Source organism: Maniola jurtina, chromosome 26 (genome assembly GCF_905333055.1).
Source record: "Maniola jurtina chromosome 26, ilManJurt1.1, whole genome shotgun sequence".
NCBI classification, from domain to species: Eukaryota; Metazoa; Arthropoda; class Insecta; order Lepidoptera; family Nymphalidae; genus Maniola; species Maniola jurtina.
In genome coordinates this window covers 3,759,824-3,977,937 of record NC_060054.1, presented here as the reverse complement: position 1 = coordinate 3,977,937, position 218,114 = coordinate 3,759,824, and the positions used below count along the sequence as shown (strand labels likewise).

Here is a 218,114-nt window from a genome sequence, read left to right as displayed (position 1 = left end):
TCCAACCACGTGTGTCCGGACGGCAGACGCCTCCTGGACGATGCAGACCGCCACGGGTACGTGGTGCTGGGGCCAGAGGTCCCTACGCACTACCCGTACGCCACAGCATATACGCCTGACGTCATCGACATAGCCGTCACCTGTAGCTTGTCCGCCACGCCGACGTTAGACGTATTGGATGACCATCTCATCTCCGACCACCAACCAGTCCTCTTGACGCTGAAGACAACGCCGATGACTTCCCTTCTCCCTCCGCCAAAGCATCGCCAGGACTGGCGAATCTTCGCCGAGCACATGGCCGAGCATTCGCCGTCCTTTAGAGTGGAGAGCCCTGCAGACGTCGACCGACTCGCCGAGGACCTCAGCGCGACTATGTCCACCGCGCTTCGAGAGTCCAGACTCGACGCTGCAGCCTTGCGAAAACCACGCCAGCTCCCATCCTACATCCAAGCGATGCTGGAGGAGAAGAGGAAACTGCGCCGGACATGGCAAAACCAGCGGTGCCCGATCATGAAGACGCGGCTCAACGCTCTGGCCGCCAAGATCTCGGAAGCGTTGCAAACTATCGCTGACGAGTCTTGGCATACGGCCATCGAGCGAGCCGGCGACGACTGGTCTGGCATCCACCGCCTTTGCCGCCGACTCTCCGGGAAACCGCCTCCGATTAGGCCCCTCTTGGCCGGTGACGGAACCCCACGTTACCGTGCCGAGGACCGCGCGGAGATCTTCGCGGACCACCTGGAGACGCAGTTCTCACCGAATCCGACCACAGATGTGCAGCACGAAGAAACCATCGAGCGACACTTGGAGGCATACTTCGAGTCGCCGATAGCGCCGACGGAAGACCCCGTCGTATTTTCCCCTGGACAAGTCCTTCGGATGATTCGACGAACTAAACTGCGCAAAGCGCCCGGCCCCGATCGAGTCACCAATGAAGCCCTGCGTCACTTACCCCCGCGAGCAATCGCGACGTTGACGCGGCTATTCAACGGGATACTCCGTACCGGGCACTTCCCATCGTCGTGGAAGCTCGGCCGAGTCATCATGATACCGAAGCAGGGGAAAAACATCATGCAGCCTGGGAGCTACCGTCCCATCACGCTGCTGTCGACGACCTCGAAAGTCTTCGAAAAGTTGCTGTTGCTGCACATCACGCCTCACATCCAGCCACGCGACGAACAGTTCGGTTTCCGTGCCGAACATTCCACCACGCTCCAAGTCTCGAGGGTACTGCACCATCTCGCTGCCGCCATGAACAAGCGAGAGCGGTGCATTGCAGTATTCCTCGACATGGAGAAGGCGTTCGATCGCGTCTGGCACACCGGGCTCATCTACAAGCTGTCCACGTCTACTATTCCCCGTCGAGTAGTCAAGACTGTGGCCACCTTTTTGCGAGACAGACGTTTTCAAGTGGCGGTTGAAGACGCCCTGTCCACGGAGCGCCCCATCCGAGCCGGTGTGCCTCAGGGAAGCTGCCTGTCGCCCGTCTGCTATGGCAGATACACGGACGACATCCCAGTGGTCGGCGACGCCATGCTGGCGTTGTACGCCGACGACGCTGCATTCATAACAAAGTCGATCAATGGACCGCACGCGGCGATCAAAATGCAGCGTGCACTGGATGCACTTCCCGCTTGGCTGAATGACTGGAGGCTGAAGGTCAACGTGGCGAAGACTCAGGCGGTATCCTTCGGGCGGACTGCCCCGCCGCCACGGGTATCGCTCTTAGGAGAGACCATCGAGTGGACGCCCTCGGCCAAATACCTGGGGGTAACCATCGATAGGGGACTCAAGATGCGATCCCACGTGAAGAACGTGGTCACGCAGACGCGCGCCGCACGGGCTCTCTTGCGCCCAGTGCTGGCGTCCCACCTGCATCTCCGTACGAGGCTGTGCGTCTACAAGACGTACGTCCGCACGCGACTCACTTACGCGGCCCCAGCTTGGTACGCGAGTAGTGTTGAATTGGGGATCCTGTATCAAAATCCATGGGGATTTTGGATCACTCTCGCTAACGCTCGTTCGCTACGCTCACCGTGATACAAAATCCCCATGAATTTTGATACAGGATCCCCAATGTAGGCTACTGTCCACAACAACACATTAAATAAATGGAGTATTCCTAAATCCAAGCAACAATTAATCACTATCAACAGTGAGACAAAATCCTCAATGACTAGTTATTGCGGATCCTATATCATACGCCCGCACCGCACAGTGGATGATATAATACGATGAGTTCGACGAGACTGCGGCATTCATAAGAAATGCGAACGAGCCCATATGCATGATAATTTTACGTCTAAAAGTTTGCTCTCGCATAGTTAACCATTTGATTTGTTGCGCTCAAATTATTTTTGTATATTGATCGTGTTTCTGCTTGATCCGGCATTGCTGTATTCATTAGTATGAATTTCGATCGATTGATTCGAGGCTTGCGCATACTTATAATAGGTTGGATAAAGGTAGACTCTTTAAATGTTTATAGCTCATCAGAAATATATTCGTATTACATTAACGATTGCTTTTCCACATATCGGACATAACATTTTATCCAACGATAAAGCACATTTAGTACACGTTATAGCATGACCACATGGTATATAACACGCAGCTACTTCTTCTACAAGACAAATTTTGCAGCAAAGTGTTTCTTTAATATTTTCAACACATAATATGTTTCTGTCTGCAAAAGAACTTATTATATTGTTATTTACAAATTGTTCAGATACTTTTGATGCACCACAAACATCTTTGCTATCACTTTGTAGGTATGTTTCACCCTTCACAAGTAAAACATAGGGACAGGACGGAAACCAGCGTGCGTGCTCCGACCATGGATGATCTTCGATGCCCCAGTCTTTGAGCCTGCCATCACAAAAGTAACAAATCACGCGATCACTATCTCCTGTATAAAAAAAACCAGCATCAGCCATTTCTTGAGGTTTTTGATTTAAATCTTGAGGCCAGGTATCAAAACTTCGCAATCTTGCGATTTGAGTTGCATAGCGAGGATATTTAGGATATATTAACTCCATTCTGATCTACAAACAATGAATTTTGGATAAAGATTTATTAGTAAAAATATATTATAGCAGATTTCTAGTAAGGTGTGCAAGCTTATCATACATTATTATTTATCGAAAATTAATTCTTTAATGATGAATTTAGACACATTTCCCGCTATTTAAATATATTTCGATTGTTATAAATACTTTGATAAATAGAGATTAATGGACGAAAAAAATACGTACAATGCGTACTAATATAATAAATTCACTGATGCCCCCACGACTTCATCTGCATGGATTTAGGTTTTTAAATCCTGCGGGAACTCTATGATTTTCCGAGATAAAAAGTTGTCTATATCTCTCCAGTTCTTTTACTATACCCACGAAAAATCATGTCGATTCGTTGCTCCGTTGCGACGTGATTGAAGGACGAACCAATAAACAAACAAACAGACACACTTTAGCATTTATAATAAGTATGATTAGTGATGCAAAAAGGCGTCTGTCTAAACTAAAGACTAACGGCTGAATCTTGCCGAAATTTGATACACAGACAATTCACATCTTGGAGACGGATCCAGGATATTTTTTGACGTCGAAAATTAAAGGATTTCCACTCAAGTTTTAAATCAAATTCGCAAGGAAGAAGATTGAAGCATCAAATAGGAGCAAATATTATTAGACCTTTCACAAATTTTATACCTACCTATGGAAAGTAGTAAAATGTATAACCTTTTAACATTTTAACTATCGCGAGTCCGACGCATACCATTCCTTTTACGGTTAGATCTCAATTCACTGCGTAACTATAAACAACAGCGTCTTCCATGCTTCAAAATCGAACACCTATAGCTGATGCGGCAATAATTTATACGTAAGACAGTGTTCATACGAATGTATAAATCTAGTCTGATTACTTTCGCAAATATAAGTTTTATGTTGTGATGATTTAGTGTTTAAAGTTACATGCGCAAATGTTTAAATCTAATTTATTTCAATCCATTTCGTTTATTATGAAAGAGGTTTTAGAATTCGAGCGTATAAATAGGTCGATCCTAAGCGTCACCATTCCTTTCTTTCCGAGTTTTGGATACGACGACAACAACAGTCGAAATAAAGTATGTAAGTATTTTTATTTTATATGTTTATTTTTGAATTAAGCAACTAGGTACCTATTGAATTTTTATTTGGAGTTTTCATGTTGATAGTTACTTAAATTGTTTTTCAGGGCCTCTTCATCTTTCATCAATCCATTTGACGAAGACGAAGACCCCATCGCTTTGGTGCAGCCCCCATCAACATCGAAGTCTCTTAAGAAGAAACGTGAGGTGAAGCGGAAGAAGACGATCAAGAAAAAGGAGGTGACTTCTTCTGCTCCGAAGAATCCGTTCGAATCGAGCGGATCGGAATCTGAACCCGAAACGTCTCCAAATACACCTACGAGTCCATCTGTTAAGCGGAGGAGGTTTATTACCGAATCTGAGGTGAGTTGTCTTATTTATATTTTATTGGATTAAAGCTTTTAAAAGACTTCCCAATAAGAATGTTGTTAGGCAATTGGTCTGTATATAAATTTATGAATATAGTTTGTTAAAGTTATTATTTTGTTAGGGATCATATCCGAAGGGTACCAGTGGGATCCTATTACTAAGCTACCGCTGTCCGCCCGGACGTCTGTCTGTCAGCGGGCTTTATCTCATGAACCATAATAGGTAGAGAGTTGAAATTATCGCAGATGATACTAAATTGAATATTTTTCAATTTCAGGATGAATCTACTAGCAAGCCAGTGCGCGCTGCGAAATTGAGAAGTTTTCTCAGTCGGCGCGTTGCGTCGGGGTATACATCCCAATCAGACCCATCGAAGAAAGGCAGCTACTACTTCGAGCTGCGCGTCTACAACTCTGAAGAAGTGGAGAAACTCGCGAACAATGAGCGTTGGAAGCATGCCATCTGCACACTAAAACTTGCAACTGATTTAAATTCGGTGGTATGGAAGTCCCTCACCAAATTAATTGATGATAGTAAGGCTGAACTAAAAAATATTCAGCCCATTTTATACCCTGCAAATGAAAATAATTTCTAAGATAAATTTTGTAAATTAAATTTTGTAAATCTTAGAAATTATTTTCATAAATAAATTCAAAAAATATTTCATCTGCAACATATTGTATATAATAAGTATGACAATTAAATTACTATCTTTATGTTTGTGCCTGTAAATATTTTTTAACGTGTTTTTTTTACAGAAATTACAAAGCCTAAACCATACAAAGCCTAGACCATACAAAGCCTAGATCATACAAAGCCTAGACCATACAAAACCTAGACCATACAAAGCCTAGACCATATGAAACTAGAAATATAAAAACTAGAACCATATGAAACTAGAACCATATAAAATTAAATTAACGTGTTTTTTTTACAGAAATTACAAAGCCTAAACCATACAAAGCCTAGACCATACAAAGCCTAGATCATACAAAGCCTAGACCATACAAAACCTAGACCATACAAAGCCTAGACCATATGAAACTAGAAACATAAAAACTAGAACCATATGAAACTAGAACCATATAAAATTAAATAAAAATGTCTAAATGTTCATATCGAAAGATTTGAAGTTGGGATATTAATAACGTGATACTTACAGCCCTTATACTCTTACTAAGTCTGCACATTGTCTGAAAATAACTAGATTACTTTATTTTAATACAGTCATCTCATAACTATCCAAAATTTAAAATCTAGAACTGAGAAACTAGAACCATACAAACTAGATACTTGACATGTTTGAATGTTGATATCGAAACATCGCATTACTTCCATTCTATTAATAACTGTTTACTGTTTATTAGCCAATAGCTTGATTTATTATTTAGCTGTATTTCCTTACCGATTTTTTATACGCAGAATATTAAAACCAGAACTGAGAAACTAGATACTAAATAGATAAACAAGATAAGCAATTCTATGAAATTGAAAATGTTTTTCTGCAAAGAGTGTAACCTTTATGTTAAAACATCTATATCGTCACATAACAGAACAAATACTCATAAATCTAATAGTTTATTTCAATCTAGATATGAGAATGTGCAAATTATAAAAACGGCTTTTAGAAACAGAATAGTCAGTTACAAAGTAAATCCGACCTCTACAACTTTAGTTCCAGAGAGTTTTTTTTCACAAATATTTAAAACCACACGCGAGATCATAAATATATCTCTAAAGAAACACACTGCCATTAAAGTAAATTTTGAGTTATTTGTTTCGTATATTTTACCAAAAAATTTTGAAAAGTCTATTAAATCTTTCAGTACTAAATATGGTATTATAGTCCAAAGTACTGATATTGATAATTTTTTATTACAATGTGCTCAAAAGTTAACTTGCAAATGCGCAGAATTCGAACAGTCAGAATCTGGTTGGACAATTGATTCTATCAGTCATTTGGAGATAAATATTAATAAATATAATCCTCTGAAAGGTGGATCATATTTGGCATTACCATCACATATAAGAAATACAAAATCATGTCTAAATATTCATAATTTCGATGATTGTTGCTTTTTATGGTGCATTGCTGCTAAAATGTATCCTACAAAACTTAATTCCAATAGAGTTTCATCATATCCTCATTATTCATTGCTTTTTGACATAAGAAATATGACATTTCCTCCGGGAATTGAAGATATTAAAACCTTTGAGAAGAACAATCCAACTATTAGTGTAAATGTTTATGGGTTAGAAGCCAATAATACAGTTACAGGTCCTTTGTATGTGACTTTAGCTCGAAAACTTACCCATGTTAATTTATTATATATTACTAAAAATGACAAAGCCCATTACTGTTTGATTAAAGACTTTGGCCGACTTGTGCGAAGGCAATTAACAAAACACAAGTCTAAAATATTTTTATGTGATGAATGTTTTTTATATTTCGCAAATGAACAAAAACTACACAATCACGATTGTGCTAAAAGACAAACTGTACTTCCAGAAGATGGTAGTAAGTTGCATTTTTCAAACTATGAGAGAACTCAAAGAATTCCTATCGTGATATATGGCGATTTTGAGAGCTTGCTTTGTAAATATTCAAACGAAAATAAATCTCTTTATACTGAAGATATACAAACACATGAACCATCTTGTTTCGCTTATTACATATGTTGCCATTCTAAACCTGAGCTTAATGACTTTGTAAGCTATCGCGGACCAAACTGTGGTAAAAAATTTGTTGAAAGCATTACGCGAGATGTAAAAAGATTGCACGGTATTTTAAATACAAATAATCCAATGTTTCCTCTTACTACCGAAGAGTTGACTTCATATAATGAAGCAAAAATTTGCTGCATCTGTAAAACAATGTTTAAAAAATATGATATAATAGTAAAGGATCATGACCATTTTACAGGTAAATACCGAGGCCCTGCTCACAACACTTGTAACATAAATGCAAAAAAATGTACGTTTATACCGATCATTTTTCATAACTTGAGTGGTTATGATTGCCACTTATTTATTAAAGAATTATCAGAAATTACCGGAAAAACGAGCTTGATACCAAAATCTAAAGAAAAATATATATCATTCACAAAATTTTTACCTATTGATAAAACAAATGCTGCTCAACTGAAGTTTATCGATTCATTTAATTTTTTGAGTTCGGGTTTGGATAAACTGGCAAAGAGTCTTCATCCGAATGATTTTCAGCATATGCGTGTATTTATTAAGGATGAACACTTATTAAATTTGGCCTGTAAAAAGGGTGTCTATTGTTATGATTATATGGATGCATGGGAGAAATATAATGAAACAAAGTTACCAAAACATTCGATTTTTTTTAATAAACTCACAGGTGAAAATATTTCCATTGAGGATTACGAACACGCTTTAAAAATATGGAAAACTTTTGGTATAAAAAACTTAGGAGAGTATACAGATTTATACTTACAATGCGATGTCTTATTACTATGCGACGTTTTTGAAAAGTTCAGAAATATGAGTTTAGACTATTATAATTTAGACCCCTGCTATTATGTATCATCTCCATCTTTAAGTTGGGACGCAATGTTGTTATATACTAAAGTTGAGCTTGATTTGATTTCTGATGTGGATATGTATCAGATGTTAGAAAAAGGTATTCGAGGTGGTTTAGCCCAGTGTTCATTGAGATATGCTGAAGCAAACAATAAATATTTACCATCCTACAATAAAAATGAGTCAAGTACGTACTTAATTTATTTAGACTGTGTCAACCTTTACGGTTTTGCTATGATGCAAAAAATGCCAATGCGTGACTTTAAATTTTTAAATGAAAATGAAATTAAAAATTTTGATGTAAGGAACATTTCTAAAAAAAGTCAGTGTGGATATATTCTCGAGGTAGATTTATGTTATCCGGATAATATTCATGATGCTCATTCAGACCTACCATTTGCTGCGGAAAAATATTCTCCTGCTCAAAATCAAAGCAAAAAATTGGTGGCAAATTTATATAATAAACATCGTTTTGTTATTCATTATATGCACTTGCAAGAATGCTTAAAGAATGGTTTATTGCTTTTAAAAATATACAGAGTGCTATCTTTTTATCAGGACAACTTTTTAGAGCCTTATATTTTTTTAAACACAAGTCTCAGACAAAATGCCAAGTCTGATTTTGAGAAAGACTTTTTTAAAAAGCAGAATAATTCTATTTTTGGAAAAACGATAGAAAACAAAAGGAAGCAGGTTGACGTAAAACTAGTAAACGTTTGGAGAGATACTACAAATAATACTAATAAATTGAATGGAGCGGAAAAATATATTAGTGCACCACATTTTCACAGTTTATCAATTTTTTCTGAAAACTTAGTAGCTATTCAATTGAAAAAAACAAAAATTGTCTTAGATCGACCAATATATATTGGATTCACGATTCTTGAACTGTCGAAAACGCATTTGTATCATTTTCATTATTCGGTCATAAAAAGAATCTATGGAAATAATGTTCAGTTATGTTATACGGATACTGATAGTTTACTATATCTTGTAAAAACTGATGATTTTTATGAAGATATGAAAGATAACATTCATTATTTTGATACTAGCAATTTTGAAGATGATAATATTTTTAATATGCCGAAAGCTAATATGAAAATACCTGGATATTTTAAAGACGAAATGGGAGGAGAAATCATTTCTAAATTTGTTGGTTTACGCGCAAAATTATATTGTTTACTTTCTGAGAAAAAAACTATCAGTAAAGCAAAGGGTATCACGAAGCCTGTGACAAAAAAATTAAACTTTGAGAAATATAAGAAAGCCTTATTTTGCAATGAAAATATAAGAGATGATATGTTTGTCATACGATCAAAAAATCATCAGGTTTTTACTCAGAAAATTAATAAATTAGTATTAAATAGTGATGATAATAAAAGGCAAATAATGGAAAATGATTTTAAAACTTTGCCTTGGGGGCATTACAGCACGATTCTTTAGTAAAAATATTATGCTAAGTACCTATGTATTTTACAAATTTTTATGTGTCTAATTTTAATATTAGTTTTAATGGTAATTTAGCATTTAATAAATTTGATTAAGTTTACCACAGTGTTTTATTTCAAATAAAATCACAACATATTTTATATTCCCTTTATTAATTCAACCAATTATTTACATTACTTCATAAACTTAGTACTTAACATAAGATTAACGTATTATAAAAACTTACTACTTAATGGAAAATATTCGGACTACAACTTACTTGCATGATATGAAAATATAAAATATACTTTATACTTTAATTAGAACTCATTTATGCTTTTTATTTTTACAATCGCAAAATAACAATAAAATAATATTAAATTTAACTATTCAGGCACACTTAGCTTTTGTATAATCCTATTAATTAAATCTTCTGTAGCATCCATCATATTGTCATAATTATCACTCACTATGTACTGTACACTCAAATTAGTCTTTGCACTGTTCTCCTGTTCTTTACTATCAATTTCAAGTATTTCAATTTTTATAATGTGGCTTCCCTTTGCTTTATTTTTCCGTATAACAAAAGATGAATCTGGAGCTGGTGAAATCACATGATCTATTTTTGGAAGCTTCTTTTTTAAAGACAATTTATTTTTCTTTTTTATGGTTTTCAAACTGGTGTTATTTTCAAGTGTTTCATTATTTTTTTGCTCACGTAAAGCTTTCAATCTATTCTCTTCTTCTCTTTCTAAAATAGCATCCAAGTCTTGAGCTCCATAAAATGGATTATTCATACTTGTGTTTCTTTCGTCATCCGTGAAATAAAAGTCCGACATGATGCTGTAACAAAATACAAAATTTTATAAATATAACAATAAAACAACATTTATAAAAATATCAATAAACAAATTCTAAAATAGAAAAGAATACAGTCAAAATATTATATAAGTAATTTTTTTCACTAACCAGAAGCGAGTGAGTTCCTTGCGTGAGAAGATCTGGGAATGAAAATTGTTTAGTAACAAATCTATGGAGTCAAGTTTTCAAAACAATTGTATATACTTGTATGACATTCGTCCGCATTATGCAATCTCTAGCGACATGTTAGAACCTGTTTAATATTAAGTTCTTACGAATTTCAATTTCATACTATTATCACAAGGTTTAAATTAAAATGTATACCTACATTTTAATATAATCATCGACAAATAATAGTGCGCTAGACAAGTGCGAAGTGAAACACGAATGTGATACCTACAAGCAATACCTTAAAATTTAAATCAACTAGCAATAATATGAAGTTATTTAATAAGTTGCATTTTTAAAATTATCATCAATCAGTAATATGAAGTTGATAAAACAGGCTGAATCATTAAAAATAAATTATATAGATGTTGAAACACCACCACCATGCTTTAGCCGACATAGTAAACTTCTACCAAACACAATTCGATGCATAATTTGCGGACCCTCCAACTGTGGGAAAACAAATATTATGATAAACTTATTATTGCACGAAAATGGACTTAAATTCCAAAATGTTTATATTTACTCAAAGTCCACTTTTCAATCTAAATATTGTTTCCTACAAAAAGTTTTTCAAAATACTCCAGATGTTAAATTTATTATGTTCAAAAATAGTGAAGAAGTTATTTCGCCAACTGAAGCCTTAAGAAATTCTATTTTCATTTTTGACGACGTGACTTGTGAAAATCAAGTTAATATTCGAAATTATTTTTCGATGGGCAGACACAAACAAATTGATTGCTTTTACTTGACCCAAACATATTCAAAAATTCCTAAGCAATTAATACGTGACAATGTTAACTTTTTAATTATTTTCAAGCAAGATGATATAAACTTAAAACATATATATAAGGAACATGTTAATTCTGATATGAGCTGGCATGTCTTTAAACAATTGTGTGCAAGTATTTGGAAAGATCCGTTTATGTTTTTATCAATCAACAAAGATTGCGAACTAAATAACGGTCGGTACAGAAAAACATTTGACATATTCGTGAAATTCGACTAACAATTTTACAATTATATACCACATACGAGACACAAATTTAGTCAGTCAAATGAGAGCACTGGTAAGAATACCTACCCATATTTAATTTAAAAATGGAAGCCGTTGTAAAGAAACAATTAATTAAATCAATTGAAACCATCAAAAAGAAAGCAAAACAAATGCGTGAAGAAGAAGATGATTTAGAACTAAAAAGGCGCAAACTTTTTAAATCCATAACGGATCCATTAGAATCCATAGTATTGCAAAAAAAAGAAAATAAAAACAATAGTCACCATGATTTACCAGATACATGTTCACCTTCAACTTCTGATAAAATTAAAAACATAGAAAATGATGATAAAAATTATGTAACACCAAAACCAATAACTTCTACCCAAAATTTTGAAGAAATCGAAGAATTCTATACTCCATCTCCAACGCCTGAAAAAAGCAATGAAATCTATAATTTGAATGTACCTTTTGGTGTACGTAATGAAAATAGTAATTTAATGATTGGAAATACAAAAGTAACATTTTCAGATGGTGATGCTCATAGCAAAAATATGATGGCTAAAATAGGAAATAGATCCTATGAAGTAACCCCAGGTTTGGCAGAATTATTATTTCAGAGTAAACCAGATGTAAAGATTGTATCTGATCAAGATAAATTAGTATATAAAGATATTTTATGCAATACTAGTGCACATAGGAGAGATTATAACCCTACGAATCAGATTAAAGGCGATAAAGGGACAAAATATACTAAAATTGTGAAACCTCTCTTTACTGATAGTGAATTAAAAGAAAAAAAACAAGGTGGTTTTATGCCAACTCTTAAAACTTTGAAAAAAAATACAGATTTCATATACTGGGATGATCCGAATGAGTTAGTAGATAGATTGAAAATTTTAATTGCTTCAAAAGATGCTGGCAACACTAGTCATGACAATGAGATTATATCAATAATTGAAGAACTTAAAGAAGCTGGTATAATAAAATAAGTATATAAAAATAAAACCTGGTTACATTTTTGCTTAGTTCTATAAACACTGTTGAACATGAATGTCAACAAGTTTGGTCATCATGTACACAAGAAACTGAAAATGGATAGCTCTGCCTTAGAAAATATCTTTGATGCTCAACATAAAATCATCAAACATGTTGGTACACCCATTGACCCAAACGACTGTGCTACTAAACTATATGTTGACAAATTCTTAGATGGGCTCTATATACGATTAAAAACAGTAGAGGAAACATTGTTGCAGTTAAAATCAGAAATAAATAGTCTAAAAAGGAATATAGAAGGTGTAAGTCGTAAATTCAAAAAATGAGCAAAGATAGTGTAGTAAATGAAATACATAAAAATGTTAGGAAAAATTTTCCTCGAAGACATGTTATACTTAAAGACATTGATGATGTATGGCAGGCCGATTTAGTTGATATGCAATCATTCTCAAAAGATAATTCACAATATAAATATATTTTAACAGTCATCGATGCTTTTTCAAAGTATGCATGGGCATATCCGCTTAAACTTAAAAATAAAGAAACTGTGACTGAAGCATTTAGTAAGTTACTAGAAAAAGGTCGTGTTCCCAAAAATCTACAAACTGATTTAGGAACAGAATTTTATAATAGTTGTTTCAAAAAATTATTACAAAAATACGGTATAAATCATTATTCCACTTATTCCACTAAAAAGGCGTCAATAGTAGAAAGATTTATAAGAACGTTGAAAACTAAAATGTACAAGCAATTTAGCTTGCAAGGGAATTACAAATGGAATGATGGAACCCTCGAGCACATCATGAAAAAATATAACTCCACATTTCACAGAACAATTGGTACAGCTCCAGATAAAGTTAATGAAAAGAATAAACAAAATATACTAAAAAGATACAGACTACTACAATTATCAGCACCATCGCAGAAACGTTCAAAATTCAAAATTGGAGATTATGTAAGAATAAGCAAATACAAAGGAACTTTTGACAAAGGATATACTCCCAACTGGTCAACTGAAATTTTTAATATAGCTCAAGTTCAAAACACTCATCCAATTACTTACCTTCTAAAAGATGCAAGACAGCGACCTATTTTAGGATCATTCTATACTGAAGAATTACAAAAAACAAAACATCCTGATATATATCTTATTGAAAAGGTTTTAAAAACAAAAGGAAATAAATTATATGTCAAATGGTTAGGTCTGCCGCCTAGTGAAAACAGTTGGATAGATAAACTAAATCTTTTATAAACACATTTTATGTTAACAACTTTCAGTCTCTTATTATCTACGATACTGAGCAGAGTTCTCTTTTATTAAAAATGGAGAAACAACCATCCAAGCGTAAAATGACTTTGAGAAGAAAATCTAACAATTTGAAAACAAGTAATTCTGGTGCTGGTTTTAAGAAAAGCTTTAAGGATATTGTATCTCGCGCGAAAAAACATATCCATAAATTGAAACCTAAATGCAAAAAAGCTGCAATCGAATTAGCTCTTGCTGCTGCTAAGGAATTAGCAGCGACATCTTCAGTTAATGTACCGCGTATAATACCCATACCAAAGACAGGTGGGGTTTTGCCACTAGTCCCCATATTTGCAGGATTGTCTGCCGCGGGCAGCTTAGCGGGTGGTACTGCTAGTATAGTGAAAGCAGTCAATGCTATTAATTTAATGAAAAAAAAATTTCAAGAACTAAAGAGACATAACGAGAAGATGGAAACATTGTGTATCGGAAAAGGATTATTTATAAAGCCCTATGGTAATGGTTTGGGAATATACACAGCAAAGGAAAAAAACTGATTCGGCGGCTACCTAATCGTGCTCTAAGTAACTTGGATATTCTAAAAATTTCAAAAAATATTCCTTATTTCAGAGGTGTATTTATGAGAAATGAACTTCCAAAATATCCTTTTAAAAAAGAGTGTGGTATCATCAACTTAGATAGCTCTGAAAATCCTGGAACTCATTGGGTAGCCTATGCAAAAATAAATAATTACATTGAATACTTTGATAGTTATGGTAATTTGAAACCGCCTAAAGAATTTGTAAAATATGTGGGAGCGAATATTAATTATAATTATGACAATTATCAAGGATCTAATTCTTATAACTGTGGCCATCTATGTATCAAATTTCTTATTAATTTTTGGAATAAAAATTGAAAATAAATAGATGATACAAAAATATGTAAGCTCATTTAACCATCATGTCTATTACACTCACGATCGTGGGTGAAAAATCTATTCTAGAATCATTTTACGCCCCTCCTCTTATTTTGGAAGACGAATATGAGTGTGGCTTAGTATATTTTTCTGCATTTAATTCAATTCCAAATGTAGACTATAATAATAATGTGTTTGAATATGGAGAAGAGAAAAAAAGAATTCTTATTCAACCAGGTGCTTACGATTTACAAGATTTGTATGAATACCTAAAAGAAAGAGTTGAAAATTGTGAATTACAAATAAAATCTAACATCAATACAATGACATGCTCTTTGTACTGTACTGAAACTATAAACTTTAATTCAGAAAATAGTATTGGACCTATGCTAGGTTTTTCTAACGAAAAACTAAAAGCAAATAAATGGCATGAATCTACAGAATCCGTTAACATTCTACCACTGTCTGTCATAAGGATCGAATGTGATCTTGTACAGAGTTCGTACACTAACGGTTCTCCTTCACATATTATTTATGAGTTTGTGCCAAACATTCCTCCAGGTCATAGATTTATAGAATCTCCAAGTAATGTGATATATTTTCCGGTCAAAAGAAAGATAATTTCATCAATAACAATAAAAATTTTGGATTTGGAAGGCAATAATATAAATTTTAAGGGCGAAACTATTGTTTTGTGTCTTCATTTGAAAAAGTCAAAATGATCGTATTTAACAAAAGTAATTATTATAAAGAGTATAACCCAACTATTAAGAAAGTTATTACCAAGGAAAGTGTAAAACAAAGAAGACGTGTTAGAGTATATAAAAAAATTCATCAGAGTAATAAACAATTTCTTAAAGCCCTCGGCTTCAAAGTATGAGCCTCCTTCAGATCAACGAATTACCTGAATTCGATAACTCTATCGAGAGTTATGAGGTTCATACATATAATCCATACAATAACAGTTTCAATGAAAATGATGAAATTCGGATACCTATTCACCAGCAAGATATTTACGTGTTACCATCAGCCAGTTCCATTTACATTGAAGGAAAAGTTTCGGTGACTCATAAAGATCAAGCTGGCAAAGTTCAAAAGAAAAGTGTTGACTTCAGTAATAATGCAATTGCATTTCTTTTTCAAGATATCCGATACGAAATGAATGGTGTTGAAATCGATCGTATTAGAAATGCTGGAATAACTACAACCATAAAATCTTTCATTTCAATGAATAGCGGTGACAGTAAAGCGGCTGCTGCTTGGGGTTGGAATATAGACGGATTTAAAAATCAAAATGGAAATTTTAATGCTTTGATACCCTTAAATAAGATTTTAGGTTTTGCTGAAGACTACAATAAAATAATAATAAACTGTAAACATGAACTCATACTTAACAGAGGTAGTACTAACATAAATAGTGTTGTCATGGGTAGCGATGATATTGTAGACATTGATATACAGAGAATCCAATGGCGAGTACCACATATTAAAGTATCAGATCAGCAAAGATTAATACTTTTAAGGAAATTAGAAAAAGATAATCATGTACAAATAGCATTTAGAAATTGGGATTTGTATGAATATCCATTATTGCCAAAAACTACCAAACATTCATGGGCGTTAAAGACTGCTTCTCAATTAGAAAAACCTCGATATGTTATATTTGGTTTGCAAACTAATAGAAAAAACGTTAAAAACAGAGACAGCACAATATTCGATCATTGTACATTAACCAATGTCACATTATTCCTGAATTCCCACTATTATCCGTATGATGCTTTAAATCTCAAGTTTGAGGAAAATAAATACAGTATATTATACGACATGTACACCAAGTTTCGTCAGTCGTTTTACAACCTTCCTATTGATCCACTGCTTGATCTTCATACATTTAAAGAAATAGCGCCTTTATTTGTCATAGATTGTTCCAGACAAAATGAAAATTTAAAAACTGGTCCAGTTGATGTTCGTCTGGAAATAGAAACGTCTCAGGAAATTCCAAGCAATACCAGCGCTTACTGTTTAATCATAAACGATCGTCTTGTGGAGTATAGGCCGCTGAGTAACATTGTTCGAAAACTATCATGAAAATTATTGTGGACGTTCAAGGTTTTAAAAATGATCAAAATTACTTTCTGCCTAAAGAGATTGCTATAGTGTATAGTGATCGAGTTCAAGTTTTGTTAATAAAACCGCCATATCCCTATGAATGGCTAACAGACACAGAAAAGAAACAAGTTAAATGGATTGAAAAGAATAGAAAAATATTATGGAGCGAGGGAATCGTGCCTTACGAGACCTATAAATACCATCTAATAGATATTTTAAAAAATAATGATATTTATTGTAAAGGCCTTGAAAAGCAGTTATGGTTAAAAGATATATTAAGTAATCCTAACGTACATAATTTAGAAGATAAAGGATGTCCTCGTTTATTAACATTGTATGAGTTGTATAATTCACATTCTGACATATATAGTTGTGTTTATCATCCGACCATCTGTGCGCTGAAAAATGTAACTTGTTTAAAAAAGTGGTGTATGAATAATAAAGTTTTAGATGATTAAATATGCTTGTTTAACTTCCATATACCTGCTTCTTTTATTTAATTTACTGATTATACTCGTATTGAAAACACAATATTTGGTGTAGGTTGTTATAGCCAAATAGTTGTTTTTCATGTTGTAAAAATATTACATTTGAAGAGTAATTTTAAAATTCAAGGTTTCTTAGTACCTATCTAGTTTTATCACCATATTTGCTCGTGCAAATAGAATGAATATTTCGTTCTTAAACCATGTGAATAGTTTGTTCAAAATACGGATAGTTGATTAATTTTTGCTTGGATTTAGCTACACTCCATTTATTTAATGTGTTGTTGAGGACAGTAGTTTAGAATTGGGGAATTCTGTATCAAAATTGGTGGCGATTTTGGATCACGGCGAGCGAAGCGAGCGAGCGTAGCGAGAGTGATCCAAAATCCCCACCAATTTTGATACAGAATCCCCAATTCAACACTACTTACGCGCTACTAAGCGAAACGGACCGCAAGTCGCTGCGGGCGCAGCAGTCGCTAGCGCTCCGCACCATCGCCGGAGCTCCACGCTTCGTACGGAACGCGGTCATCTCCAGGGACCTGCGCATGGAGAGCCTCGACGACCACGTTCGCCGCCTGAGCACCTCGATGTTCGCGCGCGCTGATGGAGCGCAAGCCCAGCACCTGCGGGGCATCGCGCCATACCATCGGCGTCCGCCGGACAAGTTAGGTCTGCCACGTGACCTGACCACCTAAATAGTCACCACTGCTTCCCCGCCGCTGGCTGACGGGCGCTCGCCGGAACATCGCCGGCGGGCTCGACCTCGCCGAGCCGCGGGCGTTAGCCTCAAGGACATCCCACGCCGCCGCAGTAGCCGATCGCTCGCGAACACCCGCGGGCTCGATCGCACTGCCGTGCGGCCACCACCGGACATTACAACCCGGACTCGACTCCCCGACCAGTGGTCCAACCCCGTGCCCCGCCCGCAGTCGCAGGCGGCGTAGCCACCACTGAAGAGGGCCATCGCCCTGATCAGTTACCCCGGGACCCGTAAGGGTCCGCGTGGAGGACCAGACGAGAAAAAAGGGTCATTCGTCATCCAGACGTTGAAGAGAACACACGTGAACACTAACCGCAAGAAAACTACCCCTCAAGATGGACACTACTGCTGAAGAAGCTGCTCAAGTGGTTGCACTACTCCGATCAGGGATGCGACAATGCGATGTGGCACGGCAACTTAATTTGAGTCGTTTCGCCGTGCGGCGCGTATTCCGACGGTTTCAAGAGACTGGAGGCTACATCCGGAGGCATGGATCAGGACGACGACGCTGCACATCTGAAAGAGACGACCGCTTTATTGTGACGTCTTCTTTGCGCAATCGATTCCTTAATGCCGTTGAGCTGCAACAGCAGCTCCGAGAAGTTCGCAGAACTACAGTGAGCACGTCTACGATTAGAAGAAGGTTGCGAGAGAAGAAAATTGCGGCCCACGTGCCTGCTAGGGCTCCGAAATTAACCGCACAGCATCGCAGGGAAAGGTTGCAATTTGCCGGTGAGCATATCAACTGGACCCTCGATCAATGGAGGGCTGTACTCTTCTCGGATGAGACAAGAGTATCTTTATTTTGTAATGACGGGCGAAAGAGAGTGTACAGAAGACGAGGCGAACGATTTGCTCAGGCTTGCATAGAAGAAACCGTAGAATATGGAGGGGGATCGTGCATGTTCTGGGGTGGCATGTCAATTGACGGAAAAACCGAACTTGTGTGTGTTTCCTGGACTGGAGGAGCTCGTGGACAAGGATCGCTGACTGCTCATCGGTACATAACGGAGGTTCTGGACGAGCATGTGGTACCATATGCAGGTTTTATTGGCGATGGGTTCACCTTAATGCATGATAACGCTCGTTGCCACACCGCATTGATTGTACGCGATTACCTACAAGAGGTTGCGATTCCAGTTATGCAGTGGCCGCCCAGAAGTCCAGATCTTAATCCGATAGAGCACCTCTGGGACGAGTTAAAACGTCGAGTACGGTCACGTGATCCTGCCCCAACGACCCTCCAAGACCTTCGAGATGCTGTCATAGCGGAATGGGCTAGAATTCCTCAAGAATTCGTCGTGCGGCTCATTCGATCCATGAAAGATCGAATGGAAGCTGTAATTAGGGCAAGAGGGGGTAACACTAAGTTTTGAGTTTAAAAAATAAAGGTTTTTTTTTTATTTTTTCTGTGTAATATTGTCTGTTTCTGTTTGTCATTTTTTCCTTAATAAAAGTTCTTTTAATTTTTCACAATCAACTTGTTTTTTTAAACACTGATACAAGTTTTTTTATGGTCAATATTTACCAACCTTTATAAACCTTTTGAATAAATATCATTACAATACCATTACCCTGATAAACCGGGCCTAAAACTGATTTGAATTTATTTTTTTAAAAGGTGCGATTTTTGTGACGCCGAGTGTAAAACGGAGTTATTGACATTTTTGGGTATTCTTTTTATATTGGAACGGTGCGGTTGAACAGAATTAATTATTATTACCGTAGAAAAACTCAATTAGTATTTTCTTTAGGTATATGAGCAGGAATCGATTTCTTCTTATGTTGAGAATTTAACATCTGAAGATGTTTCACAAAAGTAAATAAATCTATCTTTATTATTCACAGACAGACAGATAGACAATAAAGTAATCTAATAAGGGTTCCATTTTTCTCTGGAGATACAGAAATAAATGAAATCCTGGTACAATTTGCTTTTGAAAAACAAATATTAATACAGCCACTATTAATTGTAATAGGAGAAAATTTATTTATTTATTTAATAATCGGACAACACAGATCCATTAGTGTTAGTAACAAAAAACTTAAAAATTAAAAGTGAAAAGCCTACCTAAGGTGGCCAGAAAAAAATTTGTTTGTTTGTATCTTTATAATCGGAAATTGTTGTGTGATGAAATGGAAAGATAAAAGAGACGTCGTTTCGATCTCTACTGAGCACTCCCATATGATGACAACCGAGATGACGCCGCTGTAAGGCTGCCCGGTCGGTTGTGACATCAAAGCCCACCATGGTGGTCAAAATAAACAATTTATGTAGGGTGCTGATCGTTACGACCAAATGCTGTCTTACTACACCTGTGATCAAAAATCAATGAGATGGATATAAATTCCACACATTCGTCGCTAATAGAAATCACAAATAAATTCAAAATTATCCTCTGGTTCCATATCAACGGACGCGAAAATCTTACAATTTCTCTGGTCTGCTCTTTATACAACATCCAGACGGACGGATGACGGACGGGGAAGGGAACAAAACAGCAGATAAGAATATTCCAGAACATAAATGTTAAAAAAGTTTGTCTGGTAGTGTGCCAGGATTGGAAACGGACGTTATAGCCGAAGGCTTCAAAAACAGCGTCGTAATGCACAGGTTACGTTACATATTTGTGTGTGTGCGTTATCGTGTCACCAAATAACTTGGCAGTATCTCAACCTTACAGTAATGACCACAACATCAGGACAATAGAATGTAAAAACCATCTTCTCCGAAATTTCTCCAACAAACTTCGAAGCTCAGGGGAAAAACTCAATAAAAAAAGGCTCTGTACCAATAAACAAACAAAAACAAGTTGAAAATAGTGAACATTCACGTCGCAACAGTTCGATGTGATTAATGTGCATAGGTACAGTTAAAGAGACCTGGAGGGGGGACTTGGCTACTTTGTATCCTGGAAAATCACGTAAGCGCTGCGAAATAAACAACATTTGCGCTTTTTCTGACTCAACAGTAACTCTTACATGGATTCATTCTCGCACATATAAATTCCACACATACGCTAATAGAATCACAGAAATAAATTCAAAATTATCCTCTGGTTTCATATCAACGGACGCGAAAATCCTACAATTTCTCTGGTCTGCTCTTTATACAACATCCAGACGGACGGATGACGGACGGGGAAGGGAACAAAACAGCAGATAAGAATATTCCAGAACATAAATGTTAAAAAAGTTTGTCTGGTAGTGTGCCAGGATTGGAAACGGACGTTATAGCCGAAGGCTTCAAAAACAGCGTCGTAATGCACAGGTTACGTTACATATTTGTGTGTGTGCGTTATCGTGTCACCAAATAACTTGGTAGTATCTCAACCTTACAGTAATGACCACAACATCAGGACAATAGAATGTAAAAACCATCTTCTCCGAAATTTCTCCAACAAACTTCGAAGCTCAGGGGAAAAACTCAATAAAAAAAGGCTCTGTACCAATAAACAAACAAAAACAAGTTGAAAATAGTGAACATTCACGTCGCAACAGTTCGATGTGATTAATGTGCATAGGTACAGTTAAAGAGACCTGGAGGGGGGACTTGGCTACTTTGTATCCTGGAAAATCACGTAAGCGCTGCGAAATAAACAACATTTGCGCTTTTTCTGACTCAACAGTAACTCTTACATGGATTCATTCTCGCACATATAAATTCCACACATACGCTAATAGAATCACAGAAATAAATTCAAAATTATCCTCTGGTTTCATATCAACGGACGCGAAAATCCTACAATTTCTCTGGTCTGCTCTTTATACAACATCCAGACGGACGGATGACGGACGGGGAAGGGAACAAAACAGCAGATAAGAATATTCCAGAACATAAATGTTAAAAAAGTTTGTCTGGTAGTGTGCCAGGATTGGAAACGGACGTTATAGCCGAAGGCTTCAAAAACAGCGTCGTAATGCACAGGTTACGTTACATATTTGTGTGTGTGCGTTATCGTGTCACCAAATAACTTGGCAGTATCTCAACCTTACAGTAATGACCACAACATCAGGACAATAGAATGTAAAAACCATCTTCTCCGAAATTTCTCCAACAAACTTCGAAGCTCAGGGGAAAAACTCAATAAAAAAAGGCTCTGTACCAATAAACAAACAAAAACAAGTTGAAAATAGTGAACATTCACGTCGCAACAGTTCGATGTGATTAATGTGCATAGGTACAGTTAAAGAGACCTGGAGGGGGGACTTGGCTACTTTGTATCCTGGAAAATCACGTAAGCGCTGCGAAATAAACAACATTTGCGCTTTTTCTGACTCAACAGTAACTCTTACATGGATTCATTCTCGCACATATAAATTCCACACATACGCTAATAGAATCACAGAAATAAATTCAAAATTATCTTCTGGTTTCATATCAACGGACGCGAAAATCCTACAATTTCTCTGGTCTGCTCTCTGTCTCTGGACGGACGACGCACGGGGAACGGGGACGGGCTGAACGGGCGGAAGGATAAGAATATTCCAGAACATAAATGTTACAAAAGTTTGTCTGGTAGTGTGCCAGGATTGGAAACGGATGTTATAACCGAAGGTTTCAAAAACAGCGTCGTAATGCACAGGTGACGTTACATATTTGTGTGTGTGCGTTATCGCGTGTCACCAAATAACATGCAGTATCTCAACGTAACAGTAATGACCACAACATCAGGAAAATCGAATGTAAAAACCATCTTCTCCGAAATTTCTCCAACAAACTTCGAAGCTCAGGGGAAAAACTCAATAAAAAAAGGCTCTGTACCAATAAACAAACAAAAACAAGTTGAAAATAGTGAACATTCACGTCGCAACAGTTCGATGCGATTAATGTGCATAGGTACAGTTAAAGAGACCTGGAGGGGGGACTTGGCTACTTTGTATCCTGGAAAATCACGTAAGCGCTGCGAAATAAACAACATTTGCGCTTTTTCTGACTCAACAGTAACTCTTACATGGATTCATTCTCGTACATATAAATTCCACACATACGCTAATAGAATCACAGAAATAAATTCAAAATTATCTTCTGGTTTCATATCAACGGACGCGAAAATCCTACAATTTCTCTGGTCTGCTCTCTGTCTCTGGACGGACGACGCACGGGGAACGGGGACGGGCTGAACGGGCGGAAGGATAAGAATATTCCAGAACATAAATGTTAAAAAAGTTTGTCTGGTAGTGTGCCAGGATTGGAAACGGATGTTATAACCGAAGGTTTCAAAAACAGCGTCGTAATGCACAGGTTACGTTACATATTTGTGTGTGTGCGTTATCGCGTGTCACCAAATAACATGCAGTATCTCAACGTAACAGTAATGACCACAACATCAGGAAAATCGAATGTAAAAACCATCTTCTCCGAAATTTTTCCAACAAACTTCGAAGCTTAAGAGAAAAACTCAATAAAAAAAGGTTCTGTACCAATAAACATACGAAAACAAGTTGAAAATAGTGAACATTCACGTCGCAACAGTTCGATGTGATTAATGTGCATAGGTACAGTTAAAGAGACCTGGAGGGGGGACTTGGCTACTTTGTATCCTGGAAAATCACGTAAGCGCTGCGAAATAAACAACATTTGCGCTTTTTCTGACTGAACAGTAACTCTTACATGGATTCATTCTCGCACATATAAATTCCACACATACGCTAATAGAATCACAGAAATAAATTCAAAATTATCTTCTGGTTTCATATCAACGGACGCGAAAATCCTACAATTTCTCTGGTCTGCTCTCTGTCTCTGGACGGACGACGCACGGGGAACGGGGACGGGCTGAACGGGCGGAAGGATAAGAATATTCCAGAACATAAATGTTAAAAAAGTTTGTCTGGTAGTGTACCAGGATTGGAAACGGATGTTATAACCGAAGGTTTCAAAAACAGCGTCGTAATGCACAGGTTACGTTACATATTTGTGTGTGTGCGTTATCGCGTGTCACCAAATAACATGTAGTATCTCAACGTAACAGTAATGACCACAACATCAGGAAAATCGAATGTAAAAACCATCTTCTCCGAAATTTCTCCAACAAACTTCGAAGCTCAGGGGAAAAACTCAATAAAAAAAGGCTCTGTACCAATAAACAAACAAAAACAAGTTGAAAATAGTGAACATTCACGTCGCAACAGTTCGATGCGATTAATTTGCATAGGTATAGTTAAAGAGACCTTGAGGACATAGGCTACTTTGTATCCTGGAAAATCAAAGAGTTCCCGTAAAAATTTAAAAAACCTAAATCCACGCGGACGAAGTCGTAGAATTCTTCCTCCTCACTTGTATTTGCTGAAACACACAGCAAAACCGATAAGGTGGGCTTCTTCGCGAAAATCAAGTTTAAAAACTTCATCGTAGAGAATGTTCCATAAGGCGTGTACCACAAATATTATTTAAAAATTAAAACCACTGCATGCAATGCAATGCAGTGCACCAGTTGGAGGAACCGAGTAGTATAGCGTTGATTATTTGCTTTGTAATAAGCCTGACGCTATAAACGCGGAACTAGGTCATAATGCCTCACGTAGGACCGGCGACGGTCGGAGCGTGGCGTCAGCAGTTTCGTAGTTTTTTTTTTTTTTAAAGAATATTAGCCATTTTAAATGACTAATATTCCCCTTTCCTCTCCAACTAAGCGTCAGGCTTGTGCTAGGACTACTCCTAGCACTAGCCTGACGCTTGTGCTAGGAGTAGGTACGACAATAGTGCAACGGGCGGGGTTTGAACCGTCGACCTTTCGGTTTTCAGTCCACTCCTTTACCGGTTGAGCTATCGAGGCTCAATTAACGGAGTGTTTTGCATCTGTCTCGCTTGATGTCACCCTTTCCGGCTCAACCCAATATATTAAAGCAGATATTCATTTCACACTTTACAAAAGAACAAAAGTTTAACCCTCAGAGATATATTAAATTATCACTTTAAACTTTGGACCATTTTTGTTCGATAGAACGAGTCTGAAATTACCATTATAGGAGACTTAAGTATTCGAAAAACCTATTCGCAAAATAAGGTACTCAAAATAAGGTATATTACAAAGCGATACAAATCGATGATAGTGACCCAAAATATAGCTACGATAGTTACTGATCAATTAGTTTACTTTAGTAATCAAAGGTTGCCTGGTAGAGATTGCTCTAAGCAATAAGGCCGCCTTTGCACACAATTGTTTTTCTGTTTTCTTCCTTCTGTGTTGTTCCTTTACATGTTTTTGTGTACAATAAAGACTTCTATCAATCTATCTATCTATCTATCTATCTTTACACCGAAATGATACTACCGTTGCATGCATGACTTGCCAATAACAACTGCGTCAATAGGTAATTGGAACAAAAAAGTAGGAAGCAGAAAAAGTACTAACTCGACAGTTAACTTTTTCTGTTAACTTTTTATGGATTCAAACAAACTAATGGGAAAATCATTTAGACGGTGTTGAGCGTTGATCGAGTCCTAGTCTCTTTTTATTTTATTACAATTATTTATTTTGTGTGAAATATGCAGTCGATACATGTAAGTATAAAATTATTTATTTTATCTGTTATTGTTAAATGGCAACCTTCACTATGCATTGTCTGTGGTGATTCTGTCACTGTTTTGAGTGTGTGCTAGTTTTTGAGGAAAGAATAAGTGATGGCTGCGAACTGCGAAGTAAAGATGTTCTTGTAATGTGTGTAACTAATAAGTAAAATAAAAGATGTTAAGTTCAGGGAGATGATTTATTATTTAAACATAATAACCAACAGTTATTTTATAAGATTATTTTTTGTTTTTATACAAAATCAGCCAGCGAGAAAGTGATAACCGCCGCCAATGATTTTTCCACTAATCAATACCAGTAGGGACAGGTGGAAAAAATCCACACTTTCCCACCAACGTATGCCCATTGGTAGGGACAAGTGGAACAGACCGAACATTTGCCCAGAGGAACCATCAACGCGTTGCCGGCTTTTCAGAAATTTGTTGATCTACCCTTTGAATAACCTTACATTGAAATCTAGTTTGAATACCGCCAAAGGGACAGACATTTGACTAATATTCCCCCTTTTCAATTTACCAAGCGTAATTGTGAACCATTACAATTCCGGTTCGTATTATTAGTATTAGTTTATATATTATATATCAAACAAGTGCCAAAGTGTGTGTTTGGGTGTGCGTTAGGTTGTGACAAGTGTGCCTCCCCGAGGATAGCAGTGCCGCTGAGATTTTCTGGAAAAACTGGTTTCCTAACCTTTAAAATCATCATTAATTACACAAACGCGTGCGCTGCCTAAAAGGAATCGACTTTTTTCTTCCCTATTCAGTGCTCCTAAACGCCGTCTACACTCGAGCCAATTCCTGGATTTTTTGAGCCGGGAATACAGGAGTTACGGGCCAAAAACCCAAAACCACGTGGCGTGGAAAAATTTTTCCAGCCGTGCTACGGTTTTTTGGATCGTAAATCCTGAAAGCTCTTGGGTAGTGAGTACCTTTGGTTTTTGTTTGATCAAAATCGGTTTAGGGGTTCGGAAGTTACAGCCGTTTCAAAATTCTGGGTTTTTTCATCCCTTGGTATCCCGGAAACAAGATCGATAACCCCAATATTTTTTACTTTAGGGTAAATCGGGATACTAAGGAGTACGATTTTTTGAGTGTATCGCGTGCGAGGACCTTAGAATATCAGCACAGGGAGCAAGGGACAGTGTAGACACCCGAAACTTGGTAACCCGTATGGTGTCAAGCGAAGAAGAGTGGCACAGATACGGTCAGATGCTGAGGCCATAATGATGAGAAGAGAGGACAGAGAAAAGCAAGAAAAAAGGAGAGAGAGCAACTAGAGGGTCTGCACGAAGTAATACGGTTCCGTGCTGATCTCCTGAATTCCTGAGTGACAATACAAACAAACTATCGACCTCACAACTTCCATTTCTAGAAAGCATGCAAGAGAATTTGGGAATATCAGATTCGGAAGATTGGGTTGGATCTTGGAGTAGCGAAAGTGAGGAAGAAATCACTGTTGAAGAACCTCCCCCTCCAAAGCCTATGGGCTCATATCGATTTATCTTGGTTGAAGGAATACCCAATCTCAAACAGGAGTGCAAAACAACTGGGCAAGGAAGTGGGGCCTAGCAATTGGGACATCATTGATGTTGAAAACAAACAACAGTGATGGAATCATCAATGATTTTAGGAGGAAGGCATAGGAATGGAGCAGGATTCACTTTAATTGTAGTCAACCCAACAAGAGGAAAAATTATGTCATATCCCCATTCTTTTAGAACCCAGGGAGAAGACAGCGAAGAGAAGAAGAGATCTTTTATAGGGTCTTTTGACACAATCTGTAGACAGACAGGTCCGTTAGGAATTTTTCCTCCTCCTAGAGAAAAAGAAAAGGTATACAGGAGTCAAACAAGACGCAAGGATACTCTGGATTCAGTCAGTGCAAGTCCACGGTGTGTTGAAGTCACTACAGACCTATGACCAGCAGTTGACGTCTATAGCATGCCGACGAAGTTACTTCAGACATGAGGGCATCGCGTCGACGTAGACACATTGTTCAGAGGAAATTTGGACGGATTTGTAACCTCATTCATACTCTATGCAAATCGGATGAATATTTCTGGATTATAAAAAAAAATTAAAATATTCATCCTATTTTCATAGTGGAAAAACAATTCTACGTTTTCATTTCACCCAAAAAGAAAAAACATTGAAAAATGGTCAGAACCGTTACTATTTTAACTGAATTATCTTTTCGAAACTGGTTGATATGTAGCACCTTATTTATATTATATTGTTATATGGAAATAGCACGAATATTTCTGAATTGCAAATTTTTTCTTGTCAAATATTCGTACTATTTTCATAGCACTGTTTTTTTTATATTGATCGGAACCAATAATGCCCGTTATATTTACTGAACCTCTTTTCGTGAAACACAGATGGGGAATACTTGCAACCCTTAACAAAAGTTGTCTCTCTCTTGTTTTCTATTTTCATCAATTCGATTTGCTCCCACGTCACTTCTCTCTATAACCTGTACGCAGACGATTTACAAATCTATTTACAATGTAAAGTTGTAGATCTGCCCAACACTATTAATTTGGTAAATATAATCTTGTACAAAAAAATGGAATAACTTGTGGCGATATATAACGCCGCCCCTTTCGCTGTGGTGGTAGAATACTCTGTGTGAACCCAGCGAAAGGGGACTAGCTCTGTGGTCCGAGATGAGGACCTAGGATTTGACAGATAAACAAAATAGATATTACAGGAGTTTGTTTTAGGTATAGCAATAAGAGTTACGAGGACTTAATAAAAGCGTAACTATATAAACTCTGGTGTTTTGTGTGGTGATCCCGTGCCTCGTCCCGTTTGTCCAGCGGACTTACAAACTCATATGGACTAACAGTGAATCCAAACCGTTGTTGATTGGGTGTCTCTAGATTTTTTTAAGTTTATTTGTAGAATGGGATTTTACAGAATCTCTTCCAGATGTTATGACTGCACTGAAATTGTTCATGACGGTTTGCCTGTCCGTAGCTTCATGTGAGAGGAGTTTCAGTAAATTGAAATGAATAAAAAACTATTTGCAAGCAACAATGACCATTGGGACAACAATTGGGAAAACAATTAGCCATCGAACACGACGCAATACAAAATATAAACTTCAATGAAGTTATTGCTGAGTTTGCAGCTGTCAAAGCTAGAAAGAAGAAATTTTAATTGTATAACAAACAATTCCTTTTCTGTCTTAGTTATTATTGAGTTTTGTTATTTCTTCAATATCTATACTAATAAATAAAATTGGAGTGTCTGTCTGTAATTTCGAAATAACTACCTCATATTAAGCTCATATGGTTATTTGAACGATACCAACACTGAATCACACGTTTTTAAAATTTTTGTCTGTCTGTCTGTTTGAAAAGGCTAATCTTCGGAACGGCTGGACCGATTTTGACGGGGTTTTCACAGACAAGTAGAGAATTGACCAGGGAGTAACATAGGCTACTTTTTTAACCGACTTTCAAAAAGGGAGTTGTGTTTTTCTACCTATGTACACCGAAATCTCCGAGATTTCTGAACCGATTTGCGTCATTTCTTTTTTAATCGATAGAGAAACTTCGCGACATTGTTTCATAAAAAATTTGGAGTCTAACTCTTCAATCCTGATGCTGCAGGGGATCTGACCAATCCACGCGGGCGAAGCTGCGGGCATCACTAGTTATAAATAATAAATGATCCATGTCCTTTATCACATAAAATTTAATGCTTTTTACTTTCGATGGGGTGACACCACCAACTTCCACACCGGGTGCCCCACCCAAGGTAGCTACGCCACTGGTTGTTTGTGAAACTTTGACAAACTAACGAATTGATTTAAACTACATATGCAAATAGCGTGAATATTTCTATTGTATGTTTATATAAAATTATTCATAGTAATTTCAGTGTCGTATTTCTAAGAAACATTTGCACCCTTAAAGAAAACCCGTTGAAAAATGATCAGAAACAATTGCTATTTTGCTGAACCATTATTTGTCGAACTTCGACGGACCTGTGACCTCGTTTAAATGCAGAAAGCATAAATATTCCATGATTATGAATATTTTGTTTAATTTCAGAACATTATTTTTTATATTTTTGCTGAACCTCTTTTCCACGCATGGAGTTTGGACGGATGTATAACCACCTATTGTAACCACTTCATTTATACTCAATGCAAATACGAGTAGCATGAATATTTCTTGATTATTATTAATATTGTTTTTCAAAATATTCATACTATTTTCATAGGGTAATTTTTCATGAAAACATTTCACACAAAAAACTATACAAAATTGGTCAGAACCATTGCCATTTATGCATTTATGCTGAACCACTATTTGTCAAACTTCGACGACCTTGTAACGACCTCATTTACACTTTATACAAATAGCAAGCATTATTTTTGATAGTGAATATTTTTAGTACAAAATATTCATAATATTTTCATAGTGTTGTTTTCGCACAAAAACATTTCACCCATAAAAAAAACTGTTGAAAAATGGTCAGAACCATTGCTATTTTGGCTGAACCAAGATTTGTCAAACTTCAACGACCGTGTAACAACTTCATTTATACTCTATGCAAATAGCATGAATATTTCTTAATTATAAATATTTTTATATCAAAATATTCATACTATTTTCTTAGTGTTGTTTCCCCACAAAAACATATCACCCATAAAGAAAAACTGTTAAAAAATGGTCAGAAACATTGCTATTTTTGCTGAACCACTATTAGTCAAACTTCGACGATCTTGTAACGACCTCATTTACACTTTATACAAATAGCAAGTATTATTTTTGATAGTGAATATTTTTAGTACAAAATATTCATAATATTTTCATAGTGTTGTTTTCGCACAAAAACATTTCACCCATAAAAAAAACTGTTGAAAAATGGTCAGAACCATTGCTATTTTGGCTGAACCAAGATTTGTCAAACTTCAACGACCGTGTAACAACTTCATTTATACTCTATGCAAATAGCATGAATATTTCTTAATTATAAATATTTTTATATCAAAATATTCATACTATTTTCTTAGTGTTGTTTCCCCACAAAAACATATCACCCATAAAGAAAAACTGTTAAAAAATGGTCAGAACCATTGCTATTTTTGCTGAACCACTATTAGTCAAACTTCGACGATCTTGTAACGACCTCATTTACACTTTATACAAATAGCAAGCATTATTTTTGATAGTGAATATTTTTAGTTCAAAATATTCATAATATTTTCATAGTGTTGTTTTCCCACTTTCCCACAAAAACATTTCACCCATAAAAAAACCGTTGAGAAATGGTCAGAACCATTGCTATTTTGGCTGAACCAAGATTTGTCAGACTTCAACGACCGTGTAACGACCTCATTTATACTCTATGCAAATAGCATGAATATTTCTTAGTTATAAATATTTTTATATCAAAATATTCATACTATTTTCATAGTGTTGTTCTCCCAGGAAAACAATTCACAGAAAAAAAAAACTGTTGAAAAATGCTCAGAACCATTGCCTATTTTCGTCAAACTTTGACTACCTTATAACGACCTCATTTACGGGATGAATAACAACATTGCTAAGTAACTTATCGACCGATTACAGATATATTGATTATTAATTTCGGCCGTTAGACTATGCAAATAACATAAATTATAAAATATTCATACCATTTTCATAGTGTCGTTTTCCCACAAAAACATTTCACCCATAAAAAAAAACTGTTGAAAAATGGTCAGAACCATTGCTATTTTTGCTGAACAAACTTTGACAAACCTTGAAAGACTTGTAAGGACCATATTTATATGCAGAATTCATCAATATATTTCTTGCTAACATTAAAAAAAACGAATTCCATTTTTTTACAAAGAGGACACCTATCTAGAGCACTTTTACAAAGAAAGGAAAATGGTCAGAACCAGTGCTTGTTTTTGGATGGACCGTTTATGGTAAAACTTTAGGTATCCACAATAAAAACATATTTTTTTTACAAAACATGTCGCCAATGGCGAAAAACGGAATGACGGACAAAACAATTCCCATGTAACTTTGCTGTATCGTTTTTCGTGAAACTTATCGACAATTCAAATACATTTTAGGGGATATAATTACTTTTCAATCTTTTGTTAGGTCTTCATATGTTTAGTTTTTGTTTGCTGTCTTTGCTCGATTAGGTAGTCTCGCTTTTCTATTAGGAGATGGCCCTCCACAGCTATACGTAGGTCTTTTGTAAGGGTTTCCATGGCAATCACAATAGATCGGCAACAGTCAATGTGATACAAGGTCTTAAGGACCCTGCATAGCCGCCAAACCAGCAAGAAGAAAGGGTGTCCATACAGCAGTCTTGTGCCTCTTGTATTTAACAGCCCTAAGACTCATTTGATGTTGTCTGTCCCCATAGGTCAATCAACTCTGCTCAATCCAATGCTAGATGGTTATTCATCAGTGTAATCTTCGTATTCTACATTGAGTGAGAATCATTTCTCACAGCAGTCCAACTACTTATGGGCATACTCCTAGCTGAACCCTTGATCTCAGGGCATTGTAAACCAACTATTTCATCTCATTTTTGGTTAGTGCTTCAAAGATTAAGAAATCAAATCGAAAATTCGCCCCGCTAAGCCCTTCTCTATTCTCAACTATCGCCAGTCTATGATCAACCCATTGCCAGTCCACTACTGAGAACAGGTCTACAGAAGCCGTTCCGGCGTGAAGAATGGTTTGTGGAGGTTGCCAAGTTTCTTGCCAGCTGTTTTTGCTTTAGACTCAATGCATTGTCCAAAATTGAGTTGATGCTTATACCTGGAAAGATACAAAAACCATGTTAAAAAAAAGCGGCCAAGTGCGAGTCAGACTCGCGCACTGAGGGTTCGGTACTCAGGTATTTTTCCAACATTTTGCACGATAAATGAAAACTATTATACATAAAAATAACTAAAAATCTGTTTTAGAATGCACAGGTAAAGCCCTTTCATATGATACCCCACTTGATATAGTTATCTTACTTTGAAAATTGAAACACGTTTTAATTTTTTTTTAATGATGTAACCACGAATTCGCGGTTTTCAGATTTATTCCTGTACTTGTGCTATAAGACCTACCTACCTGCCAAATTTCATGATTCTAGGACAACGGGAAGTACCCTATAGGTTTCTTGACAGACATGACAAACAGACAGACAGACAGACAGACAGACAGGCAGACAGACAGACAGACAACAAAGTGATCCTATAAGGGTTCCGTTTTTTTTTTTGAGTTCGTAACCCTAAAAATGGCGCATTTACATTATAAGTTGCTCTTTTAAATTCGTTTGTTTTTATGGACAAAACACAGAACAGTGAAGATTCACACTCAGCCAGCATGGCGGACTCTGGCCTAAACCAGTCTCATTCTGAGAGAAGACCTATCCTCAGTAGTAAACCACATTTTTAACCCCCGACCCAAAAAGAGGGGTGTTATAAGTTTGACGTGTGTATCTGTGTGTCTGTGTATCTGTCTGTGGTATCGTAGCGCCTAAACGAATGAACCAATTTTAATTTAGTTTTTTTTATTTGAAAGATGGCTTGATCGAGAGTGTTCTTAGCTATAATCAAAGAAAATCGGTTCAGCCGTTTGAAAGTTATCAGCTATTTTCTAGTTACTGTAACCTTCACTTGTCGGGGGTGTTATAAATTTTTAATTTACACTTGTTTTTTTCAGATTGAAACCAAAACCTGTGGCAGGAGTAGAACCCACATACCAAGTTACAATGACAGCAAAGTGTTCATGGATAGACTGAATAAAACAATGTTTTGGCAGCGCTTGAAAACAACATTCAAACAAGGATTGAGGTTAAACAGGGGATTCAAGACTCAAGATTCTGAAACATTGTTGACTAAGAAAGATGAGATGCATAGGATGTATGGTGCATAATAACAAGTGTAAATTAAAAATTTATAACACCCCCGACAGGTGAAAGTTACAGTAACTAGAAAAGAGCTGATAACTTTCAAACGGCTGAACCGATTTTCTTGGGTTATAGCTAAAAACACTCTCGATCAAGCCATCTTTCAAACAAAAAAAAACTAAATTAAAATCGGTTCATTAGTTTAGGCGCTACGATGCCACAGACAGATACACAGATACACAGACACACAGATACACACGTCAAACTTATAACAGCCCCCTTTTTGGGTCGGGGGTTAATAAAACATGACTTTTTACGCGCCATTTTAACTTTATGTGTCAAATATCATGTCAAAAGTATGACTTTAGTCATTATTTTAAGAGGGGTCTCTCCGTCACTTGCTTCATATAAACGTAGTTCCAATATCATTTGAATATTAAGCAACCAAAGTTTATGAAATTTTGCAGACATATTCTAGAAACTAATATCCTATGTTTGTGGTTATCCAGATGTCTGTTAAAATATTTAATTTCAAAGTTACGCAGTCTTAAAAATTTACATACAAATCTTTGAGCCCCTGTAATTTTAAAACTACAAATTTTTAGAAAAATCTAAAACACCTCAGACACAGATATTAGTTTCTAGAATAAGTTTACTAAGTTTGATGTGTGTATCTGTCTGTGGCATCGTAGCTCCTAAACTAATGAACCGATTTTAAATATTATTTTTTTTGTTTTAAAGGTAGCTTGATCGAGTGTTCTTAGATATAAACCAAGAAAATCAGTTCAGCCGTTTAAAAGTTATCAGCTCTATTCTAGTTACTGTAACCTTCATTTGTCGGGGGTGTTATAAATTTTTAATTTACACTTGTACAAAGCCATGTTAAACATGACTAATATTACTGTATCCTTCTAAGGGTCAGCCCAAACTGATGGCAGCAAATAGTTACGTTGAACATGATTTTTGTTTGAAATAACTATTCTATAGATAATAATTTAATTCAATGTTGTGAATGAATGTAATTAATAAATTAAGATTTTTTTTTAATTTTGTAATTAATGAATCTGTTTTTACCTTTTTGGTAAATTTATGTCACTCTACTCTGTCAGTCTGCATGTCACAGGTCTACCTCATAGATTAAATGAGTTGCAAACCTGAAGTTTTGGTAGGTATTTGGTGTAGTCCTGTTCCTGACCTAACCTAACCTTCCTAAACCTATCATTTATCTATAACTCTTAATGGAATTATATTATTTGGGTATCTACTGCAGATTCTATATTATCTCCAAACACTAGCTATGCTTTATGCTCTCTAGGTATGTTCATATTAAAGTTATTGTAATTGGATAATGTCTTAATGAACTTAGATAGAAGATTCTTGTACTATATTGCTGGATATATTGGGTGATAAAGCTAATATCTTCATCATGGAAAACTGAAGAGTTCCCACAGGATTTTAAGAGAACCTATACCCAAGTAGACCAAGTCACTTGCATCTAAAGTAATATTATAATATTTATTCTTTGCCAATCTACACTTGGCCAGCATGGTGGCTAAACCAATCTCACTCTGTGAACTGGCGGAGGGTTGATCATGATGGTATTCTATCAGTTCAACCTGCATAATTAGTTAAGCACATTTGTAACAGGCTTTGATTTCTCAAACAACATCTACTTACCAATAGCACAGGTAACCATTGCAATACACATGAAAAGATTTGCTATGTTTAATGTAAGTAAACGAAATGGTGGCGTCAAAGTATACCTATTTCAAAAAGCTAACTGTGATAGTCACGTGGGAATTGCTAGTTTAAAATTTAAAAAAGGCAACATTTCGGTAGATTTATACGTACCACGATATCCCAGTACAGAACTTCTTCGATTTTTTGGAATTTGGTTGGAGTTCGGAGTTCAGAGTTTGGAGTCCGACGCCATTCGACGCTTCGTGATTTTTGAAGATTTTCCCTTTATAATTTTTAGACGACGATATTTGATTAAGACTATATAAACTTTTCAAATTGAGGATGAAGATTTACTTTAAATTATTAATGAAAACGAATCAAAACAATTCACCGGTAAAAACACGGTAAAAAGGGATGCGAGTAAAATCCAACATGGCTGATTGGTTTGGCTTCCAGTGCTGCCAACTCTTTAATCGTTCGTCTGTCTATGGACGCGCTTCACGCTTGTGACAAACAACAAACAGCAAGCATCGTATTGGCAAAACCCCACGGATGACATAACTGCCAATCGGAACGCTTCCAAAGCGTTAGCAAGCACACGCAAACAGCTATCCACACGGTTGCTGTTTGCTCCAGCTAGTGGTAAACAATGTAATTTTTATACATTGATTTGATATCTTCTTTTTTATTTATTTATTTCATTGCTGTCATGTACTAATAACTATATAACTTAAAGCTAGATAAGTATAGTTACATGACGCCCTGTCAGGGCATCGCAATTCTACATATATGTATATAAAAGAAAGTCGTGTTAGTTACACTATTTATAACTCAAGAACGGCTGAACCGATTTGGCTGAAAATTGGTGGGGATGTAGCTTAGAACCCGGAGATGGACATAGGATACTTTTTATACCGAAAAGTTAAAAAGTTCCCACGGGATTTCGGATATTTTCACAGGCCTAGTGTAATAAGATATTTTGTGTTTTTATATTATATGGCAAGTTTGTGACAATTAATGACATAATGAAACATAGGCAATCAATGTTGACGTCTTTACTACACAAATCACTCTTATTTACCGGTTTATCCAGCAATGGCCGTTGACATAGTTTCCGAGACAATCAGTTGGTAACCGCACTCTATTCCCTTACTCTCAGTTCCCTTTGCCTGTGCTGGTCACAGCGTATACTCTAGCCAGCACAGTTGACATAGACTTCGAGACAATCACTTGGTGGAGCACTCTCTATTCCCTCACTCTCATAATTCTCTTCACATCTGCAGCTGGTCACTGCGTACGCTCTAGCCGGGGACTGTAGACGTAGATTCTCAGTTGATGAGAGTTTTCTATTCCCTCACTTTCATAGTTTTTATATATGGCATGTTTTCTAATACAATTATAATTATTTTTTACTTTTTAGTGTTAATGGTTATTGACTTGGATGAAATACTATCTCTATGGTTATTGAAGTCTTTTTTTTTTAATTTTTATAGAAAGCAGTTGGCAGCACTGACCAATCGGCCAAATAGTAAAAAAAGATGGCCACACTGATATATGACAATTGACAGGGACTTCGTCTGTGGTGGCGTTTGCTGGCATTGCTGGCGCGCGTGTTGAGACTTTTTGGAGTTTTTTTTTGTTAAAACTGACTGGAAAGCCCTCTAAGGGGGTGCCGTGCGTATGTCGGCGAGCGCCGGTACAGACGGGGTCCATACTTGTATAGTTTAGCTAACTTGTTACAAATAACTACAAACTTGACATTGGCTAATCATTGTAAAAGCCAGACGAGAGAGAAAAAAAAAAAGACAATTGACAGGTTTTCATATTTGCATTTCGATTTTCGGCCATTTCCTGTTTTTCTTTCCTTCCTGTTTCGATGGTGTTTTTAAAATGCCTTTTCTTGTCTGGAACTAAATTAAATTCCAAAATACCTAGTTATTTTTGCCAAATAATATCTGTAATTGATGTGGTGAGTGCTTGGAGATGATTTTCCAGATATTCTGATTTGTCTACTGTTTAGTCGGCCGATTTTTGTGTTCTATCTTTTGTTTGACCGACTGCCATCTTTCTTTTGCGACGACGCTGTCTTCACATGGAAATGCATTTCATGAAGTTACCAAGTTAAATAATGGCTAAATATTAATAATTACGGTGAACCGTGATATTCTAAACCCCCATAACATTGTGGCTGTTATGAGGTTCAGGTAAACAGGTTTTTTATATTATCTTTATATTTGAAACTGAGTCTTGGTTTTCTAAAGGTTGGCTTTTATTACATTTTTATTTTTTGATTCCGTCTGCCCATGGCATGGTCTTTACTCCGTCGTGATTCGTGATGTAAAGTTTGGTTTGCAGAGTTTTTAATGAACTATTTGGAAACGTAAATTCATCACCGGCTCACTACTGAGCACTGATCCTTTCAGAATGAGAAAAGTTGACAAAGTAACTTGTTAATTTTATTTTTTGTCTATGGTCCTGGTGATATTTTAATTTAATTTTGTTCTGTTAAATTATTGAACATTTTGTAATTGTTGTGGGTCCTATATATTCCTTTCATTGTTTATTGTTTTGTAATTGTACACTCTTAAGTCAAAGTGAACACCACCCATCTGATCCAGAATTTTGAATCCTAAAACAAAAACACAATAATCGGTTTGAGGCCAGCAAACCCATATCTAAGTGGGGTGTAACAAAAAAAAGTGGCTAAGTAAGCTGTTAATTCATATCACTATTTATGTTGTGTTGGGCATTTTAAAATATTGGAAAAAGCACTGTCAAGTAAATTGCACTATCAAAGCAAGTATAGTGCAATTTTCTTGCTGGATCTTGTTGCAGTTGAAAAAATGGATTTCTCAACCGTAGCAAGCACTGTGTTGCACTTTAGCAAAAAAAAACCATGTGAACATAACAGTTGCTGATTAACAAGTTGTATAGGTAATTCCATCTTACCTTTGTGTACCTACTTGTAAAATTATGGAGAAATAGAAATTATTTATTTGCGTAATGTGTTACAAAAGATCATAGTATATTATTACAATAGTTCAACACATTAGCCATAGCGAAATATTGTGGTACCCTACTCCACTGGTACCCTTTTTTTTAGGAAATGTCTACCCTCCAACCACCCATATCAGCTCATGTCAAATCAAATGGACTACGCCAGAAGACTCGCTCCGTCGCCCCTTCATTCAGCTTCACCCACTTGATCATCGTTTCGCTACGGAGGTCGCCGGCTCGCTTCGCTCGCCACCTCCCCCTTCGCTATTTAATTTAGAATTAACACTAAATTATTTTAAAAAGCATTTATTCAACTTTATATACATATTTTATTGCCTTAATCATTTCTATAAAAGGGTACAACTTTTTTTTGAACACTTCTCTCCGCCACAAATATTCCACACACAAATCACTAAAGTTTTGTTGATTGTTATAATTGTCTTTATAGAAGAATCTCTTCACCACTCGCCACTGTGACTATACGCTGGGTATGGGTACCATCAGGAGCAATGAAGGGATTGTCTGGGTCGCTGTGATTCACTTTTTTATGAATGTAACCATGATCACCCAGACAATCGTGTGCCCTCCAAAAGTCCGTGTGAATGGTTGTGCCCTTCTCTACATGTTTTTCTGTTAGTGGCACCAAAACCTCTGCCGATCTTATATTTTCTGGGCACACCTCCAACCGTAGATCCTCACTACCATCCTCTATGAGGCCAAAAACCCAATGTCCTTCAATGTGTCTCCCTGAAACAAACAAAAAAGATATATTAAATCTTAACTCAAAGTATTATCATAATATTATTATAGTGTGTGAGAGGTCGCTATTATCCAATAGAACCTAAGTGCCCGGCCTAAACCTAACCTAACCTTTTGCTCTCTCCCCACTCTAAAACTATAAAATAAAATTAGTTTACCTTTTGTCACAAATAAATTTTTCACCGGCCGATAGGTAGGTGAAAAATTTTAAAAAATTATTTAAAAAACAAAAAAAAAATCGTTATAGTTAGGTTAAGTTATGAATGACAATGTAAATCAAGTTAATAAATAAAAAAAATAAACTACAATGAAATCTTACTTCCAGCTGACGAAAATATAAACGGAGAATAGATATAGGAAAACCTTCGGGCGTAGATATAGGAAAACCTTCGGGCGCCAGCCAGCTGGATAGAAATCTGCTCAGATAGACTCGCTGAAGCCTGGACTTTTAATCGCAAGTCAGGGATTTGGTCCTCCTAGCCGTGCTCTCTATTCGAGCCGACAATTGTAACAAAGATTGGTGAATAAAAATCAAAGAAATATATTTAGAATTTAAAATTAATTTATTAAATTTCCAAAATTTTGAGATTTTATTTACTAAAGAGAAAAAAATACGACAATTTATAATACCGTCCCTTTGTTCTTTGTCTTAACTTAATGTCATATATATAGAATACAAAGATTTAAAATAAACAAACTTATAGTAACCTGGGCCACATGGCCACACACGAGGTTATAAAAATAAAGTATAAAATTATCACAAAATTGTTAAAATTTACGATCAGCTAGGCACATGTCGAATATTTAAATAATTTCACAGGCCGAAAACTGCATTCCATCGCACAAGTCCCGGGATGGAATCCGATATAACACGTGATCCTCATTTACGGTCCAAAATGATATTTAAAGAAAATCCCCATTAGATTACCAAATGTGGCGTTAAATAATAACAATCTGGGAATAACGATCTGGAAACAACGATCTGGGAATAACGGCGCTAAAAGCGCCGTGTCCTACCAGTCTATAGCCCTCAGGCCCATTATAATACAATATTTCCTTTAACTTTCACATTTTTTTGGAAAAATAATTTTACGAGCAAATGTTGCGCGTGTACGTCAGAAGAAAAAGTGAAGCTTGCAAGATGGCCTCCGAAAAGTGCCAACTTCGTTCGGAAAACGAGCTGTCAAAATGTTACCCGTTTCTTCAATATGAAAAAAGGTTTTACAGATAGTTAAATGACATTCCCGAACGTCACGCCTAAACGTCATTGTGAAGTTTGACAACTGACAATTTTGCCTGGGCCACCTATTTTTCCCTTTCTTTTTTGCTTCTCTATCTGGTACAGAACCACCACTTCTCGGCAGCAACTGTACCACAGTCTGCAACTGTTACCCGAGACAAACACTGACCATTCTTCCCAAATTGCTTTCATAGTTTACCATTTATGCGCAAAGCAATAAATGAGATAATATATTGTGGGCATCAAAATCTTGGCATTTTCAAACCAGGTCCCTATAGATCTCGAAATGCGGGACTTTCCTTTACACCTTCCCTTGCTACAAGAAAACGAGCCAACGGGTCTGTTGGTCGTATATTCCACAAGCATTGGTGTATGCTTAACGTGACCATTTATTTTTTGACTTAAAACGGGACATTGGTTTAGGTTAATTAATAGGTAGTCAATAAAAATATGCAGTGTGCATCATACAGTATGATGCACACTGCATATTTTTTTTTTTAATGAGGCCTTGCTCTCCGGAAAATGCCACACATTGTTCCCGAGTACCTAATTCTCGGATCACCTTTGCAAGGTTCCACATTCCAACAACTTCACTTGAATATAAGTTTCGTTTTACGTATGGACCATGTGATGAAGACGAACCATACGGTATGGTTCGTCTTCATCAGAACTTGGAATCCCGGGGCCTCCGTGATGCACCACTCGTGGATGGTTGTTGATCATCCTGGTTTTCCATGACGTCAATAAAATTCGGCAGTACAAAGTCCAAAATACACGCAACGGTTAATCCAAATAGCAACCAGGGGAACAGAGTACACACAGAGGTCAGTCGGTAAAAGCAATCACAAGAGCCCAAAAGAATAGCCAGAGTCGTCGGAATTAATAAAATACGGAAAACAGAGCACATTCGCGTAGCCACAAGAGAAACGGAATGAATGACATCTAGTCCAAGATGGCTTCTGTGATGGCGTCCTAGAGTGTAATATCGTATCGCTAATTATTAAAAAAAAAAACATTTCATTTAATTAAAATTACGTTATTTCTTAAGAATATTAGATGTTCGTCAATAACTTTCAATTATATTATCTTTGGATTTTTACAAAAACAATATAGTCTCGCAAAGTTTTACAATATTATTGAATTTCATTCACAAAAAATTTGCAATTTTCATTTTCGATTTTCACAAAAACTACGCATTTGCTAAGAAAAAGAAAAGCAGTTTGTCAGGAAAAGTGACTGTCCTCTATCGAATGCACATCTCATTTTAATTAAATTCGTGGCGCACGATATAAAAACCAACCCCGCACAAAACGTTCAGACCACAGACAACGGAGCTGTCAAAAGCGAGAGAGGCGTAGATAATCGATGTTCCGATACGCGTTACACTCTGTATTTTTTTAACAAATGTGCAGAGTTGTAAAAAAATGTTTATAAAAAGAAAACAATAAACAGTTGAAAAATCATATAATTTAATAACTTGGGTCTTGTGGTTAGGACACGAGATATGTTTTTTTATTACAAAATTTAGCGCACTCTCCTTCGCTTTGCTGTCCTTGGTGCACCAGGTTTTCATTCTTTCTTCGGTACTGAGCGGAATGTCACGGATAGCTTCCGTCATCCGATATGGGATCATTAGATTCGTTATATCCTCTTGTTCCTCGATTTCGTCATACGTTTGCTCAAGAATTGTCTATGTTTATTTTTGCTTCATCGCTATCTTGTAGTGGAACTTGTGAATTATCAGAACTACTGTTGCAATTCGTGCATATAACGGAGCACTTTAATCCAACTTTTCAGCATCCACAGGCTCCCCGACATGCCGACATTTGCAAGAAATACGTTTATTAACGTTTCCGGAGCTGGGGCCTCGAGCGCGGTGATAGGAATTGGCCAATTCTTGCTTTTTTTCCATCCCCATTGCTCTGCATTTTTTTCAACTCCATTCCACTGCTGAACTTGGTGATAGCTTCGGATTGTATTGTTGCCTTGGTGCTGCTTCTGTCGGTGGCAGGGATGGAATATTAAATTTATTTTTATATACTGATCTTGTGAAGCATGGGTAGATCTATCGTGTTGGTGTTGATTAGAGGTTCCAACCCTATTTTTGGCCTGAGACCACTTAGCTTTCTTTATTGTTAGTATCATTATAGCATATTGTCTCGTCATCAAACTTAATGAGAACAGCCTTTGGCATTTCTCCATCTTACAACTGATCTCTGCGCAATGCTGTCGATGTGAACCCTTTTACAACACACATAGCATTCACGAGCCCATCCGAAACATCGATATTTTGTTCACATAACACGAGATTCGACAGCTTAGAGTATCGTCGGTAACAAAGCCAGTCCAAAAGTGGAGAAAGCGTTGACGCACATAAATCGTCCCGTTGTTACACCAGCAGAAGGTGAAACCCATTTTCTTTGCTTGTATTCTGCTCTCACGGAACAACATCCTATTTTTCGACTGAGTCGTTCGTTAACGAAGATTTTTTCTGCAGGTTCGGATAAGTTAAGGTCAGTACTTTTGACATTTCTGCGAGCTTTAAAGGTTTGATTATTTCGTCCCTCTTGGCACGATACAGTAGCCTTACTACGATTGGACGGGCTTGTTTTTTGGCATTTCCAGTGGCGTTCATAGCTGTGAGGATACGTGGGCAGACGCCTGTGCACCAGTCTATCTCTTGTTGAGAGGTCTACGCCGATTTTCTTTGCTAAGAGTATCGTTGTGTGAGTTGGGTTTTCGCCCGGACACTCCAAATGCGCCGTATATCTCTACTTCATTTTTTAGGCAATTTTGGGCGTGCATGTCTACTTCCGTCTGCAGCCCAATGACCTTGCCTTTTAGTGAGTCAGTTTCGACGTTCCCGCTCTCTAGGGTACAAATGCGCGATTCATTCGAAGTTATGGAAACCGCCATAGCGTCCAGTCTCTCATGGCAACGATTCAAAGATATAGTAGCCACCTCTAGCATATTTTTGGGAGAATATATCTCTTTCGTTAACAGTTTAACTTCTCTGAGAGGTGTCATCTTAGGCAGTAGGGTCTGGTCTTTTGCGACGCGTGATGTTGGCTGTCGGCGCTTATTATTTCACTATCGGTGGAAACAGTAGTTTGAGCAGGGCTAGTGGCCCGCATGGGCGTGTTAGAGTTGTAAGTTTTGGGCTGTTTGCTGCGACAACTATGACATATCCAGGATTGCTTGGACTCCTTTGTCATTGAGCTAAATTCTTTTCCGATACGTTTGCACAATGTAGGTCAAATGTTTGCTTGCACTTTGTACAAAGGAGAAATTTCAGGCCTGTTATAACGTTAGGGCAGCCTGCACATACAGTCGTAGGCATACCGGTGTTTTTGAATGATTTTGGTATTTATAAAGCAAATTCAACAGTAAGGAACTGACGGGTCGCGGTAGGTATTTAATTTACGCACTCCAGGGGCAAATCACTTATTTTATTGTTAAATCAAGTTATTTATTCGTATAATGCCATCTACCGGCACTTCGGAGAACTATTAAGCCAAGTAAGACCTACACCGACAGTCGATGGTGATTGCTCGTATATGTATAATGTGTTTATAAATACTTGTGAAATAAAAAGAAGTTGCGTTGCTCTGGAAAGAGAAACGTTTTATTAGCAATATTGCGTACGTATCTATCATTCCTAATACCATCTATAGAATCTAATAACATAAGATTCTTACCTGAAAAGAGAAACAACAATTAAGGCTATTATTTTACATCCTAATATGATTCTAATATTAAACACTCGGAAAAATAACGTTAATTTACAATGACGTGTCCTCGTTCCTGTCTCCTACTGACACTTGATAGCTGTGTGACGTGTAGTTCATGCGCGGCAAATTACATATAATTATGATGCCATATAAATGAAGAACGATTAATGGGCTTCATGCCGTTCGAAGATAACTTTGATTTCGTACATCGGGGATGCGTCCAGACATCCCACGATCAAAGCTGAAAAATCTCCCGTGTGGACAATTTCCGCATATTTCAAAAGCGTGAATCCTTAATTCTTTATTATAAAGGGACTCAGGGCCGTATTCACAAACGTTACTATGAGGTCTCACAGTAAGCTCAAACGCATAGTGTAGGTTCCACCAATCGGATCATTGTAAATTGACGTGATACAGTCATCTGATTGGTGGAACGGACACTGTGCGTTCGAGCGCACTATGAGACCTCATAGTAACGTTTGTGAATACGGGTGTATGTCTCTGCGCCGCCGCACCACCGTATACGTGCTGTCTTCGAGCTAATAACTACATTGCGAATCTCATTGGATAGCTTTATCCGCGTGGCTCTTCCAAGTTAAATACGTCTTTCCTTTTTTATATTCCCTCAATTTTAAAAAATCTGCTATTATTTGGGTCATATAAACATTGTATGCATTTTTTACAATTTTTGAAGACTTGCTTTTTTTAATAAATAGCCAGTTACGAGCTGTAAAGTTGCTAGTACTCTGGGATTTTTTTCTTCATATTAAACATTGTATCATCTATATTATCAACCATATCTGTGTAGATAGGCTCACTTTTTGATTTCTCAAACAAGGTCTTCATTGAGTAAAAAATAGATTGACAATTGTCTTCCTCACAGTTGGAGCCAGGCGAGTGCTGTCTACTAAAATTACCAGTTAATACCAGTAATGCAGGCTGCAGCAAAGGACAATTCAAAGCCAGCTACAGTTGGGTTACTGTTTCTACACACCTGACTTCGAATCGTCCCGAATAAATTTTCCTGATCCTGGTTCAAATGTCGCATCCACACAGATTTTATATTGAAGTCATTAAATAATTATTGGATTAGGTATTCAACATGTGGGAACTGTGACAAGCTTATCAAATGACTTTTCATTATTTTTACTAATTTTCATTGTACTTAGAACTTTTTTGCATTTTTTGCACATACCGAACGGTACCATTGATCAGATTTGGGCGTCACAAGCAACAACAAACTTTTTCCACTCTTCTTTTTCGAGTTACTGAAACTACCATTCAATGAGTCAAATAGTTCATCAAAAAACAAAAGAACGTCCGCAGTCTGAGTTATAATATAATAATAAACGATATTCAACTTGTTCAGTAGTGGGACGGGAAGAAACCACGATAATTAAATAACAATACACGGGGACACCTACTTGGCTCCGGCGCTGAATTCCTTGTGGATGCACTGGATCTTGAGGCTTCTTGTTCTTCACGTACACTCACTGACACATGCTGCATGGGCAGTGCGTTCGAATTCCGAATACTTTTTGGGCAGGTTATTCCACAGTTTTACAGCATATACTGAAAAGGATTTCTCGTAGAATTTTGTGTACTCGTAGTATAATTTCAGTTAAAAAATCACATACAATTTAAATAAATAAATAAATAAAAGTTTATTTAGCTCAATTACAGAATCACAAAAAAAACAGGAATAAAAATAAAGATACAATTAAACTTAAAACTAGAAAATACTATTAAACTAATGTTGTGTCTGTGAGCTAAAAAAAATTTTTATAAATGTAATCGAGCAATTAGAGGTACGATTTTTTAATTATGATCAGCTCAGCAGTGGACAAGGCTGTGCATCGTTGTTTTCTATGTTTTCTGGCTTCCCAATGATGACATCTTCACCAAGTTTTATGACAAAGCCAGTATATGACTTGCGGTCAGATAAGTCATTCGCTCAATCGGCGTGTGCGAAGGCATTAATGTTCCAATTATCGGTTTATTCAACGAAAAGACCATAGCTAATTGTTCTCGCTAACTGTCAAAGCACTCGCTTGGCAGCGCGCCAATGGCTCGCATCAAAACACGTACTATACTGACTCAGCTGACTGCAGGCATACGAAATATCCGGACGAGTAGATACAGACAGACATAAGCGAACCCAACAGTTCTCTATACTTATATTAATTATCATTTTCTAAAGTATCTATCTTGCAGCCAATCGGCAATGGTGTGGCTACATTCACTCATATTGAACTTTGCCTATGTTGGACAGCTGTGCTACTAGCTTCATGACGCCTTCAATGTAGTCAGACATATTTGACAAGTGTAAATTAAAAATTTTCAACACCCCCGACAAGTGAAGGTTACAGTAACTAGAAAAGAGCTGATAACTTTCAAACGGGTGAACCGATTTTCTTGGACAATTCCGCGCCTACGATCCAAAGTATTGAGTTTTCCAAAACATCATTTTCTAATAAATAATTATGTATCGAGGCAACGTCCATCTTGACAGCTTGACATTTGTCAATTGACACTTGAATATTATGAACCTAAGGGTTATCTAACCTTCTTTTCTACAAGAAAACTAGAAAAGAGCTGATAACTTTTAAACGGCTGAACCAATTTTTTTGGATTATAGCTAAGAACACTCTCGATCAAGCCACCTTTCAAACAAAAAAAAAGTAAATCAAAATTGGTTCATTCGTTTAGGCGCTACGATGCCACAGACAGATACACAGACACACAGATACACACGTCAAACTTATAACACCCCTCTTTTTGGGTCGGGGGTTAAAAAATGATTATATTCTACACGATGTAATTGTCGTAGAAGTACTCTTCTGTGCAAACCTTTGTATTAGTCCACTGCCTCGCCACAGTGGCAAAGATGTGGCTGCTGAATCCTAGCGCCAAGCCGAAGACCACCGCGATAGTAAGTGTAAGGTCGTCTAACAGAGTGCCTATATGTTTCGAAGGGAGAGCTTGAAGCCAGTAGCTCGATTCTCTCGTAGACACTGTGAGGAGAGGCGCGCGGTCTTTTGCAGAAGAAGTTGATGAATTTATCAACTCCTGCATAACATCCGCACAAAGTGCATCATCCCATTGTCTTTGAGAAACCAATGATAGCGGCTCTTTACTAGGACATGCCGAATTGAAAGCTTCTCTAGCCTCTGCCAAATACGAAAGCTCTACGGAGTCCAAAGGATTTATAATATTGCCACATAGCTCTAACGTACTATAAGCAGAAGATAGAAAAGCTGGTAATGGTAATTTTGTCTTAAATATTTCTCTCTCGTCTCTTTTTGTAAACATTTTATCGTGCTTACGTTTGAAGTCACTTGGTCACAAATGGTGGCCAAAATAATGATACCAGCTTTTCTTAATTATTTTTAATTCGAATGTTTTTGTTGTGCTTTTGCAGAAATGAAATAAAATTGGCTGTTTTGCTATAGTTTTAATAGATCATTAAAACTAATGCATAGTCAGCAATTTTTTTATTTTTCTATCCCCAAAATCTTCAAAACCTATTTATTTCGTTTTTAATAAAATAAAGGCCCGGCATCAAAGATACTTCGTCAAAAAAAGAGTAAACAGCCTTTTTTCAATGGGAAGTTTTTTAACAGTTTCTTTTAAATTAAAAAAATATATATTTATTCCTGGCATTATACTAAACTTAATAAATGTTGTTCCATCAAAAAGCATCATGTGTTGCAAAACCAGTTGCCTCTGTCATCCCTGTTCCGGTGGAGGTATGGTTGCTTGAATTTTATCAATATCCATACTATCGATGGGTACGCTTCCTTAAGGCTACGCGGAATGTAATGTGTGCGGTGAGCTAAACATCTTTTCTGAAATTCTATAACATGTAGAATTGACACAACGGGACCAAAGAATTTTTTTGATCGCATTTTCTTCAACGGTATTGTCAACTTTAGTTGAAATACCCTCAAACACAAATCGGGGCGATCTGTTGGCTGTTGGCCGGGATATAAACTTTTGATGCCATTTTGGATTGCATATAACAGTGAGGAAGAACCTTGGTTTTCCCAACCGTGCAACAATGGCCATAGCGTCATGGTACCTGATTTGCATATATCGCGGGCTATTCGTAAACTCTGGTAAATATATTTAACCAGGTCGGATGGCTTCACCTGCGATAGTTTCGTAAATTTCACGTCGGGTTGCAATTCTTAGTTCGCTTTGAATGCCTTCAAAATACTGCAAACGTTCTTCTTCGGCGCGGCACCACATATCAACAAAGTATTCTTGTGAAAGGCGTCGTAAAATCGCAAACCGCTCTTCAGATAAAAGTTGGCATCGATAGTATTTTACTCGACTTAATTTATTACCTGATTTATCTTTAATATCAATGGGATATCTTTCGGGAGTTGTACCCTGGACGCCTCCTGGTCGTGGCCGGGATAACCCTGGACGCACAGCAATGGTAGATTGACGATGGATCGTACTGGTACAGCGATGAACCAGAATATTTGAAGCAGTGTAGTTATGATGCTGGTAATTTCGGTTTTGCGCCAAAATGATTCTTTTTCTTGATGATTTCTTGATTAATTTTGTGCTCGTTGTTTCGTCTTTCTTTTTTCTTCAATATATTTTACTAAAATGGTCCAATTGCCAAGGTCGCCATGAAATATATCTCTTTTGTTTGTGGATTACATGATGATGGAGGACAGAGCTGTAGAATACGTCTTTATTTGGTGCAGACTTATGGTCGACTCTTAAGGGACTAAACAGTAATTATCTCGAAATCTTACGTGCTATTGTTTAATTGATATTTCTTAATCTAACCTACATAAATTGTGCATCACCTTTTGTTTAATTTAACGCATAAGCAACCTACATATTACAGGAAACAGTAAAGGATGCTGAAAGGGTTCATATGCAGGGTGTAAATAGTGTACTGTGTGTGGTTTTGCTTCAGTAATTTTACTACTGCTCTACTCTTTACTTTCTTCTAATTTCTTCTGCATTTTTTTTTTAATTTTACTATTTTTGGTGATGTTCATTCGAAGTTGCGATCAAACCTGCAAGCTCATTTGATACCGGTCAATCTCCTAGTATAGGCCCTTGAGTACGTCGACTTGTATTTTGAAAAATCAATCGAGCTTCGGTATTCGGATGATTATTTAGTGTTAATCCTTAATCACGGGATTTTTTTAAGTATGTGTAAATCTCCTTGGTAAGGTTGGGGCACAAATTTTGTTGAGTTCCCATTCTTTGATGGTCAATACTGGTTTGCGTAAAACTGAGCATCTAGTGGTCCTAGTGGGACAACGTTATACATATTTACCTTCTCCACAGCACCACTTTTTGGGAGACTTTTCTTCATCAAAAAGTCTTGCGTCGCAGTGTCTACATTTACAAGTCTCTTTACGCAAAAGAGAATGTTTTAAACGAATTGGTCTCATTTTATCTAAATCGTTGCCTTTCAGGGCACCCGTTAAACCTAGCCCGCGTATTTCGTCTTCATCACGATGAACTTGAGGATGCAAGATTGAAACCTAGCCCGCGTATTTCGTCTTCATCACGATGAACTTGAGGATGCAAGCTTGAAACCTAGCCCGCGTATTTCGTCTTCATCACGATGAACTTGAGGATGCAAGCTTGAAACCTAGCCCGCGTATTTCGTCTTCATCACGATGAACTTGAGGATGCAAGCTTGAAACCTAGCCCGCGTATTTCGTCTTCATCACGATGAACTTGAGGATGCAAGCTTGAAACCTAGCCCGCGTATTTCGTCTTCATCACGATGAACTTGAGGATGCAAGCTTGAAACCTAGCCCGCGTATTTCGTCTTCATCACGATGAACTTGAGGATGCAAGCTTGAAACCTAGCCCGCGTATTTCGTCTTCATCACGATGAATTTGAGGATGCAAGCGTTGGTATCTGGTTGAGAGGGCATTCCAAAAATACAGTAGCTATCTGCTACTTTTAAAAAGTCAGATGTCAGTACGGGCGTGCGTGTCTTATTTACATATTTACACTATTTACAGTGTGTACATAATATTCGTCAGTGCCGAATAGGATCTTAACGCAGCCTGTCTTTATTTCAGGGCGCGCAGCTGTATATACTTGCACGGCCGCTTGGTTCACTTCAGGGTGTGTAGCTGAATTCGATGCACGGCTTTCCTGTTAGACAGTGGCTTACGTTTCTGGTGACGCAAACAGGCTCCAAATGCTTACGTATTTTTTCAGCAACAACTTGTTTTTGTGACCTACCACGTGCACGTTTGCAGTTTTGTTTAATATTATTCAAGTTATCAGTTTTATTTTGTAATAGTTCTGTTATGACTTATGAACAGGCAATCGCTCTAGTACTACTTTACAGGGACGAAGGTATATTTTATACTACAGGGCGACTCTGTAAAAGTTGGAGATAAAACTTCATTTTTCAGTATATGCCCATCGCTTGGCAAAGAACGTTTTTCGTTAGCAATTGTGATTAATGAGACGCTGTCAGACCTATCACTATTTACATTTAAAAATTCGCTTGTTTGAGAGAGCTAGAGGGACACCCCTTAAGACACCCGTCACCTCGGTTGTGGAAATTCAGAAGCTTGTGGAATTTGTCATTTTGAATGAAAACTTAAAATTATTCGCTATATCAAAGACAATGCCGACTTTATATTTGTTTATAGCTTTTAAGTACTTTACTCCGTTTATAATACAATATTATACAAGTTTTTCCTTGTCCCCAATGGGCTTGTCCGGAATAGTACTTCCTAGGAACACAATTAATTCTTCAGTCCTTTTCCTTTTCTAAGTATTTTCGTAAGTAATTGGCTGCCTTGAACGGAGCATACCGATTTTCTACTTCAAAGTCACTCGAACTGCTTTCGTCACAGTCTAACAGAAATGATAAATAAAACATACACATCAAATACAAAAAGAAATGTAATTCTAATCAAATATAACTATGAACGTAATAATTTTATTTTTTTAATCTTTATTTTTTTGGGACTTTTGTCCGACACGGACACGCCAGCCCCATCGTAATCTAAATTACAATTACAATTACATTCTAAATAACATAGTGGAATGCAACAGATACAAATGGAGAGATATTACTGCCTATGCAGAAATACATCAATAATAGACTTGAATCCTTCTGCTGTCGGTGTACTTAACAGACTCGTAAAACTACCTATGTCAAATCTATTAATGCTATATCTTTGCACAAGACTCTCTCTCTCTGCACGCTGTATCTGCTACATTCCACTAGTACGTGCTGGACATCATCTGTCGTACCACAAATATCGCAATTGTCAGAATCAGCTTTAATTATTTTGTATGAAATTTCAAATGGCAATTACGAGGGTTCTTTCCTGTTACAAAACATAGTCTTAAGTCACATTTTATGCAAAAGACGGTAGTCTTTTTATTGCACTGCATGCAACGATCTTCTTCCTTCGTCGATAAAAAATGACCAATACCGTCAAAACGCACACAATCTACTGGTCTGGGCTTACAAGGCTTCCTTATCGTGGTCTCTTCTTGGTTAGTGTGCTTAGTTGACCTGTTAATTTTGATCAAAGCAGAAAATATCTCGTATCGGAAATCTTTCAATTTAAGCTTTGCTTCAGATTTTCTTTGGGAGTGGTGCTTCCTGTACAAAATCCAGGCATTATTGATACAGATATCAATTAATTGAGCAAATATGCCTATATACCAACGACGCGTTTTAAATGCCATTTTATAAAGCGAAACCAGCATGTCGGCTAGGTCGACACCACCCATATGCTTGTTATAGTTCTTTACTACGTTAGGACAACCCACGTCCACTTTCCGCTTAGCATCCTTGGAGTACCGTTTTATCTTCTGAACAGGTTCAGAGTCGGTATATGAACTGATCAATTGTGCTAATGGATTTTTTAAACTTTTTTTTACGATTTTTTTGTAGTCAATTGATGCTCACCTTCTAAAAGAGAATCTGGCACATATGTACGATAGCCACGTTCTTCTAATAATCTAATGCTATCCCGAAATCCTCTGTCCAATACAAAGGCATCATTCACTCTGAAATACAACCTAAGAGGAGATGTTTCATCACGAAATAAGGATGACATGATTTCGGCATCGGAGGTTGTTGCTTTGTATGGGCCAAAACAATCGACAATATTAACAAGTGTAAATTAAAAATTTTCAACACCCCCGACAAGTGAAGGTTACAGTAACTAGAAAAGAGCTGATAACTTTCAAACGGCTGAACCGATTTTCTTGGACTATTCCGCGCCTACGATCCAAAGTATCTGAGTTTTCCAAAACATCATTTTCAAATAAATAATTATCATTTATGTATATCTAGGCAACGCCCATCTTGACAGCTTGACATTTGTCAATTGACACTTGAATATTATAAACCTAAGTTATGAGCTCATAACTTTTAAACGGCTGAACCAATTTTTTTGAATTTTAGCTAAGAACACTCTCGATCAAGCCACCTTTCAAAAAAAAAAAAGTAAATTAAAATCGGTTCATTCGTTTAGGCGCTACGATGCCACAGACACACAGATACACACGTCAAACTTATAACACCCCTCTTTTTGGGTCGGGGGTTAAAAATGGCTTTAGTAAGTTCCTGTATTTATGTAAAGAGTACGTATCTTTTTGGAACGTATAGTTCGAACTTTTATTAACATACACATATGCACCATCGCATATAACAATTACATTGTTTACATTCCCATATAAACCGTTTGGGATTATAAGACTATGACTTCTTAACTCTTCATGAGATACATGTGATATGCCTAGGTATCTAGGAACAGTCTTGAAGAAGTGATTCTCGAATTCGATCCATCAATGTTTCCAAGCTGCGTCGTGGCTTTTGCACCAAAGTTGAGATCCGTTCATCAGTCTCCATTTCTCATCCATACGCATATTATAAATGCGAAAATGTGTCTGTCTGTCTGTCTGTCTGCTACGTTTTCACGGCCCAACCGCTGAACCGATTTTAATGAAATTTGGTACAGACTTGGAATACATTCCGGGGAAGGACATAGGCTACTTTTTATCCCGGAAAATCAAAGAGTTCCCATGGGATTTAAAAAAATCGAAATCCACGCGGGCATCCCCTAGTCTTTAATAATAAAGAAACAAGTCCCAGTTTTCCTCCTTTGATTTCTAAAATTCTTGGAAATTCTTCCAATAAAGTATTGACTTCTTCTTTAGAAAATCCTACCCAATATTTAAATATTCTTTCATCCATTTCTCGCATATTATCAAAATCTAAACTAAGGTTAAATGCATTCACAAATGAAAATATGTGTTGCACTTGATCTGCATTAAATGTATTTAAACTATTTGTAACGGGTTGCCTTCAATGATGCTACACAAAACGTTTTAAACTAATTTATTACACACAACATGCACTTAAGCTCTGGTTTCCTCCAAAAGCGGTGCCATCATGTAGCGGCCGTAATACAGCGGTGAATGACGTCACTAGAACGTTGTCTATGTAAACAATATGGCGCGGTTTCCTAAATAACGGTAATTGACACCGTAACCATAGTACAAACAGAATAGTAGGCTAACTAAGGCCGATCGGCGAGTTAATTATCTACTCCTGCGTTGACGTCTAGGGTTGTCACTTTTATTTTTAATTAAATATTATTTGCGTATTATGTATGACAGCACTAGGTTTTTATTTTCGTAATAATAATAATGAAATGTTTTACCAATTCATAAATGGGGTGTAAATAAAAGACGTTTTAAAAAGAAAAGACAAATTTTAAAAATTATAAATTTTTTACTGAAAAATATTTCCTCCGATTTCGAGATGTTCGGAACGCTTTATTGTTCCGCCGTTAATGTAAAATAAATTCTCATCCTAACGTATAACTTTTGCAAAAAACTTTTCGGGAAGCATGGGCATGGCATTTTGAACTCTACTTCTTTTAGACGTTCGTAAATTGACGAGCCGATTTTAATATTATAATATGGTCCTTTTTAAATTCATTATAAAACAACTGCTCCATCCTTTCGATATTGGCGACAAAATCATCGGGTGGTACCATGAGTAAATTTCGATCAGTACCATAATTCCTGTAATTAATGTATCTACTAGTTTCTGGGCTGAAATTGCAAGGGCGCTGATTGACATCGGCGTAGAGTTTTAAAATTTCACATTCCTTATGAAAATCTACACACCTTTTTAACAAAGCACGAGCGTGCAACGTAATACGCAATTGCGCGCGATTAGCATGGCGGCGCAGCCCGTACTGCCGGCCGATTGAGCCGGTTGAGACTATGCGAATGTGTGCGTGCAACTTCCGTGCGTACACGGCGCCCGCTGCTCACGCATACATTCAAACCGGCGGCGGCCACTTTGTATGAAGTTAACCTACTGTTCTGTTTGTACTATGCCGTAACCATAATGTACTATGCCGTAACGTCAAAAGCGGTACCGCCATTTGCATGACGGCCGTCTTGTCGGTGTCTAAGGCATCTTTTCCATTACACGGTTGTTCAAACGTACGGTGTGTAAGCCGTACGGTTGAAAAAACGTGCTAGCTTGTACATGATACGGCAAAATCACCGCGCGAGACATTGGTAAGTACTGGCTAGTAGCGCTTTTTACTCGGGCTGTGTAGGACGTGCTGCGTCATGAATTTTCTTACGAAAAAAAAGATTATAGTTGCTTATTACATATATAGGAAAAAGAAAATAGAAAAAAAAAGGGAAGTAAGGTTTTGGATACATCCGATTTTAGAAAAAAGGGAGGAATATGGCGCGTTTCATACACTTGTCAAGAATCAATTGAGAGAAGATGAAGACAAGTTTTACAATTATTTTAGAATGCAGAAAACTACATTCGACAACTTGCTCCAAAAATTATCCCAGGAACTAAAACATCAAGATACTTTTATGCGAGAGAGTATATCGCCCGCAGAAAGATTGGCTGTAACTCTGAGGTAAGTAGGTACAAAATTAAATGACATATTTTAGTTTAAAATTGTTTATTGCACACAAACAAAATTATTACATGTAATTGAATTTTAATAATTATTAATTTAAGAACAAGTAAATCAAAAAATACACTACGCTGAAAATGCTACTCAAGTGCGGTACTAAAATCGAATTCGTCTTCAATAGAAACTTGAGAATCTGCCGAGATACTTTCCGCATTTACACTATGTACAGATAATTGTGATTCGGGTCGGTAGTGGATTGGCTCTAAACCAGAACCGTGTCCAAAATCATGAGAAGACGTCTGTGGACGACTTATTCCATAGCTCGATCTAGCAGCTGTAGAATATCCATATGTTGACGATTGCGCATTTGAGGATGCTGTACCACTTAAATATCCTTGATGGCCTTGATCCCATTGGTTTCTTGATGTAGGTATATACTGAGTACACTGTCTTTGTTGAATATTTTTAATTATTGAAATTACTTGAAACTGAAAGTCTATCATATTTTCATCACTGAACTTGTCAACAGTATCAGCGATTCCCATAAAAAAGTTCATACTACGGCTTTTCTTTTTCTCATCTCGTTCTGCTGAATCCATAAACTTCATAAACCTAATGTCAACTTCACTTAGTTCATTTTTTCTTTTTTTTTTAGCCCTTTGCGTCTCACTCCGTTCAGTGTATCCCGAGCTTGATTGATTCGGGACTGCACTATCAAAATTTTCATTACTGAGGCTAGAATCATGAACATGTTCAGTCATGTTAGAATCGGTCTTGCGATGCTCAACATTTTTTTTTAGGAACATCATTTCATCATAGAACATATATTTTCTTATTTTTTTTGCCTAAGAACCAGACTTACATTCATTAATTTTTTTGTCATATTTTATCCAGCTATCTTTCATATTGGTCCACTTCTTCATCACCATTTGCCCTGAAAATAAATAAATAATAATTATTAAATTCAAAATTTATGAAAACCCCCGACCTAAACTGAATCGACCCCGACCTAAAATGGGGTTTTAGTATTTGAACCTGAACCGTTTTGTTTTATATTTCAGGTATCTAGCAACAGGAGATACCTTTACTGACCTATACTACAGCTATAGAATTGGAATAAAAACCATAAGTTGCATCGTACGTGAAGTATGCCACTACATTTGGTTAGAACTGTATAAAGAATATATGAAAATGCCATCTAAAGAAGACTGGCTACACATTGCAAGCAAATTTCAAGAATCTTCCAACTTCCCGCTGTGCTTAGGAGCGGTCGATGGAAAACACATCAGACTTATTAAGCCAATTGATAGTGGCTCGATGTTTTTAAATTACAAACATTTTTTTTCTATAGTTTTGATGGCAGTAGTAGATAGCGATTACAACTTTATATTTGTTGACGTTGGCGCCTACGGAAAGGAGTGTGATTCCAGTGTGTTTAAAGAGACCCCATTTTGGAAAATTTTAACAAACAACGGATTAAATCTACCCGATGCAACACGTTTGCCTGGAATTGACTACGATTTGCCATATGTGTTCGTTGCGGACGAAGCCTTTGCTTTGCATTATCACTTGCTTCGTCCATTTGGTGGTCATCAGCTTGATCAATTAAAACGTAAGGTCATGCGGGGCTATTCCGCCTAAAAAAAGTGACGTGTATAATTCAAATCTTTGCTATTTCACTAAAGAAAGCAATAACAACAAATGAGTAAGTGCATCATAAAAATCATTTATCTGTTAATGATTACACTGTATTACTTTTGTAGAAAATCAATGCCTATATGTAACAACCAGGAATTTTTATTTGAATTCTGGAAAACGGCGGAATAGCCCCGCTGCGGGGCTTTTCCGACTTTTGATTGTGTCTCTGCCATCTATGATTCTATTTAGGTAATACTTAGTGGTACATAAGAATCACAGCGGAATACATACTATTCTAAGTTTTAAAATAAGGTAGGAGGTTTCAAATTCCTTTAAAATCTTTTTTTGTAAATTATGGGGCTATTATGCCGCGCCTCCATACATGCTAGTGATGTGCCGAATAACTCGATAAATTTTAATCAGTTTCAAATTATTGAATTAAAGTTTTATCTTACTTTAACGGCTGATAGTAGGAGTTTTAACACCAAGTACTCTTGTAGCAATAGTCAGTGTATTAAAAAAGCGGTGTTAATTGTTTGTAGGATAGTCAAAAAAAAACAAAATTAGATAGGTTACGTAAAAATTAATATATTTATTATTAAATATCTAATGAGGCAAATCAAGTAGTCTTCAGAACTTATATCGCTGTACCGCTTAAAACAGGGTAACATAAATAGTAACTAAATTACTAAACAGTCTTAATTTTATAGTTTCTATCTTAAATTACGTAGTCTTTAAAACAATATTCTGAATTTAAATTTAATATTCTTAATAACGAAATAACACTATACCTTTTATGAGACATGAAGTAATGAACAAACATCTTAAAGTATTTGAGGTAACTAACAGCCATGTCATAGTGATTTTCGTATATTTAATTTGTTGAGCATAAGTACTTACTTAAATTCTACCAACTTAAGACATAAAAAACCTAATTAAATTTTAAGTTTAAGGCGAACTAAAAGGGTCAGGTCGGGCAGAGGTGTTTAGTTCACCTTAATAAGAGAACATAGGTTAGTAAGTAGGTATCTAAGATTGCAGTAAGTAAACAAGATAAAGTTCAAAAACTAAAACCCGACTAAATACTTACTATTCTTATTTTTGTAATTTTTTGCATAATAACGGATTCGTTAAACTAGAAAAATAATTTGAATAATTTTTTTAGTTTTTTTAAATACGTAATTTATTGCTCTCATACTTTTGAATGTCATATCCACCATATTGAACACGTCGTAACGTCATATAGACAAAAAAACACTCAAGATGCGCTAAGACAATGCTAACGACTCTCACTTTTTTTTTCTTGTCATACTTTTGAATGTCATATCCGTCATATTGAATTCGTCATGACATCATATAGATATGGACCATCGGGCCGCTAAGACAAAGCTAATGACACCACATTTATCAAAATCGAATCAGTAGTTGCAGAAAAAATCGTGGTCTAATAAACCGAAAATGTCTAACTCTAATACGGGTAATACCCTTCTTTTAGTCGGGTAAAAAAATATGTAAAGGAGTAGGTAGTCTAATAAAATTAATCTGACTCACTTTATTTCGCTAATACATTACTTCTTCTTTCTTCTTCTTTGTCGTGTCACTCTTGACAGAGCGGTCGTGGTCATCATGAAGCAACGTCTTTGAGGGCAGATGTTACACGCCTCACGAGCATTCGCCACTTCTCCCTGCTGGCTGACAGCCTGGTACACTCGTGCAAGGGACCGCCCACAGCAGATTTAATTTGGTCGGTCCATTAATAGATTACAGTGCTCCCCAAATAAGTAAAAAAAAATACATTATATTTTATAAATTTTAGAAAATGCAATATTTAATAACTGTAAATCAGATTGTATGAGCCCCATATAAACATTCATCATTATTTTATCGACACTAGCACATCACTGACTTTTTTTAATACCGTACTAAAATGGTGGGGCTATTATGTCATATCATTTTTGTTGGAATAGCCCCCATCTTACAATTTGAGGGGTTATTATGTCGCATCAAATATCTCCGTAAAAACAAAGCGCAAAATAAAACTGAATAGCACAAAATAATTTCCTGTTTCTTAAATTGTCCCTTAACCATAGAAACCATAGAAAATGATAAATTTTACTCACTTTTGATACCAAATCCGTGGAGCTTAATTTTCACTACACTTGTCAAAAATGGCGTCCTAAACAAACATGACTGTCGGTCAAACAGTTAACGCTTTAGCAGCGCCATCTAAATGTCAATTTTAGAAAAAGAGTTTTCGCTATCCGTTCATAGATGCCGCTAGTGATAAATCATTAAAGTATAAAAGTTACAGGCAAAAGTTGGAATAACCCCGCCGACGGAATAGCCCCGCATCACCTTACATTTAACTACAGACTCACAAGAGCGCGAAGATTTGTTGAATGTGCGTTTGGCATTTTATCCAATAAATGGCGAATTTTTCACCGGCCAATGAATGTGTCCATCGATTTGGCAGTTGATATTGTGAAAACATGTTGTGTTTTGCAAAATTTTATACATAAGCAGGAAAACTTTCAGTTTCACAATGCGAGTGAAAATGAGTCCACCCTTGATTCAGAATCGGAACTAATCCAGTTACCTATCACGAATGCAGTTCGCGGAAGTTTGGCGGCTAATGAAGTTCGCAACAGATTTGCACAATATTTTGTATCTAACGAAGGTCGCCTCTCCTATCAAAACAACTATGCATAAGTAAAAAGTTAATAATTAAATATCTGTAACTTACCAAACTTGTTTTTCTCATCACCACTTAAATCTTCAAATGTGGGCTGGAAATGAATAAATATTTCTTTCCAGGAATCATATTTAAGCCGCTTATTTTTATAATCGTCGATGGTCTTATCCCATATTACAGGCCTTTCTTGAATCAACGTAATTAATAATTCTTGATTTATGTTCATTTTATAATAAAATCGCGAAACAGCGTATATAAGCGGTCACGAATCCGTGCGTACGTCCGGCACCGTCGACACACCCCGATAGACTGCCATACAACACTGGTGAAAATCACGCCGTGCGTAGACGCGGCGCGCCGAGGGGCAGTCACGGCGCACGCGGCCGCGGCGCCGTGCCTTGGCGCCACCGTGCATGTCGACAAGCTCATATAGTGATCCATACCACACTGACGACCGTGCCTACACGCGGCGAATTAACCGTAGATTTTCACGGCGAGAAACCGTGTAATGGAAAAGAGGCCTAAAGGATTCTGAAAGGGTTCATATGCAGGGTGTAAATAGTGTACTGTGTGTGGTTTTGCTTCAGTAATTTTACTACTGCTCTACTCTTTACTTTCTTCTAATTTCTTCTGCATTTTTTTTTTTAATTTTACTATTTTTGGTGATGTTCATTCGAAGTTGCGATCAAACCTGCAAGCTCATTTGATACCGGTCAATCTCCTAGTATAGGCCCTTGAGTACGTCGACTTGTATTTTGAAAAATCAATCGAGCTTCGGTATTCGGATGATTATTTAGTGTTAATCCTTAATCACGGGATTTTTTTAAGTACGTGTAAATCTCCTTGGTAAGGTTGGGGCACAAATTTTGTTGAGTTCCCATTCTTTGATGGTCAATACTGGTTTGCGTAAAACTGAGCATCTAGTGGTCCTAGTGGGACAACGTTATACATATTTACCTTCTCCACAGCACCACTTTTTGGGAGACTTTTCTTCATCAAAAAGTCTTGCGTCGCAGTGTCTACATTTACAAGTCTCTTTACGCAAAAGAGAATGTTTTAAACGAATTGGTCTCATTTTATCTAAATCGTTGCCTTTCAGGGCACCCGTTAAACCTAGCCCGCGTATTTCGTCTTCATCACGATGAACTTGAGGATGCAAGATTGAAACCTAGCCCGCGTATTTCGTCTTCATCACGATGAACTTGAGGATGCAAGCTTGAAACCTAGCCCGCGTATTTCGTCTTCATCACGATGAACTTGAGGATGCAAGCTTGAAACCTAGCCCGCGTATTTCGTCTTCATCACGATGAACTTGAGGATGCAAGCTTGAAACCTAGCCCGCGTATTTCGTCTTCATCACGATGAACTTGAGGATGCAAGCTTGAAACCTAGCCCGCGTATTTCGTCTTCATCACGATGAACTTGAGGATGCAAGCTTGAAACCTAGCCCGCGTATTTCGTCTTCATCACGATGAACTTGAGGATGCAAGCTTGAAACCTAGCCCGCGTATTTCGTCTTCATCACGATGAACTTGAGGATGCAAGCTTGAAACCTAGCCCGCGTATTTCGTCTTCATCACGATGAATTTGAGGATGCAAGCGTTGGTATCTGGTTGAGAGGGCATTCCAAAAATACAGTAGCTATCTGCTACTTTTAAAAAGTCAGATGTCAGTACGGGCGTGCGTGTCTTATTTACATATTTACACTATTTACAGTGTGTACATAATATTCGTCAGTGCCGAATAGGATCTTAACGCAGCCTGTCTTTATTTCAGGGCGCGCAGCTGTATATACTTGCACGGCCGCTTGGTTCACTTCAGGGTGTGTAGCTGAATTCGATGCACGGCTTTCCTGTTAGACAGTGGCTTACATTTCTGGTGACGCAAACAGGCTCCAAATGCTTACGTATTTTTTCAGCAACAACTTGTTTTTGTGACCTACCACGTGCACGTTTGCAGTTTTGTTTAATATTATTCAAGTTATCAGTTTTATTTTGTAATAGTTCTGTTATGACTTATGAACAGGCAATCGCTCTAGTACTACTTTACAGGGACGAAGGTATATTTTATACTACAGGGCGACTCTGTAAAAGTTGGAGATAAAACTTCATTTTTCAGTATATGCCCATCGCTTGGCAAAGAACGTTTTTCGTTAGCAATTGTGATTAATGAGACGCTGTCAGACCTATCACTATTTACATTTAAAAATTCGCTTGTTTGAGAGAGCTAGAGGGACACCCCTTAAGACACCCGTCACCTCGGTTGTGGAAATTCAGAAGCTTGTGGAATTTGTCATTTTGAATGAAAACTTAAAATTATTCGCTATATCAAAGACAATGCCGACTTTATATTTGTTTATAGCTTTTAAGTACTTTACTCCGTTTATAATACAATATTATACAAGTTTTTCCTTGTCCCCAATGGGCTTGTCCGGAATAGTACTTCCTAGGAACACAATTAATTCTTCAGTCCTTTTCCTTTTCTAAGTATTTTCGTAAGTAATTGGCTGCCTTGAACGGAGCATACCGATTTTCTACTTCAAAGTCACTCGAACTGCTTTCGTCACAGTCTAACAGAAATGATAAATAAAACATACACATCAAATACAAAAAGAAATGTAATTCTAATCAAATATAACTATGAACGTAATAATTTTATTTTTTTAATCTTTATTTTTTTGGGACTTTTGTCCGACACGGACACGCCAGCCCCATCGTAACCTAAATTACAATTACAATTACATTCTAAATAACATAGTGGAATGCAACAGATACAAGTGGAGAGATATTACTGCCTATGCAGAAATACATCAATAATAGACTTGAATCCTTCTGCTGTCGGTGTACTTAACAGACTCGTAAAACTACCTATGTCAAATCTATTAATGCTATATCTCTGCACAAGACTCTCTCTCTGCACGCTGTATCTGCTACATTCCACTAGTACGTGCTGGACATCATCTGTCGTACCACAAATATCGCAATTGTCAGAATCAGCTTTAATTATTTTGTATGAAATTTCAAATGGCAATTACGAGGGTTCTTTCCTGTTACAAAACATAGTCTTAAGTCACATTTTATGCAAAAGACGGTAGTCTTTTTATTGCACTGCATGCAACGATCTTCTTCCTTCGTCGATAAAAAATGACCAATACCGTCAAAACGCACACAATCTACTGTCTGGGCTTACAAGGCTTCCTTATCGTGGTCTCTTCTTGGTTAGTGCGCTTAGTTGACCTGTTAATTTTGATCAAAGCAGAAAATATCTCGTATCGGAACTCTTTCAATTTAAGCTTTGCTTCAGATTTTCTTTGGGAGTGGTGCTTCCTGTACAAAATCCAGGCATTATTGATACAGATATCAATTAATTGAGCAAATATGCCTATATACCAACGACGCGTTTTAAATGCCATTTTATAAAGCGAAACCAGCATGTCGGCTAGGTCGACACCACCCATATGCTTGTTATAGTTCTTTACTACGTTAGGACAACCCACGTCCACTTTCCGCTTAGCATCCTTGGAGTACCGTTTTATCTTCTGAACAGGTTCAGAGTCGGTATATGAACTGATCAATTGTGCTTTACTTTTTTAAACTTTTTTTTACGATTTTTTTGTAGTCAATTGATGCTCACCTTCTAAAAGAGAATCTGGCACATATGTACGATAGCCACGTTCTTCTAATAATGTAATGCTATCCCGAAATCCTCTGTCCAATACAAAGGCATCATTCACTCTGAAATACAACCTAAGAGGAGATGTTTCATCACGAAATAAGGATGACATGATTTCGGCATCGGAGATTGTTGCTTTGTATGGGCCAAAACAATCGACAATATTAACAAGTGTAAATTAAAAATTTTCAACACCCCCGACAAGTGAAGGTTACAGTAACTAGAAAAGAGTTGATAACTTTCAAACGGTTGAACCGATTTTCTTGGACTATTCCGCGCCTACGATCTAAAGTATCTGAGTTTTCCAAAACATCATTTTCAAATAAATAATTATCATTTATGTATATCTAGGCAACGTCCATCTTGACAGCTTGACATTTGTCAATTGACACTTGAATATTATAAACCTAAGTTATGAGCTCATAACTTTTAAACGGCTGAACCAATTTTTTTGAATTATAGCTAAGAATACTCTCGATCAAGCCACCTTTCAAACAAAAAAAAGTAAATTAAAATCGGTTCATTCGTTTAGGTGCTACGATGCCACAGACACACAGATACACACGTCAAACTTATAACACCCCTCTTTTTGGGTCGGGGGTTAAAAATGGCTTTAGTAAGTTCCTGTATTTATGTAAAGAGTACGTTTCTTTTTGGAACGTATAGTTCGAACTTTTATTAACATACACATATGTACCATCGCATATAACAATTACATTGTTTACATTCCCATATAAACCGTTTGGGATTATAAGACTATGACTTCTTAACTCTTCATGAGATACAATGTGATATGCCTAGGTATCTAGGAACAGTCTTGAAGAAGTGATTCTCGAATTCGATCCATCAATGTTTCCAAGCTGCGTCGTGGCTTTTGCACCAAAGTTGAGATCCGTTCATCAGTCTCCATTTCTCATCCATACTTCCATACTAATATTATAAATGCGAAAATGTGTCTGTCTGCTACGTTTTCACGGCCCAACCGCTGAACCGATTTTAATGAAATTTGGTACAGACTTGGAATACATTCCGGGGAAGGACATAGGCTACTTTTTATCCCGGAAAATCAAAGAGTTCCCATGGGATCTAAAAAAATCGAAATCCACGCGGGCATCCCCTAGTCTTTAATAATAAAGAAACAAGTCCCAGTTTTCCTCCTTTGATTTCTAAAATTCTTGGAAATTCTTCCAATAAAGTATTGACTTCTTCTTTAGAAAATCCTACCCAATATTTAAATATTTTTTCATCCATTTCTCGCATATTATCAAAATCTAAACTAGGGTTAAATGCATTCACAAATGAAAATATGTGTTGCACTTGATCTGCATTAAATGTATTTAAACTATGTATTTGTTACGGGTTGCCTTCAATGATGCTACACAAAACGTTTTAAACTAATTTATTACACACAACATGCACTTAACCTCTGGTTTCCTCCAAAAGCGGTGCCATCATGTAGCGGCCGTAATACAGCGGTGAATTTCAATTTGAATCAAACCGGTGGCGAGGAAATACCCAAACCGGTGGTAACGCATGACCCAAATTATTTATTCGCACATCTTTTATAGCTTCTCTCAATCTTCGGGTGAAAATATACGGTCAGTTTTCCTTTTGTAGCATCTGGGCATCTTTTTATTTTTATCTGCAACAAAAAATAATCTTTCAGACATAATGGGGCGCAATGGGGAGACATCGGACATCTTGTCCGAAGTCTACCCAAAGGCACAGATTTAAAAATATTAAAAAAATATGTTAGAAAGTATGTCGTTTAATAATAATTACCAAGTTTCCAAATGCCCCCTGATAATCAATCACTTCGAAGAAAATTAGCAAAATATCAATTAATAGTAGTAACTGGCACATAAGCACTTCACTAACAATCAAAAATTTTACATCAGAACACCAAAGAAACAATTATTAACTCTCCCAACTTATTTTGCGTAGCGAACTGTCAAACGACTAGTTCAAAACAATAAAAGCAGTAATGCCAACATATTGACCACAGACAACTTTGTTCTCACATTAATATAGCGGTAAATTTAAAGGTGTCCGTTGTCTCCCCGTGTCCAAAGTCTACCCGGGCTCCCCTAGACCATACCTAATCATCTGTCACTTACACCCGTATTCACGAACGTTACTATGAGGTCTCATAGTGCGCTCAAACGCACAGTGTCCGTTCCACCAATCAGATGACTGTATCACGTCAATTTACAATGATCCGATTGGTGGAACCTACACTATGCGTTCGAGCTTACTGTGAGACCTCATAGTAACGTTTGTGAATACGGCCGTTAGTATATTTTAGTATGCCTCTTTAGTTATTAGTGTACACTGTATTTTTATTATTTTGTAATATTGTATAATAATATGTCAAGCCTTTATTAACTGAATTTCATTGAATTAAATTACGTTAATGCTGTGTACATATATTTATAGGCAAAACAGGATGATCCCTAAGATAATAGAAACGAATAAACTGCCATCGTACTTCTGATGTAGTCACTTCTAATGATTATTAAGATTGAAGCATGATCTAACCACTAGTAAACCTGGTTAATAACTAAGCGGATACGTCAGGATAGCAACCTTTAGATTAACCGAGCCTTCGGGGGCGCACTAACGATATTCTTGGAATATCAAATGATATTCAACTACCCGCAACTACAAACATGATAACTCTCACTTACTGCACGTGACAACTTCCAGCGTAACTAGGTAAACCTAACCTAACCTACCTAGACCGGCTCTCCACCCCTACACCGGTCCCAAACCAACCATCTAACCTAATCACCACAATAACAACTCGTTCAACCACCAGCACCACTTTCGGTAACCACTATTCTAAAACCTACAGTACGCCGACACTCACACACCGTATCTACTGAGAACCTACTCGGACCGAAGCCAGCACAAGAATGAATCGCCAATCGCTACGCTAATATTCTGATAATAAAATGCGAGAGTGAATTCTGAACACAGCAACGCGTGCCGACCAAAATCCAACTCTGACAGTGACAGCTAAACAAATATGGCTGCGTTCTTCACGTAACGTTACTTTTCACGGAGTCTATGACATTAAAACCTCTTTTTAATATTGACTCGACGACATATTTTTTAAACTAATAAATATATTTGTTGACAGTGGTGTTTTGTTTTTCTTTTGTAACTTTGTCCAATTAATTTATTTTTATTGATCTCCAAAGAATCGAGCTCTTTTATGATTTCAGTCGCTATTGCTTCGGCTGTGTAACCTTTAGGTTGTAAAAATTTCAAAAATCTTTCGTATATTTTACCATCATGTATATCGTACAATAAACACTAGCTGTTGAATAGTGGAACAATCGGTTGCCTCGACTGCCTGAATCGCTACAAACTCTGCATTTTTTATTTGCATTTTTATTTCACTTGTGCAAACTTCATAAATAGCATCTAAAATATCATTTTGAATTGACTTGGACGGACCTTTAAAAACCCAACTGCTTGATAAATGCTATTTCATGGCCAAATCAATGTCTGATACAAAATCAACCAAACCTCTATATATTCCGGGATTGACTGATTCCGCAGATTCATCGTGCTCCCGTAATGCAATTTGAAATGCACCACAAAAACTCTTGTCTCGTCTTAAAATATATCGATTTTCATCAACGCGTTCATTGAATTCTTTTATAGATTTTCGATAAGCAGAATCGAGCGCCTTACGAATATCTTGCCGCCCGATGGATGCCGATTGCACTTCATTTAACATATGTAATCGAGACTGTGAATGTTTCTTTACTTTAATTGATAGATGCGCTAAATCATCAACACCTGTTTCAGCCCATACAGACTCACCAGCACCGCTGACGCCAGATCCAAACACAAGCTATTGTGCATTCGATTATTATATTATTTTCACTGCATATCTGTTGTTTGGCTCGTGGTATGTGAGTTAATACAAACAATCATTAAATAGATTTTCCAACTTAAGATCTCAGCACACATATGGGATCGGAAAGGGATCGTCACCGTATCGCGTCGAGCCGTTCAGAATGATTTGTATTATGCTGCGTACAGACCGGCCAAACGAACGCCAACGAACGGGTTTCGTTGACCTTCGTTGCTGCAATCTGGACGCCTTAGCGAATGTCAACGATCGCTCGTTGGCGTGTGCCGGCGATCCGAAGCGTGGCGGTAACATCAAAGGAATCGAGCTATTTGATCGAACTCTGTTTGGACGGTCGCCGAAGGCCAACGAACGAACGCTCAGTTGAAGCAAGAGTGCGTAGCGTGTAGACGTCCAATTTGATAATTACTTGGATATTTCTCGCCATTTAGATCATGGAGAAAAACAAAGAATGGAGTAACGACGATATGTTTTTATTAATAGATTTGTATAAAGAGAAGCCGTGTCTTTGGGATCCAACAAATAATGAATATAAATTGAAAGCGAAGAGAAGTGACTGCTGGCTAGAAATTGCTAACATTCTTAATTGCGATGTTCTTATTATTCTTGTTCTTGCTAACTCGTTTTGGTATTTAAAACTATCAATTATAATGATGTCGTCGTCGTCCATGATTAAATTGCGAATGAAAGAGAAAAGAACCGGAATCAAGTACCAACGAACGTTCGTTCGAGCACTAAATGTATTTGGATTTAAGCTAATCGTAACGGCTATTTTAGAAGAGGTGGATGAGGAAATTTGTGTGATTAATAAAAAGAAGCTATGGGTACGAAAATGGATCGATAGAAGAGAAAAACTAGGAGCTACTAATTGTCTTCTGTGTGCCGAGTGGGAGTTCTACAAAATTATTCGCATGACTTCACCAGCGCGTTAATCGAGCTAACGTCAAACGCACCGAGAATCGTGTGCAAGTGAGTGTGTGTTACTGGTGTTACTATCGAAGCTAACCAGTTTTCTCACCGTGAATAGCGTTTTTTATTTTTCATATGTTGGTATTACGATGGCGTCGTGTTATAACCCAACCAAATTTAGAATGACATTTCTATGAAGTTGTCTTGTGGAAGTAGATGTTTATCAAAATTAAAGTGGTTATATCGTTTGTTTATGTTTATGCGGAACGTAGGGATCTAGAAATCATTTTATTTTTAATTTTGCTTTCTTTAAATTAAATTAATAACCTAGTATAATACAAGTGTAAATTAAAAATTTATAACACCCCCGACGATCCAAAGTATTTGAGTTTTCCAAAACATCATTTTCAAATAAATAATTATGTATTTAGGCAACGTCCATCTTGACAGCTTGACATTTGTCAATTGACATAATATTAAGAAACTAACGGTTATCTAACCTTCTTTTCTACAAGAAAACTAGAAAAGAGCTGATAACTCTTAAACGGCTGAACCAATTTTTTTAGATTATAGCTAAGAACACTCTCGATCAAGCCAAGCCACCTTTCAAACAAAAAAAACTAAATTAAAATCGGTTCATTCGTTTAGGCGCTACGATGCCACAGACAGATACACAGATACACAGACACACAGATACACAGATACACACGTCAAACTTATAACACCCCTCTTTTTGGGTCGGGGGTTAAAAAATGAAGACAAGCCAGTCGCAATTTGATTTGATGGTGACATTTATTGAGCAGTAAGTGGAATTAAAGTTCATAATGGTGTTTAGTGTTTTTTACTTATTTGTGAGTGTTGGGAGGAGGACAAATTTGCAAGAAGCCAGAGCGGCAGTTTCATTCTAATAAAAAAAAAAAAACTTAACGTATTGTAACTGTCATGTAGAACTAAGACTTGCCGCCAAACCGTTTCTTTAATTGTATAGAATTTTCTAATTTCTTACGTGTTGCAACTTGCACCTGGTGTTAAACAAATTAACAAATAATAAAAGTGAAAGTTATATGATAGCACACGTGTATCAATTCAATGCCCTAAAAAGAAAATTCACTATAGACATCAAGAGCCCCAGCTGCTGCAAGGACCTGTGGGCCAAGGACACCAATTCCAGATGGAACAGAGGCCTTTAGAGCCCACCGAATTTCTACATGGCCCTTCAGAACCGGCTTGGATTGCTCAAGGAACCTTGAGAATGGACCAGCAGTGCGATTGTGTAAGGTTTAGACCATCATGATTATTCAAAACGATTGGTCATATGATCGCTAACGTCAATTCGAATTGTGTAAAAATGGCCATCAAATGAAGACCGAAAAGTGACCGGTGGCTTAAAAACGTATCATAGAATTGCGTTTTATTATACCAATAGCATTTTTAAAACTCAATTTTTATGTTGATATGAATTAAGATGTATATAAAAACAATGCAACTTTTTAGGCTAACTTATGATATTTTATCATAAAAATTTACTTTCATAGCTTATAACATTGAATTCTAACGTTATTATCAGTTATGCAAAATCAATAACTAAACGCAAAGAATGAACAATACTCGAGCTTACTGCTTCTCAACAATAGATGGCGTTAGTGGACCTATATTTTCCTATGTTTTTCTATATTGTCTAGGGTTAAATCGATGTCAGTGTCGCTGTAAGTGACAACTGACAAGTTACGAAATAAAAATAACAATACCTAATTACCTAATTATCCAAATAAAAGTGATTAAAAGCTAGGTATACAAATAACAAAATTCTTTCTGGCGCTCAACTATTAGTATCGACCATTTTTTCGCTTGTCTCCATTCCACTCGTCACTGAAGAAGTCTCTGGTAGACCCTATTGGCATGAGGTTTGCCTTGGCCAGCCAGCACGTCAGCAAGTATAGGAGATGAACCCACAAAGGTCAAAGACGGCACAAGGGTGGAAAGCCGTGAACATTAACAGTGGAGCGTTTGCTATGTGAAATTGACAAGAACGTAAGTTACAACACACTACTTAATAAGTTTTATCACCTATCCGACTGCGGCGAAGCTCAAAGGAGGGTTATGTGTTTGACTTGTATGTACGTCCGTTTCTATGTCCGCTCGTAACTACTCAACGGCTCAACCGATTTTGATAAATGATACGTCACTAGATTCATCTTGATAGCGCAAACTAAAATTCTTAAAAAATAGATATTACCGGTTTTATGAGCTTTAAAGTGAGAGCTGAAAAAAGTTGCAGTAGTTATCGCAGTGTAGATTTCCTCATATTGTTTTACTTACAAATAAGAGATATTGGTACCACTCACATAGAAATAACAATCTTAAATTTTAATAATTCCAGAAACAACCCAAGCACAATAACACAAAGGAGGAGCAGCACCTTGAAATCGATAAAGGTCGAGTGCACCTGCTTGGAAGTGGAGATTGCAGAACAGGCGATGCAGAAATTGCGAAAATATTATCCTTAACCTTAAAACCCTACTTGGTGTAATAAAACACCCCAGAGTGTTAAGTTTTCTCATATTAAGACATTAGCATATAAGAACTAACTAGGTAAATAAATAATTTAATAATTCCTATGTTCATAAGTAATCTTTGATTAAGAGCGATGATAGCCTAGTCCTTAAGACTTCTTCCCCAAGGTTGGGTGTGTGATCCCGGCCTTTTACTGTAGTTATGTGAGTTTTAGGCAATTGAATATATCATTTGCTTTAACGGTGAAGGTAAACAACCTGCATGGCTGAGAGTTCTTTGTAATGTTCTCAAAGGTGTGTAGAGTCTGCAAATCCGCACTTGGCCAGCATGGTGGATTATGGCCTTCTCCTTCTAATAGGAAAGCTGTGCTTGGTAATAAACCGGTCATGGGTTGGTGATGATGAAAATGTAATTTTTTATTATGATGTTTAGGTGAGACATAATGCTAGTTCTTAATACAAAGTTGGCTGCGTATATTTAGCATTTTAGCATATTATAAATATTTATTAGGTAAAATATTTCAATGTTCCTATGGTCATAAGTAAACAGTAAAATATGTTAAACACAACTAAAGCCAGACTACTAGGTACCTAGTAGTCCCAGTTCAGTTCTCCCAGTGCAGTTCTCACAACCCCTAGCTACCTAGTGGTGGTGAGAACTGCATATAGATAGCATCTGCCTAGTAAGTAGACCATTCCTAATCATCTGTCACTTAGTATATTATAGTATGGCTTTTTAGTTATTAGTGTACACTGTATTTTTATTATTTTGTAATATTGTATAATAATATGTTAAGCCTTTATTCACTGAATTCCATTGAATTAAATTACGTTAATGCTGTGTATATTATAATATATTTGTTGACAGTGGTGTTTTGTTTTTTTTTCCTCTTCTTTCAGTTTGCCCTTGGGCAACTCCAGGGTTCTCCATATAAGTCTTTCTTTGGCTTTTCTTCTCCATGTATTTCCTGCTTTTTCTCAAATGTCATCCTCATCTTTTTCCCGTTCTTGGGTACCATTCTATAAGTGCTTTCATCCACTTATTTCTCTTGTCTCTCGTGCCCTTTATTTACCACTTAGTTTTTTAATGGTGACTGACAAATTCCTTGCTTTTGTCCTGTTTCTAATAGTAGAGAGCCTGATTTTAACTCTTTTTTTTAATTTTAAGCATACTTCTCTCTATACTATTTTGAATAATCTTAAAGTTTTCTCAGTCAGACCCCATGTCTGGTAGTCATAATTCAGACATGGAAGGTTGCATACATTGAATGCTTTGGCTTTTTCAGATATGGTATTATCTTTGTTTTTCATAATTTCCTTTAGAGACTAGTATCTTTTCCAGAAATGCAATACGCATTTCCTTCTTTCTACTTCTTTTGATGTTTGATCTGTTGGTGATATTGTTAGTCCTAGATATATGTATTCATCTACATATTCCAGTATATTTGAACTTAGCCTTACAGTTTTTTTCTGGGAGTTGGTCATAATCTTGGTTCTGTCTCTATTCATGGATAATGTAGTTGTAATATTGTAGTTAGTAATAAAAATGGGGGTTAAATATAATGATCACCATAAAATGCTTTGATACCCTTAGTTCTTTTACCAAAAATATATACTTAACACCAGATAAATAACGTCTAAAATTACAATAGTACTAGCTATTTTAGTCACGACTGCACTTCAAATTGTATTCGAACACCAAATGTAGTAAATGATCACCAAATCTTAGCGAGCAAATTAATGCGCTATTTCTGCCTAAATAAACCACTATGATTGACATAAAATGTAGGCTTATTACCAAATGAAGCATTATGATGCCATATTAAGTTATGTCTGCGGCTTACGATCCTCTCCCACCACACCGCAAGCGCCGCGCACGCCCGGACACGATCGCCAATTTAGTCGCGTGCGAGCACTTGCTTTTATTGGGTGTGTTTTGATATCTATCTTCTTTGCAATGGCGAATGAAAACTTAGCGGGACCGAGTTCGTGTGCTCCGCTGTTGAGTACTTCATCGGAATCAGATGAAGACGAATATAAAATCACAGAGCATACGAAAAAACGTCGAAGGCAAAATAAAGTTTGGGTTTTTGAAAGAAAATTTATAACTGTGCGGAGCGCTGAGGAATTTATCAAAAATGAGAAGACCTGGTCAATACAAAAAATTCATACGACTGAAGAAGGAGTAAAACGTTACTATCGTTGTAACAAAGTGAAGCTTCGGGCTGAAATTCAGTGTTCTGCCGCGATTTATCTTTTATTTGACGCATCGTGTGATGATATATTATTATTTCGTACTGAAACATGTCACGACCATGAAAATTCTGACTGTCAGTCGACTAGGGGAATAAATGAGGCAACGAAAAAGGAAATAGAAAAACTATTCGAACTGCGTTTGAAACCTAAATCTATTATGAAGAACTTAAGTAAAATTAATGGACTAGTTCTGCCGACTAAGTTACAGTTAAACAATTATCTTAAAATCATACGTAAGAAAAAATACGGGCCATCGGTAATAAGCTTGGGACAGCTTGAATTATGGTTAAAAGAAAACTCTGAAATACCTGATGACGGTCACGAAGTTTTTGTTTTGGCGTATGAAATTTCTGAAGATGATTTAGATCAGAACTTCCGGTTCATGTTAACGACGAAATATTTAATTGGTCTATCACGCCAATGTTCTGTTCTTCACGCGGATGCCACATATAAGCTCATTTGGCAAGGGTTTCCAGTACTTGTGATTGGAACTACAGACAGAGATAAACATTTTCACCCATTTGGATTAGCTGTGACAACAGCTGAACGAACGGAAGACTTCATATTTTTATTTTCCGCATTAAAAAAAGCAGTTTTCTCAATATTTTCATACACTTTAAGTTGTAAAGTTTTGGTCTGTGATGCAGCGAAGGCTATACAAACTGCCTTTGCGTGCACATTTGGAACAGATACAGTCATAAGAATGTGCTGGGCGCATGCGAAAAAGAAGATGCAAACAAGAGTAGAGCAAAGTGTGCAAAAGAAATCCCAAAAAGAGATCTTACAAGATATTGATGCTTTACAGTGTGCCTCAACTCAGGAAATATTTGATCGAGCCAGCGAAAAATTTTTGGACAAGTGGAAAGCCGAAAAAGATTTTGTTACATACTTTGAAAATGAATGGCTAATACTAAATCGTTTCTGGTATTTGGGCGCATCTCTGGGGACTCCTGCTACAAACAATGCTCTGGAATCTTTCAATAAAACAATAAAAGATGGTGGCACGCTTCGTGAGCGTCATCCTTTGGCGCGGTTCTTAGTAATTGCTTCTGATATAGTCAAGGACTGGTCTAATGAATACGTGATTAATAATACTGAGAGACGGTTCGCTCAACTGCCGACAGTATCTTTAAAGATGTGGACAGAAAGTTACCAATGGGCAAAACTGTCGAAGCAGGTGCCATTAAAGAATAGTACTGAGCTAGTTTGCTCATACAGAATTCCAGCTGGGTCGGATTTAGATTGCAAAAATTATGAAAAGCCATGGGAGACCTTTGACGAATACAAAGAGCAACATTTTAGAGAGTGGGAAGTTATAATGCCCCGAGAAAAGGAAAATTGGTTACACGGCACATGCAATTGCCCAAAGTTTCTCAAAGATTACATTTGCAAGCATCTCGTTGGATTGGCGATTCGGCTTAAGCACGTCCAGCCACCTTCAGAGGCCAGAGCTATTCCGATTGGCATGAAGCGCAAAAGAGGACGACCAGCCAAAGCTAAGAAAGCATTAATTGTGCAGTGAATTAATACAGAAGACTGATTCTTCTTAAGATTTTTTAAATGCTTATTATTAGTTTAGTTTTAAGATCTTTGAACTGTTTATTATTAGTTTTAAGAGGACTATCTTTTTAATGATTGTTTCAATAATTAAAAAAGGGATTATTGAAATTGTAAGAGTTTTATTTTTTATTTTAGGTATAGCATTTGGTTGTAAACGAAACGCTCAAGATAATTTTTTTTTGTAGTGGTTAATCAATTTGGAGACAAAAAGGTTAGGAGTAAATTTACTTTACTGTGTTTGGCAAAATATTTTTTTTGCCGAGGGTAATTTACTTTAATCGGATAACGAGATTTTATTTTTTTGCATTTCATTTTAAATTAAAATATGGTTAATAATTTGGTTTTCATTAACTATTTTTGGGCTAACAATGAGTTTTTTGGAGCCAGTTTGCTTAAATAGGATAGCAAGATGTAAAAACTTTGGTTATAATTTTACATTAAAATGCTGTTTTAATTTTGGTGATCATTTACTACTTTTGGGTTAACAATGATTTATTTGGAGTCATTTTGCTTAAATAGGATAGCGAGATGTTAAAACTTAGGTTGTAATTTTACATTAAAATGCGGGTTTAATTTTGGTAATCATTTACTATTTTTGTCTGTTATATGTTACTATACCTGGTGGTAAGTTAAACATAAGCCATAAAAATGTTTAATTAAATAAATATGTATAGTAATTTACATACTTTTTATTTTATGAACAGAATTTTCTCCTCTTTCATTTTGATATCCTACTTGATACCATAGCAAAAAATTCTCAGAGACACCCTATATTAGGGTTTTGCACCTCAAAAGGAACTTATAAGGATCACTTTGTTGTCTGTCTGCCTGTCGTGTCTGTCAAGAAAAAGGAACTAAATCTTAGGTATCAAAGGTACTTTCCATTAACCTAGAATCATGAAATTTGGCAGGTAAGTAAGTGTTATAGCACAAGCAAAGGAAAAAATCGGCCAAGTGTGAGTCAGACTCGCGCACCGAGGGTTCCATATAGGTACTTGGGTATTTTATTGACAATTTGCACGATAAATCAAAAACTACCATGCATAAAAAGTAATAAAAATCTGTTTTAGAGTGGTACGTACAGGTAGGTAAACGCTTCCTTAAGATACCCCACTTGGCATAAGTAGTTATCTTACGTTATAGGTAATTTACGTTACGTTTTCCTATAGTAGGTACCTACCTATTGAAATATAGAGCTACCTAGGGAAGACCTATAAATTAAACAAAACTTTCCATATATGAAATGAATAGATTTAATTGAAAAAACATTGTCACTAAATATTTACAAGGTAATTTAAACTATGATGAAACAGAAAACTAACTAAAACAGCAATTAATTAAGTAAATAAAACTCTTAACTAGTTGGCAGTAGTTTAGGCACCATACACCGGGACATACTTGCTTAAATACGTAAACACCTAGGTACATAGACTGCTAAAATCATAACTTCCTGGAATTAGCTTACAAAAGTTAGAAAATTATATTTAAATCAATTTAATACGTACATAAACCACTAAACTATCTAAAATGATCAACGATAATCATGGCTCGCGAGTCGTCGCTATCATTTGACATAAGCGATGGCTCAAAAAAGTTAGACAATTCGAATTAAGCTGTCAAATGGTATCAAATAGTTCACTCATCGTCTAAAATAACCATTATGATCAACCATGATAACCATCCAATCGCTAACCATTTATGAACAACATACACAATTCGAATTTGCCGTTTGACAGCTGAAATCGTATAGTTTAAGCCATCAAATGAATACCATTTTCATCGTCAAGTTTTACACAATCGCACTGCAGATCGCAGAATGCGTTCTATCGAGTATCGTTAGCCCAGTTCGAGTATCGGCTTTTGTGCGGAAAAGCAGCCCAGGTTAACACCCTCGGCATTGATGCTGGATTGTTTTACCGCCCCCGGTTGGACATCGAGCAAGCGTGACGTCCTTAAGGCCATGGCCGTTACGTTTTCCCCTCTCGCCAATTTGATCGCTGGAGTGGGAAACTTTGAATACGAAGGAGAGACGTTTTACGTAAAATGTCCGAATGATGATGTTCTCGGCATTCTCTTCTCAAATTTAGAACGGATCGTTGGAGTATATGCGAATCCTGCAACACCGAGAGAGCAGCGACAGCAATTTTACGAATTTCTACAGTGAGTGAACTTTTAAACAAGTTAATTTGTTTTTTAGGCATGGAGACCTCAGCAAACCATCATCTGCGAATGCAAGAGGTAGACTCTCCCATTTTATTAAGCAAGTGGGAAGAACTATCTCACTTGCTAAACAGTGATAATAGTGGTGACACTAAAACCACTGAGAAATGGAAGAAAGTTAGTAAAATGTTTTATATTTTATTCAAAACCTACTTTATTTTAACACCTATTTTGTTTAGAACTAGGTTGTGGTTCACTAATATAATATAAAACGTTTGCTTCTTTGCATGCTTCTTTAAGAACAATACAAAAAAAAGGCTGCTCGCCTGCATAGAGCAGCTAGTGGGACTGGTGGCGGAGCTGCTACTTATTTACAGTAAAAATTTTAATGTAGTCATGAACAAGTAATTAATTAGTATTTTCAATTTTCCAAGTAAGATTACTATACCAAATGGAGTATCATGTGAAAGGGCTTCATCTGTACATTCTAAAACAGTTTTTTTAATAATATCATTACCTACTATCATAACTTTTATAACATATTTTTACATATCCAGGCATGCGCACTCCAACTAGGCCCTCTACACATGTCCACGAAGTTCGGCCAGAGCCTGCTCTATCTGGGCAAACTTCACCTCGCCGAGCAAGACCAACTCAAGCTCACAAGCTCGAGGAGTTCAAAGGAAAAAAGCAAGGCCAGCGCACACAGAGCAGGCAGCCCAACATTTTCTGCAAGCAGAAGAGTCTTGGAGAAAATTTAAAATTGAACAACAAAGGGACTACATGGACATGAGAAGAGAGCAAAATAGAATTAGGGAGGTGGAAGTGCAGGCTCAGAGGGAGTGGCAAAAAGTAGGTTTAAGAGCTTTAGAAATATTAGATAAGTTAGCAAATAAGTTTTGTAAAGATTGATTTATATTTGTTACTAGCTGATGCCCGCAGCTTCGCCCGCGTGGATTGGTCAGATCCCCTGCAGCATCAGGATTGAAGAGTTGGACTCCAAATTTTTTTATGAAACAATGTCGCAACGTTCCTCTATCGATTAAAAAAGAAATGACGCAAATCGGTTCAAAAATCTCGGAGATTTCGGTATACATAGGTAGAAACACACAACTCCCTTTTTGAAAGTCGGTTAAAAAAGTAGCCTATGTTACTCCCTGGTCAATTCTCTACTTATCTGTGAAAATCCCGTCAAAATCGGTTCAGCCGTTCCCAAGATTAGCCTTTTCAAACAGACAGACAGACAGACAAAAATTTTAAAAACGTGTGATTCAGTTATAGTGTCGTTCAAATAACCATATGACCTTAATATGCGGTAGTTATTTCGAAATTACAGACAGACACTCCAATTTTATTTATTAGTATAGATAGTGTGGCGATATATAACGCCGCCCTTTTTGCTGTGGTGGTAGAATACTCTGTGTGAACCCAGCGGAAGGGGACTAGCTCTGTGGTCCAAGAGGAGGACCTAGGATTTGACAGATAAACAAAATAGATATTACGAGAGATTGTTTTATGTTTATATCAATAAGAGTTACGAGGCCGTGCAGCACTTTCGCCACATCTTGGAAGGTCAGCACTGCGTCATATTTACTGACCGTAAACCACTTCTCTATGCGTTCAAACAACGGAGAGAAAAATTGCCTCCAACCCAATTAAATCAACTGTCATTTATATCCCAATTTACCACCGACATCCGGCACGTAAAAGGGGTAGACAATATCGCTGCCGACACCATGTCTCGTATTGAGGCGATTGCCTTACAAGAAGATTTTGCAGAGCTCGCCGAATCTCAATGCAACGATCACGAATTTCATGACTTGCAACATAACGGCACGGCATTAAAATTGGAAAAAATAACAGTACCCGGCACCGACATCACGATCATATGTGACACGTCCACAGGAAAGCCACGTCCATACCTAACTTTGCCTTTCAGGCGGAAGTACTTCGACAGACTCCATAACCTGAGCCATCCAGGTATTCGTGCTACATCTGACTGCCAAGGTAGCGGGTGGCCCGGTTTATTTGCTGTCCAGTGTAGAAGCGCATAAAGTCAGAATAGAAGTGCACGAGGGGTGAGTAGCAACACGAATGGGGTGATTAGAATTGTCATTGCTATATTGTAAAATTATAGCCGATACTTTTTTGTAGGTACCTATGGAAAATTGTAGGTACTTATGGACTGTAGTTTTACGAAATAGTTTGTTTATATTTTCATACGTTTAATGTTTATTTTGTTTGTTTAGATTATTTTGGACAATGCCGCGCATTTATAAGCCTGAACCTGGAGGCAAGCGCTATAAAAGGTATAACGAAAATGTTCTTAAGCAAGCGGTAGAAGATTATTTAATGGGTAATGATTCGATAAAAACAGTAGCTATGAAATACAATATGCACCCGTCAGTGTTGTATCGCCACAGCAAAGGACTAGTAAAGTCGCATGGTGGGCAAAGGGCACTTTCGTTGGAAACTGAAGAATATATAATCCAATATATAAATGTTTGTGCCGAATGGGGCTATCCACTGGACTCACTAGACTTAAGATATATTGTTAAAATGTATCTGGATAAAATTGGGATTACTCATGCGATTCAGAAATAATTTCCCTGGGCTCGATTTCATCCAATGTTTTCTAAATAGGCATAAAGATAAAATTTCGAAACGAATATGCCAAAATATCAAAAGGTCTCGAGCTGCCGTGTCAGCAGATATCATAACAAAATATTTCCAAGAAATTCAAATATCTCTGGCCGATGTTCCAGCGGCAAATATCGTCAATTATGACGAGACAAATCTCGCTGACGATCCAGGGCGCAGAAAAATTATCACGAAACGCGGCACTAAATATCCAGAACGCGTCATGAACCACACAAAGGCCAGTGTTTCCTTAATGATAGCTGGGTCAGCAGAGGGCCACCTTTTACCACCATACGTGGTATACAAAGCACAAAATTTATATAATACATGGGTTTCTCACGGGCCTAAAGGTGCAAGGTATAATCGTTCGGCATCAGGATGGTTCGATGGTACAATTTTTGAAGATTGGGTGCAATCCATCATCATTCCTTTCTTCGCTGATAAGCCAGGAAAAAAGCTGCTAATAGGTGATAATTTATCTTCACATTTATCGGTTGATATGATAAAACTTTGCAAAGAACAGCAAATTGATTTTATATTTTTACCAAGTAATTCAACACATATAACTCAACCTCTCGATGTAGCCTTTTTTAGGCCCATGAAAGCAGCCTGGCGGCAAATACTTCTTAAGTGGAAAAAAACAGATGGCAGCAATGAAACAAGTGTGCCAAAAGGTTGCTTCCCTAAATTACTGAAGAAATTAATGGTGGTAATACAAGAAAATGCCGAGTCTAATTTAAAAGCCGGTTTTAAAAAAACTGGCATCTATCCTTTAGACGCTACACAAGTGCTATCTCGAATACCAACACAATTGGACAATAGCACTGGACATAGGGAAAGCAGTGGATGAGTCGGTACTAACTTTGTTAAATGACATGCGATATGGTACTATGGAAGCAGTGATAGCCTAGCGGTTAGAACGTCCGCCTCCTAATCTGAGGTCGGGGGTTCGATCCCGGGCGCGCACCAATAACTTTTCAGTTATGTGCGTTTTAAGCAATTAAATATCACTTGCTTTAACGGTGAAGGAAAACATCGTGAGGAAACCTGCATGCCTGAGAGTTCTCCATGTTCGCAAAGGTGTGTGAAGTCTGCCAATCCGCATTGGGCCAGCGTGGCAGACTATGGCCTAAACCCTTCTCATTCTGAGAGGAGACCCGTACTCAGTAGTGGGGCGGAAATGGGTTGATCAGGTATGGTACTATGGGCGTAAAAGAATTAAAAAGAAAGCGCAATCTCGACGTGGTGGTAGGAAAGAGTGTTAGTGAATCTACTGAAGATTATGTAGACTCTGAAGTAACACCAGGTCCAAGTACATCAAGGTCACAAAGAAAAATGAAAAAGCTAGATAATACAGTGGAAAAAGAAAATCTATTACCTCGAGAAACTACAAGCTTAAACAAAATTAAAGGAAAAGGGATCGGTAAAAAGACAAAAAGGGAGGCAATCATGTTGATGGAGGTGTTATATGATATCAGAGAGGAAAATGTGGGCACAGGCAATGCATTTACAGACAGACGAAATGATAATATAGATGTCAATGACAGTGTTTTAGATAAGCCTGTATATTTTGACGATAAGTTGGATTATGTAGACTCCGAAGTAATACCAGGTCCGAGTACATCAAAACTGAACTCGGTTAATTTTTTTTAAATATGAACGCTAATATTTTCTTCTGTAGGTTCTAAGCAGAAACAATCTTCTTCAACTGTAGGCGCCACTAGTGTCTCCTGACTTTCGAACACTTTATTGTAAAACTAGTTGATGCCCGCAGCTTCGCCCGCGTGGATTGGTCAGATCCCCTGCAGCATCAGGATTGAGGAGTTGGAATCCAAATTTTTTATGAAACAATGTCGCAAAGTTCCTCTATCGATTAAAAAAGAAATGACGCAAATCGGTTCAGAAATCTCGGAGATTTCGGTGTACATAGGTAGAAAAACACAACTCCCTTTTTGAAAGTCGGTTAAAAAAGTAGCCTATGTTACACCGTGGTCAATCCTCTACTTGTCTGTGAAAATCCCGTCAAAATCGGTTCAGCCGTTCCAAAGATTAGCCTTTTCAAACAGACAGACAGACAGACAAAAATTTTAAAAACGTGTGATTCAGTGTTGGTGTCGTTCAAATAACCATATGAGCTTAATATGAGGTAGTTATTTCGAAATTACAGACAGACACTCCAATTTTATTTATTAGTATAGATTCCAGGTGTGGTGAATCTACCCACTTTGAGCCGAAATGTTTGGTTAGTAGTTTCTTGACATCTTGTAATTTGTTTTTATTTACAGGTACGCTATTGGACAAAGGTCCCGGATTGATCATGGAGATTTTTCTTCCGCGTTGACAGACATTTTCAAATTTGCCTAGGTCCGTTTTATAATTTAGCTCTCCACGGACAAGTATATTATTTCCTTCCTGTTTAGATCGTTTAAGTATAAACCTTTTACATTCTTTAAATGCAATCGACCAGGAAGTCGTCGGTTTCAATACCTTCTTAACGGCATCTCTCCAATCGTAGACGATACAGTCGACTCCAAATTTGACAACACTTGACGATTCCTTTATAATATTCGTAATTTCATCGGGATGTAATATGACATCCTTTTTCTTGAGTTTCTTTTCAATTACACCGAACTGACGATCAGCGGGCATAAAGGAATGACCAGTAACTGGGAATACCATTTCAATTCATTTGAATTTTGATTCGGTTCCTGTAAATGCATCTCAATGTTATATGTCCTCATCATGTTGTGTAAAATGAAAGTTGTTAATACCACTTTATCTACAAACTTTGGATGCAATTTAATATTTTTGTTGTAAATCGCAAATTTTTGATATAAAATTCCAAAAGCGTTTTCAACAACCCTTCTAGCTCGTGATAAGCGGTAATTATATTGCCGTTCAAGATCTGATAGTCTCCGTGTATTTGAACGAGGATATGGTCTTAATAAATATGTGTTCAATGGAAATAACTCGTCTCTCACAAATACATTGTGAGAGACGAGTTAAAGAAACACCCCAAAGTCAACACAAGAATTTATTTCAGCGGTAGGTAGGGTCGTAGGTTTTCGCGGGCCTCACTATAGTCTCTAAGGCTTGCAGTAGGCGGTACTTCCCTGCTATGCCGTGGGTGATGTCCCGGAGGTAGCGGGACCCGGCGAGATGGTCTTCGGGTGAGATGGAATGCGCGCTGGTTGGTACTCGGTTGCAGGCCGCCGCACTATGGAATATGGCCATACAACGCCATATCAAAAATCGTTTTCTCAATGTCGGAAATGGCATATTTTTTTAATTTTATTTATTAGTTAAAGAGTCAAACCAAACTATAGTGTAGTGCACTAGTTATGTAAAGTTTTTTTTTTACAAGACCACAAACTTTTTATTTTTACGGACGTCCTTGTTAGGGTGCTCCCTCACCGGGAGCATTCACGTGTACTGTAACATTATAGATTCGTCTTTGAGCATTACATTACATTAATACCTCCCTGACTGACGAGCATTCGCGTGTAATGTAATATATAGATTCGTCTTTGAGCATTAGAGCTGATTTACACAGGGTCAGTAACTGACTACAAATTCGAGGCAAGTCAGTGCTGACCCGAAAAAAACCCTGTGTAAACTGATTTGAAGTCAGTACAGTGGCTTGAAGTCAGCGCTGACTTGAATATTCGGACACGAATATTTTAAAGTCAGTTGGCGCCCCCCGCCACCCGCGCACCCCCGCGCCAGCCAAATAAACTCCGTGTAAACAGACAAGCCAGTGCGTGGTTAGTCACTGTCGCTGCGTTGTAGAGTGACCACGTTTTTTTCGCTGGCGATAAAAATGACGCGTAAGCTTAGCGAAGACGAAACCTTAAAATTGGTGCAATTATATGGCGAAAACGAGTGCCTTTGGGATATTAAATCCCTAAATTACCGCAATAAAGAAATGCGGTCAACAGCGTTGCAAAATATGGCTCAACAAATGCAAATCCAAGGGCTCACTTCTACTGAAGTAAAAAATAAAATTAAAGCCATAAGGGCTACATATTATTTAGAGCTCGACAAGATACAAAAATCCACCAGATCTGGCGCTAGTGGGGACGTATATGTCCCAAAAGTCAAGTGGTTTCAAGAACTGGACGGCTTTATAAAAAGGAAAACAATGGTAAGTATTTATTGTAACTTATTTATTTTATTTCCATCCTAGGTACCTATACAAAATTAATGAATTCTATCCAATTGCCATGGCACACGTCCAGCACTCATGAAGAAGTTCCTATATAGGTCTCTTTTTTCTTTAGCAGTCATGGAATGGTTGCCTCTTTGTTGTTCTGAAATGCTTGATAGTGGATTTATTTCCGATCTCCATGTTCCTTCTATTATTTGTCCATCATTGTCCTCTCTGTCTACACAAGTAGATGTTATGTAGGAACTTGAACGCTTTCGCAACCAATTATGCAGGGCACAGGCTGCACAGACAATGGCATCAACTGTGTCCACATGGGTTGGAATTGCTTTTTCGAACACTCGGAATCTAGAAACCAGTATACCAAAAGCATTTTCACTTATGCGCCTTGCACGCGACAACCTGTAGTTAAAGACTTTCTCGGCAGTACTTAGCTGCGTACCTGGATAGGGTTTTAGTAAATAATTCTTCAGTGGAAATGCTGCATCACCAACTATTACTCCATTTGTAGGAAGCAATCCATCTTCCAACCGACGATATAATGAGGAATTTTTGAAAACACCTCCATCAGAGGCGTTTCCATTCGCTCCAACGTCTATATATGAAAAACAATAGTCGTGGTCTACAAGTGCTAACAATACTGTACTATTGGTTTTTTTATAATTATAAAATTCACTTCCACTATTTGGAGGAGCTTTAATTATAATATGCTTCCCATCGAAATTCATCCATAACACGAAGGGAAATTCCACTTGGTATTGAAACCGCCTTCAATAATTTTCCATTCTTCCTCTCGTTCTGGAATCTGTAAACAAAAAAAAATAATTACAACCTAAATACGTATTATCATCAACTAATGATTTATTAAACATAACATTTTATTCTCATTAACAGGATAACTCAGGAACCAGCAACGATGACGCTGAGTTGGGTGAAGCTGAGGGTGTTGGTGACGGAGCTGAAAATGTATCAAGATCTACTGAAAATAATGATAATTCTACTGAAACGCCAACTCAAGCCATCCAGACGCCAGTTCGAAATTCTGTGATAGCTCCCAATCAACCTGGGCCTCCGCGATCAAAACGCTCCAAAATATCTCAGATGGCCGCCATGATAAAGGACTTAAAAAGTGTGTCAAATGATGTTAAAATGTCACCATCTGAAGAAGAGTCTGACGCTGATATTTTCGGTAAACATGTGGCGGCTCAACTAAAAAAACTGTCTGAAGAACAATCTGTTATTGCACAAGAAGAGATCCAAAAAATATTATCTAAAGCTAGATTGGCTAATATACAACAAAAGAAGTATACAGAAAATGCACACTCTTCATCCCCTAACTATATTATCCCTAGTCCGGCAGCAACTACAACAAGCAGCACAAGTAGCATGGGATTTTACTCCCTGGAGCCCAACCCAATGACTGCATCAAGCGACAACACCATAACATTTTACCCGCCAGAGGTTGCCGAGCCTGCAACAGCTCTTTAGGATTTCATCCTTCCGATCGATCAACGAACCCCACATTTGTAAACCCCAGGCAGGTTATTATTACGCCCTCAGGTTTGAATTACAACACCACGATCAACGAAGAAGCTGAAAGTGAAAATAACACTGCTGTTAACACGATTATGCGTGCTTATGAAAATTCTTAATACTATTTTGATGTTGTATTTCTTAATTTTCTAATAATTTAATAATAAAAATTTTCTTACCTTAATATGTGTTTTTAGTGCCGTATATATTGCCCAACACACTTCTGGTATTAGTTTAGAAATTGCTGGTTTTGAGACACGATAAAAGTGACTAAGGAACCGATAGTACATTCCTGAAGCCAAAAATGTCAGCGTTATTTCCAGTTTAATTTTGGCTGGTAAAGCATCTCTCATGAATGTATCATGTCGTTGAATAGAGCTCGATATCATTGACAGCAATTCGTCAAAATTCTGTGGTGACATCCTCATAGCCAGTTTGTACTCCGCAGGATCTTCAAATCGCAATTGCTTCAGCAACAAAGCAGAGCCACCAGTTTCGTTTCTATCGTCAATCCATTTTCTTACCCATTGTCGTTTATTTTTAGTTGTCTCATTTTCTACCATTTCTATTAACTCATTCAACAGCAAAATTGATAAATTTTTCAACAAATAATTAAATCGTCGTTTCAGTTGTTTTCGCGAATTCATTTTTCCCACTGACTTCACACACGTGTGCTCACCGTGAGAAACGCACCACTACTACTTTACTTCATGTAAACAGTTAAAGTCAGTCGCGGCGCCGACATTGGCGCTGCGACTGACTTTTCTACTGACCCTGTGTAAATCAGCTATAACATTACAATTCTACCTCCCTGACTGACGAGTATTTGCGTGTAATGTAATATTGATTCGACTTTGAGCATTTTCAGCATTTCATAGCAAGATGTCAGACGAAGCGGTCGTTGTGCTGAGTGCGGCAATATTAATTCGACATTGTTATTTACGTAAAAAAAAAAACACAGAAGAAACGATATTGGTGTCATGAATTATATCAAAACCGGCAAAATACAGGCGGTTTGGATATTTTAGAAAGAATCAACCGACCCATAAGTAAACTTAAAATGTTTTTAAGAATCTCTTCTTCGGATTTTGAACACTTAATAAATCTCATTGGACCATATGTTAAAAAAGAAGATACTAATTATAGACAAGCAATAACAGTGCAAGAAAGATTAGCTGTTACATTACGATTTTACGCATCTGGTGATTCTTATTCAAGTTTGCAGGTTACTTTTAGAATGTCCAATCAGATTATAAGTTGTATTATCAAAGAAGTGAGTGAAGCTATAATTGGATGTTTAAAAGAAAAAATACTGGTGAGTTTATTAATCTAGTTTATTAATCAATCAGATCTCCAAATTCACGCATAAACCCCTCACTTTCTTGGCTATTAATGCTGGCTTCAGGCGAAGAAAGTTGGGCGTCTGCAGTGGATGGAACTGCTGCTGGTGAGGGTGTACTTTGGAGGCCTGATGGTCCAGCATGGTTTGATTCATTACGCGAAAGTTGAGAATCAGGAGTCCAATATCCATGTTGCTGGTACATGTACTCATATTCACCGCGATCGGCACTAAACAAGATATTGGAAATGTGGTGCTGTACACAGGCCCTAGTATTATGAGAGTACGTCTTGAGTTTTTCAGTAATAAATTTCCCAAAAGTAGTGCATTCATCCGATTTAGCAGAAGTAAAGTCTTGCAAAATTTGGAAAGTCGAGTGCATTATATCATCACTTCCATCCACCTTCGCTTTTTTCCGTTGTGGTGCATCAGGATTTTCAGGTGGCTTGTCGCGAGTCTCCTGCAAGTCTTGTGTCCCAGGTTCACAAGGAATCTAAAACAAGGTTTTTTTTCAGTTACCTAGCATACCAGATGGTTGGCTAAATTTGGCTGAAAACTTCAATAACCAGTGGAATTTCCCTCATTGTGTCGGCGCTATAGATGGCAAACATGTAGTCCTGCAAGCCCCATACAGAAGTGGAAGCGATTACTATAATTTTAAAGGTTTTTTTAGTATAGTTCTATTTGCGGCTGTGGATTCAAATTACAATTTAATATACAGGGTTACTGGTAATATGTCGGCAATCTGTTAAGGGGGTGTAGGCGAAGTAATTTGCAACCAAATGACCCCTAATGACCCCTAGGCAAATGTCAACCATTTTCGAGTAATTTGACTTTTTGTGTTTTTTAGAAGAATTTGAGGTATGCAACTTTGAAAATTTATAAAAAAAAAACCAATGCATGAATTTTTTTATTATTATTATTATTTGCTTGCTAACACTTCAATACATAATAATCAACCATAAAATGATACATATCTTTAATAGTTTTTAAATCACAGCTACAAATCTGAACAAGTTTCATAATTTACACCAGGTGGTCTGACAAAAATGGTCGATTTATGTAAAAAATTACTGAAGAACTTTATCGGCAGAACACATGAAAAACATGTACAACTTCTCAGCTATCCAACGAGATACAATATGGTACCAGAAATTAGAAATTGGCCGAAAAAAATGCAATTATTGTGAAAAAAATGAAATCGTCTTAAGAATACGAAATAATATCTCAACGTCGAATTTTATGGTAATATTCTTATTTCTTATTTAGGATGAGTAATGAGTTATAATTAATCTTACAATTCATTTTCGAAGTATAAAACTCTAAAAATAACACTCTAAAAATAATGAGAGTTCCAAGAATGACATTTTTAATCCTTTGTGTGAACACGTCCACCAATCAGCGCTCTCGGATAAGAAGAGCTTAAAAACATTATCTAGTGACTGGATAGAAAAAACAAAGGCATAAATAGCCAGATTTGCCTAACATTTTTCAGAGAATAGGATAATAATTAAAACACTGGCAAGTACAATAACATTAGGTGAAGGGTGGGATCCTTAACTTATTTAATTGTATTGTATTTATAAATTCTTAGACTTAAAAGATAAGACATTTAAAATGTTTCATAATTTGCGCAAAACTGCAAAAATTTACAGTTTGGTTGTGCCACTCGTACTGTACAGATCATCTCTACCTAAGTTGGTACCTACATCATTGTGAATTTGGAAGTGAATTGACCTGGCTTTTTCTTATGGACTGTTTCTGGCATACTCTGTGATTTGGCTTGTGATTGGACTCTGATTTATTGCTCTCCCGACAATTTGGCGCGTCAAAAGGACTAATGGCTGCAGAAAGAACCCAGTACTCCAATGAGGAATACGCCAATATCCTTTTTTGTTATGGATATTGTGACGGCAATGCTTTGGCCGCTCGCCGTGAATATCTTCGCCGATTTCCTCCTCAGAGGAGGCCCAATTCCTTGGCCAGCAAGATGTCCAGACCTGACACCTATGGACTATTATGTCTGGGGACATAATATGAAGAACCTAGTGTACGATGTCTCACCAGTGCCATCAGTCGAAGAATTGAAAATTAGAATAATAAATGCAGTTAATTCAATAAGAACCAATTTGACAAGTAATGTAGTAAAATCTCAATTAAGAAAAAGAATGCGCCTGTGCATAAGAAATAGAGGGTCACATTTTGAAAATGAACTTTAGAATTTAGTTTAATGGCTTAGTGTAACTTATCTACGTAATTATTTTAAACTTCCTAAACGATTATTGTAATTTTTGATTGCAGACGATTACGTCTTTTTAACAATAATTGTATTTTTTTTCGGCCATTTTCTGATTTCTGGTACCATATTGTATCTCGTTGGGTAGCTGAGAAGTTGTACATGTTTTTCATGTGTTCTGCCGATAAAGTTCTTCAGTAATTTTTTACATAAATCGGCCATTTTTGTCAGACCACCTGGTGTAAATTATGAAACTTGTACAGATTTGTAGCTGTGATTTGAAAACTATTAAAGGTAAGTGTCATTTTATGGTTGATTATTATGTATTGAAGTGTTAGCAAGCAAATAATAATAATAATAAAAAAATTCATGCATTGGTTTTTTTTTTATAAATTTTCAAAGTTGCATACCTCAAATTCTTCTAAAAAACACAAAAAGTCAAATTACTCGAAAATGGTTGACATTTGCCTAGGGGTCATTAGGGGTCATTTGATTGCAAATTACTTCGCCCACACCCCCTTAACGGATTGCCGACATATTACCAGTAACCCTGTATATAAACTGTGGCTGTCAAGGGAGAATCTCTGATGGAGGAGTATTTAATAATTGTAATTTGTATACTAAAATGCAGAATAAATCTTTGAATCTACCACAGCCAAGAGCATTGCCGATGCGGAACAAAGAAATTCCTTATTATTTTATTGGGGATGAAGCTTTCGCATTATCAGAAAATATAATGAAAGTGTATTCAGGACATCATCGTAAAGGAACAAAGGAGAGAATTTATAATTACAGACTTTGTAGAGCACGGAGAGTAGTCGAAAATGTGTTTGGCATTATGTCAGCAGTTTTCAGAGTGTTGCGGAAACCCATGTTATTGCAACCAGAAAATGCTACTTTAGTAGTTAATGCCATAGCACACCTACATAACTTCTTACGAAGAAATCGGCAAAGTAGGGATTTGTACACACCTCCGGGATCTTTCGACAGGGACAATTTAGGAGTAATCACACCAGGATCTTGGAGGGCTGATACCGAAGAAAATACTGGTTTAATGGATTTGGATGAACAACAAGAAGCAGCACAAATAGTTCCTCAAGAGATACGTGAAGAAATTAGTAATTATTGTTCGCAAGAAGGAGCAGTACCATGGCAAAACGAATATGCTTAATGTTTATTAATGTCCTGCTTTATTTAGCCTTGATAGGTTAAAAAATATTTAAAACTTGTGTAAACAGATATTAAATGTAATATACATAATATACTAACTGAATCTGTTGTCTTCCGTGGTTCATATCTGTCCAGTATAAATGATAAAGCTGCATATGCGAACCAGGTACTAGTATATACTTCTTCTGCACCTGAAATATAGATTATGTAATATGTACTGAATTGAAAAATATTCTGACAAAATATAGGGTAAATCCGGGATAGATGCCGCAGCTGGATAGTTGCCCCATTTTCTAAAAACCTAACTTCGCAAAATCGCAACACAGCGTTAATAGTCTAAACCGAGAGCGCGTGCGCCCCATGCTCAGTGCCCCGCAGACCATCGCACGGGATTGATGTGTTTAGCTCGTGCGTGCGATTATCTCCGCGACGAACACGACGAATGCTTCAAAGTTTCAAACGTAAGTATTTACTGTTACGTATCTTTTTTATGTAGTAATAAATTCTGTTTTATTTTTTTATATACATATATTGGTTAATTAACTATATATCTACTTATTAATAATTACCCTTTTGTATTTAGTTAATTCAAAAAATAAAAGGGCATCTATCCATAACAAAAAGGATAGTCGCCCCAATTTTTTGCAGTATAGATGCCCTTAGGGGCATCTATCCCCCATAATACTATACATTATATGATAGCATATTTTTAAAATTACTTTTTTTTTATTTTGATATAATTCTTATTGCGTTTTCATATAGATCTCTACTGATGGTTTGTAATGTTCTTTGGGGCTGTATACCATCATAGTGTTGAAAATATATTTCAAGTATTATGTTGTTTAATGAATGTGTATTTTTGTTTGTTTCTACTAATCACAGTTGAACCATGCCACGAAGATATAAAAGAAAGGAAGGAGTACGACCTCGAATAGTTTCTTGGACTACAGAGGCATTACAAAACGCTTTTGATGAAATGGACAAGAATATCATGGGGATAAACAAAATATCCCGACAATTCGGAATTCCGTCCAGAACATTACGGAGACGTTATGCTGCTAAAAACAAAACAAAATTAACATTGGGTTAGTAAGTACATATATGAATGTAAGCGGGCACTTAAAAAGTGTAGATCGGTATTTTTTTCCTACACTGAATGTGTTAAAATATAGGTAGATATAGGAAGATAACAAATATAATATAAATAATAGTAGTTTGTTCCGCTTCTACTAAATAGATAATTTATTGCAGCCTATCTATTTTCTAAACATTTTCTTTAATTTTCATTTTAATTGCTTTAGGAAAACATCCTATCTTCGGTTTTGAAAATGAGAAGAGGCTAGTAAAGCATATTTTGAAGCTTGGAGAAGCAGGATTTCCTCCAGACAGACGATCCATACGAATGCTAGCCTACCAATTTGCCGAAAAGCTGAAGTTAAAACATAAATTTGACCATGAAAGCCAAAGGGCTGGAAATGAATGGTGCAAAAGTTTTATTGAACGAAATCCAGAGCTGGCTATCAGACAAGCTGAGGGTTTATCTGTGGCTAGAGCTAAAGGTCTTAGTAGAGAAGAAGTGAATAATTTTTATGAACTTTTGGCCAAAGTCATGATAGATAATGGCCTTTCAGATAAACCGGAAAGAATATTTAATATGGACGAATCAGGTATTCAGTTGAACAATAAACCCGGAAAAGTTATCGCCAAGAAAGGCGCAAAGGTCGTTAATTCAGTCACATCTGCGGAGAAAGGTGAAACCATGACAATAATTGCCTGTTGCAATGCGATTGGTAATTTTCTTCCACCGGCAGTCATAATAAAAGGTGTGAATAAAAAGACAGAATTTGAAGATGGACTTCCACCGGGCTCAAAAGTTTATATGAATAAAAAGTCCGCATATATTAATACTGAGATTTTTTATAAATGGCTAACGGAACACTTCATTCCCCTCAAACCGCAGGGTAAAGTTCTACTTATTTTAGATGGACACTCATCACATTCAACTGCACCAGACATGCTACAAGCTGCAGCTGACAACGACATAATTTTATTATGTTTGCCTAGTCACACAACTTCAGTTCTGCAGCCTTTAGACAGATCGGTATTTGGACCTCTGAAAACATATTTCAACCATGAAACTAATCAGTTCATGCGCATGCATCCAAACAAAAAGATCAGCCGTTACAATGCTGGAGCGCTTATACGCAATGCTTGGCTTCGCGCTACTACACCTGCAAACGCTCTTGGTGGCTTTAGAGGTAGCGGAATTTATCCACTTGATCCGAATGCTTTACCAGATACAACATTTATAATATCAGATATTGGGTTGAGCAGACAAAATGCGGGCGAATCTCGTGGACCTGATGAAGGTGATCCTCAAACATCAAGAATCCTGCCTCAGACGTCTTCTTTGTCATATCATCATCCAGAGCTGGACAATACAAGTGAAACTGTGGAACTATGTGTGCCTGTCGAAGCTGAAAGGAGAGCACAAACACCCCTACCACAGACGTCTTCATCGACATGTTGTCAACTTAATCCCGTTAATGAAAGAGAAAATATTACTGGATTAGACCAAAATAAGACACCACCGAATTCGATACTGGCTTCAGTCCATAGGGAATCTCCGAGTATTTTGATTGATCCTGAAGTTTTAGAAGATATAAGCATTGTTGATATTGGTGACGATACAATTGAACAGTTTCTAGCTGGCATAGAAGAAAAGGAAACGCCTTCAAAAATTCTGGTCCAAGCATCGCCAATACCTCAAATACCCTTGACTATGGCTAAGAGGACCAAGCAATCAGCAGATATTCTAAATTCAAAAGAAAAAATAAAAGAAAAGAAGAATATGGCTGAGAAGAAGAATAAACGAGTTAAACCTAAATTAGACAAAAGTAATAAGACTGAGACTACCAAAGAAAAACGAAAATTTAAGAGTACAAATAAAAAAACTAAAGAAGGTAGTGATAAAGAAAATGATACAACAGATAGTGATAGTGAAGAAACACCCACAACAACATACTATAAAACTAGAGGGAAAAAAACTCAAGGTTTGCCTGTAAAGAAAACAAAGAGGGATAACCAAGAAAGCCCAAAAGATACAGACGATAACTATTATTGCATAGAATGCTTTGATAGCTATCAACACACGAAGTCAAAATCTGATTGGATTCGGTGCATATCGTGCCAGAAGTGGCTGCACGAAATTTGTACACTTTTTAGAAATTATTGCTCAAGATGTGGCAAACTGAAAGCCCTTTCTAATTCGACCTAAACTAAGGACAACATTTAATTATGTTGATTTTTTAATTTCGTTAAATTTTGAAAATTTTAGATATTAGCTTTTTATTAAGAATTTTAAATATTATTTTTAATATTACCTTGCTTGTCTGCTTACGCACATTAAAATTTAGATTTTTTTTCTTAAAAAAATGTTAATAAGTTTAATTATTTTTAAGGATACCATTATAAAAATTACCTAAATAGTACAAATAAAACATATCAAAACTATGTATTATACTTATTTCAATCTATAGGGCGTCTATCCTACATCACAGGCATCTATCCTCCTCAGTATTTTCATAGTGAGGCATCTATACATATGGGTAGGCATCTATCCTCAAAAAAATGAGTTTTCAAAAATTCAATTTATGCAGAATCTGTTATTGTTAAATCAACAAAAACGAGTCGTATTGCTAGTACAAAGATCAAACTTTTAATATTCATGGAAATTCTTTATGAAAAACGTACAGTTTGAAAATTAGAAAGCCTTTTCAAAAAGTGGGGCAACTATCCCGGTTTTACCCTAGTATGGTGAAGGCACCTATAGTCCACTTGTTTAGGTATGTGGATGCCCAGTTTTGAAGTGTAATCAACATTGATCAAGATCATTTCTAATCAAGTTTGTTTACATTTTTTCTAAACAAATGGCCTATAGTGAAGGTATCATCAACAAACAAAACGTGCCCTAGGTGTTCGGGACAACGATGCAGGAGCAACTTAGAGCAGGACAGCCTGCTCCCTTTCTACAAGCAGCCATTAGAGCGAGACAGCCTGCTCCCTTTCTACAAGCAGCCATTAGAGCGAGACAGCCTGCTCCCTTTCTACAAGCAGCCATTAGAGCGGGACAACCTGCTCCCTTTCTACAGAAAAGCATGCCCGCGCGCATATTAAAGTTTTAATTAAATAAAAATATATTAAAATATGTAAATAAATAATATAATAGGATATAGATAGGCTTAGCGGATTATAAAATATGTAATTTTCTAGGTGATAGCCTTAATAGTTTAAGAATAATTTTATTGTAAAAATGCGCTACTACCAAATAAACGCATGACAAACCCCCTTGGTGGCAAAGCGGCTCTCTTTAAGGTAAGCACTCGGGCGCATAAAAACCCAGTGTGCGCGCCGCTCGAGGGTGGTTGCAATTTAACTTCGAAACAAGAAACATCAAGATAAGAAAACAAGAAAACAAGAAGAGAAGCCGCCAAGCCACCAAGGGAGGTCCTGAATTTCAAGATATATCAGTGGTTTCATTTTCCGGCAGTACTCGAGTCCTGAACCTAGGTACCTTCGGCCAGCATTTCGTCCGGGCACCTTCCATCTAATCTGCCTTTTTCAAGGCGGACCAGCCCGGCGAGCCCAGCCGTGAGGTACCCCTAACGTGTACGAACGGACATTAAGCGCCTCCGTTCCGGTAACCACTGCGGGGCCAGTCTTCTGACTGACCTACGCAATCTTTCCCTTTTTGCGAGCCCTTTTCAGGGCTCCGCCCGGTTACCAAACGGACTTCCGCGCCTGTCCAGTACACTAGGTACCCACGAGTCGTGTGGAATGTGACCTCTCCGCCACTCACACTCACCCCTTGCTTGTCACAGTTATTGTCATGACTAAAGTAGATGTAGGTACATAAATAAAATATGTTACCCACCTTTTCCGGTTCCTGAAGCACTTTTTTTCATTTTGCTCTTTTCTCTTCTAAGAGATGCTAAAAGGCTTGTGATTTTCTTTTGACATTCTTCTACGGTTATTCCAAATTGATCCGATAATTTCACCCAACCGTCTTGTTTTATTATTTTATTAAAGTGTTGAGGATGCTTAGGGTCCCATAATTCCCTGATTTCCCTATATTTTTCTATGAATAATAGAGTCTTCTCTTTGTCCCAAGCCATTACTTAAATTTAGAACTGTCCGTGACGCCAAAAAAATCTCCGAAGCGTCAGAAACACTTTATGACAACGTGCGTTCACTTCACTGTCACGTAGGCTACTGAGCGGGCGGGCGGGGGGCTAGGGGCAGTGAAGCCCCCCGCCCGCCCGCTGAAGCTGTGAAGCGCATTGATGTTACAAGTTGTATCAAGATAATACACATTGTATCATTACAAGGTGCGCATTGTAATGCTCGGTTCTCCTCCTTCACTGATGTATGCCCGTTTTGTATCATTACAAGGTGCGCATTGTAATGCTCGGTTCTCCTCCTTCACTGATGTAATGCTCAAATCTGTAACGTTACATTACACGCGAATGCTCCCGGTGAGGGAGCACCCTTAAGCCACTTCCAAAGTAATTTTAAAGTGAAAATTTGTAGGAATGTATGTAAAGTATTATACATATCTGAAAAGCTCATCTTTTGAAGTTTTTGAACAATCCATAAAATTATAATTTTATGTTAACGTTAACGTCAAAATAATCGTAGACTAAAATAAGGTGGAAAAAAAAGTATTTTGTAAGTTCATCGAGACTTTTGACAGTTACCCACGTCTCCCCACGCTTTACATTTTATGTTGATTTGTAGCCTAGTTACTCATAAGAAACATTTATTAAAATTAGCTGCGCATAATTGCGCCTTTCGGAGTAATCGGTAAAAATGTGAGAAAAGTCAGAAAACGGAAAACCGCTATCTATTGCGGTTTAGAATGTAGACTTTTTTAATCAATAATTTGCGGTAGTTTTTGTACTTTACTATCAATAATTTATTTATATTATGGCTTTTATCAGTTTTGCACACATTTTGCGTGTGACAATTTTAATTAGCAAGATGCACACTGCCCTTATTTTTCAAATTATATATAAAGAATTAATAGATTTATTACTATATGAGGCCATAAGATTTAAGAACCATAGTGGCCTAACTAACTTTTTTACAATAATGAGTTTATGATTTTTTCCAGCTAAAATTGAACATTTTGATAGAACCAGAGTGGCCTAAAAGTGATACAACGAATATTCACTAGATGACAGCATAATCACTGTTATGGTTTTTAGTCTGTGATCTAAATTTGAGGTGCCATACTGGCCTAAGTAAATAGGCCAATATGGTATAAGCCTGCTAAAACTTCACTGTCATGATGACATTAGTTAGGCTACTTTTGGCAATCTGTTGATAACAAATGTCATTATTTTCCCGCCCGTGCGTGCTTTATCTTTCAGTAAAATTATTTGTGAAAAGTAGCTATTTGACTGGAATATGGAAAACGATCAACAAGAAAGCTCAAACAATGTGGATAACGAACTTCGAGGTATGTATTACAATATTCCATTGTTTTGTATTGCAATAATTATATGACGTGTTATTTGATAATAGTGTTCTAAGAGTTTTCATTGTTTACAGAAATCTTTGGGCCTGAATCAGAAGAAGACCCATTTCAAGACTCTGGTTCAGACTACCAGCCATCTGGACGTAATTCGACAGCATCTAGTACAGATCTAATTGATATTTTAGGTGACGAAAACCAATCTCCAAATAATATAACTTCTGAAATAACTCCAGTTCAAAGTAAACCTAGAAAAAGAGTGAGACAAACAAGCAAATGGAAGAAGAATGTGAGAAAGGAAAAGCGTTCAAGAGGTGAGGAGTATATTAATGTTAAAGGTGTTCTAGTGCCACCAAAACAAATTGATACTGCTTGTGAGTGTAATTGCCAACGAAAGTGTCATGAAAAGATTCTGCCTAGTCAGCAAATTATTCTGTTCAACAGCTTTTATGCTTTGGGAAATTATAACTTGCAGTCATCTTTCCTTTTTTCTTTAATTAAGGTGATGCCAAAAAAGACATGTCACACTGCTTCTGCTGTATCTAGGCGTTCAAATTCAAGGGTGTATCAGGTTCCTAATTGTGATGGCTTGCATGTAACTGTATGCAAAGAATTTTTTAAAAAGCTATTTGGTGTCAGTGATGGCAGATTGTCTAGAGTTTTAAAAAATAAATTAGCAATTCCCATACCTCCTACTGATCAAAGAGGAAATCATGTGCCTTCAAATAAAACTCCAGAGAACAAAATTCAAATTGTTAAAAACTTTATCAATAAATTTCCCAAATACGAGTCACATTATACTTTACACAAGAGCACAAACAGAATGTTTTTAGCACCTGACTTGGGCTTGCCTAAACTGATTGCTTTATACAAAGAAGAAACCCCACCTTCTGAACAAGTATCAAATTTCATGTTCAGAAAAGTTTTTAATGAGCAATTCAACCTATCTTTTCATGCACCAATTACGGATTCCTGTAAAAAATGTGATAATTTTAAAATAAAAATAGAAGCTGAAGAATCATCTGTCAAAAAGGATGAACTTAATTCTCAAAGGAAACTACATCTTTTAAAGGCTGAATCTGCAAGAAATAATTTTAAGATAGATAAGAATAGAGCTGCAGATGATTCTGATTTAACAGTTATAGTATTTGATCTCATGAAAACTTTACCTACTCCTGTTATTTCTACAGGAATTTGCTATTATAAAAGACAGCTTTGGACTTACTGCCTGGGAATTCATAATGCTCATAATGATGAAGTAACAATGTATGTGTGGAATGAAACTATAGCCTCAAGGGGTCCTCAGGAGATTGGTTCCTGTCTGTTGCGTTACATCAAAGAGAAAGTCAAGACTAAAAAGTTAATTATGTACTCAGACCAATGCGGTGGTCAAAATAGAAATATTAAAATGGCTACTCTTTGCCAGTATATTGTTGCCCATCCAGATTACACAGTAGATAACATAGACCATAAGTTCTATGTTAGTGGGCACTCATACTTAGCATGTGACCAAGATTTTGGATTGGTGGAGAAAAAGAAAAAGTTTTACAAAAATATTTACTTACCAGATGACTGGATTACTGTTATTAAGGCAGCTAGGGACAGGAACCCATTCAATGTTATAAAAATGACGAAAGATGACTTTATTTCAACAAAAAAACTGGAGAATAACATTACCAATAGGAAGGTAACTGCTGAAAAATCAAAGGTACAGTGGCTCAGCATTCAGTGGCTTTTGTTTAACAAAATGCATCCATTTATTCTTTTTTTTAAATATTCTAATAATGAAGATGTTTTATTTGAAAATGTTGATTTCAAGAAAAGGGTCTCTAAACATTGGACTGGTATTAAGCTGGATCCTTTATACCCTGATGGGAAACCCATCAGTACTGAGAAAAAAAAGGACTTATTAGATCTTTTGCCTTTTATACCTCCAGTGCATCACAGCTTTTATACCAGTATCAAAGATAATGTGTCAGTTAGAAATGACATAGATGTTGAGAATGACATTGATAGTGACTAGGAATACTTTTATTGTTAAGTGCACTTACTGTTATTGGTGTTTTTGTTTAAGTGTTTAATAAACAATTGGCCTAATAACCATTTTTTTCTAACTTATTTATAAAAACCTATTGCCAAAGTGGCCTATCTGTGTATAAAATGTTGAAAAATAGCAATAAAGCTATTTTCTAACTACTAAAATCATAAATTGGAACATTATTAAGTTAATTAAAATATAAAAGTAATAAAAAGTATGTATTTTGAAGAGTGATAGTTGATTAAAAAAATACTGTTTTTGTTTTCTATGGTACTCAAAAGGCTTGTCCATTGAATTAGGCCACTATGGTTCTCATGGCCTCATATAATAGTTATTTGTTCAACAAGATAGCAAAATTCATTTTTGCTGCGAGTGCCTAGTTTGAACCCCGAGCGGGCGAAGGATTCTATAATAGAATCACGAGGGTAGCGAGCGAAGTTAGAATCCTGAGTGTAGCGAGGGGTTCAAAGGTACAAGAAACAAAAGTTTTGCTATCGTGTGATACATACAACTTTTCACCTCGATAGCGAAAACACAAGTTCTAAGAAAATAATTATTTATTGAAACACACACACACACAAGATATTTTTATATTCATGTATATTTCATTTTTATATGATAAAACCAGTTTCTGAATAGGTCTGCACACTTTTAACAAGTTTCCAATCGTTAAATAATTCAAAGGCTTTCAAGTATTTTTCACGTGACTTTTCCGGAACAAAGTTTAATTCAGCATTAGACACTGATTCCTTTAATAACTGATGGTTTTAAATTATCACTCATTTTGTTATTTTTAAAACTTTTATAACAATTATCCACAAAGAAATTAGATGAGATTAGGTATGTTTTTATTAAGATTTAAGACCTCATAGACAATTTTTCTTTTGTTTTTCCGCCATGTTTTATTCCTTCTTAGAGCTAGTTCAGACATGGCGGATTCCGCGCGGATGCAAATCGCGCGGTTCTAAACGCAAGTGTTCAGACAGGCGCGGATGTACATGCGGAGTGCCGTTATTCGCATAGGGTGACAGTCCAATCATGGAAGTCGAAGAAGCAATATGTGTGTACTTGTTGCTCCGTAAAAAAGAAAGAAAGAAGAAACGGCAGTATTGGGTGCATCCAATATTACGCGATCGGTTTACTCATGGTCAGTTTCAGACTTTATATCCAAAATTAAGAAGTTTTGAACCAAAATTCTTCAATTATTTGAGAATGTCGATAAATTCATTTGATGAATTATTAGAAATGATGAGTAAACAAATTGAATCTAATGATACCCATATGAGGTCAAGCGTGTCCCCAGAAGAAAAACTCGTGATCACATTAAGGTAAGATATTTATTTTATACGTCAGAATATATATTTTGTACTATAGAAGACTGTGAATCGTCAGTGCTATTGCATGATAAAGGCGATGGAGACTCTCCTGGTACTATTGTAGAATATCCAGTGAAATATCCTTGTGGGTTTGAATATTGTTGGTTTTGCCAAAATACTGCATTAGGCGTGTTTTGCTGGCTCGTGATATGAATAGGCGATGGTAATTTCTGCCCTTTCTGTATTACCTGGAGCAATTCAATTTTAGTAGCCAATCGTTTATTTTCTGGAACTTTCTTTAACTCTTTATACAATGACATGCAAAAAAGTTTATCATCATCATCTTGCTTTGACATACTTTCTTGTATTTGTCTTTGTATTTTATCTCTTGATTCAATACTATTTTCTAATATGTTAGCCAATCGCTCTTCTGAAGTAATTTTAGTTTTCTTCCTTTTATTGGGTACCGGTTGTATTTCACGTGCATTTACAAAATTATCTAGCTTTTGGTCAATGTTCCGAATTTCTTCATTTTTGGCTTCATCTATGTTTGTGATAGTTTCTTTGTTTTCTATCGTCTTCTGAAGAAAAGAAAGCCGGTCGAAATACATGTATTTTGAACCTTTACATGCACCAGAACCAGAAGGAATTTATTTGCCTTTCTTGAATTCCTTATTATAAGCATCACGGATGTTCTTCCATTTTTTTTGTAATGATACACCTGGAACAGAAATCACTATCTTTAACAAATATAAATACAGTAGCGGTTAGGTAATTCAAGACACTCATTATGCTTTAACTAGCGGACCCGGCAGACTTTCAAAACGATACAGATTAATATTTTATTTTTCAGATATCTGGGTACTGGTTGTTCCTTTGGAGAACTACATTACAACTTTCGTCTTGGCAAATCTACAATCACAGGAATTGTCCGTGAAGTATGTGAAACTCTGTGGGAAAAAGTCACAAAAAACGTCATGCCTGAACCCAGCGAAGATATATGGAAGAAAATAGCTAAAGATTTTGAAAAATATGCAAATTTTCCCAATTGCATAGGCGCCATAGATGGCAAGCATATAAGGATTACAAAACCCAAAGATTCGGGTTCTTTGTATTATAATTACAAAACTTTTTTTTCCATAGTACTGTTGGCACTTTGTGATAGTAACTATTGTTTTACTTTCATAGATATCGGATCTTACGGAAAAAGTAGTGATTCTGCAATTTTTAAAAATTCAGCATTTTATAAAAGGTTAATAGAAAAGTCATTACACATACCAAAACCTAAACCAATATCTGAAACAGATCCTAAACCATTGCCATACGTCATAGTTGGCGATGAAGCGTTTGGTTTATCCGAAAATGTAATGCGACCCTATGCAGGTAAAGGGCTATCATATGAAAAAAAAATATTTAATTACAGGTTATCAAGAGCTCGACGTTTTATTGAATGCACTTTCGGAATTCTGGCAAACAAGTGGCGCATTTTTCATAGGCCTATAAACGTGAATATAGACTTTGCCGAAGACATAATAAAGGCCTGTTGCGTGCTACACAATTTTGTTAGAACTAGAGATGGTATACAGTATGAAGATACTTTACATACTGCGCCAATGAGTAATCTTATTACATTACATGCAGGAAGGGGTACACCATCATCATTAAACATTAGAGACAAATATGCTAATTACTTTGTGAATGAGGGTCGTGTAGAATGGCAAGACACGAAAATATGAAATTAAAATTGTTACAGTTCGCGCCAAATAACTAAACTCAAGATGGCGCGTCGCGTTGGTGGGTTGTACATATTACAGTTAATAGCTATACGTTACTGTGGTAACGTGATAGTTTTCCCGCGCTCGTTACGTACCGCCAAACAACGTTATACACATTTCAGTTATTTGGGGTGGACTGTCTATTACAAAACATGTAAACTACCCTGGTAAAATGTATAATTAAATGTCTACTGACCAAAAAGAACCTTCTTTTCCAAAGAATCCTCATTTTCTCCAAAAATCTCCACCAGCTCCTGCCAAGCTCCGTTTTTAATCGTTTTGTTAGAATATTCTGCACATTGGATGTTCCACAAAGCAGGTCTTTTTTCCACCTCATCGATGAATAGCTCGGTGTCGAAGCGATCCATTGTCACCGTCCGATACGCGCGGCTTCCGCGGAGCAACTGAACGCCCTCTAGGTACGTCAAGTAAATAAAACCGAGCGGCGACCGCGCGAATTCATTTTCTCGGTTGAGCCGCGCGGATTGTCAATCCGTGCGGACAGGTATGAACGATTTGTAAGGCGCTAATGTAATTAGGATCCGCGCGGTTCAACCGCGCGATTTGCATCCGCGCGGAATCCGCCATGTCTGAACTAGCTCTTAATCTGCGTTCGGAATTGTGTCAATCATAAAAAAAAATATTAATTAATTAATTTTAATTTTCTCTTAATTTTCATGTTGTGTTACAGAATTATAAAGTCTAAAACACATTTTAACAAAAAGTAAATATTTTGAATAATAAAATAGAGAGTTAAAAAAAAATGTCGAAATAAAATGTATGGGGTATGCAACATATCTATGGGTATGCAATATTATATACAACGTTTCCGAACGTTTCTTGTGACGACGAATTGAATAAATGCCAATCCAAAGCATTCTAAAAAAAAAAACACAACATAAGAATAATACATCTACGACCTACCAGGCTGCATGGTCTACGACCTTTGCCTTTCCTGAAGGGATCATCATAAAAAAAATATTTTTTCTCACGCCCGTGAGAAAAAGTATTTTTGCTCACTGGTTTGAGGTTTCACAAAACCAGTGAGCAAATCTCAATGTTGCTCACTGGTTTTAGGCAGCAAAGACGCCATGTTTGAGCTAGAGAGGTGAAAAAAATTTATCGTTGCAATTAAACAGACGTTTAATTGTTACAAACATTATATACTTACGGTTTTTGTTAACTTTTTTCAATGTCTACTTTCAAGTGTTCGAAACGTGAATTAATACTTTCATATATTGAAGGAGAAAAAACTTTTGAGGCGTTATCAATAATTTTAAAAGAAAATTATCATGTCTCTGATGACAACATATCGCACACTTAATCCAATACTGTCACTATCCAAAATTTTGCCAAATCGACTTTTTAATGCCATCTGTTGGGAAATGTGGAACTACGCGTAATTGCACTTACGCTAGTCTAAAAGTAACAGAAATAACCGTTAGATGGCAGTGGTCCGGTTCGTCACTAAACAAAATATTCCCCTCTCCTCAGTGGAACACTGACCTTCAACGAAAAAGTACGTGTCGCCAAGAACAAAATTTACGATTTTTGAGTGCAAAAGTGTCATTTTAGTGATTACACCGGTTTACCAGTAATATTTTTGGTAAGTAGTGCATTATTGTAATTGAAATAGTGACATTTTGTGTTTAAGTTCACATTTGCACTAAGTTTTTCTCTCATTTAGATCATTGGTTTGACGCCATAATGACACTTTCAGTTTAGTGTCAGTTTGTCTTTAAAATAATTAGTTATTTATCATTTGTTCGCTACAGCATAATCGTCACATTGCTTATTATGTCATTTTTGCTGTCATAATTTTCTTAAAAAACTATATTAAACTCATTAATAAAATACTTTATTTCATAAAGTGTCATTTTGTAGTCAGGATTATGGTAATAATTAACACAAAGTGTCTTTTTATCCTTTCTTATAAGGTCATACGATGATTTTTACCGACGGTTAACATTTAACATTGATCAATTATGTTAGGGATTACTGTCGGTACTATCACAAGCGCTAGAATCTACTCACCTTAAAGACATACTATTATTTATTATTACTATTGTACTATTATATAAGACTAGTATATATGCAGCTACAGAAATTTCTCTTTCATTGTCCTTCTTTTGTTCTTTTCGTAAAAAGTATAGTCAGACAGTCTGTTAATCATTATTAGCAATCACAGACGTCCGAGTATTTTTTGTAAAAAGGTTTACGTTTCTTCCGATTTTTTATTTTTATTTTAAGTACTATTGGTTTCATCTTTCTCGTTTTAATAGATATTGGTCCTCACAAAAAGGGGCGGTTCACAGATGTGGTCATCATGTTTGTCATCATTATGTGGCGATTTTGTTTTAAAAATGAGCAGATTCTAGCGCTCGTGATTGTACATACTAGAGTTAGCTTTCAAAATATTGTTTCGGACGATTCCATTATTTAAACTTTAGGTATTATTTTCTATATTTTAAAGTGTACACTACAAAAACTGATTTATGGCTTTCATGTTTTAAGGTGTGCAAAACAATGCAGCGGCGCGATATTTTACTGAAGCTCGCGCTTGAAAATAAAGAAAATGACCGTAGTGATGAAAAAACAAACTCACATCAACCAGTGTTTCATACTCTTACACCAGTAGAGCCGCTACAGATCTCGGTTCAAAACAATCAACAGTTACGTAGTTTAAGCAGCAGTAGTTCATCTTCTTCATGCAGCTCTTCCTCTTCAAGCAGTAATTCATCTTCATCTAGCATTGGGACACATAATATTTCAGATTCAATCCAGTCTAAGGAGTTCAATATTAGTACTGAGTATTTGACTCAAGCGGCCGAGAATCTACCGAGCACATCCAAATATTTGCAAAATAGTATGATTCCAGAATCTATTCCTATTCAATTACCTAGAGCAAGATCATTAAGTTCTTGTTCATCTAAATCAAAATCCTCTATAGCATCGTCAAGAGCAGGTGATTTTTCCCCAGATGATGATGACGCTGATTATGTCCCACCACTTAACCAAGCCTCACATGGAGAAAGCTCTAGCAGTGAGCCAGCTGATGTTAACGTTCCAGTCCGTATGGTTTCCCCCACAAAAAAAAACGTAAGGGTGTGATAAATGATAAGAAAAAAACCGCTAAGAAGTTACGTAATTCAGGAAAACAATACGTTTCACTATCCAAAACTAAGAGAGTTATTTCGGAAAGACGCATGGGCCCTCCTTGTACAGAACGATGTCGTTTAAGATGTTCAGAAAAAATTGATGAAGATCATAGAAATGCTATCTTCAAGCTATATTGGGAAATGGGCTGTATAACTCGACAGAGGGATTTTATATGTAAACATTTGACTATTGTTACACCAAAGTACAGTTACAAAAGGGAGAATAACAATCGTAAACCAAAGCATGCTTTCCATTTGACACTGGGAGAAAACAGAGTACGTGTTTGTAAAATATTTTTTAAAAATACTCTTGGGATAAATGATAGACCGATTAGAACTGTATTAGAGAAGATGTGTGATAGTGGTATTGTAGAGCCAGAGAAGAGGGGGAAACATGGGAACCAACACAAGGTTCTCGATGAAGTGGTACAGGGTATAAAAAATCATATTGATTCCATACCGCGTATCGAGAGTCACTACTTGAGGCAACAGACGAGTCGGGAGTTTATTGACGGTGGCAAAAATTTAATGGATTTATACAGGGATTACAAAAAAATGTGTGAAGACGAAGGAAAGCCAGCCGGTGAGCAACATACTTATCGGAAAATATTTAAACAAGATTATAATATAAGCTTTTTCATACCAAAAAAGGACATGTGCGAGTTTTGTGCTGCTTTTGAAAATATGGATGTACTTAAAAAGGAAGAAAATGAGCTAAAATATCTGGAACATCACACGGAAAAAGAATTCAGTCGAGTTGAAAAAAATGAGGATAAGCTAAAGGTTCAAGAAAATTACATAGTTGCATGCTATGATTTACAAGCAGTGCTACCTCTTCCGATGTGTAAGACTTCTGCTTTTTATTACAAATCAAAACTTAACGTTTGTAATTTCACCATCTGTGAGTTAAACAAAGACAAATGTAATTGTTACGTTTGGAGTGAAGTGGATAGCTTAAGAGGAGCGAATGAAATTGGTTCCTGTGTCTTAGAATTTATAAAAGAAAAAGCGCAAGCTGTCAATGACCCTAATTTAGAAATAGTTTTCTATTCAGACAATTGTTGTGGTCAACAGAAAAACCAATTTATGTTTTCTATGTACATGTATGCTCTGGCTAATTTTAGGATTAAGAGTATCACACATAAATTTTTGATATCAGGCCATACACAAAATGAGAACGATAACGTACACTCTGTTATAGAAAAAGAAGTTAGGAAGTTTTTGAAGTCATCACCAATTTATGTTCCTGAGCAATATATCACTTTAATAAAATCAGCCAAAAAACGAGGCAATACTTATAATGTTAAAGGAATGCTGTATTCCGATTTTTATGATTTAAAAAATTTAGCATATGAATGTGGCACCCATTTTAATAAAAATACACATGGGGACACAGTTAGACTTTCCGACATTAAAGTCATAAAATTTGTCAAGGAAAACCATGGAGAAATAAGAATACTTTACAAAAACTCCTTTACTGAAAACCAGTTTAATGAAATAGCCCTAAATCGACAATCTCGCTCTAGACGCAATGCAAACCGTCTGGGTTTTCCGTTAAAACAACTTAATAATACAAAATTAGAATTAACTACCAGAAAAAAGAATGACCTAAAATCCTTAATAGACAGCAATTTAATCCCACGGTATTATGCAGAATTGTTTTACAATGGTATTTTATAATTTTTTTCACTAAAATTTTCTATCCCAATAATGTTATTTGTTGAATTTTGTTTTTTTTTAAATATAATTTCGTACATTTCTAAAAAAATACTGGAGATAAGTCTGATTATTTTATAGTATGTACAATGATAATGGAGAAGATGGTTGTTGTTTTTTTTTTTTTGAATATTTTTTGTTTAACTAACAGAATTTTATGTTTGGTAAACGGATATTCTAGATTTATTTAAATAAATTTGTATCTGAACAAAATGTTTCTTTTTATTTTCTTGTGATAATCAATATATATATTTTATCACTGTAAAAGTAAATAAAACCATTTTTGGTAATAAAAAAATTGTTTTAACAGGGCTCTCTCCGTCAGTCGTTTCATACAATCGTAGTTCCAATTTCATTTGAATATTAAGCAACCAATGTCCATGAAATTTTGCAGACATATTCTAGAAACTAATATCTGTGTCTGTGGTGTTTTAGATTTTTCTAAAAATATGTAGTTTTAAAATTACAGGGGCTCAAAGATTTGTATGAAAATTTATAAGACCGCGTAACTTTGAAACCGAATATTTTAACAGAAATCTGGAAAACCACAGACATAGATATTAGTTTCTAGAATATGTCTGCAAAATTTCATGGACTTTGGTTGCTTAATATTCAAATGAAATTGGAACTACGATTGTATGAAACGAGTGACGGAGAGAACCCTCTTAAAGCTTTTTTTATTTATTTATTTTTATTGATTAATAAGTCCACAATGTCACTAAGACGAAATAAAGTAAAATAATGAAAGTCAAAGTGACACTTTAATATAAATAACGAAAAAATATAAATTATTTATAACTAAATCAATTCTTTTTTGTTTTTATATTTGAGATACAATATTTACCCATATTTTCTGTATCAAAGAATAACTAAATTGTGCATGAATTCTAACGTATCATTCATATTCACCCCACAAAAAACGTTTTTTGGCTCTACTGAAAAGTTAAGTTTTTTGGATAGTGACAGTATTGGATTAAGCGTGCGATATGCTTCATCATCAGTGATATTCAAAGACATGTTATTCCTGCTTTTAGTAAGCGATGGACGGAAACTTCACGGAAAAAGGATCGTTTTTTAATGAATAACAGTGATTGGTTGGACACGGAATATTCAGTAACTTTACCAATCTCCGGAGATATTACAATCGATTCCACACCATCTACTTCCTATGGAAAACGTGGACGACCGTGTGTAACTTATACAGACTCGTCGCAATCAGGTAAAAAAATAAAGAATTCTATGTTACTTCACACTAATATTATAAAGGACAAAGTTTGTGTGTGTGTGTGTGTGTGTGTGTGTGCGTGCGTGCGTGCGTGCGTGCGTGCGTGCGTGCGTGCGTGCGTGCGTGCGTGCCTGCGTCCGTGCGTGCGTGCGTGCGTGCGTGCGTGCGTGCGTGCGTGCGTGCGTGTGTGTGTTTGTTACTCCTTCACGCAAAAACTACTGAACGGATTGGGCTGAAATTTAGAATGGAGATAGATTATACCCTGGATTGGCACATAGGCTACTTTTTATCCCGGAAAATCAAAGAGTTCCCACGGGAATTTTAAAAACCTACATCCACGCGAACGAAGTCGCGGGCATCAGCTAGTAGATGTATATGCCGATGCCTGTTGGTCCTCGCGATCCTATGGCAATAACTACAAAGCACTATCGGGCGCCGCAGCAATCGTAGGTCGCAGGTTTGGTGAAGTATTGTATATAGGAATTAAAAACAAATACTGCCTAGTGTGTGCTAGAGCAGAGAAAAAACAACTTGCGACCCCAGAACACGTTTGCTTCAAAAATTACTCGGGTCCGTCTAGTGGTATGGAGTCTGAAATAATTTGTCACGGATTTGAAACATCAGTAGCGATGTACAACATTATATATGGCCGATTAATTGCTGATGGAGACTCTGCTATATACGCAAAAATCCTGGCGCGTAATCCGTACCCAAGTCATAGTGTACAAAAAATAGAATGCAGAAACCACATGCTCCGCAACATGTGCAACAAATTAAGAACTTTAACTAAAGACACGAAGTATGCATTATCTTACAGAAAAACACTGACAGAAGTAAAAATTATGAGTATCCGTAAGGTTGTTATTGCGTCAATACAAAAGTATAAATCTGAAAAAGATAACCCGGACGCAATAACAGGCTTTAGAAATGGAGTGAAAAACTCTATTAACCATGCTTTTGGTGACCATAGGAACTGTGAGTCCTATTACTGCTAGAAAGAAAAAGAGGCACAGAGCAATATGGAGATTAAAGATACTACGATTTGGTTTAGGATGCTGACGATATTGCAATCAGTTCTTGCTAAATCAAGAAGCATGCTTGAGGACGTGGATACAAATGTAGTAGAGCGCTTCAACAGTGTGATCGCGAAGGTTGTGGGAGGAAAGAGAATTAATTTCTCGCTTCGTCGGGGCTACCGTACCCGTTGTAATGCCAATAAAACCAAACCCATAATTATATTTAGTGACGGTTGTAGTGCCCAGAACCGTAATGTTACGCTTGCCAATGCTCTTCAACACTTTGCAATAACAAATCATGCTGAAGTTTACCAAAAGTATCTGGTCGTAGGCCATACGCAAATGGAATGCGATTCAGTTCACGCACGTATTGAGAGCAAGAAAAAAAACAAAGAACTTTTTGACCCCGCAGATTTTGTTAAACTTATTAAAGAAGCACGATCGGTGCAGCCATATGAAGTCCGATATTTGAATCATGAATTTTTCAAGAATTATTCAACCCTCAAATACTACAAATCTTTAAGACCGGGCGCTAAAGCTGGCGATCCTTGCGTTGTGGACATAAAAGCCTTAAAATATAGTCATTCAAAAATTAACTATAAACTAGATTTTGACGATGAGTGGAAATTGTTACCACAACGCATGAACCGCCAAAATTCATTTGATGTAGGGAAAATGTACAATGAAGCACTACCAATAACTAAAAGAAAATTCGATGATCTCAAGCAACTAATCCCGAGGGACTATCATGGGTTCTATGATAGTCTACGTCACGAATAATTGTTTTTTTAATCCTTAGAATCCAAGTTTTTATCATTAAATTTCATTCTTATTATCAGCGTTTTAATTCAGTAACCTCGTAACTCAAAGTTTGAGTTACTACTTTACTCAGTACTTGCTAAACAGCAAACTCGTATCTGCAAAATTAATCAAAAGTTGCATTCAAATCATTCATAATTATTTTATAACTACTTACAGAATGCATATTGATATTATACACATAATACATACTTCCAAATAACAACAGAAAACCTTAAAAAAATATTATACAGTTTTTGTGATTTCCCAAAACCTTACAAAATGCAGATACGAGGTTGAGAGAGTAAGGCGACGATATGAGACACGTATTTTTTTTATTTTTTCACAGACAAAATCAAAAAATAATGCAATTTTTTTACATTTTGTGCATGATTTTTAGTTCTTTTAACTTAGTTTAGCCAACACAAAACAGACAACTCACGTTTTTTACTGTAGTGATTGTGCTGATGATAATTTATATCCATCAACTTGTTGTAAACTAAAACCAGAGGTTCCCAAATGAATTCTGGTCTTAGAAGACCGCAACAAACAGTTTTGGATTTGCAATCATTCAGAACGAGACTCAGCAGCAAACCAGCCAGAGAATAGCTTAAGCTGGACCAAAGCTTAAGCAACACCATTTTTTTATTTGAAATTAACCCTTGAATAAAGACAATACAAATGCTTTAAAAAATCATTAGTATTTTTTGCTTGTACTAGAATGATTTTTTAAATACTGGATTTGACCAACCAAAACTTGACACAAAACATGATTGTATTTATAGACAAAACTAAAAATTATGCAGACCATTTTACGTTTTATGCATGATTTTTAGTTCTTTTTTCACTTATTTTAGTCAATCTGCAACAAACAACTCCTATTATTTCACTTTAACTAGATGATAGTGATAATTTATATTCATCACCTTGTAGTCAACTAAAAATTGCGAGGTTTCCAAATGCTGGTCTGAGATGACCCCAACAAACAAAATTTTAGATACACATAATGATTCAGAATGAGACTCAGAAGCATGCCAGTCAGAAAAGAGCTTAGCTTATGCCCAACCAGTTTTTATTAGAAATTGGTCATAGCTGGAAATTGTTGATTCTGTAACATGTTCTTCAAACAAAATAAGAGTAGCCAACTATTTGGCTGAGTAAAAAACACATGTTATCGGACTGAACTGGATAACATCCCCACATTGGCCTGCGTTTTCCCCCTGCAGGTGAAAATGGAGAACTACAGTTCCTCTAAACAACTATAGGCAGTAGGCACAAGTAGGGACTTATTCCTGCTAACTATTTTGTTAGAAAAAAAAGGGGAAAAAATTAAAAAAAAAAGACAATAGCAGGAGTAGCTATAGAAAGGAACAGATCAAGGTAATGAAGACCCAATGTTGTCTAGTATCTTAGAATGCAAAGGTTAACATGGAGAAAATTGTATAATTCTGTTCCATTAGAAAAATCACACATTTGTATGTATTAAAAAAATATTACTAAAAACGTCTCCGACACTACATCAGGGGAAGCAGCCGATCAAAAAAATGATTTAAAAAAAAACACCTACAGGCTCCATCACTAATGTATTTGTACAATAATTTGTTTGAGTGTTTTTAAATGAACTGGAATAAAGACAAGCTATTTTCTACTCTTTTAACTATTTTATCAAAGATTTGTATGTTAGAATTTCCTGACTGGATGTGTTTGGTTCTTATTCGGTTTTTGATATTATTTATTATTGTACGTTTCACTTTTTTAATTTTAGTATCTGATTTATTTTATTTTTTTGTATAAGCATTTTAAGAACAGCATGTTAAACTAACACACTATTTGTACGCCGCTACGGCTAATGTGTTTTGTACTATTATAATAATTTAACCTTTTTTTTAACACACATTATTCAAATAAAGAATTTATTTATTTATTTAAATGATTATGTTCGACTGATCAAATGCAAGATGCAAGAAAAAAATGTTGAACCAACGCCGGCCAGCCAAAGAAAAGTGTTACAAGTTACAACTCATCAGCAACAACACAGTACAATACCTCAACGAACCACGACCCAAACAAAATGTAGTGATCAAAACGCTATTTAATTACGAAACAAGTAATTTCATAACTAAAAGACACTAAAAAATACAAAAAAAAACCACAGGAAAGATCACCAACGTCGGTCGCCATAGCCATAGAAAACAAGATTCAAGAAAGCACAGACCAATAACGCAAGAATGGAAATGGCGATTGACTTTTCTTTTGACGCTTGTTTTACGTATAGCAGTGTTGCCAGTGGCAGATAGTCAATTGTAACACGAGACATCTCAAAATGTAACATTTTCACGAGAAAAGTAACATTTCCTTATTTTTCGTGGAAAATAAAAGTAATAAGGTGCACAGGTTAATATGGCATTTTATTATACAAAAATTTAAACAGTTTTCTTGTCCCATTAGTTAAGCTTAAAAAGAATCGTAATAATAATTGTTGATTGAATAAATTGACTGCTGATCCTGAAAAAGAAAAACAAATCAATAACTATGTAAAATAATAATATAACAACGGATTTAGAAATGTCTTTGAATAGCTATAACTTATTTTGTTAATCAATTTATAATACAAGTGTAAATTAAAAATTTATATCACCCTAACAAGACGAAGGTTACATTAACTAGAAAAGAGCTGATAACTTTCAAACGGCTGAACCGATTTTCTTTGATTATAGCTAAGAACACTCTCCATCAAGCCACCTTTCAAACAAAAAAACTAAATTAAAATCGGTTCATTAGTTTGAGAGCTACGATGCCATACACAGATACACACGTCAAACTTATAACACCCCTCTTTTTGGATCGGGGGTTAAAAAGATTAAAATCGTCTTATATCGGGCGATCTGGCAACACAGGACTGTTTGAGAGGCTACGCACTAGGTGGACTTTGTCTGTGTAGCGTTTGATGGCGCGCGTGTGGTGCCTTTTTGGAGCGTTTTTTTTTTGTTAAAAGTGGCTGGTTTTTGTGTTTCACTGGCGTTTTTGGTGCTAGAACCATGCTGGAACTAACTGGGAAGCGCTCTAAAGGGGCGCCGTGCGTATGTCGGCGAGCGCCGGCACAGACGAAGTCCTTACTTATATAGTTTCCCTAACTTGAAAATATCTACAAACTTGACATTGGCTAATCTTTGTAAAGCCAGACGAGAGAATAAAAAAAAACGCACTAGGTAGGTACGCAGTGAAGAAAATTACGCGGGAATTTCAAATTCGTTTTGTTAACTGAACAATACTAGGTAGGTACCTAACTACTTACCTTGGTCTCAGCAAAGAGATCGATAGATTCGATAGCAAAACTCAAATTTTAGGTTACGCCGGCCGGTATCTACTCAGCTCGCTCTCATTCCTGTAAAGAAAACCGAAGTTACCTACAACAATAACTAAGTAGTAAATAGCTAAATGAACTTCTGGAAACTATAAATGTGACTTAATAATAAGATGACAGTCAATACAAAAACAAACTGCTTTCAGTTGCAAATACTATGACTTTGTTTTTGCATTACTGATTCCCTAATTAGTTAACTACTTACTTATTTACTTAAAACTACATTGTATACAACATTTACTTACCAAGCAAGTAGTGTTAGCAACACATATACACAGTCGATAAGGATAACGAACAAACCAATCACTTTCGAATTTTGACGAAATAAAGATATAATTTTTTTTTGTACTTAGATGTAGATACCTAACTACAATATCACTACCCCGCAACGAATAACTTTTTTTTTTCTCTCGTCTGGCTTTACACTGATTAGCCAATGTCAAGTTTGTAGTTATTTACAAGTTAGGAAAACTATATGTATAAGAATGGACTTCGTCTGTACCGGCACCCGCCGACATACACGCGGCGCCCCTTTAGAGTGCTTCCCAGTCAGTTCCTTGGTCAGTTCCACCACCAATAAACACTAGCAGAACACAAAAACCGGCCACTTCTAACAAAAAAACACTCCAAAAAGTCACAACACGCGCGCCAGCAAACGCCACCACAGACGAAGTCCACGAATAACTATTAGCCAAAACCAAAGACCTTACACTTAAGGTCTTTGGCCAAAACAAAGTTGAATCACAGAGAAAAACAAACAAAACACTTTTTTAATCACAGAGTAATTACAAAACAAAGTGAACTTAGACCAATAACTTAGAGAAAGTGAAATTAACTAACACGAAAACTGTTTTGGATGCGTTCCGTTTCACGATTATTTTTGGTTTGCTGGGAAAAATTTGAATATTTTTATGAAGTAATAAAAGTAACGTAAAGTAACATTTTGAGTCGTGTAACATGGAGGAAACATGAGGGGGTCAAAAGTAACGTAAAATGTTACAAAAGTAACATTCTGGCAACGCTGACGTATAGTCTAGGGGGGGGGGGGACTTCGTCTGTGTTGGTGTTAGCCAGCGGGCGTGCTCTGCCTTTTTGGAGTGTTTTTTTTTTTGTTAAAACTGACTGGAAAGCGCTCTAAGGGGGTGCCGTGCGTATGTCGGCGAGCGCCGGCACAGACGGGGTCCATACTTGTATAGTATAACTAACTTGTTACAAATAACTACAAACTTGACATTGGCTAATCTTTGTAAAGCCAGACGAGAGAGCAAAAAAAGTCTATGGCGAGAATGAAGCGACGGCCGACGACCGTGTTTACTCTATGGCCCTCATAGGTACAAAATGTCGTTGTATCGATGTATTGACTATTGATATTTTGTATTCGATACGTCGATATTTTTTTGGCGATTATTAATATTTTGATGTATCGGTATGCGGTATGTAAATACAAATACGATATTTTTTACAATGTAACTTTGTCGCCACTCATAAATTACCCAAAAATTCGTATTATTCCGTATTTAGGGCGCTGTGTTTATTTTGTTGTGATTATTTATAAAATATCGATTAAGGAATCCATGTTATGAATTTATTATGGGTAGTTCTCATTGACAGGTGTCTGTGGATATCGATTTTAAAATTTTCCATAGACAATAAGAAAACTTTTTATTATAAAAAAAGTGTTATTGCATTGGGTTCTAGCGTATTGGGTTCGAACTATATAAAAGGTCTTATTTTAACGAAAAGATCGCAAAATATAATCTACTTGAAAACTGGAATATTTAAATTATCAAATTGGAATATGAAGTCTTTACTTAACATTTTTAACTAAGTTTCGTTTGTTGTGGGCTCTTTTCAGACCTAGTTAGGCGCGTTTGAAACCCTCGTAGCTTTAGTTAAAGTTTACGTAATCAATTATCACCACTATATCATCTTACAAATCTAACAAATAACATTAATTAAGACTATCAAAAGGCGTACAATAGTACCTAACTACTTTGAATAAATGATTTTTTGGTTTTAACCATGGGGTTTCATGCCTCCAAAAGTAACAAGAAATTATTAAAATTTGTTACCATTGAAGTTCTAGTATAATATTGAGCAGAGTAAAGTGCAGTGGATTACGAGCACATCAGTACATTTTATAGCCATCTATAATTACCAGGAATAATAAATAAACTTTAGTACGATTACTAATTACGACTTTTATTTATTCCATTTTTATGACAACAACTAGGTATAATATTAATATCGTCATACAAAATGTCACTACTCGTAAAGTCTTCTATGAACTGCAAAAAATATCTATATCACTCCCCCTCACGATGACCTTGGGGTCTGAGTGACTCCAATCATTCTTATGAGTTTCGTCAACCTTGGCTGTGGTAATGCTTTGGTTAAAAGGTCTGCCTCCATATTTTCTGTGTCCTTATAGCGTAAGGCAATTAACTTTTTCTGGACACAATCCCTTATAAAATGTTCCTTTATGCTAATGTGTTTTGACCTTTTGCCAGTCATCAAATTGTTGGCTAACATCTGTGCAGCCAAATTATCATTATATATTGGAACGATTTGTTGACATACTCCAAGATCTTCCAACAGATACTTTAAATGTAGAGCTTCCTTCGTGGCTTTTGTCATCGCCATATATTCGTCTTCTGCTGTCGACAAAGCCACCATTCTTTGCTTCTTTGTCGCATAGCTGATTAGGCCACCGCCTTATTTAAAAATATAACCCGTATAAGAACGACGCGACGGTCAAGGGTACATGCCGCCCAGTCCGCGTCAGCCATGCCTGTTAATGCCATTCCTGTCTTTTTATATAATAAATAAACTTTAGTACGATTACTAATTGCGACTTTTATTTATTCCATTTTTATGACAACAACTATAATATTAAAATGTCACTACTCGTAAAGTCTTCTATGAACTGCAAAAAATATCTATATCAGAAGTTCTGGTTGTATTGTTCTATTTATTATTTTTATGACACCTCTTTGTCAACTTATTATTTATGTCAATAAGTTGAATTGAATTTTAGTGACATATTAAGGATTTTACTACAAGGATTATAGTTAGTAGCGAGAATACGAGAAAATATTATTTAATTTTTTCAAATTGCATGGTAATAAACTATGGCTTTTGCGCCGGAATTGAGGACTCACGCACAAAAAGTTTGCACTCTTTACAAAAAAGCAATGAGACAAATCGAGAGCTACTATGTAGCAAGGTATGGTATAACACATCGATGGGTATAACATGTAGGTGATTCATTGGAGGCTTCGGCCGTGGCTACTTACCACTCTACTGGCAAATTCATACCACTAAGCGTTTTAGCATTCTATAAGGCTACAATGATATTGCACCATGACATGTTATTATGTTCATAATATTACTTGATATAAAATTCGTGCTCGGTGATAAGTAGAACAGAAGATATAAAACGTACAAGAATAAAGAGATATCGCTCTACAAACATAGTCAAGTGTCGTAGTTTTAAGTTTTTACATATTATCTAAGTAGGTACGTAAGGGACGTAACTTTACCTATCTACTTTTTTTATATTTGTATTATCATTGGATGGTTGTATAATATGCGTGTTCTTAAACCTAGTAACTAGCTATCGAAGTGTGGATTTTAGCATACCCATAGTATGAATGTCATTATACCGTCATGATACTGGAAGTAACTGTGTTTATTGATTGATTGTGCTAGATCAGTAACCGCCATAGGAGATCTGAATTGAACGCTTGGGCCTAGTTATTGTCCCTACAATTCGATAATAGTCTAATACTCGAATTCATACTCTATAAAAGACATCTGGAACCCCACATATTTTAAACTAAAGACACCTATCCATACTAATAATAATATAGATGCGAAAGTGTGTCTGTCTGTCTGTCTATCTGTCTGTCTGTCTGCTACCTTTTCACGGCCTAACAGTTTAATCGATTCTGACGAAATTTGGTATAGGTTTAGCTCAATAATATCCCGGGGACGGACATAAGCTACTTTTTATCTCGGAAAATCAAAAAGTTCCCACGGGATCTATAAAAATCTAAATCGAAGTCGCGAGCATCCTCTACTTCACTTTCTTTCATTAATCATATAATCATGACGCTCAAACATTTCTCATACTATGCAGAGAGAAATTCCGTGTATGTCTTAATACGAGCTACTTCATTATAACTTTGTAGATTTGTCGTAAGGTACCACCAGGTGATACTGAGGTCACGCTTTGACAAGAATAAGTGCGAAAAGGACCCCAAAGAACAACGTCGGCTGTACTGGGTTGGAGAGCATGAATTGTTTGACAAGACCCATCCCATTCCTATTGCCAAATGTAATTTTATTTAATTATACCTGTATGTATATCTACCATTTACATTCTTTTTTGCATAAGGAAGGTTGTATTTGTATCAAACTGACTTTTGTTATAAAAACTAAGAGCCGATTCACACGCGCGCACGTACACGTGACCACGCGCTTGTGAGGCGCGTGAATAGACATGACAGCACGCATTACGTCTACGAGAACGTTCACGTCACGCAAGCGGTATGCCATATTTCATACAGTTCCATACATTACAACGTCATGGTACGCGCTACGTCTACGCTTACGTGCTGCATACGCATTTGGTGTGTCCCAGCTTTTAAACGTCTAATTCACAGCCTATCTTGTTGTACGTGTGGCAAGCTGTATTTTAGCACTCAACTGACTTTTATTATCAAACTTTATTTCCACTAATTTCTTAAACTGAACCTTTTCAAGTAAAGATTTTTTTTAAACCTATGAGAATGATACTGCCATTTGAGCAATTAAAATTCCATAAGCTTGCTTTGTCGTATTCATCGATGTATATGGATGGGCCCTTGGAAGATAAAAAACGCGCTCAAAAAGTCAAGAGAAATCGCAAAAGTCTCTTGACTTTGTCAATGAAGATGACGTAAGATTCAAGCTTATTTTTGCGGACGGAATTGTATGGGATAGGCTAATCCATATACATCGATGGTCGTATTAGTTTACAAATAGCGAAAAGCCAAATTAAATTTGAATTTCGCGGGCAGACCGGTCTTATGCATCTTAATAATTGTTTTTTTTTTGTATGTGCAGTCACTCATTCTACCGGCATAGCTGGAGGGCCCGCGTTCGAACGTGTAGTGCAGCCCCCGGACTGGGTGCTGGACTACTGGCACCCGCTGGAGAAGGCGCAGTACCCACAGTACTTCCGTTGTCGCGAGGCGCGCAAGTGCGAATACATACGTCACTGGCAAAATGGCACGCTCATGTAAACCGACGACCACATGAATAATAAAGTACTTATGTTTTATGTATTGGTTGTTTGATTTTATTTAGCTTACTTCTAGATCCTTCCTTTATTCGAGTTTCGCTTTGGTCCGGTTTTTTTTACAAATAATGCATGTGTATTGTGTGGTTGATGTTTATTTATTATGAATAATAGCGAGAATGCCCGCGACTTCGTCCGCGTGTATTTAGGTTTTTAAAGATCCTGTGGGAACTGTTTGATTTCCCGGGATCAAAAGTTGCCTATGTCCGTCCCCGGGATATAAGCTACGCCTGTACCAAATTTTGTCAGAATCGGTTAAACTGTTGGGCCGTAAAAAGGTAGCAGATAGACAGACAGACAGACACACTTTCGCATTTATAATATTATTGTATGTATTATATTATTATTAATTATCTTACAATATTCTAGCGACCTACCCCGACTTCGCACGGGTAGCTTATTACAATTTTCGTAGGGATCTGTAATGTTAAAAATAAAATACCGTCTATTACACACAGAATAATGTAGCTTTCAGTGCTGAAAAAATTTTCAAAATTGGTTCAATAGTTCCAGAGATCACTCCCTATACACAAACTTACAAACTTTACCACTTTAAAATATTATTTTACATTCAAAATATATTAAAAGTAAGAATCCAGAGCCGCCAGCCGTGAGGCAAGTTAAAATATATATTGTCTATGGTGCTGTATCTTTGACTCAGCCAATAATCGATTTAAAAATCGATTCTTTTTTTTTAATATTTTTAATCGAATATGGCTGAACGATTGACCAAACGAGACAGATAACATGTACAAAGTTCAGCAGGTTCAAAAAGCAAGAATCTAACGCCAATGGTATAAAAAATGTATCATCTGTGGTGCATATTGTTTCAAAAAGGCGGCAATTCAAATATTAGTCTAAATTAATTAAGGTAGGTAATGGGTTACTTGCCAAATTTCATGATTCTAGGTCAACGGAAAGTACCCTATAGGTTTTCTTGACAGACACGACCGACGGACGGATAGACAGACAGACAGACTACAAAATGATCCTACAAGGGTTCCGTTTTTCCAATTTTATTCTTACTATATATAAACGATCTTCCTGAGGTAACACAACACCAAACCATCCTATTCGCTGACGATACCACTGTTTTAATCAAATGTACTAACGAAAAAACATTTAATTCAGACATCAACCTAACTATCAATCAGATCATAGACTGGCTAGATAAAAATAATTTAAAACTTAATGTAGATAAAACAAAAATTGTGGCATTCAAAAGCGTTCAAGCTAAAGATATTCCTCTTCATATTCATTACAATAACAGTGTCATATGTGAAGTGGAATCAACCAAATTTCTAGGGATTGAACTTGATAAACACTGCAACTGGAAAAATCACATTGACATTGTATGTAGTAGAATCAATAAGTTTGTGTTCGCTTTAAAAAAATTAAGGAAGATAGCCACTAGAGACGCTGTTTTGAGTGCGTATCACGGTTACGTATCATCTGTACTTAATTACGGTCTGATAATTTGGGGTAACTCAGTTGACATAGACAGAGCATTCAAAGTACAAAAAAAATGTATACGGGCAATATGCGGAGCTCACTATTTGGATAGTTGCAAACCTCTTTTTAAATCCCTTAATATACTCCCTCTACCTTGTATGTATATAAAAGAAATGTGCATATTTGTAAAAAATAACCCTGATCTCTTCACCAGACATGGAGATGCACTTGGAAAAGCAACGAGACACAAAGACAGATTGATATACCCTGATATAAAATTATGCTTATTCCAAAATAATTCGTATTGCATGGCAATAAGCATATTTAATCAGCTTCCTTCCCACGTCAAAGTTATGCCATTAACTACATTAAAATCATTTTTAAATAAGTGGCTATTAGAGAAATGCTTCTATTCGATTAAGGAATACTTGAATCCTTATAAATAATAGCACCTATGATTTTTCGATATCTCTAGTTTTTATTTTTATTTTGTTTGTCTAATTATTTTTAAAATATGTGTAAAAAACAAAATATATTCTGACATTAAGCACTACCTAACAGACAAGCATATTTTGAGTTGTTAATAATAATTGATATATTTTTTATGGTTTTTATAATGTTGACATTTTTTGATCTTTATTTAACTATTATTTTATACTTTGCTTGTGTAAAGTCTATGTATGTCTTTCTTTACTTAATATTTTAGTCTTGACTTTATTTGTATTTAATTTAATTGAATTTAAGATAATATTCAAACACCAGTTATAGTGGTAAAATGTATAAGGCTCATCAGACATTATTCCAACATATTGTACCTACATTTTATTGAATAAATCATTGAATTTGAATTTGAATTTGAATTTGAGGTACGGAACCCTAAAAATCTGAGAGACACGTGCTCAGTAGTGGGCCGGTGATGGGATGATGAAGATGAAATAAAAAACTAGGACTTTGTCTGTGTTGGTGTTAGCTGGCGGGCGTGCTCTGCCTTTTTGGAGTGTTTTTTTTTGTTAAAACTGACTGGAAAGCGCTCTAAGGGGATGCCGCGCGTGTGTCGGCGAGCGCCGGCACAGAGGGGGCCATACTTGTATAGTTTAACTAACTTGTTACAAATAACTACAAACTTGACATTGCCTAATCTTTGTAACGCCAGACGAGAGAGAAAAAAAAACTATAGTATAATGATTATATCTTTTATTTTTAATTTCACCTAACAGATAGTAATATTTTGTTACAAAACGCAAAGGAAGCGAACTGGAGTCTGACAAACTCAAAACATTATATAAAACATAACAAAAACTTATATTTCATAACTTGTATAATGTATATTGTATAACATAACACAAAATGATATATTTTAGTTCCTTATAAAAAGAAATATCAAATAATAAAATCGTACAAATCAAATTTCATATAATTTGGAAGAACAAAATATTGGGTTACTTCATTTTACATTTTGAAAAGCATCCTTATATATTTTTCAGTCAAAAATAAATTTTACAAAAAAAAAATGTGTAATATTACAAAAAAATTCAGTCCCTGCATTGTAAAACTTTTATACTATATTGCACTATTGGTTAAAATTCAACCAATTATGAATTTCCAACTTAATCCAAAATTAAAATCGATCTTGGAGACCCCAAAATCAAGTTTTACAATAAAGGGACTGTATATTACAAAATATTACATAAAAAAAAGGCTGAGGCTATAGAAGATACTGTGACTTTGCTCATACTTACAGTTGAAGAACGAGACAGAGTTATATTTCTGGCATGAATCTGTCTCGTTTCAACTACATGTTACTACTATGTCAAAGCACGCTCTATAGACTATTTTAACCCCCGACCCAAAAAGAAGGGTGTTATAAGGTTGACGTGTGTATCTGTGTATCTGTCTGTGGCATCGTAGCTCCTCAACGAATGAACCGATTTTAATTTAGTTTTTTTTTTGTTTGAAAGGTGGCTTGATTGAGAGTGTACTTAGCTATAATCGAAGATAAATCGGTTTTTATATAGACAAGTTAACATACACCCAATACCGAATCCAACTAGGAGTCTATAAGTTATAATACAAGAAAATGTATGGAGGTTCACACTGCGGCGCGCGCATAGAATAGTCATCCTTTGTGTGACGTTCTCCATACAGTTCCTTGCATTCAAATTAGAACACACGTACGCGCGCGTTTAGTATGACGACGTACAGAGCAGATTCCGTCGCACTTTGTGTGGGTCTAAGTCTTAATACAGTTTGATAGGTCAGTACTCAGAATGCCTCTTTGCTTAAGCTGGTTTTCTTCTCACGCTGATCGTCGGTGCTGATGATCAGCGCGTATCTAGTCAGCGCCGACCTGTTAGTTTTCAAGAACGCATCATGATTACATATACGTAATATACATATAGATGAACCGCCGATATAGACGCTGGCTGGAAGTGGCTGGATGAGGAAGGCTGAGGACCGGGTGTGGTGGGGATCTTTAGGGTATGGCCAACTGTGGACAACCACAGGCTGATGATGGTGATGGTGATGATGACGAAATGTATGTATGTATTTATTTGTATAGTTGCATTGCGACTCGCCATCTTACAGTTCTACAGGGTGTTTGGTAATTAGTATATAATGACGACACGTACCCATGCTACTTTGATCTGATAAATATAATGCATGAAAACTTGGAAATAAAAAATTAAAATTTTGTATGGAAATTTTTATAATTTTATTTCGTCATTATACTTCAGCATTGTATTTATTAATCATAATCATAATAATCATAATCATATTCTTTATTTGCTGAATACAGGTAAAAAAAAAAGTTGTACAAAGAGCATACAATGAGTCCAATGTATTCACCATTTCTGGCATGCAAATATAGTAATTAATATAATAATTAATTAGTCAAATAGTACAATGTCAAAAATTAAAATATGTTAAAAATTAATATTATGTCACAATAAAATTATTATTATACCTATATTATTTTACAGTGCCAACATGTCATTTATTGAATAAAAACATTTATTTATCAACCACGAAAAAAGATCTTTTTTGAAACGTGCTAAAGAAGTTAACTGACGTAAGCCTGGGGGTAGTTTATTATATATTTTTATGCACATGGCATGACTACACTTTCGGTATGCTGCATTATTGGCTCTATATGTTGTTACTAGTCGATCCCTATTTCTTGAGTTCCTCGGATAAATATCACGTGCTTTGCTAAACAAATATTCGTGTTGTTTAACAAATACACAAATATCAAATATATACATAGACGGGAGTGGGAGAATGTGTAATTGTTGAAATAATGGTCGACAGGAGTCCAAGTAGAAGGCTCCTGTCATAGCCCTTACACACCTCTTTTGTGCTATAAACGCCCTATTAGCTTCACTAGAGTTTCCCCACAATATCAATCCGTATCGGAGCACTGACGCAACGTATCCATGATAAGCTGCAAGAACCGTATTTGGTAAGGCTGTTTTACGCAATCTATAAAGCACGTACACGTATCGATTAATCTTTTTGCATACCATGTCAACATGTTCCTTCCACTTAAGATTTTTGTCTAGTAGTAATCCTAGGAACTTAGTATGCAGTGCTTCTTCAATTTGATTATCATTATATTTTATATTAAGACTGAAGTTATTCGATCTGTTACTTATACTGAATTGCATGTAGGTAGTCTTGTTGATATTTACTTGTAGGTTATTATCGTTTAGCCAATTCACGATAGTATTTATTTCATCATTGATGTCTTTTTCATATTTATTAATTTCAGCATTATTATTACCTGTCACGACTATAGATATGTCATCCGCAAATAAATAGCAATCATTTTTTGTTACACAAGGTAGGTCATTAATGTAGGTCAAAAATAGTAATGGTCCAAGGACGCTTCCTTGTGGAACACCAAATTTGTTAAGTTTAAAGTCAGAACGTTGAGGAACTATAGTACCACTATCGTCAATAGAATTTATTTCCACACATTGCTTGCGATTTTTTAGGTATGATTCTATCCAGCTAAGCGCCGGTTCTCTGATTCCATTTTGCTCCAACTTGTTCAAGAGGATGCTGTGCGAAACGAAATCGAAAGCTTTACTCATATCAAAGAATACGACACATGTGGGTTTTTTAGAATCTATGTATTCTGATATTTTGTTAGTTAATTGGAATGCCGCTAGGGTCGTGGACTTGTTCTTTTGAAATCCAAATTGCTGTTTGTTAATTATATTATTTTTTGTAAGAAATTTCGATAGTCGATCATACATTGCTTTTTCGAAGATTTTTGAGAAAATAGGCACAAGTGTAATTGGACGGTAGTTATTGAGGCTCTTTCTATCATCTTTTTTATGTAATGGTTTTACTACTGATATTTTGAGAGCATCGGGAAATTCGCCGTTTATAAAAGATAAGTTAACTAAGTGTGTCAAAACTGGTACAAGTTCACATGTACATGTTTTAATGATTTTCGTTATAATTTCATCATAACCTACTGATTTAGTGTTGCGTAATGATTGTATTAGTTTTAGATCAAAGTAGCATGGATACGTGTCGTCTTTATATACTAATTACCTAACACCCTGTATAAGTTCTTACCCCCCCGTCCACACACTGCCCGTGTGGCATGGGAAGGAGCGAGGAACGGAGGCAGAGACGTAGTGTGGCCGAGTACTCGCATGTTCCTCGTTCATGCCCATCGCTCCCTATTTTGTCGATAAGTATGCAATAGCGCGCACGCTGCCACAGTTTCGACGTCCATCGCGTTGCAAAGGCAAGCGACCTAGTGCGGCGCGTCGCGATTAATTGCGCGAGTAGAGCAGTGTGTGGACGGGGGTTAAGTATGGGTTGCCTGGATGAGATCAATATATGTGATAAGGTCGCTCTTTGTTTTAAAGTCAATACTGTATTTTATTATTCGTCATAGTATTAAACAATAAAGATGTTTAAGTAAATAAATAAAAAATGATGGTGATGATGATGATCACGAATATATAGATACGTCAGCGCCGACGGTCAGCGCGGGAAGAAAATCAGCCTTAAATAAAACTTTGAGACTTATTAATAATAATAATTAGGTATTCCTAAAAATAATGAGTGGATAAACGAATTTAACTAACAAATTAGTGAATTGAAGTTATTGTAATGGGTAAAGAGAAGTTCCCCAGCATTTTACAAACAAATGTAGTTTCATTCTTTTTATATGTATTCGAGCCTCGATAGCTCAATGGTTGAGCAGCGGACTGAATTCCGAAAGTTCCGCGGTTCAAACCCCACCCGTTGCACTAATGTCGTACCCACTCCTGGCGCAAGGAATTCGCTCCACTTAATTGGAGGGGAAAGGGGAGTATTAGTCACGATTAGCATGGCTAATATTCTTTTTAAAAGAATATGTCTGTTCTAAAAAAAGGAGTATTATGTTTTCTGAGTTCATATGAGTATGTAGTATGTTTCTTTATTGAACCATAAAAATAAGATTTTGATTGGTTAATTTATACTTAAAATAAAACTGTAATATTCAAATTGAGGATGAGGAAGGTTGAGGACCGGGTGTGGTGGCGCACTTTAGGGAAGGCCTATGCCCAGCAGTGGACGTCCACAGGCTGATGATGATGATTCAAATAAGAATGACAAGAACACTACGTTTGTATGTATGTTGTATGGAGTACGCTTCGGGGACACTTCTCTTAAAGCCAAATAGTGAAACTCCAAACACAGTATCTGTTTTTTTTTTGATATTCAATGTGTGGACAGTATGTAAAAATATTGAAACACACTAGAACAAGCAATAACGTAGGCATACGACCAAAAAAATCTGTTTTTAGAAAACAGACTTTCCAAGAAAACCAACGGGTAGTGAAGAAGTTACTAATAGTAATAAATAAACAAAATCATTTAACCTATGAGTCAACAACAAAAAATAAAAAATACCTAAATAACTTATCCAATAAATTAATTTACAGTGAAAATTTGGTACGACACATCCAATTGAAGTTGGACAGAGTATAAAATATTATTATATTAGAGCAAGATCCCATTGCCGCCAGACATTACTTATTTTGTAAGAAAAAAATGTGTGGGATAGAGTAGTGTTATGCGCCATGAGACGGGTCTGCCCGCGAAATTCATATTTAATTTGGTTTTTCGCAATTTGTAAACTAATACGACAAAGTAGGCTTATGGCATTTTAATTGCGCCAATGGCAGTATCATCCTCACAGGTTTATATAAAAATCTTTACTTGAAAGGATCCAGTTTAAGAAATTAGCTATAGTTTCGAATAATTTGTTAGTAACTCATGTCAAACACATTATTTTTAACCCCCGACCCAAAAGAGGGGTGTTATAAAATTGACGTGTGTATCTGTGTATCTGTCTGTGGCATCGTAGCTCCTAAACTAATGAACCGACTTTAATTTAGTTTTTTTGTTTGAAAGGTGGCTTGATCGAGAGTGTTCTTAGCTATAATCCAAGAAAATCGGTTCAGCCGTTTGAAAATTATCAGCTCTTTTCTAGTTACTGTAACCTTCACTTGTGGGGGGTGTTATAAATTTTTAATTTACACTTGTTATGACTAATTTCTTAAACTGAACACTTTCAAGTAAAGATTTTTATGTAATCCTGTGAGGATGATACTGCCATTGTAGGAATTAGAATGCCATAAGCCTACTTTGTCATCGCGGGCAGACTCGTCTCATGCACCTTAGTGATAACATCTCTATATCACACATTTTGCTTCTCAGAAAAAAGGAACGCCTTGCGGCAGTGGGATCTTGGACCATATTAAATATAATATTTTGTATGTATAATAATTATTATATACACTTTTTGCATTTCTTTAGAGGGGTGGGACATAGTAATGATTCAGATGAAACAAAACTAAATCAAATTTGATATCAACTACCCTATTTTACTTTAGAGGGAAGTTTGATATCTAAGCAGAGCATCCCTTTCTTTCCACTTGAGTAAGAAAAAGACAGAGTTAAAGTTCATTGAAATGGATTATACAATTAGTATTAGTTGATGTCAGTGTTAAACTTGATTTAGTTTTTTTTTGACCGAATCAGTGCCAATTTTTGCGAAATAAATATTTTAATATACTCAAAAGAGAATAACCGAAAATACAAACCAATATTTGGACGGTTTGCATATTTTCAAAATTAAAAAAAAAATAACGAGATGAAGAAAATTTTCGTTGAAAAACTATAAAAAAAGTGTCTTAACATTAAGTTTTGCCTCTAGTTTAAACTTAAAGTTGTAACAAATCTCTTTTTAGTTTATTACCTTAACTTAATTATAATATTTTTTATGTTTAACTCAGTTTACCGATATCGGAATAGTTATTGTAAAGAGAAAAAAACATTTAATTAACACTATACATAACGTAAAACTAAATCATCCAAATTTTAGTCTACGTAAATAGATTACATACAAAATATAACCAAAAAAAACTTAAAAAACTAAATTCAGCCAGACTAAAACTATGTATAGGTAAGTATATCTAATTAATAATATTTTTTCAATATATATTTTTCCAAATAAAATAAAATAGGTTAGTTTCACGTAAAAATACCGCTGCTTGAATGATAAATGGGAGGGATTTATCTGCGCAAATAATAATAACCTCTTAAGGATAAGTTTCAATATAATTCTGGAAAAAAAATATCTTTTATAAAATCTAATTTTCATTTTATGTGAGAAATATATATATTTTTTATCAGAATTTTCAAAACGTAGAACAAAAGTTGTTCAGTATCATTTAAAGGTCTCTATAAGAAGTTATTATAAGAAAAATATTTATTTTTTTCTATCCCCCCTCAACAAATCGCTTCAACGTCAACCGTGCCTTTACGAGAAACAAACTCTGTAAGGTCCAATTTTTCAATCGCCAAATAAATAATAATGTTTAAAAGAGAAATTTGACCGTCAAAAAGACTATTTGGCGACAGAAAAGTCGGAAAATTTTCGAAAAAAAAATATTCTTGAGTATTCAACAAAAAAAAATCTTTTACAAAACCTACATTGGACATAATGAAGTGAGAGGAACAATATATTTCATAATATCTACATTTGAGGCGTCCACCCCACAGCCAACGGTCCAGAGTTCAGAGTTCTCAAAGTTCAGACTTTTGCGTTATACCAGGGAATAGTGAATTAAATTGAAAAAAAAGTGACCTGGATCATTTTGCTCACGTCTGCCATAATACCCTGTCATATGGCTCTGATCAAAGTAAAAAAAAAATGTTTTTTTTTTGTTCAACCTGGATTAAAAAAATTGTTTAAAACCGGATTAACAGCATGTTTAAACAACCCTCATTGAACAACCCTGGCTTTGATACTCTTTGACAATATAAACTGCAATCAATTGTCACATAAAATTTGATGTTAGTATTGTCTTTTTATACAATTATAAGCTTTTTCAAAGACTGACTGGGAAATGTATTTTTTTTTTTGCATAGTATCTATTAAATTAAGATATTATACGAGTAAGTAAATAACAGGCATGTCGGCGGTACCATAGAGATATTATATAGGCGGTACCGACTTTTAGCTGTCAATACTTTGCTCACTGAGCATTACGTCATCTCCCCACTGTCGTCGTTGGACTATAAAATCAGACACGCTGATCATTTAAAATAGCTTTGACTTTTTTTAAATTTTCAAAATATTTTTTTTTAATTAACGACAATCTCCCGTTCATAAAACAATATAATACAGATATAGTGACGCAGAACTCTGAACTTGTTAAAAAATCAAGAACTCTCGACCGTTAGCAGTGGATGTGATGCCTTATTAACAACTAACTAACTCACGGTTTTCATAGATTTGACGTACTCTTTAATAGTAATATATTTTTACGCTAATCATAGTTAATAATAATAATTAATTTAAAAAAACACATCTGTAGAACTAAAATAAGACTACATACTTACATTTTTTTCATATATTTTTCTTTTACATTTATTTATTTTTTCTTTACATATGGTACTCTATATACTAAAAATATCGCTCTTTATGAAATAAAAATGGAATCCTCTATGTAATAGTTACAATCTATTTTTTCTTATCCGAATTATCTAAATATATAAAAGGGAAAACTGACTAATTTACTGACTGACTGACTGATCTATCAACATACAGCTCAAACCACAGGACCGATTGGGCTGAATTTCGGCATATAGATAGCTATTATAACGTAGACATCCGCTAAAAATTGGTTGTCTGTAAAGTCGGTTTACTGACGATAGTTTAACGTGACAACAAAGGCCGATTGTGCTTCTTTGTCGCTCGTTCCGCGCTCTCGCTTGCACTTCAAGCCTTACATGGAACGCCTCAGAGCGAGGTAACGCCGCATGAGTCGTTTTTTCGTGCGTGCAGCCGGCGCTATCGAATTATAAGACGTTGTCACGTCAAAAAGGATTGAAAATTTCAACCCCTAGGATAAAATAGGGGTTCGAAATTTGTGTAGTCCGCGTGGACGAAAAAAAAAACTAAATTCTCGCGTTCTTTTTTTCAAAAAGTGGCCCAAAAAAATAAATGGCAATCAATGAGAAATGCAGACAGAAGTGAAATTCTCAAACTTTGAAATAACAGTGGCTTAAATTGTTCAAAAATGAAAATTTCACAATTTATGTGAAATTTTCATCTGAGGTGTCAGTGATTTGTTAATCTTAAGAAAATTAAGGATAAATTACTATGGTCGTGAGTCAGCTAAGAATAAATAGATTATAACTTTATGTATTTTTTATGGGCATGTTGAATATGCCTGGGCAAAGTGAATGTTACCACCTATGGCTTAGTGTTGCAATATTCATACTTTTTTATCTGTCATCCACGTTTCTATTTAGTGAAAGCTGAGAGTGAAGAATTTCAGCAAATAAAAAAAAAAGTCGTGTATCCCCGTGTATAACAAGGAATAAGGACTTCGTCTGTGTTGGTGTTAGCTGGCGGGCGTGCTCTGCTTTTTTGGAGTGTTTTTTAAAAAAAAACTGACTGGAAAGCGCTCTAAGGCAGTGCCGTGCGTATGTCGGCGAGCGCCGGCACAGACGGGGTCCATACTTGTATAGTTTAACTTTAACTAAGTTGTTACAAATAACTACAAACTTGACATTGGCTAATCTTTGTAAAGCCAGACGAGAGAGAAAAAAAATACTGTTAATGTTTAAATGTTACTTAGATCCTAATCTATTGTTTTCACATTTAATTTTTTTTTTGTTACAACCTGTTTTGTGTGCCTTTTCAATAAAATAAATAAATTCCATATTTTATCAAACTTGATAGCCCAGTTAAATAAATCATGCTGAATAATAAAAAATAAATGAAAGTAGTATCTAAACTGAATGACGTTATAAAAACAACAAGTGACATTTTCTTTATCTGCCATGTTGCTGGTTTCTGAAAAACTCTAAATATTTCACTCTCATCTTTCGCTAGCCAGACCTCTATTACATAATATTAACAATAGGTAAAAATATAGTTTCTTAATATAATATTCATATCAACCAACTGACAATATTCGTTAATTAGGAATCATACGAAATTCGGAGATTTTTTCATACTCTGTCAAATTTTAGTGGTTTTAGAACCGTGGCGTTACTCATAATTCCATATAAAGGACAGAGACAGAGAATTCAGTGGGCGTTAACCATTTTGAGTCACCCACCAATCATAAATATGTTTTCAAAAAACATTCGAAATTCAATTCAGAAATGGCGAAAACAGTTTAGTTTGGGATTGGTTAGTGAGTTAAAATGGTTAGCACGGATGTCTATGTCATAATAATATCTGCATGCCTTTCAGCCAGATCCGTCCAAAAGTCTGAGCTGTGCGTCAGTCAGTCAGTCAGTCAGTCAAGTCAGTTTTTTCTCTTCAGGGTCAATATTAAATGGATAGTACTACTTAAAGCGATTTACTTAGTTAGCCACGACTCTTAAAACCACTAAAATTCCACTGAATATAACATTATGTTTTTATTATATTAAATACTGTCAATTATATTAATAATATACACAATATAGGTACACAATATATTATATTAATTTTTTTTTAAAATTTAATATTACAATTTGGTCAGCTATATAATAAACTATTTACATGGATCATGAAAATTAGTTTCGGAAAACTGTTTCTTTTTTTTTTAATTTCACTAATTTCATCATTTTTTGTTAATTCAAAGTTAAGGTTGCGTCTTTATGATACTAATTACAGAGTTTTACACAAATCTCTAAACTAATGACAGGTCCATGTTACATATGTGGTTGTCCTTTTCTGCGACTAGCATTATGAAAAGGACAGCACTACTTTCAGACCTATTTTAGTTGAGAGATTTGTATGAAATTAGTACCAGTGTATAATCCGAGGTTTACTAAAAAGAGTATAAAGACCAAGACTCGTTTTTACGATTTATCATGTAAGTATTACATGTCATAGTGTATGTGACACGTCACATGTTGTCACAATATTATATGTCAGTGACGTCACAATAATATGTCATAGGTTATAGCTTGTGTCACATCAGTAGTATTAGTTGTCATATTGTGTTTGTGACGTAATAGTGTGTATCACACGTTATTGACTATCACGAGGCGATTAACTTTCATACTGTTTAGGATGTCGTGTGTTTATGACGTCATATTGTGTGTTTATGATGTCATAGTTTATTGCTTATATCACAAGCTGCAAGGTTAAAGACGAGGGCAGATAGGTAGGATGGTCTATGACTCGTAGCGAGTTCAATGACGCCTTGCGTTGTTGTTAGTGTCGTGAGCCGGTAGAATTAGATGTCATATTGTGTGTTCATATTGTCATACTGTGTGTTTATGTTGTCATATTGTGTGTTTATGTTGTCATATTGTGTTTATGATGTCAAATTGTGAGTTTACGATGTCATAGCGTGTGACGTGGTCGGTTCGCGTGGGCATAGGCTGTTAGGCCTTGTATCCACATAAGCGGAGAGAGATGTGTTCAGTCGACCAATCAGATTCATAATAGGTGACGCGATAAAATTATCACGTCATCTTATAAAAATCTGATTGGTTGACTGTACACATCTCCTCTCCGCTTAAGTGGATACCGGGCCTTAGGACGGCTGGTCTATGCTTCGTAGTGGGTCTAGTGACGCCACGCGTTATTGCTACTTTCACAAGCCGGTAGTATTAGCTGTCATATTGTTTATGTTGTCATATTGTGTTTATGACGTCATATTGTGTGACACGTTATTGCTTATGTCACGAGTCGGCGCGCCCGTGTCGTGCAGCCACGATGGTGAGGTCGGGTCGCGTGCGCATCAGCTGCGAGGGCGAAGGCGAGGGCGACGGCGAGGGCGGACCGGCGGGCGGGGAGGACGGCTGTTCAGTGCCCCGTAAAGAGTCTAGTGACGCTACGCGGATGGAAGGCCATTTCCCACCTGGAAATGATAAATTATGTAAATTACTCTACAAAAAAAGTTGAAAACTAAAACCCAACTGCGATCGTCTTAATAAACGCTGAAATATTATAGTAAAATTGTTTTTCTGTCTCTTGGTATATTTCAATGTTGTAGTATATTTATTTATGAACTCAGAATTTTCTCCTCTTTCATTTGACACCCCACGATACAATAGCAAAAAAAAATTTTGGAGACCCCCACATTTTTCCATGTAACCATGACCATGCCTCCGTTTGAGGTACGGAACCCTGAAAATAGATCTAACTTACTAGATGCGGGTTGTGATGACAGCGCCTTTTCCTGGGTAGTGATCACGCTGGCAGGTATCGGATCTTCATCTGTCAGACTGCCGACTATCACTTTCTTGCCAGGCGTCTATATTTACACAAAAAAAAAATTGTAAATTTTTGTTACATGGTAAAACTAAGCTATACTTGAGTTGAATCGGGTAAAAAATAGATGTGAGCAAAGGGATGATGACTACTAGTCAAATCAGCGACTTTTTATCAAACGTCTAAACGCTCGCTTAGTATGGGAGCTTGTATAAAATACACAGATGTGACGTCATACACATTTGATGTAATTAGATGTACTTTTTTAGTTAAATCGATAAATTTAAAATGTTGTATTGTATTAGTATAGATCACAAATAAGATATGTAGTATCAAATAGTTAGTGACATAAATTCTTTCGTTGTCTAGCTACTTTACGTTCTTCACGGAAGATTTTGCATTCGTTTCCGCAATCAGCTGTTTGCAGGTACAGACTTTCAAAAAGTGTAGGCACATTATTAGGTCCCATAAGGTGGGACCCTATTAGGGTCAATAATACTAGATATCAAAAGGTACCTTGTCCGGTTTCTTTTGCTGTTTGGGCGTGGCGGCGGCGGTGGTCGCATTGGTGGACCCGTAGGGACGACCCCGTAACTTCGCGTTAGGGTCTATCTCGATTGGCACCTCGTAATCTGTGAATTATTTCTTTTCAAAAATACCAGCCCAGAGAGTCAGAATCATCAGTCAGAACATTTTGCACGATAAATCAAAAACTATTATGCATAAAAATAAATAAAAATCTGTTTTAGAATGCACATGTAAAGCCCTTTCATATGATACTCCACTTGGTATAGTTATCTTACTGAAAATTTCAACACATTTCAATTTTTTGTTAATGATGTAACCACAAATTCACAGTTTCTGGATTTATTCCTTGACTTGTCCTATAATACCAACCTACCTGCCAAATTTCATGATTCCAGGTCAACAGGAAGTACCAACCTTTTCGATTGGACAGACGGACGGACGGACGGACGGACAGACAGACAGACAGACAGACAACAAAGTGATTATATAAGGGTTCCGTTTTTCCTTTAGAGGTACGGAACCCTAAAAACAAACACACTTTCACATTTATAATATGGGTAGTGATATTATAACATGAGATATAAATTAATATCGCTCACCTTGCTTTGAAATGGATCCCTTTACTGACTTAGATGTAATACATTATACCTATTACGTCCCAGACTATAAACACTTTCAAGCGTTGGAATGGTGTTGGAAGCGGTGGCGCTAAGGTGGCCATGTCCAGCATGGAACATACCTTTGTCAGCGACGTCGGCGACGTAGGCCGCGAGGTTGGCCGGCATGACGCCGAGCGCGAGGGCGGCGGCCTCGATGCCCAGGTCGCCGCGCTGGAACCGCTCCAGCACGCCCGATGGACCCTTCGCTTGCCAGAACTCTCGCGCCGTTCTGTAAGACAAATATAAAATTAATTCCTTCCGACTATATTTATAATTCCTTGCGACTTGGTACTATCCAACCTCCTTCCTAGAACTTCTCCTTTCAGCAAAGGTTGCCTGCCTGGTAGAGATTGCTCCAAGCAATAAGGCCGCCTTTGCACACAATTGTTTTTTTTTTCTGTTTTCTTCTTACTGTGTTGTTATCCTTGTGTTTTTGTGTGCAATAAAGAGTTTCTATCTATCTATCTATATAACAATCGGTCAAGTGCGAGACGTACTTGTGTACGCAGAGTTCTGCATCATCGTACAGGATATACCTAAGTCTTTTATGTAGAATCCTGTGAGTTAATGACGGACTGCGCCATCTATGTGTGATTTAGTAAATTAATTTTTTCGTGAACATATGGACGGACGGATAGATGGACAGAGAGACAACAAACGTAACAATAAACTGCAATAGTTTATGTTGCACTACCCATTACAAAGTTCTAGAGTTCTAGACTGATGGACCCTTCGCTTGCCAGAACTCTCGCGCCGTTCTGTTCGACAAATAAAACAATCGGTCAAGTGCGAGACGTACTCGTCCACAAAGAGTTCCGCATCATCAGGATACACCTAAGTCTTTTATGTAGAACACTCCAAGTTAATGACGGACTGCGCCATCTATGTGTGATTTAGTAATATAATTTTTTCGTGAACATATGGACGGACGGATAGATGGACAGACACAACAAACGTTACAATGAACTGCAATAGTTTATGTGGCACTACCCATTACAAAGTTCTAGAGTTCTAGACTGATGGACCCTTCGCTTGCCAGAACTTTGGCAAGCGAAGGGTCCGTCTTGACTTTGCTCAGACTTAAGATTGAGTTAAAACGAGACAGATTTATTTGAGACTAGCTGATGCCCGCGACTTCGTTCGCGTGGATGTAGGTTTTTTAAAATTCCCGTGGGAATTCTTTGATTTTCCGGGATAAAAAGTAGCCTATGTGCTAATCCAGGGTACAATCTATCTCCATTCTAAATTTCAGCCCAATCCGTCCAGTAGCTTTTGCGTGAAGGAGTAACAAACATACACGCACACACACACACATACAAACTTTCTCCTTTATAATATTAGTGTGATACATTGGTACATCTGTCTCATTTTTTCATTTAACTCTATAACAGATTTCTACTAGTGGTGTACAGGTCATAGAGGCATAAAAGCAGTGCTTACTCTAGCTACAATAGCTGAATGCTCAATTTTATTATTAAGAGGGCTCTCTCCGTCACTCGCTTCATACAATCGTAGTTCCAATTTCATTTGAATATTAAGCAACCAAAGTCCATGAAATTTTGCAGACATATTCTAGAAACTAATATCTGTGTCTGTGGTGTTTTAGATTTTTCTTAAAATATGTAGTTTTAAAATTACAGGGGCTCAAAGATTTGTATGTAAATTTTTAAGACCGCGTAACTTTGAAACTGAATATTTTAACAGAAATCTGGAAAACCACAGACACAGATATTAGTTTCTAGAATATGTCTGCAAAATTTCATGGACTTTGGTTGCTTAATATTCAAATGAAATTGGAACTACGATTGTATGAAGCGAGTGACGGAGAGAGCCCTGTTACCTACCTAACTAATGCTTACCCTGACCTGTCACTCACCTGTAAGGCCTATTGATGCAGCCATACACGTCCCGGTACCGGCCGTACAGGGTCCCGTAGCTGACTCCGAGGATCTCCGCCGCCTGCTTCATCTCCAGCTCCTTGACCCTGACCGCCTCCATCACCTGCAATTTGAAGGATCATCATCATCATCATCTTTGTCAATCGATAGACGTCTCAGTGCTGGTCTTAGCAGCGATTTGAGCATCTACAAGATCCATACTTAATATTATAAATCCGAAAGTGTGTCTGTCTGTCTGGTAGCTTTTAAGTAGCAAGTTTAAATCTTTGGTACAGAGTTAGCCAACATCCAGGGGAAGGATATAGGCTACTCTTGTCCCGGAAAAACAAAAAGTTCCTACGGGATTTTAAAAAACCTAAATCCACGCAAACGATGTCGCGGACATTAGCTAGTAATATTATAATGCGAGAGTGTGTCTGTCTGTTTGTTTGCTAGCTTTTCACGGCCCAACAGTTCAAGCAATTTTGATGAAATTTGGTACAGAGTTAGCTTACAACCCGGGAATGGATGTAGGCTACTTTTTATTCCGGGTTTATACTATTTATTTCTTGACAGAGAGACAGTCAACAAAGTGATCCTATAAGGGTTCCGTTTTTCCTTTTGAGGTACGGAACCTAAAAAATTATCGATATCCTCACTAGGAAATTGTCATGTCGACCTGTCGCGAAAAATACATACCCTTTTTACATAGTTCTCCTCCCAAAATTGCGGCCGCCTCCCGTGCTGTAGGTAGTCGTTTAGTTTCACCACATCCATAAACCTGGGGTCTTGGACTCCTTGCTTACCAGCTGAAATTCATTAAAAAAAATGAAGTTTTACAAAGTTTCCCATTTTCGCCAACTTTATGCGTCGTCTACAGGCGCTAAGGTGGATGCGACGGGTCTGCCCGCGAAATTCAAATTTTATTTGGTTTTACGACAAAGTAGGCCTATGGCATTCTAGTTGCGACAATAACAGTATCATCCCCACCTATTTATATAAAAATCCTTACTTGAAAGGGTCCAGTTTAAGAAATTAGCTCTAGTATCGACTAATTTGTGAGTGTTCGATACTAGAGCTAATTTTTTAAACTGGACCCTTTCAAGTAAAGATTTTTATATAAATAGGTGGGGATGATACTGTTATCGCCGCAACTAGAATGCCATAAGCCTACTTTGTCGTATTAGTTTACAAATTGGGAAAAATCAAGTATAATTTGATTTTCGCGGGCAGACCCGTCGCTTGCTCCTTAATCGGAGTGTAACGCAGTATAGAAATGATACAGTTGGCCATACATACGTTTGATATAGTCTATATGCGCCGTGCTAGTAGTGGACGACGAAGACGACGCTTGCGCGAGCGCACCGCACGCGCTACCATCTGACTCTTCATCTGTAATCAAAAAATTACAGCTGTAATTTTAACTATATAGCTCTATATATTACAAGCTTATGCCCGCGACATCGTCCGCGTGGACCACACGAATTTCAAACCACTATTTTACCCCCTTAGGGGTGGAATTTTCAAAAATCCTTTCTTAGCGGATGTCTACGTCATAATAGCTATCTGCGTGCCAAAATTCAGCCCGGTCCGCTCAGTAGTTTAAGCTGTTCGTTGATAGATCAGTCAGTCAGTCTTTTTTTTTTTTGATAAAAGAATATTAGCCATGTTAAATGACTAATATTCCCCTTTCCTCTCCAACTAAGCGTCAGACTTGTGCTAGGAGTAGGTACGACAATAGTGCAACGGGCGGGGTTTGAACCGGCGACCTTTCGGTTTTCAGTCCACTCCTTTACCGGTTGAGCTATTGAGGCTCTATAGTTAGTCAGTCAAATTTTAGAAAATAGATTAAGGATAGAGCACGTTAAAATGTCGCCGCATATTCTTTAAAATGTGCGCCGATGGAGTCTAGTTGCAGCGCGATCGTTACTTACTAAGTTTCTGCTTGTTAAAAATATTACCAAAGTCAGCTCACTCGTCGTCCGACTGGTCGCGCGACCAGTTGGCCTATAACTCATCCAGATCCACCACCTTTCCTGCTGTAATCGGACTAATCGCCCAACAAGTTCTTCAACTAAAGCAACAATGACTGACCTGCACTATTATCACCATCGACGCGTAGTTTGTTGCGCAGGAAGACCCGATGTCAGCCGGTCGGTCAGCTCACTCGCCGTCTGACTGGTCGCGCGACCAGTTAGTCTATAACTCATCCAGATCCACCACCTTTCCTGCTGTAATCGGACTAATCGCCCAACAAGTTCTTCAACTAAAGCAACAATGACTGACCTGCACTATTATCACCATCGACGCGTAGTTTGTTGCGCAGGAAGACCCGATGTCAGCCGGTCGGTCAGCTCACTCGTCGTCCGACTGGTCGCGCGACCAGTTGGCCTATAACTCATCCAGATCCACCACCTTTCCTGCTGTAATCGGACTAATCGCCCAACAAGTTCTTCAACTAAAGCAACAATGACTGACCTGCACTATTATCACCATCGACGCGTAGTTTGTTGCGCAGGAAGACCCGATGTCAGCCGGTCGGTCAGCTCACTCGCCGTCTGACTGGTCGCGCGACCAGTTAGTCTATAACTCATCCAGATCCACCACCTTTCCTGCTGTAATCGGACTAATCGCCCAACAAGTTCTTCAACTAAAGCAACAATGACTGACCTGCACTATTATCACCATCGACGCGTAGTTTGTTGCGCAGGAAGACCCGATGTCAGCCGGTCGGTCAGCTCACTCGCCGTCTGACTGGTCGCGCGACCAGTTAGTCTATAACTCATCCAGATCCACCACCTTTCCTGCTGTAATCGGACTAATCGCCCAACAAGTTCTTCAACTAAAGCAACAATGACTGACCTGCACTATTATCACCATCGACGCGTAGTTTGGTGCGCAGGAAAGACCCGATGTCGGCAGGCGGGTCGGCCCACTCATCGTCCGACTGGTCGCGCGACCAGTTGGCCTCGTCTTCACCCGCGCCCCAACCCACCACCCTCTCCGCTGTTATGTCCTGTGAATGGGCAAACTATTTGCTGTTTAGAACATAACCAGAGTGAATTAGATTACGGAAACTCTCGGTTTGATCCTGAATTGACATATTCTGGCAAATATTAGGCCAAGGGTGACATCAAGGATACCTATCTCCTTTTTTTCAGATACAAGTTAGCCCTTGACTGAAATCTCACCTGGTGGTAAGTGATGATGACCTAGTCGTTTCATAGCCTACGTAGCGTCAAATGTAGGTAACATTTGACGCCTGCCAGTGTACATGACGCCTCAACGATTTTTACAAGTTTCCTAACTATCGAGAACTGTGCTAGTACTATAAATAATAATAATAATAATAATAATAATAAAGCGTCAAGACCATGCATAACCGGGAGATATCCAGTCTCAGAACCTACTTTGAGACGATGAAGGGGTCCCCCATGCATAGAGAGGTCATAGAATGTGATAAAGGACTCACTCCACTATCCTTAGCCAAAACCGAGTGGCAGAAACCGGTGGTACTTAGCACCTCTGACCGGGAGACCGTATGGAAGGAGAAGGAGTTGCACGGACGCTTTTTTAAAGCTCTTAATGAGCCACACGTAGATAAAGAAGCGTCCGTGCGATGGCTGCGCTTTGGTGACCTCTTCGGGGAAACCGAAGGGTTTGTCTGTGCGATACAAGATCAGGTGGTCAAGACGCGGAACTACCGAAAGTACATTCTGAAGGATGGCACTCACGACATCTGTCGAGCTTGTCGCCATCCCGGCGAGTCACTCAGACATGTGCTTTCGGGATGTTCGGCGCTTGCCAACACTGAGTATCTGCACAGACACAACCAAGCAGCCAAAATCCTTCACCAAGAGCTTGCTCTGAAGTACGGTCTCCTGGATGAGAGGTTGCCGTATTACAGGTACACACCGGTGCCGGTACTCGAGCGCGACGGAGTCCGGCTCTATTGGGACCGGTCCATCATCACGGACAGGACTATTCTAGCGAATAAGCCTGACATTGTGGTGGTGGACCGGGCACAGTCGAGGGTGTTTTTGGTGGACATCACCATTCCATATGACGAGAACCTCGTGAGAGCTGAGACGGAGAAAAAACGCAAGTATCTTGATCTGGCTCACGAGGTTTCCGACATGTGGCATGTGGAGTCCACCGAAATCATCCCAATCGTCATATCTGCAAACGGGTTGATCCCAGTCAGCCTCGCTCACCATCTGAGGCGACTGGGGTTCCGTGGCAGTTCGCTCGCAGCCAGGATGCAAAAAGCGGTCTTGCTAGACTCGGCTAGGATAGTCCGCCGCTTTCTCAACCTGTCGCCCTGACCCCCGGCCGTTTGGTCTCCCCTGCCGGGGTGTAATCCTCCGCCCGGTACAAATATGTATTTATGTAAATGTGTATGTAGGTTTATTTATTTTTATATATGTAAGTATATTATATTATCTTTGGCTTTTATATATATCTATTTTGTAACCGGGCGTGAGAGTAAGTTATATCTATAATAATGATAATAGCCTTTATTCAGACGTTATTTCAGTTACATCATGAGTTTTTTTTTTTTTCTAATTTAACATAAATTTTAATGACACTGTTCCTAACTTATTCATTGTTCATTCATTATGCATCAACTCCCTGTCTGTATGTCACTATTTGACAAAGGCCTCCTCCAACTGATGCCATTTCTCTCTATCAGCAGCTACTCTTGTCCATGTGCCACCTGCTACGGCTTTAATATAGTGGTGTCAAAAAATAATTTATCTATAATACATATTCAATATAAAAAAATATTCAGGATATTAGATATTCCTTAAACCCCATATTTAATATAAAATTTTTAAAGCAATACATTTTCTATTAGTAATTGCTTTTAAATTTGACGAGGCGTTTGCCAAAGATAGACCTACGATCTACGTCACACGATATCAGTAGCGAATATCATACGCGATAAAATATTATATTCTATTGCTACGCGTTGGTTTTTAATTCGTTTGGAATATCGCCCCTCGGTAGTTTCATTTATCAAATAGATTCTTTCGATTTTGCTATTCAATCAGGACAGTAGTTTTATTTATTTGTGAACTTGGTTGTGGGTGAATACTGAATGTAAATAATATCATATTTCGATATTCGGAGTTGATATTATCACAGATTAGGTTAGTTACTTGATTTTGTAGATTTGTGACGCGCATATTTGTTATTATAGGTTAGGTACGTAAATTGTATTGGTCTTTTTGGAAATGTGTGTGTTTGTGTGGTCTCATGATGGAACCGGGTGGGCATAGTGGATTATATCCAGGGTCTCATGATGGAACTGGGAGGTAGCCATAGGAACCGAGTGTCTGTTATAGCTCCGGCGTGCTTGGAGCTTGGGTTGTTCGATTTTTGTATTAGTTTTAGCCGTGATGAAGGCTAAAATAAAAACTCGTTATTAAAACGATTTTTAAATAGGTAACTGGGTAAACTTATCTACTTTTTGTACCTTCTTGACATTTCTTTATCATTCCAATTGTTTTTAATTTTGCATAAATACGTAGGTAGGTATAGGTGCCTAGGTATTTAGAGTAAAATTATTACCATATACTATACGTCTTTCGGGATTTCTTTATTGTCATGCTTTTTAGGGTTCCGTATCTGAACCTGAAGGGTGCTAACAAGGAATACAGAATCTATTATTTATTTTTGTGAAGCTTGTAGGTACTTATTGAAGTAAAGGTTTACAAGTGCCTTTGAAATTTGTTGGTACTAGTATATCGTGTTAGGTACTATTTTTATTACTTGAGTGTTATTGAAATGGAGACCCGTGCTCAGTAGTGCGCCGGCGATAAGTTCTCACTTCTTTTTGATGATTCTTATAAAAAAAATGATGAAAAGAAATAATTTAAGTATAAAAATACAAAATAAAAATTATTTGTTTTTTTAAAGTGATATAATATATTTCTACAGAACCTCCTCCGACACCTCCCAGACGTCGCTTTTAAGGTGGTAATCTGTATAATGGTTCGCTAGGGGTGAAAGCAACAGAAAAACAGGTGCAAGCGATTCTCGACCTTATTGACGGTAACGAGAAAGTTGTTATTTTGTCATATTCTTGCTCAGTATCATTCATAGATTGCTAATATGTGGTTTTCTGAAATATGTCAATAAGGTTGAAAATCGTTTGCATGCAAGTTTCTGCTTGCGGCTTTTTTTTTTGATAGTTAATATATTTTAACGTAAAAAATATTCAATATTTTTCTGTAACAAACATTAATATTATGATATAGGAATCTAACCATATTTGACACCTCTAATATCATCGATCCATCGTCTACATGGCCTACCTCGTTTCCTCTTTTTGTCACTTGTGAACCAATTCATGACTAATTTTGACCATTTTTCAGTTCCTCTTATAGTATGGCCTGACCACTTCCATTTAAGCTTTTTTATCGTTTTTATGACATCTTTAGTTTTTGTGTGTTTCTTAATAGTCGCAATTTTTATTTTATCCGATAGTCTTTTACCTAGCATACTTCTTTCCATGGAGTTCTGACAAGTTTTTAGTTTTTTGTAGTGTCTTTTTGTAAGTGCCCAGGTTTGGCAACCATACGTAATTACAGGGGTAGTATGCAGGCATCAAAAAGTTTCTGTTTGATATTTGTCCTAGTTTCACTGTTTTTCATAATTTCCTTCAAATTCCAGTATTGTTTCCAGGCATTTCCAATGCGTCTGTCAATTTCTTTTGTGGTTAGATCTGAAGGGGAAATAATTTGACCTAGGTATATGTATTCATTGACATAGTCAATAAGGTTGTTATTGATCCTGATAGGTTCTTGTTTCCCTTTCGTCATAGCTTTGGTCTTTTGTGTGTTCATATCTAGTCCCACCTTGCGGCTTTCTCTGTCTAGGTCGTTCAACATTGTTTGCAGGCCTTCACTCGTCGGTGAGAGGATTATCAAGTCATCCGCAAATCTTAGGTGTGATAGATTTTCACCGTTGATGACCAGCCAGTGGCGTAACAATAGGGTGGCAGGGCTGGCAAATTGCCACGGGCCCCCGACCCAAGAGGGCCCCGGCCCAAGAGGCCCCGAAATCTCAGACAAAGAGAAATTGTTTTCAAAATGCATGATAACTAGTTCTCGAATTTACAATCTATCAAAAATTTTGCGCTCGCTTCGCTCGCGCTTTTATATTGTATTAGATTACCGGAACTTCGTTCAAACCCCGTGGAAATTCTGATTTTTTGGGATAAAATACCTATACAAATTACAATGCAAGCTACCACTGAATAGTACCAAATTTTGCCCAAGAAGATAAGCCCTGAAAAGGTCGCTAATATTAATATAGATTTTTGTAAATACAATTAATAAAAATTTCGCTCGCGCTTTTGTTGTATTAGTTGTTATTGTAGTACTTACCCGGAACTTCATCCGCATGGGTTAACATTAATAAATATCCCTAGAAACCAGTGACGGATTAACCCTTTATCAAATTAAGCAATTGCCTAGGGCATCACGTCTGAGGGGGCACCAGAAGAAGCACAAAAAAATCTGTCCTTAGGGCATTCACGTCTCACTCTCACGTCACGTGACTCGTGAGAGTAGAAACTTTTCTAGGACTAATTAGAAAATTCGCGCGTTTTAAGTTGACATAGAGTCCGATCTAGAATCATAACCCCACTCCCGCTTGCCCACTCGCTGCCCGACAATTCGAATGTCCCCGAAAGCCGCAAGGCGCATTTCAATAAATAAATAAATAATTATGCTTTGGTTTTTATTGTTGTCGCACCTACTCCACTTCTAAACGTTACATCTCATCATCTTATTTTACAAAAAACTAATGTTTTTAGGCGGTAAAGGTTTAATTAAAGACCGATTCTAGTTGACATACGGATAGGGGGGCCCACAGGCATGGGTTGCTTAGGGCATCAAGTAGTCTTAATCCGTCACTGCTAGAAACTCTTTATTTTTCATGAGAAAAGTTGAGTGAGGTGCTTTAAAACATAACATTTTTTATGGCTGAGCTCGTTCATCTCTCGCTTTTTTATCTGTATTAAACAAAATAAATTGCGCTCGCGCTCCTATATCTTGTTGTTTTCTATCTTGCTGTCAAATTGAAACGGCTGTCTTGGCTACGGCCTTGCCCATGGCCATTAGTGGGATATGTAGGTACAACGTGTAATTGAGTAGGTATGCTGAAACTCTCGAAGTTTATTAAAATTAAACTGAGTACAACGTGGCGATTTTTACTGATAGGGCCCCATTAAAAGAATTTGCCACGGGCCCTAGATGATATAGTTACGCCACTGTGACCAGCCCACATGTTTCCCAATCTAACTGGCGAAAGACTTCCTCCAGAACTGCTGTAAACAACTTCGGTGAGAGGGGATCGCCCTGGCGTACTCCTCTTTCTAGTTTGATCTCCTTTCCTTGTTTCTCTAATTTAATTTTTGCTTTGCTGTTATCATAGATATTTTTTATTATTCTGATGTACTTGTTTTCTACACCTTGGTTCTTAAGTGCTTGCCAGATTTTGTCATGCTCTATTGTGTCGAACGCCTTACTGTAGTCCACGAAACAACAATAGAATGTGAAGTTGAACTCTTTGCTTTTTTCAAATAACTGTTTGATATATATGGTCAATCGTCGAGTATCCACTCCTGAATCCTGCTTGCTCTCTTGACTGACTTTCATCTAATGTTCTAGTTATTCTGCCAAGTATGACCTTAGCGAAGATTTTGTAAATATTTGATGATAGGCTGATTGGTCTATAATTATTTATGTTATTTTTATCTCCTTTTTTGTGCAGAAGTATTAAACACCACAACCTTAACTAAACCAAATTTTTGTGAAGACACCCCAATCCGGCTGGTCACCGTGGGGGAAGAAGACTATCACCCTCCAAGTACTATAAATACCTATAGGTAAATGGAGTGTCCTAAAATATCCATAAAAATAGAATAGAATTAGATTTTTTGATCCAACGCATAATATATATCATATATATTAAATATAGTACATATTATACTATATGTATAATAATATGTACTATATGTATAGCAATAATTAGTCTAAATATTATTAGAGTACATATATGACATGAGGAGTTGACATGACGAGTTATCCATAGACTAAGATAGATAGATAGATAGATGGATAGAAAACTTTAGTGCACACAAAACATGAAATAACCATGAGAGAACAAAGAAACTAAAAACAATTGTATGCTAAGTAATAGTGTTACATTAATTTCATACATATTTTAAAACAAAACAAAATTTATTACCATTTTACCAAATTAAAGTTAAAAATATATATCTGATTGCACATTTAAAACAAAAAACTTTTCTTGTATTCACTCTTAAATTTTTTATGGTAATTGAAAAGTAGGGGTGTATGAAAAAACCATTCATTTAAAAAACAAATAGGTACATAATAAACTCTTACCAAGTTCCCATGCCTCCATTCTGGATCCCTTTCTCTGTAAGATAAATAAACAAATTTTCACACATTATCTAATACTAGAGGATGCCCGCGCTTTCGTCCGCGTGGATTTGGATTTTTATAGATCCCGTGGGAACTGTTGGATTTTCGGGGATAAAAAGTTGCCTATTTCGATTACAGGGACGCAAGCTACTTCGGTACCAAACATACAAATCGGTTAAGTGGATGGGTCTTTAGGAATCCCGCGGCAACTCTTTGATTTTCCGGGATAAAAAGTAGCCTATGTCCGTCCCCGGGATATAAGCTAATCCTGTACCAAATTCCGTCAGAATCGGTTAAAATGTAGGGCCGTGAAAAGGTAGCAGACAGACAGACAAACAGATAGACAGACAGACACACTTTCGCATTTATAATATTAGTATGGAAGTATGGATTATTGCGCTTTCAGCAGTAATAACACATTTGATAATAAATTGTTATATACAAAGAATCAAAAGCTTAATTTGCTATAATCCGTAAAAAAGGCAATTTTGTAAGCTGCAACATGCAGCATGCGACATGCAGCATGCGACATGCACCACCCGTCCTCCCACTGCTATACCATACTTTGCCCTTTTCAGCGGATTATATAGCAAATTAAGCTTTTGATTCTTTGTTTATCATGGACTTCCGCAAAATAACGCCTGCTTCTATATAAATTGTTATATACCATTATATAACAAAATACCAAGTTATAAGTTGGTTACCATTTGCCCATTAGTGCTTGGCTGCTATCAAATAGTAAGTGGTGTATGTCATGTATGTATGTAATGTAGTCCGAACTAGCCATAAGAGAAACCTATATATAACAGTGGACATCTATCACACTAATATAAACTATTGGCTGAAATTTGGAATGGAGATAGATTATAACCTGGATTAACACATAGGCTACCTTTTGTCTCGGAAAATCAATGAGTTCCCACGGAATTTAAAAAAAAACTATATCCACGCGAATGAAGTCGCATCAGCTAGTCGGTTGGTAATGATGATGATTAGGATGGTCAAATCTTAACGGTAACCGTCAAATAACTTTAACCGTTTTTCATGAAGTGGTCCTACGTGTAGTATAGTCAGGTCAGGGCCTAATACTCACGATTTCATATGACTGCTGTTCTCGTCGTCCGTGTGGTCGGTGCCGCTTGTTAGCCTCTGCCGTTTTGGACTTGGACTTTCTCTGGTAAAAAACAGTAAGGGCTTTAATTACTATTATTTAATCTAAAAAACAATACTTTTTGATGGACTCACTATGTTTGATACCAATGCTTTTACGCAACAAATAATTTACATAGCATAATTCTTTTTTAGATTCTCTACCAAAATGGTAAAATTGAAACCGTTATGGGTGCAACTATCTTCGTTCTGTCCGTCCGTCTGTCACAGTCGATTATTATTAGTAACTATTAAAGCTATCGACATGGGAATAGTTGCATAAGATAACAATATTTTATTATGCACTTACACCTGTTATGTTCCTGTATCAGCAAATAAATGAAATTGAACTACACTGAGTGGGGTGTCTGATGTAAGGACTTTACCTGGACATTCTAAAACAGATTTTTATGCTGAATAGATTTTGATTGTAGAAATCTTCATTTCATTATTTACCTGTCAGAAGTATCCCTTTTTATAGGACTAGACAATTTTTCCTTGGTGGGTAATTTTATAAGTGGTGGGGGGCCTCCTGAAAAAAAAAACCAAATTACAGTATGAAGTAAAGCAATTTGAGTGTTGCGCTTGACGACAAAATAATTATGCTTCACTTGTTTTTATGCCCGCGAATTTTTATTTAACAGTGTTAGGGATTGAAATTTTCAAAAATCTTTTGTTTAGCAGACGTCTGTTTTCAAACCCACAATGTATATTGTGCGAAACTCGGGATCAATACCCTTCCTACAACGCAGCACCTATCTATGCAACGTACGTTGACCTCTAGCGTCAGGCAGGTGGTTTATTTGCAATTCAAATTCAAAATATTTTTATCCAATTAAACTTTTACAAGTTCTTTTGAATCGTCACAATACATCACGAACTTTTAAAATATACAGGATTATTTTTTTCCACGTTTCTTTATTTGATTTAAGATATATTTTGTAAACATCGCTAGCAAACCTTATTTATAATAACAAAAAAAAAAGTAAGATTTGATCTCTTAACCTTAACTTCAAGTGTTTAAAACTACTTACCATTAACATTAAACTTTTCCATAACCTCATCCCGATCCTCCGTCTCTTTCCGACTCTCCCGTTCCGGCGACGTCTCACAATTATCCAACTCTAATAAACTTTTAATACACGGCGTTTTATCGTGCGTATTCTTTGCGTTCGACGTTTTAACATCGTGCGTACTTTTAACGTTCGAAGTTTTAACATCAGGCGTTTTAACGTCGGACGTTTTGACGTCGTGCGTGCTTTTGGATTCTGTAGGTTTGTCTGTGTGTTTGTTTTCCTGTCTTGTGTCGTTCGTTTTTCTTTCTGGAGGGCTCTTTTCGTGAGGCGTTGTAGTTACTGCGCCTGAAAATAAATCCTTCATCAGCATTATCAACATGATCACCTATTACACAGCACATGACGTTTATAGGTTCCTCGTCCTATCGTGTACCTAAAAACACCTAATTTATGTTAGTATGCATTTAAATAATCTCCTTACCAATATGAAACTGTCCGGCTATTTCATTATAATATAATTGTCAGGTTATAAATGGCTAGCATACAGAAAAGAGCCGATTCAGGTTTTGTTTTATACAAGATAATGAAGCAATTTTCGAGCAAATGGGAGAAAAGATTGTCAAAAATGATGTTACAGATGAAAATGTTACATTTGTATCATCATCATCATCATTATCAGCCTGTGGACGTCCACTGTTGGACATTGGCCTTCCCTAAAGAGCGCCACCACACCCGGTCCTCAGCCTTCCTCATCCAGCCACTTCCCGCCAGCCGCTTTATATCGTCGGTCCATCGTGCTGGAGGGCGTCCCACACTACGCTTGCTTAAAAGCGGTCTCCACTCACGGACTTTCCGGCTCCAACGGCCATCGCCTTTACGAGAGGCCTGGCCTGCCCACTGTCACTTCAGCTTGCTAATAGTTTGGGCTATGTCAGTGACCTTGGTTCTCCTGCGGATCTCCTCATTTCTGATCTTATCCCTCAGGGAAACTACTGACATAGCCCTTTCCATAGCTTGCTGAGCAACTTTAAATTTGTATATGCTTTGTTTTTAACTGTGACACCAACAACTAATAAATGCATTTTCTTGTCGCAGTTGCAGTTTGTTGTGAGCTCTTCTCAGACTTGGGCGCGTTTGGAACCCTCGTAGCTTTAGTTTTAAGTTACGTAGTTAATTATCACCACTATATCGTACAAATTTGACGATTTCGACCATCAAAAGGAGTACAATTGTACCTACTTTGAATAAATAAATGATTTTGACTTTGACTTTCTTTCTTTCTCTCTCTCACCTGTGTCACAGTCGGGCGGCTCGTCCTTGTTGTTCCACCGTATATCCGAGAGGCCCTTTATCCGGAGCTCCTCTGCCGTCTTCAACAGACCCGCCAGTTGAGACTGAAAACAAATATAGCAAATATAAAAATCTATCAACAAGAGTCAATTGTCACTTAGGATAAAATAGAAATAGGTATATTTTATTGAATTAAACTTTCCGTTTAGGCCTCATTCGCACGAGAGCTTTTTTAATAAATAGAAGACCAAGTTATAAAATAATACATTATACGTATAATAATACATTGTCCAGGCTGGAATTAATAAATTATATAATTATAAAGCCCTAATTCGCATGTCCGTTAAAACGCGTTCAAATAGAACAAATGCATTCCCAAGTATCTGTTCACACGTCAACGCTTTTTTAACGCGCACTTTGTAATTATCAGCACAACGGCGCGTTTTAACGCAACGCTTTTTAACGCTCTCGTGCGAATTAGGGCTAAGAATTTTCGGAATGTCTTCAAAACTGATAGTTCGAAATTTCAGAAGGACTCAGCTTTTCAAATCACTTGGGAAGTACTTTTTATCTCGTTGTAATTTTTATTTCCAGCCTGGACAGTAATGTACTATTCTATAACTTAGTCTTCTTTTTTATTCTGATCTGATACAAGTTAGCTCTTGACTGTGATCTCACCTGATGGTTGGTGATGAATGCAGTCTAAGATGAAAAGCGGGCTAACTTGGAAAGGGTATGGCAGTTTCATTATTGGAAGGCGAAGTCGCTTGGCGGCACGGCTTTAAATGTAGGGTGGTAACTAGCCACCGCCGAAGCCTCAAGACAGAATCAGAAATAGGTCTGGCTTTTTGAACTGGAATATGAGTGGCAATGACGTCACAGATAAAGCTCCGCGCACACTTACGTGGTGCACGTTCATCTCGCCGGTGTACATGTAGTCGAGCAACGCGCGCAGGTGCTTGGGTTCCGCACCGTCTATCACCAGCACCGGCTCGCCGTGCGCCTCGTGCGCGCCGAGCAGCGCGCCGAGCAGCTCGGAGCACGCCGCCAGCACCACCCTGGAGGAGATGAGACCGTACAATTCGCGCGATAGATAGATAGATCAATCCAATCCAATCCATCAGCCTGTATGCGTCCACAGCTGGACAGAAGTCCTGTGTCAATCGTTCATCCTCAACGATTCGATCGTTCAAGTATTGGTTAGTGCACAACCCTGATCATTTGGGTCGTTCGTTCATTTGGTTCATTTCTATTACTATTCTAGTTGCGACAATGGCAGTACCGTTTCCACGTGTTTAGATAAAAAAATTTACTTGACGAGGCCCAGTTTAAGAAATTAGCCCTAGTATCGACTAATTTGTGACTTACAGTCGATACTAGAGCTAATTTCTTAAACTGGACCCTTTCAAGTAAAGATTTTTATATAAACCTATGAGGATGATACTGCCATTGTCGCAATTAAAGTGCCATAAGCCCACGTTGTCGTATTAGTTAACAAATTGCGAAAAACCAAATAAAATTTGAATTTCGCGGACAGACCCGTCGCATCCACCAGGTAAGTAAGGACAGAATTTTTTTTCGTCTTGTTTCTACAATCTACTTATTTAATATATTCAGTTGAACGTAAAATCACTGATAGAGATCTGTTATAGAGATAAGCGCTTCCCTGGCCATTTTTCGTTCTTTTTCTCTTTATTATTACAACTTTCTGGTACAAAAATAAAACAAAAACGGAAAATATGATATTAATGATGTGAACTTAATTCGTTAAAATCATAATTTTATTACGACTTAAACATAAGTACTTTTAAATATGCAAAACCACTAAGCCCCTATCCTGATAAGCAAATTAAATGTATCGTATTTTGATTATACGAGTACTAAAATTAAAAGTTTTGGATTGGTAAAAAAGTATAAATTGCAATATATTTTACTTAATATCGCCCCTTTATCTCTTATTTGATTCGAAGACCATTTATTTAGCAAAAGGAGTCATGCCATTTAATTAAGAGGAGTGTATCCGTAGTGTGCTCCAAGCAAACGTAGTTTTGCTCTCATTTGAATATCAACCAATCAAACCCAATGCAATTTACTGTACGCTTCTTACGCGCTTCTCCATACAAAGGTATTATTATTGAATATTATTGTAAATTGAACAATTGAAAAGAGCAACCGCCGAGTTTCTTGCTGGTTCTTCTCGGTAGGAACGGCATTCCAAACCAGTGGTAAATTATTTGACGATTCAAAAGCACTTGTAAAAGTTTATTTGAATAAAAATCTATTCTATTCTATTCTATTACGCCTAGTCTAGTTGTTCTAGATCTATAACTAAGCCATAATATCGATTTATCTCTCCATTATCTATGCCTCAAAACAATTAATATAGTTAAATTGTATTCATTTTAAAAGTCTAAAGAAAAATCTCTATTTTAAGACAAATTCTGAGCCAACTTCGATGTAAATAAACTATGTCAAACTAGAAAATTGAAAAATTAACAACTTCATATCACGCTTTACTTCATAATAATTTCAACCATATTAGTTTACTAGAGGATGCCCGCGGCTTCACCCGCGTGGAGTTCGGTTTTTTTAAATACCGTAGGAACTTTTCAATTTTCCGGGATAAAAAGTAGCCTATGTCCTTCCCCGGGATGTATCCCAAGTCTGTACCAAATTTCATTAAAATCGGTTCAGTTGTTGGGCCGTGAAAATGTATCAGACAGACGGCAAGACAGACAGACAGACACACTTTCGCATTTATAATGTTAGTATGGATGTAAAATTTTTTTTTTGCCAAAAATAGGGGTTATTCCAAACGTCGATTAGTAATTACCGTTTTTTGACTAAAAAATCTTGAATCTCAAGCAAAATTCATTTCGTTTGTCTGTGATCTGTGGGAACAGCACTATTTTAGGTTCCACCCGTCAACAAGTTATCGCTTCAATGAAGCGGGCTCTTAATACTCAAATGAGAATAAAAACTACGTTTGCATGGGGCCAGTGACGGAGAGTCGCTTGTTAAGGGTCTTTATTTATTGGAAACGATAAGGTTATCTAAATTATTATTTTAAATATGTAAAGACTTCGGAACGGCGCAAAAGCAATGTTAACTGATGTTTGCACGCAAGTTTTACATGCCGATGGATGTAACATGCTTGGTCACTTTGTAAGTCGCCATTTTGAATATGTTTTCAAATTAAACCTTTTATGAAACAAGATTTAACAGTAATAAACAACAACCCGACAAAAGTACAACCCGTAAAAAGCTTGCAAACACACTTTCGCATTTATTGGTATGGTTGCAAAGGTGTGTCTTTTTAACCGACTTCCAAAAAGGAGGTGGTTCTTTTTTGTCTGCTACCTTTTCTTGGCCCATACATTAAACCAATTTTTATGTTTGTTATTGATTAGTTTAAGTATATATCCTTTTTTTTTTTTTTTTTTCCGCTGGTAAAAATGCAATTACGCATGCCGCTCAAAAGCGGGTATGTGGGGCTCACTGGCAATGCATTTGTGCTGCATTCATATAGCATACCCACTAAAAAACCCAGCGGTGCCGTCCACGTCAGGTTAGAGGCGTCTCAGGATCCCGGGTGTCGTATGCGACTGAGACGTCTCAGCGTTAAACCGGCACAGTTTTAGTGAGGGAGAAGATGAGTGTAATGTCTCCTTCTTCTCCCCTGTCTTCTTCTGCGGCGTGGGTGAGCGTCAGCGGACAGCTCTCGCACCCGCTCCGCGGCCTCCTTCAGTGTTATGACAGTTTCACAGAAGGAGGCCATAACACTCCAGCTCGTCTTACTGCTAATCATGCCGTCTATTATGCTCGACAGCGAGAAGTTTCCTCCAAGCCTAGACGACACGATGTGGCGCTGAGGCCCCCATGCCGCGCATTCCACCAGAGTGTGATATGCCGTATCTTCTGGCGCACCACACTCCTGGCAAGCTGGAGTCTCCTCCCGTCTCGCGATCTGATGCAGGTACTTGCCAAAGCAGCCATGCCCTGTAAGTACCTGCACCAATCGGTACGTCAGTACTCCGTGCTTTCTCTTGAGCCAACGCTCAAGGTGTGGCCGGATCGCTTCAACTGACCAAATACCGGCGACAGGCGTCTCCAGATCCTCCTCCCATCTACGGATCAGCGCTGCCTCAGCCAGAGCTCTTCTTGAGCGGATCTCCTCTGCCTCCGGTTGCTCTCCACGGGCTCTCATTTCTGCACGGTAGCGGTACACCTCGGAGAGCACCTCAGCCTGGAGTTCCCACGGTGGGTCGCCCGCTAGAAGGGTTGCAGCTGTCCAGGAGACCGTGCGGTATCCCCGGATCGCTCGAACTGCGATGATTCTTTGCGGTCTCCGCAAAAGCATCTTGTTATGTGGTGTCAGGGCATGTATCCATATTGGCGCCCCATACAGTGCCATGCTTCTAACTATCCCCGCATATAGTCGCCTGCAGTTGGATTCTGGCCCCCCAATGTTAGGCAGCAGTCTTCCCAAAGCAGCGGCGGCATTAACGAGCCTAGTGCCCAAAAGCTCGAAGTGCTTTTGAAAACGCCATCGTCCATCCAACACGAGGCCCAAATATTTCATGTTGGCCTTTACCGCTACTGTTGTGCCTTGCACAGTGATTTGTGCACCCCGTGGCGGACCTCTGCGAGGACCATGAAAAAGGAGGGCCTCGGTTTTCGAGATAGAGACTCTCAAACCCAGCAACCGAATCCTATCCACAACCAGTGACGTGCCAATCTCCGCCAAACGAGCCGCCTCCTCATATGTCCTTCCACGGGCCGTGACGAGGGTATCATCCGCGTAGCAGAGGAGTCTCATCCGTGGAAGCAGCGGGGCCCGCAAGAGCCAATCGAAACCAATGTTCCAAAGCACCGGCCCAAGGACCGATCCCTGCGGAACCCCGCTGCAGACACGGCGCCGGAATATTTGCCCATTACTGCCCTCCCACAAGATTTGCCTGTCCTGCAAGTATGACTCCAGCAGTCGCTGGAGGTATAGTGGTACTCTGTGATAGCAAAGTGCTTCCAATAAAGTCTCAAATGGGAGACTATTGAAGGCATTTGCAACGTCAAGCGAGACTGCAAGAACCACTTCCCCTCTATCGATCGCTTCCATGGTCAGACTCTTCAAGGCATCCAGGGCATCCAGGGTCGAGCGACCTACCCTGAATCCATACTGTGCCTCAGATAGATTCGGGCCTACTGTCTCAAGGTGCTTTATGAGGCGAGTGGCAAGAATCTTTTCAAAGAGCTTGCCCGTCTCACTAAGCAGAACTATTGGTCTATATGCTGAAGGGGAATCCAGTGGGCGGCCCTCTTTGCGCAGCAGGCATAGCTTTCCTTCTTTCCAAGATTTCGGGAACTGTCCAGCACGTAGGCATTTGTCGAAGAGCTCCCTGAATTTCTCCCGCAGGCATTCCAGGGCAATATGGATAACTTTGCCCGGAATACCATCGGGTCCCGGTGCCGTCTTTCTAGCCCGTAAGCGGTCGAGTCCTAGGTCCAGCTCCTCCTCTGTGATAGGAGGAATGCCATCCGGCATGCCATCTCTCCCAAAAGGGGCTGACATAGGCGGGGGGAAGTGACTCTGTGAGTCGGGGAACAGTTCTCCAACTACACGCAAGAGGAGATCAGGTTGCAGGGTCTCCGTTATGGGTGCGCCTTGTGTGCGAAGCTTATTTCGTGCAGCACGGTAGGGACGTCCCCAGGGGTCCCTGTTTAGCGCCTCTAGCATCTCTTCACGGGCAGACTCCTTAGCCTTACTTATGGCCAGCTGCAATTCCTTCTTCGCCTGTTGATAAGCGCTCCGCGTTTGGTTATCCAGATCCGGGTTCAGACCGTTTCGCCTGCGATTCCGAACATATTCTCTGCGGGCTCTGTTGCAGGTTACCCGGAGATTGGCGATTTCAGGGGACCACCAATACACGCGGCGACGAGGAGACCGACGCCGGGTCCGTGGCATGGATGCATCACAGATGTCTTTTAGGGCATTGCACAGCTGGTCAGAGTGTTCGTCCGCACTAATGTTGCTATTGATGCTGGACGAGGACCACCGCAGTACAATGGCAGCTTCTTTAGCTAACTCGCGGTCCAGTAGACTCAAGCTCCAGCGCGGAAACTGGCTTGGGCTTCTTGAGTGGTTCCTCGGCCTCGGACGGGTAGAGATCTCAAAACGGATGTAATTATGATCCGAGAGGGTCTCCACCTCTCCCTCTACTCTCCAGTTGACCACTCTGTCTGCAACCGCAGGAGTGGCAAATGACAGATCTACCACAGATCCCCCCTGCTGCCGCACACAGGTGTGTGTCGTTCCTCTATTGAGAAGGGACAAACCCGAAAGAAGAGCCCAGATCTGTACCGCCCTCCCCCTTGCATTTGTATTGGGATTTCCCCACGCCTGGGACTTTGCATTGAAATCGCCAAAAACGACGATGTGCGCTCCCGTCTGTCTATCAATAGCTGCTCTGACGGAGTCGAGGTAGGCTTCAAATTCTGCCAAGCTGCGGTTGGGCGAGAAATAAATGCCCACCACTACGTATTCCCCCCATTTTGCCACCGCGTATCCGGAACCTCTTTCTAATACCGTGAGCGAGATGTCGGTATTGTTTCTGGTCAGAACTGCTACCGACCCATCCAAGTCGCCAACCCAGTGTGATTGGGGAGGAATATAATAGGGTTCACAAGCGACTGCCAGATCTATTCCCCACTCCATCATTGATTGTAGCAAGAGATCTTGAGCCCCAGCGCAGTGGTTAAGGTTTGACTGGAGAAATCTTACATGACACGACTGATTCATGATGACATTTCAGCTTCCTCTTGCGCCTGACGACGACCAGCGCTGGTGGCGGCCTGAGCCATTGAGACCATCTTACCCTTCACTGAGGGAGGGTTACAGCTCCTACCCCCCATGATATGTTCTGATGGTAGCCCTGCGTCTTTGCACACTGCGCAGCGCATTGGGGCTATGCATCCCAGCGATTTGTGACCGTTTCCACCGCACCGGAAGCACAGGTCGCCTCGGTTTGCTGTGGACGGACAGACTGGCTTTGTGTGCCCGATACCGAGGCACTTAAAGCAGCGCAAGGGGCGTTGCTCTAGCACATGGACCTCGGCAGAACTCCAACCGACCCGTAGCTTCCCGGCTTCCGAGATTACTTTAGCCACCTCTATGGGGCAGTGCAAGATGGCTGCGCCCACCCCTCTGGGGCCGGACTGCACTTCTCCCACTTTTAACGACTCGGTAGGACAGTTCCCAGCTCGCACGACGGCAGCAATTATCTTTTCTTTTGTGACCGAGTCATCAAGTCCAGTGACCCTGAGGGTCGCAAGCTTGGATGGGCGAACCACACTAGCCACGCCATCTAAAACAGTGCGGAGCCTGCTCGCTAGTAATTCCGCCTGTTCCGCCGTCTGGCCCTTAGGAAGCTCTAAGAGCCTGGCGCCTGTAGCCGCTCGGCGAATTTTTATTCCTTCGCCGATGCCAAGCTCCTCCAAGTTAACCTGACGCTCCGCCTGCTCCAGTATTTTAGCGTAGGTCACCCCCTTTTCTGCCGCTTCCGGCTGCAATGTGACTACGACCGCCGCGGTTTTAGGGGACGTAAGTTTCGGTTTAACCGGCTGACTTGTTTTGGCGGCAGTGGCAACCGTTGGGGTGGTGGCAGCGCCGGCTGTGGGCGGTGAGGTTTTTTTGGCCTTTTTGCCCTTTTTGACAACTGTTGCCCAGTCATTGACCTCCCTTGCCTCAACTCGACTGGGTCCAGCCATTGTCTCAGGAGTCCCAGCGGGCTTCGAGGCCACTGTAAAACTCCGAGTCATCGGGCCCATCCGAGCAGTTGGAGCAGCAGTAACTGTCTGCGTCGCTGCCATTTCTCGGCTCTTATCCGCTGCTAAGGGCGGGCGGTGCACCTTCTCGGGCAGAAGCCTTTCCTCAATTCCGGCAAATCGGGCATCCAGCATGGCACCGACAGAGATAGCAATGGATGCCTTTAGCTCCTCGATGAGTTCCCCACTTAGGCTGGAGACGGACGTGGTATTTGCCGCCGCCATGGTCGCCTTCATCTCGCTGAATTCCCTTCGGTGGGCTTTTAACTCCGCCTTGAGGTTTTCCACCTCCTGGCGTAAGCGGCCATTGTCCACTCTAAGTCGTCGAGTTTCCTCGGCTTCCGTTCTGGATGCCAGAGCATCCACCATCTCTTGCAGAGCGGCCGCTGAGTCCTTAAGGAGCTTAGCATGTGAGCCCTTAAGGTGCCCTGATTTGGTGGCAACCTGAACTATAGTTGCCACGCTTTTACCTGCAATGGCTCGCAGCTCCTCGGCGCTGAGTTGGGTGGGGTCCTCTTTTTGTGCCTCTAAAGGAATGTCTTCAGGGTCCAAGACGGGCTCAGATATCCTCTTGCGGCACACTCGATCTCGTAGGAATTGGTTGAAAGCTTCCTCTTTGGCCTCTTCCTTCGCCTTTCTGAGATTGACTCTGGCACGGGAGATTCCTGTACCTCGCCCTCGGCCTTTAGCCCTACCACGGCTTACGGATGAAGCCTTGGAGCTCTCCGAGTCCGGGTCCGAGTCAAGGCCTGATCGGAGCGGACTTCGAGAGCTATCTCTTGGTACCGACAATGGCCCGTGACTCCGCAACTTACGAGCAGCAGCTACATCCGTCTCCGTACTGATTCCGTCGTCCATTTGTACCTAAATGGGTGACCTGCTGGCGGCAAAGCCAAGCAGGTCAGCTATCAAGGGAACAAACACAGCCTAGCCTACAAGCATAAATTCCTATCCTAGCTTAGCTTAATCTAACCTATCCTATTTAATCTAACTTATCCTTATTAGTCTATCTTAACTTAGACTTAACAGCGTCCCTAGGTCACTTAAGTGTCACTAGGTCACCAGCAGGCAGCAACGTAGAATATCACAACACCACAGCACAGGCACAGTATTACCCCAGGCCGAAGCCGAGTTTATCGCACATTCATGAGGATGTACCTATTCACTCCGAATTCGAGGCCACGACAAGACGCGAGAATGCGTCCGCGCTTCGCGCGCCGCCCATTCGTCCGTGTCGCACCGAGAACACAAGGCAATCACAACACGTCTATCTCGCACGAGGTGCGATGCGCGACTCTTAAGTATATATCCTGGGTACGGACTAAGGCTACTTTTATCCCGGAAAATCATAGAGTTCCCACGGGATTTAAGGGCAAGTCAACTAGTAATCACACTATCACACTAATATTATAAAGAAATATTATAAAGACAAAAAAAATGCAGATTACGATTTTATTTTTGTATACAGAATACAGATAGATAAATCTAAATAATTACCAGCGTTATCGTATTAATAGTAAAATAATAAGTAATAATAAATGATTAATCATTACAAATGCTTCCTATAATCTATAACGACTGGTAGTTATCTTATATTATGCCAATTGTAAAGGTTTATAATTATTTATCGATTATTTAATTGGTATTTTAGTCAATATCCTCTACTGTAATCCTAATGTTGCGAAAGATAAATTAGACACATTTTTCTGAAAAAGGTTTCAACCTACAATCGAGTCAAATTGAGATATTACCAACATACGGACTATGGTAAAATGACATATTGCCACATGGCAAAATAGTAAAATTATTCTGGTTTGGAAATTATTCTTACACCTTATAAACAGTTACTTTTTATCTATTTTCAAGTCTCTTACATCAAAGTCATCAACGATATACATATGAAATAAATCAGGTCCCACCTGTGTGCCCTGAGTGACACCCCCCGAATGTTCTGCGGCTCGACAGTGTCCTTGTTCGGCACTTGCGTCGCGAAGCTCGGCGAGCAGTATAACGTGACGTCGCAAAACCGTTCTGAAATTAAGAAAAAAAAAGTTATTTAAAAAATCAAAACATGTTGAAAACCAATACCTATGAAAAACTGATATGATCGACGAGTCGAGAACTTTAATTTGCATTTGCATAGATTGTAGACTCTAGAGATAACGTTAGTCCTCCATAAAAAGGATTTAAGGCTGCCTTTCCATCAGAGGTGTGTTACGTCGCGGATGTGTGTTAACTGTCAAACCCACCAATAGGATCGCTTGATGTTCATAGTTTGAGCGCAGCTCTGGTGGAAAGGAGGGTCAACGAGAAATACCCGACAGGTTTCGTTGAGAGACACGACAGATGCACAGACAGACAGACAACAAAGTGATCAGTAAGTGTTCCGTTTGTCCTCTGGAGGTACGAAACCCTAAAAACTAGTCTTTTATGAATACTTACAATTAGCTAAACCGCCCCGGCTTATCTCAGGTGGAATTTAAGGCTGCCTTTGAACCAGAAATGTGCGATGTAGCTAAGCGGTAAGCGAGGTTCAAGCTAACCTAAGAAACTTTGTGTCTATTTCCACCCAAGCTATACCTACTCGTCTCGTATGTATGTATATTTATTATGTTTATTAATATAATAATAATTAATGTATGGACTTGGTACTATCCAACACTAGCTTCTCCTTTCAGCAAAGGTTGCCTGGTAGAGATTACTCTAAGCAATAAGGCCGCCTTTGCAAACAATTATTTTTTCTGTTTTCTTCTGTGTTGTGTTCCTTTACATGTTTTTGTGTGCAATAAAGACTTCTATCAATCTATCTATCTATCTATCTACTCGAATTTTTAATTAAACAAAGCATGTTGTATAGAAATAGGAAGTACTTATAGTTTTGGCTTTTTGACACTATCCCGTAATAGGATCCTGTTTTACGGAACCCTAAAAGCTACGCGAATAGAACGATGATCAAATATAAGCGTAGGTATATTTTTAAAATAATATTTTCAAACTGTTGATGTCTGGGCCATTAAAAAAACAGCTAGGTATTTCGAAATCCAAAACGTTTTTAGAACACACGTGTACGCAAACCACTGACCTCTACTAACACAAGTACACTGGCCCTGCGATTGCCGAACTGTTTTTGAAGCAACTTGATTTTCGCTATTTTGGCGCTGATAGCAGCAGTGAGCGTCATCACCATCGTCATCAACAACCCATCGTCAGTTCACTACCGAGCACAGCAATCTATTCTCAGAACGAGAATGGTTTGACCATACTCTACCACGCTAGCCAAGAGTGGATTCGAATGTGAACGTACTCGGAAGTAAATGTTAGTGATGAGATATTTCTGTCAACATTGAGTCAACTGTGAACCGTCAACACGAACACGTGAATAGCGCGCTTCGAAACGGCACAAAAAAATTGCAATTTCGTACGGCACACCTCTTTTAATGCATAAATGCATGTGAAAGGAAAATAAGCCGGCCAAGTGCGAGTCAGACTCGCGCACTGAAGGTTCCGTACTCGGGTATTTTTTCCAACATTTTGCACGATAAATCAAAAACTATTATGCATAAAAATCTATTTTAGAATGTACAGGTAAATCCCTTTCCTATGATACCCCACTTGGTATAGTTATCTTATTCTGAAAATTGAAACACATTTTCATTTTTTCTTAAATGATGTAACCACAAATTTGGTTTTCAGATTTTTTCCTGTACTTGAGTTATAAGACCTACCTACCTACCAAATTTCATGATTCTAGGTGAACGGGAAGTACCCTATAGGTTTTTTGACAGACGGACGGACGGACGGACAGAGAGGCAGACAGCCAACAAAGTGATCCTATAAGGGTTCCGTTTTTCTTTTTGAGGTGCGGAACACTAAAAAGAGAGAAAGATCAAAGAAAAGAAAGATGGATTACGTGAAAGAGGATATGCGTGTAAAAGGGGTGGATAACACGTTGACAGGGGGATGAATGACAGAAGATAATATACAATATATGTATAATATTATGTATTGTGCCGACTTCACCGGAAAAAGAAGCAGATACCTCTTCCAGCGTACTAGCGTAATATGTATATCCATTGCAGTGATGTGAACGGAAACTAGTTTCTTTATTTTTGGATTTTTTAGAACAAGTTTTGACTTGACCGATGGGAATCTTTTTTGAACTTTATATATCTACCAATATATTCAATTTGTATTCTAATTTATAACATATAGTCAATAAATAATACTTTAAATATTATAATGTCGCAAGTAGAAGTGTTTAAAATTTACTTAAAGTAGGTAAGGTATTTGAATGATAGTTAATGGACTTTTTCTAAGTAATTTGCTTTTCCCTTTACCTGTGCTATATTTAAAACCTACCGACCTGCCAAACATGATTCTAGGTCAACGGGAAGTACCCTATAGGTTTTCATTCACTTTTCTTAACGAATACAACAGACAGACAACGAAGTGATCCTATAAGGGTTCCTTTTAAGGTACGGAACCCCAAATAGAGCCTCGATAGCTCAACGGTTGAGGAGCGGACTGAATTCCGAAAGGTCGGCGGTTCAAACCCCACCCGTTGCACTATTGTCGTACCCACTCCTGGCACAAGCTTTACGCTTAATTGGAGGGGAAAGGGGAGTATTAGTCATGATTAGCATGGCTAATATTCTTTAAAAAAAAATATAGAATAGAATGTTCGAGTTTAGGGCCTTGTAGTAGGGTAAATATGGTCACCCTATATCGCTACACATTAGGCACCTTTTCTTCTTTTGTCCCCATGAGGAAAATCCGTCACGGATACCACCGGCCTCGAAGGCGCACAGTGGTTATGTCGGACTCCTACCGACTAAAAACCTCACGAAGTTCCATCCGTCCGCTGATGACGGAGCACAAGGGACCGACAACGCCTCGTTACTCCGCCAGCGGTTGTCCGCCTCAGCAGACCCACCACTGGGACACTACGTGCCCCCAAACACCGTTAGAGGCATGCCAGAACCACAGCACGCCAACCAACCCGAGGACCACACTGTGAGCGACGGACCGCCCCGTATCCATCATTCACACTCCACAGGGCTAAGGCTGCTTTTCCACCAGAGATGTGCTATGCTACGTTGCTATGGATGCGTTTGTTATCCACCAATCATATTCATTGGTGCATATAGCTTAGCACTGGTGGAAACGGATTCAACTAAGATATATTTTTATATGGGAGGATGCGTGCTATGGATGCCTGCTATGGGCCGTCGCGAGTGGTGTAGCTATGTATGTGCAGGCACGGCAGGACGCTTGAGCGCCTCTCTCCTCACCGCGTTGCTCTCACCGCTTCCCTACTATCGATACTTTCTCGCGCAGCTACTTTGCGGCGGCGCCTCTTCATAGCGCATCCTCCTCGCACAGCTATGTAGCTTAGTTTTGGTGGAAACGGTCACATATTTTCGTAGCATAGCTGCATAGCACATCTCTGGTGGAAATTCACCCTAAAGGTTCGTGGGGAGGGCAATTCCCATTCCACGTTCCCCATCCTCAACATATCCCACGACCGTCACCAAACTGGACAGGCGAGAAACCGGTGGGGCAGCGAGTGATTGGACTAGGCACCTGTGACAACTTATCGTATAGGTACTTAACACGAAATTCATCGAGCTCGCGTGCACCCAATCTCAAAGCAAATCTCAAAAAAGGCGTTAAATGTAATTATAAAGTGCGCCCAATTTTAGTTTTGTCTTAAACAAGAACAAGCTTATAACATACCGCGCAGGATGTCATACTGGACATGCGCATGCGCCATGCGTGTGTTTAATTTTACTGGTGGCAAGCGAGAATGCAAAGAAATGCTTTGACCGTATTTGTTTTTGGCAATTAAATCAACATAAACATGTGAATGGTGAATCATTTTAGGTTTTAATTTTACGACGGATTCGATACCCATTTTATTAGCTCTTTTAATACAAAACCATTTACATAGTATACAAACTATACATATTTAAAGGTTTTGTTGGTTTATTATTACCTAATATAACGTCATGTACGCTTAGTTTTGTGAGTAAGGGTAAAGGTACATTGGAGACAGCTAATCACATCACACTTCACACTAATATTATAAAGGCAAAAGTTTGTGTGTATGTGTGTGTGTGTGTGTGTGTGTATGTTTGTTACTTCTTCACGCAAAAACTACTGGATTTGGCTGAAATTTTGAATGGAGATAGATAATATCCTGGATTAGCACATAGGCTACTTTTTATCCCGGAAAATCAAAGAGTTCCCACGGGATTTTGAAAAACCTAAATCCACGCGGGCGAAGTCGCGGGCATCGGCTAGTAAATTATACCTATTTAATGGCAAACGTGGAGCCAGTGTGACCTTTTTAAAAACGTAGCTTAGATTAATTATCTACATACTAATAACTATCAATAAACAAGTGTAAATTAAAAATTTATAACACCCCCGACGATCCAAAGTATTTGAGTTTTCCAAAACATCATTTTCAAATAAATAATTATGTATTTAGGCAACGTCCATCTTGACAGCTTGACATTTGTCTATTGATATAATATTATGAACCTAACGGTTATCTAACCTTCTTTTCTACAAGAAAACTAGAAAAGAGCTGATAACTCTTAAACGGCTGAACCAATTTTTTTAGATTATAGCTAAGAACACTCTCGATCAAGCCACCTTTCAAACAAAAAAAACTAAATTAAAATCGGTTCATTCGTTTAGGCGCTACGATGCCACAGACAGATACACGATACACAGACACACAGATACACACGTCAAACTTATAACACCCCTCTTTTTGGGTCGGGGGTTAAAAAACATACACATGAAGACTGAATCAAATTATCTAAGTAATAATTTTGAATAAAATACAAGTCTAAATTAAAAATTATAACACCACCGACAAGTGAAGGTTACACTAACTAGAAAAGAGCTGAAAACTTTCAAACGGCTGAACCGATTTTCTTGGATTTTAGCTAAGAACACTCTCGATCAAGCCACCTTTCAAACAAAAAAAACTATATTTAAATCGGTTCATTAGTTTAGGAGCTACGATGCCACAGACAGATACACAGATACACACATCAAACTTATAACATACCTTTTTTGGGTCGGGGGTTAAAAACAGAACCTCACCTTTCTCCAGCAGTTGAGCAAACATGCTCTGGACGTTCGAGTGGTGGTGCTTCCATCTTAGGCAGTACTGTTGAGGCACCATTGTCACTTATTATCTAGTAGCACTTTGGTATCAGTGTATAATTTGGTCAACTATCTTAGTTGTAACTTGTATAATACGAATTTATTAAGGTACTAAGGTTCTTGGAATGTAATCCTTTCGGTGGTTTTCCTTTACCTGGAACAAGAGAACGAACATACATTATTATTTTTGCCTAGTTAGTTACTAGAAAATCAAAATGAGAAGATCAACTCAAAATTGGCTAGAAGATCAACACTGGGGTAACGCGAATACCCCGCGCCCTACCCGGATAAAGAGGCTATCCTTCAGGCCCAAAATGTTCCTCGAGACCCGTAAATGACTATCGTCGTTCCGTACCTCAAAAGGAAATACGGAACCCTTATAGGACCACTTTGTTGTCTGTCTGTTAGCCTGTCTCTTCGTCTGTCGTGTCTGTTAAGAAAACCTATAGGGTACTTCCCGTTGACCTCTAGAATCTAGGTAGGTAGGCCTAATAGCACAAGTACAGCCAAAAAATCCAAAAGCCGTGAATTCGTTCTTACAGCACAAAAAACCGGCCAAGTGCGAGTCAGACTCGCGCACCGAGGGCTCCGTACTTGGATATTTTTTCCCAACATTTTGCATGATAAATCCTATAAGGGTTCCTTTTTCTTTTTGAGGTACGGAACCCTAAAAATATAATGAATTTATTTATAAGTATATTTCTTGAGCTGTTCACAGCCTTCAGAGAAAAGCGCCCGAAGTCAAGGGCGACAGCCTGTTTCTATTTTTATAAAATGAATGTATTTAAGTTTATTAATAACCCAATCACGTTGGTATGTGAGAAACTATATTTATGCCTTAATTGTGAAAATACATACCTACTTACCTACTACATATTTGTGATTTTTGAGGCTGTGCTGATTAAGGCGAAGTCTGGTCACTTTCGCACATTTAGAATTATAGAGACCTAATTCAAAATTTAAGAATTTCGAGTTTGCGTTATAAAATTACTTTGAATGGCCATTTCCATCGACTCGTATACGATGTCTCATACGGAGACCCATCTCTATTTTATTATTTACTCAGGTACAAGTTAGCCCTTGACTGAAATCTCACCTGGTGGTAAGTGATGATGCATTCTAAGATGGAGTCGGGATAACCTGGATAGTGTTTTTTTTATTAATCAGATTTTGGAAGGCTTTTATAATATGTCTCCTTGAATAATGTTATTCGTTATGCACTACATAAGTTAAAGTGATTTAGTAACTATATCTATCCTTTTCTTCTTTTTAGAACTTCTTTTGTTTTTATTCGTTCGTACAGTTCGCGGGTAGTAGTCGAGTTTTAGTGCTGTTTTACTTTATCTTGTTTGTTGTTAGGTTAAAATGTTGGTTACATTAGCGTTGGGGAGTACCTCGCCTTAACTTGCGAGAATATAGCGTATCGTATTTAATTATAATGTGAAAAGTACTTCAAGTTTTGATATGTAATGTACATAAAAACTGTATACTTCAAAAATTTATATAAAACTGTAACACGAAATAATATAAGAAAGTGCAAGAGAGGGCAGTAAAATGTTGTAAGTCCAATAGGTGACACGTGATACTTAATTTTTGGGTAGTTTCAAAATCATCATCAATCCAGTATCGGCCGTACATCCTCTTAGAATCCATACTAATATTATAAATACGAAAGTGTGTCTGTCTATCTGTCTGTCTGCTACCTTTTCACGGCCCAACAGTTTAATCGATTCTAACGAAAGGTACCGAGGTAGCTTGCGTCCCTGTAATTGACATAGGCAACTTTTTATCCCGGAAAATCAAACAGTTCCCACGGGATCTTTAAAAACCTAAATCCACGCAGACGAAGTCGCGGGCATCCTCTAGTAAGACCACAAGGGGTTTAGACCAAAGTCCACCACGCTGGCTAAGATTGGCAGAATTCACACACCTTTGAGACACTGGAAAGCTCTCAGTCATACAGGTTTCCTCACGATGTTTTCCTTCACCGTTAAAGCAAGTGATATTTAATTGCTTAAAACGCACTATCTAAATCATAATCTAAATCCGAAATGTTTGAAAATATCAACCAGTTTCTTCCTGTTTTTTAACCCCCGACCCAAAAAGAGGGGTGTTATAAGTTTGACGTGTGTATCTGTGTATCTGTGTATCTGTCTGTGGCATCGTAGCGCCTAAACGAATGAACCGATTTTAATTTACTTTTTTTTTGTTTGAAAGGTAAGGATCGAGAGTGTTCTTAGCTATAATCCAAAAAAATTGGTTCAGCCGTTTAAGAGTTATCAGCTCTTTTCTAGTTTTCTTGTAGAAAAGAAGGTTCGATAACCGTTAGGTTCATAATATTATGTCAATTGACAAATGTCAAGCTGGCAAGATGGACGTTGCCTAAATACATAATTATTTATGTATTTGAAAATGATGTTTTGGAAAACTCAGATACTTTAGATCGTAGGCGCGGAATAGTCCAAGAAAATCAGTTCAGCCGTTTGAAAGTTATCAGGTCTTTTCGGTCTTTTCTAGTTACTGTAACCTTCACTTGTCGGGGGTGTTATAAATTTTTAATTTACACTTGTTTAGAGTTTTGTTAGGGTGAGCGATATTTATATATTATATTATATTTCCGTAGTTTGAAGGCAACTCTAAAGACAAACGGCGTACCAACTAGGTACCCGTGTTAGTTCTGTCGTCTCTTGGACTATAACGTCAAAATCGTCCAATACGACATTCGCGTCACATCACGTCAATTTATACCCGTTCACGCGCTAAAGTAACTAAAAATACAAAATTAACTTTTCGAGACGTGTTGGTATTGGCAAGTACTTACTTACGCCATGGTTTCAAGTTTTAAAGGCTTGGAATAACACAACGCGTAGCGGCCATAGAAATACAATGCTCAATAAATACATTGGACCCATCGATGTATATGGATTAGCCTTTCCCATACAATTCCGTCCACAAAAATACGCTTGAATCTTACGTCATCGTCATTGACAAAGTCAAGAGACTTTTGCAATTTCTCTTGACTTTTTGAGCGCGTTTTTTATCTTCGAAGGGCCCATCCATATACATCGATGATTGGACCCAATGTACTCTCTGTACCTATACTCAAGGAAATAAAGAATATGCTTATGATGATTAAGAATTGAAAAAGTGTTTCAATTACGGCCCGAAAAATAACAACCAATACGCTTATATCAAATTACTCAAATTTTTAGGCTTATTGCTAAGGTGTTAAGCAATAAGCCTAAAAATTTAAATAATTTAGCGTGTATTTTTAATATAACGTATATAATTTAACGAAGCGGTTTCCACGGTTTTATTTCAGAATTTATTTTTTTGTTCTCATTTGAAGAATTCAAAATCGCTGTTGTCACGCGTTTTATATGCCCAAGTCTTTATCGCCTTCAAAGGTGCTGTTTGATGTCATAAATATTCGTACTGAATTTTGATGTGCAGAAGACATCTTGACAATCGTGTCTTTTTTCAGGGTTCCGTACCTCAAAAAGAAAAACGGAACCCTTGTAGGATAACTTTGTTGTTTGTCTGTTTGACGCAGGTAGCCCCATTATAGTCCTATTTTTAACCCCCGACCCAAAAAGAGGGGTGTTATAAGTTTGACGTGTGTATCTGTGTATCTGTGTGTCTGTGTATCTGTGTATCTGTGTATCTGTGTATCTTTGTATCTGTGTATCTGTGTATCTGTCTGTGGCATCGTAGCGCCTAAACGAATGAACCGATTTTAATTTAGTTTTTTTTGTTTGAAAGGTGGCTTGATCGAGAGTGTTCTTAGCTATAATCCAAAAAAATTGGTTCAGCCGTTTAAAAGTTATCAGCTCTTTTCTAGTTTTCTTGTAGAAAAGAAGGTTAGATAACCGTTAGGTTCATAATATTATGTCAATAGACAAATGTCAAGCTGTCAAGATGGACGTTGCCTAAATACATAATTATTTATTTGAAAATGATGTTTTGGAAAACTCAAATACTTTGGATCGTCGGGGGTGTTATTTTTTAATTTACACTTGTTCTATGATTTCACATCACCATAGCCTTATATTTGACATATCGTCGATTCAGGAGCAAACCAAGAGTTCTCTCACTATAGATCACTCTGCTTTTGTTGACACTTTCACCATAACAATTTTTTTTTTTAAGGAATATTAGCCATGTTAAATGAGTAATATTCGCCTTTCCTCTCCAACTAAGCGTCAGGCTTGTGCTAGGAGTAGGTACGACAATAGTGCAACGGGCGGGGTTTGAACCGTCGACCTTTCGGTTTTCAGTCCACTCCTTTACCGGTTGAGCTATTGAGGCTCTAATATGAGGCATGCATTATGTAAGTAACTAACTCTCTTGTACCCGCGTAAGTTTGACGTTTGTATCTGTCTGTGGCACCGTAGCGCCTAAACTAATGAACCGATTTTAATTATGTTTTTTTGTTTGAAAGCTTGATCGAGAGTGTTCTTAGCTATAATCCAAGAAAATCGGTTCAGCCGTTTGAAAGTTATCAGCTCTTTTCTAGTTACTGTAACCTTCACTTGTCGGGGTTGTTATAAATTTTTAATTTACACTTGTATATTGAGATAAATAATTAATTAGAATAATATTATTATCTTAGGTACATACTACGTACCTACTAGATTATATTGATACCTAAAGGCTGACGCATACCCACGGTACAATGCCGAGATATTTTGATAATAACTTAATTAAATTCAGCTTTATTTCTTTGATAACATACATCTAAATAGATGAAAGGACTAGTTTATGCCCACGACTTTGTCCGCGTGGACTACACAAATTTCAAACCCCTGTATTACCCGCTTAGGGGTTGAATTTTCAAAAATCCTTTCTTGGCGAATGCCTACGTCATAATAGCTATCTGCATGCCTTTCAGCCCGATCCATATAGTAGTTTGAGCTCTGCGTTAATAGATCAGTTAGTCAGCTTTTCCTTTTATATTCAAATTCAAATTCAAATCATTTTTATTCAAGTAAACTTTTACAAGTGCTTTCGAATCGTCAAAATAATCTACCACTGGTTCGGAATGCTGTTCCTACCGAGAAGAACCAGCAAGAAACTCGGCGGTTGCTCTTTTATTTGTATATTTAGAGAAAAAAAAAGTGACTGACTGACTGATTAACGCAAGCTCAAACTATTGCACGGATCGGGCTGAAATTCAACATGCAGATAGATATAATGACGTAGTCATTCGCTAAGAACGGATTTTTACCAATGGCCAAACCTTTCTCACTGAGAGGCCTACTACTGTCAAAGTTTCAAGTTTCTAACCCCAGCAGCTTAGGCTGTGCGTTGATATACCATTCAGTCAGGACATCTCATTAAAAGTATAGATTTGTAAATTCTCTTCAACTTCAAGTTTTAACGCACTCTGCCGGTGCGCGTTGCGCCTAACAGGTCGTGTAATAAAATAAAATTTTTAAAAACCCCGCGCCTGGTTAGCGATAAGCGTTATCAAGTATTTTTAGAGTTGGACAAATAAATACACGGAGTCCGGACGAGCTACGAGTATTTGGTGCAAACACAAAAATTTTCCTCTCCTGTACAAATAAATAAGTATGACGTACTTATGTTTTTTTAATAAATAATTTGGAGAAACGCTAGCATGAACATTTGGATTTACTTCGTATGTGGCGTTTAGGTGTGGAAACATGCGAACTGTGCGAATCAATTCCCATAGGCGGTGTTTCCAGTATGTTACAACATGGTAAAATTATTGTTTACTAGCTGATGCCCGCGACTTCGTTCGCGTGGATGTAGGTTTTCTTAAGTTCCCGTGGGAACCCTTTGATTTTCCGGGATAAAAAGTAGGCTATGTGCTAATCCAGGGTATAATCTATCTCCAGTCTAAATTTCAACCCAATCCGCCCAGTAGTTTTTGCGTGAAGAAGTAACAAACATACACACACACACACACACACATACAAACTTTCTCCTTTATAATATTAGTGTGATAGTGTGATGTGATGTGATGCGAATTAGGTAGCCACGATACAGTGTTACCTAGTGTGGGTACCACCAGACACAAAAATTGTACAAGTGAATTTGGTAAATAAACATTTTTCATTTTCAATTTCATTTCATTCACCCCACCAACAAATTCCTGAAAGGCCGGTAACGCATCGGCGGTTCCTCTGGTGCTGCAAATGTTCATGGGCGGCGATAATCACTTAACATCAAGTGATCAGCCTGCTCGTTTGCTCGATATTTTTTACTAAAAAAAACACAATTGCAGCTAAGGTCTACAATTACTTTTCATCGTTTCGTTTCGTTTATCACACTAATATTATAAAGGCGACAGTCTGTACGTGTGTGTATGTGTGTGTGTATGTTTATTACTCCTTCACGCAAAAACTACTAGACGGATGAAATATAGAATAGAGATAGATTATACCCTGGATTAGCACATAGGCTACTTTTTATCCCAGAAAATCAATGAGTTCCCACGGGATTTTTAAAAAAACCTACATCTACGAACGAAGTCGCGGGAATCAGCTTGTTGTCTAGAAAAATAAAATACTGTGGGAAGGACCTCAACACCAGCCTACCAGGCATCAGCTGAACTGACAAACGGACAGCTAAGCTGACTGACAGACGGACGGAGAGTGTATGGAGTAAGTAGCATAAAGATAAGAGCGCCACCTCGCCAACAAACTGGCCCACCAGTTTGGCGAGATATAAAATGTTAAAAATAGGTAAAATTTGTGTGAATAAATAAATTAAATTAAAAGAAAAACGGACAAAATTCCAAAAATTATCACCACGCCAGATAATGGCTATACGCTGTGTACCTCTGACACGACGGTTATCTTTTCAAAATGCCGCAACGATTGCGCCTTATCTATTTTTTCGAAGTCGAAAACATATTATTTTTTAACGACACATAGATAAGTAATTTTGTGAATGGTGGAAAGTTTTGCATTTTTAGGGTTCCGTACCTCAAAAGGAAAAACGGAAACCTTATAGGATCACTTTGTCTGTCTGTCTGTCTGTCTGTCCGTCCGTCGGTCCGTATGTGAATGTTGTCTGCGAATAAATATATGAATATTCACATACTGGTCGCCTCGGCACTTGTCGAATTAATAGGTCCAATGTGGAAACAAGCCTTAAGAGGGGTCTCTCCGTCACTCGCTCCATACAAACGTAGTTCCAATTTCATTTGAATACTAAGCAACCAAAGTCCATGAAATTTTGCAGACATACTAAAAACTAATATCTATGCCTGTGGTTTTACAGATTTCTCTTAAAATATTCGGTTTCAAAGTTACGCGGTCTAAAAATTCACATACAAATCTTTGAGCCCCAATTTTAAAACTACATATTTTTAGAAAAATCTAAAACACAAGGCATCTAAGGCACAGATATTAGTTTCTAGAATACGTCTGCAAAATTTCATGGACTTTGGTTGCTTAATATTCAAATGAAATTGGAACTACGATTGTATGGAGTAAGTGACGGAGAGAGCCCTGTTAACAGTGTTAACATTGCGTTGGCGCAGTCTGCTAATGATCAAAATACATCTTGACAGGTTTTACTTTTTTAATCCCCTTCCCAAGTCCGAAGTCGGTTATAAACTCATAAGGGCGTCCATCCACTTATCGGCAGACCGATATAGATTGACACAACAATCGCGACAGTTTGGTAGATCCAATGCGTCTGTCTGAATAAAATATCGCAGTAAATTGCCTGCCGGGTTAAGCACGCGCTGTCAATTTGGACAAAAAACCCGAGACGATAGCGGCAGCGGCCCACTTTGATCCAGCGCGCTGGATCGCCAACACTGACAAAACAATTGACATTACTTGGCAGGACTATTTTTATTACAAAAAAAATATACAGGGTGGTCAAAAAGTCGTGGATCAAACGCAATAGGGAGATAGAGGAGGTCATTTCCAGCAAAAAAAAATCTACAGCATGGCCATATTTAAATTGCCCTAAAAGTTATGAATATTTTTGGGTTTTTTAACAAAATACCAAATTCTCTTACAATTACACTAATTGAAAAAAAATGTGATAAAAAACAATAAAACAAACGATGTTGTGTCATTACTAGATAATGTATCAGCACTACAAACCTTCTATTGAGGCTCTGGCTGCCAAATTAGAAGAGCAATTAATTTTTTTCCAAAACTTTTAAAGCGTTACCAAAAATTAAGTGTCACTTTAAAAGCGCACTGTGAAAAAAAAATGTACTACGGAAAAATGACCCTGTATTAGAAAAACTTGCTGATTTAATGCCAATTCAAATGAGGTATAATTCATTACTCTTTGTTTCGTAATTCTAGTATTATAATCGTTTTTTCATGTCAAGGTGCAAATTTCAGTAGATTAGTTTAATTCAAAATAATTTTAAAGATTATCTATCATGCTGCTAATTAAACTGCTAGTTTTTTGTACGTTGGAATGCTAGAAACATCACTGTGCTTGTCACACTTAAAATTTGTGAAAATAACAGAAACTCTTCACTACCACCACGTGCCAGAACTACCCAGAACGCCCGTCTTGCAAGTAGTTCATCTTTTCTAGGAAACAAAAGAATAAAGAAACTATCCTTATTTCAACAATGCAAATAGGAAGGATAATTAGTTTGAAATAGAGGCATAGTTTCTTTATCCTTTTGTTTCCTAGAAAAGATGAACTACTTGCAAGATGGGCGTTCTGGGTAGTTCTGGCACGTGGTGGTAGTGAAGAGTTTCTGTTATTTTCACAAATTTTAAGTGTGACAAGCACAGTGATGTTTCTAGCATTCCAACGTACAAAAAACTAGCAGTTTAACTAGCAGCATGATAATCTTCAAAATTATTTTGAATTAAACTAATCTACTGAAATTTGCACCTTGACATGAAAAAACGATTATAATACTAGAATTACGAAACAAAGAGTAATGTATTATACCTCATTTGAATTGGCATTAAATCAGCAAGTTTTTCTAATACAGGGTCATTTTTCCGTAGTACATTTTTTTTTCACAGTGCGCTTTTAAAGTGACACTTAATTTTTGGTAACGCTTTAAAAGTTTTGGAAAAAAATTAATTGCTCTTCTAATTTGGCAGCCAGAGCCTCAATAGAAGGTTTGTAGTGCTGATACATTATCTAGTAATGACACAACATCGTTTGTTTTATTGTTTTTTATCACATTTTTTTTCAATTAGTGTAATTGTAAGAGAATTTGGTATTTTGTTAAAAAACCCAAAAATATTCATAACTTTTAGGGCAATTTAAATATGGCCATGCTGTAGATTTTTTTTTGCTGGAAATGACCTCCTCTATCTCCCTATTGCGTTTGATCCACGACTTTTTGACCACCCTGTATATACTCACATACTCAATAAATTATTTACCAATGACTCTTTGATAGGAAAAATCTGAAACTTTTAAATCGCCCATACTTTCTGAAGACCTCCGTTGAAAACCTATATCCACGCGGATAAAGTCGCGGGCATCAGCTAGTAATTTTATAAATGTGGAAGCTTGAATGTTTGTTATACCTTCACGCGACAGTGACTGGATCGATTTTTTTGACATTTGTAATGGAGATAGCTAAAACCTGAGATGATGACCGGCAGCGGTCCACTTTGATGCACGCGCTGGATCGCAACTGACAAAACAATTGGCATTACTTGGCAGGACTATTTTTATTACAAAATTAAAAAAAATATCATGAACATAAATATAATCTTTTATAACAAAATTCCGCAATCAATTTTGGACTTGCTTTTACACAAGTTTAAAAATCTATTTAAAAATCATGTTATACAATCGAAGATTATGTAAATGACAAAAGAGCGCGGATTTTCGACCTGCAGCTCGCTCCAGCAATGCGTGGGATTTCAATTACTTTTATACATGGCATAATATTGTGCTATATTAAATCTTTGAAAAGAGCAACCGCCGAGATTCTTGCTGGTTCTTCTCGGTAGGAAAGGCATTCCGAACCAGTGGTAGATGCACTTGACGATTCAAAAGCAGATTGTAAAAGCTTAATTGAATAAAAATGTTTTGAGTTTTGAATTTATAGTATACTCACATATTAATGTACATTAAATTAATTATTTACCAATGGTTTTTTTATGGGAAAAATCTGAAACTTTTAAATCGACTATACTTTCTAAAGACCCCCCAAATCCATACTAATATTATAACGTTGATAGAACAGCTTTTCCTTTTATATGTATACTAGAGGATGCCCGCGACTTCGTCCGCGTGGATGTAGTTCTTTAAAGATCCCGTGGAAACTATTTGGTTTTCCGGGATAAAAAGTTGTCTATGTCAATAACATGGACGCAAGCTACCTTGGTACCAAATTTCATACAAATTGTTTGAGCGGCTGGGTCTTTAGGAATCCCGTGGGAACTCTTTGATTTTCCGGGATAAAAAGTAGCCTATGACCGTCCCCGGGATATAAGCTAACTCTGTACCAAATTTCGTCAGAATCGGTTAAACTGTTGGGCCGTGAAAAGGTAGCAGACAGACAGACAGACAGAGACCTTCGCATTTACAATATAATATTAGTATGGAAGTATGGATTTAGGAGAAGATATCACTCACGCTAAAATAGGTAGGTACGTGTAGTTACGCGTAAATTTTCATCACACTAATATTATAAAGGCGAAAGTTTGTATGTGTGTGTGTGTATGTTTGTTACTCCTTCTCGCAAAAGCTACTAGACGGATTGGGCTGTTTAGAATAGAGATAGGTTATACTCTGGATTAGCACATAGGCTACTTTTTATCCCGGAAAATCAAAGAGTTCCCACGAGATTTTTAGAAAACTACATCCACGCGAACGAAGTCGCGGGCATCAGCTAGTCATATTATAAACTAGCTGATGCCCGCAGCTTCGCCCGCGTGGATTATTCAGATCCCCTGCAGCATCAGGATTGAGGAGTTGGAATCTAATTTTTTTCTGAAATAATGTCGCAAAGTTCCTCTATCGATTAAAAAAGAAATGACGCAAATCGGTTCAGAAATCTCGGAGATTTTGGTGCACATAGGTAAAAAAACACAACTCCCTTCTTGAAAGTCGGTTAAAAAAGTAGCCTATGTCACACCCTGGTCAATCCTCTACTTGTATGTGAAAATCCCGTTAAAATCGGTTCAGCCGTTCCGAAGATTAGCCTTTTCAAACAGACAGACAGACAGACAGACAGACAGACAGACAGACAGACAGACAGACAAAAATTTTAAAAACGTGTGATTCAGTTATGGTATCGTTCAAATAACCATATGACCTTAATATGTGGTAGTTATTTCGAAATTACAGACAGACACTCCAATTTATTTATTAGTATAGATTCGTTATATTATTATAGTAGTAAAATGTAGTAGAGCAGCTACTTGGAAAGCGTTGATCGACGTTAAATAAACAGTTTTTTGCCGTTTTGCATGACTAGTCAAGTATTTTCCGTTTGATGGACGTTTTCAATGCATTTTTAGAGTTCTGCAGTTGAATAAGGAACCCTTATAGTTTCGTCCAGTCCGTTTGACACAGCCATTTAAAAAACTGGCCAATTGCGAGTCAGACTAACGCACCGTGGGTTCCGTACTCAAGTATTTTTTTTATACATTTTGCACGATGCGTAAAAATAAATCTGTTTTAGAATGTATAGGTAAAGTTAAGTTTAGAGCCTCGATAGCTCAACGGTTGAGGAGCGGACTAACTTCCGCAAGGTCGGCGCGCGGTTCAAACCCAACCCGTTGCACTATTGTCGTACCCACTCCTGGCACAAGCTTTACGCTTAATTGGAGGGGAAAGGGGAGTATTAGTCATGATTAGCATGGCTAATATTCTTTAATAAAAACCCCTTTCATATGATACCCTACTTGGTATAGTTATCTTACTTTGAAAATTTAAAATACTAATTGTATTTATTATTAGTTGCTCATGAACAAATTTTTTTTGTGATGTAAGTAACTACAAATTCACGGGTTTTTCGGATTTTTTCCTTTACTTGTGCTATAAAACCTATCTTCCTGCGAAAATTCATGATTCTAGGTCAACGGGAAGTACCCTATAGGTTTTCTTGACAGACACGACAGATAGACAGACAGACAGAGAATAAAGTGATCCTATAAGGATTCTGTTTTTCTTTTTGAGGTACGGAACCCTAAAACAACGGGTATAGAAACTGATTGGCTGAATCTATGGTAATCCTGTTGCAACAATGCAATAAAGCATGCGTGACACTGTAGCTGTTATTTTTAACCGACTTCCAAAAAAGGAGGAAGTTCTCAATTCGTCGGAATCTTTTTTTTTTTTTAATACCGTAATCTGCAGACAAGACTTCGTCTGTGGTGGCGTTTGCTGGCGCGCGTGTTGTGACTTTTTGGAGTGTTTTTTTGTTAGAAGTGGCCGGTTTTTGTGTTCTGCTGGTGTTTATTGGTAGTGGAACTGACTGGGAAGTGCTCTAAAGGGGCGCCGCGTGTATGTCGGCGGGCGCCGGCGCAGACGAAGTCCATACTTCACATATAGTTATTACACTACACTATACTATACATATAGTTTCCCTAACTTGTAAATAACTACAAACTTGACATTGGCTAATCAGTGTAAAGCCAGATGAGAGAAAAAAAAATCTGCAGTCACCTCTGATTGGTTGACGCTCGCTCACTATTGGTTACAATGCATTGTTGCAATAAGAATACCATAAATCTAGCCAATAACAATAGTTGCGATTCTAATAATGATTGATGCAGGATTGACGGAATCGAGCTACGGCTTTGCTTAGTACCAACAGTATTAATTCACTAAGAACACCTTCTGAACGTTGATAACTTAGGCGGGCACTAACCCTGCAGCATCAAGATTAAGAAGTTGGATCCGGAAATTTTTGGAAGTTGGTTAAAAATGACACCTCACTCGCCTAGTTTGTAAAATGTGCATTTTTTACAATCTCCCCCCTCCCCCTAAATACGCCTTTTGTTTGGACTCGCAGTCCTCATTTCTAGTGCCAAGATAAAGTTATGAACAAAGTTTCATTAATGTACATAATAGCCTCGATAGCTCAACGGTTGAGGAGCGGACTGAATTCCGAAAGATCGTTGGTTCAAACTCCACCCGTTGCACTATTGTCGTACCCACTCCTAGCACAAGCTTTACGCTTAATTGGAGGGGAGAGGGGAGTATTAGTCATGATTAGCATGGCTAATATACTTTATAAAAAAAAATTGATTGCCTCTAAAATATGCTATTTTACCTGTACTATAGTTTCACTTTCGTTTACAGTTACAGTAGTAACTGTACGTATTGAGGGTAGAGAGTTATGTAGGTACTTAAAAGAGGTCTCTCCATCACTCGCTCTATACAAACGAAGTTCGTCTCTCATTGGAATACTAACCAATCATACTCAATGGAGTTTTGTAGAAACGTTCCCAGAATAATATCAATGCCTGTGGTTTTCCAGATTTCCGTTAAAATATTCAGTTTCAAAGTTACGCAGTCTTAAAAATTCACATACAAATCTTTGAGCCCCTGTCATTTTAAAACTACATCTTTTTAGAAAAATCTAAAACACCTCAGGCACAGATATTAGTTTCTAGAATATGTCTGCAAAATCTAATGGACTTTGGTTGCTTAATATTCAAATGAAATTGGGACTACGATTGTATAGAGTAAGTGACGGAGAGAGCCCTGGTTACTACCTACCAATATTGTGCAAAAAAAGTGGTTTATTAATTTACAAGCAGCCGTGTAGGCGGGGCCGAAGGGCGGAGCTCGTTCAAGCGGCAACAGAGCCTCGAGTTTTTTTTTTTAAATCCACCGAATTTCGTGACCTCATTTTTATTTTTAATAATTTTATTTTTATCGACAAGTTCGACAGGCTGCGCATTTCGCAAAAGGCCTTTAGTGGTCTAAGCCGGATTTTTTTTATTTACAGAACTTTTTAATCTGCCCAGTGATTATTGTAAAGGCCGGTTTACATTAGCCATGCGATGGATAGTAAAGTCAAACTCAAAGCGTTTATTCACTGGATACTGAATACTGGATACTACATACTGGATACCTTTGTGATTGTCAAATTTTTGTGGAATTCGTAAAATAATAATAAAATGGTGATTATTAATTACGTGAATGTAAAACTTCAGCTAAGTAGTTTGAGAAAAGTAACACAAATGATGGCTTTACTAGATGTAGCTTGCGTTCTGGTTTTTGAAAATTCTGTGGGAACGTTGAATTCGAACGAATTCGTTGCTCTTTTGAGGCATGATTGAAGGACAAAATAACAAACAAAAACACTTTTGCATTATACGAGTATATCATTCACGGCAGTTAAAAAAGCTAAAATAGCTACTATAGCTATTAACCAATTACTAGGAGATATTAATAAATAAAAAATGACGAGCAGGCGAGTCACCTGATATTAAGTGATTACCGCTGCCCATGAATATTTGCAGCACTAGAGCGCCAATGCGTTCATTCACGTGATTTCGACTTTGCGACCTGTTGAGCTAAGTCGGTTGCACGGATATTTAACCCCCAACCCAAAAAGAGGGGTGTTATGAGTTTGATGTGTGTATCTGTGTATCTGTCTCTGGCATCGTAGCTCCTAAACTAATGAACCGATTTTAATTTAGTTTTTTTGTTTGAAAGTTGGCTTGATCGAGAGTGTTCTTAGCTATAGGTACTCCAAGAAAATCGGTTCACCCGTTTGAAAGTTATCAGCTCTTTTCTAGTTACTGTAACCTTCACTTGTCGGGGGTGTTATGAATTTTTAATTTACACCTGTATCTCATAGAGATACTACTCCAAGTACGGCTCTCTCTATCGTACGCTGAACGATTCTGAGCTCTTGGAAACTCTAATGGGCCGTAGCCCATTAGAGTTTCCAACTCTACTAAGGAAACTAGGTAATCTCATTGCTGCAAACTGCAGTCCAACGCTCGAACGAACATACTTGATCCAGCGAGTGACAGTACAACCAAATTAATAATGCGCATAGAAATCTTCGTCACTGTTTGGCAACGGTCGTATGATACACATGATATTGACTCCTATTTGTTTATAACAAGGTGCAAAATTCGTCGTATTCCCAGAAACACCCGAATCATTGAATCGTAAGAGCCCTAAACGCACTTGCATTTTGCACCTTGTTATAAACAAATAGGAGTCAATATCATGTGTATCATACGACCGTTGCCGAACAGTGACGAAGATTTCTATGCGCATTATTAATTTGGTTGTACTGTACTTGATCCAGCGAGTGGAACTATGTAAACCAGCCATAAGTCAAAAAATGAGATAGTTGTCCAGCGGACAAACCTAAAATTAAAAAAAAAACGCCTTTCTCGACAAAAGTAGTTTTTTATTATTAACTTTTTGCAATTGCTTAAGTACATCGTTATCGAGTAAGGTCGAATTATTTTCGGAAGAGGTCGATGATTTCATTATCATTGTATGTACTTATATTTAGTAAGTAGGTACATAACAATTTCTTAAATTAAATAAATATATATTTTGGCGCGTTCATGACATATTTTACTTATATGTGCATTTTTATTATATAAAAAACCAATAAAAAAACCGATGTGGGTAATTCTGTTACACAATACATATTAATGATCTCTTAAACTCAAATATAGGTATAAATAAATGTATTGCTATCCCTTTCATGATGCTCACTGCGGTAAAGGATAGCACTAGATTTAGAGCGAGATTACGACTTAGGTTTTTAGTTTTTACTTTTCACAGTTCCGTAGCCAAATGGTGAAAACGGAGACCTTATTGATGTCACTCTGCTGTCTGTCTGTCTATCCGCGTGTCACAGGTCTCTAGCTCATAAACGAAATTAGTTACAGACCTGAAATTTTGGTATTTGGTGTAGAACGTTGACCCGAAACTAATTATTGAGTTAGAAAAATTGAATTATCTTTCAGCGGGCTTTCAAACATATAAAAGGGACCGAATATTTTTTTTTTCTTACCCTAGCATGTGGGGTTTCGTTGTTTTGTTTATTGAGTAGAGTACGAATATATTTTTTTTTTTTTTAAATCTTGAAAAATATAAGTTGCTCCGATGCGGCGTGATTGCGGTACAAACCAATAAACTGACTTTCAGATATTCTATGATAACCTATGGAAGCTGGCGGGAAGTGGCTGGATGAGGAGGGCTGAGGACCGGGTGTGGTGGCGCTCTATAGGGAAGGCCTATGTCCAACAGTGGACGTCCACAGGCTGATGATGATGATGATGATGATGAACCTATGGAAAGAAATCAAAGACAAGTGTAAATTAAAAATTTATAACACCCCCGACGATCCAAAGTATCTGAGTTTTCCAAAACATCATTTTCAAATAAATAATTATGTATTTAGGCAACGTCCATCTTGACAGCTTGACATTTGTCAATTAACATAATATTATGAACCTAACGGTTGTCTAACCTTCTTTTCTACAAGAAAACTAGAAAACAGCTGATAACTCTTAAACGGCTGAACCAATTTTTTTAGATTATAGCTAAGAACACTCTCGATCAAGCCACCTTTCAAACAACAAAAAACTAAATTAAAATCAGTTCATTCGTTTAGGCGCTACGATGCCACAGACAGATACACAGATACACAGACACACAGATACACAGATACACACGTCAAACTTATAACACCCCTCTTTTTGGGTCGGGGGTTAAAAAATAGGCTTACTTACCTCTAAGGCTACCTATCATGTATCAAATGTACTAACATTTGTAACACTCCTGGCACAAGCTTAACGCTTAATTGGAGGGGAAAGGGGAGTATCAGCCATGATTAGCATAGCACACTCTTTTTAAATAAATTACTAAATTACCTACTCTTTGTTGGTTACCTGACTGACCCGAGCCAAAATATCACCCTCCATATATTATATTTAAATGGTTAATGAGTAGACGCACCCCGCTGAGTTGTGTAAAGGATAATTAGCATTGTATCGAAATGGCAGCTTCCAGTGGCCACTTTTTTGAAAAATATTTGAACTTCTTTTTATAGGTACTCTACTAACGAGTAAAAGGATTTTAATCAGCTCTTTAATATTAAAGAGCTGTTGTAGGCATGTGCTTAATTATTAATTTAAAAAGTAATTTTCCATTCTACCGTAACTAGGTGTTTTTATTTGAATTTTTGAAAACGGGTGGGTACAATATCTAAATAATTATAGTCAAGCTTGTCTGTTGATAAAACAAGCTATTTAAATTCAAAATCTAAGAAGGTTATAACACCCCCGACAAGTGAAGGTGACAGTAACTAGAAAAGAGCTGATAACTTTCAAACGGCTGAACCGATTTTCTTGGATTATAGCTAAGAACACTCTCGATCAAGCCACCTTTCAACAAAAAAAAAACTAAATTAAAATCGGTTCATTAGTTTAGGAGCTACGATGCCACAGACAGATACACAGATACACACGTTAAACCTATAACACCCCTCTTTTTATGTCGGGGGTTAAAAATGGTTAGTAAACTTAAAACTAATAGCGGATGTGGATTTTACGAATTTTGGACGACCCTTTTTCTATTTAATAATTCCTGAGAAATATGTTACATATTATTTCATCAGAATTCATACTGTTCTTTTAAAACGTTTCATTGTGCAGAAAAAAATATAACTAAGTAATTACTTATTACAGTAAATATAAAAATATTAAGCTTCATTAAATTTGACTGAACTTAATTTAAGTAAACCAAACCATTAACTATAATTGTTGTAATTTAACAATAATGACGGATTACGAATCGAAATTGCAAAGTGACAGATTTGGACGAGCGAATTTTTAAAAAAGGAAAACCAAAAAAAAACTGAATTTCTATCACTGTTAATGAGTGTACTTAATTTAAGGCAATTAATTGATTAATTAAGGCCGATAATGAGACGGATCGACCGAGAGAGCGGCGGCCGCGAAATCGAAACCCGAGCGAGTCGAAAAAATCGTCAAAAGTGAAGATTTAAAAACCGCATCGTTAAAATTTTCTACACGTACGACTAAGTACTGTTTATTAATTAAGCACCGAGATCTGCGATTGATTAATCGAGATATCGATTCTCTAAATAAGGAAATGGATTTTTGCAGTCTTTGTACACGGTGACATATTGGGGATCACGGATCCCTAAAAAACCTGAGCTAAACTATAGTTTAGATATTCTTATCAAAAAATCTTTTCTTAAAAAATCTTAAATCTTGAATCTTATTATCATAGTGTTGGTGATCTCTCTGAGGAACAAAATCCATCGTAATGCATGCATTCGTAATGCATTCATTTAATTCTTAATGCATGTATTAAGTAAGAAATTAGATGCATGCATTACGAAATTAGACGTTTTCACGTGCAATTAATTGATAATGAAATTAATGTCGTTAAACTAATTTAGTGCCACTAATTTCGTAATGTAAATTCCGCTTTACATGCGCAATTGATAATGAGATTAATGTGGTAAAACTAATTTCGTGATGTAAATCCCGCTTTACACGTGCAATTGATAATTAAATTAACGTCGTGAAACTAATTTCGTGCCACTAACTTCGTAATGCAAATTCCGCTTTACACGTGCAATTGATAATGAAATTAATGTCGTGACACTAATTTCGTGCCACTAATTTCGTAATGTAAATCCCGCTTTACACGTGCAATTGATAATGAAATTAATGTCGTGAAAATAATGGGTCTAAGTGCACGCGGGCGTAGGCGCAGGAATCAGCAAGAAAAATAAAGTATTATCGATTCAGACCACCCGTGAAAATTATTCGCATCGATCCGCTCGATGGAAATCCATATTTGGGAATCGATTCAGAGATTTTGAGCTTTCAGGGCAAAATCAGAATACCTTTCATTAATTAAGATAAGATCGCCGCTTGTAAGAAAAACCCTGCACAAGCGTAGTCATTATAATTAACTAAATAGCTACATTTTTGGGGGGGTGAAAGAAACTCGTTCCGAATCCCTGAAATTTGATAAGTTTTTCTTCAACTTTTGAGCACTTACAATGTTAATTTATTTAATGGAATGTATCCATATTCCATACTAATGTCACCACCCAGTTCCCATATTATTAAAAAAAACCGGCCAAGTGCGAGTAGAACTCGCGCAATGAGGGTTCCGTACCTACCCAGGTACTTTTTCGATATTTTGCATAATAAATCAAAAACTGATATCCATAAAAATAAATAAAAATATGTTTTAGAATGTACAGGTAAAGCCCTTTCATATGATACCTACCCCACTTGGTACAGTTATCTTACTTTGAAAATTAAAACGAATTTTAATTTTTTTTAAATGATGTAACCACAAATTCGGGGGTTTCAGATTTATTCCTGTACTTGTGCTATAAGACCTACCTACCTGCCAAATTTCATGATTCTAGGTCAACGGGAAGTACCCTGTAGGTTTCTTCAGACGGACAGACAGACAACAAAGTGATCCTATAAGGATTCCGTTGATCCTTTTGAGGTACGGAACTCTAAAAATAAATAGGAAAGTGTGTTTCTTCGTGAGTTTGTCCTTCAAGCACGTCGTAACGGAGCAACGGATCGACGTGATTTTTCGTATGGGTAGGTATACTAAAACAGACCTGGAAAGTGACATAGACTACTCTTTTTCCTGGAAAATCAAAGAGTTCCCATGGGATTTTTAAAAACCTAAATCCACGCGGACGAAATCACGGACATCAGCTTGTCATAAAATAAATGTGAAAGTGACAGATAGACACCTATCAGTTTCAGGTTTGTAACCCATTTCGTTTACGAGTTAGAGACCCGTGACAAACAGATAGACAGATGTAAATAGACCTCAGTTTCACCCTTTGGTTACGGAATGCTACAAAGAGTCAGAGAATCAGGGCAATTCTTATAATATGTATTGAGCACTGATAATGAAAAGACATTATCCAGTAATTAGCATCCCGATTGACTGACTGACTGACGGCCGCATGTCGTCAAGCGTGACAGACATTAACACTTGACGCGTCTTGTCCATCATTTTGTCGCGGACGAACCGCGAGACCCAAACTTTTTTTTTGTTCCGGGCGGCTTTGACACCAACACGTTTTATAAATCACGGAAGCAGTGTTGCAACTGCACATGAGAACAAGTGTAAAATAAAAATTTATATCACCCCCGACAAGTGAAGGTTACAGTAACTAGAAAAGAGCTGATAACTTTCCAACGGCTGAACCGATTCTTGGATTATAGCTAAGATCACTCTCGATCAAGCCACCTTTCAAACTATTTATTTATCTATGCAAAAAATCTAAAAGAAAGTACAAAATTAACAGAACTATTTACTTTAAGGGGCATGAGACGGGCCTGCCCGCGAAATTCACTTCCCTTCGCTTCCACCTTAAGGCAAAGTTTACTCTTTTACCTAAGATATAAGGGGGTGGCCCTTATATCGTCCAACCATTTGCGTCTTTGGCGACCTTGAGCTCTCTTGCCTGCAATTCTCCCTTCCAACACTAATCTTAGGAATGAGAATTGTCTTCCTATCTGTAAATGTCCAAAGAAAGCGAGCTTCCTTCGCATGACTACTGAACATATCTGTCACTTTGTTGTCTGTCTGTCTGTCTATCTGTCAAGAAACCTATAGGGTACTTCCCGTTGACCTAGAATCATGGTAGGTAGGTAGGTCTTATAGCACAAGTACAGTAATGAATCTGAAAACCGCGAATTTGTGGTTACATCATTAAAAAAATTAAAATGTGTTTCAATTTTCAAAGTAATAAGATAACTATACCAAGTGGGGTATCATATGAAACCGCTTTACTTGTACATTCTAAGACAGATTTTTATTTATTTTTATGTATAATAGTTTTTGATTTATCGTGCAAAATGTTGGAAACAAGTGTAAATTAAAAATTTATAACACCCCCGACGATCCAAAGTATCTGAGTTTTCCAAAACATCATTTTCAAATAAATAATTATGTATTTAGGCAACGTCCATCTTGACAGCTTGACATTTGTCTATTGACATAATATTATGAACCTAACGGTTATCTAACCTTCTTTTTTACAAGAAAACTAGAAAAGAGCTGATAACTCTTAAACGGGTGAACCAATTTTTTTAGATTATAGCTAAGAACACTCTCGATCAAGCCACCTTTCAAACAAAAAAAACTAAATTAAAATCGGTTCATTCGTTTAGGCGCTACGATGCCACAGACAGATACACAGACACACAGATACACAGATACACACGTCAAACTTATAACACCCCTCTTTTTGGGTCGGGGCTTAAAAATACCCGAGTACGGAACCCTCAGTGCGCGAGTCTGACTGTGGACGGCAAGACGGTATACGGCAAAAGCGCGGTTTGAGTAATCGACGACTTGCCAGAGATAAAAACGCACATCCGGTCATGCCCAATGATAAAGTTTTATATTTGGAATGCCTTTTCCGAAGCATTTTGCTATTTTTAGCTCGTATTACGTTAATTTTTAAGGACGCAAAAGTAACGTTTTCAACCTTGTTCGAAAGTGTCAGTCGAATTTGGACTTAAATGTAAGATACAATACATGTCATTACTGCATGAAGTTGTGGGGGCCGGCTGTATTAAGTCCATTGAAGATACGGCTAGGGTTGTCACTGAAGAAATCTTTTTACGTTAATGTTTCAACTGTTTATTTTATTACTAGCCGATTTCGCCCGCGTGTATTTAGGTTTTTCGAAATCCCGTGGGAACTCTTTGATTTTCCGGGATAAAAAGTAGCCTATGTGCTAACCCAGGTTATTATCTATCTCCATTCCAAACAGCCAAATCTGTCCAGTAGTTTTTGCGTGAAGGAGTAACAAATATACACAAACACACACACATACACTCAAACTTTCGCCTTTATAAAAAGTGTGATCCTTAATCCAGTGTGCCAGATTCTGAACCCGACTTTATTCGCGTTAATATAGCTTTTTTAAACCCATAGGAGGAATTCCTAGTTTATTCGAAAAAAATACTTGTCACTCCTAGCATTGGTTATCTGCGACGGTTTCATCAAAATCAATTTACTCGACGCAGGGCGTTTGTGCACTTATTCGTATTCGATTCGTATTCGTTTTCGTAAAAATACGATTCAAAGTGGCCGCCATACAAAACTTATGTAGGTACGCGTGTTCACTCATTCGTATTTGATGGACTTTAGACGTAAACATACGTTTTGTTTACGAAAACGAATACGACTTGAATGCGGATGCGTGCACAAACGCCCTTTACAGACAAAAATCATACTTATTATAGTAAGTAAACAATACTATAAATAAGAAAGTGTATTTTGCGTGTTGGTTTGCTCTGTTCTTCAATCAAGCCGCAACGGAGCAACGAATGAAAGAGATGGATATATTGAAGCGGGACAGTTTTTTTTTTAATCCAGAAAATCAAAGAGTTCCACGTGATTTCTTATAACCTAAATCCACGTATACGAAGTCTCAGGCATTACCTACTTGTTTGAATTTTAAAAAAACGTGTTAAATCGGGTTTCAATAACCTGAAAATATTAAATAATCTATCTATTATAAGATTTACAACAACGAGCGCCAACCCTAGACAACTATGACACGAAAAATAAGTTTCACAGGAAATTCTATAAATGAAATATTATGTCAATACATACTTAAAATTTCATTTGTATGAAGTATGAACTTTTAGTAATTGTATGTACCTATTCCTACTAAGGCAAGTTTTAACAGACTCGGTAGATTTATGACTAGTCCGTATTTCTATTTGTACGTTCATAATGATATTATGTCATCCAAAAACTCCAAAATATGATTTTTTTTAGAAAATATTACAATAAAACTAGGTAGATCTTATAGCACAAGTAAAGGAAAAATCCAAAAAACCGTGAATTTGTGGTTACCTAGCAAAAAAAAATTAAATGTCACGAAAAAATAATTTACTAAATAAATGAACTTGAAGTGTTCTGCATAAAACTGTTAGGGTATGTATATCTTATTCACTCATACGGAATCTTTCAAGCACGACTCCGATTCGCACTTGACCGGTGTTTTTTTTTTTTTGAAAAAAAAATCCACGCTATTATTTAAACTTGTTTCGAACAGGTTTTGGTGTTGTTTATTTTGAACTCAGTTACAATGCCAAAAATAATGTTTTTCCGAAAAAAACCGGCCACATAGCCTTACTCAAGTTATTTATGAATGAACTGTACGATTCTATTTTTACCATGTTGTAGTTTTTTCGAAATATTTGCCCCTACTTTGGCCAAAAATTTGTTTTCATTTTGTAAACAAAAACAAATAACGTAATAGTTCCACCTTAGGTATCATCACTTACCACCAGGTGAGAGGTCAAGGGCTAACCTGTAACGGAATGACTCACCATCTGAGGTGACTGGGGTTCCGTGGCTCGCAGATGCAAAAAGCAGTCTTGCTAGACTCGGCTAGGTTAGGCCGCCGATTTCTCAACCTGTCGCTCTGACCCCCGGCCGTTTGGTTTCCCCTGCCGGGGTGTACCTAATCCTCCGCGCGGTACAAATGTATATTTATGTAACGTGTATGTAAGTTCATCTATTTCAATATATTATGTAAGTCTAGTCCTTTCAGCTTTTATATGTACAATTATGTATTTATTTTGTGCACGGGCGTGAGACGGACAAGTATATATTATTAAAAAAATACTATCTCCGAATATCAGGACTTTTTTTTAATTTTATGTTCTTCGAAATCTGTTAATAGCCTCATACCCATACGCGTATTCATAATACATATGCATATTTATGCGTATGTATATTCATCACTACTAATATTATTATAAATGCGAAAGTATGTCTGTTTGTTGGTAAATGTGGATTGCAATAGGTGGTAGTACCTACCTATGCTCTCAAGCTCGACTTGAAGTGACCATGGGGAGCACTCTTAAGCTATTAGGCCAATTTTGGTATCATTTTCGGATGTATCAGGGTTGCTGAATTTTTTACCCTTTTAGGGGTAGGTATATATAAAGAAGACTAGCGACCCGCCCCGGCTTCACACGGGTAGCTTTTTAAATTTTTTGTAAGCCTATGTTACTCAGGAAATAATAGAGCTTTCTACTAGTGAAAGAATTTTCACAATTGGTTCAGTAGTTCCAGAGATACCCTTCAAACTTTAACACTTTGTAATATTCCTAAGCATAGATTTAGTAGATAAATTCAGGCGCTATGTTAACATTATTTTTAAAAAACACTTAAAAACATCAGCAAAAGCTTAATCGCGCTGGTTATTATTATGTATTCATGAATTCAAAACGCTTGAAGTGCATTTCGGGGGTCAATTCAAACTTACACGTGCTTGATACTGTTGTGACTTAACAGGGCTCTCTCCGTCACTCGCTTCATACAAACGTAGTTCCAATTTCATTTGAATATTAAACAACCAAAGTCCATGAAATTTTGCAGACATATTCTAGAAACTAATATCTACAACATATCTAGAACTTCTCCTTTCAGCAAAGGTTGCCTGGTAGAGATTGCTCCAAGCAATAAGGCCGCCTTTGCACACAATTGTTTTTTTCTGTTTTCTTCTTACTGTGTTGTTATCCTTATATGTGTTTTTGTGTGCAATAAAGAGTTTCTATCTATCTATCCATCTATCTACATATGTCTGTGGTTTTCCAGATTTCTGTTAAAATATTCGGTTTCAAAGTTACGCGGTCTTAAAAAATTACATACAAATCTTTGAGCCCCTGTAATTTTAAAACTACATATTTTTAGAAAAAAACTAAAACACCACAGACACAGATATTAGTTTCTAGAATATGTCTGCAAAAGTCCCTACAAGAGACCTATGACTCGTCTATCTACATAATTGTGTGGACGTCTACCTGTTGGTAATGATGATGACGAGGATAAGGTTCTCCGAAGCAACGCGTACAAGTGTGAAGAGACCCCTTACATGTGAACATGAGTGAATACGTGTTCCGCTGTCTCCACAGTTGTAACTTAATGCAAAACAAGCGTTTAGTCGCGAATCGATTCATGCGGAAAACTAACTGCCAAATCTCGGTTATTACGGTTTATGAGATACAGCCCGCTGACAGACAGACGGACGGACAGCGGAAGCTTAGTAATAAGGTTCCGTTGGCAGTTGGCACCCTTCGGGTACGGAATCCTACAAATCAATGAGGAATGAGCAGGCCAATGCGGAATGCAACGCAGATAAGAGAGCAATCCAGATAAAAACGCCCCGCAAAGCGTTAAGGTCGTAGCTCACTTACACGTCACCCTCCCACACGGTAACACATTTTAAGGTGCATGCGACGGGTCCGCCCGTGAAATTCAAGTTTAATTTGGTTTTTCGCAATTTGTAAAGTAATACGACAACGTAGGCTTATGGCATTTTAATTGTGCCAATGGCAGTATCATCCTCAAAATTTTACTTGAAAGGTCGAGGTCGAGTTTAAGAAATTAGCTCTAGGATCGACTAATTCGTGAATTATAGTCACAGCCAGCCTCCCACCAGACCAGATCATAAATTATAAAATTCTAAGGACCTGCAGGGAATCGAACCCGGGACCTCCCAGTAATAAGACCACAGCGCTAACCAGTACGCCATGGAGGTCATCAGCTACGACCTTTATTCTGGTAACTGGTACTTTATCTTTACAATCTGTAATCGGTATGTCTTTTAACAACTTGTGACGCTGTCTGTAACAAAAAATTGACGTATTTAATTAGCTGGGATCCTTAATGAGTATGATCAAAGTGCGGTATTTCATACCGACGCGGTATATTACGGTACGTGCCTGACAATCTGTGAATTTTAATACCCTTTTTAACAAGACATAAATTTAAAAATTTCAAAAAAAGTCGAACTTCGCTCTTTTAGGAATCCGTATTATTTGGTTCCGGATAACAATTCCCATGCGTTTCGCTTCACTCAGGGGTCTCCACATCGTAGATGAACGTAGATAGGTCAGCTAATTAGTTCCAGAATTACTCTACCGAAATTAAGTAAAACGTGTTAACCGGTATGCAAATTACAGGATTACAATTGGAATGATGCCTATGGCCAAAAAAAATATTTCTTAGGAATTATTAAATAGAGGGTCTTCTAAAATTCGTAAAATCCACGTCCACTGATAGTTTTAAGTTGGTTTACCATTTTTAACCGACTTCAAAAAAGGAGGAGGTTCTCAATTCGTCGGAATCTTTTTTAAATTGTCGATTTAACTAAAAAAGTACGTCAAATTACGTCAAATACTTACGACGTCACATCTGTAAATTTTGTATAAACTTCTTTGCAAAGGAAGGGTTTTGACGTTTGATAAAAAGTCACTGTATGACTAGTAGTCATCATCCCTATGTGCGTGTCGCTTCACTCAGGGGTCTCCACATCGTAGATGAACGTAGGTAGGTCAGCTAATTAGTTCCAGAATTATTCTACCGAATTTAACGTAAAACGTGTTAACCGGTATGCAAATTACAGGATTACAATTACCATGCATGTTGCTACATTTAGCAATACTAATAAGTGATACCCGTGCAACCGCCACTCTGTCGAGGGACGAACACAGGCAAGCCCCACATAAGACACCCAAAAAAAAAAATGGGGACCCAACATCGTGGAACAACGTAGGTAGGTAAGCTAATTAGTTTCAGATTTGTTCTACCAAATTGAATTTAATACTTTTAGACGCTAGGTTTAAAAAAAATATATATTATTACGTACTTAGTTGAAAGATGGCAAATTAGATTCCAGCCTAAGGCCCGGTATCCACCTAAGCGGAGAGGAGAGATGTGTTCAATCGATCAATCAGATCCATAATAGGTGAACGTGTAAAAAATATCACGTCATCTTTTAAAAATCTGATTGGTTGACCTATACACATCTCTCCGCTCCGCTTTGGTGGACACCGGCCCTTAAAGCGGAAAAGAGTTGGGCTATCATTTATATAACTACCTATGACCAGGCTTTTTACTCTCCCACGTAGGCCTCAGCGAAAATCAAAATGTTAATTTTATTCAAGTAAGTGAGTAAGCAAACATTCTTAAATATGATAATTTTATTTTTACTAAGCACTAAGCAAAATCATTACGCGTAATACCTACTTAATATATTTAACATAAGTATAGTAGAAAATGATTTCAACAATTTTTTGAATCGTTTTTTGTGGTGGAAAATTTCAAAAATTCTTTTACGCGTGACTAAAAAAGGCTCACTAGTTCAACGGTTGAACTAATCAGTTAAACCAATGGGAATGAGCGCAAGTATTAACTAACTAATTAATTTTAGTCGCCAACAAGATAAAGTTGAAAACTAAAACCCGACTGCGATCGTCTTAATAAACGCTGAAATATTATAGTAAAATTGTTTTTCTGTCGCTTGGTATATTTTAATGTTGTAGTACTATATTTATATTTAAGAACTCAGAATTTTCTCCTCTTTCATTTGACACCCCACTCGATACTAAAAGCAAAAAAATAAATTTTGAAGACCCCCCCACTTTTTTTCATGTAATATCCGTTAGGGATTTTTTTTCGTATAAAATGTAGCCTATGTCACCCGGACTTTTACGACGAATCGATTGACACCTCATTCATCAAAATCGGCCCAGTAGTTTAGGCGCTACGGTGGAACACACAGAATCTGGATTCAAACATACACACATACATACATACATACATAGACTGCTAAAATCATAACCCTTCCTTTTGGCTTTGCCGCAGTCGGGTAAAAAAGGTGACAAGTGTCAAAGAAATCACGCGTAATTGTCACTACGTTTTAAATACGACCGATACAATATTTACTCACAAGAAAATGTAATTATTTCAAAACGCAATGGAATTTTTAGAAAGTACTTTACAATCTTCCCATGTTACATTTTTTTAATATATTTTTTTTTGTTTCTTTGCGTGCCACATACTGATAATATGACTCTTTCTTTCGAGTTTTAAGAGTCTACACACGGGACAAACTTCTTACTCCAACAACATCGTCGACGTCAAACGATAGATTGTTTTTTTTTATTCAGATACAAGTTAGCCGTTGACTGCAATCTCACCTGGTGGTAAGTGATGATGCAGTCCAAGATGGAAACCGGCTAACCTGGAAGGGGTGTGGAAGTTTTTATTAAACCCATACCCCTTTGGTTTCTATACGGCATCTTACTGGAACGCTCTTGGCGGCACGGCTTTGCCGGTAGGGTGGCAAGTAGCCATGGCCGAAGCTTTTTACCAGACCAGAAAAAGATGGATGGACGTGGAATCGGGACCTAAAGAAAATTGGAAAGCTGAAATCGTACAAGAAAGTAAAGGACAGAGCCAAATGGTGAGTTCTAGAGGATGCCAAGATTTACGAATTGTAGCGCCGTATGTCAGGTATCACGTTGGAGTGGAAGTTGGTCCCGTATGTAGAGTTTAACAGTTAATCATCTCGATATTAATGTAATTGAAGTTAATTCCTTTTTTGTGGAGACAATGCCTCGTTATATAAACTCCGTTAAACGCTTTAGCGTCTTAAACGTACCGGATAAAAAAATAAGATAAAGGACTGGGTATATTATAATGGTGTCAACGCACTCTATGGGTCCCCCCCCCCCCCGGGTTGAATTTTCAAAAATCCTTTCTTTGCGGATGTCTACGTAGAGAATAGTAATAGCTATCTGCATGCCAAATATTCAGCCCAATCCGTCCAATAGTTTGGAGCTGTGCGTTGAATAGATCAGTCAGTCAGTCAGTCAGGCACCATATTCTTTTATGTACATACTAGCTGATGCCCGCGACTTCGTTTGCGTGGATTTAGGTTTTTTCGCAATCCCGTGGGAACTCTTTGATTTTCCGGGATAAAAAGTAGCCTATGTGCTAATCCAGGATATTATCTATCTCCATTTCACAGCCAAACCCGTTCTGTAGTTTTCGCGTGAAAGAGTAACAAACATACACACACACATACTTTCGCCTTTATAATATTATAGTGTCATAAGTATATTTCAGCTATATGTAGATATATTAAGTGAATTACAATTATTGTCCGGGGTACTGGAATTGTGGATTGCAGGCGATCATGGAATGCGAATTTGATGTGTTTTTTACCGGATTTCTGAAAAAGAATGTGCTCGCTCCGCGCACGCCCAGTGTTGACGGGAGGGACGGCGACGTTTTGAAAATACGAGTGATCACATCCGCATATTATAGTGCGGAAAAAGGTATACAATTAACAGATGTTTTATTTAACCACTAGCTGATGCCCGCGACTTCGCTTGCGTGGATGTAGATTTTTTAAATATCCCGTGGGAACTCTTTGATTTTCCGCGATAAAAAGTAGCCTATGTGCTAATCCAGGGTATAATCTATCTCCATTCTAAATTTCAGCCCAATCCGTCCAGCAGTTTTTGCGTAAAGGAGTAACAAACATACACACACACACATATACACACAAACTTTCGCCTTTATAATATTAGTGTGATAGTGTGATACAGTGTGCCCTTGTCCCGCTCGATATTACCTATAGCGCTATTCAATATTACCTCGCTCGATATTACCTATAGCGCTATTATCAATAGTAGATGATTAATTTTATTCGCGTGCATGAGGTATCTTTTTTAGGGTTCCGCACCTCATAAGGAAAAATGGAAACCTTATAGGATCTCTTTGTTGTCTGTCTGTCCGTCGTGTCTATCACGAAACCTATAGGGTAGGTCTTATAGCACAAATACAGGAATAAATCTGAAAACCCCGAATTCGTGGTTACATCATTTGAAAAAAAAAATTAAAATGTGTTTTAATTTTCAAAGTAAGATAACTATACCAAGCGGGGTATCATATGAAAGGGCTTTACTTGTACATTCTTAAATAGATTTTTATTTATTTTTATGTGTAATAGTTTTTGATTTATCGTGCAAAATGTTGGAAAAAATACCCGAGTACGGAACACTCACTGCGCGAGTCTGGCTCGCACTTGGCCGGTTTTTTCTTACAAAATCGGGGGGCAAATAAAAATCCGAAGGATTCCGAGGATATACTCTCCGAAATATATCCTCGGTAGTAATCCAAGTTACAGGAAGAACTTATCAAAATCTTAACTTAGCAAAATCTCGTTTTTAAGCCCAGGTCAAAGTGTATTAAACTGAAATTAAGTTATTATGCCGCTTACTTCGGACTGACGCGATACAAAAAATATATTATAACCTTTTTATATTAGGGACATGGACAAAAGCCTTTTGGCGGCCTACTTCGCTTCCTCGTCGGCAGTTGAACAAGTGCCTTAAGGTGCCCACGCACTCGAACTGAACTGCAGCTGAACTGCGCGTCGCGGCAGCGCCCCGCACGATATTCTCTCCAGCGGCGACGCGCGGCAGTGACGTACGCGCGTCCCTGCTGGAGAAAATATCGTGCGGGGCGCTGCCGCGACGCGCGGTTCAGCTACAGTTCAGTTCGAGTGCGTGGGCACCTTTAGTCATAATTTTCGTTATACCTAATTACTTTGAGTTGTCAATAAGGTGCTACACTTCGACATTCAGCTGTCTTACTTTGATGAGGTGAGGTGAGAAAAAACACCAAGTTGCATTCTTGGACCCGTTTCTGTAGTACTTAGTTCGCGTGTACATTGAGAGATTGCAACGAGCATTTTTAGGATTTCATACCCGAAATGTGCCAACGGGGCCCTAAAACTACTCCGTCTGTCTGTCAACAGTCTACATCTCGTGAACCATAGTACGAGTAGATAAATAGTTGTTTTTCCGTCGACCTATGATCATGTTTGGCAGGTAGGTACTGACAGCTAGTACAGAAAAAAATCTGAAAACCGTGACTATAAGATAACATGCCAAAATTAAATAAAATGTGTTCACGAAAAAAATAAGTTATTAATTCACATAAAGTGTTTTACCTTGTACGATGATACGGATCACTCCATGCGCAAGTCCAACTCGCACTTGACGGGGGTTTTATTTAGTATACTAGCTGATGCCCGCGACTTCGTTCACGTGGATATAGATTTTTTTTTAAATCAAGCGGGAACCACGGATTTTTACGGGATAAAAAGTAGCCTATGTGTCAATCCAGGGTATAGTCTATCCTTTCTAAATTTCAGCCAAAACGGTCCAGTAGTTTTTGCGTGAAAAAGTAACAAACATACACACATACATACACACAAACTCTCTCCTTTAATAATAATAATTACTGTGAAGTGTGATGTACACAAAGAACATAATAATTTCGATTTATATTCACCCACCCAGTGTGTCTGCGCCCTATTTCTCAACAAGACCATAACAAAACCGGGAGCTGCATTCAAAAATTATTATACCATTCAAAAAGTAATTCAAAAACGTTAAAGCGCATGTCGAATGTACAAGTTACAACAAATCATTCAGAGTTGTCAAGTTTGACAGTAATTTGCTTAACGTGTTTTTGACAATTATCACACTAATATTATAAAGGAGAAAGTTTGTATGTGTGTGTGTGTATGTTTGTTACTCCTTTACGCAAAAACTACTGGACGGATTGGGCTGAAATTTAGAATGGAGATAGATTATACCCTGGATTAGCACATAGGCTACTTTTTATCCCGGAAAATCAAAGAGTTCCCACGGGAATTTTAAAAAACCCACATCCACGCGAACGAAGTCGCGGGCATCAGCTATTCTACAATATAAGTTGGTAAGTATTTCGATTTTATGTTAAAACTAGAGGATGCCCGCAACTTCGTCCGCGTGGATGTAGGTTTTTGAAGATCCCGTGGGAACTGTTTGATTTTCCGGGATAAAAAGTTGCCCATGTCAATTACAGGGAAGCAAGCTACCTCGGTACCAAACATACAAATCGGTTAAGCGGATGGGTCTTTAGGAATCTCGCGGGAACTTTTTTATTTTCCGAGAAAAAAAGTAGCTCATGTCCGTCTGCGGGATGTAAGCTAACTCTGTACCCGTGAGAATCGATTAAACTTTTGGGCCGTGAAAAGGTAGCAGACAGACAGACAGACACACTTTCGCATTTATAATTATTAGTATGGATTATTGGACGATGCCCGCGCCTTCATCCGCGTGGGTTTAGGTTTTTATAAATCCCAGACAGACATACTTTTGTATTAATACAATTAATATGGATTTTTGCACGCAATCTAGAAATCTATATATGTATAGTCAACCAACTGACGTGCCAGTTGGTTGCCTGTAGTATCATCACCAATATCATCATCAGCCTGTGGACTTCCACAGCTGGACATAGGCCTTCCCTAAAGAGCGCCACCACACACGGTCCACAGCCTTCCTCATCCAACCACTTCCAGCCAGCCGCTTTATATCGTCAGTCCATCGTGCTGGAGGGCGTACCCACACTACGCTCGCTTATCCATCATTATATATCGGTCTCCACTCAACTGGCCTGGGCCTATCTAAAGATGCCAACGATCTCAGTGAGTTAGGGCACGTTAGGGTCATGAAAACTTTGACATACTTAATTTTTTTTTTTCAAATTTTGTATGGAAATTTTTATAATTTTATTTCGTCATTATACTTCAGCATTGTATTTATCAGATCAAAGTAGCATGGGTACGTGTCGTCATTATATACTAATTACCAAACACCCTGTATATTATGTACATATAGACCAAAATCACTTCAATACAAATCAGATACAAATATCACTTAAGATGCCCACGCAGTCGAACTGCACTGCAGCGGAACTGCGCGTCGCGTCAGCGCCCCGCACGATATTCTCTCCAGCCGCGCCGCGCGGCAGTGACGTACGCGCGTCGCGGCTGGAGAGAATATCGTGTGGGGCGCTGACGCGACGCGCAGTTCCGCTGTAGTGCAGTTCGAGTGCGTGGGCACCTTTCGTAGTTTAACCCTAAAATAGGGTAAAGTCCCTAAAAGTGGAAACACTGATAACAAGTAGATAGGCATCTCATCAAATTCAAAACGTAATTATAGTTATCTTAAGAAGGCATCTCATTTTACGGAACCGATTTTGATGCAACTCAACCCCTAATAAATAAGATGACGATAACATCTTATAAAAACATCTTCGACATGATCTCTAATAACTTTAATAATAACACATTTTCTTAAGTGCGTACTGAAGTAAAGTTTAAAATATACTTAAAATTACGACGTATTTCATGAACGAATAAAGAATCACACTAATATTTTATTTATTTTTTTATTTATTAATTTGCAGACACAAAAAAATCCTTAAAAAATGTCTCGCCAAACTGCATCACAGTTTGTTGGCGAGTTAACGCTCATAATTACCTAATACTATTTTACAGTTAATTAAATCTATTTTACAGCTTATTAAAAACTACTATAAATAATAATCAGTCAGCGAAGGAGTCCCTAATAAATACTTCTTTTAGTTTCTTCTTAAGGACTCCTTATTATAAAGGGGAAAATTTGTATGTGTGTGTGTGTGTGTATGTTTGTTATTTCTTCACGCAAAAACTACCAGACGGATTTGGCTGGGAATGGAGATAGATAATATCTTGGATTAACACATAGACTACTTTTTATCCCGGAAAATCAAAGAGTTCCCACGGGATTTCTAAAAACCTAAATCCACGCGGACAAAGTCGCGGGCATCGGCTAGTAACAAGATAAAGTTGAAAACTAAAACCCGACTGCGATCGTCTTAATAAACGCTGAAATATTATATTAAAATTGTTTTTTTTGTCGCTTGGTATATTTTAATGTTGTAGTACATTTACATTTATGAACTCAGAATTTTCTCCTCTTTAATTTGACACCCCACTCGATACAATAGCAAAAAAAAAAATTTTGGAGACCCCCACTTTTTTTCATGTAACATCCGTTAGGTCAATTTTTTTCTTATAAAATATAGCCTATGTCACCCGGACTTTTACGACGAATCGATTGACCCTTCATTCATCAAATTAGTTTAGGCGCTACGGTGGAACACACAGAATCTGGATAGAAACATACACACATACATACATAGACTGCTAAAATCATAACCCTTCCTTTTGGCTTTGCCGCAGTCGGGTAAAAATCAGAGGAAAATTGATCTTATAAGCGTAGGTATCGTTTTTACCATTGAAATACTGAACTCTACAAATCGGGTAAAAAAATTAAGTAGAAATTAAAAAAGCCCGCGGACTCTGCAAGGTACGCACTTACAACATTATAGTGCATGAATTTAAAACAAGTTCGAATCGAGACTTACTCTTAAGATTCCATGCATATAATTATTAACGCCATATTTTTGGTGTGTGAACGCTAGAACACCGCAATCGCAACAAAAGAAAAATCCAAAAATTGTTTGTTTGTTAAACAAGTGTAAATTAAAAATTTATAACACCCCCGACGATCCAAAGTATTTGAGTTTTCCAAAACATCATTTTCAAATAAATAATTATGTATTTAGGCAACGTCCATCTTGACAGCTTGACATTTGTCTATTGACATAATATTATGAACCTAACGGTTATCTAACCTTCTTTTCTACAAGAAAACTAGAAAAGAGCTGATAACTCTTAAACGGCTGAACCAATTTTTTTAGATTATAGCTAAGAACACTCTCGATCAAGCCACCTTTCAAACAAAAAAAACTAAATTAAAATCGGTTCATTCGTTTAGGCGCTATGATGCCACAGACAGATACACAGATACACAGATACACACGTCAAACTTATAACACCCCTCTTTTTGGGTCGGGGGTTAAAAAAAAAGAATATTAGCTATGCTAATTCATGACTTATACTCCCCTTTCCCCTCCAATTAAGGGTAAAGCTTGTGCCAGGAATGGGTACGACAATAGTGCAACGGGTGGGGTTTGAACCGCCGACCTTTCGAAATTCAGTCCGCTCCTTAACCGTTGAGCTATCGAGGTTTTGGTCACAGCTAGGCTTACAAACTATTTTATAAATCGTTGTTTTCAGTATTTGTTGTTTAAATACAGTGTATGGTACATAATATACCGAAATTTCATATTCTTAAGTAGTTTAGTTTTTATATAGCCCCCGTCACAAAAATGGTCTAAAACTGACAACTTAGATTACCCCATTACCTTATTTATTAAGATAAAAATAAAATAAAAAATATATTCGTACTCTATTCAATGAGCTCTACACAATGCTAGGGTAAGAAAATAATAATTTTTCCGGCTTCTTTTTTCATGTATGGGAGCCAGCCCCCCTGAAAAATATTCTGAATCTTGCATTTTTAATTCAGTATTTGATTTTGGGTCAAAATTCTACACCAAATTCCATTTGATTTGTAACTCATTTCGTCTACACTCTACGAGCTAGAGACCTGTGACACAGACAGACAAACAGACAGCAGAGTGGGTTGTTGGTTACGGAACCCTAGAAAGCCGACGAACTCGGCAATGCACGCACTTACAACAACTCTATACGCACGAATTAAAAAATTGCCAAGAGCCATTGACAGGTATTTAATTGAAAACTTGTTCAAACTGGAGTCCCCATAATAATGAAATAGCTGCGGACATTCTATAAGATCAGCATCTCATCAGCATCATCATCAACGCATCACCGGCGCACTACTGAGAACGAGTCTAATCTCCATAATGGAGATGGTTTGGCTCGTAGACCACAACACTGACCAAGTGCAGATTGGAAGCCTCCACACCTTTGAGGACATTATGGAGAACTTTTAGACATGCAGATGTTCTCACGATGTTTTCCTTCACCGTTAAACCAAAATGATATTACTTAAATTGCTGATTAAAACCGGCCAAGTGCGAGTCAGACTCGCGCACTGAGGGTTCCGTACTCGGGTGATTTTCCGACATTTGGCACGATAAATCAAAAACTATCATGCATAAAAATATGAAAATCTGTTTTAGAATACACAGGTAAAGTGTATCTTATGATACCCCACTTGGTATAGTTATCTTACTTTAAAAGTTTAAACACATTTTAATTTTTTATGATGTATTAAAAAAAACTACTTACTAGATCTCGTTCAAACCAATTTTCGGTGGAAGTTTGCATAGTTAATAGCATCATATATTTTTTTTTAGTTTTATCATTCTGTTATTTTAGAAGTTACAGGGGGGAGGATACACATTTTACCACTTTGGAAGTGTCTCTCGCGCAAACTATTCAGTTAAGAAAAAAATTATTAGACCTCAATATCATTTTTGAAGACCTATCCATAGAAACCCCACACGTAGGGGTTTGATGAAAAATTTTTTTTTGAATTTCAGTTCTAAGTATGGGGCACCCCCAAAATTTATTGTTTTTTTTTTTCTAGTTTTGTGTGAAAATCTTAATGTGGTTCACAGAATACATCTACCTACCAAGTTTAAACAGTATAGTCTTTATAGTATATAAAAAAGTGGCTGTGACGTACGGACGGACAGACAGACAGAGAGACATAACGAATCTATAAGGGTTCCGTTTTTTGCCATTTGGCTACGGAACCCTAAAAAGCGAAGCCGGGGCGGGTCGCTAGTTGAATATAATTTTATATCTTGAGAATCATGACAGTGAAACACGTTTTCGGGCAAAAAACTCTCTGAAAGTAAGTTTGTACGACAAACAAAAACATTTTTGAAAATTCTCGTCATTAACTACCGAGGCATGCCTGAGTGTGGAGGAATTTTTTGAATTTCGAAAAAATAAGGCGCGCAAAAAGTGTTAAGTTATTTTTTTAAACTGCCGATTGCGATTTTTATCAGTGAGGAAATTTTTATTTCTTGGTAAGATCTTTGAGTTCTGACATTTACGCTGACCGCACACTTGCGTTGAGTGATACTAGCACACGGTTTTGCGGTTGCTGAAACGATCAGACCAGATCCGTTTCTGATTCTGAACATTTTGCGATTATTGGACCTTCGAAATCCATAATATACTAATTACTAAGCACTATGGGCTATATCAGTGATATTTAATCTACTAAAAATTGTAATGAAGAAGAAATATAAAATTGGATAATTTTTTCGCTAGAACAAATTCAAAAACTGCTCCAAATGTCTAGGTTTTTTTCAGTTTCTATCAGAAACGGATTATTAAATTTCTAGATTAACTGAAAATTGTTTAGATTTACTGGATAACATTCCAAACTAGAACTAAGTGGTGATCGAGCTGGTACTGGTGATATCGGGAGCATCGATGGTAATTTTTTTGAACATTGACATATTTTTAACGTAAAATAACTGATATTTATTTAAATATCGTATAAATTATAATAAATTGACACTGTATCCATAACTCTGCAATGCAAATTGCCAAAACGAGCAAACCCAATGACAATGTGCGGTCAGCCTTATGTAGTTATTATGACAAACTATGTCAAAAGGACCACCCACTTTGCGCGCATATGTACCTACCGTTTATAGCAATCACTCCTTCCAGGCTAAAGCATCTTTAGGTCGAAATTAATAATGATCAATCTAAATTCTGTAATCTATACGTTTTTCTTTATTAGGGTTCCGTAACTCAAACGAAAAAACGGAACCCTTAAAGGATCACTTTGTTGTCTGTCTGTCTGTCCGTCTGTCAAGAAAACCTATAGGGTACTTCCCGTTGACCTAGGATCGTGAAATTTGGCAGATAGGAAGGTCTTATAGCAAAAGTAAAGGAAAAATCCGAAAAACCGTAAATTTGTGAATACATCACGAAAAAAAAATTAAAATGTGTTCATGGACATACTTTAAATTTTCAAAGTAAGATAACTATACCAAGTGGGGTATCATATGAAAGGGATTTACGTGTACATTCTAAAACAGATTTTTATTTATTTTTATTATTATGCATAACAGTATTTGATTTATCGTGCAAAATGACGGAAAAAATATCCGAGTACGGAACCCTCGGTGCGCGAGTCTGACTCGCACTTGGCTGGTTTTCTAGGGTTTTGTGCCCGAAGGGTGCCAACGGAATCCTATTTCGAGTTAATTATCCTATTATTATCCATACCATCTGGTACGGATAATACCATAATATTCTACATATAGATAACTAGCTGATGCCCGCGACTTCGTTCGCGTGGATGTAGTTTTTTAAAAATCCCGTGGGAACTCTTTGATTTTCCGGGATAAAAAGTAGCCTATGTGCTAATCCAGAGTATAATCTCTCTCCATTCTAAATTTCAGCCCAATCCGTCCAGTAGTTTTAGCGTGAAGGAGTAACAAACATACACATACACACACACACACACACACACACACACACACACATACAAACTTTCGCCTTTATAATATTAGTGTGATCTCCAGCTCGCAGCCGGAACACATGGGATGCTTTGCGGCTGGTAATGACTCGAGTGTGGTCGCTAGCCAGCTGGATTCGGGATGGAATCCTACCACGAAGAAGACATGTCACCTTTGAGACTATGGTGGGAGTGTCCGAGCCTAGTTTGCAAATCGGCAGGATGCACCACGGGCAGGCGAGGTTGACTTTGGTCACTAAGATGGTATCGGGACCACTTGCACTCCGAATTCTTACCCCACAAGTGTAAATTAAAAAATAACAAACACCTCCGACAAGTGAAGGTTACAGTAACTAGAAAAGAGCTGATACCTTTCAAACGGCTGAACCGATTTTAGCTAAGAACACTCTTGATCAAGCCACCTTTCAAACAAAAAAAAACTAAATCAAAATCGGTTCATTAGTTTAGGAGCTACGATGCCACAGACAGTTACACAGATACACACGTCAAACTTATAACACCCCTCTTTTTGGGTCGGGGGTTAAAAAAGGTATTTGATAAGTACACAGCCAAGGACGTAGGGTCAAGAACCTTACGCGCCCTAGAAAGAGTTCAAGCCAAGCGTTACTTCGTTAGAAAGGCTATAACTAACTACCTATACAATTCCTACAATTATTATTAGGTATTATTTTAAACTTGTTGGTTTACTTAGGTTAATATTTGAAAGGTTTTTGGAATGTTTTAAAGCAAATATTCAATAGGGTCGTAAGGTAGGGTCAATGGCCCACTAGTTGACCTTTTAAGCTACTTTATAACTAGCTTCTTCCCGCAAGTTCGTCCGCGTAGACAACACAAATTTCAAACCCCTGTTTTACCCCTTTGGGGAGTTGAATTTTCAAAAATCTATTCTTAGCGGGTGTCTGTGGGTGTATGTATGTTTGTATCCAGATTCTGTGTTACACCGTAGCGCCTAAACTACTGGGCCGATTTTGATGAATGAGGTGTCAATCGATTCGTCGTAAAGGTCCGGGTGACATAGATTACACTTTATACGAAATAAATTGACCTAATGGATGTTATAAGAAAAAAAGTGGGGGTTTTTTTGCAAATGTATCGAGTGGGATGTCAAATGAAAGAGGAAAAATTCTGAGTTCATAAATGTAAATGTACTACAACATTAAAATATACCAAGCGACAGAAAAACAATTTTACTATAATATTTCAGCGTTTATTAAGACGATCGCGGTCGGGTTTTAGTTTTCAACTTTTTGTTATTGTAAAATGCGTTTTTTTCAACTCTTGGTACATAGTCAGCTAGTGGATCATTGACCCCAATACAACAGCTAATTTAATTTACTCAAAGTAGGAAAACCGCTTAAGAGGCCCCGGCCATAACGTAGCAAAAATGTGAGAAGGATAGATTGATTCACGGTAGTGTATCGAGAAAGAGATGGCAATAAAGGAATGTTGTCCGCAACGAGAGCAAAAAACCAAAAAACGTTTTGAAAATAAACTAGGTACCACTAGGCACCTGGGTACCTGCCTAGGTAGGTGCCTAGGTAGGTAGGTGCCTAGGTAGGTAGGTAGGTAGGTGCCTAGGTAGGTAGGTAGGTAGGTAGGTAGGTGCCTAGGTAGGTAGGTAGGTAGGTGCCTAGGTAGGTAGGTAGGTGCCTAGGTAGGTAGATAGGTAGGTACTAGGACCTAGGTAGGGGTAAGTAGGCACGCGACAGATCGAGATGGCGATCGGGGTGGAGTCGCCCCGCACACCCGCACGCCACCCGCGCTATCCCGCACCGGGCTAGCACGACGGTGGTGCGAGTGTGCATAGCCCCGCCACACAGCCCAATTGCCATCTCGACCTGTCGCTTACTATACCTATGTCAACAAGTGTAAATCACATAATATTATAAAGGAGAAAGTTTGTATGTGTGTGTGTGTGTATATGTTTGTTACTCCTTCACGCAAAAACTACTGGACGGATTGGGCTAGATTATACCCTGGATTAGCACATAGGCTGCTTTTTATCCCGGAAAATCAAAGAGTTCCCACGGGAATTTTAAAAAACCTACATCCACGCGAACGAAGTCGCGGGCATCAACTAGTAAAAATGTAGGTATAACTCCCCCGACAAGTGAAGGTTACAGTAACTAGAAAAGAGCTGATAACTTTCAAACGACTGAACCGATTTTCTTGGATTATAGCTAACAACACTCTCGATCAAGCCACCTTTCAAACAAAAACAACTAAATTAAAATCGGTTCATTAGTTTAGGAGCTACGATGCCACAGACAGATACACAGATACACACGTCAAGCTTATAACACCCCTCTTTTTGGGTCGGGGGTTAATAAAACAAACAATTTCATGATTCTTCTTTCAAGTCGGGCAAGAATATTATGACAACATTGATCGACTAATAAATCGATATTTTTAGCGCAACTCAACCGAGATTTCAATAACACCCAGCCATGACATAAATAAAGCAAGACGTATTAAAATAAGTAGCCGATAAAATATCGCTTGACAAAAACGTCGCATCGACACAAAAAGAGACTGCAATCGATGAGATCGGGAGGCCCTTTTATAAAATAAACATATCGATCGATTTTTAAATCGATGTTCGATCAATTGGCTTCGATAGTGACAGGCGGTGTTAGCGTCTCACGCGATGGCCTTTCTTGGTAGAATATAAAGGCTTGGACGAATAGAATGTGGGACGGAAAGCATTCATTTTTAGCCCCCGACCCAATAATAGGGGTGTTATAAGTTTGACGTGTGTATCAGTATCTGTGTATCTGTCTGTGGGATCGTAGCTCCTAGACGAATGAACCGATTTTAATTTAGTTTTTTTTTTGTTTGAAAGGTGGCTTGATCGAGTGTTCTTAGCTATAATCGAAGATAATCGGTTCAGCCGTTTGAAAGTTATCAGCTCTTTTCTAGTTTTCTATAGAGTTTCTTATAGAGGTTTTTCTTATAGAGGAGTTTCTTATAGAGGCTTTAGAGTCAGTTTCTTATAGAGGTTTTTGTGTCGGGGGTTTTTTTAATTTTGAGTTATGGGCGTATGGGCACTCTTCAATGGGCACCTTCCAGTCAAGAGTGAATAGGTATATTCTAGGCAAGCGCGCTCCATCTAAGGCTGCATCATCACTTGCTAGGTCTGATGTAGGGTGGAAACTAGCCACGGCCGAAGCCTCCCAACAAACCAGACCAGAGAAATCATAAAATTCTTAACTCTGTTGGGAATCGAACCAGGGACCTCCCACTTATATGACCACAGTGCAGCGTCAGGGAGGCCACCAAGTTGTGTGAAGTCTGCCAATCCGCACTTGGCCAGCGAGGTTAGACTACGGCCAAAACACTTCTCACCCTGAGAGGAGACCCGTGCTCTGTAGTGAGGCGGTGATAGGTTGATCATGATGATGTAAAGTGTAAATTAAAAATTTATAACCCCCGACAAGTGAAGGTTACAGTAACTAGAAAAGAGCTGATAACTTTCAAACGGCTTAACCGATTTTCTTGGATTATAGCTAACAACACTCCCGATCAAGCCACCTTTCAAACAAAAAAAAACTAAATTAAAATCGGTTCATTAGTTTAGGAGCTACGATGCCACAGACAGATACACACGTCAAACTTATAACACGTCCCTCTTTTTGGGCCCGGGGTTAATTATACCTAGACATAACTAATATGTATGATAACTGTTATTATGTAAATAAGTATAACTGCTCACAAACTAATTTATTATATTATCAAAAGCTGTGAGTACATATACTAGTTATGATAAGAAATTAGAAATCATAGTCCAAAATTTGACCTGTGCCTAGGGTTACCAACATTTCTTCAGCGAAATATAGTATTTTTGAGACTAAGCTATAAAAAAATATAGTACACTTAAAAATATATAGTATTTTATGGAAAACGCAAAAAGTAGACAAAGATAATATATTTGTTACTGAATAAAAATTATATTTATTTGCAATTCTTGCATTTTTTAACAATTTAAAAGTGTCATATTAAGTATGCTTTGTCATATTCAATTTTTAAATAAACGTAAATCTCTCAAAAAAGCTCTCGTTAAAAGGGCTCTTTCCGTCACTCGTTTCATATAATCGTAGTTCCAATTTCATTCGAATATTAAGCAACCAAAGTCCATGAAATTTTGCAGACATACTCTAGAAACTAACATCTATGTCTGTGGTTTTCCAGATTTCTGTTAAAATATTCGGTTTCAAAGTTACGCGGTCTTAAAAATTTTCATACAAATCTTTGAGCCCCTGTAATTTTAAAACTACATATTTTTAGAAAAATCTAAAACACCACAGACACAGATATTAGTTTCTAGAATATGTCTGCAAAATTTCATGGACTTTGGTTGCTTAATATTCAAATGAAATTGGAACTACGATTGTATGAAACAAGTGACGGAGAGAGCCCTGTTAAGCTCATTTTTTACTAATTATGTGATACTGCATCTGTTTCTTTCTCCTCGCCACACCGAAAATATCCTTTCTGTTTTTTAACCCCCGACCCAAAAAGAGGGGTGTTATAAGTTTGACGTGTGTATCTGTGTATCTGTCTGTGGCATCGTAGCGCCTAAACGAATGAACCGATTTTAATTTACTTTTTTTTGTTTGAAAGGTGGCTCGATCGAGAGTGTTCTTAGCTATAATCCAAAAAAATTGGTTCAGCCGTTTATCAGCTCTTTTCTAGTTTTCTTGTAGAAAAGAAGGTTAGATAACCGTTAGGTTCTTAATATTATGTCAATTGACAAATTTATGTCAAGCTGTCAAGATGCCTTCACTTGTCGGGGGTGTTATAAATTTTTAATTTACACTTGTTTTAAATATAAGATTTGTTTGTTACATTTCGGTGTTGAAAATATAGTATTTTTGCGTACTATATGTTTCTTCAACAGTATATAGTACGCAGACCCCGAAATACAGTACAATACTATATATTATAGTACGGTTGGCAACCATAACTGTGCCTGTGTCCATATCATTATCGTTTCATAGATATGTTGTTGAATTTTCCAAACTTGGTACAGACCAAATTAACTTCAAATCAAGAGTGAATAGGCAACTTCTAGACAAGCGCGCTCTAATTTAGACCTCTTCATTATTGTCGTCAAATGCAAGCCTATCCCGCAAAAGATAAAAATAAAACCGGTCAAGTGCGAGTCAGCCTCGCGCACCGAGGGTTCCGTACTCGGGTATTTTTCCCGTTTGCACGATAATCAGAAATTAGTATTATGCATAAAATAAATAAAAATCTGTTTTAGAATGTACAGGTAAAGAAAGCTCTTTCATATAATAGCCCTTGGTATAGTTATCTTAGTTATTTTTCCTTCCAAGGTAAAAATCTCGATATGAAAGTCTGACTTGCACATGAGCTTTTATCTTTTGATTAAAAAGCACTAACAAGTGTAAATTAAAAATTTATAACACCCCCAACAAATGAAGGTTACAGTAACTAGAAAAGAGCTGATAACTTTCAAACGGCTGAACCGATTTTCTTGGATTATAGCTAAGAACACTCTCGATCAAGCCACCTTTCAAACAAAAAAAAAACTAAATTAAAATCGGTTCATTAGTTTAGGAGCTATGATGCCACAAACAGATACACAGATACACACGTCACACTTATAACACCTCTCTTTTTGGGTCGGGGGTTAAAAATAGGTATCAAAATCTAAACCTGTATTTTTGAATTTGGTTCCGCAACTAACACTAGACCTGCACCAGTATTTTATTGAATATTTAATTAATTCAATAGTCTAGACAAAAATAACTTCTTATTTATAGATTCGACCCTAAACTTTTTTATGTAAATCGATATCAAATGTGTACTTTAATTTTTAATGCATTGAAATAAAACCGGCAAGTGCGAGTCAGACTCGCGCACCGAGGGTTCCGTACTCAGGTATTTTGCACGATAGATATATCAAAAACTATTATGCATTTAAAAATAAATAATAATCTGTTTTAGAATGTACAAGTAATGCCCTTTCATATTATGATACCCCACTTGGTATAGTTATCTTATTTTGAAAATTGAAACACATTTTAATTTTTTTTAATGATGCAATGACAAATTCATAGTTTTCGGATTTATTCCTGTACTTGTGCTATAAGACCTACCTACTTGCCAAATTTCATGTTTCTAGGTCAACGGGAAGTACCTACCTACCCTTTATGTTTTCTCATAGACTTAGAATTTTTTCGCTACGCTCGGTTTTCTTGTTTGTGTATATGTATGTTTGTTACTCCTTCACGCAAAAACCACTGGACTAGACGGATTTGGCTGAAATTTGGAATGGAGATAGATAATATCCTGTATTAGCACATAGGCTACTTGTTATCCCGGAAAATCAAAGAGTTCCCACGGGATTTCGAAAAACCTAAATCCACGCGGGCGAAGGCGAAGTCGCGGGCATCGGCTAGTAGCTAAATATTTTAATGATCGATTAATATTCATAAAAGACAAAAATTTTGTCATATTTTTAGATTTGATCTTTTCTATTGCACTTTTTTATGTAAATTAAACATGAATACGTAAATGTGCATATTTTAGTGCATTAAATTTAAAAATCTAGACCTGAAATGTAACTTATCTAAATTATCACATTCTAGGCAATTAATTTAAATTCCTATACTAAAAAGTAGGTTTGTATTTTTGGACAGGGATTTTTGCTAGACTAGGGAAGAGTATAATTATTTATTTTTAATTTATTTATATTACATCTAATTGAAAAGAGCATTGCCACTTAGATTAATTAGATGATTAATGATAAATTATTATTACCTACCCTACCAGGTAGCCAGCTTCCATCTTAGACTATTGTCACTTATCACTAAGTGAGATTGCAGTCAAGGGCTAACTAATCAGTCACAGATTTAAAGTTTAAAAAAGTTGAAATCTAATGAACTAAGTACCTATGAAAGTAATTAAAAGTTGAGTAACTATCTATTAAATATTTTTCTGTGTTATCAAAACTGCATAATTTTGACTTTTTCAGGTAAAAATTAAATAATACCTCAGGCAGGAATAATTACCTACTTAAGTAAGTAAAATTGAAAAGGAACATGCTAAATTACTGGATGAGGCATGTAAGTTCAACCACATGGATTGGGTTTCTTAAAAATCCTGTGGAAAACTCAATGATTTTCCAGGATAAAAAGTAGCCTATGTCCATCCCTGGGATGAAGCCTATTTCTAATCCACATTTTGTCAAAATCAGTTTGATTTTCCTGAATAAAAAGTAGCCTATGTCCATCCCCCCCGTAAAATCTATCTCTACTCCACACTTTGTCAAAATCGGTTTAACAGATGGGCCATGAAAAGGTAGCACAGAGAGACACTTTCACCTGTTATGTACCTTAATATTAAGTCAGTATGGATAATAGTGAAATTAAGTATCCACTTAGTTATATCATTTGAAAACTTTTGAGTGGCAGCACTTATATAAAAAAATATATACAATACTTAAATTATTTAAATTAGAAAAAAATGCCTTTCAAAAAAATATAAAAATCTAATTAAAACGAGCCTAGAAACCAGCTTAGATAATAATATTAAAATTCAAAATAAAGTAGTTGTAGCCTTGAATAATTATGTACCTATACAACAAGTTTTTCAAACAGTTTGACTTGGTTTGATTTTAAGTTTTATTACAGTTACTTTTATGCCTACTAATAATGAGCATATTGTGTATTTGATTGGTAAGTCATATTTTTTAGATGTATTTTTAACCCCCAACCCAAAAAGAGGGGTGTTATAAGTTTGATGTGTGTATCTGTGTATCTGTCTGTGGCATCGTAGCTCCTAAACTAATGAACCGATTTTAATTCAATTTTTTTGTTTGAAAGGTGGCTTGATCGAGAGTGTTCTTAGCTATAATTCAAGAAAATCGGTTCAGCCGTTTGAAAGTTATCAGCTCTTTTCTAGTTACTGTAACCTTCACTTGTCGGGGGTGTTATAAATTTTTAATTTACACTTGTTTAGATGTATTTTTAACCCCCAACCCAAAAAGAGGGGTGTTATAAGTTGGACATGTGTATCTGTCTGTGGCATCGCAGGTTCTAAATGCATGAACCGATTTAAATTTAGTTTTTTTAGTTTGAAAGGTGGCTTGATCGAGAGTGTTCTTAGATGTAATCCAAGAAAATCGGTTCAGCCGTTTGAAAGTTATTAGAGGTTTTGTGTCGGGGGTTTTAAAATATTTATAAGATTTTAAATTTTGAATATGTTTCAAATGTATATTCAGTTAGGTACCATACAGTAACTCTTGTAACCTTTGAATTCTAGAGCCAACTCTAACTTGTACAACAGCCTTAAGTTCTAGGGCACAGACATCTGCAGACTATCATATTATGATACTAAAAAAATTAACTATGATAATAAAGAAAAGAATACCTGGCCGAGTTTGTTGTGGGCTCTTCTCAGACTTGGGCGCGTTTGGAACCCTCGTAGCTTTAGTTTTAAGTTACGTAATTAATTATCTCCACTATATCATACAAATTTAACAATTTCGACCATCAAAAGGAGTACAATTGTACCTACTTTGAATAAATGATTTTGACTTTGACTTTGCCAGGAGTCTGTCGAGACTCTGATGCACTTCGGCTATTGCCCTGCTCTAATGCATATACTTCTGTCACAGAACTGACGGCCGCTGGGGCAGACATGTTCGGGAGTGGAGACCTCATATCAACAAGTGCAGTGTGGGATGACCTCCAACCTGTTGGACTGATGACCGAAGGTAGCGAAAAGTGGGTGGATGAGGCAGACGGAGGATTGTATGTGGTGGCGCTCTTGGGAAGGCTTATGTCCAGCACGGGACGCAAACAGGCTGATTGATTGAATGCATAAACGTAGAAACCACTTACACCCGTATTCACAAACGTTACTATGTGGTCTCATAGTGCGCTCGAACGCACAGTGTCCGTTCCACCAATCAGATGACTGTATCACGTCAATTCAAATTCAAATTCAAATTATTTTTATTCAATTAGACTTTTACAAGTTCTTTTGAATCGTCAAAAGCATCTACCACTGGTTCGGAATGCCTTTCCTACCGAGAAGAACCAGCAAGAAACTCGGCGGTTGCTCTTTTCAAAGATTTGATATACAATATTATGCCATGTATAAAAGCAATTGAAGTCCTGCGCATTGCTGGAGTGAATTGCAGGTCAAATCCACGCTTTTTTATCATTTACATAATCTTCGATAGTATAATATGCTTTTCTCAGGAGCATATTTTTAATAGATTTTTTGAACCTGTGTAAAGGCAAGTCCAAAATTGGCTGAGGAATTTTTTTTTAATTTACAATGATTTGATTGGTGGAACCTACACTATGCGTTCAAGCTTACTATGAGACCTCATAGTAACGTTTGTGAATACGGCCGTTAGGAAAAGTCATTGAATACCCTGAGGAACTCTAATTCCAGTCAGAAAAGTGATGCTGTATCTGGCAGCCACGAGTATTGACAAGGAACTGTAAAATTGGTGGCCATCACAATGGATTGGAGACGGTTGAAGTGATACAAGAACCAGCATAGCCCCAAATAATAAGAACTCTAGAACCTGTCAAACTTTTACAACTTTTCACAGAAAAAAAACGGAAAACCTAAATTATACCAGTTAAGAGTAAGAATTGAATTGTGAATTGAATACTTGAAAAGAGCAGCCGCCGAGTTTCTTGCTGGTTCTTCTCGGTAGGAACGGCATTCCAAACCAGTGGTAGATTATTTTGACGATTCAAAAGCACTTGCAAAAGTTTAATTGAATAAAAATATTTTGAATTTGAATTAATCATTAATTGATTTATGACATTTATGTGAATTAAGGAATTTTAAGATTTGATTGACATTAGTGAATAATATAAAATTTAAAGTAAATAGTTAAGTAATTAGACCTAACTTCTATGGAATCACTAACAATTTATTATTCTTTTAATCACTTAGGCAAATGAAATGAAATAAGTATATTTAGGTATTTGCTTAAACATGAGTACTTAAGTAAATTAGTAAGGATAGGTACTTACTCTTTTTAGGCAAAATGTTTTTATTCATTTGAATTGTTGTATTGTCATAAAAGTTACAGAAGGTCATGGTTTTTATTATTGTATTGAAGTACCCAAACAAATGGTGATAAGTACTGGATTTACTTTTTTTTTAACAGAACTAAATAGGTACCATGAGTAACTGCTAGGGAGTGTACCTATAGGTATACAGAAGTGTAAAGGTCACTTTTGTTAAAGCCAACAGGCAATGATTCATATTGGAAAAAAAAGTTTTGTTATGTCTAGCAAATATAATCTGTTAGACCCTCTTTGACAGCAACTTAGCCTAGAAAAAAACATGTTTATGAGATTGTGTAGGAGTCCTTATAGATTATGGTAGGTACATGTAGTTTAAACTAGATTTGATCATAGTTTCAAGTTTGTAACACTAGAAAATAGAAAAGCACTTACAGAAATTATAGGAACGTATGTTGTAAATCCACATTCACACATCCGATGTATCAGATCAAACAGCATCCAGCACGGAAAAAAAGAAAATTCAACTCTACACTTTCACAAAAGGAATGCACTAGACACAACTAATAGAAAAACATAATATTGATATCTCTCACTAGTTAACATTGTGCAAACACATTGAATCATAACACCTCGTCAACCACCACACGCACCAGGTCTTCAGGGGATGCTAACCCATATTCCAGTAAATTGTAACACTGTAATGAACGGAATTATCGCTAATTTACCGAGCGCCCGACGTCCGTTCGCCTCGACAAAAATTAATACAAAACGTTTTTCGAAAGCGCTTAGACACTGAGACGTTGGTCTTTCGAAAATGTACAAAATACAGTGGCGCGTTAAATACGAAAATCGATAAGGCCGCCGCCGCCGGATCAAAACTAGAATAATAATTTATCAAAAAATGTAATAAAAACGACATTATTTCTCGTGACGGCTCCGACCTGTCAGAATTTTCTATGCGTCAACCGACTAAATTCGAAAGCATTCTCATTGTACAACAAGATTACCACAAAAATCTGACGTCTAAAATCAGCCGGTTAGCACCGTTTGTTAAGGGACTAACGACCATATCGACTTTCATATTTGGAGTTTAGTCGCAAAAAAAAAAAATGCGAACCAACAACTATTTTGTTTTTGTTACAACTTACTAAGTACCTATACGGTGGATTGGAAAATTCCATAGAAAATTCTAAATAATAAGGCGAACGGGCACGCAGCACCCGTGGTCCGTGGACAAACGAGTAAAACTGTTTTCGAATTGGTACGTCGAACGACGTCATTTTTGGCGTATTTTGAGTTGGGCCGTGAAGTGTGAACGGGAAAACTCGAAACGTTCGGTTGTGCGAGAGGGATAGATGCGAGTGTATCGCAAAGAAAACTGGACTTTAAACGCCCCAGTAGCTCATACTCGGCCGTTGAAATTTTCTATCTTCAACGCGAAGAAATCTAGTGAAGCCATAATACTGTACTATTTCGAAGTTTTTTTCTATACTACGTATATCTAGAAGTGAGCGGCTGGGCTGTTTTTCTATGTAATTATGCGCTAGTGTGAGTGACTTCCCGTACGTGTAGAACTTATCGTTTTGGATTACACTTGTGGGTGTTTTGTATTACATAAAAATTGTGTAGCCAGTGACTGGCTCATGGAATCAATAATCTAAAAATTTCATTTTTAACCCCCGACCCAAAAAGAGGGGTGTTATAAGTTTGACGTGTGTATCTGTGTATCTGTCTGTGGCATCGTAGCGCCTAAACGAATGAACCGATTTTAATTTAGTTTTTTTTGTTTGAAAGGTGGGGCTTGATCGAGAGTGTTCTTAGCTATAATCCAAGAAAATTTCTTGTCTTTTCTAGTTACTGTAACCTTCATTTTTTGAGCAAGTCACGCCTATAGGTACCTAAGTACGCGAGTTTTGAAATCATTTAGAAACTTGAATTCTAACCTACCTATGTAGGTACAGTTAGTAATCGTGTTTTGAATGAGAACTGGCGGTGTTTTAAATTAAAATGTATTATGTCCAATGTCCATTGAAGTGTGTCTAATAAAATATTCAAATGCAATTACATTTTGTGTTTTTGCTTTAATAGCTGCTTTTATATTGAAATGTACGTTTTCTAAATAAGTATTACATCGCTGTGTGCATTGCTTACATTACATAGTCACACTAATATTATAAAGGCGAAAGTTTGTATGTGTGTGTGTGTATGTTTGTTACTCCTTCACACAAAAACCACTGGACGGATTTGGCTGAAATTCAGAATGGAAATAGATAATATCTTGGATTAGCACATAGACTACTTTTTATCCCGGAACATCAAAGAGTTCCCACGGGATTTTCAAAAAACTACATCCACGCGAACGAAGTCGCGGGCATCAGCTAGTTGGAACTACGTTTGTATGGAGCGAGTAACGGAGAGACCCCTCTTAACACGTCCTAAGAAACAAGATCTTATGTTTTTCCTCGCTTTTTTCTCGAGACGATTTCAAAACCGATCTTGAGAACTAGGCTTCTCGCACAGATCTAGTATTTTTCCTAGTTCCCACCTGAACCTTTCTCTATTAAAAGGTAAAGGCTTTCGAAATTGAACCCTATTTACTTTGTATTTAAAGTTCAAAATCCCTAATATTTCCGTTTCTAAATGAACTTTTCTAACCGTGTTTGTTACTTATTTATAGAAATGATTTTAACCGATTACGAAAAGGAGGATATATATTATATCAAAACAATCACCAAATAATAAGTTATCAAGCACCTATATTATTATTTAATTAATTTTAAAATGTACTTATTTTAATAATAATAATATATGATGCTCACGACTTGGTATGGATGTACCCAATGATATTACAATAGAAAGATTTTATAACATCATTGGATGTACCTATGTAAGTTTTAAAAATCGATGCAATCACACTAATATTATAAAGGCGAAAGTTTGTATGTGTGTATGTGTGTGTGTATGTGTGTATGTTTGTTACTCCTTCACGCAAAAACTACTGGATGGATTTGGCTGAAATTTGGAATGGAGATAGATAATATCCTGGATTAGCACATAGGCTACTTTTTATCCCGGAAAATCAAAGAGTTCCCACGGGATTTCGAAATACCTAAATCCACGCCGGCGAAGTCGCGGGCATCGGCTAGTGATCAATACATTCAAAAATCCATCCATACTAAAAACGGAAAAGGTCAAAGACCTTGTCGACTAGATAGACGTCTGAATGTTTTTTAACCCCCGGCCCCGACCAAAAAAGAGGGGTGTTATAAGTTTGACGTGTGTATCTGTCTGTGGCATCATAGCTCCTAAACGAATGAACCGATTTTAATTTTGTTTTTTTTTATCACCGTCACCCGCGCTATCCCGGTTCGGGATAGTGCGGGTGTGTGGGCGTCCCCCCGCCTCATACCGCGATTGCCATCTCGACTTGTCGCGTACTATACCTACCTGTTTTTGAGAGTCGAAATCAAAATAGATAAAACAAATAATTTATGGCTAAATTAATTAATTTTATCTTTTATCATATTTTACGACGTATGAATGTTTTTATTCTCAAATAATCGTATTTTTACTGCACACTTCAAAACTCAAAATTATTAATTTATTCAATAAACACTCTTAATGTATCTATTTTTGGATACCTAACTACTTATTGATTCCAAAATTTCTAAACGCTCTTGAAAACTTGTTTCTCAAAATCAAAAATATTTTATTTATTATTAATTCAATGTACAGCCAGCTAAAATATTAAACGTAAATATATGTTCTAATTAAAAATGATAAAAAATACTTTAATATTTTACTTTTATATTATAGGTGAAAATAAAATGGTAAAATTTTACTCAAAATCGACGAATCGCTTGTTTCGGCATTAACAGGGCTCTCTCCGTCATTCGCTTCATACAATCGTAGTTTCAATTTCATTTGAATATTAAGCAACCAAAGTCCATGAAATTTTGCAGACATATTCTAGAAACTAATATCTGTGTCTGTGGTGTTTTAGATTTTTCTAAAAATATGTAGTTTTAAAATTACAGGGGCTCAAAGATTTTTATGTAAATTTTTTAGGACCGCGTAACTTTGAAATTGAATATTTTAACAGAAATCTGGAAAACCACAAACATAAATATTAGTTTCTAGAATATGTCTGCAAATTTTCATGGACTTTGGTTGCTTAATATTCAATTGAAATTGGAACTGCGTTTGTATGAAGCGAGTGACGGCGAGACCCCTCTTTAAAACAGCACAAATGCCATGATTATTATGTATCAAATATTTCAGCTGTTGGAAAGATATTCTATTCATGACTATAATTTTGTCATGGACTGTACAATTTTGCATATATCCTAAATATAAATTATTTTGACCTTCTCTAGTTTTTTGATTAAATTAATATAGTTTTTTTTTTTTTGAAAATAAAATTACTAGATGCATTTTATAATAATATTTTATAATAATACTAGAGGATGCCCGCGACTTCGTCCGCGTGGATTTAGTTTTTTAATGATCCCGTGGCCCGTGGGCACTGTTTGATTTTCCGGGATAAAAGTTGCCAATGTCAATTTCAGGGACGCAAGCTACCTGTGTACCAAATATCATACAAATCGGTTAAGCGGATGGACCTTCAGGAATCCTGCGGGAACTGTTTGATTTTCCGAGATAAAAATTTTCAAAAGAAAATTATTACACTGATCGCGAGCAGTTTGCTCTTATCCTTTGAGGAGTTCTGTTCTCCATCTCCGAAGATATTCATCAGATCTTCACCAAATTTATATGGCACTACCTGCACAGTATACCCTTTAAAACAAAAAAAAATCCAAATCGGTCCAGGGGTCTTTGAGTAATCGGGGAACATGCATAAAAAAAAAGATTCCGACGAATTGAGAACCTCCTCTTTTTTTGGAAGTCAGTTAAAAAGTAGCCTATGTCCGTCCCCGGGATATAAGCTAACTCTGTACCCGTCACTGTTGGGCCGTAAAATGGAAGCAGACAGACAGACAGACACACTTTCGCATTTATAATATTAGTATGGATTGTGTGTAACTTTGAAAAGTTATTATTGAAATGACAAAGCTTTTTTATTGATGATTGTACATTTATGGTAGGGTGCCCATTTTGAAAGTTTTGAAAATCAGGACTATCTTTGCGTGTTAAAATTGTTGCTCACTTTTTTAACACTTTGGCAAATTAACCTTTGACAGCAATGACATTTAAAGGTGCATGCGACAGGTCTGCCCGCGAAATTCAAATTTAATTTGGTTTTTCGCAATTTGTAAACTAATACGACAAAGTAGGCTTATGTCATTCGCTCATGTAATCCCTTGGTCTTTACCTTGTTTTCTATGGTAACTAATTAATGCATTTCCTAAATGCATACAACGAAATTTTTACTAATTAGATAATGGCGTTGATTCTGATATCTTTCTATAAACGAAATTTAGAGTATCTGCATAAGTCCGCTTTTGACCTTCTAAAATTTTTGACTATTTTAGACTCGGCTCGGATTCTATTTTGGGATTTTATTTATATTTGGCGGTGATTATATCTAGTCGGTCGCGTAGAGGACAAACACTTCGTCATTAAGCATAAAAAAAACCGGCCAAGTGCGAGTCGGACTCGGGCACGGAGGGTTCCGTACTCGGGCATTTTTTTCGTCATTTTGCACGATAAATCAAAAACTATTATACATAAAAATAAATAGAAATCTGTTTTAGAATGTACAGTACAGGTAAAACCCTTTCATATGATACCCCACTTGGTATAGTAATCTTACTTCAAAAATGAAACACATTTTAATATTTTTCTAATAATGTACCCTCAAATTCACGTTTTTCGGGGTTTTTCCTTTACTTGTGCTATAAGACCTACCTACCTGCCAGGTCAACGGGAAGTACCCTATAGGTTTTCTTGACAGACACGACGGACGGACGAACAGATAGACAGACAGGCAACAAAGTGATGCTATAAGGGTTCCGTATTTTCTTTGAAAGTACGGAACCCTAAAAATTTACAACTCAAAAATCGTTAAAAGATACTGTACTGAAACAAAATTCCTATTTCAAAATTTTCTCTAAAGTAAAAACGCAAGCTAAAAAAGTACTGGCCTTCCATAGATAAAATAAAAAAGTACCTACCTAAGACGCTCGTCTGAGCATTCTATAAAAAAATAAAAAAGGTTAAGGCCGGGGCAGGGGCGGAGGGGACGGGGGATCTACTTCCAAATAGTGATGCCGGAATATCGATAGGTGTTTTTGAAACTTTTACTAAATTTTTAGGGTTCCGTAGCTGACGGGTGTCATACTATTAATAAATAAGCCTCCGCTGTCCGTCTGTCTGTCAACGGGCTGTAATCTCATGAACCGTAATAAGTAGGTAGTTAAAATTTTCACAGAATGTATTTGATATGCCGCTTGTATGTATTTCATATGCCGCTATAAAAACAAATAATAAAAAAATATAAATAGTCGCCATAAAAATTAAAAGTGTTAAAAGTTTTGTTTCTTGTCCGATACGGATACCACGTAACCCTTCATGTGCGAGTCCATGTGTTGACCAATTTTTTGATAAGTCAGCGACGTTTTTCATCAGGTGAAGCATCGTTAACCCGAGTCGGTAAATTGATGGGTGATCGACTTTGGAGGTCTGGATTTTTTTTTCATTTAAGTAGGTACTTAACCTTCGTGCCTTCGAGATGTTTGTGACCATTAATTCCGGTGATAATCACTGTCTTTGGAGATTTGATCAACTGTCGCTGAGTAGTTGCTATTAAGCCTCACAACCTTAGGAGGATCGGGCGTAGGTGACTCGTCCACGATCGCCGACTATGCCCTTGAGAAGGGCTTTCAGGCGATAGACACGGGAAGTCTAAGAAACCAGTCCTCGAGTCGGGAGGCGCACCATTATATCCGTGGTGATCCTAAGACGGTGTGTAGGAACTATCTGGGTTTCCTGAAGAGGGTCCTCAACTCCTCAGCAGGTGCCGCTGGCTGAGTTGCGCGAACGAATTTCCACCAGGCGCCAGGCGACGCGTGGAACACTGTGGTGTTTAATCGGTAAGAGTTCGACACAACCTCCGTGCCTCCCTGGGCGGGTACCATCGCGGTATCCATGAGGGTTTCCCTACGAAAAAAAATTGGCCACACAACCTTCAATATTGTTGACGTCAAAGCGTTGATGGTCTTGTGGTTAAGACGACGGTGCTGAGAAAATGAAGATCAAGGCCATTTTATTCAAAACTGATTGCGCGGGTTGGTCAGGATCCCCTGAAACATCAGGATTGAGGAATTGGAATCCAAATTTTTTATAGAACAATGTCGCAAAGTTCCTCTACCGATTAAAAAAAATATCCATATTCCATACATACAATGATTTTTCATGTCACGTAAGTTGAAACTCTCAGTTGATTTTAGACGTTACCAAACCAGTTATTGG

The 218,114-nt window shown here is 37.3% G+C and overlaps 10 protein-coding genes, 4 long non-coding RNA genes and 1 pseudogene across 18 annotated transcripts; 10 read left to right on the top strand and 5 right to left on the bottom strand.

Moving 5' to 3' along the window:
* Positions 1–31,174: 31,174 nt before the first annotated feature.
* Positions 31,175–35,537, bottom strand: LOC123878737. Its single transcript, XR_006798863.1, has 2 exons — positions 35,283–35,537; positions 31,175–32,347 (listed from the first exon to the last, which is right to left on the bottom strand). It is a non-coding gene; the product is annotated as an uncharacterized LOC123878737 (long non-coding RNA).
* Positions 35,538–36,960: 1,423 nt separating this feature from the next.
* LOC123878735 lies at positions 36,961–39,609 on the top strand. The gene is made up of 2 exons (XR_006798861.1): positions 36,961–37,315; positions 38,215–39,609. It is a non-coding gene; the product is annotated as an uncharacterized LOC123878735 (long non-coding RNA).
* Positions 37,064–40,476, bottom strand: LOC123878725 (annotated as a pseudogene).
* Positions 40,477–54,301: 13,825 nt separating this feature from the next.
* On the top strand, positions 54,302–56,411 carry LOC123878435 (protein ANTAGONIST OF LIKE HETEROCHROMATIN PROTEIN 1-like). The gene is made up of 2 exons (XM_045925610.1): positions 54,302–54,770; positions 55,832–56,411. The coding sequence occupies exons 1-2, from the start codon at positions 54,463–54,465 to the stop codon at positions 56,409–56,411; spliced, it is 888 nt and encodes a 295-aa protein (XP_045781566.1). The 5' UTR covers positions 54,302–54,462.
* Positions 56,412–68,826: 12,415 nt separating this feature from the next.
* Positions 68,827–79,751, top strand: LOC123878730. Of its 2 annotated transcripts, XR_006798856.1 has the most exons (3): positions 68,827–69,598; positions 69,948–70,329; positions 79,725–79,751. It is a non-coding gene; the product is annotated as an uncharacterized LOC123878730 (long non-coding RNA). The 2 variants fall into 2 exon arrangements; XR_006798855.1 differs by lacking the exon at positions 79,725–79,751 and having other exon boundaries at positions 69,948–70,950.
* LOC123878652 (MFS-type transporter clz9-like) lies at positions 77,614–79,555 on the top strand. The gene is made up of 2 exons (XM_045925965.1): positions 77,614–78,134; positions 78,306–79,555. Exon 2 carries the CDS (start codon positions 78,644–78,646, stop codon positions 79,544–79,546), a length of 903 nt encoding a protein of 300 aa, XP_045781921.1. The 5' UTR covers positions 77,614–78,134; positions 78,306–78,643; the 3' UTR covers positions 79,547–79,555.
* Positions 79,752–83,585: 3,834 nt separating the features above from the next.
* On the bottom strand, positions 83,586–85,175 carry LOC123878434. Its single transcript, XM_045925609.1, has 2 exons — positions 84,574–85,175; positions 83,586–83,666 (listed from the first exon to the last, which is right to left on the bottom strand). The coding sequence occupies exons 1-2, from the start codon at positions 85,039–85,041 to the stop codon at positions 83,586–83,588; spliced, it is 549 nt and encodes a 182-aa protein (XP_045781565.1). The 5' UTR covers positions 85,042–85,175.
* Positions 85,176–85,710: 535 nt separating this feature from the next.
* LOC123878656 lies at positions 85,711–95,192 on the bottom strand. The gene is made up of 3 exons (XM_045925969.1): positions 94,073–95,192; positions 89,239–89,330; positions 85,711–86,226 (listed from the first exon to the last, which is right to left on the bottom strand). The coding sequence occupies exons 1-3, from the start codon at positions 94,311–94,313 to the stop codon at positions 85,732–85,734; spliced, it is 828 nt and encodes a 275-aa protein (XP_045781925.1). The 5' UTR covers positions 94,314–95,192; the 3' UTR covers positions 85,711–85,731.
* LOC123878596 lies at positions 89,385–92,948 on the top strand. The gene is made up of 3 exons (XM_045925887.1): positions 89,385–89,600; positions 90,022–90,224; positions 90,441–92,948. Exons 2-3 carry the CDS (start codon positions 90,029–90,031, stop codon positions 92,414–92,416), a joined length of 2,172 nt encoding a protein of 723 aa, XP_045781843.1. The 5' UTR covers positions 89,385–89,600; positions 90,022–90,028; the 3' UTR covers positions 92,417–92,948.
* Positions 95,193–95,233: 41 nt separating the features above from the next.
* LOC123878605 lies at positions 95,234–98,600 on the top strand. Its single transcript, XM_045925904.1, has 2 exons — positions 95,234–95,659; positions 95,752–98,600. Exons 1-2 carry the CDS (start codon positions 95,608–95,610, stop codon positions 97,695–97,697), a joined length of 1,998 nt encoding a protein of 665 aa, XP_045781860.1. The 5' UTR covers positions 95,234–95,607; the 3' UTR covers positions 97,698–98,600.
* Positions 98,601–98,630: 30 nt separating this feature from the next.
* LOC123878635 (protein ALP1-like) lies at positions 98,631–100,978 on the top strand. Of its 2 annotated transcripts, XM_045925949.1 has the most exons (3): positions 98,631–99,040; positions 99,882–100,280; positions 100,452–100,978. In XM_045925949.1, exons 1-3 carry the CDS (start codon positions 98,751–98,753, stop codon positions 100,762–100,764), a joined length of 1,002 nt encoding a protein of 333 aa, XP_045781905.1. In that variant the 5' UTR covers positions 98,631–98,750; the 3' UTR covers positions 100,765–100,978. The 2 variants fall into 2 exon arrangements, with proteins under 2 accessions (XP_045781905.1, XP_045781904.1); XM_045925948.1 differs by having other exon boundaries at positions 99,882–100,978.
* Positions 100,979–101,882: 904 nt separating this feature from the next.
* Positions 101,883–105,645, top strand: LOC123878614. Its single transcript, XM_045925915.1, has 2 exons — positions 101,883–102,409; positions 103,318–105,645. Exon 2 carries the CDS (start codon positions 104,010–104,012, stop codon positions 105,639–105,641), a length of 1,632 nt encoding a protein of 543 aa, XP_045781871.1. The 5' UTR covers positions 101,883–102,409; positions 103,318–104,009; the 3' UTR covers positions 105,642–105,645.
* A 9,357-nt stretch (positions 105,646–115,002) lies between these two features.
* LOC123878684 (NADH dehydrogenase [ubiquinone] 1 beta subcomplex subunit 9-like) lies at positions 115,003–117,410 on the top strand. 2 transcript variants are annotated; one of them, XM_045925998.1, is made up of 3 exons: positions 115,003–115,306; positions 116,286–116,419; positions 117,190–117,410. In XM_045925998.1, exons 1-3 carry the CDS (start codon positions 115,212–115,214, stop codon positions 117,366–117,368), a joined length of 408 nt encoding a protein of 135 aa, XP_045781954.1. In that variant the 5' UTR covers positions 115,003–115,211; the 3' UTR covers positions 117,369–117,410. The 2 variants fall into 2 exon arrangements, with proteins under 2 accessions (XP_045781954.1, XP_045781953.1); XM_045925997.1 differs by having other exon boundaries at positions 116,274–116,419.
* An 8,093-nt stretch (positions 117,411–125,503) lies between these two features.
* LOC123878744 lies at positions 125,504–133,419 on the top strand. The gene is made up of 3 exons (XR_006798869.1): positions 125,504–126,091; positions 129,001–129,016; positions 133,408–133,419. It is a non-coding gene; the product is annotated as an uncharacterized LOC123878744 (long non-coding RNA).
* Positions 129,914–212,240, bottom strand: LOC123878600. 2 transcript variants are annotated; one of them, XM_045925894.1, is made up of 18 exons: positions 211,839–212,240; positions 211,116–211,378; positions 162,542–162,758; positions 157,342–157,453; positions 148,506–148,659; positions 147,603–147,705; positions 146,330–146,656; positions 145,752–145,827; positions 145,240–145,320; positions 144,108–144,141; positions 137,548–137,716; positions 135,985–136,077; positions 135,385–135,494; positions 134,685–134,809; positions 132,889–133,037; positions 132,138–132,253; positions 131,559–131,664; positions 129,914–131,268 (listed from the first exon to the last, which is right to left on the bottom strand). In XM_045925894.1, the coding sequence occupies exons 3-18, from the start codon at positions 162,621–162,623 to the stop codon at positions 131,090–131,092; spliced, it is 2,016 nt and encodes a 671-aa protein (XP_045781850.1). In that variant the 5' UTR covers positions 162,624–162,758; positions 211,116–211,378; positions 211,839–212,240; the 3' UTR covers positions 129,914–131,089. The 2 variants fall into 2 exon arrangements, with proteins under 2 accessions (XP_045781850.1, XP_045781851.1); XM_045925895.1 differs by lacking the exon at positions 211,839–212,240 and having other exon boundaries at positions 137,548–137,701; positions 211,116–211,816.
* Between the last annotated feature and the right edge of the window lie 5,874 nt (positions 212,241–218,114).

Bases quoted from the DNA above. Each gene is read 5' to 3' on its own strand.
- LOC123878435 (XM_045925610.1), top strand. From the start codon at position 54,463: ATGAATTTTCTTACGAAAAAAAAGATTATAGTTGCTTATTACATATAT. The intron at 54,771-55,831 runs GTAAGTAGGTAC...TTTATATTTCAG, and splicing joins AGATTGGCTGTAACTCTGAG to GTATCTAGCAACAGGAGATA.
- LOC123878652 (XM_045925965.1), top strand. From the start codon at position 78,644: ATGCGATTCAGAAATAATTTCCCTGGGCTCGATTTCATCCAATGTTTT.
- LOC123878434 (XM_045925609.1), bottom strand. From the start codon at position 85,041: ATGAATTCGCGAAAACAACTGAAACGACGATTTAATTATTTGTTGAAA. The intron at 83,667-84,573 runs GTAAGAAAATTT...TTTTGTTTACAG, and splicing joins CACTAAAAACACATATTAAG to ATTCCAGAACGAGAGGAAGA.
- LOC123878596 (XM_045925887.1), top strand. From the start codon at position 90,029: ATGCCACGAAGATATAAAAGAAAGGAAGGAGTACGACCTCGAATAGTT. The intron at 90,225-90,440 runs GTTAGTAAGTAC...TAATTGCTTTAG, and splicing joins CAAAACAAAATTAACATTGG to GAAAACATCCTATCTTCGGT.
- LOC123878656 (XM_045925969.1), bottom strand. From the start codon at position 94,313: ATGGCTTGGGACAAAGAGAAGACTCTATTATTCATAGAAAAATATAGG. The intron at 89,331-94,072 runs GTGGGTAACATA...TCTATATTTCAG, and splicing joins TGCTTCAGGAACCGGAAAAG to GTGCAGAAGAAGTATATACT. The intron at 86,227-89,238 runs GTTAGTATATTA...ACCTTGTTTTAG, and splicing joins CACGGAAGACAACAGATTCA to ATTCCTTGTGAACCTGGGAC.
- LOC123878605 (XM_045925904.1), top strand. From the start codon at position 95,608: ATGGAAAACGATCAACAAGAAAGCTCAAACAATGTGGATAACGAACTT. The intron at 95,660-95,751 runs GTATGTATTACA...CATTGTTTACAG, and splicing joins TGTGGATAACGAACTTCGAG to AAATCTTTGGGCCTGAATCA.
- LOC123878635 (XM_045925948.1), top strand. From the start codon at position 98,751: ATGGAAGTCGAAGAAGCAATATGTGTGTACTTGTTGCTCCGTAAAAAA. The intron at 99,041-99,881 runs GTAAGATATTTA...TTTATTTTTCAG, and splicing joins AAACTCGTGATCACATTAAG to ATATCTGGGTACTGGTTGTT.
- LOC123878614 (XM_045925915.1), top strand. From the start codon at position 104,010: ATGGGCCCTCCTTGTACAGAACGATGTCGTTTAAGATGTTCAGAAAAA.
- LOC123878684 (XM_045925997.1), top strand. From the start codon at position 115,212: ATGGCTTTTGCGCCGGAATTGAGGACTCACGCACAAAAAGTTTGCACT. The intron at 115,307-116,273 runs GTATGGTATAAC...ATAACTTTGTAG, and splicing joins GAGAGCTACTATGTAGCAAG to ATTTGTCGTAAGGTACCACC. The intron at 116,420-117,189 runs GTAATTTTATTT...TTGTATGTGCAG, and splicing joins TCCCATTCCTATTGCCAAAT to TCACTCATTCTACCGGCATA.
- LOC123878600 (XM_045925894.1), bottom strand. From the start codon at position 162,623: ATGGTGCCTCAACAGTACTGCCTAAGATGGAAGCACCACCACTCGAAC. The intron at 147,706-148,505 runs GTAAGTGTGCGC...ATTTGTTTTCAG, and splicing joins GCGAGATGAACGTGCACCAC to TCTCAACTGGCGGGTCTGTT. The intron at 145,828-146,329 runs GTAAGTAGTTTT...TTTTTTTTTCAG, and splicing joins GGAAAAGTTTAATGTTAATG to GAGGCCCCCCACCACTTATA.